The 288,358-nt window shown below is 36.2% G+C and overlaps 3 protein-coding genes across 7 annotated transcripts; 2 read left to right on the forward strand and 1 right to left on the reverse strand.

The window, feature by feature from the left end:
* Positions 1-5,526: 5,526 nt before the first annotated feature.
* Positions 5,527-221,001, forward strand: LOC149571854 (uncharacterized). 5 transcript variants are annotated; one of them, XM_089813272.1, is made up of 22 exons: positions 5,527-5,928; positions 6,205-6,284; positions 89,467-89,553; positions 89,641-89,691; positions 89,833-89,950; positions 90,149-90,205; positions 90,300-90,364; positions 90,587-90,670; positions 103,901-103,951; positions 104,034-104,096; positions 104,303-104,349; positions 104,553-104,622; positions 104,717-104,779; positions 165,087-165,176; positions 165,267-165,305; positions 165,477-165,626; positions 165,730-165,807; positions 165,975-166,060; positions 166,325-166,373; positions 166,539-166,619; positions 166,714-166,807; positions 220,368-221,001. In XM_089813272.1, the coding sequence occupies exons 1-22, from the start codon at positions 5,811-5,813 to the stop codon at positions 220,439-220,441; spliced, it is 1,695 nt and encodes a 564-aa protein (XP_089669398.1). In that variant the 5' UTR covers positions 5,527-5,810; the 3' UTR covers positions 220,442-221,001. The 5 variants fall into 5 exon arrangements, with proteins under 5 accessions (XP_089669398.1, XP_089669399.1, XP_089669401.1 ...); XM_089813274.1 differs by having other exon boundaries at positions 5,910-6,014; XM_089813273.1 differs by lacking the exon at positions 89,467-89,553 and having other exon boundaries at positions 5,530-5,928.
* On the forward strand, positions 41,537-44,061 carry LOC149571855 (uncharacterized). The gene is made up of 5 exons (XM_089812285.1): positions 41,537-42,429; positions 42,552-42,784; positions 42,902-43,054; positions 43,140-43,540; positions 43,645-44,061. Exons 1-5 carry the CDS (start codon positions 41,813-41,815, stop codon positions 44,059-44,061), a joined length of 1,821 nt encoding a protein of 606 aa, XP_089668411.1. The 5' UTR covers positions 41,537-41,812.
* LOC149571856 (uncharacterized) lies at positions 159,689-162,677 on the reverse strand. The gene is made up of 3 exons (XM_089812286.1): positions 162,595-162,677; positions 160,256-160,488; positions 159,689-160,138 (listed from the first exon to the last, which is right to left on the reverse strand). Exons 1-3 carry the CDS (start codon positions 162,675-162,677, stop codon positions 159,936-159,938), a joined length of 519 nt encoding a protein of 172 aa, XP_089668412.1. The 3' UTR covers positions 159,689-159,935.
* Positions 221,002-288,358: the final 67,357 nt, after the last annotated feature.

Raw genomic sequence — 288,358 nt, forward strand, 5'->3', positions numbered from 1 at the left:
GTTACCCTGGTAGCCTCTTAGAGCCCTGACTCCCATTGCAAGCCACTTCCCGACACTACAAGCAGATAACCTACCCTAAGCTCATGGAATCATAAATCTCAAAATCATAAAAGATAATCCATAATAAGAACATCAAATATGCATAATAAAAGCATCAAATCTCCATGAGCAAGCATCCATAGAAAATCATGACCACAACAACTCTCTATTGGCAATTGAAGCCTCACTGATCATCAAAAGTATCCATTGGTTCTCAATAACCAAAATATATCTCAAATCATACTGATTGAAGACTCCAAAATGGTTGAGTCAAAACATGTCACAACATGACATCATAAATCAACATTTCAATCCTATCATGGCGAATGGAAAATAACCAAGGATAACTGATCGATGACTCAAAAATGATTAAGTTAAGTGTCTCATACATATGAATCTCAACTATAACAACCAGCAATTACAAACATTACATAGAGCATTCCATCACATAACGATGGTTGGGTTAATAAAGATCGGAAATAAGACATCACCACGACATCACAATCATAACCCCCAAGCCTCTGGTAGACGTCCTATAACTGGTCAACACTAGTCAACCCAAAACTCAAAACAAATAGCATATAGAAAACACAATGCAAGCACATGTTTTGGTTTTGCTAAAATTACATCTTGAATTAAATGTAGAGGTCTCAGTTTACGTTTTCAAGTTTGGATAATGAATGGAGGATCATTTTGTACGTTTTTCCTAGCCCATGCATTGTTTTGATGGATAAAGGTTTTTCCCTCTAACTCTTAGAATTCAATTTTCTAAATGTTCTAAATGTCTATTATATATACACATTTTGTTGATAATGACCCCAATCATTTTTAAATATAATAATTGCCAACAAATATACAACTCCATTGACTAATTGACCATGATTTAAATTAAACTAATTATCTTTTATATGACTAATTATTAAATCTCCAAACTCCAATTCCTCATTAATTCAAGCAACTAATGTTTCTATTTAATTTAATAATAATTAACGATCTATTATTAAATTAATGTTCCACATTCACCATTTTTAAAACAAGAATAATAACCATTATTAACTTATTTATATATATATATATATATATATATATATATATATATATATATATATATATATATATATATACGTAAGTTAATATATAAATTAATGTTCCACATTCACCATTTTTAAAACAGGAATAATAACCATTATTAACTTACGTATATATATATATATATATATATATATATATATATATATATATATATATATACATACATATGTGTGTGTGTGTGTATATAAAATAACATATCTAATAACAAATAATAATATCATATTTATATATTTTAATAAATGATATTTAACAACACACATAACTTAATATATATATTTTTTAACAACTTAATAACAATGCGATTTATAAAAATTGCGCGGACCAATAAAGCAACTGCACCGCAGGTACACTGTAGTCACAGGTATTCTACGATCTCGTAGGCCTGCGGTGGGTGGGGTATGGGATTTTCGCCCCCCCCAACCCAACATCATATATATATATATATATATATATAATTTATTTTTTTACATAACGTTTTTAATAACGTTTCTCAAACACAATTATAAATCGCAATGCGATTTAATGAGTTTTCACTGCGATAATTCATTCGACTTTCTAATTAATTAAATATATATATATATATATATATACGCAAAATTTTATACAGCATATATATTTAAATATATATGAAAATGCAGATCTGAAATTATATATATATTTTTCACAAAGAATATATATATACGATTTTATGAGTTTCCTATAAAATATTTACTCTCTAAATTTACTCAATAATTTTCTAATGGATTTGGCTACAATTTAAACCCTAGCCCCATGTTCTCTTTAGATCTATGCATATAAAGTTTTCTCAAATAAATCTTAACTACCTATATTGAGAAAGCATACAACCAAAATATGGAATTCCTCAGAAAACATATGGAAGACGCGAAGAAGATAGGAAGTGCAAGATGCAAAAATAGCATAAGTAAAATCACAGAGTCTACCCGAATTCTAATGCTAATTCGCTCTTTCTCAAAAAACCCGTAGAGCAAGCTCCTCCCTTCTCCAAAGTTCCCGAGTCCTCCAATGCTCCAAAATGCTCTTGAAAAGCTCTCTAAGCTTCTAGGAATGCCTGAATATAAAGAGTTCTCAAGAAGCACCTAGAATGTCTCTAGAAACAACTAGAAGGTGTCACCAACTAAGCATGTGTCTTTTCCAACCTTCTAGATGAGTCATAAGGTTGTAAACACCATGTGCTTAATTGGTGCACTAACCCCCGTGTTGTTGACATATGAGAAATAAAAGAAAGTGCATTAACTCCTAGGCAAGCTTATAACTCCTTATTTAATTTTTTTTATAACTTTTATTTAAATTTTTATAACTTTCATTATTATTATTTATTTATTACTTTATTATTATTTTATAATTATTATTAATTTTAATTTCTAATTTTCTTTTATTTAATTCTTTTTTTTCTCAATTAATTCTCATTTAATTAATTATAATCAAAATATCAAAGATCATGATATTATATTAATTTTCTCCAATTAATTAATTTATTAATTAAATCTATTTATTAAGACTTAATTAATAGAAAATTCACCATAGACCTCCAAAATAAAATATAAAAACCCATCATAGAACAATACACACAAAATCAGTCTAAAGGGTTAAAAATCATGAAATATGTCATTCGACACATTCGGTGGGTAAATATCCAGATAGTTGTCCTACCTCACTAGGACAAATGGTTTAAGGGTTTGGGATTTGGACTTGAGAATTTATCTCCCTTCTCTTATCATTGAGATAGTGTAATAGGGTACGCTCATCCTGGCAATTCAGGGAAGTCGATACTCGGTACCTACAACCTGCATAAAAATCATGCATGTACATACAATATATATAATACTAAGCTAAATAGGCAATGGCAGGAAGTGGTGCATCGTGTAGATCCCGACTAGCAGGTGACTACGACTCCCTTCCTTAACCACATCAGAAACGCCATACAATAAGAATAAACACGCACACCATACACATGCAAGTATGGGGTAAGTATCCATAATAAAACACATGAGATAATAAACCATCTAACTAATCATCATCAATAATTGGAAGCAATATAATAATCATCATGCATACATGAAATGTAAAGTCTAAATGATCTCATCATATATCAACTGAATCCATAACATAATGTCTGATAGTCTCAAAACAATACCACTAATCCATAAAACTAGTCTAACATAGTCTGATAATGATAACAACAATGTGTCTAGAAAGATGTGAACGAGGGTAGGCACTATACTCCAATAGTTGCTGATGATTAATGTTTTATTATTTCCATTTGAGGTTGGGGTGATTGATGGATAATTACCCTTGTTGATCAAGCCCATTATACACCCACTTTGCAATTTGGGTTGCAAAATTTGTATGTCTGATCTATTTGGCAAAAAATTCATGCATTTTGCATCTTTCCCATGATTATTCACTTTCTCAAGTTTGCCCAATTTCATTAGGATAATCAAATTTGGTGAGATTGATGTATTGTTAATCTTGATCTCTTGATTGTCCGCAATTCAATTTTCTTGAATCATTTTGTTTGTAAGTAATTCGAAAGGATTTTGTGTTTGATATGGAAATTTTGCACTTTTCGATGGTAGGCCTCTCTGTGTCGTCTACTACCCTTCTTGATTTTGATCCATCCTTCCTTATCATCTAGATCTAGGGTTTGGTTATTCTTTTCTTTTATGCTTATAGCATATTTGGTATGCAGAAAAAAAGATAATTGTTTATCTATTTTTGCCATAGAAAATCAAATCTTCTAAGAATTAGGCTCCTTATTACCTGAAGCATATTGAAATTGGTTGTGGCTGAAGCCTCAAGCCCCCTTCCTCCACCCTTTATCCAAATTTGTCATAGATGAGGTTCGCCAATGATTATGTTTTGGATATTTCTGATGCGAGGATGGAGTTCTTGAGGGTCTAACTCTCTGATAGGAATTGACATGGCCAGATCCTTTGATCAAGAAACCTTTTTTCTTGCCTTGATACAGGTTATTTCTCAAATCTCCATGAGCAAAAACGCTGATTTCACACATTTGCAGAGCCATTTGAATAGTAAATTGGCTAGTACCTCCATATTATCTTTAACCCCTTAACAAACTGGTTAATTAGAGTCTGTTGATTAGACAATGGACAAGAAGGTATTTATTCCCTCCCTGAGATTCTCAAAAGTTTAAGAAAAAGTGAAATGGATTCCTCTTGGTTTTTCAACACTCGGCAATGAGAAGAGTCAAAAATAAAGAATTTGAAGTTGGAGTGATGACAGGGAGACGAGATGTACACAAATCCTCTTCTGAAACCCTAGGAGGGTCAAAAATTTATGCCCCTTGTAATCCCTTCATTTCAGATCTTGCTTTTGCCTTCTTGGCATCCTTGTCCCATGCCTATTCTAAATACCCTTGCGATGCTTTAACAATTTGCAATTTATTTCTCAATTATAAGGGAGAGGACCCGATACTTGAACACCCTAACTTCACGCTTATCAAAACTCTACGTAAAAATTTCAAATCGCTCCCAATTTTTTATAGTAGTTTACTTGGTGAGTCGTCTATTTATAACTAAGGTTTCAAGTCCACGTCACTCGTTATGATGCCACATCAGCATGCTTTTTGCCAAGTTGTCCAAAATAGCCCAAAAAAAAAGTGAGACCAATGGTTGTGCATAAAGGGCACCCATAGTTGAACCGGTGATGTGACATCACATCATTGGTTACTTTTTAGATCAAAGGGTGCATTTTCATTCATTTTTTGGTAATCATCATTGTACTAACAACTTTAAAGTCACAAGTATTGGTGCAATGTTGTCAAAAAAATTGGACATTTGAGTCAACAAGTGTAGGTATGAAGTACACAATTTCTATCACAACCATTGGAACCCGTTCAAGTACTGGGCTTCCAACTCTAAATCTCCATCAGACCGAAATCATCAATTTTTTGTACACTTTTTGAATAATTTTGAGATTTCTGATTTATATACTCTTACACGACTGTCCTCTCTTCATTAAAAACATAATTCATTATGATTGATTAATAAATATTAAACTAATTAACTAATCATAAAAAGTGCAACACTAATAGAAAAGCTATTCAGAAATTAAACTTCATCTCATCTCTAAAAATAAGATGATTTGATTGGCGAGAATTTCCAGAATCAACCCACGTAATAAAGGTGATTCTTCCTTCTCAAAACATAATATATCAAAATCTAAATTAAGCACTAAAAAGAATAATCAGTATATAAATTAACAAATCTTGGACGTAAGTACCGAAGTAAAACACGAAACCACTTTTCACAATAATTGCCTGTACTTTTGACGACACGCTGTCCCTTATTTAGTTAGTTTTTCAAACATTATAGTAATAATAATAATAAAATGCCCTTATCTCTCCTCAATCATAGGGTCACTAATTTAGACAGTTGTCTATACACGGGAAACAGAGCATGTAGTTACGTTTTCACATTGATTTGGAAAAACGCTACACCGAATCAAATTTCAAAAAATCAGAGATAACTGTGGAAGATGGCTCCCAATAAAGTACGAATGGAGATTTTTTCCTGAATCAAGAAACATTCATGCCCCGGGGTTTAAATTGATTTGGCTGCAAATAGACCGTGCAATCTGTTTGAAAGCAGGTTTGTAAATACTGGACAACTTGGTAGAAAACAAGTGTAAAGCTAAAAATGAAGTATGTATTGGTCTCTGGGGGTGTGGTGAGTGGGCTTGGAAAAGGTGTTACAGCTTCCAGCATTGGAGTCATCTTGAAAGCATGCGGACTTCGTGTTACTTCAATTAAAATAGGTACATCCATCAATTTTTTTACGCAAATTATAGCCTCATAGTCGTCTGGAAAGCATGCGGACTTCGTGTTACTTAAATTAAAATAGGTACATCCATCAATTTTTTTCCGCAAATTATAGCCTTATTTTGATTATCTATTGTAAATTAGGCACACCCATCAATCTTTTAGGAGAATTTATTAGTCTTTTTGGTGATCGCCATATTAAAATAGATATGACTATCAATTTTTTCTCTGTAGTTTAAGCAGGCATTTATCCCTAATTGTGTTTTCTGCAGATCCATATCTGAATACAGATGCTGGGACCATGTCTCCGTTCGAGCACGGGGAAGTTTTTGTGCTGGATGATGGGGGCGAGGTTAGTATATTCATCATATTTACAGGAGTTTGTTATTGTAAGTATTATTTTGAATTTATGAAACAAGCGGTATTCGGGTTTAGCAGCTAATGAGTAGAGTTTTGCAATGCTGCCTCTGTCCTGATTATACATGCTAGGACAAAGTTGCTCATAGCTTTAGTGTTATATAAACATTGTTGGATGAATCAATGAACAATCATTTGGAATATTGGTCCAAAATAATGAATCGATGATCAATCAATTGGATAGAATAGTTTGTGTTCACGCAGCATGCTAGTTGGAATATTTGTTTGAGGGAATGCATGTTGGAGTGTAATGGGTAGAACATGAGAAGGTGAACCAATTAAGGTTTTTGGTAGGTGTTGAAAAGTTGAACTAGAAGGAGGGTTGTGATAGTGGGTCTTGATTTTGGTGCAAGATAATTGGTTCATATTCTTAAGGATTATCTTGGGTCCATCTACTATCACGCAGAAGAAAATAAACAGTCAGAGAGTAAAAATGCTCGTACATGGACTGAGTGAATTTCCCAACATTATCTGTAAAACAAAAATCTCTAAAAGACTATTCCAGGGCATCATGAAAGCAACGTACAATCCTTCTACTGACGGCTCATGCACAGGGCAGTGCACAGGTTGTTATGTATGTATGAATCAAACTAAGTCATTAGCAAAATGTGTCATCAGGATGGGATAACATGTAATGTTAACCCTGGACACGTGGCAGCATTTCGGTGGGTTCACATACTATTTTTATTAAATTTTCTACCGAAATCAATATGAATCGTTGATCTAAATGAGATGCAGGGATTTCAATTTTTCGTGTTAACTGTGCTCGTAAAGTTTGCCCGCAAGTAGTTGAAGCATTCATGACAATGTTTGACTTTGAGAAGCTTTCAGATGTTGGCGCCCAATTTGGTCTTTCAAATTGGTGCTCTGGAGCCTTGTTTATGGTTCTTCTATTATAATATCCAATGTATCTCAAAATAGAACGCAAGCTCGTATGTAAGGTTGTATGAAGAAATCTAATACAGAAAGTATTCTCTTTTTGCTTTGCTCTTGTTGTGTGTATTGCTTTTCCATTTACACATCTCGGCTGTGCTATTTTTCTTAACAAGTGGTATTAGAGCCGAAGGTTGGAGATCTGGGAGGGCCAAGGGTTTTGCAGCTGTGAGAAACTTGGAGATCTGGGAAGGCCAAAGGTTTTGCAGCTATGAGAAACTTGTTGTTGCAAAGTGTGCAAAGCACAAGGTTTAGAGATCTTGGAAAGCCAAGGGTTTGCAGCTGTAAAAAATTTGCTACAAGCAAAGTGTGGAGAGAAGAAGGTTGGGTGTGACTGAAGGAGATTGAAAGCTTTAGGCGAACAAGTTGTGTTCGTATCCTTCAAAGACGGAAGGAGATCTAGTCATGTTTGTAATGGGCACCCTAGAAATGCCCAAAAACTGAACCAACTGTTGACAGGAATTTAGTCAAAAAATTTGCATCCAACTCTTAATTTCTCCATTAAATGTTTTAACCCCTTTATGGCACTGGAACTAAAATGTTTGTTTCTTTTTATGTCTTTACATAGATCTGAAACCACATAACACGAACAAGAAGGAATTTATAATAATATGCAAACTGAAGATTGAACTACTGCTGAAATAATATTAATTTTCAAACTAATAAAATCAAATATATAGCATACTTTTCAACTCACTAATTACTCTAGCATTATAACATAATATTCCAGTAATGACTTCCCATCTTGTTGCTATAGTAATATGAATAGTGCCATGCTACAGTGCTACTACAGTAAAATCTGCCTTCAATCAGTCCAAGACCCTCATAAAAGCATCCCTTCACAATGGCATAAGCATTGGACAAGAAGTGAGAATGATATGAGCATACACCCAATCCGCCTAAAGCTGGAAATGCGCCCAATCTGCCTATTAATGAAGCTGTTAGCAATGAATTCCAAAGGCCAAACCCCAAGGGAATGACATCTAGAATGTCACAAGAGAGGATAGACGTCCTCTAATGCCAAGAACGGATCTGCAACTTGCACATCAATTTTCTTCTCATATTCCACCTGCCGAATGAAGCCACTAATGCTCCTTTTTATTCTTTCTCCAAGGGTCGGTTCAACTCACATGAGCAATGTGGGATAAAACATGTGCAATATAAAAGATATTAAAATAATCACTTATGTCTCCCTTAGGGTCCCCCTTTGATTTGCACACATTCCCATAAAATTTAATATTAAAGTAACACTTCAATATTTTACAACTAAATTAAATGTTACTTTAATAATACTTCAGGCACAAAAATATATTAGCTATCGGACTCCGAACAACACGAGTGATAACTCATCGGAATCTCTCACTGAGGAGTATCAATTTCGATCATCAAAACTAGCCTCCCCTGAGTCCTGCTGACTTACTAAAAATAGTATGCCTGAAATCGAGTAAATCAACTTCGTCTTGGCCCAAATTGGAGATGACAAGCCAAAACACTTTAAGATCCCTTTAAACTCTTCGTTAGCCCTCGGGACCATGTAGAACTAGGCTAACGCACACACACTTGGTTGACTGCTAAAGTGGGGACATTACAGTGCGCCCCCCTTGAAATTTGCTTGTCCTCAAGCAATCTCAATCCAACTTGCTGAATAACCTACTCACTCTCCCATGTAACATCCTCCTTCGACAAGTCTTTCCATTTGACCAAATACTCCTTCACTACCTAGATTTGAGTTTCTTGTCTCGGGTGTCCAGAATGGCCTCAGGTACTAACACGAGCTTCCACTCCTCATCCAAAGGGGGTAAATCTGTAGAAGGAACTACACTCTGACCAATGGATTTCTTAAACCTTGACACATGAAATACATTGTTCACCACATTGCCCTCTCGAAACTCAAGCTCATAGGCGACTTCGCCCACTCTGCAAATCACCTTGTAGGGACCATAAAATTTAAGCTCCAGCTTCTCTGATCTACTCTTCTTGAGCGATGACTGCCTATATGGCTGTAGCCTCAAATACACCATATCCCCTATCTCAAAACTACGCTCTACCCTATGCTGATCAACATACAACTGCTGCTGATTTTGAGCCTGTTGTATGTTCTACTTGAGTGCTCTTAGGATATCTTGACTATCTTGCAACAGGTCTTTTCCTTTGGGCACTCGGCTATTCCCCAAAATTAAATCCATGAAACTGAGTGCTTCATACCCATACAATGCCATAAGTGGAGTCATTCCGATGGTCATGTGATATGTGGTATTGTAACAATATTCTCCCATGTATAACCACTTGACCCACGCTCTCTGTTGCGCAATCACATAGTTCCGCAAATAGCCTTCCACCCATTTATTTACCATCTCCGTCTGCCCATCTGTCTGAGGGTGGTAACTCGTACTAGGTGTAAGATTTGTACTGCACAACCTAAACAACTCCTGCCAAAAGGCGCTTATGAACTTGCTATCCTTGTCACTAACAATAAATCTCGGTATCCCATGCAACTTGAAAACCTCTCTGAAGAATAATCTGCCACCTGAGCTACTATATAAGTAGAAGGAATAACAAAAAAGTGAGTAAATTTTGTCAATCTGTCTACCATCACATAAATACAATCTCTTCCATGCACTCGTGGTAAACCATTGATGAAGTCCATAGAAATACTTTCCCATTTCCTGTCTAGAATGGACAAGGATTGTAGTAAACTTGTAGGGAACGTGTGCTCTCCCTTATTTTGTTGACAAACTGCACACTCCCTAACATACCTCTGAACATCATCCTTGAGCCCTCTCCATGAGAACCGCTCTCGGATCTGCCTATAAGTCTTGAAGATCCCTAGATGCCCAGCTGTAGGTGTATCACGAAATGCCCTCAAAATCTCCTCTCTAAATTGTAATGTTACTTTAATAATACTTCAGGCATAAAAATATATTAGCTATCGGACTCTGAACAACACGAGCGATAGCTCGTCGGAAAGCTCTCACTGAGGACTATCAATTTTGATCACCAAAACTAGCTTCTTATATGTCTTGCTGACTTACTTAAAATAGTAAGTATGCCCAAAACTGAGTAAATCAACTCCATTTTGGCCCAAACTGGAGATGACTAGGCCAAAACACTCTAAGATCCCTTTAAACCTTTCGTTAGCTCTCGGGAGCATGTAGAACTAGGCTAACACACACACACTTGGTTGATTGCTAAAGTGGGGACATTACAATGTTTTTGTCCTCCAGAAGACACAAGGCTAACCAGCTGTGTTTAACTTGTAGAGGTAGAGCAAGCAAGAGTAAAGAGCTGCTAGAGAGCAGTTTGAAGAGTTTTCTGAAGAGATTTGTTGGGTGAAATGGATTTTTCAAGTCTACCTTATTGGGCTAAATGCATCATGGCTAGGAATCGTTGCCATGATGAAAGTGATATTTATTCCTTTGAAGAGTTGCCTTCATATGACTTTTGCACTAATGAAGATGAGGTTTCAGATGAATAAGATGCTGAATCAGATTCTGTTATAGAAGAGTCCATTAACATGTTGGAATTTGATAGTGATGACAAAAGAAGTGGTTGGGCCCCTGATGATGGGCATTTCTTTGAGGATATAAAACCTCAGGCTGTAGATGATTGGACAAAAATGGATGCATCATTTGCTGAGATTTTTGGAGGAGCAGAAGATGAAGGGGTATATGATGCTATGGATAGCTTGATGGAGGACATGGTTGTTGTAAACAATGATGCGCAGGCTGATGGTGAAGATGAGAAAGGAGATTATGATATATAGTACCTGACACAATCAATTGGCAAGCTAGAAGATGAAGATGGTGGTAGTGATTTTGAACCAGCTAGAGACGCTCCAGAAAATGAGGATGCCTATCTGAAAAGGCAAGTGCAGGAGGTTACTGGCTGAAAAATCTGCCACTATTGTGAAAACAGAGGATACAAAGAACACGAAGAGATGGCCATGGAGTGTGTTGTTGAGCCCACAAAAGAGCTGAAGGAAGAGCCAAAGATCACCATTGTGGAAGAGGCTAAGGTGGATGCCAAGATGGCCATGGAAACTGTCGTTGAGCCTGCAAAAGGCGACAAAGGAAATTCCTCAAGTAACAAAGAAAACCATGATGCTGACAAAGAGGAGATAGAGAACATGGATGCCAATGTGGATGTGAAACCTACTGTTCTTGCAACATGTGTTGATTTGGCAGCTTTGGAGCAAGGTAAGGGTGTCCATGATGAAACAGTGAAATTTGGGTTTCAATTTAATGAATTTGTAGAAAGTTCTATTTTCAATATGCATGAATTTGTGAAAATGTTTGAGAGAATGCAAAGGTATGGTGTGATTCCAAACAATATCACCTTTGTTTGTCTTTTACAAAATAAGGTAGGGTGACTAGTAAACATGATAGGTTTCTAGATGCAGTGTTCATGGTCACAGAGAAGTGGAGGACAGTTGCAGGTGAAATGTTTAATGAGTTTAAGGGTTTCCTGAATGGTGGAGGGTATTATGCACCTGCAGAAAGTAATATTTCTGATTTTAGATTAATAAGTGAATTAGTTTCTATGAAGGTTGCAAGGGAAGATGTTTCTCTTCATTTGCTTCAAGTGGGAGAATGTTATGTATGTGTCAATCAAATGAAGTCATTAGCAAAACGTGTCATCGGGATGGGATAACATGTAATGTTAACCCTGTACACGTGGCAGCATTCCGGGTTCCTGCAGGTTCACATAACTATCTTAGTTAAGTTTCTCCTGCAATCAATATGAATTGTTGATCTAAATGAGATGCACAAATCTCAATGTGTCGTGTTAACCGCACACATAAAGTTTGCCTACGAGTAGTTTAAGCATTCATGACAATGTTTGACTTTGAGAAGCTTTCAGATGTTGGCGCTCAATTTGGTCTTTCAAATTGGTTCTTTGGCGCCTTGTTTATGGTTCTTGTATTATAGTATCCAATCTATCTCAAGATAGAACGTAAGCTGGTATGTAAGGTTGTATGAAGACCTCTAATACAGAAAGCATTCTCTGTTTGCTCTGTTCTTGTTTTGTGTATTGCTTTGCCATTTGCACATCTCTGCTGTGCTATTTTTCTTAACACAGATAACTACCATTAAAACAAAACAGAATTCTATGGTTCAAAACTTCATAGAATAAAGAACACTAACGGAAAAGTAACCTAGTCGCCTCAAATGGGGGGGCATTTGAAAGTCTTCCCAGCAGGTGACATAATGAAAATTCTGAAGCATTTAGGATTTTTATTAAGAAATCAATAAAAATATTCTGAAAATATTATGACAAAATATAAACCCCCTGTATGATGCCTTTTGTTAAAAAAGTATAAATCATAATTTTCAACAGATCCATAAAATTTATGACTCCCCATTACTAGCAGAATTTGGCTTTTTTGTTTGTAAAACGAAAGCACCTCAAAGTTTCAGCAAAAATACCAAATCTAAGGATGCTGGGAATTTTATCTTCCACGGGGCCACCTGCACCATAATATAGGAGCAGTAACCCCTTGCACGGGACTCCATCACTCCAAAATAATAAATTGATCTAGTTAAACATAAAGAAAAATGCAACTATGGCTGGATGATTGCCACTACTTGTTTGTAATCTTTACTTGCACGTCAAGAACAGCACATTTGTGTACATCTTCTGGTAGGGCTAGTGGAGCAGGGATCCCAACTAGGCTAGCATTTACTGATTTCAGAAGGGCACAATGAAAAGCGTCGTTGTGTTTTTGGTTATTGCCATAGTGATCAATAAAAAATAAGCTAAATGTAATTTATAACTTCATTAGATTTTTTAATTTTCTGTAGGAAAATATTTATAGTTTTTCTTTTCTAGAACCACTGCGATTATAATTTAGTGCAATCATTTTGGTTTATGTTCTAGGAAAGAAATTTTTAATCTGATAAATATCTTTGTGCGAAGAATCACATCAGCTTCAGAAGGGTAGTCTATGCCACTAAAATAACGCCTACTATAATTCTGATATGTTTTCTTCAAGTTCAGATGTTTGACATTTCATCAAACACTTCACACACAACCCACTATTATCTGATATTCTGATTATTGTTTACATTTTGGGGTCTACGTCCATTGCCAAATCAAGTAGAAATACAAAATGATAAACAACAATTGCACCAAAATTTGACAAGAAAAACTTAAAGAAATGATATTGCATTAGGCATAAATCAGAATTGAATACACTTACTATTAGGTTTGATACAATGATATTAGACTGGAATAGTATATACAGAATGCATTATATTGACAATTACAGAGTCTGATACGGCTCCTCACATACTTGTTTTGCTTCCTTCCTTGTGTGTATTATAAATGACATGTAATAACCCTTGGTTCTCCTCTGCAAAACTTAATGAACAAACTCCTCTTTTCCTTTGTTTTATTTCTTAAAACTATATTTCAGGAATCAGAATATAAGTTAACAACAGAGAACTCTATGATCATGAAAGACAACTCCAATATTACACTGGACTTCACTTTTAAAAAAAGAAATCAAATGTCTCTGAAACTTTTATTCAAAATCTACAATGCCAAAATGAACCTGATTGCTGTTTGTGAATGCAGGAAACGCCAATCAACAAAGAATGTCCAAATGCATCTATATCACATCCAATGTTTAGCAGCAGCCACCTCTCAATTCCTAATGCTAGCAAAACTCCCCACGTCCAATGCTATATTGGATGAATTCTGGCCCCAACAATAACGTCAATAGAGGTAATTGACGTTGGCTATCAATTAAAATGCTCTAGCTTTCTCACGTGACTCCCGGGTGTATAGTTGGCCTTGCTAGCCGTAATTCAATCAGCAAAACTCAGAACTCCACACATTTTCCAGAATATACTTCAGCTATCACAAACCATTGAATCAAACACAGCTCAATTGCCAAACAGTAACAATTGATTAATCTCTAGGAAGTACGTCTCCTTAGCCATAGTGAACACAGTAGGAGAAATACAACAAATCTAGTATACTTCAGCAGTGGAATAAAACACTTCTCAGATATAGTGATGAACAGTAGAGAAGTTAGGCAATCTTAGCTATACCTCTACAGCTAAATTGCAAGTGCAGTAGAAATTATATGTGGAAGCATCAACTTGCTCCCCAACAACCCACAACTGATCCCTCTGAAAATGTGGCACTGCCAGCTGTTCAATGATATTAGCTGTACGAGATGAAGAAATAGATTCGCTTTTAGCAAAAGGAAAAAAATCAACATGAGAGCCCAACTTTTGTGATACTCTCATCTCATCTATACCTACTGCACCCATATCTTGGACAGATGTGTTGGCCACATCATCATGTCCATCATCCCCAACCGTAGAAGCAAACTCACTACCCACCACAACATGCAACTGAATTGGATCTGGGTTTGGTGTGGTCCAAACATGCTCCAACTCTACAAGAGCCTGCTGAGTACACTAAAGAGAGTCCACAGTCACGTCAAGCTCTTGGGTGAGTTCTACCACCTCCTCTTTCTCTAACAATATCTCATGACAGGTGCTACCCCACTCCAGAAGGTAATCTCGATTAGCAACTAGCTACGAGTAATTATGCTTCAAGATCCTAGTAGCCTCTCGAAGCGAATGAACCTTTGCTAGAGAAAGAGTACTATCACTGCGCTCATCAGACATAGGAGCACCCTAATCAGACGCAGCTAGCATCTGACGGAAAACATCATAATGCCCAAGAGCTGAAGAAATGTCACTATCACTCACCTTCAGTTGACTAGTCACATGATGCCTCTGTAACCCTTGACTCCTATGCAATCTCTCTGTCTCACAAATTGTATTGTGATAGGAAACTGAATTAGAACCGCCCACCACAAGATCGCTCATACGTGCGCCATCATCCTCGCACAACTCCACATCTGAGATACAACTACCGGGTAGCTCAACCAACTCCTCATCCGAAGAAATGGAAGCCCTTGCAATATTAATCTCCTTGCATGTGTCAGCTTCCACCTCAAACATATGATCATGTAAACATCGATCTTGGGGCTCATGCAAAACCTCCTCGGAGTCATCACCCAATATTTGATAAGGGATATCATACCCGGTGCAGCTCATAGCATCATCAGATGTATCCATACCATCTGTATCCACATATCCCGACTTCATTGTGACACCTGTACCACCAACATCAAAGTTAGGTGACTCCATACATGCCTCAGTCCCACCTAAGGAAGCAACTGCCTCCTATACATGAGCAACACTACAGTAGCTGACATATAAGTCGCCAATAACAACTCCCTCCTCTGGTGAGTCTGAAAAATTAGTGACAACTACATCACCAACTGCCTCTGAACTATCCATAGCGACTACTTTGGAAGCCTCAACCTGCTGAAGCTCAGTGTTGCTATCCACATGTCCTTGCGAAACTAGACCATCATCAATACTGCAGATAGGACTAGCATGTGTCATACTAAATGAAGGAACAACAACATCATGGACACCTGTCAGGGAAAACTCAAGCTTCCTTCCCTGCAACCCCGATGTCGGCCTTCTAAAGGTGGAAACCATATACCTCGCTGCCCTCTCAACCGTCGCTGGATTTGATAAGCTTTCTGCCAACCTTTGCTGATGAAGCTTCAGCTTCTCCAAACTCTCCTGCAAGGCATTCATTTTTATGCTAACTTTCTCATTACTCCATCAATCTCTAGAACTACCAGTCCTATGTTTGTCCATAGCTGGAGAAATTAAAGTGTTGGTTACTCTAGAAATCATATTTGAAAATCTTCAAAGTCAGCACCGAACAAAATAAAAACTGAGCCCAATTCCTGCACACTGGTAGGAAACTGCTCTGATACCACTGTAATAACCCTTGGTTTTCCTCTGCAAAACTTAATGAACAAATTCCTCTTTTTCCTTTGTTTTATTTCTTAAAACTATATTTTGGAATATAAGTTAACAACAAAGAACTCTGTGATCATGAAAGACAACTCCAATATTACATTGGATTTTACTTTTTTAAAAAGAAATCAAATGTCTCTGAACAAACTTCTATTCAAAATCTACAATTCCTAAATGAACCTGATTGCAGTTTGTGAATGCAGGAAATGCCAATCAGCAAAGAATGTCCAAACGCATCTATATGGCATCCAATGTTTAGTAGCACCCACCTCTCAAGTCCTAATGCCAACAAAACTCCCCACGTCCAATGCTATATTGGATGAATTCTGGCCCCAACAATAACGTCAGCAGAGGTAATTGACGTTGGCTGTCAATTAAAATGCTCTAGCTTCCTCACGTGACTCCCAGGTGTATACTTGGCCTTACTAGCCGTAATTCAATCAGCAAAATTCAGAACTCCACACGTTTTCCAAAATATACTTCAGCTATCACAAACCACTGAATCAAACACACCTTAATTGCCAAACAGTAATAATTGATTAATCTCCAGGAAGTACGTCTCCTTAGCCATAGTGAACACAGTAGGAGAAATACGACAAATCCACTATACTTCAGCAATGGAATAAAACACTTCTTAGATACAGTGATGAACAGTAAAGGAGTTAGACAATCTTAGCAATACCTCAGCAACTGAATTGCAAGTACAATTATTAAAATTTCCAACCCATATACATCAGCAAGGGCATACAGTTAAGAACCTAGGAAGAAGCCACAAAGGCACAACATTAGATATATAATCAAGCGTGCCTTTCCCAATGAATGAGCTCTTATTTAGAAGCTTTTGTTGGAAAAAAGTATCCAGAAAACTCCACTTTCGAAATCATGGAAGTTTCCCAAAAGAACTCAACACTAGAAACTTTCCAACTTGCTTTTTAGAAATATCACTTAAAGTCATTATTATAATAATATAAACATTATTATAATAATGCAACTCAATGAATAATAAATAAATAAGAGCTTGCACAATTATTAATCTGATTAACTGCAGGTGACAACCAACTGCCAAGTCATCCATTGCACTGCCAAAAATAACAACTAAAAAAAAAATAGACTTACTAAAAATAGTAAATCCACAACTGAGACCCCCCAAAACGCTATGTTAACTCGCAAGGGTTTCTATGATGGACAGACTTGGCCAATTGCAGGACCTTGCTAAAAATGGGGACATTACATAACACCCAATGCAACTTGATGTGGAAGGGAATGACTTGCAACTCTACTGATGAAGTCTGAAGCAATTCGGATCCAATTTGAAAGTGATGGCAGCCTCTACAAACATTTAGCACCTATAAATGATCTCCTCTAATTTAGCTAGCTAGGCCATGAGTGGAAGCAATGAATCCCTTTACTATTATAAAACGGATATGATGCCAAATGTACCACCAAATGCTTGCCACTAGAATCTGATATGAACCTGATGAAATCTGATTCCTAAACTGCAATTACTTCTCAAACCCTAGCCATCCTAGTAAAGGAAAATTCATATAAAATCACCAATAGCTTCAAAAAGTTCGAAACTACTTACAAATAAATGATATTTCCAATTCCTTCTCAACGCCAAATGTTTGTAATAAGTTTAATGTGAATTCTGAATCAAATCCACCAAATAAGTTGAATGGGTTTTTGTCCACAGAACCAAGAAACTCTAAGGGTTTCTGTCCTTAGAATTCTTGTAAATGAAAGCCAAAGTTCTCAAGCTTCTTAGAGAGAAATTAAATAATCCAAGTATATGAGATGACTTCCTTAACCTCTCACTAAGTTTCCGGAAACCCTATTTAAAATTGTCACTTTTTAATAATTTAAGGTTTAACTTGCATATGTGAAATAATTAATAAGTGTTCCCATCATTTTTTTCTTTATTAATATAAAGTCAATTTAATATCCTTATAACTCCATAAGTTGGCACCCCATTTGGCATAATAATCAAATACTTTATGACATATAAGTAAATCTTAAATTAGATTTTAGTTAATTAAATTAAATCATTATACTCCATTAAATGTCAAATATCAAACCAACTTTTTTTATATAATCGTGGTGCTCTCTAACCATCTAGATGACTTACCATAAATATTATGGACCCAAACATCTAAGCGACTTACTAAAAATAGTGTATATAAATGGAGACAAGTGGACAGTGGGTCCACTAATAAGGTAACAAGCTATGGTCATTTCACAAAAGGTATTTTTGTCAAAATCTTTGACCTGTGAAGGTGTAATGAAGGAAGATATGTGGATGATGGGTCTACAATAAAGTTAAGGTTTTGCGAAAACTCTTTCAAGTCAGAATTTTATGATTTGTGAAATGGAAAAAGAGGGTGGTGGGTCCGATGTAGAGTTTCTTTTTTCTCTTTTGCAAAGTTCCTTTCTAGTCAAAGTTGTTGACCTGTGAAATAACAATGTAATATATATTTGAAATAAAGGGATCAAAATGGTCAAGCGGCCCCAAAGAATGCAGTGATTTCATAGGGGTTCCATTAGCTGAATGAAATGACTAAGCATTAAAGTTCATTAGCACTCATCAATCTATCTCCATGTTGCCAACTCTTTCAGATGGCGCCATCACTACATTTTGGTCTTGATCTAATTCTTCTAGGCATCCCATGCTCATTTATGATTGCAGATGGCTCTCCAAATCGATTCTACATGCCAATAAAGTATATTGTGAAGACTTTTGAGATCATAGTTATTGCTAAGCTGCTTCTAGTTGCAGGATCACTCTTTTGATTGTGGGGGCATTAACTCTCGATCTTTTCTTGTCACAAGAGGATTTACTTACACGGAGATCAGATCTTTGATTTGATCAATTCTTTCTTTTGTAATTTGACTTTGAGTTAGGGTTTGAACTCCATGGTACGATCAAGAGTTATGCCTAAACTCTTTAAAAGGCAAAATGTACATTCTTTCAAGGATCTTCTTTTTTGATTCCTTAGCATAATTCCTTTTTTGTGATTGTAAACAAGCCTTGCGTAATTCAATAGATTATTGTTTTACCTATTTTAAATTTTAAATTTCTTGAATCCTTGCCTTAATATTTGCATGTATTTCATCATTTGAATTTTTTCTTTGATTGTATAACCATTGGTTGGTTAGTCTTGACTAGTGAACATTGTATTCCTTACAAGGCTATATCAATCTCTTACCTTCACTTAGAGCTAAAGTTGATAAATATTTGGATAATGTAGTGATATGGTCTTATTGAGTTTAAGTGTAATTGGTAGGAAGAGATCAAACATCCAATTTGGTGCGTCTTTCTCCTTTCAGCACATCCTTCCCCCTTTTCTCTCAAAGCAGTAGTTTGAGGTGCATCCTAATTGCGAAGGAATCCGACCTTCTCCAAAGATTCAACATTGTTCCAAGTCTCACACTTGGAGGTTGTTTCCAAGTTTCACAAGGTTTTTAGGTTAGTAACCAGCCCATAAACTAGGGTGCAAACTTTTGTGATAACAATAATCATGAAAGGATGTGAGTTACAAAGGAAAAACTTGATTAGGAGGTATGAATTTCCCCTCAATTGGAACATATAAAGGAGAGAAGGTTTCATTTAAGGAGGACATCCAATGGAGGGCCATCTAGGAAGTAATTTATTATTCTCAAATTGCAGCAGTGGAGGGTGCTGATTGAAGTCTTATGAAAGGAGGTTGCTCTTTCACCAATGAAGTATAAAAAAAGATCTTATTAATCATCCAAGGATCACTTATCAATTGTCATTCATATATCCACAAAAGCAATCATCAAATATTTAACCAAGCAAACAATCAATCAGAAAACCACTCTATTAAATCAGCATACATTCAGTCAACATTCGCTAATATATCAAACCGACATTCATTACATCATCACTCACCAATCACCTAATCAACAATCTCTTAATCATTGCTCATCAAACCTCAAATCATCAAATCAAAGGAATTCAATCAATCAATCATACAGTTATTGAATGAATAAGACATATGGATAAACCATCAAGAAGTATAGTTCTGTCTGGATAATAAGGCAGTATGAATTTGAAACTATAAAGCAATATTAGTCTGAATCACAAGGTAGTAACATACAACAAACAATCATATTGTGAAAGTAATTGGTATGCCACATGCTTGAATCCAATATTTATTAGTTTGGGAAATGCCACATGCTCATATACCACCATGCTAATATTAAACAACATAGCAAAATACACCACCATATCAATGTTCTATTTCAAAAACAATAATGTCAACATCAATAATCAGTCATCACAGATCAAATGAGGTCAAGGTTGTGATTGTTGCCATATTGTAAGCTTCATACATTAATTATCAGACTAGATAATTCAAAGAAAACAACTTTGGATCCAAATTATCCACAGTAAAGATCTCCTTAGATTTTGTTCAAACCATAGTTTTCAATACATTTTAAGCTATATGCACGAATTATGGTGTATTACATACATTCCATAATAGATGTGTGACATTTTTTTACATCCTAATTCTTCTTCTCAAATAACATCTAATTCAAATTAAATATGATTAGTTATTTGAGTTTAATCATGTGCTTGAATCTAATTCTGAGTCTAATTTGGAGAAAAAAACTTTTTGAAAAAGTTAACAAAAGGTGTTTTTCAATCAAATTCTCTCAAAATTCTATGAAATTTTGTGCGGGCTCCTCCATTGGAAACAAAAGTCGCCCAAAAGTCATTTGAATTTTAACAGAGTTTCTCTGAGAGAATTTCCAGCAAAATTCAATCTTTGTGATAGGCTTTTAACAAAATCTGACAAGGACCGGACTTTTGAGAGAATTGAACTAGGAATTCCCAGGGCTAGGGGCATATCTGGTAACTCAGTTTTGTATTAAACAAAGGATATGAAAGCTCCTTATATAGATTTACAAAGACAATGTTTCTGTTATGAAACAATTGTGAACTAAAGGGAAAATTATAAACTATCTAATAAATTAAAGACTAACTAAGATGACCATTAAAGAAACATTACAATCTAGCTCTGAATCCACTTATTCACAATTTGCCCTTTTGTTTGTGGATAATAGCTAGTTAGGTGTTAGCACTATCCTTGTTAAGTGGAAGAGTTCTTGCCAAAACAAACTTAGGTATTCACTATCTCTATTGCTCACAGTTGTCTTTGGCAAGCCATGAAGTTTGGAAATCTCAATGAAACACGGGGACTTGTACCCCTCCCAAAACCTCAAAGTCCCTGTCCTCCAGACATCCCTGCATCGGGTATTTGGAGTACCTGAGTACCCCCACCTCTTCCATTTTGAAACCAAGTTGCAGCCAGGACGGGTACTTGAATTTCTATTTTAATTTTGATTTTTGAATGCTACTATTGGGTATGTACTATGTTACTACGTTAAATGTTCAATGGTTCTGGTTAGTGTTGTGATTTTTCTATGTTCAAGTATTTCAATTTGGTATGTCATATTGAAACATCATTTCATAACTAGCATTTCAAGTTCTACATGTATAGGATACATCCACCCGCCCTATCGTTGCCCCCCCCCCCCCCCCCCGGGCATCCCGAAATTGAGGCCCTTTGTCCTCCCTCCCAAAAACTCGTCCATGCATCTTGATGTTTGGACGTACCCCAGTACCAATGTTATACTGGTTCAAAATCTCCCTAAAGAACAAATATTCTGCTAGCGGTGCTTTAAAATTTAAAGATTAGCCTAAAAGTGAGCACACTTTGTAAGTCCATCTACCACTACATATAGACAATCCTTACCTTGGATCTTTGACATCTTAAGTTTTTAGTTACAGTTAGATTGATATTGTTAATGTATAGACTAGTTGAAGATTGTTAGTAACTCTTATATTGATATTCTATGTGTTAAGATATATATATATATATATATATATATATATATATATATATATATATATATATATATATATATATATATATATATATATATATATATATATATATAAACACTAAATTACACATGAATAAATAAAATAAGTTATCGATCATCTCACTACATTATTACCTCCACCGTCGATTCATTGGAAATAGATATTGGCGGTTGCATTAGTTTATATTACGATTGCATTAGTTTATGTTTCGGTTGACTAAAGAGTCATGCCCAATAGACGTGACTCACGTATGAGTTACGGCTATCAGTCATGACTCATAGTCAAGACAAACCCACGTATTTATCCATCATCGTGCGGATTTTTATATGCAAGGAACACAAATTTACAACAGTCTTCCAGTATATATGAATCAGCACTCTCAACATTAGATAATTCTGTCTCCTTGATTGTCTTCAGTTTTCCATCATAAATACTGATCTTGAGGAACCATTAATATTTTATTATATACTCAGTCTGATACACTAACATATATAATCACGAGTTTCAATATTGATGGTAATGTTACTCAATTTTCACACATGTCAAAATTCAGTTCTATACAATGTTCATGAGATGATAAGGTGCATATTTAATTACATTCAGCACATGACTAAGTGATAAACCAATATTTCATTTACAAAAAAAGAATAACACGAATATTCTTTATATTATACATCATAATCTAAGTTACTGGTTCGGGCTCGGTTCCAAGTTTGAAGTTTAAGAACCGGTTCGCAAGTTCATCAAAATTTTGGAAAGGGGTTTGGGTTTGTTAGTACAAAAACATATAATTATTATATATATTATTATATATATACATATTTATGAAGCATGGGTTAAAATTAGAATGTAGCATAGTAGCTTAAGCACATTTAAACAACAAAAACACCATAAACTTATAATCATCGTGATCATACCATCATATAGTTCAAGTAACAAGTTCAACATCAAAGATTCAAAACATTAAAGGTTCTCTTTTAGAGCCTTGCCAGCTGAAAAGATAAATAAAATAGGGGTGCCCATTGGCTCTTGCTATATTTGTGATTGCTTCTAATGACAATCTTTTACTTGTTGAGAGAAATGACTAATGGAATGAAAATCAATGATCTTTCTCTTCCTAGTAAGGATAAACTCTTGAATATTCAGTTTTTTGATAATACTACATTTTTGGTGATTTTAGAGCAATGAAAATTTGAGAACCTAATGTGCAAGCTTGATGGTGCTAAGATTTCCAAGAGCAAGCCTGTCTTGCTAAGCTGAAATTGTTCACCTCTTGACTAGTTTAAGAAGTTTGAGCTGAATTGAGAGGGTTCCAACATGCGAGATACCTTGGCATCCCATTTGCTATCAATCCTTGCCTTAAATCAATGTGGGATTGAATTAAGTTAAAATTGAAATTAAATCTCCAAATGGAATAGACACTATCTCTCCTTAGTTTATAGAAAGCAAGCTTGTCAAAAAATTATCTTCTCTTATTTTCTGTACCAGGCTTATGGCTACTTTGCAATAGTCACTTTAATGAAGTTCAAAAAAGAATTAGGAAATTCCTTTGGTTTGACGACAATTAACAATATGGTTTGTCCGGGTTCGAACCCACAGTCATAAAATCGCACCCTGCCCAAACTAGACTTCGAACCAGACCCGAACTTTGAACCAGTTTTAACTTCTGTTGGTCCGAAGGGTGCATGGACGAACCATGGTAACTTAGATCATAACATATAATCGATATTTACAAACTGAATGATAATGAAATGCTGAAAGTAAAATATCTCTTACACAAAGTGACAATGAGAGTAGCCCTAATTACTGATATACATTCCTACTTTATGAAAAATGCACAACATGGAAGAAGAGAATAGAGTAGAGGAATGGATCTGAAGTGGGATGTCCTCAAAACAAGACCAAGGCAACATGCTAAATTTGATCATTTTTGTGTAGGCCCTTTTTAGATAATCGAATGCATAGAATACAATGTGTTACAGCTTGCTACTCTTGAAGGAGATGTTTTACCAATCCCTGTGAACGGGATACACCTCAAGGCTTGCTTTGAGGTATGATCTATCTTTGATTTGTTTTTTAGGATTAGGTTTCATGCTTTTGCATATTAGTTTTAGTTTTTCCTAAGTGCTGACCCAATGTATGTCAATTTGTTTGCTTTCCTAGGGTAGTTTCCTGTTTTTCTTAAGTTTTTTTTTAGTTTTGTCAAGTTGCTGGTTCAGGTTGTTCAAGTTTCATTTCATATCTACCCACCTCATTCATACATGTTAATGCACGGGTTGAGTGCATGCACCTAATCAGCACACACATGCATATGCATACACCTAGTGTCACAGTCATTTCATGTCACACTGTCAGTTTCATACTCTCATACATAGTTGTCAACCCTAGCCATATGCATACACATACATCTACTAATCACTTGCATCTATCCAATCCATACCTTTATACATGCATGCTTAAGATGGATAACTATGAAAATTTCAACTTTTAAAGTTGATACTTGGGTCTGATCATGTATGTCAATCAGTTAAATAAATTTTTTTAGGTCTCATTAGGCTCATTCACATACATCCCAAACCCAACCAACAACTTTAGAAGTCATGTTAGGTTTGGTCTAGGTCCAAGGAATGCATAAAGTTCAAACTCTCATGCCCAATGGATATCAAAGGCAACTGGTCAAGTGTCTAGCAGGTAGACAATCGGTAGAGGTCGCCAAAAATGTTACTCAATATTCACACATGTCAAAATTCAGTTCTATACAATGTTCATTAGAAGATAAGGTGCATATTTAATTACATTCAACACATGACTAAGTGATAGATCAATAATTTCATTCAAAATAAAAGAATAACATGAACATCCTTTGTATTATACATCATAACGTACAATCGATACTTACAAACTGATTGATAATGAAACGCTGAAAGTAAAATATCTCACACAAAGTGACCACGAGAGTGGCCCTAACTACTGATATACATTCCTACTCTATGAAAAATGCATAACATGGAAAAAGAGAATAGAGTAGAGGAAAGGTCATGGGCATTAGTCATTGCTTGTAATGATTGGTAACATTGCATCCATTTGATTCCGCCCATCCGCTGCCTCACATCACATCTTCTCCAAGCTTTCGAACCCTGCATTCAAAAAGAAGATACATTAGATCCAATGGATCTAAGCAATGATAGTGTCTCACTTCACCTCAACTTTTATACCCCTGTCATGCTACACATTTTCCATAAAACAAGAACATACATCAACAGAAAGGGAAAACAATCATGAACACAATGCTTTGTTACTGACATGTTTGTTTCCTGTGCAACACAATTATTACAAAAAGAAGTATTAAAGGGACGTATCAATTTATGAAACCTTTTTCTTTTATAACAGAGAAAGCATCCATTTCAGCTCGTGTTCAAAATCAGAAATAAGAAAAGTAGAAGTATTAAAGGGACGTATTAATTTATGAAACTTTTTACTTCTACAACTAGGATACTTCAGCCATTTCTATATTAGATAAAGAATGAATTTTCAGCTAAGAGTATTCTACAAATATGTGTATTGAAGGAGGGATGCTACAGTCAGCTTAGAAAATGAAACATTATTTTCAAAATCCAGTAAGTATCAGAGTGCAGATTTGAAATAAACAAAGGAGTATCAAAGTCATAGGATCAAAATATGTAATGAAACAGAGCAAAGCTGCAGATAGGACTAATACAACTGACAACTATCAAGATTCTGCAAAAGAATGCCTTTACATCAGCTGGGAAATCGTGAGTTCCAGATCGCACATTTCCAATAAGAATGAAGAAAAATAAATTCAGATTTTATAGCAGCAGCAAGAATATTTTCAGCGTTTGCAATGCAATCTCTAGAAACAATAAAGATTTTTTTTAAAGAAAGAGAAGTACAAGCTGAAGATAACAGTTCTAAGTTGAGAGCAGATACATAACAAAGATATTTGACTTCATTTTTCAAGCAACAAAAGTCCATAAATAAAGACACATGCTTGACAAGAGGAGGGAACCAATCACTGCAAAGATTGGAGTTTGGAGGTGTATTGGAGTATACTTTGGGACTTATGGATATTAAAGATCAAGAAACATGAGCAAAGTGGTTAATTAAGCAGGGCCTAGCAAAACCTGGAAAGAATAGGACCTTAGGGATGGAGTTATGGGGGCTACGTGGCAGCTATGGCTATGGGTCGTTGTTTTGATACTCTTAAATGTGCTATAGCTGATATACCTGTGACAACATAGGATGGATATGACACCTTTTACACTAAAAAAAACTTGGGTACGCCTTCATATAATCCTGCAGGTTATGAATACAAGTCTGTGATGCATCAATTCTTGAAAAAAAAAAGTGGAGTTGTTTCTTGTACATGGCATGGTTGATAAGAATGTTCACTACAGGCATACAACAAGACTAGTTAATATCAACAAAGAAAGGTAAGTGTATAACTTACAACTATTAAAATAGTTGTGTAATCGCTCCACAATGGACTCCAATTGTAGTAGAGGTTACATTTAGCTATAAGAAATAGAAATATTAAATGTTGATAGCATATGACTGGGGTTTCTGACTAACCCTTGATCACATACAAGAACCCACTTCAGCATTCCGAAGTAACCAAAAAAGAAGAGCCGTGGTATGGAGATGCAAGCTACAACAGTTCCAAGAAAAGTCACAAAGTCTCCAGCCACGACATCATAGAAGAACAACTCACGACAAGAGAAAACCATGAAAGAGGGCAGAAAATGACAAGTCAAAACCAGTTGCAATCGTAGAAGGAAAACACCCAGTTTTTGGGCCATGGAAATACATAAAACCTACTCCATATTTCTCAAACAAAGGTAACCACGTATGCAACCCTTCCAAAATAGCCTGAAATGCTATAGAACAAAGTCGTAGATCACCAGACAACAGTTGAGCATCAACATGCAATTACGGTAAGCAAAGAAAGACCAGTCAATGGGAAGAAATCTCCAAACACAAGATCTGAAAGAGGGCAAAGTAACAAGGAAAAAGCCAGATTTTCCTCCATTTCGGCTAGGTTTCAAGCCTTTTCAATCGAGCCTTTTTGTCCAAAAACTTGTGAATGGCAAATGCCCTTATTCTCTCATCTTTTATCCCATCTTAGTTTATATTCCATAATTGTTTCGTGTCCACAAATCTTGCCTTGCTATAGGATGTGTATTTTAATTTTAAGTAATAATGTATGACTCAAGCTTGGAGTCTATGTTATTATTTTTAATTAAATAAACCTTTTTGCATTTGTGTTTTAAAGTGTAATTATTAGTATTATTTTAGTTGATATGTTATAAATCAACTAATTAATAATAAATATTAAATATTAAAATGCAAAGGTAGTAAGTGGAAAATAGAATTTAGAGAGGAAAAAAGGGGAATGAGATGCTTGAGTTATCATTGACTAGAAGTGTCAAGAGAGAGTTGGCATTCTTAAATGCCTAGTTTCAAGGGGAGGTGTCTCAGTTACTATTTTTAGACTCAGTTCTGACTTATTACTTTGGAGTCAATTATGGAGCGATTTGTGACATTTATGGAGTCTTCTTGGACTTGTCCACGTGTATTTGATCAAGGCACAGTTTGGAGTGCATATGGCATGTTTTTGCAATTTTTATACTATTTTTGTAAGCAGTTTTCTCTAATTTTCGACCCTCCCTTCCTGATTTTGCGGGAAGGTGGTAATGTTTCATTGTTGTTATATACCTTTCTTTTTGATAGAGAGAAGGTTCAGTTTTTGAGAGGAGAGAGGTGCATATGTGATTTTTTGTCCTTAGCATCTTATTCTCGAATTTTCTGAGCTATCTAGCTGTGTTTTATTTAGAAACCTTTTGGGTAATGTCTCGTTTTGCATCTTCCATGTCTGATATCTGTTATTCATAGGTTTTGAGTTGTGTTTCCTTGGTGATATACAATTGATTGTGATTTATTTCCTTTCGTATCCTCACCTTTTAGCCTTCTCTTAAAATATTTATGTGGATTAACAATTCCTTCAAGGTATGTTTTGTGTTTATCTATTGAAAGTGTTCATTGTGCTACATAATATAACAATAATTTGCATTATTATTTTGGTGTATCACCTTAGTTTTCATCATTTAGGTTTTTCCATCTTCAAGCCTACCTCTTTATACCTTTTCCATATAATTTTCATATCTTTTATTAGTATAGGTGAGTTTATCAAATATATTAGATAGGAACCGACCTAGAATCCAAAGGTTCAATTAGGTCAAAGTTTACCCACAACCTTTGATTGATCCAATGTTGCTCCAAAGTTGCTGAAGGATTCAGGACTTAAGCATTAGGGTGTAAATTTTGGAGATAGTAGGTAAATCATCATTAGATAAATATTCTTATATATATATATATATATAAAATTTATATATTATACATATGGTTATTTATATTATTAAGAAACTAACTAATGATGATTAACTATAGAGAGATGTCTCTTCATGAAACATGTCTCCTCTCATATTTATGAGTCCTCAAATCTGCATTTGGAAAATATTTATAACAATGGCAATATAATTACATTTGCAAAAATGATCTTTATTACTTAACATGGTATCAGAGCCAAACTGCGAATGTAAGAAAATAACTTGTTTTACATAAACTCTTCATTACAATTCAGAATATCATGTGGAGGAAAAATATGTGAAGTAGAGAGTTTTTATCATTACAATAATAGTGACAAGTGACACCATTGTCATTTTCCAAGATAGTCACGATGCAAATTATCCTCTATTCCTAGATTCTGGAAAGATTAAAAAAAATAGCGAATGCAAGCAATTGCATATACCACCTGGATCTCAATCGTCCCAAACCAACAATACAACAACATTAGTGAAAGATCATTTGACGACCATTATTAATGTTATGAGTCAGTGTCAGATATATATAAAGGTTATAGACTAATATTAAGGGAAGGAGGAATATAGGAAGAATGGAGGGTGCAGAACAGAGAGTACAGTCAGCCTACATATGAATCAAAGACTTTTTAGTGCAGCCTAAACACAATCAACTAGAACAAAGACTAAGGCGACAATAGTCTGCTGCTGGAAGATGTCAAGAGAAGAATAGGGGGATTTTACCCTGGTTGTTTCTTATTCCGAGGAGGAAACTTAACATTCAAAATGACACTGAGAAATTGAAGCCATAAGAGTCTGCATTTCCTTCAACGTATCCTTTTTCTGAATATTATGATAGCAATTGTATAAGAATGTCTTTTAGTACTAGACCATGTTATTGTTATCTATGGGCTAAGGTCATGGATTCAAATCATCAGAACCAAGGATGATTGAATTCACTGAACAACTATGAACTCATGGAGTATCGTGTTAGTCTAGTATGAGTAACATTAAGGAGACTCGAAGAGCTTGTCAAAACATAAATTTCTCTTCAGCATGTTTGTGTTCAAAGTCTCTATTTTTCAACATGTCGTCTACTGAATGAATACTCTGACTTCATTGATATTACACAGCACTAAAACAAATTCATATGATATTATTTCAGAAGTGTTAAATAAACTTAATATAGTTTGAATTTTGTGAATGATGGAATCTATGGATATGCAATTGTTATAGATTCTATCTTGCATCCTCAAGAAAAGACAAAAATTCCCCCCAATCATCGCCAAAGTTAGAGGATAGCATTGAAGAAGGGAAGAAAACATTTAGAAAGAATTATTCAAAAATCAAGCTACTGAATTGGCAGGAATTATCAAAATATTGCTGCAAATTGAGATCCAAATGATGTGTCATGTTGTGACCACAAACTGCGAGCTACTATTAATTCTAGTTACAAATAAAATATTCCATGTCGTGGAGATGAGGGATTGGACATGGACAAATTAGGGATCAAATTGAAGAAATGGCATCCAGTCAGAAAACAATAGCGGTTACACTATTCGTAATACCTTCAACAATTATTGTAACAAGATTAAAGCTACACAAGACAATGAAGCATATGCAGCACCATGATAAACTGCAAAAGAAAATAGTAGCTCAACATCACAAAGGATTGAGGAGACCAATATGATAACTTGTAAGAGTGTGGAAGATATGTACATTAAAAGCAATGGTATATGTAATGGTGCAAATTGATGACCCGATAATCAAAGGGTATGTCAAGGTGACAAATAAGTCTCCATACAAATTCTTACCCAACATGACAGGTGGAAAGGTGACCCACTATGGATAGGCTATAATGTGAAATAAAGAAAGGTAAAGGCGATATGTAAGGATGGGCAGAACCATTGAAAAGTAAAGATGTCGCACGAAGTGCATGCATATGAGCATCGATGCGGGTAACAACATATTCAATGCATCTTTAATTTAAATTCAAGAGGTATGTTCATAAATGTTTTTTCTTATTTAACTTGAACATAATTATGATATGTTAAATAGTCCAAGGTAATTATATATTTTTAATTCCTTGCATTATTAACATATTATGGTAGGTATTTGATAGTGTAAGGAAATGATGACAATTTATAATTTTGTTAAATATAAAGAGATTCATTATGGGAGTATGAAAGATAAAGATTGAGTATTATGCATGGTTACCAGGAGACCCGTCTCCCCCTTAAAAGTCACGTCTCGGAGACCGAGACGCGTCTCGAAGACTTTTCGTGTCTTCGGAGACCTCAAAAAAGGTTGGAGACTTCATGACGAAGTCTCCTGAAGTCTTTGCGTCTCCTAAACCAAAAAGTGAAGTCTCCTGATAAAATATAAATGTAAAATATGATATTAAATAATTTTATATATTTTAGCCCTCATTTTAATGTTTATAATGCAAAAATTAAGACCATTGACAATTTAAATGATTAAATCATTTAAAATATTTTATTTAATAAATTAATAACTTTAAAAACATTAGAAACACTTTTAAAAAATTATTTTTATTCGATAATTTAAATGATTAAATCATTTAAAATATTTTTGGTTACTGATGATTTTTTGGAGAGCATGATAGCTAAAGACCTTGAGATGGATGATCACAACCTTGTGGAGAAGATGATAGTACCATCGACATACTAATACTAGATATATTTCTTTTTTTGTTTATTGTACAAAGTGTTCATTTTTGTTTGCATATCGGCAATTTAGCATCAAACTATATTTTTTGAATTTAAAATTTGAATATGTAATGATAATCTCAGCGATTATCAATTTGATATGATGGTGATCATATGCAATATTCGGAAAACAAATATGTCTATGAGATACAATATTGTGATCATGTGAGTTTTGAAATCTTTGACTCTATGAGTCTATTTTAATTTTTAATGTGACATTACTATTATTATTTACTTTAGTCTTACAGTATTACTATTTTCAAATTTTGTATTTACTTTTAGTATTAAACTCTTTAAACTATTAAAAATTTTTAAAAAAAAATTTGCCGTCTCCAAGTACCCCCATCTCCTATTTGAAAAATTGCCGTACCGGTACCAGTACCAGTACCGGAGACCTCGAAGTCTCCCCGTGACCTTGGTATTATGTTTTCTTATTTCCTTCATTGGAAATATAAACTAAAGAGCTAGGTTAAAATTATTTATGTCATTGTTAGCAATAAGCATGAGTTAAATTCCTAACATTCTAATTAATGTTAACATTTATATTTATATTTATATTTATATTATAAGAGCTATGTGCCTTGATCCTTTCCTTTGAGAATGTTACTGCAGGATGAGGGAGATTGAGATTCAGAGGGAGCTTGACATTTCATTAGAGGCAACGTTGAAAGAGAGCAATAAAATAGAGGATATGATTCAGTGAACTTTCGGTGATCTTGATCATATTGATTGAGAGAGAGTAAACCATGTTGAGATGGATTCTTCAGTGTTCAATAAATTATAGCAGTCAAGATGATTATGATTCATGAATATACCTTGTGACTATGTGATGTTAATAGGCTTGCCCCCTAATATATGATGACGATCTTATGTGATGCATAATATAGGATTAATCAAAAGATCTAACAAATACCTTTGCATGAACAAAGAAAATTGAGTTTTTGTGAGACTGTAACATTCCTGTCCTCTTGCGAGGTCAGTACAAACAAAAATAATGGTGTGTGGTCTACTGTGCTGGTGATGTACGAATGCCGTACGATCGACTTCAGAATGGACGCTTAGGCAAGTTCGTATGGAAGGCCACTAGAGGTCGTATGGTAGCTAAACTTGACTGCACAGAAGATGCTTGGCTGTATGTTTGACATGACAGTCCATATGGTGTTAGGAGGAGAACATTTGCAGGCCGTATGTTGGGTACAAATAGGGCTGTACGAGAGAGTTTCAGAGGGCCGCACAGTGTCTTTCTAGTCCATATGGTGAGGATGCCAGGCCGTACGATATCTCTTGCTGACCGTACGGTGATAGTTTAAGTGATACTTTGGGGCTGTACGGTATGAATGGTGGAATTCGTACGGTGCCTAGGATGCCCAACAGATCGCCCAATATGTGAGCCATACGGTGATGTTCGGTGACAATCTTGACATCGTTTGATGATGCAGATGTATAGATAGAATAATATAGTGGAAAGGAATGCAAACAATATAACCATGAACAGGCAAAAATGGAGAAGTAAACACAGAGATAATTGATTAATATTTGCCAGAAGATGGTGCTTCGATTTGCCAGATCCGAGCGAAGTATTACATGCAACAATAGAATAGGGTGAGGGTTGAATCCCACTGAAACCGCACAAGCCAAATAGGGAAGATCTTTCACTTCCGAAATGGTGAACGATCCAAAAGTCCAACAGGAATTCGCAGTACATAAAATATAATCCAAAAGCATACCTACTACTACCTAAAAGCCGTGCTTAAATACCCGTCAGGAATCTTTTTGAGGGTGTACAAAGATAGCTGATGGCGACACAAACTACGGAAACAAAATAAAAATGGGTCCAAGATATACTAAATCAATCGAAACCCCTAGATACAAACATTAATAACTTGGGCCCCAAATTAATTAAAATTGGGAACATTACAAATCCTCGCTGCCCAAAAATTGCTTGTCCTTAAGCAATTTGTAACTCCAGGATCCCATACCATGTGCTGACACGGATAGCCATATTTGCTGGAAACTCCATGCTTCTTCAGGATCGCATGAGCATGATTGAATTCAACTGAGATTAGTAGACCACTATCAAGATTCCAATGCACCACTCTGATATAAACGTTGTCGTATCCTGAGTCACCGAGATCCCAAGGATGCCAATCATAACATATATTGATGTCATCATGTTCATTAATTTCTTTGGGTATGGTCATACACACAGACATCGATGTTGGTACAAATGCAACAATTCTAGCTGTAGATAAAACCTGGGTGGCACACAGAACCTCGGTTGAAACCTTGACAATGGACAGAGCCTCGACAATGAGCAATGTCTCAACGATTGTAGCTGTATTAATGGACACACAATGATGACATAGATGACCACAATGACGACAACGGGCACAAGCTTGATGACAGACACAGACTCGGTGTTGGTGATAGACACAAACTAAGTGTTGGTAATGGACACAATGACGGTGACGACGACGGTGACGAACATGAATTTGACATCGGACACAGACTTGGTGTTGGTGATGGACATGACGGTATCGGACACGAACTTGACGACAGACACGAACTTGGCATCAGTGACGGACATGATGGTGATGGCAATGACAATGACAGACACAATGATGGTGACAGACACAATGATGGTGTAGGGCACAAACTTGACGACGAACATGGACCTTAGCAACAGATACCGTTTCTATGATGGACACAACTTCGGCAACTGATAGAGCTTCCTCAATGGATAGTGCATTGGTGACAGGCACAACCTCGGGCACAACATGATCCGTCCATGTCTTCACAAGATCCATGCAAGCAACCTCTTCATTTTTTTGGTGTTCTCCCCATGTTGGTGTAGTAGAAAGATTTAGCAAATCCTCCTGGAGTGGCTCTGTAATCATGTCTTCATTCTCCTCATGTAAAGCATCACTCTTATCGTTGTCATCCATTTTTTCCCACTTGTGCAAATGAGATATTAGTTTTTCTTCGCAATACTGACCAATCTACATATAGCTATAGAGGGAACACGTTCAAGATTACGAACAACCCATAACATAGATGTGATGGGTTGGGATATTTCATCCATCTCTTCAATGCACGAAATCATAAGACTCTCCATAGCAACTAGAATCTTAGTATCATGATCTTCCTTGATGGTGACCAAGAAGTGATGAAACATATCATGGACCAAATTTTGCAATTCGAGATCTAAGAGAAGATTACTTATTTTGACATTTGCACAATTCTCCAATATTGTAGATCTCCTACCAAAAAGGTCACTATTGAAGTCATCAAGACTCTGAAAGCTGTCAACTATCAATTGCAGTATCTCTATCATGGTGTTATCATCATACAGTGCTTTAGGAGCTGAAATTCTCAAGACCTCGCTGAGACATGCTGTAACTGCCAATCTTTTATCCTTGTCATGGTGTCTCAAAAGCCTAGGTTGACTTAAGGCATCCTTAATCGGCGAGAGGATTCTCTATATAAATCTTAAAGGTGATTGGTCCATCTGACACAAACATACTTCCAATATATCTAATGGAAGATCAACACCCTCACTGAGCTCTTTGCCAATCCTTTGTAGTGCCTTTAACCACCACTCTCCATCGCTGTTCAGGGCCATAGTGTGATCCAAGTACCAAAATCTCTCAATCATCCCAACTGGCTGGCAAGATCACCAGCTCTGATACCATTGGAACGTTCCCGTCCTCCAAGGTCAGTACAAACAAAAATAATGGTGTGTGGTCTACTGTGCTGGTGATGTACGGATGTTGTACGATCGACTTTAGAATGGTTGTTCAGGCAAGTTCGTATAGAAGGCCATTGGAGGCCGTATGGTAGCCAAACCTAACTGCACGAAAGATGCTTGGCCATACGTTTGGCAGGACAGTCCGTATGGTGTTAGGAGGAGAACATTTGCAGGCCGTATGTTGGGGTACAAACAGGGCAGTACGGGAGAGTTTCAGAGGGCCGCACAGTGTCTTTCTAGTCCGTACGGTGAGGATGCCAAGCCGTACAATATCTCTTGCTGACCGTACGGTGATAGTTTGGGGTTGTACGGTATGAATGGTGGAATCCATATGGTGCCTAGGATGCCCAGCAGACCGCCCAATATGTGAGCCGTACGATGATGTTCGGTGACAATCTTGAGATCGTTCGATGATGCAGATGTACAGATAGAATAATAGTGGAAAGGAATGCAAACAATATAACCATGAACAGACAAAAATGGAGAAGTAAACACAGAGATAATTGATTAATATTTGCCAGAAGATGGTGCTCTGATTTGCCAGATCCGAGCGAAGTAGTACATGCAACAACGGAATAGGGTGAGGGTTGAATCCCACCGAAACCGCACAAGTCAAATAGGAAAGATCTTTCACTTCCAAAATGGCGAACGATCTAGAACTCTAACAGGAATTCGCAGTACATAAAATATAATCCAAAAGCATACCTACTATTACCTAAAAGCCGTGCTTAAATACCCATCGGGAAACTTTCCGAGGGTGTACAAAGATAGCCGATGGCGACACAAACTACGAAAACAAAATAAAAATAGGTCCGAGATATACTAAATCAATCAAAACCCCTAGATACAAACATTACTAACTTGGGCTCCAAATTAATTAAAATTGGGAACATTATAGATGTTAATGAAGTTTTTAAGAATTCATTTGAACCATCTACAAGTTTCTCTTTGATAAATGAAATTCGATGTATGAGTTGTAGAGTCATTCATGTGGCACAATTATGTTCAATCAAGATATTGACGCATTGTGGATGAATTTGAGAAAATGGAAGGACATGTTCGCTTCTACTGTTAATAAAAATGAATGTTTGGACCTTCAATGGATAAAAGAGCAAGTTGGAACTTAAAGAGGAGTTGTCATATTTGCTACAAAATTGTTCAATAATATAAGAATGAGTGAAAAATTTACATTGTGGGGGGAATAATAGTCAATGTTCCATTCCCACTTGAACCTTATTTAGAGGGGAGATGTTTCATTCTCAAATAATCTAAAAAGACGATTTCTGAATCTTCATGTATAGATAATTATTTTTGTCTTTTACATTTATTTGTAATTCTATACATACTATAAGGGTTATTTGCCTTGATGTTTTATTTATGTTTGAGGATATTCTTATAGGAAAAGAAGGTTGGTACTTTACATATGCTACCTAATATTATGTAGACTCAATATGATGATAGTAGCTCCAAAGACTCTGATGATCAAGACGGATAAAAAGAGGCTCTTATAGAAAACATCCTTGATGATTGAGATTATGAGATTCTTCTACATTAAGAGGGAGTATGATACTTCTTCTAAAGCAACGCAGGAGCTTAGAAGATTGATACTTAGAGGGAGTCTAGAAATACATGTGTGTGATTGCATGATTTTGATGGGCCTACTCCTATGTATATTATGAGGAAGTATTGACTTATCACTAGAAAATCAAAAGATTGATATTAGATTTAGAGTGAGTTCGACAGGCATCCTTGGGTGAAGAGAGTTTCTAAGGAAGTAACTAGAGGACCTAACTTCCCAGGATCGATGTTCAGAGGGAGAAATTTTGAGATGCAATCCTTTGTGGATGATATCTTCTCTATGAGGAGAAGTTCTAAGAGAAATTCTTTGTAATGCGCTCTCCTCAATGAGAGAAATTTGAGGTGAAAACCCTTGTTCCACCCTCTTGTAGCAGCTATGGTGGGTCCACACTCTAACTTGTTTCATGGTGGATATCATGTGAGTTACTACATGATGCTGTTGTGATTATGTCATGAAAGGTGACAATCTTTCATTGATGTATATATTTAGAGGGGAGCTATTGAAAGGTGACAATCTTATCAATAACTGAACCTGTTATCATAACTGACTACATTAAGTTGTTGTCTCAGAGTGCCGAAAGTTATGTTAACGAACATAAGGTAACTATTGAAAAGTGACGATCTTATTAATAGCTGCACCTATTATCATAACTGACTACATTAAGTTCTTGTCTCGGAGTGTCGAAAGTTATGATAATGAACAAAAGGTAACTATTGAAAGGTAGTGACGATCTTATCAATAGTAGACCTATCTCCTAACACCAAAATGTGTTGGAGCAAGTTTTATCATGATTCTTCGGGCCGGATTTTGCCAGACACCTTGATAAACAACTCTTCATGGTTCTTCGGGCCGCATTTTGCCAGACACCATGAAATTAAATTATTTTGGTTCTTCAAGCTGGATCTTGCCGGACACCATAACAAATTTATTATAGAGCACACATAAGGTGGTGTTTAAATTTATATTAAAGTTATAGAATTTGTTTAAATTCCCTCTTTGCTAAAGAAGTGTTAAGAAATTTAGCCTCATTGTGAATCGAAGCCAATTCCATATGTACTATATGTTAATATATGTATGTGTGTATTGATGGGTTTATATTGATATCCTTAAATATGCCATTCTAGGAATATCATACTGAGATGATATCTCTTCATATACGTAAGAATATAATATGTTCTATATCAATTAGAGGGAGTGTTAAGTTTGTATTTACAATCAGATTGATATGATCACGAGTTTCATTATTGATGGTAAATCATCATTAGATAAATATTCTTTTGTATATATATATATATATATATATACTAACTAATTATGATTAACTATAGAGACGTGTCTTCATGAGACATGTCTCCTCCTCTCATAATTATGAGTCCTCAAATCTGAAATATCTATAACAATGGCAATATAATTACATTTGCAGAAAATAATCCATGTTACTTAACATGACAAACCTGTAATGAAATCCATTGATATACTTTCCCATTTCTGATTAGGGACAGGTAATGGCTGCAACAGCCCTGCTGGAAAAATATGCTTTGCCTTATTTTGTTAACACTCTTTGCACTCCCTTACATATTGCATTGCATCTTTTTTCAATCCCGTCCAATAGAAATGCTCTCTTACTTGTATATATGGTTTCTAGAAAGTTGTATGGTCTATGAGTGGAGTGTTATGACAGTCGTTTCAATTTTTTTCTTCATTTTGGAATCATTTATGAGATACATCTGACCCTTGTATAGAATCAGCTCATCAACAATCTTGAACTTATTATCTTGCACTTTGTTGTTACAATATCGTTAGCAAACTGATGTTTCACATATTTAGTAGTGATTATTGATTTCCAATCAGTGGATATATCAGAAATAGAATGCGATTAAGGTTTTCGACAAGGCATTAACCACCACTTTAACAAACTCAATATGAAAATCATAGACTTGAATTTTACTTACCCATTTTTGCTACTGGCCATTTAACTCTCTGACTGAGGAAGTATTTCAGACTGTTATTATCAGTCTTAACTAAACATTTTTTGTACACTAAATATTTACGTTCTCCTGAGTTTCCGAGACGGGGACGGAGGGATGGGTTTCTGGGATGACAATTTTTTTTGGCGATTTTGGGGACGAAGGGGATGGCAAACGAAGACGGCTATATATATAGAGAAATTTTAAAATATACACTGAAAATTGCAAATATAGATGTCATTCATATGAAACTAAGCACAAAGCATGTCATTTAAACATTATATAACCTTAACATACACCATTTGAATGCCATCTAGGAAATAATAAACGATTTTAGTACTTAATTGTCAATATGCATATCAATATGTGAACAAAAATATTTAAATATAAGTTTAGCAATGACCAATATCATAAAAATATGGAAACCTAAATATGCCCAAAGGGTAGCATAAAATTTCGTCATCATGTTCAAGTTCAACATGGAAAACAAAATATAGAAAAATGAAGTAGACTGCTGCTCAAGCTCTTTGAAGCATAAAAATCATCTCTTCTTGCAAAATAAAAACCCCAACTAATATCATGTCTCCTTTTAAGTGATGTGATTTTTCAATGAATTTGCCTATCATGGACTCTCATAGGCAGATGTTTTTGATGAGAGAGTCATTCTGATGATTATTTGAGAATTTGATGGTCTTATTTGCTCTTGGAGTTCTGGGGTTTATTATATTTTTATTTTATTGTTATGCGGGGCCAAAATATTATAATTTTGAGTTGAGTTGCACTTTTTATTTTATAAAAGTGCATTATAAAGGGATTTCATAAGAATATTTTATGGATACTTCTAGAAGTTCTTAGAGGCTTCTTAGAAAAATGAATAAATAGGGTGCTTGGCCTCTCATTTGGACATCCCAAGTTTTGAGTTTACACTACTTTTCTCTTTGAGCATTTGTGGCGCCATCTTGGTCTGCAGATTGTCATTTGATCTTTGGGAACAGAGTCTCCTAAGGATTTGCATAACTGAGGAGGTGAAATATCCTTTGAAGGGTTACACTTTGGAAGTGGTATTCAATTGCTTCAAGTTGAGCTTATTTGGGCTTTTTCAGCAGAGTTCGATTTTCAGCTTGGACATACATTTTTGCTCATATCTCACTATTGGCTAGGAGTTTGATTTTTATTTTTTTGGGAGAATTTTCCTTGGAGCCTGGTGATTATTCCTATATCATTTTTGGCACCTTTCAGCCCAGCATTTATTTTTGCTAGGAGCCGTAGCGGTCCATACACATACGACTGTACTTGCAAGCCGTACGGTCAGTAACTTGGAGGGTAGTTTGGAGTTGCATTTTCATCATTTCGTCTTCAGCATTCAGTCTCCAGCATTGGCTCAATCCAGGCTCTTTCATTTCAGTTTGTAGTTGCAAGAAATTCTCAGTTGCATTTAGCCAGTAAGGGTTTGTTGTGATGTGCCAAGTTGTAATATCTTGAGATGACAACCACATATCATATGTAAAAGCATTTGGTTATCATTGAATGAATATATTGGCACTATTTTACACCAGTTATTTGAGTAGATTTGTTGCACAACAATTTCCTTTATTTAGTATTTTACTTTCAGCAATGTATTTAGTTTGCATGGCAAGTGTTTGACGAAATTTCATAGTTCAGTATTAGTGGTTATTAGTGGCCAATTAGTAAGGGCCATTACAGTGGTATTAGAGCTAAATCCTGCCATCCTGAGGGTTTAGCAATCACATGTAGCCACCTAGGGTTGGCTCTCACAGATTTTACACTCGCAGGCAAACTTTGTTTGACAGGGAACAAGATTTTGACAGGCAGCCATACACCATGGGTGACAGACAAGAGTGTAGCCCACCAAGAGACAATAGGAATGAGGATCAGGAAATAAGAGAATTTTTCAGAGCAATGGTTATAGGACAAGAGTGGATGGCTCAGGCTTTGCAGGTACTCACCACCATGGTTGAGCGCATGAACCCACAGGACAAACATAACCAGGAATAGGACAGGGGGACACCAGAGCAGGATAACAGGAGGGTAGCAGGTTCACAGGGTGCTCTTAGGCACAGGTCATGGACTACAAATAGGCCTACATGTCCTACATTCCTCAGAGAGGTGACCTAAGAGGCAGTAGAGGATTATATGCCAGAGGATTTTCATGATGATCTTCGAGCTGTAGTTGCTGAATTTTGATCGCTACTTGAGTCAGAGAAGAGAGCACATGAGTAGCAAGCAGAACTGGAGCCCTAGAGGAGGTCAGGACAGTGAGTTGCAGTGAGCTGCTAGCAAGCTCACCTTACCATCTTTCGACGGCAGTGGATAGATGACAGCACAAGCCTGGATCCATAAGTTACATACATTCCTAGCATTAAGGCCTATGTTAGTGACGGATGCTATCAAATATGCCACTTTGCATTTAGAAGGCGCAACACATGATTGGTGGTCACATGGTATGGTTACATTGTAGCATAATCAGGTGTCATCCTATCAGGATTTTGTGGATAGATTGGTAGAGTGCTTTGATAAGAAAGACCTAGAGGTCTTCTTCCATGATCTCGCACAACTGAGACAAACAGACAGTTTGGAGGTCTACATCAGTGAATTTCAGAGATTATCGGTGATGGTACAGGATGTGTCCGAGAGGAGGTTGGTTATACCAGAGTAACGAGAATCGCCATAAAATCGCCTGAATCGGCGATTCGGCGATTAGATTCAGCAATGGCGATTTTTTTGGAGTCGGAAATCGCCATTGCCGATTTCTTCAAGTGAATCGCCTGAATCGCCGATTCAGGCGATTCAGGCAAAAAATCGCATGAATCGCCTGAAAAAATCGGCAGGAATCGCCCGCGGCCAATAAAGTATAGAGTTGTAAAATTTTAAAAAATTGCTTGGTTTTTTTACTTTGTTTTTGACCATTTCTCTTTGTTATAACCCTAAAGGGCCTTCTATTTATTTAACATGAGTAGAAGAGAGGAAAAGTGAGAGAGAAGAAGAGAAAAGAAAAGCCATAGGTTTCTAACCGGCAAGAAGAAAGAGCACAAAAGAGATCAGCAATCCATTTGGGGAGGCCATCAATTGCATTCGGAGCATTAGGGAGCCAATCTCAACACTCCTCAACTCATTTGCAAGAGGTAAGTGCTCTTTTTTTTTTTGCATGTTAGTGTATTATGCATTTTTTGTTAAATTTTTATAGTTTTCAAGATTTTTAGTTTAGATCTTGAATGTTCTTTATTTTTACTAAGTTGCAAACTAGGATTTGTTGTTTTGTAGCTTTTATTAGCTTCAAACTTTGATATTTTACATATAAATTTTTATTGCAGCAGCCTTTGCTTTCATTTTTTGCAAATTCGCAATGGGTAGAAAAGATGAATGTTGGAAATATAATGAAGAGTTTCCTGGAAGAACCAAATATCAAACAAAATGTATTTTTTGTAAAGAAAAAATAACTTCTGGGGGTATTTATAGATTGAAATACCACATTGCTGCTATACCTGGACACGATGTTACAATTTGCACTCACCAAACTCCTGAGGCAAAACGCACTTGCTTAATGGCATTAGAAAAAATTGAAAAAGACAAAGCCAATAGGAAAATGCAACTTGAAGGGTTAAGGGGTATTGGCTCCCATGTTCCCGCATCCGCATCTGCAGCCGCATCCACATCTGCATCTGCATCAGCTTCTGCATCTGTAGGTTGTGTTGGAGAGGGTTCTTCTAGGCCTCCTTTTTATCCTAGTTCTTCTGCTCGTGCTAGTGCTAGTCGGTCACATACTGAGACAGAGTCCCACACCAACCTATTGCAGCCTAGAGTGCGGAAAAACAGAATGGATAGTTACTTTGTGCCCCGCACTACTCCTGGTTCCCAACCCACGCTTGAGGGCATGGGTTTGAACAAGGAAATTCATGATGCTGCCAGAAAGGAGATATGCAAATTTTGGTACTTTTGCAACATTCCATTTATTGCAGCCAGGTAATTGATTTTTTTTTCGTTGTTTTCTTTAAAGTTAAAATTAAAAGTAAAAGTGAAACTTTAATTATATTTACTTGTTTTATAATTTGAGTCTTTGACATCTAAATTTTTATTTGTGACAGGGCTCCTTATTGGCAGAACATGATAGACGCGGTTGCTATTTGTGGTCCGGGGTTTAAAGCCCCAACTGAGGCTGAGTTGAGCGGATACCTCTTGGATGAGATGGTAGAGGACATGAGGGCTGAGCTCGAGGAGAACCGAAAGGAGTGGATTGCAAAGGGTTGCACCATCATGACTGATGGTTGGACAGATAGGAGGAATAGAACACTCCTCAATTTTCTTGTATCCTGTGGAGGTAATTGATCATTCTACTTTCCTACATACATAATTGTAAATTTTGATTTGTTGAATGCTAATTTGTTGATGATCCATTTAATTTTAATATTCTAATTCGTTGTTTTGTTACTTGTAGGATATACCATGTTCATCAAATCCATTGATGCTTCCGCACATGTAAAAAATGCCACATACTTATGTGAGGCTATTGAAGAAGTCATAGCAGAGGTGGGAGAACAAAATGTGATCCAGGTGGTGACGGATAATGCAACAAGTTATGTTGCTGCAGGTAAACTTTTAACTTTTCAAGTTTTGAAAATAAATTTATTTGAATTTTGAAATTTGAATTTCTAATTGACTTAAAATTGTTGTAGGTAAACTTTTGATGGAGAGGCACCCCACCATATTTTGGTCCCCTTGTGCGGCACATTGCATTGACCTCATGTTGGATGAAATTGGCAAACTTGAGTTTGTCAAGTCATGTGTGGAAAGGGCAAAAAACATATGCAAATTTATTTATAATCATTCATTTGTCCTTAGCACAATGAGGAAGTACACAGAAGGCAAAGAGTTAGCTCGCCCAGGTATCATGAGGTTTGCCTCGAATTTCATCACCTTGCAGTCCTTGTTGACATCAAGGGATGAATTGAGGAGCATGTTTGTTGGGCGGGAGTGGATTTCCTCTTCCTATGCTACGACCACTGTAGGGATAGATGTGGCGGATTGCATATTTGATGAGGATGGTTTTTGGAAACCCGCTAAAGAAATCCTGCAGGTAAATTTATTGCAATTTAACATTTAGTATTTTACTTTTACTTTAAGTTATATTATTTTATATTTAAGTTTTGACTCAAGTTTTTTGTTTTACTTTATATGTAGGTCACTGAGCCCCTTGTAGCTTTGCTACGAACTGTTGATGGGGAGAAGCCCTCTATGGGCTACATTTATGAGGGCATGGATAGGGCCAAGGAGGCCATCAGAGCCCAATATGCAGGAGTGCAGGAGAGGTATGGCCCTATTTGGGACATCATCGATAGGAGATGGCAGAATCAGCTCCATCGACCCATCCATGCAGCAGCTTACTTTCTGAATCCGACATATCGTTTCCGTCCTGAGTTCAAGGTGGATGCGGAGGTTCTCACTGGCTTATACACAGTGATTCAGAGGTTGAGTAGCGATGAAGATAGCGCTGCTGCGATTGTTGAGCTAGACCAGTTCAACAATAAAGAGGGGCCACTTTTCTCTAGCAGGATGGCCATAAATGCTCAGACAACACTACGGCCAGGTAAAAATTAAATAATATATTCAATGTTCATGAATCTAGATTCAAATCTTAAAGTTGATTATGTAATTTTAGAGTTAACTTGTAATTTGTAAATGAGACTAATTGTTTCTATTTTCAATTTTTCCCTTATTGCAGATAGATGGTGGCAAATGTTTGGGGCCACAACCCCAAAACTTCAAAAAATTGCCATTCGTATTCTGAGTCAGCCAAGCAGCGCTTCTGGATGTGAGCGCAGTTGGTCCATGTTCGAGCACATCCATTCGAAGAGGAGAAACAGGTTGACAGTGCAGAAGTTGAATGATATTGTCTTTGTTCATTACAACCTCCGTCTTAGGATCAGACAGATTTTGGGCACTGACTCCTCTCCGATCATTCTAGAGGAGATTGATCCAGAATCAGAGTGGCTCACAGAGGTTGTGGATCCAGTCTTCACTGAGGAAGACCGTGTGTGGGTTGACCAGGTGGATATAGAGGCTGAGGCAGCTAGAGCACGTTCTTCAGGCATTGGTAGACGCACACGTGCATGCACAGGCACAGGCCCTAGCGACGTTCATGAGCCCATCTTACATGCGGGAGATATGGCTCGGCAGTCCTCTAGGACCTACATTAGACGCCTTGCTACTAGGCAGACTGGATACTCAAAGGCTGAGGCTGAGGCTGCAGTCGAGCTTCAGGATGATGTTGAGGATGATGATGATGACTATGAGTCTGAGGCTTGAGCTGGAGCCTTGTTTTTATATTTTGTTTATAGATATTGATACTGAATCATTGATAGACATATGTTTCAAACTTTCATGGATCTTCATCTTAGATTCTTATATACATTTATGATTTGATGTCTTATGGATCATCTTACATACATTCTATGATTTAAATCATTGTGATCATTTGATTTCTATTTACTTCAGCTAGCCTACAATTTACATTTTAGATAACATAGTTACATATGTGATGGATTTTATGTTCCATGTTTATGTATGTTAAGTTTTAACTTCTATTTGATGATGTTATATTGTGTTTAAGTTATATTCAATAAAGGGTGCATGAAATAAGTTTTAAATTGTTAAAATCTTTAAATTTAAAGGTTTTTTCAAATTTGCCGATTCATCGCCGATTCATTGCCGATTCACGATTCGATTTGGCCTTGCCGATTCCGATCCGATTCCGATTCTTGTTACTTTGGGTTATACTATTCATTGAGGGGTTGTCTAAACCTCTAAAGGGGTGGGTCAAGGCATTCGATCCCCCTTCATTTCAGGAGGCTATGAGGAAGGCACGGAGCATGGAGCTCACAACACCCTCTAGGAGGTTCACCTCCAGGAGTACTTCTTCATTCAAAGACAATAAGAAGTTTGATAAAAACAAGGGCAAAAAAGGGAGATACCAAGGGTAAGTCTATTGCACCTTTGGATATGGAGACATTGAATGATTTGCACAGGAAGAAGCTATGTTTTTATTGCAAAGGTCCCTATGACAGAGATCATGATTGTCCTATGAGGCCTAAGGGGAAGGTCAACAGGGTTATGTGGGCCTACTATGAGGATTCGGATTCTGATAATTCTGGACATGAGGTTGATCATAGTGATGCAGAGCCTGAGGCAGAAGCAGAAATGCCAGAGACTAAGGAGGACCCCGAGTTGCACTTCCAAGATGCACGCTTGTCTAGCATTCAACAAGAAGGATCTTTTAGACTGCATGGTGTTCTAGCAGGGCAGAGAGTTATTACTTTGGTTGATACTGGTGCTATGCACAATTTCATTGATGCACGTTTTGTTGAACGTCGTGGTATTATGACTGAGGAGTTTGAGGGACTACGAGTATAGGTTGTTGATGGTTACACTCTTAAGTGTAACAGGATGGTTAGAAATTTGCCCTTGCGCCTGAACAACTATGAGTTCAAGGCGGACTACCATGTTGTTAACATGGGTGATCTAGATATTGTTCTTGGGATGGAGTGGTTGCGCTTATTGGAAGAGGTCACCTTCAGATTGAAGGACATGGAGATTAAGTTTGAAGTGAATGGGAAGCAACACATTTTGAGAGCCATTAGGAACAGAGACATCAGGACCATTTCCTTTAGATGGTTGGAGAGGCTAGCCAGACATGATGACATTGAGTGGGCAGCCGTATGTACTCTCATGCCTACACAGGGGAGCAACATAAGATAGAGTATCATCCAGACATACAGAGGTTGAGAGTGAAGTATGACAGGGTTTTCAGTGACATCCCACTTGGCAGACCACCAGACAGAGGTATTGAGCACATCATTGAGTTGGAAGAGGGAGCTAAACCCGTGATGATTACACCGTACATGCATCCTAAGAGACTCAAGGATGAGATCGAGAAAACCATTGAGGAGCTTCTTGCGATGGGTCACATTAGGCCTAGCAAATCTCCTTTTGCTTCTTCGGTTGTGATGGTGAAGAAAAAGGATGGTACATTGAGGATGTGCATTGATTATATGGAGCTAAACAAAAGGACAATTAAGAACAGGTACCCCATTCCAAAGATCGATGAGTTGATTGATGAGCTTCATGGTGCATGTTACTTCAAGAAGATTGATTTGAGATCCGGCTACCATCAGATCAAAGTTAGAGAGCAAGATATTGAGAAGACTGCCTTCTGATGTCATTGTGGACACTTTGAGTTTGTGGTCATGCCATTTGGGCTGACCAATGTGCCGGCTACTTTTCAGTCCACCATGAACAGGGTCTTCTGTCACTAGTTGAGGAAGTATGTGTTAGTGTTCTTTGATGATATTTTGATTTACAGTCGATCTTGGTAGGAGCACATGGAGCACTTGGAGATAGTTTTAGGGATCCTGCAGTCGAAGTCCTTGTACGCCAAGGTGTCCAAATGTGAGTTGGACATGACAAAGCTATTGTATTTGGGTCACATCATTAGTGTAGAGGGAGTAAGGATGGATCTTGATAAGATCTATGCTATTGTGGATTGGCCTCCTCAAGAGAACTTGACATATTTGAGAGGGTTTCTTGGGTTGTGTGATTTCTACCTCAAATTTGTCAGTGGGTATTCACGCCATGCAACTCCTATGACAGATTTGCTGAAGAAGGGAGCCTTTGTTTGGACACCTGAGGCACAAGCTTGCTTTGAGAGATTCAAGGAGATCATGACTACGTGCCCTGTGTTAGCATTTCCCGACTTCTCAAAGCCATTTGAGCTTTAGTGTGATGCATCTGGAGAGGATGTAGGTGCTGTTCTGAAGTAGGACAAGCACCCCATTGCATTTGAGAGCAGGAAGCTCTGCGGGCCAGAGAGATCATTTAGTTTATATGACAAGGAGATGTTGGCTATTATGCATGCATTGGCTAAATTCAGGCAGTATTTGGTGGGTGGTAAGTTTTGCATTAAAATTGACCACAATAGTTTGAGACATTTCGTTGGACAGAGAGATCTCAATGATAGGCAGCAAAAATGGGTTAGTAAACTGCAGGCTTATGATTTTGACATCTCCTATGTGAAAGGGACTGAGAATGTGGTAGCAGATGCATTGTCATGTAGACCACATCTTAGTGCTATGATTCAGATATCAGAGGATTGGAGGCACTTGATCATTGTTGAGTATGCTAGGGATTCATGGGCATCCGAGATTGTTGATGGGACAGTTGTTGATAACAGGTATACATTTGTGGATAATTTGATTATCTACAAGAATGGGATATTCTTTGTCCCAGGATCGAAGGTGAAGCGTATTGTTATGAGAGCACTTCATGATTCACCTACAGCTGAACATCTTGGATACTTCAAAATGTATAGGCAAGTACGGGAGCGGTTCACATGGAAGGGGCTCAAGGAAGATGTGTTGCAGTATGTTAGAGAGTGCTCTGTTTGTCAACAGAACAAGCAAGAGCACACCTATCCAGCAAGGCTCTTGGAGCCACTTCCCATTCCTGACAGGAAGTGGGAGTGTATATCCATAGATTTCATTATGGGCTTGTCTAAGGCCCAAGGGCGAGATTGCATCTATGTGGTAGTAGATAGGTTGAAGAAGTATGCACACTTCTTTCCCATCACTACTACTTACACGGCAGTGCAGGTGGCTGAAGTGTTTTTCAGGGAGATTTTTAGACTACATGGGATACCATGGAGCATAGTGAGTGATAGAGACAGCAGGTTCTTAAGTCATTTTTGGCAGGAGGTGTTCCGTTTATGTGGCATGGAGCTCACACCTAGCACCAGTTACCACCCGCAAACTGATGGTCAAACAGAGATAGTGAATAAGTGGGTGGAGGGATATTTGAGGAACTATGTGGCTGGTCAGCAGAAAGCATGGGTTAGATGGATTTATTTATGTGAGTATTGCTATCATACTACCTATCACATGTCTATTCAGATGACTCCTTTCAAAGCACTATATGGCTATAATGCACCAAGTTTTGTTGATTTGCTTATGAGTGATGTTAGAGTTCCTCGTGTTGGGGATTTGCTTCAGGAGAGCAAGGACATTGTTGATGCTCTCAGAGATAATATTGCCAGAGCACAAAATCAGCATAAGCAGTATGCAGCCTAGAAGAGGACAGAGAGGAGTTTTGAAGTTGGTGACATGGTTTACCTCATGTTGCAGCCTTACCGACAGTCTACTCTCAGGAAGAGGGGATCAAAGAAGCTTAAGCCTAGATACTATGGCCCTTTCACGATCATCAGGTGGATAGGTGAGATGGCTTATGAGCTTGAGCTTCCAACAGACAGCAGGGTGCACAATGTTTTCCATGTGTCACGGCTCAAGAAGGCATTGGGTCAGCATGTTGTGCCTTCAACAGTTCTTCCTCCATTGGACGATGAAGGGAAATTCGTTCTTGTTCTTGAGTACATCATTAATAGCAGAGAGAGACAGCTCCGTAGGAGAACTATCAGAGAGTACTTGGTGAAGTGGAGAGATTTACCCAAGGAGGATGCCACATGGGAGGGAGAAGATATTTTGCAACATCTAACTTTGAGATTGCTTGAGGGCAAGCAATTTCAAGAGGGGCAGACTGTCATGTCCCTTTTTAAGTGGCATGTTATTTTTCAGTGAATTTGCCTATCATGGACTCTCGTAGAAAGATGTTTTTGGTCAGAGAGTCATTTTGATGATTATTTGGGGATTGGATGGTCTTATTTGTTCTTGGAGAAATGGGGTTTATTATATTTTTATTTTATGTGTTATGTGGGGCCAAAATATTATAATTTTGAGTTGAGTTGCACTTTTTATTTTATAAAGTTACTTTTTATAAAAGTGCATTATAAAGGGATTTCATAAGAATATTTTAGGGATACTTCTAGAAGTTCTTAGAGGCTTCTTAGATAAATGAATAAATAGGGTGCTTGGCCTCTCATTTGGACATCCCAAGTTTTGAGTTTACACTACTTTTCTCTTTGAGCATTTGTGGCGCCATCTTGGTCTGCAGATTGTCATTTGATCTTTGGGAACAGAGTCTCTTAAGGATTTGCATAACTGAGGAGGTGAAATATCCTTTGAAGGGTTGCACTTTGGAAGTGGTATTTAGTTGCTTCAAGTTGAGCTTATTTGGGCTTTTTCAGCAGGGTTCGATTTTTAGCCTAGACATACATTTTTGCTCATATCTCACTATTGGCTAGGAGTTTGATTTTTATTTTCTGGAGAATTTTCCTTGGAGCCTGGTGATTATTCCTATATCATTTTCGGCACCTTTTAGCCCTGCATTTATTTTTGCCAGGAGCCGTACCAGTCCGTACATGTACGGATGTACCTACAAGCCGTATGGTCAGTAACTTGGAGGGTAGTTTGGAGTTGCATTTTCATCATTTCATCTTCAACATTCAGTCTCTAGCATTGGCTCAATCTAAGTTCTTTCATTTCAGTTTGTAGTTGCAAGAAATTCTCAATTGCATTTAGCCAGTAAGGGTTTGTTGTGATGTGCCAAGTTGTAATATCTTGAGATGAAAGTCGCGTATCATATGTAAAAGCATTTGATTATCATTGAATGAATATATTAGTACTATTTTACATCAGTTATTTGAGTAGATTTGTTGCACAACAATTTCCTTTATTCAGCATTTTACTTTCAGCACTGTATTTAGTTTGCATGGCAAGTGTTTGACGAAATTTCATAGTTCAGTATTAGTTGTTATTAGTGGCCAATTGGTAAGGGCCATTACAACCAACTACAACACACTCCAACTTCACAGGCGAAACCAAACAAATGATAATACAACCACAATGTGGTCTTTTTTGACCTTTTAGAGCATTTGGAGAGGCAGAGTCCACTGGACGAGCAAGTAAGGACAAACAAAATAAAGCTTTTTGTTTTAATTTTTTTTTAAGCTTCACAAAAAAGGGGACGACAAGCTGTCCTCGGTATGGTTAGGGGACTTTTGGACGTCCCCTTTTCGTCCCAGAAGTTTGCGAGTTTCAGAGACATCCCCTTGTGATTTGCAAATTTTTGGGATGGCTGGGGGATGTTCCCTACCCATCTCCCCGTCCCCAGGATGTCCTCGTCTTGGAAACACGTGTTTTTTGGATGGGGACGTGTCCTCGGGGAATTGTCTAAACTTGTTAAACTGTGAATTATAGAAAGCATCTCTTTATCATAAATTCAGAGTTTATGCTTAGCCTCTTTGAGCTTCTTACTTTCATATGCTACAGAGTGTTTATTCATTACCATTTTGAGCTTATCAAAGGCTTGTTGAGTTGATGGTGTCCATACAAATGCTTCCTTCTTGATGAGATTGGTTAAGGGGACAGCTAGATGTGAAAACCCACTCAAAAACCTTCTATAATAGCTACATGATTCAACAAACCCTCTCAATTGTGTTAAGTTGTCGGTTCTATGCCAATCTTGATGACCTTATTCTTCTCTTAATCAACACTCACCCCTTCCTCATTGATTTTAAAACCCAAATTCACACTTAGTTGTTTTGACATAAAATGATTGCTGTTCTGAAATACCCCATACTTCATCCAAATGTATTAAATGGTCCTCTACGTCTTAATTGTAAAATAAGATATCATCAAAGAAAACCAGGACAAACTTCCTTAATTGTAAGATGAAGATGACTAGAAAGTTGTAGGTGCATTTGTTAGACCAATGGGCATTACCGAAAATTTATAGTTCCCATAATGGCATAAAAATGCTGTCTTATGTACATCTTCATCCCTAGCTTTGTTTTGATGGTATTCTAAATGCAAATGGATCTTGGAGAAGTACCTTTCTCTAGGGAGTTGATCAACTAACTTGCCAATTCTTGGAATTGGATAGCAGTTCTTGATAGTTATCTTGTAGAGAGCCCAGTAATCTGTACACATTCTCATGGTCCCATCCTTCTTCTTGACCAACACTACTCATCCCAAATTCAGATTTGGAAGCCTTAGCATACAATGTTTGCGCCTCCATTATACTAGATACCTCATTTGGGTGTTTCAATTTTCAAGTGCTCTAATGTCTTTCTCTAAACAAGTATGTCATCCCAAAACAATAGCATGAATTTCTGCAATTTCTCATTGAAGATATAATTCATATAAGACCGGCAAGTGTGACGGGGAGCGTTAGTCAACCCAAAGGGCATAACCAAGAAATTATGGTGCCCATGGCGAACCTTGAAGGAAGCATTGTGCATGTTTTGTTCCCTGACCTTGATTTGATGGTATTTGGATCGTTGATCCTAAGAATGGGGTATCTATATTTGGTTTTTTTCTCACTTGGTGTAGGATGGTTCATGCACATTTTCATGGTCCCATCCTTCTTCATGAGCACTATCAAGAAGCAAAGGGACTTGAATCTAATGTGCCCCATGTACAAAAACTCTTCAATGTCTTTCTCAAATTCATCCCTAAACTTCTTGGGGTGATTGTAAGGAGTAGTAATAACTAGCTTAGATCCTCCCTTAAAGTCATTCTCAAATTTCTATTTGAAGGTCTTCTCAGAGGGATCTCATTGAAAACCAAACAATGTCTATCCAATAGTATTTGATTATCATCCTGATAATGTTTGGGACCTTACTAGAAGTCTTATTAGAAATCAAACATTGGGTCGCCCTAGAAGCATCACTATGTTTGAAAATGTTTTCCATCCTCTTAGCTGAAATAACTCTAGGTGCACCATTGGACATTTCTCTTTAGATTATCTTTTTTTTTTCTGTTAACCTTGAATTTAAACTCCATTGTTTGAAAACTTTGTCTATTTTCCAAGGCAATGCAACCATTGAATGCACATAATAACATTAGTATCTCCTAATTCAACCACATAGAAAACATTAGTAATAGTTTCCTAGTGCTTTTTAAAAAACTTTTGGACCTTTTTCAAGCATGCAAATTAATATCCCTTTGCTACCATAACATTTAATCCCTAATGTTCCATAGTCTGAAGACCTTTCCTAACAACTGATGCAAACTCTATGTAATTGTAAGTAGCTCCACTGTCAATTAGCATTGATACTTATTGTCCTTGTAAGACTCCACACGCTTAAAATGTAGGTATACTCAACAACAATCGGCCCCTTAGGTGATGATCATTCATCCCCTCACTGTCCATTGTCTGAATCACTATATTTCTTGTGTTGAATGTGTTCAGATTTCTCCGCTTCCTCACTATCAAATAGCCACTTAAATATTGTGAATCTTGCCTTTCTCATGTCACCTGTGTCTTAGTTCCCTTGGTTCCTTGTAGATAAAGCACAATTTCTATCCATGCAATTCATTGTGAACCTGATCATCTAATTTGTCCTTCTTAGGTCACTGTTTGTTAAAAGGCATTTTACCTTTGCCTTTTTTAAAAGACGATACCCTGGATTAAAATTTATTCTTAGTAGTTGCATGTCCATGTCTCTAGCCATTTTGATGGCTTGCTGAAGAGTGCTAGTACTAAGGGCTCTTAGAGAGTCCATTAACCCATCCATAAATAACACAATCAACATTCTTTTGGATATATTAGTGACTGACATAGATTATCTCTTGAAACTAGTGATGTAAGTGTTTATTGTACCCCATTGTTTCAACTAAATACCTCCTTAAAATGAAGTTTATGATCCTTCTTATCTCTTTTGTTAATGATTCTCTCAATAAATTTTGCATAAGATGTAAACTAAGCTTGCTGTGTGACGATTGTTGGGTGGATATTTTGCAACTGATAGTTTTGGGTAAAAATTCAGTCGCAAAATAGGATGACCAACCACAACGTGTGAGACAGAGTCTCTCCCACCTTAAAGGGAAGGCTCCCCCTTCTCACTGTTCCTTGGATCAACTCAAGTTAAGCAAGAAATTGAGAGATTTATAAACTGGGTGTTACTATTATCCTTTCTTCTTAACTTTCAAGAAAGGATCCACTTATTCGTAAGGCGAATAATGGGCAAGGTGAATCTCTAATTACACTTCTATCACGAGCTGGAAACAATGATACTGATAAATTTTAACTAACTCAAAGGCTAGCCAAAACGTACCAGTTTGGCTCTAAGTCCTGTTGTACTTCTATGTGGTAAAATCTTTACAATTAGGGCACAAAGACTCCTAAAAGTAACAACAATCTAACTATTTTGCAAATTAAGACGAACACCCAAGCTACAGACAAAGCTAATGGCTATGGATTTTCACAATTGTTCCTGGTCAAAGCTCGGGATTCAATTGTTTCTTAACTCTTTTTTATCAATCACAAAGGATACAATATCAATAACAAAAGATAATACGAATCAAAGATAACTTGAATGAATAATAGACAAAGCTTATAATTCATACAAGTGACAATTTCACTTAATCAAAGTTAAGTCTCACATGCGCCTTTGTATTCACTTTTTCTCAAAATAATGCTCACACAAACAAAGTTCTGTTGGCACAATTTCTCCAGAGCTCTCTTGCATAAAGATAATGATGATTTTACAATGAGGGGGGCACTCCTTTATGTAGGCAAAGAAGTTGAGAAAAAGGGGGAGGAAAAAGTGGGAGCAACTCAACCAACTTTGACCAAGTCTAACTATAGAAAATAAAGGGTTACATGCAATTGCATGTGCAACTCGCATTACATTGTTTTACATACATGTAACTCGCATTACATGTAATTACACTTTTTCATGTAATGCATCTTCTCCAACTACAAACATGAAAGAAGAAGAAAGAAGACGGAAGAGAAAAGAACAATTCTGAAGGGCCTTGTACTTGACAATGCAATCACAGATGATAACAGGATTGAGAGTTCTTGTACCTTGTATTGCTGCATTCACGTTGATAACCATAGTGTTGCGTCTTTTGATAACCTCTAGCTCTCTTTGATGAATTGTCCATTATCATGTGGAAACTTGATGTGATCCATCTTTTCTCACTTAAGTTGTCGTGAATTCTCCTGTGTAGATCAACACAAACTGGAGTCTTTGACACTTTGAAAACCTTCTTGACGATGTTCGGATGTACACTCGAAATAACTTTCCATCAGCACCTTTAACTCCTTTTTTTTTTTCTTGAAGTAAAGTGCTTGGCGCATGGGAATGCGTGTAAATGGAGATTGCCGATTTTCAAAAAGTGACTTGGGCTTTCAAGATTTCACTGCATGGAAAATGGATTACATGTAAATGCAACATGTAACAGAAGGTAGAGGGTGAAATGAGATGCAAGTGTGAGTGAAAGATACGCTTTACATGCATATGCGGATGAAGGCTAAGATGGAAAGCATGGAAAGATACGAAAACATGTATTTGCTCATGGAGGTGTGAATGCATATGGAGAGGAGAAAATGACATCTTTTTGACTTTTCAAAAAGTGAGTTTTAGTCAAAATTGGACCTTTTAGATGCAATTACACGTAAGACATTTCGTGTAATTGTGTTGTGCGAACGAAAGCGAAAAATGAGATGGATGAAAACGGAAGTGGAAAATGGGATTACATGCATGTGTGAATGGCGAATGAGGTGAAAAACATGTAATCACTTTTGTCGGATGAGATGTGAGATGTAATGACATGGAAATGGAATGTGAAAAATAATAATGCTTTTGCATGTAATGAAGGGAAAACAAGTTTTTGGGAAAAAACTTGCAACTTCTCCAAATGGAGAAAAATCGGCAAACAAACACACAAAACCAAAACAAAAGAAAAACATACTTTTGAAAACAACTCAAAACATGCCAAGATGCAATGCACTCCAAAGATGAAATTCAAATTTGGAACTTGGGGAAGAACCAAAAACATCAAAATGAAGGAGAAATTCATATTTAAAGGAAAAAAAATATTCTAAGGCAAAGATTTAACAAATGACATCCATTCAACGATTTCATGCATAAAATTAGCAAAGATAAGCATGAATTAAAATGCATGAAAGAAGAGGTCCACTTACATGAAGATTAAGTGCTAGAAATCAAGGAGAAAGAGCTAAAATAGCAAGTTTTATAGTCTTAAGACCAATTCTCCCTTAAATCCGGATTTTCAAACAACCTTTTGACTTTTTCTGCACTTGCATGTAATGGACATTCAATGGTCGGATTTGACATGAAAGTGCCAAATAAATGGTCTCAAAAAACAATATCATGCATTTAAAACTCAAAAACAATCCCTTTTGATCAAATGTATGGGTTGAAAATGCAATTTTTTGAGTTTTTTGAACAAAAATACGACTTTTTTATTCAAAAATCTGGGGTGTTTTTTAAAAAACGTGGCAAAAAACTGCATGTTTTTGAGTCATTTTTGACTTGTGAATGCAAAAACAACTTCTCCAAATGGATATACATGGATGGATCCAAATTCAAAAAAGTTTTTTAAAACACATAAAAGTGGATTAAAACTCCAATTTTTCGGGCATTCTAAGCAAAAACGTGTTTCTCTAAGCAAGAACGATTTGGTGTTTTAACACTAAAATAATGATCACAATGTAATTGAATCAGCAAATAAGGTCAAAACAATTTGATTTCAAACAAAAACATGTTCCAAATTTGAAGATTTATGGAGTTTTTGTGCAAAATTGTGCCCTAGCTTGGGAGTTTTGAACACATTTTTGGGTGCAATAAACTGATTTTTGATGAGGGCAAAATGATCACCTCTCCAAAACATTTTGAATGCAACTGATTTCATCCAAATCCTTGGAGAAAATTAAAAGTTATGATTAAAATAGAAGGTTTTTGGAGCAAGAACATGTTTTCTTCACATAATAGGACATTTTTATGTTCATTACATATTTTAAAACATGTTGGAAGGCAAAAGAGGACCTTTTAGAGTCCATTATATGTTTTAAAATATGTCTTGAGACATAATCTCACTTTTTGAGACTCATTGCATATTTTAAAATGTGTAAGACTCTAAAATCTCACTTTTTGGAGTCACTTACATATTTTAAAATGTCTCACCTTTTTGATACACAAGCATAAAAACTCAAATTTTCATGTCATTGTATCAAAAAGGTCCATTTTTACAAGCTTTTGATGTAATAGCATGAAAAGTATCTTCAAAGTGAATTTTTAGGTGCAATAGCATGAAAAGTTTCCACTGTTTATAGATTTTTATATACATTTGCACATAAAAAATCCACTTTGAGACATTTAAGTTTTGTATTTCACTTAATTTTATAAAAATGTCATCAATATGGGTCAAAAATAACATTTATGCATCATATTAATCAATATAATACATAAACATTATATTAAAGTGACATTTATATAAGTATTTGATTTAAAAATAAATTTTTTAAAAAGTAACTATATAGTTCTATAGTCACTTTTAAGTGAAAAATTAAAAAGTAACTCCATTTAAAATTATAACATAAAGTGCACTATAGTCACTTTAAGTTATAAATTTATATGAAAAGTAACTTCAAAACATAACAAAAAGTGAGTAAAATGTTATATTTTCAAAAAGTGAATGTCAAAATGAAATTATAACATCATATTTTTAATTCGTGCTGCTGCACCAAAAATGTCCACTTTTGAGGCACTAAAATGACCATATCTCTTGATTGACAACTTTGATTGACCTCTAGGTTAGACTGAATCGAAGGGGAAAACGAAAGGCATGACATGAGCAAAACCAAAAGACTAAAAACAAACACAAACCCAAAAGTAAAAAAGGGACTTTGAAGGCTTCAAAAATCAAGCAAAGGCTCGACAAAAAACAAAACAAAAAAGACTTGACGAAGGCCTTCAATAAAAAGATTCATTGTATCAATTGGTACCGATTGGTTAATCAATACTAACCAATTAAATAATGAAATAAACTCAGAGAAATGCAAAACTAATTTGAAAAGGTTTCGTACTGTTACCTACATTTTGTAGTGACAAAATCCAGGACCCATGGTACCACCATTCTTGTGCAACTACATCAAGACGAATAGTGATATTTTATAACCTCTTCTTTAGGCATAGGGTTAAGTTGGAAGTAAGTGTATCTTTTGGACTCGTGCTCTTGTTGTATTCTTACTAGACTTGTCATCAAATGGAATTGATAGTTTTCCAACTTGTTTCTACAATTCAATAAAATGTACTCTGCATCTCCTATGAAGTTTATGCTCCATTCTAAGATCCACAAAGTCCCTAAGACACATATCATGCTAAAATTTTGGATCTGCACCCCTCCAAACTTGTGCAATCGAATCTTGTAAATTTATGTAAAGATTGACATTCCTTAAACAGCCACATAAGCAAAAATCTCATTAAAGGCGGAAGAGCCAGTTAAAAAGTCAAAGTCAAATATCCCATATGTCGGAAACAATTTATTTCCATTTAAAGAAAAAAAAAGTATACATATCGACCAATGGTCGGAAATTAAGTTGTTCAAAATGTCGCCACAAGCATACAATTACATAAGGTACATCAACTAATTGTCTCAACATGGATGTGTACACCATAAAGGCATGCTCTCGATATATACAATTATTCGACCAAACAATCGAGGTAACAAGTCATAACACTACAATGCATGACTAGTAACATGAGAGATTGACATAATAAGTGTCATCCTTGCATGATGAATATAGACCTGTGAGTACCTCTTATAAAAGCTTAAAACCTAAGTCACAAGGTTCGAGTTCAATTTCAACAACAACAAAGTTCGAATGAAATTCAAAAAGTGAAAAAATAAAAAAATAAAATCGACATTAAATTGGCCTTATTTAATTTTCGAAAAAATATAAATATATGTTATTAATATTCAAAATATTAATAAAGTAATATAATAATAAACAGGTGTGAGACGAGAAGATGGAAGAGTCCCAAAGAGGCTTGGGAGGAGAGAACTTGCATATTTTGTAGGTTAGAAGCGGTTAAAATGAAATGACATTTTCACTCAAAACGCACAGCATACGACAACATTCGATCTCTCTATGATGTCACCTTGAAGGCGGACAACATGCATAGCTTATTTGAAGTGGACAAGATAAAGAAGACTGCTGGCTTTTTGGTTAAGATCCATATCAAAAGATTAGAAATGGAAAGGAATTTGGAAATTATCTAGTGCGGTTGTTCTTCGGTCCCTTAGACTGCCTTGGTCTCGTGGACGTCATTAAAAGCATTCATTTCATTTCATCATTAATTAGGAAAAATAAGAAATAGAGAGCATTTAATTTTTTTTAATAGAACAAATAAATAAACAATTCGCATACTTTGTTCATCTTACTAAACCTAAACAATCTCGTAATCAAAACTAGATTTATGATCAAAGAGAAATAATTTAAAAGAAAACGATGCATATTATCTAAATGCGTGTGTGCATACACCAAATGATCCCATACAAACCCTTCCGAGGAGCTAGCCTCCTCTACCTCAACTACACTCTCGCCTTCAACCCTGAAAAGCTCAGACACTCGAGAACAGGTAAATGAGTCACTCTCTCATAAGGTGGCATAATCTCATAAAATTACATTTCATATGCAATTAAAAATATGTATGAATCATCATCAAATCATCTTATTTCTTACATATATGTAACTTAGATGTAAGATGCATAATTTTAAATCACGTTGACAACATCAACATCATAATCATGAGACCATCAGCAATGATAAACATTAAACATATATCCAAATCATATGATCAAACATGTAACATAACTAACATCTTAACATCAACCAAATAGTCTAATCACAAGATCCAACATGTTGATATAAGTCGAATAATCTAACAATACTGTGTAGCAATATACAAAATGCGACCAAACAAATATACTCTAAGTCGCAACATATAGTCTGTGTCAACTATAGTCAAAAATATCAAATGTCCTAGAATGTAGGTGGTCATAGGTCAAGTCGTGACATATTGACTCATTTACCTATTGCCAGTATTTGAGCTTTGCAGGGTTGAATGCAAGAGTGTGGTTGAGGTAGAGGAGGCTAACTCCTTGGAAGGGTTGGTATGGGATTGTCTGGTGTATGCACACACACATTTAGATAATATGCATCATTTTGTTTTAAATTATTTCGCTTTGGTCATAAATCTAGTTTTGATTACGTGATTGTTTAAGTTTAGTATGATGAACAAAGTATGCGAATTATTTATTTATTTGTTCAATTAAAAAAATAAAATAAAATGCTCTCTATTTCTTTCATATATGTAACTTAGATGTAAGATGTATAATTTAAAATCACGTCAACACCATCAAAATCATAATCATGAGATCATCAACAATGATAAGCATTAGACATATATCAAAATCATATGATCAAACATGTAACATAACTAACATTTAACATCAACCAAACAGTCTAATCACAAGATTCAACATGTTGACATAGGTAGAATAATTTAATAGTATCCTCTAGCAATATATCAAAATGAGACTAAACAAATCTATTCTAAGTAACAACATATAGTCTGTGTCAACTATAGTCAAAAATATCAAATATCCTAGAATGTAGGTGGTCATAGGTCGAGTCATGACATTTACAAGTGCAGACTCTTTCTCAACTTTTAGCTGGACTCTAGGTGGGAAGATGGGCATCAAGGGTCCAATATTTAGCTGTTTGAAGATGCTACTTGGCTGTTTTGTTAGTCATGTATTTGGCTTTTTGGGCTGTTATTGCCACCATTGTTTCCACTATTCTTATTCTTATTGATCATTTGAGCCATCATAGTTCAACAACCAATGCAACATACAACCTTGGTTATTTTGTTTTGTATTCTTTTTTGATTTGTTTGATAAAAGAAGACTGAATTGCATAAGTGGTATAGAAATATATAGATTTATTGTACCAAATAAACAAAGGAAATAACTCGCAAATATAATTTTTTAAATGCTCAGAACTAGGTACTATATGAAAGAACAATAGAAAAACTAAAGATGCCTAGATGATTAAATCTCATTAAGACCAAATATTCAACACCTATTTGTTGATTACATAAAATAACAAGCATTGACGACAAAAAATAGCAAAGTAGTGTCCAAAAACCCTAGTTGTCACCCTCAAATTGCCACCAAAGGGGGCAACTTGACGAAGAGCTATTTTGGCAAGGTTTGAATTCCACTAATATACAAAATGAACACTCCAAACGCTAGTCCGTCCACTCTAGAAGTCTCACACACCTCCCTGCATATGGTACTATTGTTTATTTGTGGTGCCCCTTTGCCAAGGGTCACAATACTTGGCCCACTTAGTTAATCCAAACAATTTTATTTATTACATAATATAATTATATTATTATAGTATAATAATTATATTATTATAGTATATTAATTATATTATTATACTATAATAATTATATCACAAATATATCATATTATATCTATAATATTATAAAAATTATATCATCAATAATTATCCTAATAATTATATTATCACAACCTTTATGTTATCTATGTCAGCCTAAAGGAACCGACCTTAGCTACAATAAAATCAACAATCCCCCTTAGCTAGGGAGTGATCCTTCTTGATAACTTTTGGTTTTTCCTCCTGACGCTAACACCGACACTCCCTCTTAGCTAGAGAGGATCTTCTCAGATATTTGAGTTATAGTGTCCACCATAGCTAGTCCAAGAGGGTGGTTCCATCATGGTTGCTCTCATGAATGAAAAGTGCAAACAAACACAAGTGTTATCACAGTGTCTCGTGTCATCATCTCATGATGATAGTCACCATAGCTACTTCGAGAGGGTGACTCAACATGAGCGTTTAGTCATGGAATCACTCACAAGACCTCCAACATGGCTACTCCCAGAGGATTGGTCCATCATGGTTACTCCTATGAATGGAAATGCAAGAAAACACAATTGTTCATCACAGAATCACTTACCTGATGTCGTCATCTTATGATGAGAGTCACCATAGCTAATCCCAAAGGGTGACTCAACATAAGTGTTTTAGTCATGGGGTTGGTCACATTACCTCCACCATGGCTACTCAAATATTGTAATCGAGCCGCACAAATGGTTTGTCGCATATATTCAACACCAAGGTATTTCTCAAGATTTGAAGAGTTGGTCTCCTTAATATTTATTTTCAATGCCTCCAAATCTCACTATCCCCTAGGAAATAACCTTGCTTTGATACCATGTTGTTTTTTAGATTGTCCGCGTGTTTTGCAATATATTTTAATCTACAATGCATTTTTGGTGTATATTCTTTTTATTCCCAAGAGGAAGATTTGATCTTCCTTTATGTATATATTGGTGGTTCCCCTTCACCAAGGGTCACGACACTTGGCCCAATTAATTAGTTCGTTATAATATTATATTATTATGTTGTAATACTTTTATCACAATAATATTATAATATAATTATATTATCTCAATAACAATTAATATTATCAATAATTATCAATACAATTATTATAATTATTATATCATAATAATTATATTAACATCAATGAAAAAGGGACTTGTAGAGATGTTAGATGGTACATCTCGAAAAGTCCCTTTTTAAATTTATGATAATATAATTATTATGATATAATAATTGTAACAATAATTAGTGATAATATAATAATTATATTATTATCGAGATAATATAATCATATTATAATATTATTGTGATATATATATATATTTTTTTGAATGAAAGGCATAAAGAGCCTATAAATTAATTAATATTAAAGAAGTGTTTACATCATAATTCATAATAGCTATCAAACATTTACAACTTTAGTCTCGAACAGTGACTAGGCACACCAATCAATCACTATGACTGAGCATGAGTCACATTTCGTAGAGTTTGGCGTACAGCTGATTAATCACATAGAATTGCCAAATTGTCAATACCAAGATGCACCAAAAGCCAACCCCAAAGTAGAAATATATAAACAGCCCTGTCATGCTGAGATGGCTGAATGATGAAGTAAAGAGGTTTTTTCTTGATCAACAATGTGAAAAAGAGCACGGAATAAAACTCGATTTTCAGAATTAGGAACAATATTCACCAAACCTTTATCAATTGCCATATTTTCCATGGAGTCAGTTAATCTATTACCTTCTCTATATGTGTGGGAGATCACATAAGAGCAAAACTTGTCCAACAACGACCAACACTTTTGAAGAATATAATGTAATTTCCAGTTTTCATATGATCTCTGTTGAATAGCTTGAATTATGAGTTGAGAATCCCCCTCAATATGGATCTCTACAAAACCCAGCTGAATTGCCATTTGAATACCATTAAGAAGAGCGACTGCTTCGGCTTGATTATTAGTGCCTAACCCAATTGGAAAAGCATTAGCTTGAATTAACTTTCCTTGAAAGTTCCTAAAACATATTTCAGTCCCTGATAGGCTTGGATTACCCCTTGAAGCCCATCAAAATTCACTTTAACCAATGGAAATGTAGGAGTGCGCCACCTGACCTCCTTTCTATTCACTTTTACCTTATTAGCAATATGGTGAAATGGTGGTATTCTTAGACTAGGCCATAGTTTAAGGATGTCATTATCCCAGGATGAGAATTGAGAAGAACTAGAGGAAAAATTCGAAGAAAATGAATTTAATGATTCCACAATTGAAGAAACCAATCTTTTTTGAAACACTTGGATAGTAGAGGCAGTCTTTCGAAAAATCCTTTTATTTCTCTCCCACCAAATATAGACCAAATGACAATGGCTGGAATAATGACCCATAGATTAGCAAAGAGGGAGTTTGTGTAAAGAGTTGGCCAAGATTGCAAAAAATCCCAAAGCTTAGAAGGGATGGGAGAGTAATAGTGTAATTTGTCAAAAATACAGCACCGACAACCATATGCAAAGGGGCAAAGTAAGAATAAATGATCAACATCCTCGAGAGCATTTCCACAAAAAACACAATTAATGTGATCAGAAATTTTTTGTAACCTATCACCTATTAATACACGATGCTTTAATGCCAACCAAGTAAATGTGCTGGCCTTTGGTGGAATTCCGTTACTCCAGCAGAACTTATAAGCCCTTTGCGGACCAAGTTGGTGATCACGAGCTTGGAGAGCTTGATAACCAGCTTTGACTGAATATTGGCCAGATTTAGAAGGAAGCCAAACAACTCTATCTGATTGTGCTGAAAGGAAAATAGTTCTGTTATTCAAAGTGCTTTTGAGTAAAGATTTAGAAACATGATCAATGCGAAGGAGATCAGGATCCTTCCAATAAACCTTACCTGAAATAATATCCACATGATCAATATAATGAACTAATTTAGTGCCTTAGATTTCGGAAACTAATTCATGAATCTCAAGGAATCAATTATCATGAATTAATGGAACAAATCCATTCCAAGAATCCAGCCAGAACAATATATCCTCACCATTATGCACTTCCGATGATACGTAGTCTGTAATTAGGTGACGGGAAGACATAATGAACTCCCACATCTCAGACCCTTTTGGAGGATTGGCAACTGTGAACACTCTAATGGGGTCCATGGAATCCAAATACTTAGCACACATCATTTTACACCAGGGCAGATCTGGTTTACTGTATAGTTGCCACACCAATTTAGCACCAAATGCCAAATTTCTTTTTGCAATATCACGATGGCCCGATCCCCCACAATACTTATTAAGAGCCATCCTAGGTAGAGAAATTAATGGAATTCGTTTTTTACCATCCAAATTGTTGTTCCAAAGAAAGTTCCTAATAACCTTTTCAATCTGTTTTATGATTGATTTAGGGGCCTTCAAAACAGCAAAGAAATAATTCGGGATGGATGCAATAACTGATTTAATCAGAGTTAGTTTCCAAGCAAATGATAACCATTTGAATTTTGAGCTAGAGATTCTTGCATTTAACCTTGAAATAATTCCAGACCAATATTGCTTCTTAGTAGGACCCTGAAATAGAGGTATGCTTAAATATGAGCTGGGCAATTTAGCATCATTGAACTCAATACATTTTAATATTGCCTTCCTGACTTTGGGGTTTGTATTGTGATATAATTATTATAATAGAATAATAATATAATTATTATAATAATGCTTTTGGTGTATAATCTTTACAACTATATTATCTTCAATATCGTCTAACATCTCTAGGAGTCCTTTTTTAATTATATTAAAAGCTTTTTCTCCCAAAAAGTCAGCACCCAAACGCATACAATCCATTTATTTAATATTTAACACTTAGCCCCTTTTTAATTTGACTTGGGATGCCATATAGTTAATATTTAAACAAACAATAAAGTTATAGTATTTAATTGAGCTTCATAATTTATTATTATTGCGTAAATTAAAAGTTCTAGGCTATATCAAATAGCAAGATATCAATAATAACTTAGACAACTGGCTTAATCAGTGCTTGGGATGATATACTAAAAATATTATGAGAAAACTATCTATGAGAAAACTATCTAAATTTACTCTACAAAAGGGTGTTATGCACCTCTCAACTGCTTGAGCTCAATGAAACACTCATCACTTCCAAACTACTGAATCAAATTATCATCATGTGGTCTTTGAGCCCCCTAACTGTAAAGCACTAGCCTACGTGAACCTATTGAATAGGCTAATGTTCCACCATGTTGAATTGTATTCGAAAGGAGATAGTATAGCTGAGCCATATACTAATTTGTTGTTGTTCTGCAATAATGTTATTTAGAAGATTTGTTTCTCTTCCTATACCTCTATCTCCCATATTCACTTCTCTTTGTTTGTCGCCACACGTCATAGAATTTGGGCTACTTGTGCCATTGCTAAGTACATTAAAAATTTCTCCTTTAGGAACTTGAGTGCACTACCATTGTGATCTCCTTAGTTCTTTGTTATAATATCTCCTTTCTCCCACTCATAGACACAAGTTGGCAGAAAACCAGTTCCAATACTACAACAATATGCTACCCTTTTTGTAATTACAATTTCTTTTGGCACCCTTCTACAAACTTTTAGAGACCTTTTTGATATTGCCTCTCTTTTCAATTTATATTTGAGTTGAGGGAATTAATAAAGTGACTTTATTAAAATCTCACTTAAATAACCATTAAAGTCACTTTATTAAATTAATTAAATAATAATACCCTTTTATTAAGCTGTCAATGGACAATATTAAGTTCTTTAACTAACTAATTAATTCCCTTTATCCCGACTATAGCCTATGGGAATTAAATAGGTGTTAGCCGACTGGATGGTTCCGACGGTATTTTGTATTCTATCGCCGACGGTTCGGCGATGTCTCTGTAGCCAACGGTCCGGCGGTGTTCCTGTAGCCGATGGTCCGGCGATGTTTCTGTAGTCGACGGTCCGGCGGTGTTTCTGTAGCCGACGGTTCGGCGATGTTTCTGTAGGCGACAGTCCGGCGGTGTTTCTGTATTCTGTAGCCGACGGTCCGGCGGTGTTTCGGTATTCCGTAGCCGACGGTCCGGCGGTAAATAGTTTGTAACGGATAAAATAATTGTGGCCGACGGACTCCTTCGGGAAGGTTCGGCAGTAGTATTTATATCCCGTCCGGGATCATTGTAAATCATCATTAATCTACTATTGCGAATATAATTCTGCTATTCTGCTATTATTGTCTGTATGTGTTGACTTCTTTACCTGTACGATAAACATTTGGCGCCGTTGCCTTATGAATCTAGAAGGTGGGAGGAATGAAGATTAATGCCAAATCAGCTTAACAAGGATCGGAATAAGGCGAAGGGAAAAGATGGAATCCGTATTGCGCAAGAGAATTTAATTCTAGCACAGCAAGCCGAACGCCGACGGAGATTCTAGAAGATTGCTGACGGAAACCGAAGTGCGGAGGAATTGTTGGAGGAGACTCGGTAGCGGGTAGAATTGGTGGAAGAAGCACGGGAGGAGTTCTTGAATTTGTGTTCGCCGAGGGAAGAAAATTCAGACAGAAGAGCATCAACTCGCACGGCTCGTGGTGCCGACGGAGCACGAGCGTGGAGTGACCTCTTCGTCTAGGATAGACTTCCGCGAGAAACAATTTCGGAGGATCCTCTGTCTTCACCAAGGGTTGCAGCTGTTGACACCTCCAGTGTGGGAGTGCAGACCACCGGTGTGGGAGTTCAGCCTGCCGGTGTGGGAGTGCCGACCACTGTTGGAGTGCAGACCTCCAGAGTTATGGCGGGACCCAAAGAAAAATTACCGAAATTTGAAGGCGATGGTATAGCCGACCCCCTCCGACATTGTAAGACATGTGAGACGATCTGGCAGGCAAATGGAATCACAGATGCCGACGAATGGGCTAGGCAATTTCCGGCAACCCTATGGGGTGTCGCGATTGATTGGTTCTCGGATATGGATCTGCAGAAGCTGGATACATGGGATAACATTAAAAAGGAGTTCTTGGCCGAATTTAAACTCTTGCGGGATGATAATGAAATTGTAGCGGAAATTTTCAATACCAAGCAAGGGAAGCACGAAACTGTCCGTGTCTATGCCAGGAGATTAAAAGACTTAGTAAACAAAATGGAAAGCAAGCCAGCGGACGGATTGCAGAAAAGATGGTTTGTGGATGGCTTACGCTCGAAGTTGCGGAGGAAAATGAAAATCGTGCCACCGTCATCATATGCCGATGCTTACAACAGAGCCCTCGATCTTGAAAGTGCGCAGAAGACAAAGAAGAAGAAAACCAACTCCTTTGACTCTGATGACGATGAATCCGCTCAGGATGATAGTAGCGACGACGAAGGCAGCAGCAAGAAGGTTCGTGCCCTACAGAAGGATATGGTTCGCATGATGAAGGAATTTAAAAACATGCAGAAGGAGCCAAAAGGCAGTGAGCTGTGGTGCACAGAGTGTAAGACAGACGGGCATACTAAAGGATTGTGTCCAAAGAACCAATTCTGTGACATTTGTCAGATCATGGGCCATTCGACAAAGGAGTGCCCCTTTAACATGAAGACAAGAGGACCTCCGCAGGTGTTTCTCACACAGGAGGTTTCCCCGTCGGGTAGTAGCGGAAACATGAATATCGCCAGTGCTACATCCGGAGGATACAGGAATAATAACAGAGGGTAAAATACTAACAATAATAATGGAAGCCGAAGTCGAACCCAGTATGATGCAAACGGACGGCCGATCGTTCAATGCCGAGCATGTAATTTGTGGGGTCATTTTGCGCGGGATTGTACAGCGGCAAACACACCGAAATTATTATGCAGATGGTGCGGACCCGGCGATCACGAAGATTCCAAGTGTCCAAAGGCTGGAGTAAACTTGATCACTGTTGGCATGGATGTAGAGGAGGTTCTGGCAATTACACGGAGGCAAGCGGAGGAAAAGAGAAAAGTGGGGGAAGTGCAGGCGGACATTGCAAAGGCATCGTCAGCAGGGACATCTCAGTTGAAGGATATTACCGGCACCTTGGCAAGGAACTTTGCAGAACAAAGCATTGTACGACAAATCCTACAATCGGAGATACCGGTCAAGATAAGTGACCTCCTTCTCACAATGCCCTAGTTACGGACGGCCATTCTGAATCATACACCGTTTTCGAAAGCAACGGAGGACACAGGAAGGGACAGTAGGGAAGCGACTACAACAGACCCAATGCTGCTGGCACTCACCTCCGGACGGCATCCAGCGGTTGTCGAGATGGGGATTTTGGGAAATGTTTTGACAGAGACAATTGTTGACGGAGGGTCCGGCGTGAATGTATTGCCAGATGATACTTGGAAGAAGTTGGGAAAGCCGACGCTGTGGCCACCTGCATTTCAGTTGCTCACGGCAGACCAACATGGAATCAAACCGTTGGGAATTTTGAAAGCGCAACCGGTAACAATTGGTACGCAACCATTTTTATTGGATTTTGTGGTTATTCCATTGAAAAGAAAAGGATATGATGCTATTCTGGGACGAGATTGGTTGGTGCAAGCAAAAGTACAACATGATTGGAAACGCAATACCCTATCAATGGAGCGCGGAGGCAAAAGATTCATAATTGACCTGCATACGCAAATGGTCGGCGAGGAGGCAGCATTGTCAGATTCTGACAGTGAAGGCGAGAGTGATGATGAAGGAAAGAGAAGAATGGAACCGGATGAAGGAGTATTGAGACTTGACGGAGGATCGAATGACGACGACCTGGACTCAGTGAATGGCCTTTACCACTGGTAGATAGAAGACTATGAACTCTTTCCGAGTTGCAATATGCTAAGGGTCGACGAAGATGAGAAAAAGGAGGAAAATGAATGTCCGGAGGAATGCAGGGAAGTGGAAGAAGGAAAAGTTGCCATGGCTGAAGCTGAGGGGAAGAACATACAGTCTGAACACAGAAAAACGAAAAATTCCACTGTCCGGTACATGGTGAATGGGCTGCGCGGAAAGAAAAGGTTACACCGCAGCGTAAGATTAGTGGAAGGGCACCGACAGCACAGAAATAATCCAGTTGCGCGACGACCACAGACACAGTGGGCGACGGGGGTGGCACAGAACAAACGTAAGGTGTACGACGGTCAGAATGAAATCAAAGTGGAAAAGTTTAGGGGCAGATGGGTTGGACCATATCAGATTCGGAAGGTCGGCGAGAATGGAGCAATCAGATTATCAACTTTGGACGGGCAGAAAGTACCTCCGGCAGTCAACAGATCCAAATTTAAAATATATGGGGCCGAGAAGACTCCGTCGCTGTCACAAGATGGCCAGCTGACTCGTCGTCGTTGCAGAATGGCGACATCGTTTTGCCAGCTGACTCGTCGTCGTTGCAGAATGGCGACATCGGGAGACAAAACGGAGGTACCTTTGTTATTTGATTTCTTTTAGGGAAGAAAAAAAAAAAAATTTGAAAAAAAAAAAAAAAAAAAAAAGAAAGAAAAAAAAGAAAAAAAAAGAAAAAAAGAAAAAAAAAAGAAAAAAACAAAAAGAAAAAGAAAAAAGAAGAAGAAGGTAGCGGCCGGGAAGTCCCGCGGGCAACTGCCTGTCCGCGGGCACTTAAAGTCCTGCGGGTCCGCAGGCAAGAGACTCCCGCGGAGGGTAAAGCCTCGTGGGATAAACTTTACTCCGGCAGAGAAAGGAGGAGGATTGACAGCATAAGTTCCTCCGGCAGAAAAAAAGAAGAGAGAGCCCCCGCGGGCATTGTATTTTATAAAATCCTCTCCGTTAACCGCCAGTGAAAGAATAGTCCGCGGGTAAGGAAACAAAGCCTGCGGGTAGGAGAAGAACAGGCCGCGGGGAGAACAAAAAGGCCGCAGGGAGAACATGAAGGCCGCGGGCGACGCCAGGAAGGCCGCAGGTGAGGACAGAAAGGCCGTGGAGTAGGACGCAGGCGTTGCCCCCTGGACCCCTAGTCATGGCGGATATCAGTCGTGGGAGTCTGACCAGTTGAGAAGAGTTGAAGTTGCTACAGGCATGGACTTTCTGTGTACCAGAGGCAGTGGGAGCAGGTGTTGGCTGTGAGGCTGTCTGGGTGGATGTGTAGAGAGTTCGGGAGGAGCTGATCATCCGGTTGGAGGCAGTGCAGCGACACTTGGCTTAGGGTACCGAGGAATTGAAAACAGAGAAAGCAGCACAGGTGGCTATCAAGGTCAGCTTGAGGAGACAGTATTGTGTTAGCAGAGGATACAGATGTAACGGGATGAATGTGGAAGTGATATGACAGAAGCAAATTTCTCTTGTTGTAGTCACTCTATTAATGTATTTTGTTGTTAATTTGTCTCAGATATTTTGTCAGTCGTCAGGAGATGACTTTTCTTTTTGGGGGGGATGGTGTTAGCCGACTGGATGGTTCCGACGGTATTTTGTATTCTATAGCCGACGGTTCGGCGATGTCTTTGTAGCCGATGGTCCGGCGGTGTTCTTGTAGCCGATGGTCCGGCGATGTTTCTGTAGTCGACGGTCCGGCGGTGTTTCTGTAGCTGAGGGTCCGGCGATGTTTCTGTAGCCGACGGTCCGGTGGTGTTTCTGTATTCTGTAGCCGACGGTCCGGCGGTGTTTAGGTATTCCGTAGCCGACGGTCCGGCGATAAATAGTTTGTAACGGATAAAATAATTGTGGCCGACGGACTCCTTTGGGAAGGTTCGGCAGTAGTATTTATATCTCGTCCGAGATCATTGTAAATCATCATTAATCTACTATTGCGAATATAATTCTGCTATTCTGCTATTATTGTCTATATGTGTTGACTTCTTTACCTGTACGGTAAACAATAGGCTAATAAGTCCTCCAGGATTTACTATGTGGAAGGGGACATTACAAAGGAGTACTTGCCAAAAGCTAAGTTAACATATTTGCTTCTTGTAATGTTCCCATTTCTGGTGAGCTTCTACAGATGATCGAGTCAATTCATTATAGCGACTCTCGTGAGCTGATAGGATGATTTGGGGGTCTCAGTGGTAGACTTACTATTTTTAGTAAGTCTAATTCGGGTAGTTGCCAGTTTTCGCAATGTGGATGGCGACGTTGATAGTTGGTCGTCCATTGCATCGGATAAGGCTATTTATTGCGTGAGCTCATATTTTATTAATTATCTATTAAAGTTTCATTATTATAATAGCATTTTATTATAATAATGTTATAAAATGATGTTGTATTGGTGAAGCTTCGTAAGTGAAGTTGTGTTTGGGAAACTTTGTGCCAATGGAGGTTATAAATTGAGCTCATTTTGATGGAAAAAGCATCCAATTGATTATTTTGTTTTGTTGCCTGTGAAGTGTTTCCTAAAGTTAATGATTTTTATACCCTTACTGAGGTATAGGGGTTTGATCTGAGTTTTGTGGAGATGAGTTTGACCCAACCTACTGTTGAGGTATAGTAGTTTGGAATTTGGAGTTCAGTTAATTGATTTGGGAGTCTTCCATTTTTGTTCTAGTTGTCGCTAGGATGATAATTACTGTGCTAGAGTTGAAGGTAGTTGCGTTTTCTATTGAGAATTTTGCATAGCTGGTTGATTTAACAAATATTTGGGTGATCACTCATTTGATTGTTAATTGGGAAATTGGTAAGACTTGCAATTTGTATTTGGTTAATTTTTTGTGCAATTGGAAAGTTGCAATTCACTTGTAGCATTGATTGGGAAAATCTTTCATGCCTGCGTTTTGATATTGGAAAGCACCTACACATAATTAAAGGTTGCAAATCAATCCGAAGGCTGCATTTGGTAGTGTGTGGCCTGGAGACACCACATACCCACATGTGAACATTTTTCCTTGACTGGCAAGCAATATTTAGGACCTGCGAATCATCTAAAGAGGCTACGATAATTTCATTGGGGTCATTTTTCATCCTCTCAAATCTGCATTCAAGTTGGAGGGCATTACATTTGTAATCTGGAGGGTCCCGTTTGGAATTTAGGAGGTTGGGCCATCATTCTAAGGGGTGCAATCAATTAAGCAGTTGGAAGCATCAAGGTCAATCTATCAAATTAAAAATCCAGGTTCATTATTTATTGAATGTAATATCCAGAATCATAATTTGCAAAAAAATCAGATTCCATGTTTGATGATTATAATTTTCAATTCATAGCAGTGTGAGGTATTGGTAGAATTCTACTTTAGTATTATTGATAAGTTAGCATTAGTTTCAGCATTCACCATTGAATGTAATTGATTGTATAAAATCATACATACCTAAAACTTAGAAAGCAAATTCATTTTTCGACTATCATATACCATTTAAACAGAGATGTGTGCCAAGTGTTTGATTAAATGTCAAACCATTATCTTGTGAAGTAAATTGATGTCTCATTTAGCTATCACTTGTTGAGGGATATTGCTGCGGTATCAGAGCAGTTTCCTGCCAGCCTATAGGAATTGGGCTCAATTGGTAGTTAGTCAGTTTATTACTAGAGTTTCCTTTAAGTTTGGTTATAGTTGTCTTCTGTTCAGTATCATGGGTGATGATAGGAGATTTGTGCTAGGTATGCATTATGCCTTTAGAGATTGTACCACTCCACCTAGGGAAGGTGAGCCTAAGATACAGTTTGGTTTTGTTGGTAGTTTAGGTGGTTTAGCCGATACAGGATTCAGAGATGCTAATGCAGGTTTTGAGATTGATAGAGGCTAGACAAGCATTCAGGAACTTGGCAGCCAGACAACAACAGATGGCAAGTGTGCTGCAACAACTGTTTGACACTTTGTAGCGGATAGTGTTCCCTCAAGAATGAAGCAGGGAGAGGGCTTGAGTTGTTTTTGTTGGTTCTCATAGATCTTGAGTCAATGATAAAACCCAAGATGGTGATAGATACAAAGATGGGGACGAGCTTGAGTTGAGGATCAAGATTGGTTAGCTGACAGAGCTGATCAGGTGGATGTAGTCAGTGTTGAGTCTAAGGCTACTCCTTTTGTTGATGATGTAGTGGCACACTTTGCGGAGTAGGATGCTTTACCATAGGTGATTAAAGAGCATTTGAATTTTGATAGGTTCATGACTCAAAAACAAGAGCATTCCAGATGTAGGCCTTCTCTTGACAGACCGAGGCCTAGGAAGATGGAGTTACAACAAGTTGCTAGTAAGATGATGGTGGAGAACTTTGATGGTAGCGTAAGAGTTACAACTCAAGCTTGGATCCATAAGTGCGATACTTATTTGGCTCTGCGTCCCATGTCAGAAGTGGATGCTATCAGGTTTGGAGTGTTACATTTGGACAAAGCTGCCCATGGTTGGTGGTACCATGAGTTAGTTTCTTTGTGGCATGATTAGATGACTTCCTATTGCTTGATCAAAAGATTTGATAGGAAGGATCCAAAGGTGTACTGAAGAGAGTTGGCTTAGCTGAAGCAGTCTAGTGGACTAGAGGGATATATCAATGAGTTTTAGAGGCTCTCAATTATTGTCTATGATATCTTAGAGCGCAAAAGAGTGATGTTATTTATGGAGGGATTGGCTGAGCCATTCCATGGACGGGTGAAGTCATTAGGCCCATCTTCTTTACAAGAGGCAATGAGGAAGGCACAAGACTTAGAGTGAAATATTTTGTTCCTATGCTTGTTGATGAGAGCCCCCACTAGTTGTTGGGCTCTGCCTAAGTTGGATTGTTGGCAGAATGATTGGGTAGGTACAATGAAGGAGAGTGTGTTGAGATCTCCTAGTGATGTCTTGACTTCTACATCATCAACATAGGTGTTCGTTGCTATGTTGCAGGTCATTTTATTGGTTCTAATGATGGTATTGGCATGCAATTCAGTGTTGATAGGGTTATCACATGCTTCCTATGGGATCCTGGTGGAGGTTTCAGTACAATGTTTGATTGCTTGAGGACAAGCAATCTCGAGGAGGGACTGTAACAACCACTTTTTCTCGGGTCTTAATTAACAATTAACATATCAAAGAAATACAGTTATTACTTCATTTTCATAGGAAGACAATTATATCAGTTAAGTTCATGTGAATGAGATTAACGATGACCATCAGTTAAACAAAATTTCATAACTAACAATTGAAAACACCAACAATGAAATTACTATGGAAATTAAAATCTACATACCATGGAATTTCGAAACCGAAATTAATCTAGGGATGCTTCTGCAAACACCTAGGTTAGTCCATAAATACCTCAATCAAAATCAAATGACGATTACCATTAAATAACACTTATATTAATTCGGGCATCGATTACCAATGGATCATATAGGGCATCACATACCATTGGATCATTTAGGGCATTAGATACTAATGTATCATTTAGGACATCAATTACCATTGGATCATTTAGGGCATCAGATACCATTGTATCACTTAGGGCATCAAATGCCACTGTATTATTCTGGACATCAAATGTCACTGTATCATTTGGGGCGTCAAATACCTGTGTTTCATTTCTTTTCTTCCTATTGCTAATTGTGGCAATAACATAAGATTAGAAGATATGCTCATAATCATATTCTTATAAATGAAAGACTGAAAAAACAATCCAATAGATATATTCCATAATTCAGTTGGAAGGTCAACTTATCGAAATGGTTACCAATTACATTGACGAGAAAGATTGCTTTCATCAAAGGAAATAACCAAATTGAACGATATAAATTAATCCATCATATCTTCTACTTGTATAAATATCATAAAAGTAAAAGTACTTGTTACCAATAAATGTTTGAATGCTCAACTTATCTTTATTTGATGCACATCCTGATATCTCGTGGAGAGCAGAAACATTGTTAGGGGCTTAACCTCCCAACCATGGACCTCATACTTATCCCCACACTTTCTCTAACGAAAAATGTCCTCCCTAACCGGAATAGATATGGAACACCTTGTCAGCCACTGAGCATCCTAGTACTTAATCACACCACTTGACTTGACATTAGGGAATGTATTGGACATGCATGAGCTATCAAATGATTCATTTTAGAATAATAAATAATTGTTATGTCACATCTGAATTTTGTTTTCATACTATGCAGATTTCTTTCTCTCACCTCTTCACCCTTTTCCTTGGCTATACAACTTGGTGAGTCCCAGGTGATTGAATCTTAGAGCAACCAACTCTTTTTGTTGATCCTCAATTGATAAAAGAATATTATATGTTTCCAGCTCATCACAATCTGTGATTCCGAGAAATGTAATCTTCAAGACTTGCAGAATAAACATTATTTTCTTTTGACTTTCAATGGCATAATTAAAATATGATAACATGTCATGGATACTTGGCTTTTATTTATCATAAACAACTCTATCTTATAAATGGTCTATCTGATGATGTTATAGCAAATGATTTGCATCATGATACAAGACTGTATCTTACTACTATAGTAAATTGGAATGCAGCGATATCTGATGTTAAAATATATTGTAAAGCTTGGAATATAAACACCACATAACCTGGTTAATTCTGGAAATAGAATGGTGTATTGCTGGATGCTATTAATCAGCCCACCCTTCACGGAAGAAATGCAAACTCCAGTATGATTAACAATCACGTCTTCAGTAAATCATCAATGGCAATTTGTGGAAGAAATATACAATGAATAACAATGGTAAATTTCATAGATATCGCACTCTATCTGTAGAGGTATTCAAAATATAGGAAGAAGACGGGTGCCACAAAGAGGAAGTCAGATGGTATGGAAAAGAAATCGAGTGCATTAAAAACAAGTCGGGTGCTGAAAAAGAGGTCGAGTGATGAGTTGTATTGTCTTCTGATTCACTTGGATCCATAATATAAGAGGTATTCGGAAGTCTCTTGGCTTCCAAGAAGCCATAACCTACCAAGAAGAGACTTGGCTTTAGATCGCCAATGAAATATGCCAAGTGTATATTTTGGTTTCAAGTAAAGAATTGAATAAAATAAGGAAAATAATTTGAAGGTTACAAGTCAAAAAGAATATTATAAACATATTTATTTACTTGCACGTAAATATATCTTATTAAGATGGCATATGGGAATTGTCTATCCAAGGTCGTACCTTTTAAATATGTATATCTAAATACATGTTTCATCTTAGAAGATTTATTTTATCTTCTTGTACATGCATTTAAATGTATGTATTAAATAGATAAAATCTTGTATAAAATAATACTATGATGTCATCTTTAATTTATATCTATGTGTACGTACATAAATATGTATTAAAATGATGTGGTGAAAAAATCAATCAAAAACCATTTGAGGTGCGCATTGTTTTTAATTAAAAAAATAACTAATATTTTAAATGTTTATTTAATAGTTCATGCGTGTCTAATGTGTATGTGTGTATCCTGTTATGTAGTCGCTAGGTCCTTAACCATGGTGATTCATGATTCGTACTCATTTGCCCAGTGATGGTGATGCTTCTATGCCCAATCTTTTCTAACAATGCTTCCACCCCTTTGACGTGCTCCCTACAAGGAAATTCTCCGTAGTTAAATCATATTACCATAACAAGTTATCAATCATAAATAATCATAACGGCTAACCGCCTTTTCAATTCCATGAATTCATGATAAATAATCATCTAGCATGTTATCTTCATATGAAATTATAACGACTAACCATCTTACCATTTCCCAGTATTATAACAAATTTAACTGTCAACTGACTTCATGTGAACCTCAATGGCTATATGAACATTTTAAATTGGGTCGAAAATTGGGATGTAATAGTGAATGTAATGTCCCTATTTTTGGCAAGCTTTTGTAGATGATCAAGTCAGTTAATTATAGCGACCCTTGTGAGCTAACTGGATGATTTGGGGGTCTTAGTGGTGGACTTGCTACTTTTAGTAAGTCTAATTCGGGTAGTTGCCATGTTTGGCATTACGGATGGCAGTGTTGGTAGTTGGTCGTCACCTGCATTGGATGAGGCTATTTATTGCATGAGTTGATATATACTAAAATTTCATTGTTATAATAGCACTTTATTATAATAATGTTATTAAATGATGTTGTGGTGGTGAAGTTTCATAAGTGAAGTTGCATTTGGGAAACTTTGTGCCAATGGGAGTTATCAATACGAGCTCCTTTCGATGGAAAAAGCATTTAATTGATTATTTGCTTTTGTTGCCTGTGAAGTGTTTTTTGAAGTTTATGATTTCTATGCCCTTGCTAACGTATAAGGGTTTTATTTGAGGTTCATAAAGCTGAGTTTGGCCCAACCTACTGTTGAGGTATAGTAGTTTGGAATCTAGAGTTTAGTTAATTGATTTGGGAGTCTTCCATTTTTGTTCTAATTGTTGCTTGGAAGACAATTATTGTGTTGGAGATGAAGGGGGTTGTGTTTGCTATTGAGAACTTTACATTGCTAGTTGATTTGACAAATATCTGGGTGATCATTCATTTGATTGTTAATTGGGAAATTGGTAAGACTTGCAATATGCATTTGGTGAAATTGTTGTGCAATTGGAAAGCTGCAATTCACCTATAGCAGTGATAGGGAAAATCTTTCATGCTGGCATTTTGATACTAGAAGGCGCCTGCACAAAATTAAAGGTTGCAAATCAATCCCAAGGCTCCATTTGGTATGTGTGTGACTTGGAGACATCATATACCCACCAGCGAACATTTTCGACTGGAGAGCATTATTTAGGACCTACGATGCACAATTAAGGCCCTGCAAATCATCTAAATAGGCCTACGATAATTTCTTTGGGGTTGTTTTCCACCCTCTCAAACCTGCTTTCAAGTTGGAAAGCATTGCATTTGCAATCTAGAGGGTTGCGTTTGGAATTTAGGAGGTTGGGTCATCAATCTAAGGGGTGCGATCAGTTAAGCAACTGGAAGAGTAAAGGTGAATCTATCAAATTGAAAATCTAGGTTCATTATTTATTGAATGTAATTTCTAGAATCCTAATTTGCAAAGTAACCAGATTCCATTTTCGATGATTGTAATTTTCAATTCATAACCATTTGAGGTATTGGTACAGTTCTAGTTTTACAGCTAAGGAGGATGCCAGTTTCTCATCGAGCAAGATTTAAATACATAATTATCATTCCATTTCAATTATTTGATGGTGTTCTCAGTTTTGGCTCAATCCCTCAACTCTAGCCTTTCTCTACAACTGCATCGGCCCCACTAAAAACCTCCTGATAATCGTTGTAAGCTTCATCGTGAATGTGGACGAGCGCAAACTAAAATCCCTCATTGCTCATCCTAGGAGTAACGCAGGAGTCACGTAGGAGTAACGCAGAACGGAGTCCGAACTAACGGAGCGAGAGACATCCGGGCCTAACGGAGCAAGTTCTCGTGGGTCTCTGCCACAGTGGGGGCGTTTTCACCTGCTTGTCTTTTTGCGGGAAAGGAGGGAAGAGGAAGCAGATGTGACCCGTGAAAGAGGAATCCGGGTGTTGAATTTCGATTTCTATTCAACAGCGTGCAACTGCCAAGGTAGGGCCGGCAACAACAGCAATCAGTGCAAGGGCAGATTTGGTTTGGTCGGCAGTTTTAGCAACCAGTGGGCCCAGTCATCCAGTGCTAAAGGCTTTGCTATTACTAGTGGGTCCATATTTGCGAGATTCCAGAGGTAGATCCCAGGTACGCCTTTTCCCTTACTCTTACTTCTTACATTTCAGTATACACCTGTTCAGGCTTCTTGTATTACTTCTCCTGGCTTTGGTAAATGTACAACGGTAAAACTACATAAAGAATCTATATCAAGGCACCAGTGGGTACGATATGGTCCCCATGGAAGGAACAAATGAGAAAATCATAGAAACACCTGCAGAGAAGACACTTGTACAAGTATCATTGACTGATCAACCAAAGATAATAGAGGCACAGCCAGAACTAGGTGGGTCCACCTTGCAAAATACAGGATCTGTCAGTAACAGGGTGGCGGAGAATTTGATAGTCAGGGCACCTGTAACAGCAGAACAACAAACTAATCTGGGAGAAGCTATGAAACACAATGACATCTCTGGTAATAGTGGCTTGGTCTTGACATACGGGGATAGTTTAATGCACAACAGCATCATCAAGTGGAATCAAGGGAGCTTCCTCATTCTTCCAGGACCCTCAGCCAGACACGTGAGTTCATTCAATCTTGGAGGGACAAATGGTAATTTACCCACAAACACTTTGAGCCTCTCACAAGCCAGTGGAACACCCATAGGAGGAAACTACACCTATGTGAACGCCAAGTAATATAAAAGAATAATTAGGCGGAGAAAGATATGAAAGTTAAAAAATGCAAAAAGAGAGAAGTTAGCAGCTTTACTTCCGAAATCGATTCCACATACCTCAGACAGCTCAAGGGAGGGAGAAATAAATCTGAGGTCGACTGAAATCTCTGAAACAACTAAGCGGTTTGATAATATTAGAGATATTAACGGCAAAGAGAAGACAAATAATTCTCAGGTGATAGACACAGTGGAAGATGGGCTGCCAAATAATTACAGCCCCACAAGGACACCTATGACGTGGTATCCAGACATCTTTGTGAATGATTTGGTAGCTAAGAAAGAAAGGGTGTGGGCACTTGAAGAGAGGAGCCAGATAGAAAGTATCACAATGAAAAGAGTTACTGAGGATAACTGAAAATTGGCAGCGGAGGTCAAGTCACTTAGAGAACAAATTCAAAAATTGCAATTTAATATGGAAAAAGGAGAATATGAATTAATATTGTTAAAGAAAGAAGTAGGAGAAAAGAGGACAGCAGAAACTACTATGGGAGAAGGAGAGGCTACAGAAGGAGATAAAAATCCGCAAATGAAAAATATACAAGATGCCATGGCCAATATGGAAATAAAAGAGAATCAACTCAGAGAACAAATTGAAGAAGTTAGATCATGGGCTAACATAGTAAAGGGACGAGCAAACACTCCTATTGACAACATAGAAAAGCAAGTTCGAAGACAAATTAGAGAGGAAAAAGAAAGAAATGAGAAAGCAGCAAATATCGTCATCAAAGGGCTACGAGACTATGGAGAACAGGAGAAAACAACGGATTTAGTTAAAGACTTCTTTAAAGACCAATTAGACTGGCATTGAACAATCACACAAGCAAAAAGAATCGGAAAATGGATTAGAGGAGGCAAAGATAGACATGTTAGAGTGACAATGAGAAATACAGGAGATAAAAACAACATTTTCAGCAAGAGGAAGTTTCTTAGAGGCACACACATATATCTCGATGATGACCTTATCGTAACTCAGCAAGAAGAAAGGAGGCAGGAATGGGAAAAAGTGAAAACAGCAAGAGATAACGGCAAGTGGGCGTGGCTACAAAATGGCAAAGCCCAAATCAGCGACAAAATCACACGCAATAAATAGGAACTCGGGCCCACCCAGGAACATTTAACTATAGTTAGCTGGAACTGTAGAGGTTATCCTTGGAGAAGAGGACCTGGGTTAGGGCCGATAGCTAAAGATAATGACATCATTATGCTTACCGAAATGCATGAGCATGATGGATGTAGGGTTTCAGATTTTGAAGGGTATAAGAAGGTATCACTGTGGAATGAGAAGATAGATAATGGTAAGGGACATGGAGGCATTACCGTTCTAATAAAAGAAACTTGGAGCAGATTTGTAAACTTAGAGGAAGATGTAAACAAGCAATATATTTGGATTAAAATAACAGAAAATCAGATTTCTACAAGGGTGGCTATCTGTTACTTCGCCCCAAAAGGCTCAAAAATGTATAAAAAGCATAGATTGGATCGAGAAGATCCATTTGCTGCACTCAAAAAAGACATAGCAGCCTTTAGCTCTCTAGGGGAAGTAATGATAATAGGGGATTTCAATGCTAGAACAGCAAACAACCAAACTCTCAATCTTAAGGAGAGTTACAATGAAAGCAGAGACCCAATTTGGTTTGAAGAAGAAGGGACACAAAAATGGGAAAGATCTTCACAGGATAGCATGGGAAAGATTAATCATTTTGGTGCGGAATTACTAGGTTTATGCTGCCTATATAAGATGGTCATATGTAATGGTTTGGAAAAATGGCCTAAATCAGGTGGAATCACATGCAAAAGATACAATGGACAAAGTGTTGTTGACTATGTAATATGCTCGCAAGAATATGTCGCAAAGATAATTAACTTTGAGATAGAGGACTGCCCCATGGAGCTAAAATCTGATCATAACCCCATCTTGTTAAGGGTGGCCACTCACTTTAAAGATCAACATATTGTCCCAAAACCTTTACAAAAGAGGAAGATGATTCCGATTGGCAAAGTTTTAATGACACAAGAAAACCATGCTACCTTCCAAAACTCTCTTTTGCGGCTGTCTAGCTTTCCAGAAAACCATCTTGAGTCTGATAAACATCATCTCATGGACAAGGATAATCTTGTTCTTACTATCATTAAAGCACTGGAGGAGTGTAAAAGATCTAGGGCCACAAGAGAAGCCAAGAACACTTCTCCGGCCAATCCGTGGTTTGATGAGGAATGCAAAACAGCAAAAAGAAATTGGAAAAAGAACATGAATAAAGAAAGTAGAAAGGAGTATGATTAGCTGATTAAAAAGAAGAAAGGAGAGTATGTAAACAAGCGAAGAATTGAGTTGATTAATCTTGGTAAAAACAACCCCAGAAAGTTTTGGAAAGAACTTCAGCAGAGAAAAACTCAGATAGAGAACAACATAACAGGAACCAAATGGCTGGAATATGCCAAGACTCTCTACGAGTATGATCTAGGAGAATGTAGAACCATGGAAACAGAGACTACAGGGGAGTTATTCAGTGAAAAGGATATTATCCAAGGCATAAGGAGGTTAGCTGCCGGTAAAGCGCAAGATATAGATGGGCTTCAAGCTGAATACTTAAAATTGGGTGCTGAAACCCTCACACCACACATCACTAAAATTTTCAACAGTATCAATAGAGAAGGTTTCCCTGTAAAATGGACAACAAGTGTGGTGATCCCACTCCACAAAAGTGGAGATATAAATAATCCTTCTAATTACCGAACCATCATGATCAATCCACTATTTAGCAAGTTATTTGGCAGCTTGGTAGAACAAAAAATCAGCAACTGGGCTGAAACGAAAGGCAAACATGCAATAGGGCAAGCAGGCTTTAGACCAAAACACTCTACTATAGATCATGGCATCAGTCTTAGACACTTGATTGAGAAAGTTTGGGACACTTCGGGGAACGAGGCTTTTTGTTGTTTCATGGACTTTAAAAAAGCATTCGACACAGTGCCACGTAATAAATTATGGGATAGAATGGAAGAGTTGGAAGTTCCTAAAGAACTTAGGTCAGCAGTTTATAGATTATATGAGTAGGTCAAAGCTAAAATCAGAATGACAGAAGGGCTATCAGAAAATTTTGACAGCAACATTGGGGTTAAGCAAGGGTGTCCGCTATCTCCAACATTGTTTGGGCTCTATATTGACAAGTTAGAAGAGTGGATAAACAAGACCAATGGTGAGGGGGTGCAACTGGCCCACTTTGTGATAAGATTGCTCTCATATGCAGATGATCTCATAATTCTTGCTAGAACAGCTAAAGGTTTGAAAGAGCACTTGACAACACTAGAAAGTTTTTGTCATGAAGTAGGAATGCAAGTTAACACTAGCAAAACCAAAATTATGATCTTCTCGCTGAAGCAGAATAGGAGCATACAAGACGAGTTTCTATTTGAAAATAGACCACTTGAGATTGTGGAAGAGTACAAATACTTGGGCATCGATTTTCATAACAAACTCAATTGGGATACTTGTAGATCAAAAAGGATCCAAGGGGGCTGGAAGGCGTTATACTCTTTACAAAACAAGTGTAGGAACGCAGAATTATGGGATTGGACGACCATGAAAACTCTTTTTGGTTTGCTGGTCACTCCGGTTATTCTATACGGATGTGAAGTGTGGGGAGGTAGTATGTCCGAACAGAAATGGCGGCAAGTAGAAAGAATTCAAAAACACTTCATCACATGCAATCTTAAAGTCAAGACCACAGTTCCGTATGAGATCCTTTTGGCGGAAGTGGGTTCCTTTCCATTAGAGGCCGTTGCTTTGGTCCGGATAATAAGCTACTTAAAGAAAACCCAAGGGCTGGAAACACATCGTTGGCCCAAGTTGATCATAGAGGAAAAACTTGTGAGGCGAAAAAGCACATGGATGAAGCAAAATGACAAATGGATGCGAAAATGGGATATCAACATCCAAACTTGCCCGGATAACATTATAGAAATAAAAAAGTTTGTCAATGAAAAATTTCGCAATATTCTGTGGACAAGACACATAGGGCGGAAAAAATCTTATTACATTAAAGAATTTAATCCCACTTCTAGTCATGATGAAAAGGCCTATATAAGAGCACCTATTAACTGGAAAGCAAAAATTTTGATGGCACAACTTCGAACTAGTTCACATCAGTTGCGATGTGAAACTGGTCGGTGACAAGTTCCAAAGGAAGAGTGGGCAGATAGAACATGTTTATTTTGTAATATGGGAATAGTTGAGACAGAGCAACACTTTGTCAAAGACTGCCTGGCTTACAATGACATCAAATCTGGTTATACAAAAATATTGCAGAACAAGGACTTCAACTATTTATTCGAGGAAGATCAAGTGAAGAGAGCAGCGGATTTGATTACCAAACTTCAGAGAAGGAGAGACAAGTTAACCGAAACTTTACAACGGACTAGTTTCGCTCCTGACTCGGGAGGGTGATTGCATGGGTCCCATAGACTACTTTAGTCTCGTGGACGTCATTAAAATCTATCATATCATATCATATGACTAGTTTCAGCATTCACCATTGAATGTAATTGATTGCATAAAATCATACATACCAAAAACTCAGAAAACCAATTCATTTTTCGAACATCATATACCATTAAAATAGAGAAGTGCGCCAAGTGTTTGAGGAAATGTCAAACCATTAACTTGTAAAGAAAACTTGTCTAATTCAGCTCACCTATTGAGGGATATTACAATTCTCATAGGTCAAATTTGACATTCGATTAGCTAGGAATTTGAAGTCGTTTCGAATTCTGGTCAAGTTCATTTTACTTTAACAAATTCCTTGCGGATTCGCAATTTCAAACCATGGTCGAATTTGCAAGTATTTCAATTGACTATTTGAAATGTCTAACGAGCCTTTTTGACGAAATGTTAGTGACTTGACAACAAATTTGGGGAAAACATCAAAAAATTGTTGACTTTTTAATGTTTCCATAAAGCAATTTTTGGTCAGTTTGATTTGGACCTCGCTAGACCTAAAATGACTCCCATTTTTTATTTTATGCAGCAACAGGTGACCATTCACACTTCATATTTCAATTGTAAGCAACGGAAGTGACAGATTTCTTTTTTTTTTACTCATTCAACCTCCCTTTGCCTGCATTCGCCTTTCAACCTTGGGCGATGATCTTGACTGTAGGCAGCAATGTGTGTATTATAAAATAATAGAGGCAATGATTAGTCTTGACTTCTCAGTTCTAGGTCTACATATTTGAGGGAGCCTTTCTTCTACAAAGTTCAATATAACAGAGATAAGAAAAGAGGTAGGGATGACTGTTATTGCACACTTTATTAAAAATTCTATTTCAAAGAATAAAAATCAATTACTAATAGTATGTATGGCTGGACTTGCAATGCCTTATGTTATTTCCTACAAATTACAATTTACAGACTTACAGTTTGTGTACATCCATCCATTACAGTCTGTGTACATAAATGAGCTTTTTTCATTTTAATTTTTTGTTTTATTTGTTGTGTATTCTTTGTAGATTAAAGAATGGATGCAAGTGCTTTTGGTGCAAACCCTCACTACAAAATCGACAGACGCTCCTCACTTTGGGAATATATGGTAATGATTTGACCAATGCCAGATGGAGGAGGTTATGTGTGGATCTGTAGCCATTGCAAAGAGGAATTTAGTAGCTCTTATAGTAGAGTGAAAGCACATTTGTGCTTTATTTTTGAAAAAGGCATTAAATTTTGTATTGAGAAGCCAAAGTAAATGGAGTGCTACTTAAAACCTTCCTTTCAAATCACCTTGTGAACAAATACATTCAAGAACAAAAGCAAGTAGAGGAAGCTACTAGGAGGGCAAATTCTTCTTATCCGTTGGAAAGTGGTAGGCTTTCAAAGGAAGGAAAAATATCATCTATTTCTTCAACTACCACTCTGAGTGAACCAACTGCAGAGGGCCATCCATTTCTTGCATTCTCCTCAACAATAGATTGTAAGAGAGCAATTACACCCTTGGAAACATCATTTCAAAATGAAGCTAGAGATATTGTCAATCAAGCCATAGCAAGATGCGTCTATGCAAATGTATTGTCATTTTATGTTGTTCATTCACGATATTGGCAATACATGGTGAGGGAAGTAATGAGGCTCCAAAGGGTTTTAAGGGCTTTGGTTATGAGAAGACATACAACACTTTATTGGATGATGAGGTGACTTGTTTAGAGGCTTTCATGCTGCCCATCAAGGATTCATGGGTCGAAACAGGTGTATCAATAGTATCAGATGGATGGAAAGATGCGAGGAACCGTCCTTTGGTGAATGTTATTGCAGTGTCTACAAGAAGTGCAATGTTTTTGAAAGCTGTGGATTGTGAAGGAGAGGTAAAGGACGGTCCTTTCATTGTAAACATTTGCATCCTAGCCATTGAGAAAGTTAGCCCTCAGGATGTTGTTCAAGTAGTAACCGACAATGTCAAGAATTGTAGGGCTATCGGCTTATTGGTTGAAGAGAAATTGAACACATTTTTTTGGAACCTTGTGTTGTGCACTCACTCAACTTAGTGCTTCAAAAAATTGGCAAAAAGGTTGAGCGGCTAAAAAAATGTATGAAGAGGCACAGGATATCCAAATGTTTGTCACGAACTACCATATGAGGCAAGCCATATTTAGACAGTTCTCGAAATTGGAGCTCTTGAAGGTAAGTTCAATTCTTTAAAATTAATTTTTAAACATGTTTTAGAAATCTAATCACTTTAGTTTAGTAAATTTTCTATGTTATTAAATTTATTATTTATTATTGTTTTGATCTTAAAATAGGTTTCCGAGACCCACTTTGCCTCCATTACTATTGTTTTGAGACACCTTGTCAAGGTTAAAGAGGCATTGTCTAGAATGGTAACCAGTGCTAATTGGAGCATATGGAGGCAATCTAATAGTGCCAAAGTAGCTGCCATTAAGGCATTGATACTAGATGACTCTTGGTGAGATTGTATTGAGTACATCTAAAGTTCACCGAGCCTATTTTAAGCATGATCCAATACACTAATATGGATAGGCCTTGCTTGGGTGAGGAATATGATGGCGTTGATTTCATGATTGAGGAGATTAGAAATATCATAAATGAGAAAGAGCAAGATCTAGATGAAAAGTTCTTCAATGAGCAACATGTAATCATGGTAGGGAGATGGAACAAAATGACTACCCCTTTGCATCTACTTGCCTTTCAGTTGAGCCCTAGGTTCTATAGCCAATTGTTTCTCAAGGGGAGTACCACTAGAGTTGCCCCCATACAAAGATCCTGAAGTTGCTCAAGGGTACAAGGCGGCCCTTTGAAGACTCCTTCCTGAGCACCTACGACCTGTAGTGAGGTGTGAATTTATGAGTTTCGCAAGCACCCATGATTGTGGACTTGAAGCTCTTGAAGACAAGAACAATGCTGATGCTCATAAATGGCGTTACTTCCATGGACAAATGTAACAGCTCTTGCAACCCATTGCTATCATAATTTTCACAGCTAAGTTCTTTAATCTTAAGATTCTAATTTCTAATTTCTTGTTGATAAATATTCAAAACTCTTCACTCTATAATATCAAATTTGTAAATCTTGATAAGTTGCTAGTTCATCATCATTTGAGAAGAATTGGAGCACATACTCCATCCACTCAATAAAACTCAACCGACTAAACTTCAAGAAGATAGATAAACTTTGTCTTTGTGCATTCAAACTTGAGGCTTACAATCACAAAGAGAATGCCTACAAAAAAGAGGATGCAAAACATTGGGATGTTGAACTAGAGTCTGCAAAGTTGGGAGCCCACTTTGATGCACTTGCAATTGATGATGGTGGTCATGAGATACATAGTGATGTTGAAGCTGATCCCGAGGCTTCAACTGAGACTACTAATACTAGTGGCACTAATTGTGCTTCTAATTTGCAACTGCCTAATGATGATGAATTCTTTGGTGATTTTTGATGATATTTGATCACATATGACTGATTAGTAATGTTGACATTACTGTTTTGAACTGAAACATTGTTATGGTGGTGTATCTTGATAGTTTGTCATGCAATTTGAACTAAATTGTTAATATATGTGATGGTGTATTTTGCTAAGTTGCTTTAATATTAGCATAGTGGTATGAACTTATTTTCTGCAGCATATTTTTACATATATATAATATAATAATAAAAATATCTTGTGTGGACGAACCAAAAACGAACCCAAACCTGAACCCAGACCAAATATTTTTTGAGTGAATGTCGAATTCGCATCCAAACCAGAATCTGAATCAGCAACTTAGGCCAAAAGTAAAAATAGAAAGGTAAACTAAATTGAAAGGAAACTCTATTGGTTTTATATCAGCCTAAAGAGATTTGTTTTCTTGAAATTCTCATGAATTTGACTATTCAAAAGAATTTTAACATTTCAATTTAAAACAATTTATTAAGTGGTTGTTTGGATTTTATCAGGGTTGGGACAATTTTTCTTTTCGAAGGGCAGTGAAGTGTGATATATTGGAGTGCTTCAATTTGACACTTTACATCATGTTTGAATGACAAGTGGGTAGTGTGATAATAGTTGTATAGTCAAGTGGGAAGCATAAGTATATACATAACAGTAAAGACATAGTGGAACTCAAAGTAGAATGGTTCCTATCATAAAGATAAAAACAGCTTGCAGAGCTGAATATAAGGACTGAAGCAATATGTTATATCAAAGTGAAGGATTGTTTTGGTTATATTTAATTTTCCTATATGTTCTATAGGCTTATTGCTTTGTTAATTGGTGAAACTCAATGCTTAAATGCATGCCTTGCAATTGTTAGGGAATTGCATTCCATTTAGGCTTGTCATATACATGGAGGTTCAGAACGTCTGCAGGGAGTACAATAGCAATACATCAATAGTATAGACATATAGTGTAGAATTCCGTGCATGTTAAAGAGGTATCGAGGAAACTAATACATTTCTTGAGAGAAGTTATGCCCTGGTATTGTGGGCTTAACTTAATCCCTCCTAAAGAAGGCCTCATATTTTCTCTTTAACAATCTAGATAGATCTCAGCAGCAATTTTACCATTGAAAGGGAATGTTCCTCATGCTTTCAATTTTCTGCGAAACTTGTTAGTTGTACCTATATTCTCTCGAATGCTCAACTAAAAGTTCATCAAGGCTTTTAATTCTATCATCAACTCATGCATAACTAAAGACGTTTTACTTGAATAATAATTGCTAACTGTTGTTCAAATAGTTGCTCTCTTCTTTTTGTACTAGTACACCTTTCTTATCTAGTGGAAAAATCTTTAATAACTGCTTTACTGTTTTACAAATATGCTAAAATAGTTGTCAATGAGAACGTTTCAATATCATAATGATCTTTTGAACTGTAAGACTCAGGTACAAGAACATTTTCTATTATTTTATCTTTGAGCTGTTTGATTCAGAACCTATTAATTTGAACTTCACAATTCCTTCCTCTATCTTATAATTTCCCTTTCACACTCTTGAAATAGTTCTCTTTCGCATATCTCAGAAATTGCAAGTACTTTCAAATCAAATGAACTATTTGATTCCTGTTTTATAAATGATGATTTTTGCTCAGCAAAGGAAAATTGCTTTTTTAACAACTTTCTTGACCATGGGGATTTTGAGATCCTAGAGGTCAACTTGGATAGTCACGAGGGCAAATGACTTAAGAGAGGCACTGATCTAGGAGATTCGTGATCAGGCTTTACAACTCTCTAGCTTAGCTCTATTTGTAGTAGCAAGTCATTGGCTATGTTTCACTTTTTGGAACTTTGTGCTTAGTCTATTAGTTGACTTTGTCTAAACTATACTTATGATTGGAAGTTTGTCAGTTGTAATGATCTAGTTACTATGTATGCACTATGAAGTGTGCTTTGTGCAAAGTAATATAATGTAAGCAATGATACAAATATAACAATAAAATCATATTCCTCCTGGTTAGCGGAGGAGGTTTAAGGTTGTGGGTAGCTTCCCATGGTCTTGGGTTCGAATCTGAGGGCCTTCTATTTAAGATGCATTGGTTCTGTGGGTGAGTAGGTGCATCCTTGGGGGATTAGTCTTGCCTCAGTGTGGGGACAACCTCGGGTTTAAAAAAAAACAATAAAATCATATTCTTCACAATTCTTAAGTTAAACCCTTTATTTTATTTTCTCTCTATATTTCTATACCATGGAAACACCTTTATATTTAATAAAAAGGTAGTTTTTCCCCTTTTTTTAATACAAACTTTTTATGTTTTTTATAATTCTATTTTTTCCCTTTTTTTTCAAAAAATCCTATACTTTTGGTTTGCCGATTTTTTCGCCCAATTTTTTTTTGCTGCTGTTATTTGCACTTTTAGTTACACATCTTGTGGTCTTTTGTATAAAATTTGATTGCATTGTTTTCTTTGTTTTAGCTCTCAGTATCTTGTTACTTCCACAATCTAAGTTCCTTATACTTTAGCGTCTCTTTATTTCTACTAAATGCATTTTTTTGTGGATATTAATTCAATTATTGTTTTTGTCCTCAATTCAATTTGTTACTTTGTCATTGGTTTAATTTTCATCAAAGTTTGCTTTTGATCTTCATTCATAATTCCCGACACAGTAGTAGTTCGATGAGTGACTTTATTTTTATTGTTTGGAAGGTGGATTTGGATCTTGGTAATTATGAACGCTTTTTAGATGTGACATTGACTAAGAAAAACAATATTACCACTGGAAAGATATATCAGGTACTTATTAGACTTTGAAATCCTTAAAGCTTACATGTTATAATACTTTGCTTGGTTATCTTATTAATAATTCTCAAATGTAACCAGTCTGTTATTGACAAAGAACGGAGGGGAGACTACCTAGGAAAGACTGTACAGGTACAAAAACTGCCTCCTATAATTTTGTGTTCTCTAAACTTTCTGCTGTATTTAAGTCATGGGAAATTGATTTTTTGCCAGAAACATGATTAAGTAATTAAAACCGATCACAGATTATAAATTGTATGCATTGTTATATAGGTAATTCCACATATTACAGATTGCATTCAGGACTGGATAAAAGGTGTATCTCAAATTCCTGTGGATGGGAAAGAAGGTCCAGCTGATGTATGTGTCATTGAGTTGGGAGGAACAGTAGGTAAGGACCAACTTCTCAGGAGTATTGTAAATCATATTATCTCAGTCTTTTCAACAGTCCTTTTTGCAAATTGATAATGCACATGGATAGATTGAGCTCTTTTTCCATCATACATTAGTTGACAGATTTGTTACTTTATTTTATCACTTGGACTCTCTCTACAAATATTCAAGCTTAAGAGTTACCATTTGTATTCAGGTGACATTGAATCAATGCCATTTATTGAGTCTTTACGTCAACTTTCCTATTCTGCGGGTAAGTTACTTTATTTGTATTTTCTGAGAATGCTTTCTTTTAAACTAGGTGTTTAGTTTATCACTAACTGAATACCATAAAAAAAAATCCACAGGACCAGAAAACTTTTGCTTAGTCCATGTTAGCCTTGTGCCTGTTATTGGTGTTGTTGGAGAGCAGGTGATCAACACTGTTGTATCGAAGTTTTCATTTGATGTTTACCAATTTTTAAACAAGTGTATCGTTAATTTTATTCTGCATCAATACTCAGTCATGATACTATTTAGTATATTATCGACTAGCAGTCAAAATACTCAGTCATGATACTATTTAGTATATTATTGACTAGCAGTCAAATCAAACTCATAAATAATGTATACACTTTTAATTTCCTTACGGCAGAAAACAAAGCCAACACAGCATAGTGTTCGAGAATTAAGAGCATTAGGCTTGACACCACACCTCCTTGTTTGTCGCAGTTATCAGGTATGATCCCTGTTTTCAATTCATAAGTCTTCCTTTTGTTTACTATTATTTCAAAATGAAAAGGATGTGCATTTAGAAAGGGTGTAATCTTTAAGGCAGGTTACCTGTCTTAATCGTCCATTGAATTCCATGTGCGTAACTTGCATATTTATTTGCATCTTGTCACAACAACACTTATGATTGTGGCCTGAGGAGATGTAAAAGACAACAAATACAAGAATTTCATAGGCCTAGTTACAGTGGGCAGAGATGTTTTAAAAAAAAATATAAACTACAAATCTTGCTGAGATCCTATTTGAATTCAAGTAGAAAAGTTCTGCACAAGACTTGCTGCTTGTGAGGACTTGCGAGGCAAATTGGGCTGGCAAGTTATTTGCCAAAGAAACAGCTGAAGAATCATAAAAAACTCATGAGTAGGACAGGAAATTCATGAGGTGGTTAAAAGATCAATCTTTTTTCATTCTAATTTACACCGTTCTTCCATTGACAACATTAAGTAGATTTATCAATGATTATTTAGAACTTAGAAGTGATAATTTAATGAAAATGGCATGCACCCCAGATCTCACCTTGGTTTTAAAAAACCAAAAAACCACAATTTGTTTCAGGGTCCATGCTTTCCCATGGATGAAACTCAAGTTACTGAGTATGGCAATTTCACTCTATGTATTTTCTAGGTTTCATTTGGCTTCATCAGATATGAGTCTGAGATGGGCTTGGGTTTGCCTAAGGTCTAGCCCAAGGTCTAGCCCAGGCACCTTGGGAGCCCTATGGGTTCATCTGGACCAAACTGTAGAGAATTTGTGCAGAATAAATATATTTTCTTGTCAGAAAAAGTAATGATGAGCACTCCACAATTTTTTTCTGAAGTTTTACAGATATCTTGACAATGGCTGCAACTTCTGCAATCATGATAGATTTTTCCTTAAGTGTAAATTTCAACGGACTCCAAATACAAATACTCTTTTACTCTGATTTATGTATTTTCTTTTATACCCATTTTACGACTCTCTTTCTCAAACTTGTGCATTGGAAGTTTACCATAGCTCATAACTGTCCAAAGAAGGCCCCATTGCCATTTCTTGCTTAATCTTCTTCAGGACTCAATTGCTTCCTCACCATTATAAAATATGTTATATTCCAGATTTTAAAGATCTTGTTTCTATAATCTATTTATTTTATATTTAATATATAACATATGTGGAAAATTATATATTTATCATAAATTAATAACTTGTTATACATATTTATAATTTTCGTTCATTTCATTATAAGTTAATATATTTATATATTCCAAATCATTTTTTATATTTATATGTTATATTAAATTTTAATTGATTTCTTATTTATATAGTTATTATGAATATTCCCATATATTGTATGGCTGGGCACGGATCCCAAGGAAATAATGAAGGAAAAGCTACTTATTATTTATTTCAGTTTTGTGTACTTTTGTAAAGATTAATTTACAAGTTTGTGTTTTTTAATGTTTGGAAAATCTTTTGGCTCTGAATCCAAGTTGAATTAGGCCTCTTGAGTTTTTGAATGTTGGTTTGCATCATAGAAGCAAAAATCTTTCACAGATTGCAATTAATCATAACATATATTTGCTCTGTCTGCTGAACCATTTTTTATGAACATTTGCAAGTTGTTTTGTCTAAGTGATTTTGTGACCAAAATATCTCAAATTCTCTCCAAAAAAATTATAAATTTACTGAAAATTTCTATTTAATCATCATTTTCAAGAACCTTTTTTGTGATAAAAAAACAGTTTCTGGATAGAGTCGGGGTATTCTTTTCTGATTTTTCCCTAATCCTAATCTGACATTTTACCCAATTCTAACCCAAATCCCAGCCCATTTTATTTCCCAAATAACTGAAAAAATTGTTATCTTTTGGTTTGCTGATTTATTCTCAGGAAATATTTTCTGCTATGTTTTGAATGAATGAGCTGCTTATACTGTCAAACTTTGCTACTGCCTCTATTGTGTCCCTGAGATGATCCCTATTGATTGGATTTCTTTCATCACATTCTTAAGACAACCATGTTTTTTCATTAACCATCTCATCACATTTCTCATTAAAGACTTCCCAACAAATTATTAGTTTTTTATTGTTTACAATTCTATATCTTCATTGTTTGATTTTAAATTATTTACAATATTAGAAAATGAAATTAGGGAAATAATATTATTATATAATAATGAAAATTATTATATTCAATAATTATGGCTAACCTAATGGGCCACCGTGCACATCACTACAGAATTGCTTACCCATATTATTCTTATACCACCCATTTGTAGCACTATCCTAATATTTACGGTGACTGCACAATAATAAAATTTAATATTGGTTACTTATCTAGCATAAATGGTAAACCTATTCTTGTCTTTATTTTGTATTCCTAACATCCACTGATATAGGACTGATTCAACCCCCTTAATTCAAAAATCATAGCAAGTATACAAATATAGAATTGGACCACTGTTGTCCAAAATTTTGGCACTTAAATCAAGCCTTCACTTCTAGGTTAAAAACTTGTAAAACCTTCCAAATCTTGTCAAACTGGATTCGATCTGTATCATTCCATTTTGTTTTTATAATCTCAATGAACTTTAGGATGCTTGAAAACACCTATAGATTTGACTAGATAATGTTTTGTACAATCAAGGTTCTATTAAAGTGCAATTACTCCTGTAATGGAATTTTTTTGTCGACGGCACTGAACTTATCTAGACAAGAATCCATACAGTGGCATCTAGTTTGTGAGTGTATCTAAGTAAATCAAATCCCTCTCACCCTCTCTTACCGAAATGCTTGCCTCAATTGAGAGCCGATAGTATCATCTTTTTTGCCTTTTTTTGGGAGACAAAAAGAAATCAAAATTATATGTTTCATTCATATATTGCAAAGTCAATACATTTTAAACAATAGATCCCAGAATCGCTGTGATTCAAGTGATTGCGCATTGCGAACAAGTGTGGGCGATTTTTCTTGACCCGGTGAATTGGATTGCCGATTTTTTCTCATGAATCGCCATGAATCGTCTTGAAAAATCATGCAACCCAATTGGGCAACCTAAAAACATAAAAAAATACAACTTTTTTAATGATTGTTTTAACATTTCTCTTTCTTATAACCCTAAAAAGCTTTCTACTTGTTGAGTATGACAAAAAGAGAGGAAAAGTGAGAGATAGACTTGAGCTAGAGCTAGAGTAGATAGACTTGTTTTTTCATTTTGTTTATAGGTAGACATACGTTTCATGGATCTTCATCTTACACACATGTTTGATTTGACAACATTTATAATTCTATACATCTATGTCGTATGATCCTATGTTTTCTATTTACGTCAGCTACAAATTACAATTTCCGTTTTTATGTATGTGATGGATTTATCATTTATGTTCTTTGTTTATGTATGTTAGCTTCTATTTGATGATGTTATAGTGTATTTAAGTTATATTCAATAAAGGGTGCATGAAATATGTTTTAAATCGTTAAAATCTCTAAATTTCAAGGGGTTTTTCACTTCGCCAATTCATAGCCAATTCTGATCCGATTCATGAGTCGAGTCGGCCTTGCCAATTCTGAGCTGATTCCAAGTTTTGGTTCTTTGTTTAAAACCATCTTTAACTGAGTTTATATTTTGTATTCACATTATTTACCTGTAAGTACAGGTTACTACATGGTATTCAGAAATACCTTAAAAATCATCCCAAATCGTCTGCAAAATTGAGCTAATGGTATAACAGCAAGAAAAATTTGGAACTGCAACATTTCAGATGCTCTCTAAAAGTTCTGACTTACCTACCTTAAAGTTTGGCCCTTCACAGGTCTATCACTACTACTAATCTAACCTCCAAATTTGCAACTTTGTCAATGATCAGGATTCAGTGCAACTAAGAATAGGCTCCTTTTATGCACACAAGCGCAGTTTTAAAAAAAAAACAAAAAATTATGATGACATGTGCAAGTGTAATAATAACCACCTTCTGATGTCTTCAATAAAGTCAGTGGTGGAAGTTATATTGCTTGATGACTGACTGGTCACAGGATCAGACCCTGTAGATTTCTTGACCTTATCTCAAATCTGAATTTAGTAACTTGAATCTTTCATATTTTGTGGGTACCTGGCATGATACTACAACAAACTAAAACACCAGAGCTCTCTGAAAAGCTGGTTCTGTTTTTAAATAAATAAATGAATAATCTTAATGTCCACGAGTGATTAAAGTAGGTCAGTGAAGTTCAAAATCACATCCGCTTGCCATGCAGTATTAACCCTAGATTATGAAATGTAAACATTAACTATGCAGTAGATAATTGTAAAAAAATCAAGAGGGAGTAACCCTTGGGGTCAGTTTAGGGTTTGTTAGCTCTAGTTATGAGTTGAGACAGATCACCATGTTCCCACATCGATAGGATGCGCTGTCTTTAGAAGGTGTTAAATGCAAAGTAACAAGAATCGGAATCGGCAAGGCTGAATCGAATCGTGAATCGGCCATGATTCGGCTATGAATCGGGAAATTTAAAAAAGCTTTTTAAATTTATAGATTTTAACAATTTAAAACTTATTTCATGCACCCTTTATTGAATATAACTTAAACACACTATAACATCATCAAATAGAAGTTAACTGTTACATCCCAAATTTTTGCCCTAAATTTTAAATTGGACTTAGTCGTTGATTTAATGAATGAATATCATGTGAAGTGAGTTAATTATAGCCGTTGTATCAATTTATTTCTTCTTGATCACGTGAAGTGAGTTAATTATAGCCGTTGTATCAATTTATTCTTCTTGATCATGTGAAATGAGTTAGTTAATTATAGCTGTTGTATCAATTTATTTCTTCTTGATCATGTGAAATGAGTTAGTTGAAATATATATGTTGTATTAACTGATATTGAGATATTTTCATGAACATGTGAAATGAGTTAGTCATTCTGATGTTGATGAAATCTCTAACGGCCACTAGATGATTTTGAATTAACAATTAATAAATCTTGAATTGATGTCTTGGCGAGAATGTTGTTTTGAATGATTACAGGAAAAAGACTGAAGAGAGGGGAAGCATTGCTAAACGGGATCATTGGAAGGGGATGGTCGAATAGTCCAGTCATCTAAATCGACAGGTTTGACCTAAGTCCACTTTGGCAAGGATACTAGGTTTGATAACATGTTGCATTATGGAACCGCATGAGCTATTAAAAGAGCAATATAATAATCAATTAAAAATTAAAAAACTATAATTCATACCTTTGAAAAAATTATTAATGAATTCATTATTTAATTATTATTATTCACATTTAAATACGAACATATGTACGTAAAAATAAGGTGACACCAATAAATTATACGCTATAATCTAATGATGCCACTTTACCAATACGAACACTTGAACGTATTTAAAAATGAACAATAATAATAAAATAATAAATTAACTCTATAGCTTCTTATTTTCTTTCTTTTCTTTTCCTCCCTCTTCTTTCTCTTAAATTGTTTTGAATAGCATTCGAATGGATTCTTGTAACTGAAGGAAGTCGAACAGTCAAGCCTCTCTTTCTTTTATAGTCCCATAATCGTATCACAACACAACTTTTATTCATCTTTACGTTCTTGCTATCAGTGACTCTTAAGTACTGAGAACAAATCTGTTTGAGATTAATTCCGTCTGCAAATAATTCCAACTGAGGTTATTGATTTCCGTTCTTCACTTTCACGTTTCTTGCCATGGGAAGTCCGAACCAGTAGTGGAGTCCGACTCCCGATTTTAGAGCATCTCCGATATATCGCAGTGTCAAGTAAGACTACTGTTGAACTAGTGTACGTCCTTTCTTTTATTTCTTTGTAATGTTAAGCTTGTCTGGTTCATGTAGTATCCGAAAACTAGGAATATTACTGAGACTTGTTTTCTTTTATTCATTTCCATATATCGCATTAGCTGTATCCTTGTGCCATGATACATAAAATCCATAATGTTGATGGCAACTTATTTTCAGATCGAATTCAAGGGAAGAACATGCAAAATTTAAAATATGGAACATGTTTACTATTGATGATACTTAATCATGAAAGCATATCAATCATGTGTCAATAATTATCTCAGCTCAGATTTAATACATTCTTTTATATCACATAGAGATGGAATTGAAATCATGTAATCTAAACACTGAGGAATTCACCGACAGTATTGCCAAAATGAGTGAAGAGGTGTAAAGCAAAAGTAGTGGATAAACTCGTGAGCACCTAGGAATCACTGGTATGGTAGCCTAAATTGGTGAGGAGGTGCAAAGAGTTTGCACAAATAAAAATGGTATCAGATCCAATAAATAATATGCTAAAAACTGTAATAGCTCATGCATGTTCCAATTATGTAATATGTTGTCAAGTCGAGTGGTGGAGATCGGGTTTGTAGACCCAACTTGAAATCCTTGGCCAGGGTAGAGATTAGGCAGATATGCCGAACATGTGATCTTTGTTGATTGTCCAAATGCTTCAGTTATTCTGGAGATTAATTGTGGGGACTTCAACCCAACTGATTACTCTGATGGCTGGGCTTATGAACATCCCAAGCCCGATCCCGAGGTAGGGAGGGCCGTTCTATAATTTAGAATGTGTGGGTATAAGTAATGGTCTGCGGTTGGGAGGTTAAGCCTATGTCAATGCTTCTCCTCTCACCAATGCCAAGGCTTGGACAACGAGTTAAAGAGACTATTCTGTTTATACTGTATGCTTCTTATACTTCTAATCTCTGAAAGAATAGATGGATATTTTTATGAAGAAAACAATTACTAATATGTTTATTAAGCCTTTCAATTGATTTAATTAGTCGTTACTTTATTTGCAATCATAAATAGTTTAATTATTAGCAATACATAAATATCTCTTTTTGTTTCTTGTGAATATGTAAGATAGATTGAAAAGAGTTTTTTTCTAGTTATAATCAGTTGGTAGAAATCATTGTCATATGAAATGGAAACAGTTACTTGTGAAATTAGATTAATTTGAGATCAAAATGTGGTTGCGAAATTTCGTATGTTACATTAACATACATAAACATGGAACATAAATGATAAATCCATCACATACGTAACTATGTTACACGTAAAATGTAAATTGTAGGCTGTAGCTGAAGTAAATAAAAATTATATGATCATAATGATTCAAAGTTGAAACACACAAAAACCCTTGCGCTGAATGGTTTCATAAATGGCACTTTTGAAATATTAGATACACAATAAATTACTCGACATTCTTATTACTTTGCTAACGCAACAGGTTAGACTTTTATCACTGCATAGGCATATACACACAACAGCTCGAGTCTTTTTATTGTTGTTGATCAAACTTGGGAGATTTTATTGTTTTCGCTGATTACTTCTTAACTTTTATTGCCACATCCTTAGATTTATCAGGTTCCATGTGTATGTCTCTGCTTGTATATTGAATTGTTCATACTAATCGTTGAATATCTTACTGATTTCATCCTCTTATTTTATTCCATATTAATAGTGCAAAAATGGTTGTTGTACATGGCATGATGTGTATCTAGTATTATGTTTTTCCAGTAATACTTCATGATATGCTGACTGGAATATTTGTCTTGCTACAATATTTTTATTGTGTACATTATATCCTTCAACACTTATTTATTACTGGGCAATATTCCATCACCTGTATGCTTACGAAAAGAATGCAATACATATACCTTAAGCATTGCATTTACTAGTTATGAGTTTCCAGCGATGAAGTTCCTATTCTGGATCTGGTGAGTGAAGTATATATTATTAAATAGTAATATACACAATGCCATGGATGTTATATTTGTTCTATTTATGTTTTAATGAATCTCCTGCAAGTCTGCTCAAACATACCACGAATGACGATTCTTTAATCCTTTGTATGTTTCTTTAATTACTTTATGCCTTGCCTTGTCGATTCATGGAGCTTATTCTAGCGATTTTTTCCATGAATCGGCGATTCATGAGAAAAAATCGGTTGATCCGATTCACAACTCATGAAAAATCACCCAGGTTGAATCGAATCACCAAACTGTTGATTCAGACGATTTAATGGCGATTCTCGGAACTCTGGTTAAATGAGCACTTCATTTTAAGATTTTCTGGCAACATTGATGAGCTCGAGGGAAGGCATAGCCCGTTGGCTGTAATGTCCCCACTTGGGCTACACTCTTATTTTTCTTCTATTTACCAATTTTGCAAAGATCATATCTATACAAATATTATGAGTAGCTTATGAGAATTAAGATTATTGTTGCTTATTGAAAATAAGCAAGTTTATTTCCTTGCACAGTATATTTACTCAAACTAATATACTCTTCCCATCATGATAATTTTATAGCTTTAATCCCTATATAGTTTATTTATTAACTTCAATGCTTATTATTATTAGTTCCCTATTACCCTTTTATGTATGAGTTTGATGTCGTGTCTTAGTGGCAAAATTCTTCTTGGTTTAAACCATAACCAATATAAATAAATGTCTCTGTTTACTTTCCAATATAAATGCCCAAGGAATAATTCCTTTTATTCTTCTCACTAATTGGGTGGCACCCACGTGGGACTTTTAGTTTTTATTTAGTTATATTCGGTCTTCAATATGACTTGGTCCTCTAATGTTTCAATATTTTCTGCCCTTACCTTTTTAATATATATTTTTGTTTATGGTTCCAAGACTTCTCCCTTCTGGTTGGTCTAATGCGAATCTCCTTCTGACTTGTATTATTTATTTATTTTTCCGTCTTTATTTCATTCGAGTGGTGCGGTACATATAGTACCAACTCACCTCTCATGAGTCACATCTTATCTGACGTGTATAGGGTGACCATTCATTTAATAGGGCGAGTTATTGTACTTATCACATTATTGAGTTCATTAATAAACAATTATTATTTTACATATTCCTCTTTGTTTATAATAATAAGATGATAATTAGTCATTTCATCTATAGCTCAATTTACTTATTTATTTAGGAATGATTATATACCTAATAATTAATTAGTAGTTATATACATCTTTTATAGGAATATATTTCAACTTCCACCACAAAATGTGGATTGTGATTAAATTGCATTATTAGGGGGATATTACATTGCCTCGTATGTGTCTTGGTTTGCACATGTGACTAAGAGTAAATTATGCCCCATGTGCTTAATTGGTCACTACCTATTTTTTGTTTGAGCTTCATGCTGTGCCTGATGTCTTGTGTGAAAACACTAAAGGCCTAGTTGCTTAAACTCCTGGTTCATGTGTGCTCAATTTATAATTTTCATGCACCAATGTTTTTACTTGCTCATCGCACAAATGTCTCTTGGATTGTTTCTAATTGTGTGGTGACTTTCTATCGCTGGTTCTTCTATTCAAGAATAGAGGAAAAGAAGGCCAAGAGATATTCCAAAATGAAGAGACTTATAGGTGGTATTTTTTATCATGGCGATCACTATTTCTCCACAAGGTAAGAGGTACACAAGATGTTTATCAAACAATTTTTATTGCTATGGATATGTTGGAGGTAGCCATCAAAATATTAGCAAAAGAGTCCTCAAGGATTGAGAAGACAAATCATCCTTGATGGTCAAATTAAACAAGTTTAAGGCTTCGTAGCTCACTTCTTGCACACATTCCTAACCCTACATAATTGGTGTCTCAAACAATAGAGTCTATTAATGAATGGAGGCAATTAGACCAGCTAGTTGCATGTGAGAAGGATATTAAGTAGTGGATTGATAAGGTATGTTAGTAAGTTCCTAGAGTATTGGGAAAGTTATGTGCTTTGATATCGGAGACTCTAAAACAAATAAAGTGAAACATGACATTATAGAGATGGAAAAAGGTATAGCCAATAAACTTATAGTTTATGGATGAATTGTAAAGATGCTCTAGTTTAAGTCTTAAGCTATTGACACCCTTAGAACTAAGTTGCAAGAAAAACATATCTTTAAATGAATGGGGCAATACAAGTTTTTGATGAGAATGTTGGATTATGTTTTACTTTATATGAATGAAAAAAACAGAAGAAAGTAGAACTTGTTTTATATTTGGGACTATTGATCCATGTTATTTTTATGAGAATTGCACGGCAATTGCTTTAGATGAGGTGCAAGGTCAGTTTTTAACAATTAGTGAAGGAAGTATATGGGAAAAGCCCAATATGTGAGCAATATATACGAGTTGACAAAAAGAAATTAAGGAAAAATAGAGGTATTAATTTTAGACGCTAGATCTACGCTTCAGATGGATATTTGTTCGATTGATTTAACGGTTCCAGTTGATGAATCCAAATTTGATGTATTTCTTCAATTATCTAGGATGTTGTTTCAGCACCAAGTTTCTTTGGTGGGTTGCTATTTAGCCTTTATTTTTGAATGTGTTTTTTGAGACTCTTCTATTTTGCACTCAAGTCAATGGGTCATGTCAATGCACAACTGGAAGTAAAAATATGTTGCAACACACCAAGATAAGTGTCCTTGAATTGTTCTTAGTAATTTAATTCAATATTCAATCTTTAGATTTGATACATTTATGAGTGTTATAACTTCAAGATGAAATCTTTGTTTCAGGTTTTGTTGGATTGGATATCAAAGTGCATACCGGAAGTTTACATTTCTTAAGGACAAGCGATTTTTGGGAAGGGCAGATTGTAATATCCCCCATCTGGACCAAGATTGAGCAATGAATCACAATAATAATAAATGAACAAATGAAAATAATAATATAATATACTAATTATAAAGATATAGTATATTTTTAAAATAATTAATAATCGACCATATAGATAGCTATACTATATTATTAGTGGCATATAATATAAAAAAATATAATAGATTCATATAATTAGATAGTATATTAGCAATATGATAATACTATTAACAATATATAAATTTAATAATGAAAATATAATATAATTTAAATTATAAATAAATATAATCAGTTATTAATATAATCCTAAATTATTATAATTATGATACAAACTATGCTGCGATCATTAGATATTAACTAAAGATACTACTTAAAGGAAGACATCAATTAAACTTAACTATTTGAGATCATGTTCATTAACGTTAATATAATCCTCAACAATTAAACACTATTACTCAGCATTGGTGAATAAAGTGAAATGGTGTTATAATCAAAAGACAGGTATGTCTCCAACATACCTCATCATGCTCTATAGGGGGATAGAAGATGGGAAATCATATCCTCCATTCAGATGGAACTATGCAGGAAAAATAAATGCGATCAATGATAAAGTACAGGCACCGAAAGAAACAACGGGTTGGGACAATTAGGAAGTGTCAAGAACGGGACTAAAGAAGGTGCTAATGTATAGATTAGTTGAACATAAATATTGATGATATATTTAATATTACTTTGTGTTGATATTTATGTTTATTGTTTCAATTCATATATTTTAGATATATGTATAAATATACTTACACACACACACACACACACACACACACACACACACACAGATATATGCAGACATAATATAATATATATGAATTAGAGTAAGTGATAATCTATTGTTATCGACTGTCCTTATAAAACTTGTTAATAATATATTAACTCCCGGTGAATGGTTATATTATCTTCGATGGTGACTATTAAGTCACGACTGATAGACGTGATTTAATTATGAGTCACGCCTATCAGTTGTGACTCATAGCCAACCCTTCCCTCTTATTTATATGACATTCACCGCTGATTATCAGACACAGCGAACACATAATATTACTCCAGTCTTCCAGTGCATATCAGTATTGAGTTATTATAAATACCTCTGCCATACATTCTTGATAATCATATATCTCTGCATTCTTGCAAATTAGAATTGTTATATGTTCTGATTTAATACTGTGGCATTGATATTGAGAAAGAACATATAATCAGATTCTTATCAGAAGGAAGCAATCAGAATAGTATCTATATACAGTCTGTTTACATCAACAGAAGGAAATCTACAAGACTCGATAGAAAGATTTTACACCTCGGCAAACAAGTCAGCACCGAGATATTCAGGATATTACAAAACCCTCCATTCCTTTGTAATCACAAGCCACAGCCAGTCAATACAAAAGCACATCTTGAATACACTTGGCTAACATTTTGGAGACTTTTACATCAAAACAATAGAAAAAATTCTTCTTAGCATCCAATTAGTTTTTCTTCCATCGAGCTCTTACTTTACCAGTCACGAACAAGTTGCAAACACATAAGTTTACATCAGATACAGCACCATTGATTACAGGCAGTAATAGCAAGTATATCGGGCACAACACCAGACTAACATTATAAGACTATATTCATTCTATTCAGTATATGCAGCTTAGGAAGACTTCCTACAATTTGATAAAGTGAAGATGCTATTACAAGAAATACACGATTCATATAATTTAGAAGATCTCATTTGTAAGAGATATACAGAAAAGAAAAATAATAAAAGCATGATCAGGTTCGATCAGAAATAGCAAAGGCATATACATCAAATTAATGAAATTACATTGTTCAAAAGGATACCTGATAATCATCAGCCTTATATATATAATATATATAGTTATGCTATGGTGGCTGTATTATATTATTAAAGTCAAAACTATATGAGGACAGAAACACCATCGTAATTAGAGAATATAGAGAGAGGAATACAGCATTAGAAAGAAGGAAAAGCTCAGCAACTATATATTCTTAAAAACTGTCAATCTTATTGGTCACTCTACCAAATAGTTTATATGATTGAAGATTGACAGCTATTAAAGAATTGGGTACAATTTTGGATGACATTTTTGGCAATTGAGGAAGTCCCAAACATCATAGATTAGACAAGGGACATTATGCATTCTATTCTGTTTTTTGTTGCATTAGAATGTGCACATTAAGACAATTTTAACATGTATGAAAGGGAGATAGTTGCAAGAGGTTTTTGAAGGAAATTATGGAGTTGACTGCTGGGTCAAAAAGCTTACGATTAAACAGCATGTCAGTGTGTAAAGGAAAAGGGAGTATTAAAACCATACTCAATTGTTAATGTTTAGATGCTTTTTGTCAATTATTTTTAGCACATATTCAAGAAAATGCAATTGCCAGTTTTGTCCATTTGTTGCCTTTGAACTCTTTTTTCATGCGGTCTGTGCATTCTTGGATTTAAGTTGGAATGCTAGTTTTTTGCTCATGGAAATTATTCTTCTTACTGTTTTGGCAGCCTTTGCTAGAGAATGTAAAGGAGAAGCTGTCTCAGTTTTGCCATGTTCCGGTTAGTGTATCTTGGATTTCATGCATAATTTCTGTTTGTAAACTCAAAACATACATTAATATCTTTGACTTGATTGTTACAGTCAGGGAATGTTCTCAACATTCATGATGTACCAAACATTTGGCATGTGCCTTTGTTGCTAAGGGTGAGTATTTCTCTAGAAAGTTTCCTTCCGTGCAAAAGTTAGGTTGCATGGTTAACTTTGTCTTGCGGAGTTGGGGGACTCATCAGATCATTCTGAAGGTCTTGATGCACTAGTGGGAGAAGTTTTGGGTTAGAACATAAATAAAGTTCATCCTGACTTTTGGCACAGTTGTGAGAAATGTGACAGTGAATTGCATTGTGCTACAGGATCAGAAGGCTCACGAGGCAATATTGAAACAGCTGAATATGTTAAGGTTGCTATCTTCCATTAGTTTCTCTGTTTATTTTCAGATTTTAACCATGACAAAATGGTGAAGTGCATGGCTATCATTTAATTTTTCAATTCTTTGTCTTTTGAATCTTGGTTTCAACAGTTGGTTCATTATTCTGATTTTCTTTCCAAACATCTTATATATGTTTATCTTAATTCTTTTTCTGACAAATTTCTTATATTCAGCATTTCTAAGTCCCCAGCATTAGAGGAGTGGACAGAAAGAGCAGAGCGCTATGATAACCTCACAATGCCTGTTAGTTCTGCTTCATATGCTCATTTCTTCTTCTTTTCTTCATGGATTTAAACTGTTTATGTTACAAGTAATTGAGTTGTTCTATCACACACAGATCAAAATTGCCATCGTGGGGAAATACTCTGGGTTGTTGGACTCTTACCTTTCTGTGTTAAAGGTACATTGTTTTTGTAATGATATGGGATCTAATTGATACCAGTAATTTATAATTGGCATTAGGTATTAGGGAATTCTTACTTTATTTATGTTTTTTTTAAAACAAATTTGCAACAGGAATATTTTGCAATGAAATTTTAAATGTGTCTGAGAAATTTTAGTGCAATATAAATCTCATGAAAGAAAGGAAAGCTTCATCAGAAAGCATGCTTATATCCACAAATGCATAGGAATGTTGATAGGTTGCTGTGTTCATTCTGCATTAGAACAATATTGGGAAATTCACAAATAACTACTAAGACATTACTTTAGGTAATAGAATAGGGTGGATAAATCTAGGAGTAAAGCGAATATAATTCAATGCAAGATGGAATGATTAAGAACCTATGATGTAATGTGAGCTTGTCAATTTTTTGAAGCATAGTATTGGTGTATGTTTTATGACACAGACAACTCAGAATAAAATACCAAGGGGCACTCTATCCTCTCTTGAGAAAAATCCTCCAGTGTGCTAAATTGACAAACTGTGATCACAAAGACAACTCCAAGGTTCCCAATGTGTGCAATTTTGCTGTTCAGGAAAGACTCTGTGGTAGGAGGATTTGCTTGAAACCTCCAAGGGGACTTACATAATCGTTCAAGATTTTAGCTTTTAGCTTTCAAATAATTTTTCCTTTGAGCTTGTGGATCCTACTTCTACTGAGATCTTAAAAAAAAGCAAAAATATTAAGGGTGAGGAATATTATTCAGAGTCTAAATTAGACCTATGAACTTCTAGAGATAAGACTGTAAAAAATGGAATTTGAAACCTATCCTTGCTTTGCTAAATTCAACAACTCCACAAGAACAATGCAATCTTCTGAGGTATTCTAAGGATTTTCACATCAGAGATATTCACCATCATTCAAACAATGAATACAGTAATGGAAGTTAAGTTTTCTATCATAAGTTCAGACTAACTTTGCACAATAATTGAAAATCATCCAACTATCATAAGTATGAGCATATTAATTTCATATTGAACATTGTCATCAAATCCTTCATTCAATTTAACTACTTGAAAATAAAATCTACTCTAAGTGAGAGACAAGAAATCATGCAACTTGCAAAAGATATCAAATTCACTAACAATTGAACAATGAATTTACTTAAGAAGTATTTTATGCAACAATCATTGAATCCCTATTTATAAACAAGAGGAGTTGATTTTCTATAGGAGTTCAAAAACAAATGAAAGGCTTTCATCAATTTAAGATACTCAAACAAGATTTAGATAACTATACCCTAATTAGGGTTTGCAATGCTTACCTAATGAGAACCAATGAAAAATAAACTACTCATCAGTTGCTTTCTTATAGAAGAAAGTCTCTTATCCTTGTGGAAGAAAATATTACTCATTGAAATTAGTGGAGACAAGTGGTTGCCATCTCAGCATACTTATTTCTATGGCTTTGAACAATTCTTCAATTTTTAGAATTTGAGATTTTGGAAAATATTCCCTTATTATATCATCCACCTAAGATGATATATCGCGCTTTCTTGAGATTCATCTATTGTTCTTTATAGAAAGAGACATGCGACATGAAAAGAGATACATGGTTGGAAATATGAAAGAGACATGCAACATGTCGATATACGAGGAGACTTGCATTTGGAAATTGAAGAGACTTTTAGTTATGATATGAAGAGTCTCTCAATTCAAGATATATATGATTGTTTTGTGTGATGAGTGTTGTATTCGGTTATAAGTGTTGTACTCAGACCTCTCTTATTTAATAAAAGAGAAATATATTTGATGTGGCTGGTTTTTCCCCTCAATTCGGAGGGTTTTCCTTGGATAAATTGTTGTGTGTTTGTTTCTTTATTTTTTTTATTGCTATTTATCTTTAAATCTGGGCAACACATTAACATGGTATCAAAGAGGGTTAGATAACAACAAATAAGGGAGTTTCTCTTGTTCATTAGTTTGTATATTTGTTGCAGATTGCAATGAGTATTTTGTAGGTAATCTGTATGTTTCAATAATGTAGCTTCGATATAGATCATATTTATCTAGACTCATTGCCGAGAGTTCTCTAAGATTCTTCTACTTTTCTAGACTGTAATAATCAAGTTGGGTTATTATTTCTTGTTCCTGTTTATTCATCCTGTTTGTGAGCTGCTTCTTTAGTAGTAAAGATATTCTCTGCACCATTCTATTTGAGTCTCTATATTCATCTCTTGTTGTGTTTGGTTAGAGTTTTAGTTTGGAGTTGTATTTTATTCAAGTAGTATTTGTTTATTGTCCATCAGAGACCTTTTGTCATGAAACTTTGTTACAGTCTTGCTGTATTCGTTGTGCTCAAACTGTTGTGTCTTGCTCTCTGCGAATGCTATGATATCTCCACATTTGTCTTTCTTTCATTATCGATGACGGTTAGTGTTGTATCTTTATTTGTTTGGCCTTCTTTGATGAAGTTTCTTTGCTTCTATCGTGAGCACATACGAAGAGGCATGATCAACTGGTTGCATTCTATGGCTGCTTGTATTATTGTAGTGGCAAACATCGTAGTTACACTGTGTGTGTGTGTATAGATCTATTGAAATCTATAGTTACATAGTGTGTTTGTGTGTGTGTATAGATTTACTGTGTGTACAGTGTGCGTGTATAGATTTGTTATGGTCTTGCTGTATTTGTTGTGCTCAAACTGTTTTGTCTTGCTCTCTGTGAGTGCTATGATATCTCCACATTTGTCTTTCTTTCATTATTGACAACGGTTAGTGTTGTATCTTTATTTGTTTGGCCTTCTTTGATGAAGTTTCTTTGCTTCTATTGTGAGCACATACGAAGAGGCATGATCGACTGGTTGCATTCTATGGCTGCTTGTATTATTTTAGTGGCGAACATCGTAGTTACACTCTGTGTGTGTGTGTGTGTGTGTGTGTAGATTAATTGAAATGAGGATTTTGTATTGGCTTCTTCATCATTACCATGGGTCATTTTTGTGGCATTCACCATTGACCCAGAGAATCAGGTGACTCAATTGAAGGCCTTATTGCTTAAAGGGGTTCAAGTATTGCCTGGAAAGTGTTATTCTTTCAATGCAATAAAGAGATAAGTATTCTATGATTATATCTTTGCATATTTATCATGAAGTTTATGTAATTAATTCATGCAATAACATAGAGAATAGTGAATCATGTATGCTCTAGTATTTACTAATCTCTCTAAAACGCTTCTAGGATGGGTTGAGAAGCATAAGAATGATGAGAGATTGCATTCAGAGGGAGTTAAATTCCGAGAATTCGAGGCAATCTATCAAAGGATAATGCACTGGAAATGAAGCCGAGACAAAATATTTATTACATAAAGGGAAAGCTTGATGAGTTGAAGAGGAAGGACTTCTTTAGGCTCATTAAGATTTAGATGGAGCTTGTGTGGTAGATGAAGAGTGCGTAATGTCCCTAGTTGGGACCTTTGATTTTTTACTCTAAAATTCTCAATTAGAACTGTCTTTATAAAATTACTTTTATTTTCCCTTCCGCCTAGTTGATTGATAATGTATATAGATCTTTTAACTCCCATACTTAGATCCTTGTCTTTATAAACTATTTATCATTTATTCCACTCGAAAATATATATAAAGCTTCAGTATTTCAGGACTACATCATTTTTCCTCCACTATATGTCATTATTTTCTTTTTCCTCTTCCTTATCTAAATCCACTATTCCTTATTCATCCATATATAGATAGTCCATGTCTGTAACGTTCTTATTTCTTTTTCTCCAAGAAGTGTAGACTCTATTGTTAAATTCCCCATTTAATGATCTCCATCCTGGTCTCTTGTGAGCATGTGTATGGCTGATGACTTCAATATTGACGACCATCTATTTGTAAATCTCAGATTGGTACTGACTGATGATGATCATACTATAGATTTGGACTAGCCTGCTCGACTATTTGGAGCTTACACAGAAGGTAACGATGTGAAGATTATTAAATATGCTATGTTCGGCAATGAAAATCACTTGTATGCGCTATGTAATATGCTGTGCTCTGTCATTGATTAATTATATTCATGTTTAATGTTATTGCCAGCTCTTGAAGACTATATTTTTAAATCATGAATTTATTCCCAACTTTCAGAAGGTAGAATCCCCAACCGCCACTCTTCACTATACTATTTCCATCACATATTGTCAATTGGAGTGATATCACCAATATTTTATGATATTGATTATACATTTCTTATAATATACTAAGTCACTGTCAAACTGATTTGTGTTCATTCTCGGCTTTATCTAAATCATTGCTGCAACTATTGTTAGTAGTAAGACATTGAAATTCTTCTCAATCTTAATTGCCACATGATATTAGTTGATTGGCTATGTTTTCCTTAGCCTGTAATTATATCTCAAATCCTGCGATACTTCCCAACTGTGGTTGTCGTAGTAATGTATTTTTATTCTGCTGTAAATGTATGACAAGAAATTCATGTGTGCCAATTGGGAATGGTTTGATTCATTCCTAATCCCCCAATTTATGTCTATCCCTCCTCCGCTGAGTTGGTGTAAGAAATACGATTGGTTCGATTCTTCAGATCCCCTTCTTCCCCTTTTTGTGTAATCTTCCTCTCTCTAATATGTAAGTCTGGGCTAAAGTTGTGACTATTCATAAGTCTACATTTAGCATATTGGATATTGGTTTTGTTTATATTAAAATGTTTGGTTAGTATATATTCATATTTTAATTATAATATATATTTAAGATAGGTTAATAAGATTTATTACTAGATGTATATGTTATGCATTGTATTACATACTAATATGTTTATAATAATCATATTATAATAATAATATAGATTTATTGTTATGAATAATATATTTATTTAGGAATTCTTCTATATTGTTTTACTAATACAATTAGTTATATTATATAATAATATTTTCATAGTACCATTATAAATCAATAGATATAATATTATATTATATCAATTTGATAAATATATTTAATAATAAATTACAATATTTGTGTATTTATTTATCATTATTTTAATTGGTATTATTTATTAAATTCAACCTTAGAAATGGGGGACATTACAGAGTGCCAAGTTCTTTGTAGAGGATCAACATGCTTGTGTAGCAATGTGATTGCAAAAAATTCTTGTTTGGTCAAGCATTGACGTCTTATGTACTTTTGTGATAAGTTAGCTGTAAGAATGCAACCGCCTGTTGAGAGGAAGTCAGAGCATTCAATTGTTCTTATTATGTACTATAATGGGTTCTCGTGAGAGAAGTTTGAGGTGCAATCCCTTGTTAAGGAGTTCCTCTTTGTGAGGGTTAAGTTCGAGGTGCAACCCCTTGTTAATGAGTTGTTCTCCGTGAGGGAGAATTTTGTGGTTCAATCCCTTGTTAATGCAAATCTTCTCTACAAGAGAAGTTTGAAGTGAAAACCCTCATTCCAGCCTCTACAAATAGGTATGGTGGATCCATCCTTTGCGAGTAGGCATGGTGGAGATGTCATGTCCCCATTTTAAAATATAATTTTAATAATAATTAAATAAATAATGATAAGAAAATCCTATTCAAGTATAGAAATAAGAAATAAAAATTACATATAAAATATATTATCAATAAAATAATATTTAGTATAGTATTTAAAACAATTAAAGAACAAGGACGCATTGCGTCGAGTTCCTGCCTTCAGTTCTTTGCTGTTTTTATGGTTTTGATAACAGATAAATGCATTGAAAAATGAAGAATTTTTATCAAAATGTTACACCTTAGTTGTCTAAAGTCTACTACAGGAGAAGCCGTGAATCTCAGTGCAAAATAATCTCAGAGGAAAGTGAAAAACAGCAGCAGCAGTGGATATTCGATAGCAGACAAGCTAATTTGGTGTGCAAAGACTTTATTAAGTTTAGAACTAATGCTGTTTATCTTTAATTGCGGGCAAAACTTAACAGGAAAATCCAAAAGTTCAAAAAAGAAACATGGCGACAAGGTGCCTACTTCCCACATCTAACCATGAAACACACTTCTGCCGGTTAGATGGTCTACAATATTTGCTGCAAAATCAGAGAATAAGCCTCCCAAATTTCTAAGCCCAAAGCTGCTCATTCTTTCTTCTGCAAGTTCCTACCTGAAGTTCTTTTATTGTTTTTAATAGCCGGATGTTGCAGCAACTATTTGGAATAGATTAATTACTGCACTTGTCATTGGAATGATTTTCGATAGCTACGATTTAGAACATATGATCCAGACACATTACCCATTGCATTAATTGGTGGACGACAAAATGTAGACACCTGTAGAATTTGCTGAAATGATAAAATAAGGAAGTGTGCAGGACAAAAGATTCTATGTGATTTTGCTTGGTTTCCTGGCACAAGAAAAATGAATGACAAGACATGTCAAAGTGAGTGAACCACAAGACGTTCACCTAACACAATTTATGCAATCTACGCAATAAATAAATTGTAGTGGGAAAGATTTTTTGGCAAAAGAGTAATGAGTGAAAACACATCAGTCATCAACACAGAGGGAAAACCTGTTGCTGTCTATTACACTTTAGCTTTTGCAAGAAATCAATATTTGCAAACATTGAAGAGAAAACGTAATGATTTGACAACTCAACCTACAACAAATACATTATAAAGAATTTTGCATATTTAATAAACCACTACCATTGGTCAAAAGTAAATTGGAAATAGCACCTAGTCTGATGCTATAGTATCCTGCCGTGGCAGGAACTAATAATAAATTTAATATGAATAAATAAAAAAAAAAAATTAAATAGAAAAGAATATTGTAGAAAATATGTTATCTTTCTAAATAAGATTTAATAATAAATGATAATAAATACAAAATAGATAAGTAAGAAATAATATAATATAAATTAATTAAATCTAATAAAAAGTCAAGTGATGTAATAAAAAGATGTGACTCTTTAAAATTAAGGTATAAAAGGGAGGAGAGTTCATTTCAAAGAGCAAGGAAGAAGAGAAGAAGAGAAGAAGTAAAGAAGGATTATTAAAAAGAGGAATGAGAAGAAAACAAGTGACTTTTTCAAATATTTTCAATGATTAAAGGATGTGACTCTTTGAAAGGGTTGTGATTATGAATGGTTGTGACTCTTAAAAAATATTTTAACTATGAAGAGTTGTGACTTTTCAAAAGGATTCTGATTATGAAGTGTTGTGACTTTTTGATAGTATTGTGATTATGAAGTGTTGTGACTTTTCAAAGGATTTTGATTATGAAGTGTTATGACTTTTTTCAAAGGATTGTGATTATGAAGGGTTTTGACTTTTCAAAAGGATTGTGATTATGAAGGTTCACAACTCTTTGAAAAGGACATTGATGATACATAAAATACGGGAGGATTAAAAAACAAATATACCTAAGAGAGTTGAACTACAAAACCATTAGAGTAGAGAAAGTAAAAAAGCTAAACTAATATGTATTGAATGTTGGGAATTGAAGTAATATATACTCTATGAAGGATTATAAACTGGAAAACTAAAGGGAACCAGAGGTGTGTTCATTTGATATGTTTATTTCATAAATAAATACAAATCATTTTGTAGATAAAATTATCAAGATCAAGGATTGAGATGAGAACTTTATAGTTCTCATAGAGATCAAGTAAGAACTTGGCAGAGGTCATTCATTGGAATGTCGAGTTTCTTTTAAGAAAACTCAAAGATTAGAGGACATTCTTGATTGAATGTCAAGATTCCAAATAGGAACCCAGAGAGAGATTTGTAGAGAACCTCTTAGAGACAATATGTATTGTAGTGGTTAATCATATGCATATGTTAGAGACAAGAGGCTTGGTTATGCGTATGTATTGTTAATGATTTCACTCATTAATAGTGATCCTAGAGGCCTTAGAAGGTGTTCTTAACATGATGGTTTCCTAACTGAGAGTTATTCTCATTAGAGGGTTAGGTAAATCTGAGTAGAGCCTCCTCCAAAGGATTAGGTGGGTTTAGTATGGGAATTAGTACTTAGATGATTTAATAATATTCATCTTCTTAATTTCTAATATTTGTTTTATATTCATAAATGTTTATGTTGTCTCTTCCATCTACTAACATTTGTTATAGGTTTTAAGCATCAAATAATCAAGATGGGAGAAGGGACATTACATGAGATGCATTCTTCCCTGGGAGAAGTCTCAGGTGGAAACCCCTGTTCTACCCTCTAAGAGTAGGTATGGTGGATCCACCCCGAGTAGGCACAGTGGAAGTCATGTGTGAGACTCCATGAATTCTTTTTGTGTTTCTTCACCCTTTGGGAGTAGCCATGGTGAATATTGTGTTGAGATGACTATTTTATGTTGAGAAAATATATTTTGAGTACTGATTTTTTGTTGCAGTTTTTTTATGTTTGTCATGTTAGAGATGGAAAGACTTGAATACTCTCTCTTACTAAGAGGGATTGTTGAAGTTTTATAGCTGTGAGAGAGAATATCTACCTGAAATGATATGTTGTGGCTTCTTGAGATTCATCTATTGTTCTTCATGTGAAGAGATGTGATATGTGAAGAGACACATGTCTAGAAATATGAAAAGACATACAACATGCGAAGAGATGTGTTTGGAAATATGAACAAATATGCAACATGTGTTTTGAAATATGAAGAGACTTGCATTTGGAAAATGAAGAGACTTACAATTATGATATGGAGTCTCTCAATTCAAGATATTTATGATTTCTTTGTCATGAGTGTTGTATTTAGTTAAAAGCATTGTACTTAGACCTCTATTATTTAATTAAAAAGATATATTTTGGTGTGGTTGGGTTGTTCCCCTCAAGTTGGAGGGTTTTCCTAGGATACATTGTTGTGTCTTTCTGTGTCTTTGTGTCCTTTATTTGTTTATTGTTGTTTATCTCCATTTCTGGGAAATCATTAACATTTAAATGCAAGATTTTGGACTTGCTGTTGTGAATATTAAAATTTGGAAAATAATTTGAAATCTTCCCCTGTTCATCCATCCTTCTTTTTGTCTTGAAACTCTTTGTAGGTGAATGTTAATGTTGCAGCTTGAGTCAGATTGATTTAACCATGAGATACGTTGTTATGATTGTTGAAGTTTGTAGCTGCGATAGAGATCTTCATCTTTGATTTTATGAGATAGAAATATGTTTGTTATGACTGTTATGGTCATCTTCAGGTGAAAGAGATATCTATGATTATATTTAAGCTAATATTATGCAAAAAGATATGTGGTATACATCATGTGAAGAGGCATGCATATAGAAATATAAGTGTTGAATATTTGGAAATATGAAGGGTCTTATTTTGGGGACTCAAAGAGACATTTGTGTGAAAGATGAAGAGTCCTAAGCTTCCTATTTATATGATTGCATGGTATACTATAAATGAACCAACTGGAAACCTATGTACTTGAATATTTTATGTTCAATAAAAGATATTTTGCTGGTGTGGTTGGGTTTTTCCCTTCAAGTGGAAGGGTTTTCCCAGGATAAATATTTTGAGTCTTTTGTGTATTGTTTTTACTCTTCTTAGCTGTTGTTTATCTAATATCTGGGCTAAAACATTAACAATGATTACTAGTTAATCATTCTAATTAGTAATCATTAGACAAATTTAATATACATACATACATATATATAATTAACAATTGTCTAATAATTACTAATCATAAATAATGAAACTGTATGTGTTAATAAATACTCATGTCCCATGAAGGGACTATTACGAGGTAATTGGTAAATACTTGCTTGATATTAACAGAGACCGAAAGGTCAATATATACAAAAGAATGAGACAATGTTTCTTTAGGAAATGATTGTAAAGAATAGAAACATTCTATTCTAGAGAAAGCAAACTAAAGCTTAAGATATTTACAATAGATAATCATTAACTGATAATAGACGACTTATCTATTATTGTAATACCCTCCTTTAATGGTTAATCTATCTAGAACATCAAGCTGTCCTCTAAATTTGACAAACTTATTAGGAACAAGGGGCTTGGTGAGAATGTCTGCAGTTTGATCTATGGCAGGAACATACGGAAAATCTATAGTTCTGTCCTCAACCAGCTGTCGTATGTAATGACAGTGAACATCCACATGCTTGGTTCGTTCATGAAAGACTGGATTGCGTGCTAACTTGATAACACCTTCATTATCAATAAATAGGGTAGTTGGTTCTATTGGTGACATCTGCATATCCCCAAGCATTCGATGAAGCCAAACAGCTTCACATCCTGCCTTAACAGTCCCTCTGTAGAAGAGAGAGAAACTGCTTGCTCCTTCTTGCTGGTCCATGTGACTGCACCAGATCCCAAACTGAACACATACCCAGATGTTGACTTTTTATCATCAAGAGAACCTGTCCAATTTGAATCTGTGAACCCATTGAGTTTAGGAATAGAACTTTGAGAGTACAGAAGTCCATAATCTAAAGTGCCCTTCACATAACAAAGCACATGCTTTGCTGCCATCCAATGATTAGCCTTAGGAGCTGTCATAAAGCGTGAAATATAGCTGAATATTAGGCCTAGTAGTAGAGAGGTAAATGAGGCTGCCTAGTAGTTGCTTGTATGTCGTATCATCTATGGAAGGAGAATCAAACTTAGCTGATAACTTGAGACTTTTCTCCATAGGTGTAGATGTAGGTTTGCAATCCTGCATTCTGAATTTGTCTAATAGGCCCCTGGCATATTTGGACTGAGAGATGAATATACCAAAAGATTGTTGCTAAATTTCAACACCTAGCAAATAATGCATGAGCCCAAGGTCAGTCATATCAAAAGAGTGACATAAATTCTATTTGAGTCCCTGAATCAAAGTTGCCGAACTACCAGTGACAATCAGATCATCCACATAAATAACCAGAAGGATGATGTCACTGTCAGTAGTCTTAATGTACAGATTTGAGTCTGAATAACTCCTCTTGAAGCCTTGATCATCGAGGTACTTATCAATCTTGATGTACCATGCCCGAGGGGCCTGCTTTAAGCCATAGAGAGCTTTTACCAATTTGAGAACTTGATGGTCTTTACCAGCAACCTTGAAACTAGGAGGCTGCATCATGTAGACCTCTTCATGGAGATCACCATTTAGGAAAGCAATCTTGACGTCCATCTGATGGACCTTCCTGCCAAACTGTGTTGCCATGGCTAGGACTAATTTGATGGTGCTTATCTTTGCAATAGGAGCAAAGGTCTCCTCATAATCAATACCTTGACGCTAAGAAAAGCTTTTGGCCACTAAATGAGCTTTGTACTTATCCAAAGTACCATCCGATTTGTATTTGATTTTGTAGACTCATTTGTAGCCAATGGGTTTCTTCCCTGGTGGAAGATCAGAAAGGACCCATGTGTTGTTCTTCAGCAGGCTTTGGTGTTCAGATGTCATGGCCCGTTCCCACTCTGAAATTCCTTTAGCCTTGGAATATGTTTGAGGTTCAAACACATTGTGAATGTTGGCCATAAGAGCAAAGTTAACAAAATCTGTAGTTTTGCTCTTTTTCGGAGCAGTTCTCCCATCAATGAGCTCATCATCACGAAGATCAGCTAGTGTCTTAGCCCACCACTTAGGCCAGATAGGAGAATGACCAACAGTAGTACTAGGAGATGCTTGATTAGTAGGATCCTCATCAGAAGAATCTAGATCAAACTCAGGTGAAGCATCTACAAAGCGAGGTGATCCTGTAGGAGAAGTCGGAGGTGTCTGTACAGTGATCACTGAAATAACTGAAGCTGTAGGAGCTACTGGAGCCCTCCCATCAAGTGGACCTAATGGAAGCCGAACTCCCAAATCATGAGCTTGCATAGGCTGGTTTGCTGGATTAAGAACAAGAGAAATAGGCATGAATGGTCCTCGCTACTCATCAAAGACTAGATCACGGCTGTGTATGAGACGAGATGTCTCAACTTTAATCAGGCGGTAGGCTTTGTGAAGATTTCTATATTCAGCAAGCATCAGTTTCTGACTCTTGGCATCCAACTTGGTGCGTGAAGCATCAGGGATCCAAACAAAAGCAAGAGAGCCAAAAACCTTCAGGTGACTGATTCTGGGCTTGTGACTTGACCAGGCCTCTTTTAGAGTTTTACCTTCGATAGCCACTGTGGGTGACTGGTTTAACAAATAAACTGCAGTGTTAATTGCTTCTACCCAAAACTGCTTTGGAACAAGTCTGTGTTTGAGCATGGAACGAGCCATCTCGGTGATTGTCCTGTTCTGTCATTCAATTACACTGTTTTGTTGTGGCGTGTGGGGTGTGGTTAACTGGCATTTGATGCCATGTGTATCCAAGAAGTTGGAGAAAGCATTAGAACAAAATTCCCCCCCATTGTCTGATCTAAGAGTAATAATAGATTTTCCAAACTCTTTTTCAACTAAGGGTTTAAAGTTCTGAAATACAGTCACTGCATTTGATTTCTTTTTAAGGAAATACACCCACATTTTTCTATTGAAATCATCTACAAACAAGAGAAAATACCTAGACCCAAGAATAGAAGGAGTGGCCATAGGGCCGTAGATATCGACATGAACAAGCTGAAGTACCTGAGAAGCTCGCCAAGAATCGCCACTGGTGAACGGTGTGTGATGTTGCTTCCCAGCCTGACATGCATCACAAACTCCAAGGTGTTGAGTTTGAATCTCTGGCAAGCCAAGAACAAGCTCATCTTGAGCAAGTTGTGAGAGATAATGCATATTTAAGTGCCCATTTCACTGATGCCAAAGTGTGCTGATAGAAGATCACCGAGCAGCCATGGCTAAGTCTTGAGAATCACTAGAATCAAAAACTCTGAAAATACCATGATCCTCAAGACCTACTGCAATAGTAGACTTAGTTGCCCGATCAGTGATGGTGCATTGATGTGAATTGAAGGTGACTGTTGTTGATGCGAGTTTTGTATCACTTACATAACATATTAGGATTTGAATATTCGATTCAGGATATCAAACATACAACTCCTCTCTTGAAAAGTTAATGCTCATGAGACATGAGTATAACTCCAATGTTCCTTACACCATTGGATACTCGCTCAGTTTTATCGATGTGATTTGCTGGTAATCACGTAGGTGGCCTTACGCTATTCATTCAAGGATGACTTGGACTTTGGTGGGATGAAGGTGATGGTGACTCGATTTGTGAAATGTGCGGAGGCAGATAATGTTGATGGTCATGATGATGGAGGGTGTGTCTGCCGATGATGATGTTGATGGGAAAGCGATGGTTGTGGAAGGTGAATGGATGAGTTCTATCACTTGATCTACTCTAGCTTGCTTCTCTAAGCTTTGACTACCCAGCTACTTACTATTCTACTCCTACTCCTATGAATGGAAGGTTAGCAAATGGACGGGGATCGAACCTAATGAGAGCTGACCAGCGGCCTCACTTCCACAGGTGCAATGATTCAAAGGAATAATAGACTAGTTTACCACACAAAGCTTCCCAACCAGCCGCTAGGATGCTAGTGGCCTAGTATTGATCCCTATCAAACATTTATTAATGCTACCATACAACTATCCATCTACTTTAACTTCACTTAAACAACTTCAAATGCAACGAACTTAAAAAAACTTGAAAGAAAATTTAACTAAGTGGAAGTAGAAAACATGCAATAACACCCAATGTTCTTGATCAACATGCCAATCGCAACAATGAAAAAGAGAGCATTTTGGTATTATCTTCGTAACAATTTCTCCGACCCCTTTACAAATGAGAGCAAATGGCCTTTTATAGGGGCCATAAATACAACGGACGATGGAGATTAAAACAAGATCAACGATCCAGATTAGATCCTCAAAACCCTAATTAGGGTTGCCACCCCATCGGCCAATGAGAAGCTGCCACCTCATCAATGGACCAATGAAAAAAGTGCAAAAAGTGGCAACCAATGAGAAGGCACCAAAATGGTGGCCAATCAGAAATAGACACTTGTCCTATTCTAGAAGAAAGGGGAAATTTGCCACTTGGGCTTACATCAAATGATCTTCTAATATAAATCTTCCCTTTTCTTTCATTTTCTTAGCTAAGGAAATGAACTTAGCTAGCCTTTCATTAACTTCTTCCATAGGAGGACAAGGTGTGTGTGCTTCGCCTTGAGTTCCGCTATCTTTGACATGCTGTTCGTTGCTTGTAGTATTTTTTTCATGATCCTTCTCATATTCTTTTGCAAATCCAATAAAAGAACTGAGAGAGGGAAGGGTGCCCGAATGCTTTTTCTTGATAGCAACCTTTCCTAACTCATCCAACCTCGATCCAAAATTTGTCTCATTGACATCCTCTTCTCTGATATCTTCAAAATCAAGGGCTACGCCATTGTCGCTCATCATGGTCACAGTGGAAGTGTCGATGCCTAGGCCGTGATTGGCAACTGCCTTTTGTATATCCTTTTATTGTACCACCATTGGTTTTGGTTATTCGCCTCATTTTCAAGAAGAAGGGAGTTTTGGGCATCATATCCTCTTTGTCTTTCTTAGTGTTCACCCACTTGGCATTCTTACTTGCACTATCATCCTCCATGCTCGTCGCCCTATTACGGGATGGTAGAGTGGTGGACCAAAAGGCAAGAAGAACCAAGCGGAGCAATCCTTAGCCTAGAACGAAAGATGGATATCTTAGCTTAAGCACTCCTCACAACTCTAAATGATTTGAAATTACCTCTACCTATAGCCAAGGGGGATTGTCCTTCTTTCAGTCTGTCCCTCATCCATATCATGTCCACTGTACAGATATTGGTGTCGGTTATTCACTTCATTTTCGAGAAGAAGAAAGTATTGGGCGTCATATCCTCTTTGTCTTTCTTAGTGTTCGCCCACTTGGGATTTTTATTTGCACTATCATCCTCCATGCTCGTCGCCCTATTACGGGATGGTAGAGTGGTGGACCAAAAGGCAAGAAGAACCAAGCGGAGCAATCGTTAGCCTAGAACGAAAGATGGATATCTTAGCTTAAGCACTCCTTGCAACTCTAGATGATGAAAATTCACCTTAACCGATAAACTTACAGCGACTTTTCGGAACCTAGGATATGACTTTCAAGAAGTTCAAATCCCTTTGCAAATCAGGAATTTACCATGCAATTCACCTCCAAATAAAATTACCCAACCTAGGTCAAAAATCGCAGCCTCTTGAAAAAAATCAGAAGTTTATCTTCCACAAATTTCGGCTCCCACAAAATTCGGCCCCCACAAATTTTGGCTCCCACAAATTTCGCCCAAGTCTGAAAAAAATCTACTCCACAAAATTTGCCCACATGGAGAGGAAGAAATGATTTGTGAAAATGAAATGGGGAGGAGATTCCCTTTATAGCCAATTTTCTTTCTCCATAAAGCTGGCCTACATGGTCTAGGAGAAAACAAAAAACAAAAATTAAATTCAAGTTAAGGCCCACAATTAAATACTTAGCTTAAACAGAATTAATTTTGCCAAAAAGAAAATTGCACTTTTAAATTTACCAATTAGCTCCAATTGCAAAACGAAATTAAATGGTGCCTTGAGGGTGTTAAATATTTCCATTTAATGAGGATTTAGTAATTAATACATCATTAAAATTGTATTTTGGCTAACCAAAAGTCATTTTTCAATAATAAATTACTAAATTCATTAAAAACTTAAAAGTTTTCAAGGCAAATTAATCCAATTAAAGTCAATTTTTGCAATTTTCTACCAAATCGATTTTGCCAAGCTAAAAATTAAAAAATTAAAATTTGAAATTCAATTTATAACCAAAAATTGATTTTTTGCAATTTTCCACATTTCAACAAAATTAAAAAATTTTCACCAAAGAAAAATTTGAGATTTTCCAAAAACTTAAGTCTAATTAAAATTTCTCTTTTGAGAATTATCCAAATTTATAGAGTTAAGACCAAATTTTCAAAAGAAAACGCCTACGTACAAAATTCACAACTTTACCCTGCCAAGTTGAAGTTAACTTAGAAAATTATTCGGCCTAGGGATAAAATTTATAGCTCTGGAAAATCAAGTTAAGAAAACCAGGTGAAAATAAGCTAAGCCTCCCCATATCTGTCCTGAAGGTGCCAAGGCGTGAAATTTTCAAAACTCAATTTTGGGCAATCCAAAATTTTGCCGAGGAGATTAAAAAAAGGGGGGTCGCCAAAATTTTTGGGGCGATGGTGTGAAAACCTCACAACAATTGCCAAGTGTGGAGAATGTCGCAGCAACTGACTGATTGAGAGTAGATTTAGTTCCATCCCTGGAACGTAGTGCACATCAAGGAATATGAGATTCCTCCCAACAGATTGAATCTGAATGTTGCCTTTACCGACAACCATGTACTCTTCTCTGCCACCAAAAATAATAGTCTAAATAAGGCCGGTAGTCAGTAATCTAGTCTCTGCGGTGAGTGAAATGACGAGAGGCACTTGAATCAATGTACCAGGCAGATGACTTCACATGATCTGCAGGTCTTCTAGCCATGAAGGCGTAAAAGGTAGATTTTGCCTGCTCAATGTGCTCTGCATTGTTTGCTTTGGGCTTCGAACTTGACTGCTTAGATTGGACAGCTAAGTGTTTCCGACATTCAACCTTCATGTGACCAAACTTGTGGCAGTAGTTGCATTGAATGTTTTTCTTTCTGGAACCATTTGATGCTGAAGCAGAAGACTTTTGCTGAGATGGTTGTTGAATCTTGCCCTTATCCTTCTGAAAGGATTTCGCAGCAAAGGCTTGCTCTGTGGAGATGGAATTGGAGCTGCTATCGACTTGGTTGTTTCCACTGATCTTGCTGAAGCAGTAGGGTGCAGAGATTAGTGAACTTTAGATCAACACCAGTAGACGTGATGTTGAGAGTCTCGATAAAATGCTCATACGATTTTGGTAAACTCCGAAGAGTGATAACCACAATATCCTCTTCTTCCATCTTGCAACGGATGGCAAGTAACTGATCACGGATTTCTTGAATCCGATTCAAGTGTGCCTAGAGCGAGGTGCGCTCATCCATGACAATAGAAAATAGAGTGTTTTTCAGAAAGAAGGCTCTGCTCTTGTCGTAAGTCTCATGAAGTCCTTTGAGATGTGTCTAGATTTCAGCAACTATATTGCCGGATGGAATTTGAGAAAGTTGATCATCAGCCACGGATAATTTGAGAAGCATCACTGCCTCTCGATTATTTAGATCCCATGTATCTTGATCAGGACCCGGAGAAGTCGGACGCTTCGTAACACCCAGAACAAGTTGATCGGTGTTTCGATATTCAAAAATTGCGATGATGCACTGCTTCCAGGTTTGATAATTGCGACCATTGAATTTGGAGTTATGCTCGAGTAGAATATTGGTCAGAGATGCCATGGCATGTTTTCCAATGAAAAATTGTGAAAATCTGCGAAGGCACGCTCTTCAAGGCAAAAATACGGAAGACCCAAAAGAATTAGAGAGTGACCTAGAAGAGAGCTTGAAAAACCTAGAAGGATTATGCTATCGGTTTCTGGATTTGTTGGCTCAAAAATTGAGACACGAAAAATGAGGCACCCAAAAAAATTTGACGACAACCCAGTTGAACTCTCGAAAAACCCACCAAGAATTTAAAAGCAAAAAAAAATTCGACCCCAAAAATTAGGGTTTTGGGAAAAACCCTAGTCAGCAGCTTGGAAGGTCGATTTTGCAAAAAATGACAGATTTTGGATAAAAGAACACTCGAAAAAGGCAGATTTGTTTCCCAGATCGTGACTTCAAGCTGAAACAATGCTAAACACAAAGTTTGATCTCCAAACAATGGTCGTGAGTCGGAAGGAAGCCGTGAGTTCAAAGACCAGAGCCGTAGCGCGAGATTTAGACAAGACAATCTGTGATTTAATCCAATAAAAAATGAGCTTGATACTAGTAAAAAATACCAGTAAATCGCAATTTGTAGATGAGTTCGGCCCAAAAAAATCGTGATTTGCAGAGGATTTCGAGCAAAAGAAATCGCAATTTGCAAATACCAATTCGGGAATTTCTCTAGGTAGAAAACCCTAGGTAGGCTTTTGGAAAAATTAGCTGAAATAATTTTGGAAAAATTTAAACAAATAATTTCAAGAAGAAATTATAATTTTTTCCAAAAAAATTCAAGTATTTAGCTTTGATACCATATTACGAGGTAATTGGTAAATACTTGCTTGATATTAACAGAGATCGAAAGGTCAATATATACAAAAGAGTGAGACGATGTTTTCTTAGGAAACGATTGTAAAGTATAGTAACATTCTATTCTAGAGAAAGCAAAAAACGAAAGTAAACTAAAGCTTAAGATATTTACAATAGATAACCATTAACTAATAATTGACGACTTCTCTATTATTGTAATGGGGACATGTCTCTCCTTGTCTCATTAGTGTACAAGTGAGTCCAAGCTTGGAAAATGAATGTTCTAGTCTTGGCTTCATCAGAGAATATCTATGCTTGACTCAAGGAGTCTCCTCTACACATTTAATAAAAAAAAATATGGTAAGAGATAAGACATCTACGGTAGACAGAAATTGTCCAGCCCAATACATTTTATCCAACTTAGCAATCAATAAAATATTCTCTCTCAGGCATCGAAAAGAAATAGACAAAACCTTCGAACCGAAAGTGGAAAGAGATCTTATTCTACACTGAAGAGATCACATATCCATATAAGAGACCACAGTTTAAATTGATTACTGCAATTAATATGATCATATAATATATGAATAGGAGAGGATAATATATAGAGAGGGAAGAGTGAATAGGGATCATCTATAGTTCGTTGGATTGAATTTGAAGCACTATGTAGGACAGTAGTTTGATGTTGTTGAGGGAAAATACAGATTAAATATTGATAGTATTTGAGAATGAACGTGCATCCTTACCTAGCCACCAGCAGGTATTAAATATTATTGGAATTCATATCGATCACATTGATATGACTATATCATAATCATTGAGACTATCTCATTGCGCATTGAGAGTCTAGAAAGGAGATTGCGTAAAGGTTTTCAATTTGGGCTGGTTGTCAATAAATAAATATAAACTTGGCTTGTACTCAAATCAAGGATACAAATAATTGCATCTCTTTATATTGCACAAGGCCAATTGCATCCACATCCGAGAGAGAGTGTACACATCAGTTTATAAGATATTTGACTACCAATGAAATTATATAGGGGGGTATTATGAATTAGAAAATATAGATTGAATAAGAAATGTAAATTATATATTATTACTCTTGCATGAAGAGATATGAATAGAAAGAAATAAAATTTTATTCAAAGAAGTGTGAAGGAATTATGCAGATCTGCAAACGTGCACATACCAACAATTGATGTAGAGAATAGTTTTGAATATTAACTTATAATGGATTAATCTACATTTATGTGGAGACATAAGGATAATTATCGCTGTCAGCTAACTCTACATATTTCCAAGAAATCATTCTCATGATTGATACCACACTCACTAAAGAATATTGTCTTCAACAATATACAATTACATCAAACCAAAGAATTGAGTGGAGATTGCAAACATAAAGAAGTCTTTTGGGATTGAAATACGAGAATCAGAATCCTAAAACTACATAGGTATATCAAGGGACATTACAGTGGTAGATGTCTTATGAAATTTTGATTATTGAGATTTTGGGTGCAAAACAAGTTTGTCATATTTTGACATCTATACCTAGATGTGCTTCAAGTATACATATTTGATTTGTTCTTAAAGGAGGCATTCACAGAAAATTGCAGGTTGTGTTTTGTGAATAGAATCTTCAGTGTTAACGGGTAACTTATTGGCACAAGATACTTAGAATTGGGTATTAAATGGACTTTACTCATGATGAGAGGGTAACTTATAGTAGTGAGATCTACCCTCAAGATTATGAAGCAAAGTGACACATTCAACAAAGGGTAGAAATACCAAATGGTACTTCAAACAATGAGTACTTGGATTGCTTGGACAGAGAGCTTGAGATTGCTAGGAATGCATTAGACCTAGAAGTGATTATAGTGCAAGAACTGACATTCTCACTAGTGATCCATTAGGAAGGATGTTAATTAGCATCTTGAGATAAGTATTGAATACTAATTTTATTCGCATATCATAGTCAATCTCTTAAGTTTTAACTATGTCCATGCATGTAATATAAGAGTTATTTGCTTTATTATGCTCTTGATCTCCAGGAATGATTCTTTGCAAAGAAGAAAAAGAACAGAAAGAAGCTTTCCATATTTAATGTGATGCAAAATTGTTCCACAATATAAGAGTGATAATTTAACATTGTGGGGGGAAATAAATAATGTTCCATTCCTATTTGAACTATCCTTTAGAGAGATGTCAAAGAAGAAACACCATCAAGGATGTGCAAAGATGTTCTTCTAGGAAAAGAAGATTGGTACATTAGGCATACTACCAAATACTGTACAAGACTCAACCTTATGATAGTAGCTCCAAAGAAGCTTTGATCTAGGATTCATTAGTCATTTGATAATCGAGTTAGATAAAGTGAGGCTTTTGAAGTGAACATCTTTGATGATTGAGATTATGAGTATCCTTCAATATCAAGAGGAAGCATGATATTTCATTAGAGGCAACCTTAGACAAAGAGGTCAGGAGGTTAATCCACGTACTTAAGAGAACCACATTATCTTAATATCTAATGTTGCCCAACCTGAGGATAAATTCACAGTTTAGTACATTCACTCATGTTACTATGAATCAAGGTCTGCTTTCATGTCAGAAGGAGTAGATAGAGAACATGTTTGAGTCGACTTTTGAGGATCTTGATCATATTTATTCAGAGGGAGTAGACCATGTTGAGATGGATTCTCCTGTGATGAAGAAACTGTGGCAATCAGAGGACTATGATTCATGAGATGAGGTTCCATATGTGTAGACTAAAAGATCTTTATGCGAATGCCTAAACTGTAGATGGATACTTGGAATACTATTTATTCAGAGTACATTATCACTGAAGATCTGACAACTGATATTTTCTCCAAGCCTTCTGCCAAAGTGAAGTTTGTACATTATTGAAGACAAGTTTGAAATAATGGATAGAGCCTTTAGTGAGAGGTAGATTCAACATCAGTGATTACCTGAGATGTACTATAATGCATCCTTCTCTATGAGAGAGAAGCTTAAGATGAAAGCCTTTGTTTTACCCTTTGGAAATGTTTTGGTGGATGTCATGTGAGTTACCACATAACATTGTGGAAACATCATAGAAGGTGACAATCTTTCATTAATGTTTGTTTATGGTTACTATAGTAAGGTGATGATCTTACAAGAGTCTAACATTCTATCATGATGGATGTCATATGGTTGATATCTAAGTAGATCATGATAGATTATATCTTGTAAATCAATATCAATTGAGAGATAGATGTCGTCACATAGATTATCTATGATTTGTCTTGTATAGATATATCATGGTGGATTTAATATCCGTGGACAAGCCATGATTTTGATGTCCCTGTGGTAAGTATCACATGGGTGATATAAGTGCACATACTTCAAGGACATATTGAGTACTTGGTGAATATGATGAGACTTCATATTTTTAGGCCATTGTTCCTGATATCAAGAGATGATATCATTATGGTGGATATCTTCAAATCAAGATATTCGTGGAAATGCCATACAATTTAATAATGCATATCTCACAAATAATTTTTTATAGTTGTATTGAGATATGACATGGTGTAGACTATGAGACAGTATTGGAGATACCATGTGCAAATATTTTCTTGGTAGGCATCATGGGACTTGATGCCAATGCACATACCAAGAAAATATAAGTATGACGAATATCATAGTGTTGATATTCCTTGAAGAGTTATACTTATGATGATATTGAAAGATAACATCTAATTTGGTGGGTATATGTTGCTATTCTTAAATACACCATTTCTGAGAATATCATATCGAGATGATATCTCTTTGTATTGCTTGAGGTCAAGGTGTGTTAATTCTAGCAATCCTTCCTAGCTAAGAGGGAGTGTTAATGTTGTAGCCTCAGTTGGATTGATTTAACCTTACATTATCATGATTACTAGTTAATCATTCTGATTAGTAATTATTGGACAACTTTTATATATATATATATATATATAAAATTAATAGTTGTCTAATAATTACTAATCATAAATAATGAAACAATGTGTTAATAAATAGGCATGTCCCTGATGTCTCTCCTTGTCTCATCCACAATATAAATACAAGAGAGATTGCTGCCTTTGGAAGACACACAAATCACAAGCAGTGCTATTACATTTGCAGCAATAATACCTTAACAGTGAAGTCCTTGGTTGTGATTGTTTATCTCATTTGTGAATGTCATCTCTTCATATACCATTTGAATAGTTTCCTTTGATCTTTGATCTTCGAAAATCTAGGGTTGTTGTAGCATCTCCTTTATCTTTGTCTGTAATTTGGAAGTGACCTTATGAATTTTGCAAATGATGAATTGTCGTCCTTAGAAATGTACATTCAGGTCTGATTTTCAAGAAACATTCCATTCTAGGAAATGTGAAATCATCCTAAGATGGGATGAATTTGTTTGTGCTCATGGGTTTTTTGTCAACTTTCCTGGGCAGATTTCACTTGGAAATAGGAATTTTTACACTTCTTGAGCAAACTTCAACACTAATAATGTACTACACGATCTTCTAGAAAAATGTTTAGAAGACAACTATGACCTCATGTTCATTTACTGTGCTGGCTAAGAAGTAGAAGTTTATAAAGTTATGTTGCTTGCTTTCTTCTTGTACTGCTTGTTTTTTAAGAGCACACGTTTATACTGAAAGGGTGGCGGGGGGGGGTAATCAATATAATAAGAAATTTGCCAATTTAAAACTTTTATCCAAACACAATGCTGAAATGAACAATTATGCACATGAACACATTAACACAATGTTTTATGTGGAAACCCAATCCGGGAGAAAACCACGGCAAATAAATGCCTTCTTATATAAACTGTTATTTTACAATGTTTTGTAGGCTACAACCCCTAAGTTTATGAGCACCAACTCACTATAAGCGCCAACTCCCACACTTTGCAGGCACCAATCGATTGGAAGCTGCTACTCCCACACTTGTCTTTGTGAGCACCAATCCACTGCACACAAACTGTTTTTCCACCTTGATAATGTTGCTAACTCACTAATGATGGATATTTTGCTTGCACAAATACTCTTCTCCAATTTGATATTTATATTTGCATATACTTCTCTTCTATATTTTTCTTTAACACATCTAAATTTTTTTCTTTTCTTTATCTAAAAGCTTATTGTCTTCAAAGCATACTGTTCTCATACATTGTCTATCACCATATATCTGATACATTCAATTTTATTAATAACAGATTACTAAATCTATATGTAGATATACATATACATATTTCTTATATATTCAGTACCTTTTTTATATTCCACTCCCTTATTATATTCCTCTCCATTGCTTAATCTTTTGTTTTTTTATCTTCATTATTTTCTTGATACACTTCACATTTTTCTTTTATTCAACAAGGTGAGACATCTTTCAGTTCATTCGATGAGCGGGAAGTACGTCAAACAAATGAAAGTGAGATGAAAACATATGAGCATGGTTCTGAAAAAATTTCAAGTATTGTATTCTATCAGATTTTTGATAAAAGAGAAGTACAAGTTCCAAGATATGAGCAATCTTCAAAACTTTGTTGTGAGGAAAAACATCTCGAGTATGGAATAGATTGCATGCAAGGTGACATTCAAGCTGAAAACCTTAATCTAGCTACTTGTAGGGCTGATCGAATGCATAGCGATCTTCCATTCAGCAACGACCACGTTGATGAAGCAATGTCAATATGTATTGTTTGTAAAGGTGATGCACCTAATACAGATTTGAAATGTGGGCAGCAGACCGATGAGATGAAGGAAAATAACATATTATGTGATGATTGTTTTTAATTTGCTAATGGATCAGATTTTACTAAGGAACGATATGATATCATATCTAGGAGGTTCGAAGTGTTACATGATTAGAATCGGGTGTAGCGGAGCCTAAAGTGCTGGGGAATCAAGGTGATTCTCGTTCATTGGCTAGAATTGATTGCGGAATTCTATTGGAGAAGTGGCAAGCTCTTGGATTTCCAATATGTGGTTTTGAGAACCAACATGTTGTACCAAAATGTCTTTGTTTGTGATTACCTACGTGTGCAAATGCATTGATTCTTCCTCAACAAGATCACCAAAACTTCCTAAGGTCGATTGTGGCAAGTTGCGTCATGTACCTACTCCAAAAGCATCGTAGAAATAGCCTTGTCATCAAATAGCTAACCATAGCCCCTATAAGGTTATCGTTGTAATTTCGCATGGAGATTTCTCAACTTTTCGTGAATTATTCTAATGAATAACTATTAAGATTTTTGTGTATCCCCAAAGCCAATTTATTTGATCCTTTATCTTATTTGTGTTTCTTCTAAATATCAAGGTTGAGAGCTAAATCTGTTGGCATGAATGCTTATGGGAGATTGTATGGAATGTTTTGGAGATGATTGAGGTCTTATGTGCTGCATTCATGACTTGGTTTGTCATTGATGTCAACATATTGATTGTATAATGAGTATTGTCAGAGTTGCAAAGGAAGATTTGTTTTGCACAGTTAGAGGATTGATAGTTATGTTCATCGGTGTTAGTAGTTTATTGTTGGATGTGTATAGATGCTATGTCTATGTTTTCGGAAAGAATTATGAAGACTGCATAGAGTTATGTGAAGTTTTCTAGTGACAATTTTCAGAGGAGGTTGTAGGAAACAAAGTATTGATAATTGGCTTGTATCTTTTTAGAGAGGTTAAAGTTTGTTCAGCGGGTTGGATGTTGGTTGAAGACATGTTCGTGATGCTATGGTTAACATGGTAGAATCAGATGATCATTCTGTGAAGACTTGTGAAGGATGATGTGCGAATTATTCTTTGGAGGTTGACTAAGTTTTTGTAATTGATGTATAATGCTTTGTAACGTGTGGAACCTAATTGTAATATCTTATGGTGGTCATATATTATTCATTGTACATTGGGAAAACCTCAAGGCCGACTCGATTAGTTATTAGGACTTGGTATAAAGGAAAGATGTTTCCTGGGTTCTAAGTAAATGTGATCAGTGAGGTCATATGTAGTGTTATTGATGTAATGTTATGCGACTTTTGTATGCAAATTTGTGAAGGTTAGAGAAGTGATTGATGCTGAGGATAAGTTTGGACTTCAAAGGAAGTGTATTGGCAAGAGAAGTTGTTTGGTCAGTTCATATGTCGGATATGTTATCTAGAAGAATTGTTTGAGGCAATTTGGATAGTGGGTTCATTTGTCTTGGTACCAGTTCTGAAGCAGTTTGGGCAATGGGTTCGGTTGTCTTCTTTTAAACTCCTAACAAGGTTGGTGCAGCTCCTGACAAGATTGGAATCTTCTAGCAAAGATTCAAAGTCTCCTAACAGGGACTCATATGTACTGATTGTATTCATTTTGCTCCTAATAGGGTCACATCCTTTCACAAGGAACTCTTATTAGTACAACATCTTGTGGGTATCATTCCCATTGGGGATTTCCCTCTAATCAAGGGTTTCCCTAGTTAACATATCTTGTGTCACATTGCATGGTTACTATATCTTTTGATTACATGTTTTAGATTTGCTAAAGTTGATAAAAGTTGTTTAAAGCGTATAATTGATTCCAACCCCCCCGCAGCCCTTCCCCCACCCCCCGCCCCACCCCCTTCTCTCAATTATATTGGTAGACTTTACTTTCTAACAAAATCTAGGATCAGTGCAAAGCATACTCACTGCCCAAACCAACTTCCGTGTCTTGAACTTTTCATTTTACTATTGAAACTACATAAACAACTAAGAAGACCGCACTCAAAAGAGTTATATACACACATGACCTAGCACGATATCTCAAAGTAAGAATTTAGATCTTTCACAACCCACAACTACCCCCTAAGAAACCTTTATAACTCGGAGAAATTAAGTGTCTTTGAAAGATATAGAAATCACATATTCAAATGGTAAGGCACAATAAATGATCAGACTGCAAGTCAAACATAATCTCAACCTTGAGATATAGTTAGAAAGAGTCAATCTCAGATCATACAATTCTTTATAAATATTTGTCAATGGGAACACTTGGACATTAGTTAGGGAGATGCTATTGTATACATGATAGACATATCACCTCCCTAGCAAATGGGGATCCCTTTATTCAAAACTAAAACTAAATTGAACTAAACTAAAGAAAGCAACTAAACAATGCTAATCTAAAGAAAAATAACTAAACCATTGCAAAACAAAACAAAAGAGAAAACTATTCAAACTATATAAACAACTAAGAAGACCACACTCAAAAGAGTTACATATACACATGACCTAGCACGATATCTCAAAATGTTCAATAGCAACACATTGGTGATATGTTGTAATCTTGCAAACTCATCCTAGTACACTGAGAAAACTTTGAACACCTTACCTTCAAATTCAAGAAATACATCTTGCAAAAGTAACAATTAAGGTGATTCATTTGGATTGTGATCTATCCCTAGCCAATGCTTCTGTTGCTGTTATGACAACTTCTATATTCTGAGACCTAGCCTATTGCATGAGCTCCTTGGTAGACTGCTCCATTGCTTGCAACTCGGTGAGAAATAACTCTGCCTTGGCTGTAAATGAGAAAGTATCAGAGGGTTCCATTCTCGCGCTCTGTATCTCCACCAGATCCTCATTAACCATTGGTAGAGGGAAAGACACTATCTCTTCTTCCTCAAGTAATCTGTCAGCCTCCTCCAGGATTGTATTCGCCACATTCTCCTTAGTGTGAATCTCTCCCTGCTGGTTATCCACTGCCCCTACTGACTGAACTACGAGAGCAACCGGGTGAACTACTTCCGAGCCCAAAGATGATTGCAACCTCACCTTATGTGCACACTTTGTCTGACATCTCAAGTCTATCACCTTAGTAAGGGTGTGCTGATCTGGGGGGATTAGTTGCACTACCCTCAGGAGGGACAATCTGGAAGCCCAATCTCTCCCTGCTGGTTATCCACTGCCCCTGTTGATTGAACTACGAGAGCAACTGGGTGAACTACTTCTGAGCCCAAAGGTGTTTGCAACCTCACCTTATATGTACACGTTGTCTGGCATCTCAAGTCTATCACCCTAATACGGGTGTGCTGATCTGGGGGGATTAGTTGCACTACCCTCAGGAGGGACAATCTGGAAGCCCCCTATGGAAGTCGTTGCCTGGTCTGCTTGGAAACATCCATAGGCATTATTGAGCCGTGTATCACTTCCCCTACTCTTGGAGCAACTCCTTCGAGGTCATGAGCCAGGTTCTGGTCATGGTAAATCTTCAGAGATTTTGATATTCCTGTTGGGAGTGGCCCCTCTACAGGTGGGAGGAAGGCAACTTCTTGTAGAGTTCCTTGTAGGTGACTTACGCAGATTTTCGCCTCCTGGAAGTCTGAGAAAAATGAATCTATATCGTTCACATCCTCTTCAGAACTCTCTTCCTCATCCTCGTCCTCCTAATTGCCAACCAATGCCTCCTGTTGTTGCTCTTCAACCACAACCACTTGTTTTGGTTTTTTTTTTCCGTGGTTCGCCACTGTGAGACCCTACGCCCATAGTGTCCATGTGTAGCCAATATGTCATAGTTGGCTTGTAGGGTTCCACCCTGTTGGTTGGTATCAATGTCCCTCTATGCTCACTACTCACTTGGGTCTGAACTGCTTCTAGAAATAAAGCCACGGCGTGGTGAGGCATGTAGAAGGTTTTGTGCTTTAACTCCATGAACTCTTGAAGCTTACCTGAAAGAAATTGTGCCTAGTTATACGCCTGCCTTTTATACAATCTGTCAACCACGGGAAACATCCAGAGGGCAATGTCCGAAGTGCGGCTACCGGCTGTGAGTTTACTTTTCACCAAATCCACAAGGCATCGCCATTCATCATTGGCGATGAAAGTTTTCTTGAGACTTGTTTTTCAGAATTCGTTCCCATTCCTAATTTGTGTGGTCCTCTCTACACATCAGCCTTAACTGTTTCTTCTTTTCTTCTACGGACATTTGCGCTTTTTCCAGTTCCTTTCCTCTGTTGGGAGTTCCGAAACCCTTGTTTATTTCCTTGGCTAAATAAGAAAATGTCACCGGATGTTGGAAATATTGGACTACAGATTTATGGCATGATCTATCATAACCTGTGACCAAATTCCATAATATAAGTTCAAACTCCTTTAAATCAAATATTGGCATAAAGATTATTTTATCTACCTCGGCTGTGCACAATGCCTTTTTCAAGGGATGGTCGGCTTCTGTTTTCTCCCACTAGGTCCTGCATTTGCTTCCGATCACACTTTCAAATGTGATATTCCTCGCAATGGTCTTTTGTGGAATTTTACCCTTGCCCTTTGTCATCTTCTTTACCTCCTTTGCTTTCAATGTCATTTTTCTTTTTTTCAAATCAATGATGTTTCCTCTGCTCGGGTTTCCTATGCTTAATTTGACGATTATGTGGTGATGCCTCAATTCCCGAGTTGTTTCAATTGGTTGTGTATGTCAACTGTGCCAACTGTTTCTGCCTGCTTGGTGTGCAATACATCTCCTTGTTCTCTTCCAAAACACTCCTACCAATGCTCATACGACAAAGACTAGTTGCCCTTCTTCCATCTCCACTGGTTGCGTACGAACTACTGGCTTGTACACAAACTCTTTCGTACGGACTCCCCCATAGAGAGAAGGCTCAAACTCTCCCATACGGATCTCTATGTATGGTGATAAGAGGGGTACGAGGTGTATGACAACCTTAGTGCTCGTACTCGTATGGAGGTTATGGGTGCATAATACGAACTTGGTATCTCCTCTGATGGGCAACAACTTTGGTGATTGCATCTTTCGTACGTCGTACGGCCTCTATGTTCCTCCGTACAGCTTCCTTGTCTTCCCTTTCTTGTACGACTTCTTTTCTCTCCTGTACGATAGCTTTTGCACACCGTACGACCTCTAAGTGCTTTCGTATAGCCACCTTGTTCCTTTCTTGTACGGCTTCTATTCCCAAGCCCTCTTGTACAACTATTCTTCGTTTGTCTGGAGGTATTCCAGTGATGGTTTGAATAATCTCCATGGTATTCTATATGGTAACTACTTTATAAGGGTTAGGGTAGAAGTTTTTAGTTATGCTACTTTTTACTTTTTCTTTTTTTTTCTTGTTATTACCTCCTTCTATACTTATAAAATAGTTAGGGACCCACTTATTTCTTTCTTCACACACTTTTAACTTAGACCCGTTTACTAGGTATTTGATTGGTTTATTGTCCGGGTTGGATAATTTTATGGCCCCATTTTCTTTTATTTCTGATATTTGAAATGGCCCCAACCGTCAGATTTCAAATTTTCCGGACTTTATCTCAATCTTTCCATTGTACTTGACTACCATTTGGCCTGGGCCAAAATTCATTTTTTCTCAAATGTTTGTCAGGTCACCATTTCCACCTTTGCTAGGCCACTTATGTAGCTCATTGGGCAAGCGTACTCCTTTCGTCCAGTTTTAGCAGAGTGTGGAGTCTTTCCTTTAAACTTGCTTCATCTCCCAACCTGTTTTGAATTGCTACTCGTAGACTTGGTACTATATGTTCCATCGACATTACTGCTTCTTTCCCATGCATTAAATGAAATAGTGTGTGTCCTATGGTAGCCTTATAAGTAGTTATGTATACCCATTTTACTGCTGGAAGCCGTTCTTCCCAGTCTTGTCCTTCCACTCCATAGGTCTTATACAGAATTGTGACTATGATTTTATTAGTGGATTCTGCTTGGCCATTTGCTCGGTAGATAATATGGACTAGAAAAGGAATGAAAAAATTTGTACTCACTGGTCATTGCTCTGATGGTGTGATTGATGAAATGTACCCCCACATAGCTTGTCAATTGAAGTAGAATTCCAAATCTAGTTACTATTTGAACTTGGCAGTATTGAGGTAACACAACAATTTGGAATAGATGTGCATCTGGAAAATCCTCATTTAGTCCATTGCCTGAGGCTTCTTCTGACTTGATTCTTGATAATTGATGAGCAATTACATGATTTTTTCCTAGTCGGACTATGATTTTGAAGATAAACTCTTGTAGCAGAATTAGCCATCTACTTACTCTTCCTTTAATCTCCGACTTGTTTAATAAGTACATTAGCGCTTGGTCAACAAAAAATATAAATGGTGTAGCTAGTAAGTAATGTCTAAACTTTTGAACTGCATAGACCATACCTAATGCTTCCCTTTTGGTGAAACTGTAGTTACGCTCTGCTTTCGATAGAAGCCTACTTGCAAAATACATGGGGTGATCAAGTCCTTCCTTCCTAGTTTGTGCTAGAGTGGCACCTATTGCATAATTGTATGCGTCCACATGGACATGAAACTCTTTGTTCCAGTCAGGGTATTTGAGGATAGGGGCTTTGATTAGTCTCTTCTTTAATTCTTGGAAGGCGTCCTCTTGTTCTTCCTTACACCCAAACCATTCTCCTTTCCCTGTTAATTTTTCCAGGTGTAGTGATACTTCCGCAAATCCTTTTATAAACCTTCTATAGTATCCTACATGGCCCAGAAAGGATTTCGTCAGGATCTGTCTACAATCCTTCTTTGCAAACGATATTTCCAAGAAGTTTTCCATATGGAACCATAAACCTGCATTTTTTCGGATTGAGAGTCAGCGTTGCTCTTCGACATTTCTCCATGCATTCCCTAATAATTTTGAGGTGGTGCTCCTTCCCTTTATAAACCGACCAGTCATCCAAGAAGGCTTTGAAATTTCCCACTGATATACCATCGAAGATGTGGAGTATGATCCTTTGGAATGTGGATGGTGCATTGCACAGCCCAAAGGGCATCCTGTTATAGGCATATACCCCATCTTTAACCACAAATGTAGTTTTTAGCTTATCTTCCTCCACAATGTTAAATTGATTGTACCCTGAGAATTTGTCCATGAAGGAATACATCTCATGGCTGGCTACCTCCTCCAAAATGCTACTAGTAAACGGAATGGGGAATGCATCCTTTACAATCACTACACTCAAACATCTGAAGTCCACACATATCCGAATTTGGGTGCCATCCTTCTTTAATAATATGACTATAGGAGATACGAATTCACTTGTTTGTACTTTGAATATTATCCTTGCTTCCAACGTCTTTGTGGTTTCTTCCTCGACCCTTGCTGCATAGTTCTTATTCATTTTGTAAGGTCATTTTCGCACTGGTCTTGGTCTAGGTACCAATGGAATCCAATGGACGCACAACTCTGGGGGTACTCCTTTCAAGTCCTTGTATGTCTAGGCAAAGACGCCCTCATACTCCAGAAAGATTCTAAAAGTTGTCGTCTTTAACATTGGGTGCCAATCATCCCCTATCAGAATCTCTTTGGGTTTATCCTCTTCCCCGAGGCTTAAAGTCTAGAGTTTGGTCTCCTTGTATTCCACCCCTTTCTCAAAGATGTGTGTAGGTTTCCTATTAAGGGTTGCGACACCTTCCTTGTACTCCATATACCCCTTCGAGTATCTTTCTTCCGACTTGGATTCTTGGATTTGCAACATGTTACATTCTGTGTGGAAAACTTCACAGTCTCCCATCTGCCAGTGGAATAATCCATTAAGGGAACTTGTTTCGTCTTATGAGCATTCCCTCAAGTTGAGCACTCCTTCCTCATCTGGTTCCATCCCTTCATAGACTTATCCCTCCGAGTCTGATGCCATGTCCTGACTTATTGGCTGTTTCTTTAGGTCTATGATATACTTTCTTCCCTTTGATTTAATAGATAGTGTTATGTTTCCAATTATGGGTGCCTTTTGCTATAACCAACCATCCTCTTCCTAATAAAGCATTGTACCCTTTTTTCTCTAAAGTAATAACCACAAAATCAAGGAAAAATTGTTGAGTACCGACTATGACTTTTTGTCCCAACAACGTCCCTATAGTCTTGATTCCATGTTGGTCCGCTCCCACTAGTTGAAATGTAGGTGGCCAGAGTGTGGGTTTTCCTATTGCCTTCCACGTTTCTTCAGATAAAACATTTACGTCGGAACCTCCATCAACAATAGTATTTGAAAGTTTGTATCCTAATATCTCCATTTCTACTATGAGTGATGTTCTACCCGTTCCTATAGTGAATAGGGTATTGTTTTTTGTATATGCTTCTCCTTTCTTCTCTTTCTTAGAAGTTGCCCCTCTTAGGCTTGCCCCCTGTGTTAATGCTACCTGCAACTGGGGTAACGTTTCCAATAAATCAACGATTTTCACGGGGATGGTGGTTTCTAGTACTTGCCTCACAATATTTGGTATACCCCCATCCAAAGTAGGTTTATTTGGCCTTGTCTTCCTTCCTCTCCCATGCTATCTTGAATGTCCTTCTTTGCTTCTTGGAATCTTTCTTTCTCCGTAGCAACATTTGGATAGGCTAGTTTTCTGGCTTCCATCCTTGTGACGGCAAGGATTTCACTTTTTGGTTCTTCAATGTCTAACATATTTACCCCCTTCTATTTGGGGCAATTCACATCTTCATGATTGCTTGGCCCACACCATTTACACAACATTCCTCCATTCTGGCAATCTCGTGCAAAATGTCCACATTCATTGCGCCTCCTACATTGGATCATAGGTCTCCCCTTAGAATCATACTAGAGTGCTTGACACGGTGTGTTGTTATTGTTGTTGCTATTATTATTGCTTCATCTTCTGTTGTTTCTATATCCTCCTGGTGAGGCTTCCATATTTGTATTCTTTGGAGGGTGGAGGGTGGTGATTGCTCTCCTTGGGTGAAGAATACTTGAGCACTCTGTGTTTTTAGATTGTAGGGACACTCTTTGATTGCACGTCCTAATACTTGACAAATCTCACAAAATGCTTTCTTTGGACATGCCCCTTTTGTATGACCTTCTTTTTCATAGTCACTGCACCAGAGCTCCCTCCCTTCTTTTTTCCTTATTCATTGTTACCTCCATTAATCGCCTCAGGTCTTTTCTTAGGGCTTGGATGGTTTTGGATTCCTCTTCACTTTCTTTCGAACTTTCACTCGCACTTCCATGCCTTCTTGCCTTGGAAGTTTTGCTCTTGCTTTCTATGTCTATTATGCGAGTATACGCATCCATGGAGGTTGATGGTGGGACTATTTTCATCTTTTTCCTAAGGGACAGTGTCAGTCCTTCAATGAACCATCTTTGCTTTAGTCCATCCGTGGGCTTGTTATCAAGTTTCCCTATCAGCTCTTTTTGCCTTCTACTGTAGGCTTTAACAGATTCACTCTTTCCTTGTCTTGTGTTATAAATCTCTGTCACTATTTCATTATCATCCCTGAGAAGTCTGAATTCTTCCTCAAAGGCTGTGCGGATATTATTCCGCATGTTTTTCTTCTTTGCCTCTAAAGTTGTATACCAATCAATGGCTATACTTCTTAGTGTGGTAGGGAAAGCTTTTATCCACTCGTCTGCATTATTCTCTTTGTTAGCTTGCCATATGATTATGCATGTTTTAAAGTGGCGTGCGGGGTCCTCCAAACCGTCCCCTGTAAACCTAGGCAATTTTTGTTTATCTATTGCTATTATGTTTTCCTTTTTCCCTCCTAGTGGAATAGCCCCTCCCGAAGAAACACTTCCTCTTGATGGAATACTCCTTGATGGAACACTTCTTCCTGATGGAATACTCCTTCCCAATGGAACACTCCCTCTTGATGGAACACTCCCTCCTGATGGAACACTTCCTCCTGACTGGAAATTCCCTCTCGACAATCTTGATTCTTGATTACTGGAGGTATCCTCTTCTCCAGGACTTTGCTCCTGTCACAGTTCTCTTTGTGTAGGTGTCGCTGGTTTTCCACACCCTAACTTCCTTCCTGGTGTCTCCGAGATTCCTTCGATTGTATGCTCAATCAACTCCTCTTGGATTCTAGTGGGATCCCCATGTCCTCCCCTTAAGTTATGATGTCTCTCTTACTGTTGCTGCAGATGTAGTGTCCTCAAGGCAATGTCTTCCTCAATTTCTTCCCCTATTACTTGCCTCGGATATTTGTTTGGAATCAGGGGCATGAATTTGTTTAGTGTCTGTTTTCCTTTTTGGGATTATCACGTTCCTCCAAGTTGCATTCCCTTGTCCTCCTTTCAGAAAATTGTTGGACTACTTGTTGACTACAAGTTGCATGCCAACAAGCGAGGAATTTGTCCCAATAGATCATACACCGTTGGTGGCACCAAAAGTTCGTCGCATATCGTACCTTCAGGAACTATTCAGTCACAGGCTTCCCTTTGTATGTATTGATCAACAACTTCCCAGGCCGTCACTAGATCGCGTGTCAACTGATCTTCCCTAGTTATTTCCTCCTCTTCTTTGTCACTATTTGTTACTTGTATATGTGGTAGAAAGGGTCTTCCCATTACTCCATATTGTCTTGCCAACAACCTCCAGGTTCGAACTTAGGCAAGGGTGCCAAAAATATAGAATGGAAATACTACTCAAGTTCACAGAATAATACCAATGACATGTACATAGAGAAAAACATAGAATGCACTTTAATACCACAACACCAACTGGCAAGGAAATAATTTAATTTTTTCATACCAAAATATCATGAGTATATTCTCAATATTCCAAATGCTTATAAAAGGGTCGATTGGTTGGGAAGACTAAGTGACGCATTCCCTCACCTCCTAACTACCCAACCCGCTTAAGCTTAATGATTGCTAAATACAATATTATTTTATTCTCTACTACAATACCTTTCAACACTAAAAGTAGGGAAAGAAACTACTTGGCATACTTTTCTCTTGAATAGAGATTCGTTTTCAAAATTTGGTTGATCATTTACAACTTTAGAAGATTGAATTGGGTGTATCCTCCTATTGGTATCAACATCATATTCATGGGTGAAGAATGCAGGATCAATTTTAATTTTGAATTTACATGCATAGAATATCTCTTCCACTTGCTTATTTCTTGTGTAGCACAAACCATGCATCCTTGTGTATCTCTGTCTGCATGTCCTAAAAAATCAAGGGTTCTTTGCTCATTTGATTCTCAAATATTTCTTCAAATGCAATATGAAGTCAAATTGTTCAATTTATGGGCAGAAGGCAAATTTGAAAGTGACTAATTGTTCTTCATGCTCTCAGTTTATTGTGATAGCTTGGATTGATGAAGTATCAAGTGATAGCTCTTCTTTATAACTTTCTAGGTCTTGATCATTGTTTGCAATTTCTTCATTCTCATGGACATCTTCAATTGCTTCCCTGACTTAAATGTTTTTTTCTTTTTTGTGCAATGTTTGTACTTTATCTTCAACTTGTTGGTAAACAAATTTGTCATCGCGAGTGTTTCTTTGAAAATGACTCTGTTTGCTTGAGGAGCAATGACAGTTGGATAGATTGGAGCTCGATCACTATCAAACTTCAACCTTCCTCTGCGTTTGAAAGAGGCATCCCCCTCGTATGATAGGGGTATTTGTATTTCTGTGTACTTCTCACTTGAAAGTAAATTAAGGAGACAAAACAAAACTAGAGAAAATGGGTAAGATAATCCCCAACAGTAGACATACAAATACTAGTTGAGATTCATAATGTAGAATGATTGCAAAGGGGCATCTAGCATGCAATATAATGACAATGAAATGGGAATATCAAACCTTGACATATGAAAAGATTGGATATTCTAATACATCCACGTCAAGCTACCAATATATGAATGCATTTCATTATATCAATACATAGAATGAAAGGATTGTAGAATTTCACCATTACAGAAGAGAATACAAACTTCACATATGAGAAGTAAGTGATAATAATTCATGGACACATTCAAGGCGTACGACTAAATGCATTCATCTTTATTCTTTTGAAAATATTTAAGTTCAAAAGCATTTTTTGTACATGGTGTAGATCCAAAAGAAATTCTCCATAGTTTCCCCTTTGTCAAAAAGTTCCTCCCCCTTTTACATAACAAATGACCTTGCCTTTATAGACTCTCTTAGTAACTACTTAGGATAACTTCCTAAATAGTTTCCTAACTACTTAGGATAACTACCCAAAGTAACCACATATGATCTTCCCATTTACAAACAAGTTAGGATTTACCTATCTTTTAAAACATTGATCCCAAACTAACTTTAGTTACAAAAAGTGACATAGGTCACTTTAACAAAGAAGCTATTTGAAGCTTATGCCATTAGAGTAAAACCAAGACATGGGCGTCACCATATTGATTTTTGCATTCTTTCTTCTATCCATGAGCTATTTGTTCAGAAGAAGCTTATCCTGCAAGAAAACATTTTCTAATTTACATTTGTTCAGCATCATTTTCTTTACGTTCACTTATAGTCTTCCCAAGTATCTAGAAAGGCTTGTCTTGTCCATTTCTCTTAACTTCATGTGTTAATGGAAATCATTTCTTCCATGAATAGATGGATTTCTTTTGAACAAGAAACATGGATGACATAAATTGTGCAAAGAAGTACCATTTGATAACATCATGTTGTTTCCATGTGCTCGAAATCTTGTAAGGCATTTGGTCATAAGTGCATTCTTTGTTTTTGGCACAAAACAGTGACAACAAAGTTCCTCTGAAGTATGGATGTAGACTTGGCAAATGCTTTTGGGGTTTCATTCCATGTCATTTGAAATCTACAATATCTCGTCACTAGCCAATCAAATGATAACATAACTTATTAGAGTTTACTTTGTACGAACTTAAGCCCATCCAGATCTCTTCTTCAACTACACATCATCAAAGTCTTCATTGTTTGATTCTTGCCGAGCACCGACCTTTTATCAACTCCTTTCTATGCATATCACTAAATGATTGTGTCAACCATTCAAATAGATGCTTTTCACTTCAATGCCATATTTATAAGCTGCATCTGTTTGACATTATTCTTTCTCCATTATTTATTAGTTTCTTTTGAATGATACAATAGTTTGTGCAAAGTATGATCAATGTTTGAATACCCACTTTCAGTACTAGCAAAAATATGACAAAGGTAGTGGTCATCTATTACCATTCATTATATACTTCATTCACGTACCATCATACCACTTGCCTTCTAGAAAAAATCTCTTTTAATTTTCTCAATAATACTCATCTTCTTTGTATCTTGATGTACCTGCATACTTACCGGAAACTTGAGAAACTTGTGTAACATCGCGAGATGCACGATAGTTGCAACTGGAACCTTCAAAGTGAATCCATTTGCATTGAATTGTAGATGTAGCAGTCCATGAGCTGTTATTGTTGAGAGATTATCTTCTTTACAAATACTTCTACATCTATAATGTATGTCTATGACCAGTGACATTTCAATGTATATCTTCACTTCTGCAATTTATAAATGCTCATTTTTTATAAATCTTAAAATCATCACAGTCCATCAGGTGGCATATCTTAAAAAAAAAGTTCATTCACTATTGTCTAGGCTCATACCTTTTACATGCATATCCACCTGGTTGACAAAAATTGACTACCACCATGCTATAAAGAATATCGATTACCTTTTCCAAAGCTTCTCATTTCTGGTGAAAGCAACAAGAGCATGTGATAATCAGACTCTGAACAATCCATATTCCTTATTGATGATTCCACATTTTACATGCAATACACTACTCGATATTTCAAACATTTGACATTACTGAGCTGTTGACATCTTTTGCACACTATCTGGACAGAACCCGCCATTTAGGGATGAGCATGGAGGACGTTGGTAAAAAGGTAGTGTCTTGATGGAATTATTGTCATTGATGTCAAAGGGTTTAATAAACAAAACTATAATATAATAATTGTAATCAATGTAATAAGTACGAAGAAGAAGTTGTACTTGAAGTCAAACATAAGGAATTGATTAGTGATGGAATATATAAGTATGACCATTTTCTATATCCAAAGAAGTAACTAATGAATCAGTTGATGTAAGAAGGATACAAGAAAACAGTAGCATATATAAATGTTCCAAGCCTGAGATCTGCATATAAGTCCAGCAATATAAGTCATCTTGACAGAACTTATTGGAAGAGTCAACAATGAGACAATTAAGCTCTCATAATCATGAAGACCATCATAGTGGCCAATGAAGATGCAATGTCTATTAAAACTGAAGTCTCTAGTATAGGCAGTGACAGAAGAGATTATAGATATGAATTATTATTAAACTAATTGAGGAAGCCCGATAGAAGCTTGAAGGCTATATTGAATCTGGCAATGATATTTGGACAGTTCACAAACTGAACAGTAAGAGTTGAAAAGAGAGATGGCAATAGTTAGTGCTGGAGATACAGAGGTCATCAGCAGTGAAGTTGGAAGTCAAAAAGAAAAGAAACACATCCACATCAGATACACTACTAATGATATTTTGCAGGAAATCATCAAAGTGTTTGGCATCTTTAACGATCCAAATAAAGGTATGGCAAATGCAATTCAAGGCATGATTAAACATTATAGCATGGGGGGCTGAAGTGAGAGTATTTGAGTAATGCATAGGAAGCATCGAGCATATTGTTGGACAAACATTTTGAAGGTATATATTGGCATGTTTGACTGAAACATTCAGAGCAACTTCAGACAATGATAAGAATGTCATTATACCATTATTAATACAAAGCAGCAAATCATAAATCATATAAAAATAAATAAATAAAATTGAGAATATGTATAGCATCATCGCAAGAGTTGAAATTGGAGTATAGAAGATAATGAGAATATGCAAACAGTACAAGCCAGTTATATATTATGAACTGCAATGAAGTATAGCGGTGTTGAAGATATAAGGCCAGATAAAAGACAAAGTTTCCATATTGTGTGAGCTATGAAATGTGCAATTGAAGAATTCCACATAAACATTGAAAATAGTTGCCAGCTATACTAAAAATGGGAAGTCCAAGTATATAAATTGCGTACAGGACAGGAGTGAATGAAACTATATATTGGAATGATTTCTTTTTGAGTCCTGAAATGATGATACCGATATACAGAGATGAGTATTGTATACACGGGAATTGCTAAAAGCTGCATATCATTGTCAATGGAATTAATATTATGAATATTCCCAGTACTCAATGAATGGTGATTATGGTTGAACAGGCAGAGACGGTGATGGTATAAACTCATATTGTCTTCTCCTTGTGTACCCACGATATATATTGCCAAGGAACCATCAAATATAAAATGAAGAAAAATAAAGTATGTATTCAGATGATGTGTATGATGTATGAATATTATCAAGGAAGTAGTGACCGTCAGGAGTTCTTGAACATCAAAGGCAAAATGATACAGGACGCTCAAAATATGGAGTTGGAACAAATATGTTACTGGAGATCACAACTAATGCAGAGACCATGATGGGTTCAAGTCATCGATGCCATCACAGGTTGTAATAAAAAATGGGTTGAAATAAAAGATACATTCACAATATGCTCAGATGTTGTCAAGACTAGTAGTCTAGTATAATCAGTTTAAGAAAATATGTATATATTTCTTTTATTAAAAAGTGTTACAGAACACCAAAAGCAATATAGTCAACGTTCTAAGTAATAATAGATTAATTTATTAAACCTATTTGTAAGAGATGTGACTTACTGAAAAGTCACATCCCCTTTAACAAATAAGATGTATATATATATGAAGAGTTTAAAATCAGTTTGAACATGTGAAGATGTGAAGAGTATTGAAGAGTGTGGATAAGAAGAAGTCATAGAGTATGGAAGATAGATGTTAAAATAAAAAGGTGTGTAAGAGCAGACCCATGGGTAAGAATGTGGAAAAGAGAGAAAATAGAGTAGAACAGTGGAGAAAAGAAATAGATTATATTCAGATTTATTTCTGATACAGATATATGTATAGCACAGTAAAGATGAAATGGAAGATGTTATATAATCAAATATTTATCTGATATATATATATATATATATATATATGTATGTATGTATGTAAAGATTTGATATAAATTTCAGAGTGAAGAGAAATTGGTGAAATTGAAGTATCCATCATCAATTGAAGCAAGCAACTTAGTCAAGGTGGAAAAGCAGTTTGTGTGCAGTGGGTTGGTGCTCACGAAGACAGCAGTGGGGGTTGGTGCTTCTAGTAGGTCGGTGCCCACAAAGTGTGGGAGTTGGAGCTTCTAGTGAGTCGGTGCTCAATAATGTAGAGGTTGGAACCTTAAGTAGGTCGAAGCCTACAATACATTGTAAAAGAACAAAGTTTATATAAAACCATTTATTGTCATGGTTTTCTCCCGCATTGGGTTTCCACATAAATCTTGTGTCATTGTGTTCAAGTGCATAATTGTTGATTTTAGCATCTAAGGTTATTAAAGCAAATGTTTGGATAAGAAGTTTTAAATTGGCAAAGTTATTATTATACCGATTCACCCCCCCCCCCCCCCCCCCCTCAGTATAATTGTGTGCTCTTCATGTCTTTTATATCTCTGCAATGGAATCTTTGAACCATACTTCAAGCAAATGCAGTTATCATTTTATCTATGAGGCGACATATCTTGATTGCATGTATAAAATTTATGAAAAGCATAACCATTTAGGGCAGGCAATATGGAATACCGCCAAGGAATTTGGCTATACACATGTTGATTACATTTACTTCAATGTTTGTCAAGCTGCTATTCTCAAGCTTCACATTGAGTGTAGGTAAAAGAGAATCCTGCTGTGATAGCATTTCATATTGTCGCCTTCTGCATCTGAATGTATGTTTCTAAAAGAATTGAAGTTGTCCATCGACTAAATCAATTGCATTGTCTTCATTTACAAAGTCAACTTGTCTAACACTGTGCAAAGATGATAATGGTGGAGGTTTTTGAGTCGGGTGGTACACTAGCAGATCACATTTCTTCAATGGATGTCCCTACGCTACTCCAATGCTTCCCATTGTGCACTCATGTTTAAGAGAGGGTTTAAATAAATAACTCTAACAAGAATCCTTCTGCCTTGTACATAGACACCAATTGCATTTTCTTGCAGGTCATGGACAGTTATAATTGTTTTGTAAACATGTCACTTTTACTTCTTCATGCATCATCCTTGTTTCTCTTATTGGCATTCTCAATTACTTGGGCAAAGAAATAAAATCAATGGCTACACAATATGGAGTTTATCATTGGTACTTTGATAAACATAGGAAACTTGGTTGACTTGCCTGCAAATAAGTTGTAATAACTAACTCTTCTCTGCAGAAGGTGTCAACATTTTGATAAGTTTCCACAACTTCTTTCAATCACCAATCACAAGATTGCATCTTTTTATTCCTTCGAATGAAGTGTGCCGGCCTTTACATGGATTTAGAAAAGTTCACCAAATTACGTATGGAATTAATCTTTGCCAACTTTTTCAACTGATTGGTTATACTTATTATAAGGAATCTTTTGTTTAGCGTTTCAATCTTTTTGAACAGATGCAAAACTTGTTCAAATGATGATTAAGTACCATTCTATAAAATGCTCCAGCGCTATTTTGAACTTTTGAAATTTCTCAGATTCCCCGATGAAAATAATAGTCATTCTTTTTAACAAGGCATGGGAAGCATCCATCAAAATTCTAAACCAATTTGGCAACTTTTGAAACATATCGATGAAGACTCTCTCTTTTAGTTTTTGTATTGGATCTCTTTGACAAATTTGGACAATGCTGAAATACTTGGGAGTGTGAGGCCTTTCCCAATTCCATCTCTTTCAAGTATTTGAGTACAACATTCAAATGCCATCCCAACCAACTGATGATTTTATGAATATGCTTTGAAAATTAAGAGTTCAATTATTCTCAAACACAATGTAACCCTGACTTCTTCTAAAGCAACCATTTAATCATGCCTTTGACCTACCTTATTGGTGTCACCAAATATGTAATGCATTTATGCTTGGCGCTCAAACTTATGAAGATTTAGATGACCAAATGCTGTTGAGTTTGGGATGTGCACACTTAGTTGATTCAAAAAGAAAAAAAATGAAGAAGTTGCTAATTTGTAAACATTTTGGCCATGTTCAAAAACTAGGGTAACACAACTACAACTTCATTTGACTCCATCATGATATCTTCTTGTAATTCACTCATTTCATTGTCTGATGGTGCAACAATATGCTCCTTTGGGTGACTTTCGTTCTTCACAATTATAGGGTGTAGTCTCTATTTTTTGTTTTCAAGGTATTTTTCCTTTGATGCAAGGTGTGTTAGCTGAATGTGCTCTTGTTTGTAATCCTTTGAAAATTCCTCATTACATGTACCTGGTTTCCAACGATTCCAATTGACTTTCAACTTGCTTGATGATATCTTTGCATGCCATGCAAGTAAGTTCCAAATGTGAATCATTATGAATTCTACACCAGCCACCTAACAAGATGCCTTCCACAGACAACTTCTCATTGTGCAATTATTTTTTTATCGTTTCTTTGAATCTCACAAAGAATTCATTTTCAGCACTTGGGACATCTGATTTTGGATCTGCCATTACAACTGGTTTGAGTAAATCTCAAAATAAAAAAAATGTTGCGAATGTTGAAGATTGTAGCTGTGACATAGATCTTTATCTCTGATTTTATGAGAGAGAAATGTGTTTGTTATGACCGTTATGGTCATCTTCAGCTGAAAGAGATATTTGCGATCATAATTAAGTTATTATTTTATGTAAAAGGACATGTGTCATACGTCATGCGTATGGAAATATGAAGTTTGAATATGTGGAAATATGAAGGGTCTTATTTTTTGGGACTCAAAGAGACCTTCGTGTGATAGGTGAAGAGTTATGCAATCTATTTATATGATTGCTTGGTATATTGTAAATCAATGAAGTGGAAAGCCTTGAACTTGAATACTTTATGATCAATAAAAGATATTTTGCTGGTGTGGCTGGGTTTTCCCCTTCAATCTAGAAGGGTTTTCCTTGGATAAAATTCTTTGAGTGTTATGTGTTTTGTTTATGCTCTTTTGTTGTTATTTATCTTTAGATTTCTGGGCTAAAACAGTAAACATGGTATCAGAGCTAGGTTGAATAAAAGCAATAAAGAAATACTAGCTGAAGTTGTTGCTTAGGAATTTGTGAATATTGAAGATAAGGATTGCAAGAATATTTTTGTTTTGGACAACCTAAGATCAACCCAAGTATTGGCACTATGTAATAGAGTTTATTTCGAAGCAACATATTTTATTTGAAATGTTGTCAAAGGAAAGATACTATGCTGACCAGTTTGAAGTATATTCAGAAGGACTTTGTTGGTTTACAATGCGCATGCATTTCTAGAATTGCTTAAACGGAGGATTTGATTAGTTTGGATAATGAACCCTTATGGTGATGTTTTCTCTTCTCATTCTTTTCTTGTACGGGAGCTTCTTCATGTTTTTTTGTACGTGTGCAAGACATGTTCATGGCCATTATTCAGAGGGGGAGTTTCTGCATGATCATTCTTTTTGATGTTTTAAAAGATATCTTTGTTTGATCCTTGAAGTGGTGATTGATTATTTTATATTCATCTTTATCATCTATGGAATAATGAGTAATACTTGCTCTTTCATTCTATGATAATATATTTTCAATAAGGTGTTCATGCGTTGGACATATATTCATTCTTTCTTGGTGCTCGAGTCCTCTTAGGCATTTGTGCTTTCATTCTTTTAAGAATGTTAGCTTTTCTTTACGGTGGATTTCTTTAGATCTCTCTATCTCTTCATATTATCTATGTGCTCATTCTAGTTTGGAGTTGCCATGAGTGTTGTCATGCATTCTGCGTTTAATCTTTTGCCCATATTACTTCTTCAGTTAGTGGAATTTTTACTGAAACTATTCACAGTAGATATATGTATCTATTCAACGCATGAGGATATCGGGTCTCTTTGTATCATCTATTCAGTTAGAGGCACCTCTTGGTGGAGAAGCCACCATAGTGACCAGAAGATTCTCTATCACGAGAGCTTATTTGAGGTTATAATCAAGAATTTTTATTGGTTTCTATGAAATGGTTTCAGGAAGTTGACCGACTAATATACTTCATCGGTTATCCTATGTAGCTGAAGGAAGATAAACGGTTCTCTTGTGTTCGCAAGTGATGATTGGAACTTGGTTCTATCTTATCATTTTAGAAGTTTGTGTGTATTTGAGTTTCGTGGTTGAAGGATAGTAGATGTCGGTTTATTTTCAATGTGCCAATATCTGTCAAGGTGTTATTTGGAGCAAAGAAAGAATAAAAGATCATGCTGGAGTTACCTCACCGTATATGTGGTAATGTTATTTCTCCTACTCATGCTTTCGAAAGTCTTTTTTTGGGGCAACGTTACTTCTTTCTCTTGTGCATTCAAAAGTCTAATGTTTGAGCATCGTTATTCATTCTGCTCTGGTGTTTGATATTGATTCAAGAGTTATTGTTCTTTGCAATAATTTCTTAACCTTAAGTGTCAGGTGAGTTCAAGTATTGCTAAAAGAGGAAGTCTAGTCTGTGCTAGGAGAAAGCATGTTGTCACCGAATAACATTGGAATGTGTAAGGATGCGATCACAATACTGCATCATCATATGGTTATGATTCTGGCTTGTAACTTCAACTTGAAAATAAGTGTTATTATTTTTTGTTAGAGGCTCATAGAAGAATCTATTTTGTGTGTATATATATCTATATAAATGGTGAAACCTTGAAATGCCAACGATTGTAGCAGAGATGACTGCAACTGTTGAATATCACTAGCTTGGAGATAAGTTCTGAATTGATATAGAATGTTTTTTTGGTTAACATTTATAATATGATGTTAATTTAGTGATTACAGGATGCAACAACAATGATCCTTAGGGGAAGACTTCATAAGCTACACTATGTGTGCATAGAGTTTTTCAAATAATGGACTAGCATCAGCATAAAAGGAGCTTTGTATTCATGGCACATTATCTTCATTACAAGGGAAAATACAATTTAGAGAGGGAGAGACTATTCAACTTTAGAGGGAGGCTACATGACTGAGGGAGATGTCCAATCCTTTGCAAGTTTATGCCATAGTCAGCCATCTTATTGTGGTAATTATAGTTGTTCCTACTGAGAGAGAGTCTTTGTTAAGAGAAAATCTCAGTTATTAATGCATTCTTCTCTAGGAGAAGTTTGAGGTGAAAGCCCTTGTCCCACCCTCTGCGAGTAGGTACGGTGGACCACCCTCTACGTGTAGGCTTGGTGGAAATGTGTTCTTCTTTGGGAGAAGTTTGAGGTGAAAGTCCTCATTCCACCCTCTGCAAGTAGGTATTTGAGTAGGCATGGTGGAGATGTATCCTTCTCTGGAAGAAGTTTTGAGATCAAAAGTCTTCTTTCTACCCTTTGTGAGAAGGCATGGTGAAAGACATGTGTGTGAATTCATTTTATGTTCTTATGAAGTAACTATGATAGATTATGTTATGCTTATTATCTTTGATTGCAGCTATGTGTGCATGCTTGAGTGAAGACCTCTCTCTTGCTAAAAGGGAGTGTTGAAGATTTAGCTGCGACATAGATCTTTATCTCTGATTTTATGAGAGAAATTTGTTTATTATGACTGTTATGATAATCTTTAGCTGAAAGAGATATTTGCGACCATAATTAAGTTATTATTCATGTAAAATGACATGTGTCGTATGTCATGTGAAGAGGCGTACGTATGGAAATATGAAGGTTCTTGTTTTTTGGGTCTCAAAGAGACCTTTGTGTGATAGGTGAAGAGTCTTATGCAATCTATTTATATGATTGCTTGGTATATTATAAATCAATGAAGTGGAAAGCCTTGTACTTGAATACTTTATGATCAATAAAAGATATTTTTTTGGTGTGATTGGGTTTTCCCTTTCAATTTAGAAGGGTTTTCCTAGGATAAATTCTTTGAGTGTTGTGTGTTTTTAATGCTCTTTTGTTGTTGTTTATCTCTAGATTTTTGGGCTAAAACATTAACAACGAAGCTAAGTGTATCCTTGACAAGAATGTCAGGCAACTCAACTCATTATGCATAGTGGTACCATGAATTCTACATTTGTACATTACTAAAGAGTCAGATAAACTCGTCAGAAACAACTATATATTCAAAACCTTCTAAAGCGTAGGAATATCAACTCAATGATCCTCTTGATCATGAGAAATACCTAACTGATATCTATCCCTTGAGAAATCTCTAATATAGCTAGAAAGCTCATATTGATTGACAACTTCTTGAATAACTTTGTTCATGCCCTCCAATTATTGAACATGGCCAATTTCTCTTAGAGAAGCTTTATTTAAAAACTTGTTTTTTTCCTTTGGAGATTTGGCTTTCTTTTTTGCTTTCTTCTAAAAGTGCTTATGAGGGTACTCTTGTGAGGTTCCCGCACCATCGCACCAAAATTTTTGGGGACCCCCCTTTTTTTAATTGCCTTGGCAAATTTTGGATTGTCCAACAACTTTTGATTTGCCGAGAATTTTGAGCCTTGGACACCTTCAGGCCAGTGGGAGAGACTTAGCTTATTTTCACCCATTTTCGCTTGATTTTAAAATTGTAAATTTGTACTTAGACGTTTTCTTTTGAAAATCCGGATGTAACTGTGTAAATTTGAATAATTTTTAAAGGGGAAATTTTGTTAGACTTGAGTTTTGGAAAATCTTAAGTTTTTCTTTGGTGAAAAAAATTAATTTTGTGGAGATGAAGCTAAATTGCAAAATCGATTTTAGACTCTAGAAGTAATTTTATTTTTGTTAGAAATTTTTTTGGCATAACAAAATCGATTTGGATAGAAATTGCAAAGAATTGTCTTTAATAGATTAAAATTGCCTTGAAAACTTTTTGCCTTTAATGAAATTGGTAATTTAATATTGAAAAATGGCTTTTGGTTAGCCAAAATCCAATTTTAATGACGTATTAATTACTATATCCTCATTAAATGGAAATATTTAACATCTCCAAGGCACCATTTAATTTCTTTTTGCAATTTGGAACTAATTGGCAATTTTAGAAGCAATTTTCATTTTGGCAAAATTAATATTTAGCTAAGTATTTAATTGTGGGTCATAATTTTGCATTAATTATTGTTTTTCTTGCTCCCAGGGTCCAAGTCGGCCAGCTAGGAGGAAATTGGAAAGTTGGGTATAAGAGGAGGCCTCTCTCCCATTTTCTCCTCACTTCTCACTTTTCCTCCTCAAGGTTGGCGATTTTAGCAAGAGCAATCCTCTCTCCATTTTGGGCAAATTTGGGCTTGGAGCAACTTTTCTCGTCCAAGGCGATTTCTTTTGGGAGGCAAATTTTCTTGCATTTTGGGTCAATTTTGTTTGCAATTAACCATTTTCTGACTTTGGCGATTTCTCTTCGAGGCAGATTTTTGCATTATTTGGTGATTTTTCTCCTTCTGTTAGGGCTGTGATTTATGCCCTAGGTGATTTTTGAGGGCAAATTGGAGACTTTCCATGCTTGGGCAGATTTGTTTGAAAGCAGAACTTTCCACTCTTGGTAATTTTTGAGAGCAGACCTGATTTTTGTGCCATAGGCCGTTTAGATGGATGCCTGATTTTCTCCATTTGGGACTGTACTTTTTTATATTAGACCTAGGTGATTTTGGTTTGGACAATTCCAAAGGAGTAAAATTCTGATTTTCAATGGATTTGAAATTCTCAAAGTCTGATCCTAAATTCCAAAAGAGTCAAGGCCCGGCTATTGGTAGAGGTGACTTTTAATCATTTAGAGTTGAAAGGGGTCCTTAAGTTGACTTCCTTCTTTTGTTCTAGTCTAAGGATTGCCTCCCTTGGTTCTGCTAGTCTAATCGTCCACCACTTTACCATCCCATAATAGGGCGACGAGATGGAGGATGTTAGTACAAGCAAGAATCCTAAGGGGAGAAACACTAAGAAAGACAGAGGATATGATGCCCAAAACACCTTTCTTCTCGAAAGTGAAGCAAATAACCGACACCAATTTCAGTACCGTAGACATGATACGGGTAAAGGACAGACTAAAAGAAGGACAATCCCCCTTGGCAAAGAAGATATATAGAAGTGGAATTGTGCACATAGTGGCTTTTCCTCCTACATTGCCCTATCCGGAATTGGTTATGGAATGTGCATCTCGGTTTGATCTAATTAGTAAATCCATCATCTTTGGCGAAGAGAGGAGAGTGTTGGCCAACATTGGCGGACAAACAATCGAAGAAACATTTAACATTCCCCAATACAAGAACATGACAGCAGTGATGATAGACCAAGCAGCTAAATCATTTCAAGATAACCAGGAGGCCTATTTCACACACCTAAAGTAGAATTGGCTACACGAGGGTAGAAAAGGTGTCAACAGATCATCGAGGCTTATAGTGGTGGACTTCAAGTGAGAATACAGAGATCTTATAGTGCTTCCTAGTCGAATCATGGGCCTAGCTCAAGGTATGCAATTTGAAAATTGGATGTACTTCTTCATTGATGAAATTGAAAAAGGGAAAAGAAGATTTGATTGGGCTAGGATCATAAGCAAGAACCTAGAGTTGCAACTTAGAACCGTCTAAAACCAAAGACAATTCTACATGGGATCCTATTTGTTTTACCTAATTGCTAGATTTTACAAGAGTCTAGGACTTAAGGCTTTAGGAGAAGTTGGCAAGGGGACAGGGCAATATTTGGTGCATGAATCCATGTTCATCGACAATCTCATGGAAATGAACATGATAAGAGATATCAAATGGAGAGGCCTTGATATTCCCGATCAACTGGAGGATGATGGAAATGTGCTGATAGAAGATTATGATATAGTAGAAGGAACAGAACTGAATCCAGTGGATTGGGATGACCATTAGGATCCTTCCTTGGAGGCAATCACAAGGGCAGTAAATTTACATACTGAGTCGTGGTATAATGAAAGACTAAGGAAGCTACAAAGACAAAGGATTCCCCTTACCTATTAGATGATAAAGCCAAAAGAGAGACAAACTGAATCAGTCAGACAGAGGAATGAAGGAAGTAGCTGGCAACAGGAAGCAGCCAACGATAAGAAGAGAGCCTTGGAGGTAGAGAAGGGCAAAGAACATTAAGAAAATTCGGCCAAGAGACAACATACAGTTCCATCAAGAGAAAGCATAGTTGAGGCTAGAAGCCAAGTGGTCAATTCAAGTGATAAAGGGGCCGCAGTGGAAGTAAGCTCTGATTCAGAATCAAGTGGTTATAGTGAGAGTATCGAGTATTCCCCTCTCTAAAAAACCAACAAGGAGATGATAGGCAGTAACTAGTGGAGAAGAAGATGGGCCGATTGACATTGAGGCAATAAGTCAGGCGCCCGTGACCATTGGTGATGCTTTGTTAGTCGAACCAAATCCAAACTTGGGGAGATGCACCGCACCACTATGATTAAGGCAAATGCTTATGCCAAGAGGCGAGGTAGTAACTGTCCGAACGGCAGAAGACATCCGCAGGTTAATAGAAAAGGGTGATAGCGAGAACCAGAAACAAATGGCAAAAACGGTGGCAAAGGTAATTAGGAGCAACAATGATGGTCCCCGAAAGGTTCAGATTACTATACCAACAGTCAATAAGGCAGTGGATGAAATTGTGGCCCAGGAATATGAAATAGTGGAACACAACTTGGGAAGAAACACAAATGATATGGAATGTGAGAAGATCGAGGAGGGTATAGCTTCAATCAGAGAAAGGTTAAGGAAGGCAAATGAAAGGATTGTAAAGTTGGAGGCCGAGAACAAATATTGGAGAGATTGCCAGCCCATCCAATAGTTGCACCAAGCAGCCCTTCCTCAAGATAGCGGGAGCAACCTCGAAGAGATATCAGCTCAGCTACATGAAGTTAGGGATTGGATCCATGATACAATCCAAGATGGGCAAAATTTCTTGCCTTCATCTCGACATTCCGATCATTAGTTGCTGTTAGAGATAGGTTCAGATTATTTGAAGAAGAGTGGAAGGATTTCCTTCCCATCAAAGATTTAGCTATTCCCAGGCTATAGGCATTCATTGGGCTCCCGGAGGCATATTTGCAGAGGGCCAAGTTGGTTGATGAGAGAGGATTGGGTACGACCGAATCTTGGTTTGTCGCCTTGACTACTAGATTGGAAATACTTGAAGAGATATAGAAGGCGGTTGCACAGCATAGCCCAAGCGTCGACACTTCCATTTCAACCATGATGAGTGACGTTGGGATGGCACTTGATTTTGAAGACATCAGAGAAGAAGATATCAATGAGCCAATGTAATGACCCTTACTATAAAGGCCACTGAAACCCTCAAACTGGACTTAGGAATTTTGTCAAACAGTTGGCATGTAACCGAATAAGGCTGCAATATTACTAATTGTTGTACAACGAAACCTCAATATATGATGCCAATAATGTATGAACAACAATTCCAGATTATAACACTACCAATCTAAGAGATAGATGACAATATGAAACTCAAATATGAAGTCCAATGGAATTCTGATTTTATGACAGCAAATAGAACTGATTACAATGAGAGATTGTCACAACTATGCACTTCTAATACATCAAGCTCTTGACAATGCAATGTTATGACATGAACAATAACCCAGTTCAGATTTGGAATGCAAATGACGAAACTTTTACAACAGTTATTAATGACTGGAAATAACTATTTATGCAATGACAGTACTGACTGTTCTAATCCATAACATGCAATATTTTGGCAATCAAAACTTCAGTTTGTGCACCTGAAATAGCTCCAATTTTGCCGGATATGAATGCTGAATTAATGCCACATGAAGACCTCACAATTTGCCCCAAACCGACTCACAAAATTGCTGCTGCTGCCCAACTGACAGGGCCGTACAGGTACGGCCTGGTACGGCTGCTAGATAAAAATATTGCAGCGTTTTTTGTCACTCCAAAAGCAATAAATCTGGGCGCCTAGGGTTGCTGAATAACCCCCTAAAATATGAAATTCATCCGTCAAGCCAATTAGGAGTTATGAGCAAAAACGTGGGTCCAAACCCTGGACTGACAGTCTGAAAATAATGCACAACTGTGTCTTCAAACCCTGTTAATCAATCCACAACTGCTAGGGCACAACTGAAACCCTTATTCCAACCAAAGTAAACCCTTATAACTGAATCTCAATGAAGTCCAAATGAGATGGCTGAATTACCAACTCCTCAAATGCAACAATTCAGGTGATATTTCACACCCTCAAAGTCGCCAATCCAAGGGAGTGATTCGTTCCCAAAGATCAAATAATAATTTGCAGACCCAAGAGACTACAAATTTGCTCCCCAATGGAAGAAGTAGAAGAAATCTCAAATCCAAGCATGTCCAAAATGAGAGGCCCAGCCCTCTATTTATTCACTTTTCTAAGAAGTTGCTAGAACTTCTAGAAACATCCTTTATAAAATCTCATTATAATACACTTTTTCTAGAACTTCTAGAAACATCCTTTATAAAATCTCATTATAATGCACTTTTTATAATAAAGTAATTTTATAAAATAAAAAGTGCAACTCAACTTAAAATTATAACATGTAGGCCCCAATAACACATAATAATAAAATATAACCTCTTAACACTTCTTCAAGAGCAAGATATGACCATCTGATCCACAGAATTGACTCTCTCTCCACACCATTTGCCTACGAGAGTCTGGAATAGGCAAAATCCATGATCAATGTCATGTCAAACTAAAGAGGGGACATTACAGCCAAGACTTGGATCAAGATTGGATGAGCTAGGAAAGGTTGCCATCAAGAAGAAACATTTGAACACCCTTTCCTCCCTAAATGCTTTCATTGGATTCGCAAAGGAATATGAGAAAGATCATGAGAAGACACTACAAGCAGCAAGCAACATGGTGAAATCAGCTGAACTCAATATGAAGCACACACCTTGTCCTCCTATAGAGGAAGTCAACAAAAGGCTAGCTAGGTTCATCACCCTAGCTAAAAGAACAAAAGAAAAGGGTAGAGTCATATGAGAAGATCATTTAATATAAGCCCAAGTGGCAATTTCTCTTTCTTCTAGAGTAGGACAAGTGTTTATTTTTGATTGGCCGCCATTTTGGTGCCTTCCCATTGGTTGTCACTTTTACACTTTTTTCATTGGTCCATTGACGAGGTGGTGTCTTCTCATTGGCCGATGGGGTGGTAACCCTAATAAGGGTTTCTGGGATTCAATCTGGGTCAGTTTTGCTTTTGATCTCTACCGTTGGTTGTAATTTTGGTATCTATAAAAGGCCATTTTCTCTCATTTGTAAGGGTTGGAGAAAATTGTTGCATAAGATAATACCAAAATTCGCTATTTCTTTCTCATTGTTGTGACTTGCATGGTGATTAAGGGCCTTTGGTATTATTGCATGGTTTCTACTTCCAAATAGTTAAGAGTAAATTTCTTTTCAAGTTGTTGAAGCAAATCTCATTTTAAGTTGCTTAGTAAGAGTAAAGTAGATGGATAGTTGTATGGTAGCATTAGTAGGTGTTTGATAGGGATCAATACTAGACCACTAGCATCCTAGTGGTTTGTTGGGAAGCCTTGTGTGGCAAACTAGTTCATTTTCCTTTGAATCATTGCACCTGTGGAAGTGAGACCGTTGGTTAACTTTCATTAGGTTCGAGCCTTGTCCATTTGCTAGTCTTCCATCCATAGGAGCAGGAGTAGGATAACAAGTAATTTAGGACTTGGAATTTAGGAGAAGAAAGTTAGAAAACACCAGTCGTAAGAACCATTCACCCTCCACCACCATCACTGTCACCATCAACATCATCTAGCATTCACACTGAACCACCATCTCCATCTTCCCACCAAAGTCCAAGTCATCCTCAACAATTTGCGTAAGGCCACCTATGCGATTACCAGTGAATCACATTGATAAAACTGAGTGAGTATCCACAAGTGTAAGGAACATTGGAGTTATTCTCATATCCTATGAGCAATAACTTTTCAAGAGAGGAATTGTATGTTTGATATTCCATATCAGATATCCAATTACTAATATGTTATGTAAGTGATACAAAACTTGCATCAACAGGTACCTTTCATGCTTTCGTCTAGAAGCGCTTATGAGGGTACCTTTTTATGCTTTCTTCTAGAATTCTCTTCAAGACAATCCTTTATGTTTTCGTCTTGAAGCTTCCTTAAATAAATCCACTTGTGCTTGCTTCTAGAACTTATTGTGTGTGAACCAAAGTAACAAGAATTGGAATCGGATCGGAATTGGCAAGGCCGAATCGAATTGTGAATCGGCAATGAATCGGTGATGAATCAGCAAATTTGAAAAAACCCTTTAAATTTAAAGATTTTAACAATTTAAAACTTATTTCATGCACCCTTTATTGAATATAACTTAAACACACTATAACATCATCAAATAGAAGTTAAAACTTAACATACATAAACATGGAACATAAAATCCATCACATACGTAACTATGTTATCTAAAATGTAAATTGTAGGCTAGCTGAAGTAAATAGAAATCAAATGATCATAATGATTTAAATCATAGAATGTATGTAAGATGATCCATAAGACATCAAATCATAAATGTATGTAAGAATCTAAGATGAAGATCCATGAAAGTTTGAAACATATGTCTATCAATGATTCAGTATCAATATCTGTAAACAAAATATAAAAACAAGGCTCCAGCTCAAGCCTTAGACTCATAGTCATCATCATCATCCTGAAGCTCGGCTGCAGCCTCAGCCTCAGCCTCTGAGTATCCAGTCTGCCTAGTAGCAAGGCATCTAATGTAGGTCCTAGAGGACTGCCGAGCCATATCTCCCGCATGTAAGATGGGCTCACGAACGTTGCTAGGGCCTATGCCTGTGCGTGCACGTGTGCGTCTACCAATGCTTGAAGAATGTGCTCTAGCTGCCTCAGCCTCTATATCCACCTAGTCAACCCACACACAGTCTTCCTCAGTGAAGACTGGATCTACAACCTCTGTGAGCCACTCTGATTCTGAATCAATCTCCTCCAGAATGATCGGAGAGGAGTCAGTGCCCAAAATCTGTTTGATCCTACGACGGAGGTTGTAATGAACAAAGACAATATCATTCAACTTCTGCACTATCAACCTGTTTCTCCTCTTCGAATGGATGTGCTCGAACATGGACCAACTGCGCTCACATCCACAAGCGCTGCTTGGCTAACTCAGAATATGGATGACAATTTTTTGAAGTTTTGGGGTTGTGGCCCCAAACATTTGCCACCATCTATCTGCAATAAGGGAAAAATTGAAAATAGAAACAATTAGTCTCATTTACAAATTACAAGTTAACTCTAAAATTACATAATCAACTTTAAGTTTAGAATCTAGATTCATGAACATTGAATATATTATTTAATTTTTACTAGGTTGTAGTGTTGTCTGAGCATTTATGGCAATCCTGCCAGAGAAAAGTGGCCCCTCTTTATTGTTGAACTGGTCTAGCTCAACAATCGCAGCAGCGCTATCTTCATCGCTACTCAACCTCTGAATCACTGTGTATAAGCCAGTGAGAACCTCCGCATCTGCCTTGAACTCAGGACGGAAACTATATGCCGGATTCAGAAAGTAAGCTGCTGCATGGATGGGTCGATAGAGTTGATTCTGCCATCTCCTATCGATGATGTCCCAAATAGGGCCATACCTCTCTAGCACTCCTGCATATTGGGCTCTGATGGCCTCCTTGGCCCTATCCATGCCCTCATAAATGTAGCTCATAGAGGGCTTCTCCCCATCAGCAGTTCGTAGCAAAGCTACAAGGGGCTCAGTGACCTACATATAAAGTAAAACAAAAAACTTGTGTCAAAACTTAAATATAAAATAATATAACTTAAAGTAAAAGTAAAATACTAAATGTTAAATTGCAATAAATTTACCTGCAGGATTTATCTAGCGGGTTTCCAAAAACCATCCTCATCAAATATGCAATCCGCCACATCTATCCCTGCAGTGGTCATAGCATAAGAAGAGGAAATCCACTCCTGCCCAACAAACATGCTCCTCAATTCATCCCTTGATGTCAACAAGGACTGCAAGGTGATGAAATTCGAGGCAAACCTCGTGATACCTGGGCGAGATAACTCCTTGCCTTCTGTGTACTTCCTCATTGTGCTAAGGACAAATGAATGATTATAAATGAATTTGCATATTTTTTTGCCATTTCCACACATGACTTGACAAACTCAAGTTTGCCAATTTCCTCCAACATGAGGTCAATGCAGTGTGCCGCACAAGGGGATCAAAATATGGTGGGGTACCTTTCCATCAAAAGTTTACCTACAACAATTTTAAGTCAATTAGAAATTCAAATTTCAAAATTCAAATAAATTTATTTTCAAAACTTGAAAAGTTAAAAGTTTACCTGTAGCAACATAACTTGCTGCATTATCCGTCACCACCTGGATCACATTTTGTTCTCCCACCTCTGCTATGACTTCCTCAATAGCCTCACATAAGTATGTGGCATTTTTTACATGTGCGGAAGCATCGATGGATTTGATGAACATGGTATATCCTACAAGTAACAAAACAACGAATTAGAATATTAAAATTAAATGGATCATCAACAAATTAGCATTCAACAAATCAAAATTTACAATTATGTATGTAGGAAAGTAGAATGATCAATCACCTCCACAGGATACAAGAAAATTGAGGAGTGTTCTATTCCTCCTATCTGTCCAACTATCAGTCATGATGGTGCAACGCTTTGCAATCCACTCCTTTCGGTTCTCCTCAAGCTCAACCCTAATGTCCTCTACCATCTCATCCAAGAGGTATCCGCTCAACTCAACCTCAGTTGGGGCTTTAAACCCCGGACCACAAATAGCAACCACATCTATCATGTTCTGCCAATAAGGAGCCCTATCACAAATAAAAATTTAGATGTCAAAGACTCAAATTATAAAACAAGTAGATATAATTAAAGTTTTACTTTTACTTTTAATTTTAACTTTAAAGAAAACAAAGAAAAAATAATCAATTACCTGGCTGCAATAAATGGAATGTTGCAAAAGTACCAAAATTTGCATATCTCCTTTCTGGCAGCATCATGAATCTCCTTGTTCAAACCCATGCCCTCAAGTGTGGGTTGGGAACCAGGAGTAGTGTGGGGCACAAAGTAACTATCCATTTTGTTTTTCCGCACTCTAGGCTGCAATAGGTTGGTGTGGGACTCTGTCTCAGTATGTGACCGACTAGCACTAGCACTAGCACTAGCACGAGCAGAAGAACTAGGATAAAAAGGAGGCCTAGAAGAACCCTCTCCAACACAACCTACGGATGCAGAAGCTGATGTAGATGCAGATGTGGATGCGGATGCGGGAACATGGGAGCCAATACCCCTTAACCCTTCAAGTTGCATTTTCCTATTGGCTTTGTCTTTTTCAATTTTTTCTAATGCCATTAAGTAAGTGTGTTTTGCCTCAGGAGTTTGGTGAGTGCAAATTGTAGCATCGTGTTCAGGTATAGCAGCAATGTGGTATTTCAATCTATAAATACCCCCAGAACTTATTTTTTCTTTACAAAAAATACGTTTTGTTTGATATTTGGTTCTTCTAGGAAACTCTTCGTTATATTTCCAACATTCATCTTTTCTACCCATTGCGAATTTGCGAAAAATGAAAGCAGAGGCTGCTGCAATAATATTTTATATGTAAAATATCAAAGTTTGAAGCTAATAAAAGCTACAAAACAACAAACCCTAGTTTGCAACATAGTAAATACTAAAAATAAATAACATTCAAGATCTAAACTAAAAATCTTGAAAACTATAAAAATTTAACAAAAACTACATAATACACTAACATGCAAAAAAAGAAATGAGCACTTACCTCTTGCAAATGAGTTGAGGAGTGTTGAGATTGGCTCCTTAATGCTCCCAATGCAATTGATGGCCTCCTCAAATGGATTGCTGATCTCTTTTGTGCTCTTTCTTCTTGCCGGTTAGAAACCTATGGCTTTTCTTTTCTCTTCTCTCTCACTTTTCCTCTCTTCTACTTATGTTAAACAAATAGAAGACCCTTTAGGGTTATATCAAAGAGAATAAGTCAAAAACAAAGTAAAAAAAACAAGTAATTTTTTTTAATTTTACAAGTCTATACTTTACTGGCCGCGGGCGATTCATGCTGATTTTATTAGGCGATTCATGCGATTTTTTGGATGAATCGCCCAAATCGGCGATTCAGGCGATTCATCTGATGAAATTGGCGATGACGATTTCCGACTCCAAAAAAATTGCCATCGATGAATCTAATCGCTGAATTGCCGATTCAGGCGATTTTTGGGCGATTCTCGTTACTTTGGTGTGAACAGACTTTGAGGAATTTCTCTCCTGAACATTTTCTAGAGATCTGTGATGGGGTTATTTTTCGTCCTGGCTACTTATCTCAACAAAGGTGTCATGCCCTGTGTATCTCTTTGGGCTCCTTCAGAGTTGACTCTCACCATTTTCGGACCGAAACCGACCACCATATGGATAGAGATGACCAGATTTGTCGACTCTGTACTTTAATGGAGGTTGAGATTGAGACTCACTTTTTCCATTGCTCAATCTATTAGGAGATCAGAGGGAGATTTTATTGCCTATTCAGAAATTGTTTCTCTCTTTTAGCATTCTTCAATTACATTGATTAGTAGTGCCTCGCATTTTATCTCCAGGAGGCCACCCTACTCTGCGATCATACTCTACAGTCACTACTTCCTTAGTGTCATACCTCTGATCAGCTCTTCACTGCCTTTTTCTCACCCTTGTCTCTGCCACAAAGTGTGAAAAGGCCATCTAGTACCACCACCACCGGTCACTCTAGATTTGTGAGACACCACAACAGTCTTTCTCGACAACGACACTTCTCTAGTGGTTCTCAGAGGCAATCTAGGGCTATTGATCACCCACAATTATACCCTTCTGTGATCGATTTCTTTTTGTCGAGGAAGGATCCCTAGTCCTTTCCTTGGCATTTCTCTTCTTACTTCTTGCTTTCTTTTTCTCGAACACTGTTTGGTGCTCCTGCTTCTATCAACTCTCTTGGTTGTAAGCTCTCAGTCCCATACATCCTTTTGTGGTCTTTCATTGGACATTAATAATATTACCTTATCTCCTTTAGCAGAATTTTATGATCAACATGCTTCCGTCAATGTTCTTTCTCATAGCTTTCCTTGACTTTTCCAAGATAAATTTGTTACTGGAACAAGGATTTTCCATGAATTTTCACAAGTATGAATGCTTTTCTTTGCTTTGAAATCTGGAAAATTTCACCACTTTTCTTGCTTTTGATGAAATTCTGGAGGAAATTGAAGTTGAAAACAAGTATTTTATACTTGGGCATTTTCACAACTTTTGGCCTTCCCAAAACATAGAAATTTTGAAAAGGACAAAAAAGAAACTTTTTAATTTAGGAAAAAGCAAACATTAAAGCAAGTTTTGAGATTGGCCCCAAAATTTCAAAAAAAGAAACTTCAAAAAAAGAAAAAAGTAGAAAAAGCCAAGCTTCCCTAAAAAATAGGAGTTGTCACATTGAACACCTCTGTGGCATCAGAATACTCATTTGGTCATGCTTTCTCTCTTTTAGTTTTTAATGACTCTCCTGGACTTAGCAAAACTCTACACTTCACATTGGCAAGATAATTGAGATTGAAAAAACAAACACTTAAACAAAACCCTAGAAAGCGAAAAATCAGGGGGTCTCATTTGCGATGGGGCGGTCATGATTGCTTTGACAAAAAATATTCCCTCAAGCCTTCGCATAAATGCCTACCTGATTTGGTATCAAGGGTCACCACCGACAATTTGATTACCCTCAAGATATTCATATCTTGAAATCTCTTAACTTTGGACAACTTTTGATTGATCTTCCACATGTGGACACAACCCTTTGCTATAGCATTTCCAATAAATTGGGAATCACCTTCTGATTGTATCCGCTCAACAACAATTTGTTTTGGCAAATCCACAACTAGTAAAACTGCTGGTACTTATGCCTCGTTATTCAAACAATCAAGCTGTCTTCAAGTCTGTTGGATTCAATTGCAACAATGTTGCTTTCTGCATCCCTAGCCACACACCTAATGCCAAACAGTTCTGGATTACCTCTCGATGCACAATCAAAGTTGACTTTGATCCACCTTAAATCTGGTCTTTGCCATGCCACTTCAGGCCTGTCACTAGAAGTGGGATGAACCCCTGAATGCCTATGAATGGGTATTAAATTTTTATGATTTATATCAATTGGTATGCTTCTTTTTTTTTTCTGTTTATAAGCTTCATTAAACAAATTCCTTAAGGGAATGCTCAAACAACCATGTTTCCCTTTCGCTTGACAGAGGTGTGAGGGGTAGTTATTTTGTCAAACTTTTGCAGTTTCTTACTTCAAATTTCCTATTGTAGCATCTAGCTCTTTTGTAGGACTTAACACTCCACATCACAATTGGCTGGGGCATTAGGCAATCAAGCACTCTGTGCAATCACAGATTTGGTATGAATACAAACAGATTTCCATAATTTATGGCTAGACAATTGATCTATCTAAACATCTACCAAGAAAACTTGCAGGCATCACTTTCATCTCAGATTCTCTTATAAATGTAATAGTGTCCATGAACGGAAAGCCTTGTGCATGGCAGGCAACTGTGTCAGATATGAAGGTAGATCCCATGTAATGCTTATGTTGCATTGCTCTATAGAGAATGCAAAGAGAAACAAGTGTAAAAAGAAACAAATGGCATAGCGCTAATTGCATGGAAAATAGAGCTAACTTATTGGGTATCTCTATAATAGCAGCAAGCACAATAATAATCCACTATATGGATGCAAGACAAGCTGGAAAACCGTGATAGTAATATTTTTGTTATAGAAATCCATACTTTTATAGAAGTTACTTGGTTCAATGTTGTTGGTCAATTTAAGTATTTTTTACCGGCCTTCAACCCACTTGCCAACTAATCAGCCATTGCCATAGAACAATCCTTTTTTATGTTTTCTTTTCTTTTTTATGAAAATTGAGCAAATTGGCCAACTCAAACTGCCAGCATACATGGAACTAGTGTGATGCATTTGTTTGCCACTATAATTCTTGACCTCAGCATCTGCATCTTTAGTCTATGTGTATGACTTTTGAACACACATATAATATGCATGTCCAATGGCAATACCAATTGCTCCACACCTAAGGTACTTCCTTTTTTATTTTGGTAATAAAGTGGCATCTACTCTAAATGTTGTCCTCAGCAGGTTTTAATGTTGTACATTAAAAGTGTACTAAATGTTTCTGCCAAATCAGACCTAAAGGTTTCTTGACTTATTTTATCACGGTTCTTAAATGTGGAATTCACTGGTAACTTTAAACAAATAGACAGTTAAATCCAATTTTTTAGTATCAAATACCAACTTAGTGATCTGTTGATAATAGATATAATTTAGGGAAATCTAGGATGGGTCCCAACTATTTCTCTATTAAATTTTGCAGGCTCTGTCACATGCTTGCATTGCTTGTTCGTTGAAACTGTCGGTGGAATGGGTCACGTCTTCTGATCTTGAAGATGTAGCTGCAAAAGAGGTCTGGAACTGGAGATCTTTTGTGGGACAAAAATTATTCGTATGTTTCTGAAATGCATTTAAGTATACTGTTTCTTAATCCTGATTGCAGACACCAGATGTGCATACATCTGCATGGAATGCTCTGAAGGTGAACTTTTCTTGCAATGGAAATTATTTATTTACTTTAAGGCTGTGTGGAGCAGTTACACATTTCAAAAGTTTGAGCTAAATATTCTGAAAGTGTTTATATACAATATGTTGTTTCTTTGCTTGCAATTATTAAGCATATATTTATATAAGAAAGATGCTTTTGTCTCAGAGTGCAGCTGCTGTTCTGGTTCCAGGAGGATTTGGTGACCGTGGTATAGAAGGAAAAATACTGGCAGCAAAGTATGCTCGTGAAAATGGAATACCCTATCTTGGTGTTTGTTTGGGGATGCAGATTTCTGTAATTGAATTTGCGCGATCTGTGAGTGCTCTTTCTTTGATGAATTTCTAAGGCTAATTTAGTGATAACTCAGAAATTCGAATTACTCACCCAGTTTTACTTTTTATTTTGTTATGTATAAAAGGTTCTTGGTTTAGGGGGTGCCAACAGTACAGAATTTCATGAACAAACTCCACATCCATGTGTCATTTTCATGCCAGAGGTAAATGTTTGGAGGTGACAATGCAGTTGGTATTAGCTAAGCAGCAAGACAAAAACTGTCAGTCTGCTCGATTGAAGATTTTCCCTAGAATAACTGAGCACATGAATAAGAATTTGCATGGGCAAGTGCATTGTTTTTTCTTGCTAATATTTTTTAATCAAAGACAGGGCTCAAAGACTCATATGGGGAGTACAATGCGGCTGGGTTCAAGAAAAACAATCTTCCAAACTCCTAATTGCATTACTGCTAAGCTGTAAGCATCATGCATACTTGGCTTTTCCTTTGGAAGTATGGCCTGCTATTTGGCTAAGGTGTCCCTCATAAAGAACCAATTTGAATTATTTTCAGTCCAAATTAAATTACAAATAATATTTCAGTCATTACATTACTTTATGACATTTTCTTGGGGAATTACTTTGCCATTGGTTGTATAATTAATTTTAAGGATATCCTTATTTGAACTGCCATTTTCTTTAACGTAACGAAGTTGGACTTTTGTGTTTTCACTCTCTTGAAGATATGGAAATGTTCACTCTGTGGAAGAGAGACATCGACATCGATATGAGGTGTGACAATTAACAATTCACTCTATAATTATTCGACTATAAAAAGACAAATGATTTCGTTATTGTCTTTATGCACTCTCTAGGTAATTCTGCTTTGGAAGTGAAATATAGGTTTTTAAAAGATATTTTTTTGTTTCTATTGAACTGAAATATGCCTCATTGCAGGTCAATCCTGAGGTGGTTGATGATTTGGAGAAGGCTGGACTTATTTTTGTGGGCAGGGATGAAAGTGGCGAGCGGATGGAGGTTTTTAATGTTTATTTATTCCCTTCTAGCAAGAAGAAAATCAAATGAGAAATCCAACGGCTCTTAACCAATTTGATATGCATTTTTTTAACAGATAATGGAGATACCTGGTCACCCTTTCTTTGTTGGAGTTCAATTCCATCCAGAATTCAAATCACGACCAGACAAACCATCTGCACCCTACTTAGGTACTTGATTTTGCTTGTTCTCAAATTTATAGCTAACACTAAAATACAAAAAATGCAAATAAAATGTCAGAAAGTATAGAATTTGATAGACTAAGATGGATATTCCACTCACCAGTAATCAGAAAACAGGTTTATCAGAGAACAATAAGGGCTGATTTCAGCTTAGCAAGAATTAGTAACAAATGTGAGGAATAAGAAACTATGTTTAAGTTGAACACACATATACCTTCAAGAAACCCACTTTTGGGGGAAATAAATTCTAGCGTACTCACACGTTAATCTTCTTTAAGATGGAATAGCCTTTTAGGCATATAATAACAGCATAGACCAACTCTGATTTATCCCCAGTTACCTTCAAAATCTTATTAATCCCTCTTCCCTGCTTCTTGCTCTAACTAGTTACTTGAGAACTTAGAAAATCTGCAAAATGCTAATTCAAATCTACAAAATGGTCTCTTTACTGCTCAATATGAATTCCATGTGGCTATATAGAACCTAACAATGCACGAGGAAGACAAAAACTGTATGACCACCCCTGATTTCTTTTTGAAGAAATGTTGCAAGTTTATGGAACTAATGAAAGTAGTATCTGTTTGATATAATCAGATTTCATTCATAATAGAGCAGATCATATAAGCAACACAATATATAAGCAATGAGTAGATCATGACTAATCTTCATTCAAACAACAATAAACTCAGTCCAGATATTACAACCAGATTTAAATCATATTGCAGACGTGTTATGTCTTCAAAGTTCAAACAATGAAAGTTAACATACAGAAATTCGGTAAGCACTAACTGGGTCTCTCCATATGTCAAGGGCAAATTCTGGAAATGATTTCAATGTCATCAACAGCGCTGAAGGACTCCAGCAATCTCTGTTTGCAATCAGTGACAATAAATCCTGATGCCAACCCTTTCCAAAACTCAGAAAACAGAATTTGCACCCCTTCTAATATCCACATGGTAGTAAGGAAGGATGATGCTTGTATAGGGTCAATTGGCCTTATAAAATTCAGTACTTCAAATTTCACAAACAATAGCTCATAAAATGCCCAGTCAAGAAAAACAATGGAAAAATACCTAGAAGCTAAACCTCCCAAATAGTTACACTCAGAGTTCTTAGACTTGCTTGATGCAAGTCGCAAGACAAATCAAGGTTGCTGGGTCAAAATGCCCATGACTTGAACTGGGACAAGTCAGGCATGTGACTCGCTGAGTCATGGCACAGCCTGACTTGCCGAGTCTGAGGCAATTGACTTGGCCGATGTCAAAGTAAAGTTGGGCATTAAAAAAACATTAAATTTTTTAGTTTTGCTCACTTATTTCTTCTTTGCAGCCCTAAAAACATTCAATTTGAGATGCTACATTCAATTAGTTTTGTCTAGAATCTGAGCGGATCACTGAATTTCAATAACATCATCAAATAGAAGCTACATGAATGCCATCCTTCCCTATGGCAACTGCAATTCCTTGAGTTCTTGTGCCTTTTCCGGATAATGTAGTGTGATCCAAAATGTTGATGGTAAAAAATCTTATACAATAAAATCCAGAAATTCTCATGAAAATTCAAATCGATTGTGGAAATTGGACAGCTTTGCTAGATTGCCCTTCATTGGAGGGAATTATCCGATAAAGCTAAATAGATGAAAATTATTGTGCTTTGTTCATCAAGTAAGATATTTGGAAATAGTAGTTTGGGGCTTTATCAATACTGTTTTTGGCACCTTAAAACTTCAAGAAAATGATGCACACTATGGAGTTTTATGTGGTTATGAACGTGCTAATTTGGTCTTGGTGGCAGAGGCGTTGGTCTTCAACCCCACTGGGGGCACTACCCCTAGACGCCCACATGAAACTTTGCTACTTGACCACATTGAGGGCATTTCCCCTAGATCCCCATTTTGTTTTTGAAGTATGATACAACTTTGGTTTTGCCTAGTGGAGTCATTGTCTACACTCTTGTCATTAGTCTTCTTAGATATTAATTGATGTATACTTGTCTGGAAGGTGACTTCTTTTTTTGGGGGGTATGATGTAGTCGGCATAAAATGCCTATTGTTGTGTTTGATAATATTGGTTATTTGGTAGTGTATTAATTGTTGTTAATTTGTTAATTTTCATTTGTATTTTGTGATCAATGTATATTTATGCTTGTGATCAAATTAGCTTCTATTTGATGATGATATTGTGTCTTCAATTTGTATTCAATAATAGGTCCATAAACAAATTTTGAATCTTTCAAAATCTCTAAATTTAAGGGTTTCTTTCACTTTACCGAGTTATTTGCCGAATTAGGAGTCGAGTTGGCCTTGTGATGCAGGAGCATCCGGCAATTAATAATATTTTTAGACTATATGTTGTTATTATACATTGTAATGTGGCTTAAAAAGCCATTTCATGTCTTTGGGGGTTTCATAAAAGTTAAAATCATAGTAGTCTAAATAATCTAGATATAATAAATAAAGGGTTTATATTATCATGTGGTTTGTAATTAACTGATTCGGTTTCGAGTATGTTGGAATAGGGGAAGTTGAAGGTTAGTTTTAGAAAATGGTTATCCGGTGTGGAAAAGTTATTTATCTCTGTAATGGGAAATCGAGAAGAGAGAAAAAGGGGGAAGGAAGTCTCGATAAAGAGATAGAAGGATGTAATGAAAAGAGAATAATGAAAATGGTGATGGGATTGTCTGAGAATTATTTATCTATTAGAGTATTTGTTGTTTTGAATCGACATTGAAGAATCTACTTTGATCGATTCTTGATACCAAATTTTGTTGAAGTTGGATCAGTTTTTAATAGAATGTTTTATAGTTTCATTGGGCTCAATTAATCTTACTGCTGTGCGCTCTGCATCACCTTGCAAAGTCTTGAGTCTAGGAATTTTGGTTATGATAAAAAAATGTGCCTCAGCCACCTTGTATAATCACTTCCAGAAATCTGTCAATAAGCTCCAATTAACTGAAAATGAAACCAACACACCCCAGCCTACTCCAAAATTAAAAAATGATAACCAACACACCAAAAACCGCGTACACAAAACTGCAGCCTAAAATCCCACATCAAAACACATTGAAAATTTTCATTCTCACACAACCAAAACACACTCAAAAACTTCAAACCATGATTTTCTAGCAATAACCAGATTGAATGGATCTTTCAGTACCAAAAATGGTGTCCTAGCTAAGGATTCTCATCCTCAAACCAACAGATTGTCCTCCCTAGAAGTTATGTTGCCAAAAACAAGATGTTAAAATTAGAGCCAAAATGTTATTTTAAAGAAGAAAATAGATCAGGATTATGTCGATACAAGTTTTAAAGTCATTTCGGCTCCAAAACTCCGATCTTTTTGGTCTCTTTTAGCTTTTTTTTATCTCCTTATGTCTTCTCCTAGGCATCCACCCTTTTTGTATTTAAAAGAAAAAAAAAATTGCTTTTAACATTAGGCGTCCATTTTCAAGGCATAATATTAGCCTCATGTCCATGAAATACATTGTCCCTGTAATAAGTCATACTTAAGTCTATGAATAATATAAATATATATTAATACATAAATAAATTGTTCAAGAATACAATATGCCTAGAATATATATGTATATCTTCAATTCATGAGATAATTTGTTTTAAAGTAATATTTTAATACTAAAATTACTAGTAATAATTAATAACCAACTCTTAATATTACTACTATAATATTGATATACAGTAATCAATATAATATCAACTTTTAACATTATTAATTAATGCCGATAGGCATTCTACAATGGCAGAATGGGTGGAGTGGGATGTTGTGAGTGTGTTAATGTTAACTTTTATTCTTCTGGGTTAAATTTGACAACCATCTACATGTCAATAGTTTAAATCTTATTATATATAGAATATGCTTTTAAAAATAATTAATGCTGATAGGCATTATACAATGGCAGAATGGGTGGAGTGGGATGTTGTGAGCGTGTTAATGTCAACATAAAATATTTGTTTAAATTATAATTATTTATTTATATTATAATTATAATTATTTGTTTAAATCATAATTATTTTGTAATGGATATCTATTGGCATTTCTGTAGATAGATTTATTTAATTTTCTTTTTAATTTTTAAAAATCATTGAGAGTGTATTTAATGCTGATAGGCATTCTACAATGGCAAATGGGTGGAGTGGGAAGGTGTGAGTGTGTTAATGTTAACATTTACTTTTTATGTTAAATTTGGCAACCATTATCGTCGGTCGAAATTTTGTATCAGCTGACGGGTCCCTTCGGAAAGGTTCTTGTTATGTAGCTGACAGGTCCCTTCAGGAAGATATTATTGTAGCCGACATATGGTATGTGGCCGACAGATACCTTTGGGAAGGTTCTTTGAAAAATATTTATACACCCTTCGGGATTATTGTAAATCATCATTCAAGCATAATGTACTGTTTGGCATATGCGAATAATAATAAGAAGTTCTGCTATTCATATCTATTGTTTGTGCGTTGATTTCTTTACCTAGTACGGTAAACATTTGGCGCCGTTGCCCGATGGGCTTGGTACGCAGGCAGGCGAATATGAATTAAATGCCAAATCAGTTGAACAAAGATAAGAATAAGCTGAAGGAAAAGGATGACATACGCGTTGTGCAGGAAAATTTAATTTTGGCTCAGCAGACAGAGCACCAAAGGATATTCTAGAAGATTGCCGACGGAAACAAGAGCACGGAAGGATTGTTGAAGGAGACTCGACAACGGCTTGATTTGGTGGAAGAAACGAGGGAGGAGTTTCTGAACCTACATACACTACGGGAAGAGAATCTTGATGGAAGGAGATCGACTCGCACGGCTCGGAGTGCCGAGGGAGCACGAGTGTAGAGTGACCTCTTCGTCTGAGATATGCTTCTGGAACGGACAACTCCGGTGGACGAAACCTTTTCTTCACCAAACAGCGTGGAAGTCGAAAACAGCACGGAAGCCAAGAACAGTGCGGGTGTTGCAAACAGCGCGGGTGTTGCAAATAGCGCGGGTGTACAGAACAGCGTGAGTGTGCAGAACAGCGCGGGTGTGCAAAACAGCGCGGGTATTCAAAACAACGTGGGTGCTTAGAACAGTGAGGGAGTGCAAAACAGCGTAGGTAGATAACAAAACCCACAACATATAGTGATAATGGTAGGTCCAAAAGAAAAGTTGCTTAAATTTGATGGTGAAGAAGTAGCTGATCCCATTCGACATTGTAAAACATGTGAAACGATTTGGAGAGCGAATGGCATAATAGATGCGAACGAATGGGTCCGACAGTTTCCAGCCACCCTACGGGGTGTTGCGATTGATTGGTTTACTGACACAAATCCGCAAAAATTAAACACTTGGGATAACATTAAGGAGGAGTTTTGTGCAGAATTTCAAATATTGTGCGATGATAATGAGATTGTTAATGAGTTATTCAATACCAAGCAAAAGAAGAATGAAACACTACGGGTCTTCACCAGGAGGTTGAAGGACTTAATCAGTAAAATGGAGAATAAGTTGGCAAATGGGCTCCAGAAAAGATGGTTCATTGAAGGCCTTCACCCGAAGTTGCGGAAAAAGATGAAGATCGTGCCACCATTGACATATACTAAAGCATACAATCGGGCATTGAACCTCGAAAGTGAACAGAAGACAAAGAAGAAGAAGACCAGCTCATCCGATTCAGATGACGATGAGCCTTCAGGAGAAGATAGCAGCGACAATGAAGGCAGCAGCAAGAAAATCCGTTCTCTTTAGAAGGACATCCTTCGGATGATGAAAGAGTTCAAAAACATGAACAATGAGACTAAGGGCAATGACCTATGGTGTACGAAGTGCAAGAAAGAAGGCCATACGAAGGGATCTTGCCCAAAAGATCAATTTTGTGAGATTTGTTAGATTATGGGACACTCGGTAAAGAAATGCCCTTTCAATTTGAAAACAAGAACACCGCAGCAAGTGTTCCTCACACAAGAGGCATCCCCGTCAGGAGGGAACGGGAACACCAGTACGGAAGGTGCCACATCGGGTGGATATAGAAACAATTGACACGGTCAAAACAACAACAATAACAGCAACAACAATAATGGCAGGAGTCGAATTTAGTATGATGCGAATGGTCGGCCGATAGTTCAATGTCGTGCATGCAATCTGTGGGGTCACTTCACCCGAGAGTGCACAACGGCAAACACACTGAAGTTGCTATGCCGATGGTGTGGACCTGGCGATCATGACGATGCTAAATGCCTGAAGTCTGGAGTAAACTTGATTACTGTCGAGACGGACGAGGAAGAAGTTCTGGCAATCACTCGGAAGCAGGCAAAGCTATACCCCGATCCGACGGAGGAAAAGAAGAGACTGTAGGAAGCACGGGCAGAGATCCAGAGAGCAACGCAGATAAAAACGACACACCTGAAGGACACGTCAAGTACCTCCGTACGGAACTGCGCAGAACAGAACATTGTACGGAAAATATTGCAAGCTGAGATACCCGTCAGGATAAATGATCTGTTGCTCACTATGCCTCAGCTCCGATCAACACTCACAAACATCATTCCCGTTGCTAAACTCCCAGGAGAACATGGAAGGGAGTAGGAAAGTGGAGCAAGCACAGCAGACAAAAAGGAGGAGAGTGGCGCAAGTGCAGAAGATCCAATGTTGTTAGCGCTTTCATCCGGACGCTATCCGGCGGTTGTTGAAATGGGCATTCTCGGGACTGTGCTAACGGACACGATCGTGGACGGAAGATTCAGTGTCAATGTGCTACCAGAGGATACTTGGAAAAGGTTGGGACAACCGACATTGTGGCCACCTACCTTCTAGTTGTTAATAGCCGATCAACATGGAATCAAGCCATTGGGAGTACTCACAGCGCAACCAGTGACGATTGGAACACAACTGTTCCTGTTGGACTTTGTTGTGATCCCACTGAAGCGGAGAGAATACGATGCTATTCTGGGTCGGGGGTGGTTGATACAAGCCAAGGCAAAACACGATTGGAAGAAAAATACTTTATCACTTGAAAGCAAAGGCCGGAAGTATGTCATCGATCTACACAATCAGATGGTTGGAGAAGAAGAAGCTCTATCGTCGGATTCTGAAGGAGAAGACAATGAGAGGAGGCAGAGTATGGAACCTGATCAGGAGGGAGTCCTACGATTGGAAGGAGATGATGATCTGGATTCAGTAAATGGTCTTTACCACTAGCAGATGGAGGATTACGAGCTCTTTTCGAGTTGTAATATGCTAAGGATCGACGAAGGTAAGAAAGAAGGAAATGAATGTCCGAAGGAACACAGAGAAGCCGAAGAAGGAAATGAAGGTCCGAAGGAACATAGAGAAGTCGAAGAAAGAAATGAATGTCCGAAAGAACATAGAGAAGCCGAAGAAGGAAATGAATGTCCGAAGGAACACAGACAAGCCGAAGAAGGAAACACGGGTATGACTGAAGCTGAAGGAAAGAACATATAGTACGAACCCAAAAGAAGGAAAGATTCTACTATATGACTGCGTAGGAAGAAATTATTACGTTGAACCACAGATATAGCAGAAAGGTACTAGCAACAAGGAAGACACGATACGGTCTGCACAGGAAACAAAAAGGAAGGGTTCAATAAAAGTTGTAGCAGTATAGAGTGAATGTGTTATTGACGGACAGAAGGGGCAGCTGACGGAGTCCATGGTAGCAAGCTTCGAGAACAAACTGGGCGATATGGAGATGACACAGAACAAGCGTAGCAGGTTTCAACTCGGACAGTGGGTGTTGAAGTACGACGATCGGAATGAGATCAAACCAGGCAAGTTCAAATTTAAGTGGGTCAGGCCATATCAGATCCGGGAAGTAGGGGACAATGGAGCAATAAAATTATGGACTTTGGATGGACAGGAAGTGCCTCAGGCGGTGAATGGCTTAAAGCTGAAGGTATACCACGGTTGGAAGACTTCTGCGTCACAGAATGGCCTTCGGGTGACCCCTTCGTTGTTGTAGACCGATGATGACGACAGTTGAAGGGAAAACTGACTTTGCTATTCATAAAAAAAAAAGAGAGAGAAGTGGACCATACATATTTTTCACCCTGCTCACCGTACCAATTCCTTGTACTATAAAGTTGCCAAGAGCGTACAGTTTTTCCCTGTACGGATTTTCCTGACAAGTGTACGGATTTTTGTGCAGTACGAATTTCATTAGGTTTTTGCATCCTCTTGCCCTACGGCATAAGGATTTTGGAAGAAGTTGAAGTGAAGGCAATATACGGATTTTTTTGGAGCTTGGAACAGTATGGATTTTAATATGCAATGTACGGATTTTATAACAATAATGCAGTGTACGGTTTCTTAGAAGGCTGCCGTACGGATTTTGCGGTTTTCAGCGCCTGAATTGCCAGTCACAAGATTACAGGAGTGCAACGATTCATGTAAGACTGAGAACAACTATATGGGGTTTTGCACATGATAGTAGGCATTGCGTCTATCAATTTGGCACATTGGTGAACAGATTTGGGCCCTTGAAGCGCACACACACATGTACTTGAAGGTCTCTGCGAATGATGAACAGAGTATTAAAAGCAAGAACCCCGGCGTGTTCAGATCTTGAAGCAAGTGGAGATGCTACCGTACAGGCACCGTACGGATTTCGGGTTCTAGCCACTGTACGGATTTTCAGTATAATATGGTGTACGGGTTTTGCATAAATGATAAATATGGCGTACTGGTTTGGCGTATGACTTCTACCTGTTATTGCATTCAGACTTTGGAGGACGTTACAGGATATTGCATAAGGAAGGAGTCGATACAGTGGCAAGATGTATGGTGTAGATGTACATTGGTAGCACAGAAGAGTGACAGGAGGTTTTCTTTTAAAAAAAAAAAAAAAAAGTCGACAAATCAAGAATGCTCAGAATGAGTATCAAATGATGCCATAGGGAAGGGAAAGCACTAGCGGTTGCCAGAAACAGTGTGGGATTAGGGAGAAATTGCAGAAATAGTGTGTTCCATGCAGTTTTTGTGTGGGTGCTGCCTCTCGACCTTGCTGGGGCCGTTGCCCCCTGGACCCCTAGTCGTTGCGGATATCAGTTGTGGGAGTCTAACTAGTTGAGAAGACTTGAAGCTGCTGCAGACATGGAGTGTTTGTATACCAGAGGCACTGGGAGTAAGTGTTGGCCGAGAGGCTGTCTTGGTGGATGCATAGAGAGCTCGGGAGGAGTGGATCATTCAGAAGGCAGTACAGCGACACTTAGCTCAGTGGACCCAGTGTTGGAAGCAGAGAAAGCAGCATAGGTGGCTATCAAGGTCAGCTTGACTAAGGAGACAGTGTGTTTTGGAAACCAGTTTGGCATAGGCACAGAACGAATGTGAAAGTGATGTGGCAGATCTATCTTGTTGTAGTTAGTTGTTTGAGTTTTGTTCTATAGTCGTCAGGAGACGACTTTTCTTTTTGGGGGGGATGATGTCGCCGGTAGAAATTGTGTATCAGCCGATAGGTCACTTCGGAAAGGTTCTTGTATTAGCCGACGGGTCCCTTCGGAAAGGTTCTTGTTATGTAGCCGATGGGTCCCTTCAGGAAGATATTATTGTAGCCGACATATGGTATGTGGCCGACGGATACCTTACGGAAGGTTCTTTGGAAAGTATTTATACACCCTTCGGGATCATTGTAAATCATCATTCAAGCATAATGTACTGTTTGGCATATGCGAATAATAATAAGAAGTTCTGCTATTCATATCTATTGTCTGTGTGTTGATTTCTTTACCCAGTACGGTAAACAACCATCTACAATGTCAAAATCTTAATATTTATTATAAATATGGTATATATTTTTTAATTTGTTTAATAAATAGTACATAAAATATTTGCTAAAATTATAAACTTAAGAGATAAATAATCATTTATATATATATATATATATATATATATATAACTTAAGAAACTGCATAAAAGAATCAAAATATAAAAAATTTAAGAAAGTGCAAAAAGAATAAAAATAAAAATATTTTTAAATGTAGTATATTAAATTTTAATCATTTTTATAATGGATATCGATCGGCAGTTCTTTAGATAGATTTATTTAAGATATCTATAGTAGTATAAATATTACTTCTTAATACTAGTAATTTAATATTTAATAGTAATACCAATTCTTAATATCATATTAATATAAACATTAATTCTTAGTACTAATATATTATTCAGTAATATTACCAATTCTTATATAAATGTTAATTGTTAATTATATGTTGTTTTAAACAGCCATCTATGCTAAGTCAAATAGAGATAAAACAGTGATTGTAAATGACTGTTAAACTTATATCAGACTGTGATAATACTGATCTAAATATATCAGACTGTAATAATACTGATCTGAACTTTGGTTTTGCAGGTAATAATAAGTCACTACAGATATGAATCAGATAACTATCCAATTGAGAGATAAGTCTTACTGCGATTTATTTCTGATGCTCATCTGATGTTATTGTAGAGAGATAGAACCATTTATAAATCTCAATGATCTATCTCTTGTGATCAGGCATCTAATATATTGTAATCAAGAGGCATATAAGGGGCGGTTGTGACAGTTTAACTACATGTCTCTTTGAAGAGACATGGAGGCATAAACTTAATTAGCCAACAAACCCAAAGGTTATTGGGTATTATTAGTCACCAAACAAATTATCAAGAGACCCTAGTTACTGGGCATGATTATTTGCTAAGCCAATTTCAATATTAGAGCCTCTTATCTGAATACAGAGGATCATAACTCGATCCTATATGATTGTCATTCAATCGATCTAGATCAGGGATTTATTGCCTGATCCAAGAGATAGACATAATCTGATTGCTGAGATTTTCATGCTTGGTTAAACACAAGGATGATCTCGGCAAGATAATTTTAATGTCTGTGCATGTGTGTGTGTGTGTGTGTGTGTGTGTGTGTGTGTGCATGTATATCCATGTGAATTGTTATACATACATGCACACACATGTGCATACAGTTGCCATGCTGGTATATCCTTGAAGTCTGACCGACGCTATCATATCTTGACAATCCCTCTTAGCTAGGGAAGATAACTAACTATTAACTAGTTTAGATATCACCTAACACATGATATCAAGGAGTATACAAAACATTGAGTCACATGGCATTTGCATATCCTAGTTATGGTATGTGCACTAACATCACGTCATGATGTCTACCATAACCTATAATGGCATGTCCATGGAAATTACGTCACATAATATCCACCATGATTATCTCATTAAGAATATATTGATACACAACCAATATCAAGTCAGCATGATATCTATCAACAAGTTCAAGAAATATTAGCTATCAAGACATTTCCATGAATATCAAGTAAGCATGATATTCGTTGTGATAGTGAACATTGTAAAGTCGTCACCTTACAATGTTGAATACAAGTGTACATTATCAGAAAGTCATCACCTGTCAGTAATGTACACAAGGGACCCATAAAGTCATGGAGTCACACACATGAAAAAAGGTTTACACAAAGTCACTATGGATTCTCTCACATGGTGTAGTCATGGCATCGCACATATGACATCCATCATATTAGAGGGTGGAACAAGGGTTCCACCAAAGAAGAATCCAATAAAGTACATTTCAACAAATCACTGATGCCAAGACTCCCTCTTAGTAGGGACTTCATTCTTTCATTCTTTACAACTCCAAGCTAGTCTCCAAATGCACAAACTTTGGTAAGAGATTTGGTGAGAATATCAGTTGTTTGTTCATTAGTGGTAATGTACCTTGTCTTAAAAAAACAATCATCATGGTTTGCTCCCTCTGAATCACTACGATCAAAGATCCACTTGACAGATCTTCTAACAACTCTCTTTGTTCTGATCACAACATTATTCGTAGGAGTAGTTTCTCATATTCAAATGTTCTTGTCTGATTTCATAGTAATGAGTGAATGTAATAAACTATGGATTTATCCCTAGGCTTGGTGACATTAGTATTCATGATAATGTGGTTTCTATCTGAAGCTTCAAGTACATGCATCAACCCCTTGACCTTCTTGTCTAAAGTTGCCTTAGATTTTTTTTTTCTCTGAATGTGATATCAATCTTTAGACCTCCTCATCTATGGTTTCCTCTAGTAGATTATCAAACTCCCTCTTGATTGCTATAGTTTCCTGGTCACTAGAGACGTCATCTCGACATAATCTTCTCCATCTGAATCAATACGACTGCGATCATCAAAAGTTTACTGAACCATATACTCTATGTGCTCCCCCTCTTTCCAAGGTTGCCTCTAAAGAAGTGTTAGAATCGCTCTTGTTATAGAAGGATACTCATGATTCTGATCATAAAAATATCATGCTTCAATAGCCTCACTTTATCTAGTATGAACATCAGATGACTAATGAATCCTACATCAAAACTTCCTCGGAGCTACTGCCGTAGGGTTGAGTCCTTCACAATATTAGTAGCATGCCTAATGTACCATTCTTTTTTTTCCTATAAGATTATCCTCAGCGACAAAAGGAAAAGATCAAGGCAAATAACTCTTATAGTACGTGTAGAAATACAATTAGATAAATGTAATACTTAAAAATAATAAATACTTATATGCACATCCTTGATACGAGTTGCTTTAATGAAGGTCCATATGCATCAAATTTCATTTTATGTCATGGCTACACACATCAAGATTGTACGTGGTACTTTGCAGCCATTTTGTGTTTTAAATCATTGCCCATATTAACTATTCTATTTCATCGATCTTTAGAGGTCCACTCTTCTTTTCTACAGGAAATTTTAAATGCATTATCCTCCATTCCAGGATACCCAAGTGTAATTTGAACTTTTAGTTCTCTATCAATATAAGGTGCCACTCTTGTTGTCATCATCTTTCTCATTATCCAAGGAAAAGTTTTCCAACATCTGGACCTGTCGTCATAGTTTCAGCTAAAAATATGAGTTTGGAAATGCAGTCACTGTCAAGTATCACCACTATAGTGTTGGTAATTTGATTCCTATTGCTCCAATCACACAGTGAGCGAGGAACCTCAAATCAACTGTATAGGGATCCGCTTCTATAGAGAGCCAGTGAGCCATCCATCTCCGATGGGTGAGCTCAACACTAAATACAGAAGTCTATTCATTCATTAATAACCATTTCTTGTTATTTCGCAATATATCATATTTGTTGCACCTAACTTATACAACTTCCTATAAATTATGTGTCTGCATCATTCTTTATGATCACATATAGTTTGCAGCCAACAATGGGTTATTGCAGACTGACACTCCAAAATAACTGCCCCTAGGGAAATGATCATCAAAATTTTCTTGATTCAACTTAAAGTGTAAAGTTTGTTCTCATAATGAATGTTGTTGGATGAGAAATTGCTCCAAACATCAATCAATAGTCCCAACTTTTGAATATTGATTCAAGGCACATTTGGCTCCCCATTTGTGAAACCATGTGTACAGAAATTGAATAGGGTATTGTAGATGGCACCAAGATCATGATATTACAACAATACAAGTGGCCAAGTCCACACTAATCCTCTTATCTCTCAGACATATTAGATAAGCGATTATATGGTAGTGAAACCAGTAATTTGCAGGAGCACACCACAAGCATTCAACAACTCTTTTCTTAGCTGACATACTTTCCAGCATTGTCTTTTACAGCAGTACACTTCACACCATACATTTTTATATTATATTTGATCCAATATATACGCATGAATTATTTCCCTCTATCCATGGCTGTAGAATGTCCAAGAAATTTCAAGACAGACAATTCTATTTCATACAGATTACTTTGTATCATGTTTATCTCCTCTAATCTTGAATATGGAAGACAATTGATAAGGTTCCCAATTCTAATTCATTTGTTGTCAGTAGTCTCTTTATCTTTGAAGTCATGTTTAAGTCGGTTGCTGAATATAACCTTTTCTCCGCTAACTGTAATCTCCATATTCGAGACCCATTATCTCTGCTAATTTGATAAAACAGCCAAATCACTGTGAATGTCTTCATCAACAAGTGATGCGGTTGACTTGACAATCATCATTGTATCACTGTACTTCTTTAGGCTCGGTCCACATTCCAAATGCACAACTCCAAATAGCAATTGAACTATGGAAATAATCATTAATGTCTGATTCACTGCTAATGATATGTTTATAATCTTCCATCACTGAATATAAGAACCATGTTGCCTTTGATATAAACAATTTCATATGTATGGATGAATGAGCCACCTTCCACTATACAAGACGAATTAAGCAATCTGCTGAGTTAAGGATTGCCGTTTCAGTTTAATGTTTTGTAAATAATGATATCACCTCTGGCATGGCAAATATAATATTTGTTCCTTATGCTCACAGGCCTGTTATCGGGCATTTCATAGAGCGTGAAAATCCATGTGTATGACTGTACTTATTGAGGTAGGTAGTCTGATTTCTCAAGTTTAGCTTTGATCTTCCTAACTTGGCTCTGATACCATGTAAATGACTGTTAAACTTATATCAGACTGTGATAGTACTGATCTAAATATATCACTGAACTTAGAAAACAACAGATTACTATATATGCTTATTTGATTAAATGGGATGGACGGGATCATAATAATAAAGAGATATGAGATATATGTGTGTGTGTGTGTGTGTGTGTGACAGAGAGAGAGAGAGAGAGAGAGAGAGAGAGAGATGTTAACCCCTCCAGTACTTGTGTTAAGCGTGGACTTCATAATGAATATGTGATTTTACTCATGAGCATGTTTGTGCATTTAGAGTTCCACACAAGTGTTTAGTTTAATCTTGATTTTATTGCATTTGGGGAGATTTTAATCATTTTATTTTAATTTTCCAGCTAATTGTCCATTGTTGGATTCCATATTCTTGGAATCGATTTAGTAAATCTGGGTTACGGGGCCATTTGGTTATTTTAAATATTTTAGTAACCTAAATTATTAGTCACTTTAGAAAAGTGCTTATTTTGACAAAAGTGAATTTTTAAGTTTGAGTTTCTGAGATTTTGCTCCAAAAACTATTTGGAGAAAATCTTGTTTTGCTTGTCAAGAGTGGCTCGTGTGTCGAATCGTTGCAAGTGATAATTCATTGGATTTGTGGCGGCATTGCTATCCTTTGCGAAGGTTTTCATCCGGTTTGGCGGAGTTTTCCTTCTATTCTACATTTTATCGATTTTTGCTTGTGTGAGGTGAGCCCTTCGAGATCTTTCCTTATGCTTCGGCTTTTCTTTTAAATTTGATTGCTTTAGTTTTGTGGGATGAGAAATAATGTTCCCCCACAAGATTATTGTTGTCGGTAAAATCTATATTGTAGCCGATGGGTAAAATTGTATCCAAAAGGGTGCATGACAGTTGAGTCACCCCTTCGGGAAAGTATATGTACATCGTCCGAAGGGACTATTGAATCATCATTATCATTGTAAGCATTGTACTTGGAGTGCATATTGCATATATGAATAAAGTCTTTGTTCTGTGTTACATCTTAATCTATTGAATGTGATAAGTATCCTTTTACCTTGTATGGTAAACATTTGGTGTTTTGCCAATCGAACCTGGTATATAAGAGGTGTTATGGAGATTAATGTCGAATTTGCTTAATAAAGATGGGAATAAAATAAAAGATAAAGATGACATACATACAACACGCGAAGCATTAATTTTAGAACAACAAGCGGAGCGCAGACAGAAGTTTCAACAACTTACCGACGGACATCAAGGGGGTGAAGGAGCACCGATGGAGGGAGTGCATTCACCTAGTAGACTGAGGAGTGTCGAGGAATTTCTTGAAGAAATGCGAGAAAAATTGAATTTGGTGGAAGAGACAAGGGAGGAGTTCCTTAACTTGTATACGCCAAGGGTAGAGAACCTGAACGGAAGAGAAGGTACATGCACGAGCGTGGGATGAACTCTTTGTTTCGGAGACACCTGACGAACGGATATAGATAGAGAATCAAGCAACTTCGCTTGAAGATCCCTTCACACTAGGTAACGCGGTTGTCCAAAGTAGGGCGGTTGTTCGAAGTAGCGTAGTTGTGCAGAACAACGCGCGTACATAACAAGTACCAAAGATTGAAAAGAAATTAATGATGGCAGGACCTAAGGAAAAATTATCGAAGTTTAATGGCGATGGGATGGCTGATCCAGTGAGACACTGTAAAACATGTGAAACAATCTAGACGGCGAACAGTGTAACAGATTAGGATGACTAGATCCAACAATTTTTGGCGACCCTATGGGGTGTAGCGATTGATTGGTTTACGGATGCCGATCCCCAGAAATTAACTACATGGCCAAACGTCAAGAAAGAAGTCATAGAAGAATTCCGAGTATTGAGGGATGACAACAAAATATATAGTACAAAATAGGGAAAGAATGAAACAATTTGTGTATATGCACGAAGGCTAAAGGAGTTGATGGGGAAAATGGAAACCCAACCAGCTGATGGGTTAAAGAAAAGGTGGTTTGTTGAAGGGCCACGACCAACAGTGAAGAAAAAGATGAATATTGTACCTCCAGTGTCATACATAGATGCATATAATCAGGTGATGGATCTGGAGAGTGGGCAGAAAATGAGTAAAAAGAAGAAACATAAATTGGATGATTCATCTTCCGAAAGTAGCAACATCGACGAAGAGTCTAGTAAGGAGGTTCAAGCATTGTAGAAGGATATGTTACAGATGATGAAGACATTCAAAAATCTGCAAAAGAATCCTGACTTAGTGAAAGGGGAACTGTGGTGGACGGACTGTAAAAAGGAGGGCCACACAAAAGGCTCTTGCTCGAAGAAACAATTTTGTGATATTTGCCAAATTGTAGGACATTCCACCAAGGAATGCCTTTTCAATATGAAGACAAAGGGACATCAGCAAGTGTTACTAACATAAGAAGTGTCCACCGTAGGAGCAGGAACGAACACGAAGAATGACGCAACCTCAAGACGGTACCATAACAATAATCAGCGTGGATGGGGTTGTAATAATAATAATAACAATGGAGGATGATGTCAGATATAGTATGACTCGAGTGGACGGCCGATGATACAATGTCGTGTGTGCAACCTCTAGGGACACTTTGCCAAAGATTGTACCACAAAGGAAATACCACAGCTGTTGTGCAGATGGTGTGGTCCGGGAGAACACGAGGATTTGAAATGCCCTAAGCAAGGGGTGAAATTGTTAAGCATTGAAACATGTGAGGAGACATTAGCCATCACTCGTGAGCAAGCAAAGAAGGCAACATATTCAGATGCAAAAGAGGAAAAGTAAAGGTTGCAACAAGTATGAGTGGAATTGGAAAAACAAATGGAAGTCGAGAAATCACAAACAAAAGACACTACCGACACCTCAAGGAGGAACCTGGCAGAACAAAATATTTTACGGCAGGTAATGCAAATGGAAGTTCCTATGAAATTGAATGACCTTCTTACAATGCCTTAGCTACGAACTACGATATTGAACATGACACCACTCTTGAAAGCAATGGAAGAGACAGGAAAAGATGGCAGCGGAGTGATTGCAACAAACCCAATGCTACTGGCACTCACTACGAGAAGACATCATGCAGTAGTAGAGATGGGTATCCTCCGAACCATACTCACGGACACAATTGTTGATGGAGGGTCAAGAGTGAATGTATTAGCGGAAGATGTATGGAAGAATTTAGGACAACCTACGTTGTGGCCACCTACATTTCAACTACTCATTGCCGATCAACATGGAATCAAGCCTTTAGGGACCTTGATGGCACAACTTGTAACTATTGGGACGTAACCATTCTCATTGGATTTCGTGGTCATACTGTTAAAAAGAAAAGGGTATGACATGTGATGTTCTCGTTCTCCTACGTTCCCTCTGTGTAGGGATTTGTCCCTGTTGTAACTAAAATTGCCAAATGATGGAGATAATTGTAGTGGTCGTACAGTGCAAAGGAGGCGGCTGTACAATAGTATGCAGATGGTCATACAACAAAACCCAAGATGCCATATGGTGAAGGGTGGAGGAGTTGGCCATACAGTGTAGGGCCGTACGCTAGTAAGGGTATTTTGATTGTACGGTATAATGGTCGTACAGAAGACTATCCGTATGGTAGTAGTGAGGGTGAAGTCTGAATGCCGTATGGTGTATGGTCGTAGGGTAGGAGTATTACAGGGGCCGTACAGTCAATATACAATTCGTATGGTATTGTTTGGGAGATTGGAAGGTGGTGAAGGGAAGGTGTCGTGTTGTGCTGATGATGTAGGATTTGGTGTACGATGAGGGAGGTGATGCAGTACGGCAAGGGGAATGCAACGCAGTTTGCAATGCAATGCAATATATTAAACACAAATAACTTGCAGAAAACTAGAGACCAAATAGATAAACACTTGTGCCAAATAATAATGATATTCCACATATAATTGATGCTCCAATTTGCCAGATCTGAGCCAAGAAGTACATAGATGGAATAGGGTGAGGGTTGAATCCCATCGAAACCGTACAAGCTAGATAGGGAAGATCTTTCATTTCTAAAAAGGCGAACATCAGAGAATCCCAACGGGAATTTGTAGTACAAAGAAAATAATCCAATTGCATACCTAAAGACTACCTACAAGCCGTGCTTAAATACCCGTCGGGAAAACTTTTCGAGGGTGTACAAAGATAGCTGATGGCAACACAAACTATAGAAATAAAACAAAAATGGGTTCGAGATATATTAAATCAATCAGACCATTAACAATAGTTTAATTAATGATTTATTTTACAATGGGAACTTTATAGTCCTCCCGTCACAAATTTTGATTTTCCTCAAGCAAATGCAATGCCGAGTGCTAGAGAATGTGCTCGCCCTCTCACGTCGCGTCATTTGATGGCAAGTGTTTCCAATGCACCAAATATTCCTTCACTGTGCGATTCCGTAGGGTCTTCTCATGTACTTCGATGATCTTGGCCGGTTCCAATATGAGCTTTCCTTCATTGAGTGGCTGAAGGTCTGTGGCTACCGTGACGTTCTGCCCCATGGCCTTCTTTAGGCATGAAATATGAAAGACATTATGAATATGGCTTCCCTCTGGAAGTTCCAGCTCATAAGTGACTTCACCAATGCAACGAACTATGTGATAGGGGCCATAAAATCGTGGCTTCAATTTTTCTTTTCCCTTTTCCTTCAATGAGGATTGTCGATATGGCTAGAGCTTGAGATAAACCAAGTCCCCTACTTTGAAACTCCTCTCCATTTAGTGTCTGTTTGCGTACATCGTTTGTTGATTCTATGCCCATTGTAAGTTTTCCTTCAGGTATTGTAGGATGTCCTACCCCTCCTGAAGCCAATCCCTCGCCCTGGCTGCTCGATTGTCTCCTAGCACTATGTTGATGAAGGACAAGGGTTCATACTTATACAGAGCTTTGAATGGTGCCATCTCGATGGACATGTGATACGTGGTATTGTAAAAATATTCTCCTAGGTGTATGCACTTGACTCATACTCGTTGTTGTGCCGAAACATAGTTTCGAAGGCAACCTTCGAGCCACTTGTTCACAATCTCTGTTTGTCCATCTATTTGAGGGTGGTAACTAGTACTTGGTAACAATTCTGTCCCTACCAATCGAAACAGTTCTGTCCAAAAGACACTGATGGATTGCCCATCCCAATCACTGACAGTGTTTTGGGGTAACCCGTGTAGACGAAAGACTTCTCTAAAAAACAGATTGACAACTTGTGCGGCTTGAAAATCAGAGGCAATGGCAAAGAAATGTGTGTACTTTGTCAAAAATTAACCACTACGAAAATACAATCCTTTCCGTTCACCTTGGGAAGTCCCGTTATGAAATCCATCGAGATACTTTCCCACTTATGCTCTGGAATTGGCAGAGCCTGTAGTAACCTAACAACTAGAGTATGTTCGGATTTGTTCTGTTGGTAGACCGCACACTCTCTTACATGTTGCAATACATCTCCTTCAAGTCCTTTCCATTAAATCCTCTCCTTGAGACTTTTGTATGTTTTGAGGAAGCCCGAGTGTCTTGCTAATGGTGAGTTGTGTACCTCCTTCAAGATTTTTTGCTTCAATTTGGATTCCGGCACTAAGAATATCCCACTCTTATAGTAAATGATGTCATCCACCACTTTGTACCGATCATCCCAGGTGTTGCTATCTATTAGCTCACAGGCAAATGTGTTTTTGGCATATTCTACCTACAAATGTTCCTTCCAATCAGCTGAAATTTGGTTTAATGAGCAAATGGTGCGTTTCCTAGACAAGGCATCTGCAACCACGTTGTTTTTTCCTTTCACATATTCAATGTCAAAATTAAAAGCGTAAACCTTGCTTACCCATTTTTTTTGCCTCTCATTCAAGTCTTGTTGCTCCAAGAAATCTCAGACTATTGTGATCCGTACGAATGACAAACTTGGCACCCACCAGATACAGCCGAAACTTGGTTAGTGCATGACGGTGGCCAACATCTCTTTGTTGTGGATCGAATATAAGCATTCTGTTTGCGTAAGCTTCCTATTTTCATAAGCTATGGGGTGTCTATCTTGCATCAGTACCATGTCAATGGCTTCTTCGGATGCATCACACTCCAAAATGAATGGTCGAATGAAATCATGTAATGCGAGTATGGGACAAGTGCTCATTGCTTCTTTCAGCTTATCAAAAGTGAGTTGTGCCTTTTCATTCCACTGGAAAGAATCCTTCCTTGTCAGATCTGTTAAGGGTGTGCTGCGCTGAGAGAATCCTTTAACGAACCTCCGTTAATAATTTGAAAAACCTTCACAAATCCGTCAGTGATTTTGAGGGAGGCCAATCAAGGATAGCCTGAGTCTTCTCCTGATGAACTTAAACTCCATATTTACTGACGACATGCCCCAAGTACAATATTTCTATCATACCAAATTCACACTTGGATTACTTGGCGAACAAAGACTACTCCATGATCCTTAGGACTTCATCCAGATTCTTTAGGTACTCCTCCCATGTCCTGCTATAAATAAGATCATAAAAAAATACCAATAAGTACTTACGCAATTGTTTGTTGAAGATTTGATTCATGCATGATTGGAATGTAGCAGGTGCATTTGTTAATCTGAATGGCATGACTAGGAACTCATAATGCCCGTAGTGACAACAAAAGGCCATCTTTTCCATGTCTTCCTCATGCGGATCTGATGGTATCCAGAACAAAGATCTGTTTTCGAAAAATAGACTGTGCCATGCAATTCATCCAAGAACTCATCTATCCTTGGAATGGGAAATCTATTCTGTAGTCCACACACATGCGCATCATCCCGTCCTTTTTGACCAATACCACGAATGATGCGAAAGGGCTAGAACTGGAACAGATCTATCCTTTCTCTAGCAGTTCCTAAATCGTCTTTTCAATCTCATCTTTGAATTTATTGGGATGGTGGTAGGGTTTGGTTATGACTGGCTTGGCTCTTGCTTCCAATTCGATAGTATGTTCAAACCCTCGATGCAGTGGTATGCCGAGAGGAATGTCTATAAAAACTTTATCATGGTTGCTCAAAATCTTTTGGAGATCATCATCTTGGAGAGGTGTTCGTTGCCCTTTTATAGGTTCTAACTGAGACAAAACAATGTGCAGCCTAAGCAACGTCATCACGCCTAAAAATTGCCTCCATCCGATGTGTAAAAACTTCCTTCGGACCCTCATTTGCCATTCTGCGGAGAACAACCTTCTTTCCATCAACAATAAAAGTGAAATCCATCCGTTTGAAGCTCTGAGTGTATTCATCAAGTGTCTCCATCCAATGTATACCCAAAATAACTTCCATGTCATCAAGGTCCACTATGAAGATATCCTCGGTCATCGTGTAATTTGCCATTGTGATACTTAGTTGAGGAACAAGGTGTGTGCAGGGCAGAAGAGTCCCTCCAACAACCTTGACTTGAAATCCTGCATGTGTCTCTATAGGTAGACCTCTTCGTTTCACCAGAGATGAGTTTATAAAGTTCAGAGTGGCTCCTCTATCGAGCATCACCATAACCCTTTGTCCTTGAAGGGTTCCCCGTACACGAAATACTGTGCACCTCAAGTTGTCATTCAAGGCGATAGTTCCTCCACGCCATACAATACTGCAATTTTTCTTGTACGGGTCAAACTGACCATGTTGGTGTCGTCGTGATGTTAGTTGTCTTGTCGAGTATTTCTTCCTGTTCGTCCTCATCATCGGACACAACCTCAATGTGATGGATCTTCCCTTTTCCGAGGCATCTGTGGTCAGGTTCCCAAGGTCCCTTGCAATTGAAACATTGTTTTTCCTTTGGAGCTCTTGTCTGGCGGCTTCCTCTAATGACAACTTCTTGGGCGGAGGTTTATTATCTTTGTCCCTCAGAAATACCAGCAGTTTGGAATGTGAGTGACTTCGCAAGAATGATGTTGATGATGATGCCATGCTCGATGCCTTCTTAATGGTTTTCGACAGGGTGGTAGGATTGAACTCCTTTACCCAACCTTTAAATGGTTCTATCAATCCGTCCATGAAGAGCAGTACCCATCTTCTTTTAGAAATGTCCATGACCAAAACAAAAAGTTTCTGAAATTCTGCAATGTATTGGTCGACCAGTCCAGTTTGTCTTAGCTGTGCCAAACCTTTGAAGCTAAGTTTCAGATCTTTATCATCAAATCGATCTATCAATCTCTCAGTGAATTTTGCATAAGAATTTATTTAATCATGCCCCAGTGTGATGGTGCCATGATGCCACCATTCATGTGCAACTCCCTCCAAGTGCAATGCCACAAATTTAATTGCTTCTTCTTTTGGCATGGGATTAAGTTGGAAGTGACTATCGGCCTTCATTACCCACGTTTGCACAGAGATGGATCTAGATCCGTCAGATGGAGACAAATTTACTTTACTCAACTTCCTTCTAAGATCATCATTAAAATATCCTCTGTTTCTGTCCCCCAAATATCTCATTCTCAGATCTGCATAATCTGTGTAGGATATATCTTCCTCAAAATTCGCATTCTTCCAATCTTCCCTTAGCTGCTCTTGCATTTTTTCAAAGGTCGGTTGTTTCCTTCCTTGTTGTGGAAAAGATGGCATGGAAGGTCGAGAGCGTGTTGGATGAGGGTTTTCTTTACCTGATACCGAATCTGCGCTATGTCCATTTTGTTCACCAGATATTTTATTGTCTGCCAACTTCTTGAGAGTTTCTTCCATGAGTTGTTGAGTATCATTAATCTATGCCTGATTCCTCGCAAGCTCCTTCAATAGTGCAACGAGTTCGGCGGCTGTGGGTTCTGATTCAGTAGCCATTCTATCAACAAAATATGTTCTTCTCTTTCAGCTATAAACTCTCATTCACTGTCCATAGGCTGGTAGGATTGAAGCTCTGATACCACTATAATGTTCTCGTTCCCCTATGTTCACTTTCTGTAAGGATTTGTCCTGTTCGTAACTAAAATTACCAAATGATGGAGACAATTATAGTGGTTGTACAGTTTAGAGGAGGAGGCCGTACAGTAGTATGTAGATGATCACACAACAAACCCCAAGATGTCGTATCGTGAAGGGTGGAGGAGCTAGCGTACGGTGTAGGGCCGTACGCTAGGAAGTAAGGGTATTTTGATCGTACGGTAGAATGGTCGTACGAAAGACTATCTGTATGGTAGTAGTGGGGGTGAAGTCCTAATGCCGTATAGTGTTGGGATAGTGACAGTATGATGTCTGTACGGTAGGCTCAAGAGGCTATAGGGTAGGAGTATTGCAAGGGTCATACAGTCTATGCAGTGCGTATAGTAATGTTTGGTAGACTGGAAGGTAAAGGGAAGGTGTCATGTTGTGCTAATGATGTAGCATGTTGTGTATGGTGATGGAGGTGATGCAGTACGACAAGGGGAATGCAATGCAGTTTGTAATGCAAAGCAATATATTAAACACAAATAACTTGCAGAAAACTAGAGACCAAATAGATACACACTTGTGCCAAATAATAATGATATTCCACATACAAATGATGCTTTGATTTGCCAGATCCAAGCCAAGAAGTACACAAATGAAATATGATGAGGGTTGAATCCCACCGAAACCATACGAACCAAATAGGGAAGATCTTCTACTTCTAAAATGGTGAACAACAGAGAATCCCAACAGGAATTCACAGTACAAAGAAAATAATCCAATCGCATACCTAAAGACTACCTACAAGCTTTGCTTAAATACCCATCGGGAAAACTTTCCGAGGGTGTACAAAGATAGCCGACGGAGACACAAACTACGGAAGCAAAACAAAAATGGTCCAAGATATATTAAATCAATCGGCCCATTAACAATAGTTTAATTTATTTATTTTATAATGGGAACATTACATGACGCCATCCTCAGACTGGATTGGCTAGTACAAGCGAAGGTGAAACATGATTGGAAATGGAATACCATGTCCATTAAAGGCGGAGGCTAGAGATTTGTAATTGACTTACACACACAGATGGTAGGAGAGGAGGTAGCATTGTCGGATTCCGAAGGCGAAGGCAAAGACGAGGGGAAGAAAATAATGGAACCTGACGAAGAGGGAATATTGAGATTGGAAGGAGGGTCTAATGATGATGGCCTGGACTTGGTGAACGACCTACTCCATTGGCAAATGAAGTACTACGGGCTCTTTTCAAGCTGTAACATGTTAGGGGTCAAAGATGAAAAAAAGAGAATGAATTTTCAAAGAAGTATAGAGAAGCGAAGGAGGGAGAAGCACAGATCGATGAAATGCCTGTGCATACGTTTAGTGAAGACAGACCTATCAAGTACGAAGAGCCTACAGTAAAAATGATGAACTTAGGAGATGAAGCCAATCCGAAAAATATATTTGTGGGAGATGACTAGAATCCAGTCTTGAAGGCAACAACCTTCAAAATATTCATGGAATATAAGGAACTCTTTGCGTAGACATATAAGGACTTGAAAGGGGTACAACCGGAGTTATGTGTCCATTGGATACCATTGATAGAAGGTGCAGTACTCGTACGAAAGTAGTTGTACCAGATGAGCAAAAATTATGCTGCACAGGTCATTGATGAGATCGACGGAATGCTGGAAATAGGGATTATTTTTAGGGTGCAGACGAGCGAGTGGGTATCACCAATTGTGTGGATTTTCGATGCCTGAATGCAATAACGATTAAGGATCCGTTCCCAATACTATTCACCGATAGCATTTTGGAAGAAGTTGCAGAGCATAAAATTTATTCATTTATGGATGGATTCTCTAGATACAACCAGATATCCATCGTCGAAGAAGATAGGCTTAAAACAACATTCCTAGTGGAAGATGGAGTATATGCCTACAATAGAATGTTGTTCGAACTGTGTAATGCTTCGGCAACATTTCAAAGAATTATCTTGCATATATTTGATAAGATGTCAGTCAAGAATTTCATGGCATTTTTGGACGATTGGTCAATTTTTAGCGCGGAGGACAAGCATATAACTACACTCAAAGAATGCATAGAAAGATGTAGACGGGTGAGACTGGCATTGAATACCACGGGGTAAGCTATTAGGGTAGATATTACACAAAGAAGTGTTAAAGACAGATCCTGAAAAAGTTCGGGTAATCTTGGAAATGCCATCGTTGATGGATGTAATAGAGGTAAAATTGTTCCTCGAGCATATTGGATATTATTGAAGGTTCATTAAAGGTTTTGCGAAAATATTGTACCGGTTGGGCAAACTAATCTGCAAAGGAGAACCCTACAAGTGGGATACAGGGCAGAATCCACACTAGGATAAGGAGTTTCATGTTCATGAAACTAGACTAGCTACAATGCCTACCCTGGCTTATTTGAACTGGGATAAGGAGTTTCATGTTCATGTTGTTGCATCGAACTACACAATTGGAGCAACATTGGCACAGACAAATGACCACGAACTAGATCATCTAGTGTACTTTGCGAGTAGATTGTTATCTAAAGCAAAGAAAAATAATAGTACAACAATGCAAGAGGCACTCAAAATGGTGTACGTTGTACAAAAATTTAGACATTATTTACTGGCGACGCCACTTGTATTTTATGTAGATCATCAAGCACTGTTGTATCTTGTAAAGAAGCCGATCATCCAGGGAAGGATAAGAAGATGGCTATTACTATTGTAGGAGTTTACATTCAAGATTGTGGTACAGTCGGGAAAGAGTCATGTAAGCACAGATCACTTATAAAGGATAAAATTAGGAGAGCCACCGGAGCGGGTCAATGATGATTTTCCTGATGCACAACTATTTTAGATTGCCATACTACCATCTTGGTACACATGTATCGGGGAATATCTTTCGATGGGACAATTTCCTAGTGAAATGTTGCCGAATGAAAGAAGGAAACTGGTGCTAAGGAGTCGGACATTTCAGTTGATCAACGGGTTGTATAAGATGGGACTTGACCAGATTTTAAGACGGTGTGTTCTAGAAGAGGAAATTCCAAAGGTGTTCAAGGAACCACATGAAGGACCAACAGGAGGACACATGGGGCCAAATACAACTATGCGGAAGATACTTCTGGTAGGTATATGGTGGCCAATTGTGCACAACAATGCTAGGGAGTAGGTCGTTGCATGCAATACATGTCAAAGCGCTGGTACTTCATGTCCTTGAATCCTTCACACGCACAGGAGTTATTTGAAAGATGGGGATTGGACTTTGTCCGACCCCTCAAGGTAAGTAAAACTAGAAGATGCAGGTACATCGTGGTAGCGATGGAGTACCTTACCAAGTGGGTAGAAGCACGGGACTTACGTGACAACTTTGTAGTAAGCATAGCGAAATTTATTTATGAGCAAATCATCACAAGGTAAGGAATATTGCTATAGTTGACAAGCGACCGTGGGAAACACTTCGTGAATCACGTCATCAGACTACTGACCACAAAGTTCAATATATACCATTCTCTGTCGAGCCCATACTATCCACAAGCCAAAGGACATGTACAAGCTACAAATAAGATCTTAGTCAAAGTGATTTATAAATCTTGCGCAGTCGAAGGGGAGGATTGGGAAGAAAAGCTACCATTAGCGTTATGGGCATACTGTACTTCATATAAGGTAACCATTGGACACACTTCGTTTCAGTTGATGTATGGACAGGAGGCAGTGGTACCGATGGAATTCATGGTACCAAGTTTAAGAATCGCGATTGAAAATAAGCTAGGAGATATGGAAAGTCTACGAGAGATTGTATAATTTAAATAAACTCGATGAACGATGACTGTAGGCACAATGGGCCACGAAAGTTACACAGAATAGGCGTAAGGCATGGCATGACAAGCATTTAAAATTGAACAAATTTCAACCAGGCTAACTAGTGTTGAACTATAATGGGTGCAACGAAATTAGACTAGGCAAATTTAAAGTGAAATGGGTCGGGCCATACAAGATTTGTGAAGTTGGCGATAATGGAGCAATAAAACTATGTACGCTCGTCGAGAAGGAAGTGATGGATGCAGTGAATGGGTCGAAGTTGAAAGTCTATCATGAAAGAAATAACATGCCTTCGCGAATAAACACTTCAGGGATAGTATGAAAAAATAAAAATAAAATATATAGTAATGTATATATGTTATTAAGTATTATAAATAATAATGTATAAAATAAGAAGGTAGAAAGGGAAAAATTATAATAGAGCAATTGGAAAAATCATAGCGAACAAGAGATGTTATGTAGCCACCGTACGACCTGGTAGAAGAGTAATTAATACCTAATGGTATCAAGTAAAAGCATCTTGTACAACTAAGGAGAGAATATCGTACGATTAAGGAGAGAAGTTTGAGAGCAAGAGAAGCTTGTGAATATTGTACCACTAAGGAGAGGGAAAAGAAAAACACCATGTGCATGAAACACCGTACAGTATTGAAGGTCGATCTGATGCACACCGCATAGCTAAGAAGATACCATACTACCATACGGTCATAAAGGAGAGAGTGGATGCCATAAAAGAAAATACACCGTACGGCTACAACAAAAGAGGTAGAGATCGTATGCTCAAACATTAAATAGACACCGTACGACCCTAAAAACATTAATTCAACGTCGTACGACAAGTCGAAAGTAGAATAGTCATGGTGAATCAGGAATAGATTCACCATATGGCTTAGGAAATAAAAGACTAGTTTAAACTGTGAGGAGGTTTTTATCACCATACACCATACAAACTTCTAGATAGGAAGTCGTACATCCAGACAAGGAGGAAGCCATACGGCCAGCCAAGGAGGGAGAAAGAGATATAGCTCAGGATGAAGTTGTACACCAGTATGGTCATCATAGACAACAAACACTAGAATACTGTACAGCCTTGCGGATTCTAGAATTTCGTATGGTACTCGACAAAGAGGGAGACAAAATACAATATAGAAGCATGTCCAGTTTTTTCCGGAGACATCATATAGTGACTTCTATTTTTCTAGTAGTGTACGGACTTGTGGGAAGGGGCAGTACAAAATAAAGGCATTGTATGGAGGCATTGTGAGTTATTCCGGAAGAGTTCTAGCATGGGTAGATGGTATTCCAGAAGAGTTCTAGCAGGGTAGACAATTGGTAATCTCACAAACCCATAAGTACAGAGACGGGGAACTCAAAAGCATATAGTACGGCCATCATACAAAGGAACAAAGAACCGTACCATCAATTCCTCTACAAAGAAGTCGTTACAAGTAAAAAGCAATTGACCTAATTGTTGGCTGCACATAAAAAGACAAAAGAGGTAACAATATTCATTCGACCAGAAAGAGAGCGTGGAAGAAGAAACTAGAAGAGGATTCATCAAGCAGCACAATGAACAAAAATGTGCAGTCTTTACCATCAGGTGTAAGTATTGCAGGCAATACAAACAAAAAGAAAGCAAGGGCACAGCAGGCTGCAACAACACATCTTACACCTCAGAATGTGGCATTCGAGGGTTTGAACAGAGTGGAGTGTAGAAAATGGTGGTAGGAGGCTCCAAATGATCACTTTGCAAAGGATAACATACAGAGGGCACATGTGGAATGGTCATTGCGGATGCCAATATTCTGCATTCGCGACTTCGACAGATTTCTTCGCACAATGCTAGAAACCTACAACAGGTTCTTGCTAACATGCTCATTTCCCTGCTTGGGATATAATTTGGTGATATCTTTTAGAGTGGTAGACTTCACCAAGGTATTTGGCATACCAGGTCATGCGCAGGGAGGAAGGAAAATCAATAATAAACCAAAGAAACTTGACTAGAAAACCAAGGAGTAGCTAGTAGAATTAGTATGTGGGAAATAGCCAGAGGCAGAAAGCGAAGCATTGATGGATTCTTCGAAGGTAAGAGGACTAAAGAAATCTGATGTGCTAGAAGGACATTGGTGCTGTTTGATGGATTTAGTGAAGAGCAGACTAATTGGTTCGAGTAGGGCATCATACATTTCATTTTTGCAGGTGACCATGATGAACGGTATCATGAATGGCATAGTGTATGATTGGGCATCCTTGCTGGCTGAGCGCATGCAGGAGTTCATGTCGCTGCAACATGCCACACTACGCTTTCTTGATGCTACCAAACGGATGATACTGAATGATATGTTGGAAATCAAGCCAGGTCCGACAGAACTAGGGGAGCCACCAATTATGTAGTGGAGACATCATGATACTCCTTGAGGGTAGAAGGCCATCGGGCAAAAAAGGATACGATAGGAGGTAGAAAGTTCTGAGCACAAGAACACGGATAGTGGGAGACAGGGCACATCTTCTGAGGACACTGACGACTTAGAGGAGGAAGTGGAGGACAAGGATGATGAGGAGGAAGTCAAAGTTATTATAGCACTGCCACTACTATTCCTGAGGACCCTCATAGTTACCTCCCATTCGCACTCAGTCCCCGCAGGCATTCACATTCCTGGCTTCAAACAGTTTAGGCAAACTGTTGTCTTGATGTCGGTCACTGTAGTAGCAAGACGAGTAGCACAATCAGCACCCCATCCAACAAAAATTGTCAGCACCCCATCCATCAGTATTAGCACCTTTAGAAGTACCGAGCCTTCAATCGATATAGCAGTACTTGATACAGCCGTACCAGAGGTAGCCATGGGGTTACTTGAAGGGGTTGTCAGAGAGACTCTGCCAGCTATATCAGAGGTAGGGGTTGAGATACTTATATCGGATGATATGAACACTCGGGAGGGAGTGATGGAGATACCAGCAAGAGAGGGTTTGAGGACGTCAGGTGTTCATTTGAATTTAGTGGGCTCAAATGCAGTGGTTACCGTAGATGCAACATTGCTAGCACTGCTTGGGGAGCCAAACATAGAGAGTAGAGCTCAGAGGTTGAGCACGTACTTGAGTACGTGGTTCAACCGTACACCAGCACCATGAGCAACATGCATTCTCATACTTGTGTGGGAAGCAGCCCCGGAAGGAGATCCTGTAGGCACGCAAACTTAGGAGGAGGAGAGTCACCCAACACAGACCGATGAGGTACCACCTAGCATTGTTGAGCGGATGGCGGAAGCAATGGAGACGGCCATGATGTGCCCAACAAAAGCCTACATTAGGGCCAAAGACAATGATGGGAGTTGTAATGGAGACATCCCTCGCTGATGTAGCAACTCGGGCTCGCTGAGTGGTGGCCTCTCCACAGACAATTGCCTTGGACTCCGTGATAAAGGAGTTGGAGCACATCATATCCTTCAATGAGGGTAGCATGTCTAGTGGCCTTAATAGTTTGTTTTGAGGAGCACGAATGGCCGAGTGTAGAGTCTGCGGAGATGCACCAGGATTGGGCCACTACAAGAGGGATGAGTATGGAGAGCCGCATAGAGGCTCTGATTGAGGAGATATTCCAGATGCCCAGGGAGGTTTATTATACCCTTCGGAGGAGCCAAGCAGACCAGTTAGCAACAGAGAGGGCTCAGGAGGAGTTAGCTGCTAGAGTAGCAGTGATGAAGGCGGAATTGACTGCAAAGAAGGCAATTTGGGAGTCAGAGAGAGCATCCTGGAAATCTAAGAGGACAACATTTTTGGCCCAACAGAGTTAGCCAAACAGGTGGCAGCGGAGAAGGAGAGGGAACTCGAAGAGATTGCTGAAATAATGCAATTAGCCTTGGAGATTCAGATGGAGGCTGAAGCAGATTTGAAAGTACGGACTGGACAAGTGCGGGAGCGAAGAGAAAAGTTGGACAAGTTTAGAGCATGGATGTCTAGTACACCAGGGATGTGTCCCTCTTCCTAGTTGCCTGAATCTTGATGTAATTAGTTGTTTTGGTTATAATTTGAGTTGTTGCAAGTGTTGTCTCTATTTTGTCATCCAGAGACAACTTTATTTTTTGAGGGGGATGATGTTGTTGGTAAAATCTATATTGTAGCTGACAGGTAGAATTGTATCCGAAAGGGTGCATGACGGTTGAGTCACCCCTTCGGAAAAGTATATGTACATCGTCCAAAGGGACTACTGAATCATCATTATCATTGTTAGCATTGTACTTGGAGTGCATATTGCATATATGAATAAAGTCTTTGTTCTGTGTTACATCTTAATCTACCGAATGTGATAAGTATCCTTTTACCCTATACTGTAAATAATTATTTATTTTCATTGTCGGATTGGTTGGGAATGGGGGTTTCATGTATTCTGTATGTGGGTTTTAATAATTTTGGCACTCTTGTGCTGCTAGATTTTGCGTACTTGCCCAAATATTATAGTTTAGTTGATTTTTGGTAGTTTGGACACCAAAGGCTTAACGAGTTTTAATTTCATTGATTTCTGAGAATATTGAATTTTGGGCATTTTCATGTTTGCACTGTTTTGTGTGCTGCCCAGATTTGAGCTGGGATCTTATTTGGCATTTTTTTGTTGATTGGATTGGATCGTCCAAACTCCTTCAAGTTTCCAATCATCCCACGGTTTTGATTTTTTGGTTTCCAAATTTGTGGATGAATCTATACTCCCAACAAAATGCCTAGTTGAGTGTATTTGTGCATTTTCATTAGATGTTCTTGAGGTTTTACCTCTTTGTTTGGTTTCGGATTGCATTGAGAAGCGTGGTGACGGTGTTTGAGGCCACACATGGGCACAATGATTGTGCCTTGAGAGTATATTGTGAGACCTGTACTCTTGGTTTGAGGCCAATCGAGTTGCTTGAGCGTTTGATATTTTTGAGATTTTGGGTGTGCCTTGCGGCACTCATTGTATAATGAGAAGGGTATGTAGGTTAGAATTGGGGAGTGGCTTCTCACAGTTATCTCTACTGAAGTGACAAACCAGGTAACGTGAAGAGGTTATTAATAAGTGACAACTTAATAAACAAATGGGGTAATAAAACTTAATGCAAGAAAAAGAGAAATTGGACCACTTGGCCTTCAAGGGAGTTGGAACAAAGGTGAGTCAGTGTCTAACCTCCTGCTAGAGTTAGAATGAACATGCAGTAACTCGCCTCCTGAGGAAGTTGACCAAAGAGTCAATGCTACATGGGCTACCACTAGCTAAGTAATGACACTCCACTAGAGTCCCTAGATAGTAGCCTATAGAGAGCTCTAAGTAGTGACCTAGAATATTGTATTGAGATCCACTTGAGTTGTTCTGTCGCCCTTGAGTATTATATTGATTGGCATGTGTAGCCTCTTGATTGGCTTGTTCTTTGTGATTGTGGTCGGGTTGTTATCTCCATGAGCATAGTGGTGTGGGCTTGCGGGTTCTATATGGATGGGAAACATTGCTAACCGTACCACTAATAGGGATCAAAGTATAGGGGTGGTCTCTTCAACTATGGGATTGGAGCTTGCATGCTCACTTTGTGTAACTGCTTTGTTTTATTGTTATATGTTTCAAATGTTAGATGCTCTACTTTTTTAGCATATTATGTCATGCTTTCCTAATGATGTATATTGATGCAATTGGGTGTCCATAGCCTTGATATGCATGCTTTTGGTACTCCCTGGTGTGGAGCTAGCTTTCTTCTCATGTCGTACATTGGTTTCGACATATCCACCCATTTGTTGAACTTAGAGTTTCGTTGGTTGCATTTTGGGCAGTAGCACCTTCCCTCTGGGACCTCGCTTCATTCCTTTGCATAGTTGTAACAACCCCTTTTCTCATGCCTTAGCTAACAACTAACATATCATCGAAATACAGGTACTACTTCACATTCATGAGAAGACATGTTCATACGGAAGATATTAATAGTTAAAATCAGTTTAGCTGAAATATCATAACTAACAATTGAAAATGTAATCAAATAAGAGCTGAACTGAGGATTTAAGTTTGCAATACCCTAAATTCTGAGACCGAAACATCTGCAAAACCCTAGGTTAGTCCACTTATATTGCTTAGGGCACAAAAGCTATACCATTGTTTTGTAATAACCAATACCATTTAGGGCAACAAACCCATTGTAACATTTCTTTTTCCCATTGCCAATTTTGACAATTAAAAGTAAATAAAAGGTACGATTATATTTATATTCACATGAATGAAGGATAGTTATAATAACCATCAAGTAAGCCTATCTGATGCATGTAGTTATATTTCATTATCAATTGATTTCACTCATTTCCTAATACATTTAAAAATAAACTGATTTCTGAGCATTTAAAGGAATAATTGATTAAACGATATTAACCATCTAACATTTCTTCAACTTGAGATTTCAAATTTCATATATGTAATATACCCATTACCAAAAGATATTGAATGTGGATTGTATCTCTATCTTGTGCAATTTTTGACATCTGGTGGAGAGGAGAAGCATTGCCAGGGGCTTAACCTCCCAACTACAGACCCTTAAATATCCCCACACAATCTCAATCGAGAAAGGCCCTCCCTACCCGAGATTAGGCTTAGGACCACCATTGTCCAACCGCTGAGCAACCTTTGTTAGAGTATCAACCCATCGCTCAATATGAGAACAAGAGTTATATATTGGACAACCATGAGCTGACTTAGTTTTTCTTAATGCAGTTTTATATTTAGATAACTTTCATTTTTTATTCTCTTTTGTTCTTGCAGGGATATTCTCTCCTCCCACTCTTTTGACTTGACCATCTTGGTCTTATGGGTGCTTCCTAGGAGATCCCAAGATATTCAATTCTGGTATTAATTTGGAGTATTCTATAATCAATGATATTTCATGGCACCACATGTTGATCTAATATCAGAGGCATATTGCCAACACCAATGTATAAGTCAAGATAACTTATAAGTGTAATAAGTATTTTGGTGCTTGCATATATAACACATCCTACACAAGACCGTCAATGGAAATATAAAAGCAAATCACTTGTAGTGATCTCAAAGACACCTTATGATTTGCATAACAGTATTATCAACGTATGATCCATATGCATTGCAATGTAATGAGGAACAATGATTGCATAAGAGAATTATCAACATACAATCCATATGGTATTGCAATGTAATAAGGAACGACGATTGCGTAATAGTATTATCAACATACAATCCATATGCATTGCAACATAATAAGGAACAATGATTGCATAACAATATTTATCAACATATGATCCATATGCATTGCAACTTAATGAGAACAATGATTACATAACCTGCTATAGGCGTTGTACTACCTAAAACTGATGAGGACACAACCCAACACAAAAATAACGCAAGAGGAAAAGGAGAATATTATTATCAGAAGTGATCTACTATTACATTCAGTACAATGAAAATTGACCCAAAGACATGTTCTATGGCTTACAATGTTGTATGATCCTGGAGAAAAACCCCTCCTCCTGTACCCTCTCCCGAACTCCACCAAAAACTGCCTTTAGAATGCCAAAAATGTCGTTAAGTAAACCAAATTAGATTTAGGGTTAGGAATACATTTTAGAATATACCATTTGACATCCACTGCCAAAACAGAAGGTTCTAGAAAACATGTCAAAAGTCTGTGTAAAATTAGAAGAATCCAGAAATGGTAGTCCAACTTCTAGGAGGCATAACTTTTGATCCGAGACTCTGATTGACGAACCGTTTACATTTCCGAAAAACACTCCAAGCGCTGTATAGCTCTATGGACCAGCTCTGCTTGTCCTCCATTTTTCGGGCCCGTACAAAGCTGTTTGGTGCTTCAAATGTGACTTTGAAGTGCTCTTAGGAGGTCTCCAGGCAACTTAAAACTACAATAACTTTCAAACTGTAAAGCCTTTTGACCTGATTCTTTTTCTGGGGTGCTTTAAATTACAAGTATAATCATCCCTCCAATTTACACCCTCTAACTCATTATAAATATGTCTCAATTACAAAATAACCTATTTTCTACATTGGCATGTATCTCAAGGTGCTCAAAAACTCTAACCCAGAAAACAAATAATAGAGCTATGAGAGTTGGAATCTTTGTTTGACCCAAATGAGTATCTAGAAATAACTCAGAAAACAAATAGTGGAGCTAAGAGAGTTTGAATCTTTATTTGACCCAAATGGGTATCCAGAAATGAAAACACTTTAAATAGAAACTAACACTAAGCATATTTTTGGGTGATACAGGATTGCCCTTACACCATTGGATGCTCCTGCATCAGACACCTAGGGTAGATTGAAATGTGACCTTGGCACTTTATAGCATAGTTGAAAAACTCACCAAAGGCAAAATCTCGCCAAGCCCCCCAAAAGTTTAATTGGGAAAAAATCGACGATTTAAAAAAAAAACTCGGGAAAGCTCGAGAACCTAAAAAAATTGCTGAAATTTAATTAAAAATACATTTATTTTGTAAAATTTAATGAGAAGATGCATCTAATAAGTTAATTAAAGAGAATACAAAAGAAACAAGCAGAGTTTAGATATATAATAATGCATAGTGCATACAAAATTACATTCTCATTCGGAATGCTCATGGTAGCAAGCAAAATAGTAAATAGTTTCAAGCTGTCAAACTAGAAGTAAATACTAAAAGTCTAAATACATCAAGATTCAATACAATCACATCTTCCTCTTTCCAGTTGCACTAGCAAGAAAGCGAGGGGGTCTAGTCCTCAAAGAAGTGCCCCGCACTAGGATAGGACGTGAGCTGCATGACTGTGAACTCTGTGGTTGTGCTTTCTCACTCGACATCCCTACTGACTGGCTCGGCATCCTGGAAGAGGATGCATCTCCTCCTATATGTGGCACTAGTAATGCCTCATCCTTTGAGCCTGAATCATCATCGTCCTCGTCCTCAATGTCATCCATTGTGAAATGAAAATCAGTTCTAGCATCCCCCTCCATGGCCTGCCTCTCCAAATCAGCGATCTCATTTGGTGTAAACAATGGACCTAGCTCCTGTGTTGTCCAATCAAAATAAGGATCTATCTCATCTAGATCAAGTGGACCAAGTAGTTTTGAACTCTGTGTCATTTTTATGCGCAACTTAAGATTATAGTGCACATAAACAAGGTCATTAAGCCGTTTTTGAGTCATTCTATTTCTTTTCTTTGTGTGGATGGACTCAAATAAGCTCCAATTGCGCTCACAATGGGATGAGCTACAAGGTTGGCATAGGACTCTGAGAGCAAATTTCTTTAAATTGGGGGTATTGCCACCCCAACTTGCCTACCAAGAATCTGCAAAATAAAATATAAAAAGTTAGAAAGCAATAAAAAAAGATAATCAGAAACACAACTTATCAATTAGCAAAAGTTTTAAAGTTTGACGCTTTACCTGGTGCTCAAGTAGATCTTGCTCTCTTTGCTAGCATAGAAGAGAACAAATTACCTTTCGATTCCACATAGACTTGTTGTTCGGTCACAATAAGGTCTCTCTCTGTTTCATTGGATATCATTCTCAATGCATTTAGAGAGACCTGCCATGACCTCTCCATTAGGATTTGAGTAGGAATCATCAGCCCTATAACAAATAGAAAATGATATCAAGTCTTACTACACAACCTTAAAAAGTAAAGTAAAATAAAGTCTTAGTAAAATCCCAACTTCAAGGACAATCATAGTACTTGAATTTGGGGTTGAGGAAGTAGCTTGCTGCATGAATGGTTTGGTGGAGTGTATTGTTCCGCCTCTTATCAGTTATTTCCCAAATGGGGTCAAATCTGAGAATGTCCCCATGATAGTAACTTCTAACAGCCTCTTTGGCCCTATCCATGGCCTCATAAAGACCTCCCATTGGGGATTGGTGCCCATCACATATGCGCAAGACTAAAACCAGGGTCAAAGACATCTACATTTGAAATTTGAAAAATACAAATTAGTTAATAACATAGTAAGTTATGAATTAATAATGAAACTTGAATAAACTAAAAATATAATTGTGATATTGCTATCAGGATTTAATTGTGATTTTGAGTCAAACTCATTGACCCATGTTTCATGAGTAGTGATTCAACATGAATCCATCTCTCATGAGAATAAATGGAACACTTAGCACTCATTGGGTCTAGGTGATGCTCACAAGGGTGAAGCATCGGGACTTCTCGGGAGGTCACCCATCCCAGGACTACTCCAGCCTGAGCGCGCTTAACTATAGAGTTTCCTCCATGGTTAAACCCAAAACTTGCAACCCCATTTGCTGTGGAAATTATTGCCTACTTAAAAATATAATGTTTTGATTCTTGAAGTTACCTCCGCAATCTCCTTAGCCTTTGCAAAAAAACTATCATGAAAGACTATCCGTGCCACAGCCTCTCCTTCGGGCTTATTTGAGTAAGATGAAGCAACCCAATCAGCACACACAAACATTTGTTTCAGAGTCAATATGTCATCAAGAATGCTTTGCAACATCAAGAAGACTGTTGCAAATCTTGTCATAGCAAGTCTCAGCAAATCTTTGCCTTTAGTGGTCTTTCTCATCACACTGAGAACCCATGGGTGATTATAGATATATTTGGTGACTCGCCTAGCATCTTCCACAACTGGACTCACCCAATCAAGTTTTCCTATGTTCTCCAAAAGAAGGTGAAGGACATGTGCTGCACAAGGTGACCAAAAAAGTATGGGATGCCTCTCTTGGATGATTCTACTTAAAAGATTAGCAAAAAATCAATAATTAGTTACAAACTTTCCATATTTAGTAATTACATCAAATCTAAATTGAATAATACCATAGCATTACATTCATGATTCATATTGATTCGAACATAAAAAATTAAATTTATTTGCTGTTGTATTATCTGTGATTATTTGCACCACATTCTCTACTCCCACCTCCATGACAACATTCTCCAACATTAAAGCCAATGTGTGTGCATTTTTCACTTTGTTGGAGGCATCAACAAATTTTCAACACACCACATCATCTTTGCAAGCAACTAAGAAATTAATAATGGTTCTACTTCTTCCATCTGTCTACCCATCAGATAAAATGGTTCAGCCATACTTCTTCCACTCTTTCTTTTGGTCTTCTATCAATACTCTTGCCCTATGAACTGCATTGTCAAGCAACCTACAAAATTTAGGTGTAATAAAGTGTTAATAAAAAATAGGAAATAAGTTATAACAATTAAGATTTAAAATATAACAATGAACTGAAGTGAATCACAATTATTTACAATTACTAAATAGTAAAATACTAACCTTCCACTCATCCTTGCGATTAAGTGGCTTATACCCTTTGCTCGATATTGAAATTGCATTCACCATATTGATCCAATAGGGACTATCAGCCACATTCATTGAGATATTGTTGAAAAACCAAAAGTCAGCTGCTGCAATAATAGTTTGCTCATGCACCTCCTTGAACCATGCAGTGCCCTCTAATGATGCCTATGCTCTAGGTGTGTTCCTAGGCACAAAATAACTCCCTATCCCTGATGCGGATTGTGATGAAGAACTAGGACTTATAGAAGAAGTGGAACTAGTAAAAGAGACATTTTGTTTGCAGACCCGTGGGCCACGAAGAGATCTTGGTATGTTCTCAAGTGCTTCTTCTTCTTGCATATCAAAAGGAGCTCCGTGAGATTCAGCTATGGCTGCCCTTATAGCTAATTTCGCCCTCTCTCTATTCAATTTTCTCTCTTCAGCAGCTGCAAGTAGGGCATTGATGAATCTTTTTTCTTCTTCACTTACCTTGAGACAAGGATTTGAATCGTGTTTCTTTAAGCCTGCAAGGTGGTATTTGAAGCGGTTTATACCTCCAAAAATAATTCTCTCACATGGAATGCGTATCACCTTCCCAACATCATTTGGAGCTTCATAGGCATACCGCCATGCCTTATCTCTTGCATTTTTAGGCCGAGTGCCTATATATCCAGATGGGCATGGTGTTTGTGGCCACTTTTCTTACGGGGTTGTCATTTTTTTTAATGCTTGACCACTGCCCTACACATAAATTTATAGAAAAATGAATAAACAAAGTTAGAACTTAGAAGTTAGAAGTTTAGAACAACTAGGGTTTCAAATGATTCAAAGTTCATGCATACAGCTAAAATGATTTTAAATGATTTGAAATCATTTACAAACAGCAACAAAAACAATAGAACATTTGTTAAAAGTAAAACTATAAAAAGTTTTCAAACTATGATAAAATGAACATACCTGGAAAGAAATTTCTCTTCTAAAACCAATTAGAATCCTCTAAAATCCACTCAAATCCGCCTTGAATCATTCGTAATCAGCTAAGAATGCCTCCAAACCTTCTTCTCTCCACACTTCAAGGCTCTAGACAACACAAATGCAACAAACGATGAGAAAAAAAAGATTTTTTGCCCTTTTAAGCTGTCACAAGCCACGGGCTAGGCAAAGCGTGAGTTTTAACAAAGAACTCGTCAACTACTCACCGAGTAAATGGCGATTAATCGGTGATTAATTGCATCCCAACCGAGTTTTTTTTTGGGCGAGTTAAGTGGCCAAAAACTCGGTGAGTGTTTGAAACTCGCCGAGTACTTTGCAAGTTTTCCATTTATGGTTTATAGCTGGTAGAGGAAAACCCAAATGGGCAACCTCTGTTGCGGATATCCAAGTTGAGTCTTCTATTGGTCATCCTTTCCACTTCACCAAGTATTCTTCTTACTGCTTGATTCTGGTACTTCGGCCCACACGACTATCTAGAATTTTTTCAATCTCTTCATTCCCAGAAGTAGGAATTGGACATGGCTCTAGCATCAACTACTCATCTACACCATCATCATGATATTCTGTTAAGTCTGCAATGTTGAAAATAGGAGAAATGTGAATCCCATCTGGCAACTCCACCTCATATGCATTCCCTGAATCATGTTTCTTCAAAATTTTGCAAGGGCCAAATTTCTTCATGTTTAGCTTGTTGTAGGTACCCACTGGAAATCGTTCCTTCCTCAAATATACCATAACCTAATCTTAAACTTGGAACTCCTCATGTCTCCTCTTTTGATCTGCCCTAGCCTTATACTATAGGTTCATTTTGGTAATATGTGCTCGCACCTCCTCATGTAGGATCTTGACATGTTCAACAAAGTCCTCTGCCTCAGCACTTGTCCTCTCCCTTTGCTCCATCTTCCTCAGCTCTAGTGCAGTCCTTGGACTACTCCCATACACAATTTCGAATGGTGATCTACTAGTACTCCTATTTACAGAATTATTGTAAGCAAATTTTGCTTTTGGTAGAATCAAATCCCATCCCTTGGGTTTATCTCCTACTAAACACCGTAGCAAATTGCCCAGACTCCTATTCACTACCTATGTTTGTCCATTAGTCTGTGGATGATGTGCAAAACTGAACTTCAATTTTGTCTTCAACTTCTTCCACAAAGTCCTCTAGAAATACTCCACAAATTTAGTATCTTTGTTAGAAACATTACTTTTTGGGAGACCATGTAGCTTCACCACCTCTCTAAAAAAAAAATCTGCAACATGCGCTGTGTCATGAGTCTTGTGATATGGAATGAAATGTGTCATCTTGGAGAACTTATCAACCACTGCAAATACTGAGTCATTACCCCTTTGTGTCCTTGGCAATCCAAGAACAAAATCCATACTTATGTCCTCCCAAGGCTTCATTGGAACAGGCAATGGCTAGTAGAGTTCAATATTGTGACTAAATCCTTTGGTTGTTTGACATAATTGACAACTCTGCACAAACTTCTTCACATCCTATAACAATTGAGGCCAAAAGTAATGTTCTCTAATAATGGCAATGGTCTTATCTCAACCAAAGTGTCCTGCCATTGCTCCATTGTGCTTCTCCTTGATCAAGTTTTCTCTCATGGAACTTATTGGGATACACAATTGACTTCCCTTGAACAACATACCATCCTGAATCATGTAATCAAGCCACCTGATCCTGTCTAAAGTAATAGGTTCTTTACAAGCCTTCTAAGCCTTTGCAAAGTCAAGATCCTCAGGGTATAGATTCTTGAGTTCATCAAACCCAACCACTTCAACCTGCATTACTGCCAGCAATAATTGTCTCCTACTTAATGTATCTGCAACCCTATTAGACCTTTCGCTTCTATGTTTTAATACAAATGTATAGCTTTGCATGAACTCTACCCACTTCAAATGTCTCTGATTCAATTTACCTTGGCTATTTAGGTACTGCAATGCCTGGTGATCAGTATACAAAAAAAATTCTTTTGGCAACAAATAATGCTCCATTTCGTTAAGGCCTGAACTATTGCATAAAACTCCTGATCATAAACAAAATACTTCTTCTTTGCATCATTCAATTTTTCACTAAAATAGGCAATAGGTTTAACTTCGGCTCAACACAGCCCCAATAGCACTGCCACTAGCATCGCAATCCACTTGGAATACTTTGTTGAAATTAGGAAGTGTCAACACAGGTTGCTCTGTCACCTTCTTCTTCAACAATTCAAAACTCCTTGCAGCTCCTATAGTCCACTTGAACTCTTTTCTATCCCCCCTCATTGTTTCAATTAGGGGTGCACATATACTACTGAAATTTCTAATGAACTTCCTGTAAAAACTAGCCAAACCATGGAATGACTTCACCTCAGTGGCAGATCTTGGAGTAGGCCATTCCAAGATGACCTTCACCTTCTCTGTATCCATTTTGAGATTGTCAGCTGATACAACAAACCCCAAATAGACTAACTCCCTTTTGACAAAGCTACACTTCTTCAAATTAACCAACAATTTCTCTTCCATCAACCTTTCAAGGACAGTACGAATGTGCAATAAATGTTCATCTAGAGACTTACTGAAAATCAAAATATCATCCAGATAGACAGTAACAAATTTTTCCAAAAATTTCTTTAGTACCTCATTCATAAGCTGCATGAAGGTGCTTGGCGCATTGGTCAGTCCAAAGGGCATGACTAGCCACTCATATAGACCCTCCTTGGTCTTGAATGCAGTCTTCCACTCATCTCCCTCTCGTATCCGTATCTAGTGATAATCACTCTTGAGATCTATCTTTGTGAACTACCGAGCTCCACTCAAATAGTCCATAAGATCATCCATTCTTGGCAAAGGAAACTGATAAGAGTCTGTACACATTCTCCACTCTCCATCCTTCTTTGGTGCTAGTACTGCAGGTACTTCAGGTACTGCACGTGGACTCATGCTCTCTCGAATCAAACGTTTCCTCAACAGCTCCTAAACTTGTCTGTTTAACTTCTCAATCTCATTAGGAGACATCCTATGAGCAGCCTTGTTAGGCAAACTAGCTCCAAGGACTAAATCTATTTGATGATTGATTTGCCTTATTGGCGGCAACCCTTTTGGAATATTATCAGAGATAACATCTCTATACTCACTTAATAGACCTGAAACGTCAAGTGGAATTTCACTACCACCTTCCTTATCTTTTCTAGGAATTAAAGCATAACACACATGCTTATGTTTCATGCCATCCATAAATTTTCTTCCATCAACAAGACATACCCTAGCACTACTGCATACCTTTTCACCCTCCTTTATCAAGGGCTTCAATTTGTGGCGAACTCCATCCCTTGTCAGAGAGTATGTATTTGCATGACCATCGTGTATAGCATGCCTATCAAACTGCCACGACCTTCTCAACAGTAAATGGCAGACATCCATTGGAATGATATCGTTAACTAAAACCTCTCCTCTTTCTGCATCCTCTGAATGTGATGACTGTGCATCATCATCCACATGAGCAACCCTTGCTTGACCATTAGCTTTCCTATCTATCCTTCCTTGGCATTGAGGGCATTCGAAGGCACTATGACCTTCATTGCAATGAAAATAGGTACTATGGAAGCCTCCTCTTTTTGAACCTTGTCCACATCCTCTACCTCTTCCTCTCTGATCCCCAAAGTTTTGATCACGAGAGCAGTTGAAACCCTTGTTCCTTTGACTTCGGCTAGTACCCACTTCTTCATTTTCTTCCGGTGCTCATTTCAGTCTCTAAATGACCTGCCACTACCCGTTCCTCCTTGACTGTGCCCTCTTTGCCTTCCATCAAACTTTTTGTTTAGCTTCTCCTCAACTCTCAAGGAAAACTGGTATGCCTCTTCAATGCTAGTCATTCTAACCAAACTTAATTCCTCTTGAATGCTAGGTCTTAACCCACTAAGGTAACGAGCAACCTTCTCCTTGTTTGCTTTTGCATGCTCTGCCCTAATAAGGACTCGGTAAAATTTCTCTACGTATTCCTGGATAGATTTTCCTGCTTGCTTTAACCCTTGCATCTTTTTGAACACATCAAGCTCGTAATCAACAGAAATGAACTGCTTATTTAGTTTGTCCATCATGCAATCCCATCTTGTGATTTTCTCCTTTCCTCTTCTATTTCTTTCCAACTAAATCTCTTGCCGCCAAATTTTGGCATGGCCTTTCATTTTGGCCATCGCAAACTTAACCCTATTAGGGTCCTCTATATCCTCATACTCAAAATATTCCTCCAGCTCATTGATCTAGTTGATCAAGTCATTTGGGTTTAGATTTCCCAAAAACATGCTGACGTCAATTTTAGGTCTTTTTCCAAGCTTGGCAATGGCCCTAACAAGCTTCTCCTCCTTCTGGTTTAGGACTTCTCTGTCTCTTTCCCTTTCCTGCCCAATATTTCCTTCTTCATTTTCTTTCTCACTTTCATCGCCTACGGCAACATTTATCCCTCTACGGATCTCCTCCCGCAATGCCTGGACTTGTCTCTAGAGGGCTCTAACCTTAAGAGTAATAACTCCAACCCTTCCACCGTGCTCCCTTCGTGGAGTCATCTTTTTGTATCAAAACTCACAACCACACAGTCCTGGTGCAAATTGCCTCATAGTCAACGTTTTGTCTACATACTCAAGAAAACCTACTCTGATACCACTTGATGAGGACACAACCCAAGGCAAAAAAGGGGAATATTATTATCAGAAGTGATCTACTATTACATTCAGTACAATGAAAATTGACCCAAAGACGTGCTCTATGGCTTACAATGTTGTATGATCCTGGAGAAAAAACACCCTCCTCCAATACCTTCTCCCGAACTCCACCAAAAACTGCCTTTACAATGCCAGAAATGCCCTTAAGTAAACCAAATTAGGTTTAGGGTTAGAAATACATTTTAGAATATGCCACTTGACATCCACTACCAAAATGGAAGTTTCTAGAAAACATGTCAAAAGTCAGTGTAAAATTAGAAGAATCCAAATATAGTAGTCCAACTTTCGGGAGGCATAACTTTTGATTTGGGACTCCAATTGACGAACCATTTACATTTCCGGAAAGCTCTCTAAGCGCTCTATAGCCCTAAGGACCATCTCTGCTCATCCCCCATTTTTTGGGCCCGTACGAGGCTGTTTAGTGCCTCAATTCTAACTTTGACGTGCTCTTAGGAGGTCTCCAGGCAACTTAAAACTGCAATAACTTTCAAACTGTAAAGCCTTTTGACTTGATTCTTTTTCTGGAGTGCTTTAAATTACAAGTATAATCATCCCTCCAATTTACACCCTCTAACTCATTATAATTATGGCTCAATTACAAAATAACTTTTTTTCTTGCATTGGCACGTATCCCAAGGTGCTCAAAAACTCTAACCCAGAAAACCAATAGTGGAGATATGAGAGTTGGAATCTTTATTTGACCTAAATGGGTATCCAAAAATGAAAACACTTTAAATAGAAAGTAACACTAAGCATATTTTTGGGTAATACAGGACTGCCCTTACACTCACTGTCTTTGTGATGCAGGCAGAATGCTAACACAAATGGCAAGGAAGTTGGCAGGGCCGAGACTATTTGCTAGGCTTTTGAATATAGGCACAGCTTCTCTAATGGTTCCAGTTGTTAGCATAAACCTTGGCTTGTTGTTGTGAGATATATGAAAACACAGAGTATAAAGAAAGCTTTGAAAAACAAAGGTTGCTTGCATAGTTTTGGTGAGTGCATAAATAAAACAACCCGCAATGCACTCTCGGTTACAAGAAGAGGTCGAGGTGGCATGCGCAAGGCCAGCTATCATTTCAAAAGAAATGACTTTCCAATCAAATAGAAGAGTAACTCCATCGGTTGAAAAATTAAAAAAATTAAAGCCTGATAAAAGATGGGCAATCATTGAAAATAATGAGCAAATATTAAAGATAATTATAAAGGTTCTTCTTCCCCATAATTTAAAATATAAATCGGCATCATGGTATCTTGCCACCTCTATTTGTACGTCCACATACATATATGTGTGTGTGTGTGTGTAAATTTAATCATTTATTTCTTTTGTAGCATTATATTGATTTACAGAGACACACACACACATATGTGCAAGTATAGATTTCGTGATATCATGGTGTCAATATATGAGTATAGCAAGAAGCTTCACAATAATCTCAGATAGAAAAGGTAACAATTTATATTATTATTTAAATACTTAATGTTTTCTTCGTAAGTGTTATGAACTGACTGGTTAGCTCATGGTTGTCCTTGATTATACCCTTGCTTGGCTAGCCATTTTTCCTTGGTCGTGGTAGTTTAGGACTCTTGCTTATTTGCTCAATGGTAGGTGGTGCCCTCGTGCCCAAATCCTTTTTGGCAATGCTTCCCCCCCTTTAATGTGCTTTTGTAAGGAAAGAAATTATCCATGACAATATCATATTCCTCCACATAGTCATAATTACTATAACAAGTTATTATTTATAAACCATCACAATGGCTAACCACCTTATCACTTCGGATGGATTGTGATGAATAACCAACTTTCCAAGATTTCAAGACAACAATATAATAACATCATAATGATTAACATGTTATCCTCATATGCAATTATAACGATTAACCATCTTACCATTTCACATAATTATAACTAATTTTACCTATCAACTTATTTAACATGAAACCTCAACAACTATATGAACACTTTTAAATTGAGCCAAAAATTGGGATGCAATATACCTTCCCCCTTGTGTTTCATCGTCCTCAGTGAACTTCAAAATTTTAACAAACATTATAAATGACATGAACTCTGGAATTTTAAACTCTTAAGAGAATATTCCAAATACATGATATATATAGCATCATGAAATCATTTCATTTTCAAAATTGAATCAAAATATGTCATGATCAAAATCAAGGTCTATCATTCCTTTATCTCCACGCTTTTAGAAAAATGCTTACATGATATCATAAAATCGAAAGTGAAACACATACTCACTTGTGTTTACTTTACTGTACATGTGCCTGCTTCAGCATCACTTTGAATTGATCATGTTTTTAGGATATTCTATTCCATATTCCTATCATACTCATGTAGATATTCACAATATTTTTAGTTCAAATCTCGTACTGTTAACTCGTGTAAGAGAATATCCGATGTTCAATAATCAAGAGTAAGATAATCATTCAAAAATTTGTAATTCCTTAACTAACATGCTCTAGATCATAACTTGATCACAGAAATTAAATCACTCATACATACCATCTAGTATATGGTACTCATTAAATGAGTAGGTCATCCTTGTAAGTTCACAGATCACCTGAAATGGTTAGTGGATCCATGTTTCCATTTATGTAATCAGGGCCTTCATGTCCATCTTATCACAATAGCATTTCATTAGAATAATCATTTCATGATAGAAATATGTTTCATCTCTAAGACTATATAAAGAAACTCAATATTTCTTTATATTTCATTACCATATAAAATCAATACCGAAGGTATACTATACATCTATAACAATTTGTCAAAAGTATAATCATAATACACTATGAAAGATCATCATACATTCAATCAAGATCATAGATGTTAGGATAAACATGGTACCACTATCTATATCCTAGTCTCCTAAGTCCTTGGACTACACATCCACACGCAATTCTTGAGTTGGGGTGTGGCACAAATACTTGTATGTTCTATTCACATCATTCCAATTGTGACCTAGATCTTGAGTCCGATCTAACCATAAAATGTTTACATTTCCATGGGACTCTACCTACAAAAATCCTCTCACTTATCCATAATCAAGTTAATAATAATAGAATCAACTCATATCATATATCTTGTCTAGTATTGTTTGTTCCGTATAGGACATTTTTTTATCAGTGCACCTATGTACACACTAATTTTGATTGATACATAGCTCAAATATTTAAATGCAAGTAAATTAATGTAAGTTCTTTGCAAACTATTCAATCAATTCCATGTTGAAACTCATTAGCTTTTAAGCTGAAATTTCTTAGCTCAACCCATCCTTGGGTCCTAAATTGATCATAAGCATCTAAAACATTTTTACAAAGGTTTCTTATCAAGTAGGTTAATCATTTGGGCGAGCTTGTCAATCACGTGTAAAGATTTGGGAATCCACTTTTCCCATTCATGTGACCTAGGCTCTCATGCCCATCTTGTCACCATAGTGTTTCAAGGAAAAATTCAAGTCAAACAAAAGTTATATTTATAAATAAGCATTGGTAGTTTCAATTATGTAAGTGTGCTTACTCTATACTGGAGCACAAATTGTGATATATGGTCTTCTCATCATTTAATCATCATTACTTTCATGATAAAAAGAATTCTCAAAATCATGGTTCACAATTTTTCAGTTCAAGTCCAAAAATGGATAACAAAATATTAACTACCATTCCATAGGAACAGGAATGTAATTGCATGAAGTATAATGCTGAAACATGCAATTGAAAGAAATAACTAGTTACGATTAAGGTTTAGATTACCAATGGACACTATGTGCCTAATCACTCACTGCTTGACTTGCCAATAATTTCAAATTCTCTTAGTTATGATTCATCTTTATGATTTTGCAAATTTATCCATCTATCCAATTCGTATGAACCACGACATCATCTCAGCCCTTCCCAGCTATTTTGGATGATCTTTGGTGTGATTTTCTAGCTTATATTGTAAAATATTAAGTTAAAGCAAAATAAATATTCATCCTGTCTCATTTAACATTACATTTTCAGCTTCTCACAAACAGTGTTGGGCCCAAGGTTCAGTGTCGAACCTAGAGCTCTGATACCACATGTGACAACCCCTTTTCCTAGGCATTAGCTAACAACTAGCATATCTTTGAAACACAAATACTACAAATTCATGAGAAGGCAGTTATAGCAGTTATCTTACATGTTCATATGGAAGAGATTAACGGTTAAAATCAGTTTCGCTGAAATATCATAACTAACAATTGAAAACATAATCAAATAAAAATTAAATTGAGGATTTAAGTTTGCAATACCCTAAATTCTAAGACCGGAATCCACTTAGGGAATCATCTGCAAAACCCTAGTTTACTCCACTTATACCACTTAGGTCACAAAAGCTATACCATTGTTTCATAATAACCAATACCATTTAGGGCAACAAAACCATTGTAAGATCCCTTTTTCCCACTGCTAATTATGACAATTAAAAGTAAATAAAAGGTATGATTATATTTATATTCACATGAATGAAGGATAGTTATAATAACCATCAAGTAAGCCTATCTCATGCATGCAGTTATACATCATGATCAATTTGTTAAATCAACTAATTTCACTTATTTCCTAATACATTTAAAAGGAAATTGATTCCTGAGCATTGAAGGGAATAACTAATTAAACAATATTAACCATTTAACATTTCTTCAACTTGAGATTTCAAATATCATAAAAGTAATATACCCGTTACTAGAAGCTATTGAATGTAGATTGTATCTCTGTCTAGCTCAAGATTTGGCATCTGGTGGAGAGGAGAAGCATTGTTAGGAGAAGCATTGTTAGGGGATTAACCTCCCAACCACGGACTCTTAAATATCCCCACACAATCTCAACTGAGAAAGACCCTCCCTACCTGGGATTAGGCTTCGGACCACCATTATCCAGCCACTGAGCAACATGTGTTAAGAGTATCAACCCACAGCTCGACATGACAACAAGAGTTATATATTGGACAACCATGAGCTGACTCAGTTTTTCTTTATGCAATTTTATATTTAGATAACTTTCATTTTTTATTCTCTTTTGTTCTAGCAGGGATATTCTCTCCTCCTTACCCTTTGGACTTGACCATTCCGGCCTTATGGGTGCTCCTAGGAGATCCCAAGATGATATTCAGTTCTAGAATAAAATGGAGTATTCTATAATCAATGATAATTCATGGCACCACATGCTGATCTTATCTCAGAGGCATATTGCCAACACCAATGTATAAGTCAAGATGATTAATAAGCATAATAAGTATTTTGGTGCTTGTGTATATAACACATCCTACACAAGACTATCAATGGAAATATAAATGTGGATCACTTGCAGTGATCTTGAAGGCATCTTATGATTTGCATAACAATATTATCAACATACGATCCATATGCATTGCAACTTACTGAGGAACAATGATTGCATAATAGTATTATCAAAATATTATCCATATGCATTGCAACATAATGAGAAACAACGATTGTATAACAGTATTATCAACATATGATCCATATGCATTGCAATTTAATAAGGAACAATGATTGCATAATAGTATTTATCAACATACGATCCATATGCATTGCAACGTAATGAGGAAGAATGATTGCATAACTTCCTATGGAAGTTGCATTGCCTAAAACGGATTTGAGATCACTGTCTTTGTGATGCAGGCGGAAAGCTATCACTGTAATAAGATGGCAAGGAAGTTGAAAAGGCCAAGACTATTTGCTAGGCTCTTGAATATATGCGGAGCTTCTCCAATGGTTCTGGTTGTTAGCACAAACCTCGGCTTGTTGTCGTGAGATATATGAAAACGCATAGTATAAAGAAAGCTTTGAAAAACAAAGGTTGCCCACATAGTCTTGGCCAGTGGATAAATAAAACAACCCCACAATGCATCTCGGTCACAAGAAGAGGTCGAGGTGGCGGGTGCAAGGCCAGCTATCGGTTCAAAACAAATGTCTTTCTAATCAAATAGAAGAGTAACTCCATCAATTGAAATATTATAAAAATAAAAGCCTGATAAAAGATGGGCAATTGCTCAAAAAAATGAGAAAATATTAATGATTATTATAAAGGTTCTCCTTCCCCATGACTTAAAATTTAAATCGGCATCATGGTATCTTGCCACCTCTATTTGTACGTACATATATATACATATATATTCATAAATTTAATAATTTATTTCTTTTGTACCATTATATTGAGTTACGTGCGCACACGTGCACACAAATGTGTGTGTGCGTGTTTGCAAGTATATTTGTCATGATATCATGGCGTCAATACATGAGTATAACATGAGGCTCCACAATGATCTCAGATAGAAAAGGTAACAATTTATATTATTATTTAAACGCTTAATGTTCATAAGTGTTATGAATTGATTGGTTAGCTCATAGTTGCCCTTGAGTATACCCTTGCTTGCATAGTTGTTTTTCTTTGGTCATGGTGGTTTGGGACTCCTGCTTATTTTCTCAATGGTAGGTGGTACCCCCGTGCCCAATTCCTTTCTAGCAATACTTCCCCCCCTTCAATATGCTTCTGCAAGGAAATAAATTCTCCACGATAATATCATATTCCTCCACATAATCACTATTACTATAACAAATTATTTATAAACCATCATAACGGCTAACCACCTTATCACTTCCCATGAACTATGATGAATAACCAACTTTCCAAGATTTCAAGATAACAATATAATAACATCATAAAGATTAACATGTCATTTTCATATGTAATTATAACAATCAACCATCTTACCATTTCACATGATCATAACTAATTTTACCTATCAACTGACTTCACATGAAACCTCAACAGCTATATGAACACTTTTAAATTGAGCCAAAAATTTGGATGTAACAATATTGACAAAAATGTTGCTATTCTAGGATGGTTTTAAGTTCATTATGTCATAGAGCTTGTCAAGAGCTTTGAAACACATTTTGAATGGAGTCAATTAGATGCTGAATGCAAAAGTTATGGCCTCTGGAGTAGTGTTTCGTATGGTACATCATCCTTTCACTTTGTTATAAGGGAGTTTTGTTTCGTATGAGATTTCTATTTCGCATTGGACACCATCTTGGTTCATATGAGACCTTGTTTGTATGGCATGTCATCCTGTCTTGTATTAGAGATAGTAGGCACTTTCGTTCATCTTCCAGAAAACCTAGTTATTATCCTAGACACCCTCTTCCAAGTAGGGACCATCCCATTCATAAAACCAGTTTTGTACTTGTGGGTGAAGCTTATGGCTTTCTTGTATCTGGAACTCATGCTTTGGTTTATGGATAGAATGGTAAATGGACTTGTATGGTTAACCATTCTAGGAATTGTACATTGTGCTTAAAAAAACTTTTGTTGGGATTGAATGAGTTGGTTGTGGCTTGGGAATTCTTTAAGTGTTAAAAGGCTTCCGCTTGTGTAATAATCTTGTAAACTGCTTTCTTGCACTTATCTTACCTTATGTTTGTGGTAGTTGCACTTAGACTTTTAATGTTAGTGTGGTGAACATAACAAAAAAACAATACCTATTGCATTTTTTATCCTTGTTTCCAAGTGCCTGAGCGGGCATTACATCAAGGAAATACTGATTCTTTTTTACTATTTTGGACGTCTTACTAGTGACAAAGCATCACTACCTTCAATATTGAAGCACCTTAGTGTTGAGCATCAAGGAAATACTGATTCTTTTTTACTATTTTGGACGTCTTACTAGTGACAAAGCATCACTACCTTCAATATTGAAGCACCTTAGTGTTGAGCATCATGTTGGAGAATGAACAAGGAGTCGTGAGGGAGTCTTGTTCTAAACACATGGACACAAAAGTTATAGTGATAGAGGGAAGAAACTTTTCTCTATATTTCAAGAGTGATCTTGGGACCAGAAGGGGGCATGTGATCCATAAATGGATCTAGTTCATCACTAAGATTGATTATTTGAGTTCAATGATGATTTGGAGCAGATGGTAACAATTTTGGCCTCATTGGGGCATTCATCTTCGAGGACTGAAAACAATACTTTGATTACACTGAAAGTTTATTTTTGTTTTACATATCTAAGCTCCTCTTGAAAGGTTACATACTTTCAAAAAATAGCATTCTGTTTTGAATTCACATGCAGAAGTAATGGGTTCCAGAATAAGAAGAACAAAAATAAGCATTGAAGTAGCAGTTTTGAAATTTTTGGTTTCCTCCAGGGCAGTTTTAGTAGTGTATGGCAATTATGAACTTGCTGGTCTCATGAAAGTGATGTGTTCATATTCAAAAGTAGAAATGAGAATTGTAAGCAAGCGATTCCCCACTTGATCTTCTAATGTTGATACTAGAGTCTTCCTATGCATAGGAGGACCCTCCAATATCCATCCAAGAACATAAGGGGTTCAAATTGAATGACTGTAGGCATATTGTAGTGAATGTATCACAATTGGAGGCATGAGAGCATGAGTGTATCACAAAGAATGAAGTTCCAAGCAAGGAACACAATACAAGAGGTTGGAAACATAAGAATTACTTAATGTCAAAGAGTACTGGGATCATATGAAACACAATGAATTACTCATACCTGTAGTTCTTTAAATATTTCAAGGAAGTTTGAAAGATGTATATTTGCCATTTCCAACTGTTTTTGTAAGGTAAATATGTATCTCTATGGTTTGACTTGTTTCTAGTCATGGTTGTGAAGTAAAAAATAGCTGGCATAACTGAACACTCAAACTTGTAAAGAATTCCGCTATCATATGATTTGAAATTCAAGTAGCATAGCATAGATTAAAATTTATTTTAACTTCTAATTCGCACAAGCATATTCTTGTAGTCAATTACAGATCAAGTTGAATGGTGACTGGTAGGTCCAAACATCAGAAATCTGTGGGAGTTTGTTTTGGTGTTTTTCTCTAGGCTTCAATAGTAAAAAATGGACCACTGTTATTTGTTTTTGTTTAATTTCAAACTATATTTACTGCCAATACATTTCGCATTTTGAAAACTTAAATTCAGTCATCATTCTCTATGGTTAAATTTATAAGCCAGTGTTGCCTTTATATAGGGTTGAGCCTGATTTTCTTACCTAATACTGCAGGATAAAGCATTTGTTATGAGTCAATATAGGTAGCATAATTTTTTGGGTGTGGGTGCAGTTATAACAGTGTTGCCTTATTTAGGGTCAATCCTGATTTTCTTACCTAATACTGCAGGAGAAAGAATTTGTAATAAGCCAATTTAGGTATTTTTTCTGGGTGGGGGAGAATTCATAAATGATTGCTTACCAGGAGCAACAAAAATTGTGATTTTTATGTATATTCTTATTTCTGATTATCAAGCAGTTCACTTGAAATGTTTAGTGGATGATATTTCTGTAACATATTTGTCTCGTATTGTCATTTGCAGGCCTTATATTAGCTGCATCAGGTCAGTTGAATTCTTACCTCAGAAGTGTGGGAGAACAATGTGTGAGAATTTGATCTGAATGATGGCTGTAGTGCTTCGCAACTGCCATGAAGATAATCATGATATCGCCTGTTTCAAACATAAATGGAAATAAGGCAGAAAAGATCTTAGTAGATCATTTTTATGGTGACTTGCATTGCCCTTGTCCAAGAAAATTGGTATAATGCATGATGTTGGGGAAATGCACTATTTTTTTATTGTTTAAAACTTTTAAAACAATATGTAAGTGTTCTCAATTGTTTCTGTTGAACGCCACATAATATCTATTAATTTTATAGAAGTCGTCTACAAATTTGACAACATAAATTGAAAGAGATAAGTAGCTTGACAACTGGTCTATGCAGAAGTTGGGTGTAGATCAGATGCAATGAGGAAACTATCTTTTAGTAGGACACTCTTAACATCGGGATTCAGTACACTTTCGTGTCACATCAAAAATGCCATGTTCCAAGCTAGATACCTGTTTTAAATCTGCTGCAGAAGCTCTGAGCAGTGAGGGTTCATAATCTGTTATAATTTTATCAGTTTTATAAACATTTTCTCTCTATACTTAAAGATTTTGAATTTTGTGTCACCAAGATATTCTACAACTGTACCTTGCATTTTAGATATTCATGATAGATGCAAACAAGAATTATTTGTTCAGTTGTGCGAAAACATTTTTATAATGAATTAATACATTGTTTAGAGCATCTAGATTGGTTTGAAATTTGAAGTGGGGTAGCATTCTATTTACATAGCATTGGCATGCATCATCAAAGTATAAATGAATTCAAGTACCTCAGTTTATAACAGGAGAAACGTGACTAATAAACTTGAATTACAAACCCCTTCCTGTTGCAAAGCTTCTCCGGATGCTGGCACAAGGTTATGGAAGTTGCTGAAGGTAAACTAAATCAAATCTGCAGATAGAAAGTATAAAGTACACATTGTGTTAAAAATAATATTCAGCTAAGTATACATTTTGTGTAATAAATTGAATGATGTAATACATATGATACGTAAGAGGAACTGAAAATATTGACAGGACAGAGATCCTTCACTATTCAACCGTGAACTCTTCTATAAAACCTGAAATTTTATGATCTTGAAATAAGAACTCCAGCAACAGTATAAGTGAATTCAGAACGTAACTTTACTAACCGTAAATGCGATTTTATTCCATAAGATTACCTCAATTCTTGTAAATACCAAAGAAAAGAGCTGCCATATTGATCCTGAACATTCTAAGCTTCTTGCTTCCCCTGACTGTTCAACAAAACCAAGAGTTCAAATTGCATACTTATAAAATAGAAGAAAGAGTCTGTTATAGCAAATAAATACTAGAAGATTAAAATCTACATTCAGTAAATAACAATGACAACAATGTGCGCTACATTGAAATACTTTACAACATTACGTGCAAATTTAACCCAATCGAAACAGACAAAGAGCAAAGAACATTGGTTCCAACAACTAGGGTCCCATCAAAACTAGACAATGAACATTCTTTGCACAGCAAAATATTATTTCTAAACTTGAATTCATTTATTAGAGCATGAAGATGTATTGGTTTGCTTTATTTCTGTCAAAATGTTTTGAGTTGTTATTTTTTAATTGGAAAGGGCCAAATAGTTAACATTGTTTGTACATAATACATATTTTTAACAACTATCCTGCTCTGCAACTTACCACCCAACTTTGAATTTGAATTTTGATTTTGAACGATGGAGGACCCTAAGCCTCCGGATCCACCACCTTGCCCAGACCTACAACTCGTGCTTGCGGTGTGCAGGGACTTGGAGGACAAGTTGGATGGTTGTGGGTCCATAGGGGTTGATGGGAAGATTGCCGACATAGTTGCATTGGATAATGGAGGCCCCGCTGGTTGTCCTCTGGAGTGTGGTCAGATGCGGGCAGATGGAACCCTGACGGGTTGGAAGAATGCGCTTGTGGGCTCCTCGTTGGTTAATTTCCCTATGGAGGATCCCAAGATTGCCCATGGCCAAGATGGTCCGGTGATCTCCCTCCCTGATAGTTTGGTGGACAATGTGAAATCTGGTCTCAAACTTTGTGTTGTGGGCAGATTTGTGGCATTTAGACCCACTATCGAGATGGTGTGTAAATGGGTGAGTCAGAAATGGAAGGTCAAAAGCAGAGTTGGGGTTGTTAGCAATGCCTAGTGGTCTCTTTTGTTTTTAGTTCACCACAGAGGAGGATATTAACCTCACTCTCTGGTACTTGGTGTTATGGGAAGCACTGTCTTGCCTTAACAAAATGGCATCTGGGCTTTGATGCTAGTGCAAAGTTGAATAAACTTGCCCCAGTCTGGGTTAGATTACCTGGACTGCCCCTTGAATTTTGGGATGATAAGATCCTAAGGTGGGTGGGGAATTCTTTTGGTCATTTTGTCACGGCAGACAAGGTGACTATGCAAAAAACATAGCTAGTTTACGCAAGGTTCTGTGTGAATGTCGCCTTGAATCAAGCACTCCCAACTATGGTTACACTGAAGACCAAATGGGGAGAGAAAGTCCAGCCTATAGAATATGAGAATGCAGGCCTGTTCTGCCAAAAATGTCGTCAATTTGGGCACCTTATTGTGGATTGCAAGGCCGAAATGCGGAAGGACAAACAGAAGGAGGGTTCTCTAGGGATTGTTATGGAAACATTGGGGGAATCTTTAGAAGCCTCTAAATAGTTGGTGGAGTCCATTGTTATTCATACTACGGAGATTCCCCCAGTGCTTTCCACGCTGGACAAAAATAAGGTCCTGGGGGATGGGAAAGCTTTGGAGGATCAGAAGAAAATGGATGAATACCCCTTTAGAAGGGATTTAGAGGAACTATTGAGTCCACTCGGGGGGGGGGGGCGCTAAGGATGGTGAGTTGTTGGACGAAGGAGAAATAGAGGTGTGCCACCCTCTTCTTGGCTCCCCAGCAAATTGGGGTGGTGATAGCCAATAGGAAATTATGGCCACAGGATGTGATACTCAGGAGAGAGTTTGTACCCCATTAAAGATGGTTAATGTCTCCCCAGCAGAGATTGTAGCAAAAGTAATGGCAAGCATTGATAAGGCTAAAAAGGAGCTTAGCCCTACCTCACCACAAGATGGGGATAATAGGGAATGGGAGGTTCAGAAAAAGAAGAGGAGGGGGGGGAAACCAGATGTTGGTGCCTATGGGATAGCTGGAAGACTGTCTAGTAGAGCAACTAGGACAAAACAAGCAACAGAGGATGTGGCCAGTGGTAAGCAACTTACACTGGAGACAATTAGTAGAGGTAAGAAATGAAATTCCTTTCTTGGAATTTGAGGGGGTTAAATAACCCCCAAAAGAAATATGCTTTGAAGCAATGCATATTTCAGGAAAAAGTAGATTGTGTTTTAATACAAGAAACTAAAATGTCTAGTGCTAGTTTTGACAAAATAGTTAGTCATATTTGGCTGGGTGCTAAGTATTTACATATGGATGCTGATGGTGCCTCAGGGGGTATGCTACTATGTGGAATCCGAACTCTATGACGGGAGCTGAGGTTTGGAAGGATAGAAATTTTATAATTACTGATTTCCATTCTAGTGTTCCTTGTTGGGGGTTGATCAATATTTATGCTTCTAATAGCAAATCGAGGAGGAAGGAAACGTATGATAAACTGGCTAGGATTATTAAAACAATGAAGGACAAGCAACTGATGTGTATGGGAGATTTTAATACCCCCTTGTACCATTCGGAGAAATTGGGTGGTAACAGGGACTGCCCAGAAAGTTTGCAAGACCTTAATGACTTTATGAGCAGAATGGACTTTATTGATGTGGAACTGAGAGGGAACCCATATACTTGGACTAACAATAGAAAGGGGAAGGACCTTATCTAGGTTAGACTGGATAGGTTATTGGTGACAGGGAACTAAAATCGTCTTGGGAATTCCCATCTAGCGAACCTCACTAGAACTGCTTCAGATCATTCCCCATTATTTTCCAGTGGGAGGATGGTTTCAAAAGTGGGCCGAAACCTTTCAGATATGAAATAATGTGGCAATCTCACCCAGAATTCAAAAAGAGAGTTCAAGATTGGTGGAATATAAGGATAGATGGTACTGCTATGTATAGACTGACCCAAAAACTGGATAACATAAGGAGGAATGTAAAGGGTTGGGCTAAGAGTTCATTTGGAGACTTGTTCAAAATCAAAGGTGATGTGGAGGAAAAGCTTAAAAAACTCTAAGGGGAAATTGCTGAAGGGATTAACCTAGACAGTGCAACTCAGGAAGAGGAGTATAGAAAAAAGTGGAAGGATATTCTCTTGAGGGAGGAAATTTTTTGGAAACAAAGATCAAGAGTTCAATGGCTTAAGGAAGGGGATAAGAACACTACTTTCTTTCACAAGTCAACCTCTAACCATAAAAGAAGAAACACAATCAATAGGCTGGATGGTGAAGGGGGAAGGATCTTTAAGGATCAAGAGGAGATGGGAAGACATTCGGTGGAATACTTTAGCAAGGCTTATGTCAAGGACAATAAAGTTGGGAATCCGGTGATCAAAAGAAGCTTGATTAATACGATTCCACAAATACTAGGTATGGAGGAAAACAATCACATTCTTGGCAATATCACGGAGGGGGAGGTGAAATGTGCAGTGTTCTCTATGAAAGCTTATAAGGCTCTGGGTTCGGATGGGTTCCCTACCACGTTCTTCCAACATTTCTGGTAGGTTGTTAAATCTAAATTGGTTTGGGCTACTAGGGATTTTTTTTAGAACTGAGAAGATGCTAAAGAGGATCAATAAGACCTTATAGCTTTAGTTCCTAAAATCCCCATACCATTGTGCTTGATTGAAGACCTATAAGTTTATGTAATACTATTTATAAGATATTTTCTAAAGTCTTGGTGAACAAAATAAAGCCTTTTCTGGATAGAATAATTGGCAGCCCTTAGAAAGGATTTGTGTCGGGAAGACAGATTCTAGATGCGGCCATAACCACACATGAGGTTATTCACTCAATGGAAAAAAAACAAAAAATCGGGGATGGCATTCAAATTGGATATCTCCAAGGCTTATGATAAGGTTAAGTGGGATTTCCTCTATGAGCTACTTGAAAGAGTGGGGTTTAATAATAAGGTTATAAATTTGATTAAGATGATGATTGACTCAGTTCAATATTTTGTTCTCCTAAATGGTTCTCCCTAGGGCAATTTTGGAGCAGAGAAAGGCCTGAGACAGGGTGACCCACTTTCTCCTTGCCTCTTCGTTATGGTTGCTGAAGTATTAGGGAGGTCTTTCTATAAACTTGTGAATATTGGTTGTGTCAAAGGGGTAAAGCCTGCTACTACTGCTCATACTGAAGTCTTACAACAATTTGTTGATGACACATTCCTATTTGGAGAATCTTCAGTTATAGAGGCTGAAGCTTGGAAGACTATACTACACAATTATGAAGAAAGTTCAGGACAACAAGTTAATTATCATAAGAGTAAGATTTATTTCTTTAATACTGATGCCTCATTGCAAAGGAGGATAAGGAATATCCTAGAATGTTAATTTGCCAGCCTCCCGGAAACTTATCTTGGACTAGCACTAACCACTAAAGAAGTGACTAATGACTTTTGAAATTTGATAGTGGAGAGAATTCAGAGGAAACTTGTAGGATGGAAAGGGAAGATATTAAGCAATGCTAGAAAATTGCAATTGCTCTCAATTGCTCTCCAGGGTATTCCCATTTACTTCCTTTCCCTCTTCAAAATTAACCAAAACATGGCAGAGAGGATTGAGAGAATACAAAGGAATTTCCTCTGGTCAGGAACAAATGAGACAAATAAATTGAGTTTAGTCAATTGGGAGGAGGTGTGTAAGCCAAAGGTTAAGGGGGGGTTGGGAGTTAGAAGAGTTTGAGACCTTAACAAGGCTCTCCTTAGGAAGATTGGCTGGAGGTTGGGAGAAGACAATACAGATTGGGGTAATATTATGAAAGCTAAATATTTGTCAAATTCCCCTTTCAATTGGAATCTATTTAATAATGACCTCCCAGGAGGGTCTAAAATCTGGATGAATATTGTCAGGAGTAGAGGATTGTAAAGGGAAGGGACAAGGTGGATTGTGGGGAATGGTCATAGTATCAGATTTTGGGAAGACAAGTGGATGGGAGGGAAATCGCTAGTTTTCAACAAATTTTGAAGATTAATGAAGTTGCTTAAAGAAGATGTGGGAAGAAAAGTTGGAGACTATGTTGATCAGGGGAGGAAGTGGAAGAAAATTTGTAAGAAAACTTACTCCCAAGAGGATATTTAACTTCTCAAGGAGTTGGAAGAGTTGATAGGAGAACAGAGACCCCCAGTTCTATTCCAGGAGGACATTACGGCGTGGGACTTAACTCCAAGTGGTAGCTTCACTATAAAATCATCTTACTTACACCTATTTAGCAAGGACCCCTGCCTGCCATTGTGGAGTAAGGTTTGGATTAGTAACCTTATTCCTAAAATCAATTTCTTTTGGTGGACGGTTCAGCATGGCAAAATTTTAACCTTAGACAACCTAAAAAGAAGGGGCTTTTATATAACAAACCATTGTTATCTCTGCAAGGAAAAGGAGGAGAGTATTTCTCACCTATTCTTGGACTGCTAGTATGCCTTAGAGATATGGACTAGAGTCTAGGATGGATTTGGTTTGGACTGGGTTATGAAGGACAATCTAGGTCAATTTGTGGCGAACTGGAGCTGTCCCTTTTATCACCCTAGATTGATTTTTCTATGGAAATTGTTCCACCATATGTTTGTTGGCATATATGGAAAGAAAGAAATAACAAAATATTTAGAGAGGAGAATAAACCGGTGGAGGTGGTTTTTTGAATAATGGAGAAATTATTGAAGGAAAATTTAAGGGTGGCTAAATGTAAAATGCCAAAGGAAGAACCAGGTAGACAAGAATGACTAATTGCTGAAAAGTGGGGTTGTCATGAGGATTTTTTCCTCTTTGATAACTCAAAAATGTTGAGGAGACAATAAATGAGATGGAAGCCACCTACCTTTACACAATATAAATTGAATTTCGATGGTGCTGCAAGAGGAGCTTTAGGATCGGCGGGAGGAGTGTTGTGAGATAGGAATGGTGATGCACTATTGGTTTATGCTGGGGAGGTGGGAAATGGAAACAATAATTTGGCTAAGGCAATGGTGTTGTTTTGTGGTCTTCAACTGATTGGTAAAATACAAATTAGGGAAATAACAATAGAGGGGGACTCCAAATTAACCATTGATCTGGTTAAGGGAATGTCCCAACCAGGATGGAATATTCGAACTATCATTATGGATATTAGGCAAATTTTGGAAGGGATGGAAAGTGTCCACCTCCAACACATTTATAGGGAAGGAAATAAGGTGGCCGATGTGGCGGCTGCCATGGGGTTTAAATCAACGACAATCACATGCTGGAGGGATATGATAGATCTTAATGAAGACATTAAGTCATTGATAAACAAAGAAAGAGGCAGGAATATCATTTAATTATGACTATAAAATTCAAAGTCGGGGCCAACTCTAGCAATTTTGTTTCGATGTTCACTAAATTTAACAAAGGTTTTTTGGAAATGAATAGAAGACGTGGTCGTACAGACAGAAAAATGAGTGATTGCAAATTAAGAGAGATGTCTTTTCACCATTATGGTAACCCATTGTGGAATTCAAATTACTTCCCAATTAAAAGTACGAATAATATCATTTATTAGACTATCAGAGATTTTCAGGGTGTGAAAATTATGATACTATACAATCACAATTCCCATAATGAAATTGCATGGGATTTTGAAACTTATCAGCATGGGACTATAAAATTATTTTGCTTATTCTTAAAGGTCTCAAGGTGGAAAGTAGTTGCAGAGATCTCGCAGAGAAAGAAGTTTAGATGCGCACCATTGAAGAAGAGGAATGGGAGATTAGCGAAATAGAGATGGGTGGGGACTTGAACAGGCTGGAGCCCACGAAAATGGAGAACTTCAAGGATAAGATGGCCACCTGGTTTCTACTGAAGGAAGGGGGTTTTCTGCCTTACATGCAGTCGATGGCGAGGTACAACGAGAATTGCGCCCTCCAGTTTGTTAATGGGTGGAATGATCTCAAGGTCACCATTAATGGAATCACCTTCCAAGTGAATGAGGAAGTGATTGCCATGGCGACTAGCCTTTCAATGAAAGGGAAAAATGGAAAAAGGTCACTAAAACTGCTGATGAGGTCAGTATGAACAATTTCTTTGCAGAAGATGATGAATTGGTTCGATATAGAGAAGGGTTTAAAAGGGACAAGCTGCCAGCCCCACGGGACAATGTGTGCCTGGTTCTCATGAGATATTTGACACTAGAGGGCAGGTTCGGTGTTTGCTACTACTACCATTTCCCTTTGTTAAATCATTTTTGGAATAGGGATTTCATTTCTATCCCATTTTTTCTTCTGCATTCTCTTGAGGATATGGTAGCTGATGTTAGGGAAAAGAGGAATAAAGGGCATAACTTTACCATAATCCATCAAGGTCTAATTTTTCGCCTCTACCAATTCCACCTTGCCCTGTGCCCCCGTAGCGTGGTAGTGGTTGACAACTAGCGCCACTACTATAATTCACCCCCGAGCACTAGTACTAGCACTAAAATTCATACCCCTCATCCCTCCCCTAGCTGGGAAAACAAGAAAAAGAAAAAAACTTGATACGACTACGGAACAAAAGGGCAACAAAAAGACACAAGTTGAAAAACCTGTTGAGGTGGAAGAGGAGGATTCAAAGGACGAGGCTGGGGGTAAGGCTGGGAGGAGATTTGGAAGACTCCCCAATCTCAAGCAAGTTGACAGAAATCCAACAGATTCAAAGTTGAGGAGGTTGAGGAGGAAAACTCAGAAAATAATAAAGAAGAAAGGGAGGATGAAGAAAACTCTAATTCTAAAAGAGAAGAAGGAAAGGAGGAGGTGGAAAAAGTGTTAACTCAGAGGATAATTTTGTTGAAAATGCTCAGTCTCAGGTGTTAGCTAACAATGCTGCTACCACAGAGATCACCCATGTGTTTGCTAGCTTCACCCTCTAGCCCATAACCTTCTGTGAAGAGAGCAACAAAGTGGACACCTCTCCCATAACTATCTCATCCCCAACTAAGGAAAAATCTAAGATTTCTACTAATTCAAGGGTTTTGCAGGATGATATCGAGGTATAGAAAGCAAAGGAGGAAGCAAAAAAGGTGGAAATGAATATCAAGGAAAAGTCCGAGGTGCAGGTGGAGGTGTATGCCAATTTGGATAAGAGGGTTAAAATTTTAGAGGAAGGGTTATTTTCCTTCTCTAAATTTGCCCTCAAAGTCACCCACATTGCAGCCACCACTCTCCAACTATTGGCACAGGAAAAGGAAGATACTGGGATGGATATGGAGGAACATAAGCTCCTCTTCAAATTCCTTGTTGATGACTGGTCCCAGATTCTGCTGGTTGCGAAGGGGAAAGAGAAAAAAGAAAATCGAGTTTTTAGTGTAATGGGATCTTCGATTCCAAGACTTTTATGTTATTCTGTTGTTTCTGGTTTGCTGGTATCCAACTGTAACTAAGACTTGGGTTGGCTTGTTATGCCAACAGTTATTTTGATGAACTTCCGTAGTTGTTAGATCTTTTGGACTTTTATTTTAGTTTAGTTGTTCTTAGTTTTATTCTGGTTACATTCATAAGGATCTGTGGTTTAGTGAAGCTTTAGTTAGCTTTTTGTTTGTTGTTGGTCACTGTTGGTAGTGCGTTGGTTACTAGCTTTTTGTTTGTAAGGGCCGACCCCCTTGTTTTTGCTTGCTTTTTATATCAAAAACATTGTTTGTACATATAAAGTTCTAATTTTTTATTTTTTTGTATATATAGTATCAATAATTGTGATTCTAAAGTTGTTAGTGTTGATAATGAGTACCTATAATGAGTGATACTATTTTTTAGATTTAAAAAAAAAATCATGTGATCCTACATCAACTCACGAGTAAGACATGTTTTTGTACACAATTACTAGTTATAGTTATAAACTTGAATAGACTTGAATCGAAGTATAAGATTATTCATTATTATTATTTGTTAAAATTTATTATTATTATGTGTTAAACTTGAAGACTTGAACTTAAGACCTTCCAAATAAGAGGCATACAATTTACCATTGTGTTGTGAAGTCATTAAAAATAAAGAATAAAAAAATAAAAAATCAATCTCATTTGCAACTAATACTAAAATTTACAACCAACACTAAATTTGGAAACCAAGTGAAGATAGTTTATAATAGATGTGAAGTGAGGAGGAAGTTGAATCAGTTTCCACAGCAAGATATAATAACTAAATATATTTTTAAAGAAATTATTGAACTCTTGAAACAATTTTATCAAAGAAGTAAAGTATTTTTTTTTAAAGCTTATTGTAGTTTAACTAAAAAATAAAACCAATGAGTAGCAAGAGAAGCATCTAGTGATGAGTGAGCAGAAAGGGGAAGTAGTGTTTGGGAGGTCTTCTAGATGTGAGTGTGCTATATCAAGTCACCAAAATCATTGACTATTCTATTACCTTTGTTAAAAGTAAAATAATTTATATGAATTATACAATATATAAAGCTAAATCTAAAAATCAAGGGCAAACATTTATCAAACATTTATTGGTTGTCATATAAGGAAAAGGGAGTGGAGTTGCAATAAAAAAATTAATTTGTTAAAAACAAAAATTAGAGAAGGTTATTAAAATTGTCTTACATATTTTTTTCCAAAATATTTGAACTCGACATTACAATTTTTTTTATTGAATCTAATTTCTTTTGACAAAAAGTCATAAGGGACTGTTTGTTTCATGGAATTGGCATTTGCCCAATTCTGAAATTGACATCATCTAAGTTTGTTTCCAAAATATAAAAATGGAATAGCAATTTGTTAATTCACATTCACCCCCAAAGCTTGGATTTGAATCTTCCATCTAAATAGGTGGAAATGGAAAATCAATTCCAATTCCTCTGAAATGAGAATTGATTGTAAATGGAATTTTATAAGTTTTGAAATCTAGATGCATTATTTTCCATAATTTCCATACGCTAGAAATCAATTAGGTTGGAAATGTAGAGGTAAAAGACGGCACGAGGGTGGTAAAATGTTTTTTTTTAAATTGGTAACAAAGATATTTATATCATTATCAAGAAGAGAGATTACATCAAAGCTGGATCAATGATCGATAGACTCAGACCAAAGACCCATCCAAACCCAAAAGGAGCACGAACAACGTACATATGAGCATGCTCAGAGATACAAAAATTGAGGAAATTCAACTAGAAAAGCACATGAAACTAGCAAACCCAAAATTTCTAAGAACAAGGGAAGAGATTAACCCTTGAACCACTTAGAGAGGAAGTCAGCTAGAGAGTAGCTGAGAAGAGAGACGTTGAGCAAAGCTAGTAGTTGCGGCTTGGGAAACAAGAAGGTTACTTGGTGGCTTGTGAGTACAAGTTTAGATTCTTATTGGGGTTTCTACCGAATTGTGGATCTAGGCTAGCTAGGGTTTGGATCTTGCAAGATCTTGCATAATTACTATTGTAATTGATTATGTATTTGGCCATAACCCAAAAGGCCTTATAGCTGGGCATGTTGGATGTAAATCTTATGATTATATTATGAGAATTGATATTGTTGTTCGGATCTAAATCTTTGTATTATTATTATTCTTCCGTTGTGTGGTTAATTGTTGGGGGCTAGGACATCTCCTTTGGGGATTCTCCTACCTTGGATTGCGTCAAGTGGTATCAGAGAAAAATTTGATCTTGTGGTGGATTGTTCCTTCTAGAGTCCTAGATATATTTGTTGTGAGGTAGCAAATTGTGGGCCTAAATGAATCGATCGTTGCAAAAGATGGAAATTTGATCTTGTTGATTGAAAGTTTGATCTGGTTGGTGATTCTTAAGAGTGTGGATTTATCACAAAGGGCTTGCAAAGATCTTGGAAGATGTTTTCGAGAAGATTGGACCCTAAGGTGATTGCAAATCTTTGTGATGTGGTGGAGAAAAAGATTTCAGAGATGTCTTCTCAATTGGAAGCTAGTTTGATTGATCGAGTTAAGGCATGGTTGAGTTTTGTAGGAATTTATGGAGCTGGAGTCTACTAATCTGGAAGTGAGTTATCTAGTCGGTTAAAAGACTTGTTTGAGAGAGCTTGGCTAACCTTGTTAGATTGAATGTAAGTTCATTGTGAGAAGATGAGCTTGAAGAGATGTGAAACCTGCATAGCAACTTGTGATTGTTGCTGAAGAGATTCCTAACTTTGTTGATGCTAGAATGAAAACTTATTTTCATGATGAGGTGGTTGTGTCTGGCATGGAAATTGCAGAGCACTTGGTCATGGATAATCAAGTTGTTGTGGATGTGGAGTTGGATTTTGTTGGTGCAGATTTGCTGGTTTTTGATATGGTTGAGGATCTACATGATACTGCAGATCTGTATGTTCCTGATTTTATTATGGTTGATTTGGTTGAGGATTTACATGTTGCTTTGAGCTTACATGTTGTTGACATGGATTTCATGTTTGAGGATGTTATCATGGCTGGTTGTGATCAGTTGTAGAGATTGTTGGTGAAGCATTATATTCAATTTGTTCCTGGGAATGACATGTTGATTAGACTACTGAGATTCATTTGATTCTGATGTTTGAGTGGAGATTTGTTCTCTTTTCCTTGATTGATTGGATGTCTTTGGTGAAGATGAAGAGGGTTGCAGATATTTCTTTTGGCATCAAAGTGTGGGACACACTTTTCTATCTACCTAGGGAGTCTGATGCAAGAGCATCTTGCATCTAGAAAATAAAGGCGTACATAAAAGAAGGAAAGAAAAGAAAAGAAAAGAAAATTTATCCAGGAGAGAGAAGGTGACAAAAATTAGAGGGGAAAAAAAGAAAAAGAAAAAAATTTGTGGCTTGAGGGTTTATTTAATGTAATGTTGTATTTAGTGTAACTTGCTAGGCCAACTTGTGGCTTGGTTTGGTATATGTAGAGGGTCTTGTGTTGCCATTATTGATCATTCAATGTGCAAGAAGTTAGCTAGAGAGGAGTAGCTAAGAAGAGAGAAGTTGAGCAGAGCAGTAGCTGGGGCTTGGGAAACAAGAAGGTTTCTTGGTGGCTTGCGAGCACAAGTTTAGATTCTTCTTGGGTTTTCTACCAAATTGTGGATGTAAGCTAGCTAGGGTTTGGATCTTGTGAGATCTTGCAAAATTACTTTATTAATTGATTATGTATTTGGTCGTAACCTAGAAGGCCTTGTAGTCGAGCATTTTGGATGTAAATCTTATGATTATATTATGAGAATTGATATTATTGTTTGGATCTAAATCTTTGTATTATTGTTATTCTTTTGTTGTGTGGTTAATTTTTGGGGGCTAGGACATCTCCTTTGGGTATTCTCCTACCTTGCAGTGCATCATATTTCCTCCTTGGAGAGGACAAGAATAACATCACTAGACTGACCATGGGAGAAACGACCCTGGTTCTTACTAGCAACAAAAGCACGTTCAAGGAGAAGGGAGATATCAACCCCTACCCATGGAATCTACTCAATGCCACCACCAGTAGAGACCTTGGGGCCCAAAGACCCTACAATGTGCCCATCTACATGATCATCTAAAGTTGTAGAAAAGCTAGCAACACCGGTCATCAAGCTCATAGTGCCCTCCAAAGCACACTGCATATGACCCTTGCTAGGTAATTTCCATTGAGGCAGAGGACAACCATCCATGTCACATGGAGCAGAAGACTGCACTTGGGTGACTTTGCCTCACCTCACCCCCAAATCACCAAACAGTGCCCTAACATGACTAAACAATTGCACACACTCAAGCAACTTACACCATCCCTGACAAGCAACAGGAAGATAGACCTTTAGAGGCACATTTATCGATCATATCACAAGGGGTTGGAGTTCTCTAGGCCCACCACCAACGAGACACCAATGGCAGTCTCCCATGTGCAAATCAATCCATAACTCGGTGCCCCTGACAATGTCGTCCAAACCCTAACTCCATTTTGGCTCCAAAGCCACTCTGGTAACATACACAAATTCATTCTTAGAGTTTGCCACCATGAGGCCTAGGGCTATGAACAGAGAGGATATGTCCAAGTTGGACTAAGGATGCAAATCCTTTTCCAGAAAGTCTACCCCAAAAAATAGCTTAATCTGTAACACCCGCTAGGGAACCCAAAAGAAATTAACCTAAAGTGTCACTAAGTTTGCCAAACATTTTTTTTAAAGATAATAACTTAACAACAACAAATATAATATAACAAAAGAAATAACATACACAAACACAAACCGTAAAATAGATTATAATTCTTAAGGGTCCCATGACATTGAATCACATTTAAGTTTAATTAATACTAAATTTAATATACAACAATTCCTCATTACAGAATAACTCCAAGTACAAATCCATATAAATAATATACAATTATCTCGAACACCACTTGCCAATAATTAGAATACACAATCATCTACTGTACAAGTCATAGGGTATGAAATGTTGAATGAATATACATCATAAAAAATAGATTACATCATCTCATAAGATCTATGAAATCAAATACAATACAATAACACAACCATCCATCATAGTACACAAGAACAAAATGAAAGGAAATAATCCAGCCATAGTATCGATTAGTCAGATCTCAATGGTGAAAATAAAAAGCACTACCGCTCGACCTCATGAAACCTAAATGGTCCACTCCCACCATGTTGAGGAGATCGTCTCAAGCCCCAAATAGGATAAAAAACTCAAAAGTCAAATCCAACATCTACGTCAAGGAAAACCTAAAAGAAATCTATCTCAAAGGAATCGAGACACAAAAAGACATCTAAACCCGAAGGCAACAATGACACGTAGGAAATCTACTATGTAAGTGGGCAAGTGTCATTGCATGAGCCAACTCTAAGGTTACCCTGGCAGCCTAATTAGACTCTAACCCCCTAGTGATTCTATGTGGCACTAGTATCCTTACATACTAACAAAGCATACTAACAAAGCAAGGTCGCAACCAAGCACCCTCACTACTCCCATCCTAGCATGTACTAGCGCTCGAGGCATGGGTGAGGGAAAACAATGACTCTTATTAATCATTTTACTCTCATTTAATGAAATGTTATCACTTATTAAAATAACCTACAATGGGTTACCCAGGTAGCCTCTTTAGGGCTCCAGCCTCAATTGCAAGCCACTTCCCAATATGACATATAGATAACCTACCCTAAGCTTAGTAAAAGAAGAATGTCTTATATGACCATAAATCATTGATCAATTCTTAAACAAGCAACTGGAAAATACTAAAATATTAGTAATCGAAAATCATAGATTTACCAATACAATCATCCTAACAAGATTGATCCAAAATCAAGTACACATATACAAAACCATGACATCACCTAAAAACAATAACTCATAATCACCTCAGTCCCATACAAGCAACTAGGAAGCAATCCAAAGATAACTAATCAAAGACTCAAAGGTTATATTAGAAAAGTCACACCATTTACCTCAGTTCCACACAAGAACACTGGAAAGAAATAACCACCAACAGATAAAACTTGTCATAGAAACATGTGACACATCACCAAAGTTGGGTATAAAAGATTGCAAATAAAATATCATCATGACATCACAGAACAAACCCCCAAGCCTCTAGTAAACATCTTGATTTGGTCAAAGAACTAAGTCAACCCCAAACCCAACACACAAGAAAACATATAACTGACTATGTAGTTTCATAGCTTTTGTTTGGTTTTGTAAACACACAATTTGAGTTAATAGTAAGGTTCAAGTTTTCATTACATTATAAGTTTTCGTCATAAAAATATTTACAATTTTCCCATATGAATAAACTCATTTTCACTTATTAAATTTGACCACACAATCGACACTAACTCACATAATCAATGTCTTTATTAAAACTCCAAACAAATGAAATAACAATTATTAAATTATTAAATAATTATCGAATTATTAATACTCAGAATCACTATTTAAAATCTAATAAAAAATTATTAAAACTTATTAAACATCTAACATGAATCTATTTAATTAAATATAATTTAAAATATATTAATTAAAAATTTTAACCAAAAATATATTTAATAACATTTATTAAATATAATTTATTAAACACGTTAATTAAATTTATTAATAAAAACTATATTTAATCAATTTTATTAACTTAATTTTAAAATTTGATAAAATTAAATAATTTCTTTTTTTTTAAAATTATACAAACTATACAAAGCATGATTTTAAGGCTTGTTGGCCTGTCATTTACGGTGGCTGCCACAATAGCCCTATTGCGGTCGCAACAAAGTACTGTTGCGTCGACAGTAGTACCTGTTGCTACTGCAACAATAACTGTTGTGAGGAAGAGAAAGGTGGGGTGGGGTGTGGTGGCTCGCCTCCCACTCACAACTCAATTTTTTTAATTTTTTAATTTAATGAAACAAACAAGCAATTTTGTCTCCCCCTATGATTTTCGATATATATATATATATATATATATATATATATATATATATATATATATATATATATATATATATATATATATATATATATATATATATATATATATATATACGGTAAGAGGTCGAAGCCAAGATTAATTATTATGTATTGTGATTAATTATTTTTATTATTCATTAAGCGTGAATGTGAGTAGATTTGAACCCAAGACCTCTTCGATAAGATGCTCACAATTTATCGTTGTAATGTAGGCTCTTGCCTATTTTTAAAAAATTATATTATATTATATTATATTACATTACACACACACACACACACACACACACACACACACACACAATTCTTTTTTTTTTTTCTTTTTTTTAAAAGATCTTTCCAAATTAAATCTGATAGAAGAATTATAGACAATCAATCGAATCCATAATAAACAATCTTGATTTCTTTTCAAAATCCTATTCAAAAACACAAATTTCTTAATTGCTTCTATATACGAATTACCAAATTATTCAAATGAGGGTTTCATTTATTAAATTCATATGCAGACAATCTCAAAACAAAGAACAAATAAAATTTAACACGGGTTTCAACTCAATCTAAAACTCTAAAAACAGATTTATCTAGACACGAAGAAGACAGGAAATTGAAGAATGGAAAACTACTGCGCAAATAACCCACAAGATTCTACCTGAATCTGATGCCAATACGACGATGCACGGAGCACACAAGTATTTCCCTTTTCTTCTAAAACCCTTCTCAGAAATTTGCTCCTCCAAAACCCTGGTTATGAAGAAATGAACTTTAAATTGCTAATAAAGAGTTTTTCCCCAAATTGAGGGCTTCAATCATGTGAAAAGCCCTTTAACTTATTATTTATTTATATCTTAATTTTCATGCACAAACTTTTTGCCATTTAATTAAAATATCTTTACTAAATAAATTTATTTCTCTTTAATTAATTTTTGAGACATTTTTGATAAAAATATCTAACTTAAGTAATAATAATATTTAATATTTATTTAAAAATGAACTCTTAAATATATTACTATTAAATTAAATAAATATTATTACGCTCAAAATTAGACTTTAACTAAATGTTTAAATTTAATCTTTTTATTTAATTAATTTCTCAATTAATTAAATATAATTAAATATCAAATTTTCTTCATAATATTTCCATTAAATTAAATTATTAATTATTCTTTTAAATCAATTTAATTATAATAGAAAATCACTAAAGACATACAAGACTAACAATGAAAGCCCATCATAAAGTACAAAAAACTATATCAAACTCAAGGGTTATAATCACGAATTTACGTCACTTGATGAATTTAGAAGGTAAAAAGATCCTTACCCTACTTTTAGGACAAATGGTTTAAAGTTAGGATTTGGAATCAAGAATTATTTCCCCTCTTTTACCATTGAGACACTACCCTAGGATACGCTCATCTTGGCAATTTAGGGAAGTCGATAGCCAGTGCCTATAATTTGCATAAAATTCACACATGTACGTACACATCTATTATAAACTAAATAGGCAATGGCAGGAAGTGGTGCATTGTGTAGATCCTGACTAGTAGATGACTACGACTCCCTCCCTCAACCATATTAGAAACATCATACATAAAATAAAACATACATATACACCATACACATGCAAGTATGAGGTAAGTAACCATAGAAGACACATATAAATAAATCATCTAACTATCATCATGAAATAACTTTAATCACTATATACAATCATCATCGAAGAATAATCATGCATACATGAAATAACTAGTACCAAAGTAACTCATCATATAATATGAGATAATATCCAACAATCTAGTAAACAAAAGTAGCTAATCATCAAGCATAAACATAAAGTTGATCTAAAAGAGTTCGACAATAATAATTGAAAATTAAACTAGGGGTAGTCATTACATGATCGCATCCTTGAAGTTTTCAAGATCGATCTTGAAGATATGGCAGAGTCATATGATTGATATGGACCCCATCAAAGGACGACTTATATCCATTAGTGGAATGGGAGAAATTAGCTTCTATAGTGTAGGAAAGGCACAACCAGGCACAACTCGAAAGGTGACCATGAGGGATGAAAGACATGTATTTAACACCCGCCAAAGGGTCGAGAAGGCTGAAAATCAGTCCAGATGCCACGTGTCAAGATTCCCTTTATCAATCTTGTTGATCATGATCTGGGAGTCTTCTTTGAGATGCACCTTACGAGCCCCCAATTTCATAGCTAGCAAGGTAGCTTTGATAGCTGCTTGACACTCAACCATGTTGTTAGTTCTATCCTTCAATCTTTTAGTGCCAAAGGCCACATTGTCTCCTGCCTCGTTCCTTGCTACAATACCAATCCCTAAGGGACCCAAGTTAACTTTAGATGCCACATCGAAGTTTATTTTGATCCCACCAGATTCTGAGGGTGTCCATGATATGTTGAAAGAAGAGAGAGAGAAAGAATGAACTCCAGGAAGCCCATTAACAGGTCGATGGAGGTGAAAATGTTGTAGCATTTTCATGGTTGAATTATAGATTTCCTATTTTTTGTTTGGATTAATTGATAACTCTCCATTGCAATCTCATTCCTAATATTTAAAAAAACTATAATTGGATGATGGTGATAGAAAAACAACATTGGGGCATTGTAGACTAGGAAACATCGAGGAAGAAACTAGAAAACCTACCTAAATTCAGCAATAGATTACCTTATAAAATACACCTATATATGAGAGATAATTGGTTGGAGTCCAATTGAGGAAGGCTTTGACCTTCATCTTTGTTGACCTACACCAAAAACCACATAAAAATTAATAAATCAAAACTCTCATTTTTAGAAGACAAGAGTGTTGTATGTACTTTTATTCTAATTTCCAATGATAATTTGGTGACCTCAAATTGTTGATTATGCTTCTTGTTTTGATTTTATAGGGGCATTCTCAATGTCAATTTGAGAAGATCAATCCATGGATATAGGGTTTTTCTCAAAGTAGAAACCAAAATAACTTCAAAACAAAAATTATGGACTCGGATCGGTTCCAATTTCCATTGTGTTTTGATTGGGTGCAATGCCCTTATGTTGGGAAAAAGGGTAAATGTATGAAAATTCCTTTGTTTTCTTTCAACATTCCAAGGAATTTCATAGCATTTGGGGCATTTAAAACTTCATAAATTCTAAAATTCTAAAATTTGACAATTCCAACATTAATTAATTCCATCAATCAAATGGATCCAAGTTATTTAGGGGCTAAGAGCTTCTATTGTTTTTTAACCTTTAGACTATGTGATATTTCATTCTAATATATTGTCTACTACAAGGATGTTGTGAGAAGAAGTTTAACAATAAAGGAAAAAGGTCAAAGTTATGAATGAAATATGGTTTACCATGCAAGTATGTAAGGAGGTTGATAATGCAAAACTCTTTATCCCCATGCCATTAAATTCCATCTAGCATATTATTCATGTTTCGAAGATGTGTTGAAAATGTTGAAACATGTGTGGATTCTTATTAGCCTTAACTTGGAGAACACGTTGTTTAGCACCAATATTGATCTATAATATTTGGGAGAAGTTTTTGGATAGATAATAATGGGTAATGTGAATAAGGACAAGTTATTTCATTAACATGGATGGATGGATTAATAAAAAGACATTAGACACTTCTTAAAACAAGTTTTGAAGGTACCTAAAGCCCTTTATAGAAAGTTCACAAAAGATATTGATAGAAGACCCACAAAAAGGAACAATTCAAGACCAAGACAAGGGTTTTACCAACATGCTCCCACAACCTAAGACCAAAGTTGCACAAAGAAACCAAAAAACTAGAAAAAGGACTAACACAAACTCTATCCCCAACAACCACAACCTAGAAGCATTAACTGGAACATTTATCCCTACACTTGGAGGAATGAAGTGCCATGTCAAAAGAAGGCATAAATGACTTTGATTTTTTTCCTTTCACAGTAATCCAACCTTCTTCCACCTTACTAGTTACATCCTTCCAAGAAAAATAAACCATCTCTCGAACTTTAGTACCTTGAGAGGGAAGACCAGCAACTACACAGAAGAACCAAAGAAGTGGCTAGCATAAGCCTAAGATATAAGACTAATATACTGAGAGAAAGTCTAGCAAAGAAAACACCAACATTTCTCTTAATAGTTACAACACATTCTCCGTAAAGATCCATATTTTTGCCAACAACAACATCCTAAGACACAACAAGTGTAGAACCAACAATACCAAACAAAGTTTCGACAACACCCTTTTCACCTTCAAAGGAATATGACATAGGCCTATTTCCAATAGCAGTATGAGAAATAATGATATGGGTAGTCCCATCCACAACAATCATCCCATAGGAGATATTGATTTGAGGAGAAACCGTAAGACCCTCAACCACAACTTGAGAAAATCTCAAATCAGATTTCTTCTCAACAACATAATGCTAGTTTGAACCACTAATCCACCAAGAATCCATCAAACTCTTTTTGTCAAAGCTACAATTTTTAGTCGCATGCCCAATTTTGAAGCATCTTCAACATCTGAAGTGAATCCCTTCATAGTTCAAGGATTGGACCTAGCTACCCTTAGAAGATTGAATCAAGATCTTAGCAAGAAACCCATTTGAGACATCCATTCAACCAAAATTCAGACATAGTTAGAGTGAAGAATGTCAGAAAATTCTTCATTCACTAGAATAAATTCCCCAAGAGCATTGCTCACTTCCTCAAACAAATAATCAACCCAAAGATGAAGTGGGAAACAAGGAAGACGAATCAAAATTAGAATCCTATCAAACATTTTAGAAGAAGGATTGAGATCAAGGTGGCAAGGCACAACCATTAACATGTACTTTTTCTTTATTCTAAGAAAATTTTCACACAAAATTTTATTTCTATCCTCTGCATTTTCAAATTTTGGGATAAAAAAACCTTTATCCATAGGGCGAGTATGAACTAAACAAAAGAGGATAGGATCCCAAAACTCCAAAATACAAGCATGCAATTCATGTAGGCTAGGCCAAAAACTCATAAACCAACAAATGACCCCATCAGCTAAAAAACCTAAACACATTATGGTATGTTTCCTCCTCAGTAACCTCATTTAGCTTCAAGGAAATAATAGAGGAAATAGGAATATATCCCTAGAAGGAAGCAAATGATTAAGCATCAGTGAACCATTTGTCAATGCACCCATTCAAGTAGAGACACATATGTCAAGATCCACACTAGTACCCCCCCTCCCCCAACACAAGAAAGGAGGTAGAAAATCAACCAATGCTTGGCTCACCCTTCTCACACCCAAGACAGAAACCACTAGTGGATGCAGAAAGAGGAGGCCCAAGATTTGGGTGGGCATCATTCAAAATCATTAGATAGGAGGCATTGTTCAACCATGCATATATGTTGGAAAACATGTTTTTTTAAAATAATTGTTACATCTTTGGTTGGCCTATATTTCTCAAACTGAAAGACATTATGAAGATAGCTTAAGTGAGAACATTGATTTCAAAATTAAAAAATGTACACATTTATAGACCACCATGACACTTTAATTATGTACTAAGGAATTCTAAGAAATATTCTAGATTAATTAGCTCTTTGATTATGGTAGAGAATATTAGAGCCGTCAAATTCTCTATTAACCATAATGATTCATGATGAATGAGAAAAGTAAGTTGAGGCTAAGACAAAAGAAAGTAAGAAGAAAAAGGCCCTTGATGATGTTTGTGTTAGCATGAATGCTGATGGTATTTCTTTGGGGGTGTATCTTAAGCATTGGTGAGCACATGGCATGATTGACATGTTGCATTCATGACTGTGTTTATCATTAATGACAACATGGTATGGTTTCTGTGAAGACTGACAGAGTAACAAACATAGATTGTGGTTGTACAAACAAAGGTTTGATGTTCAGGTGAAGCGTGGTTAAGGACATGTTCTACATAGTTTTCGGATGATGAGGTTAAGTGCACTTGATGTAAGTCAAAGATGCACAGAACATATGTTTGATTTATAGAGAGCAATACAGAGACAGAGCACTTGAAAAGAAGTTTTTGATGATTGGATTGTATCTCCTAATAGAGATGGAATCAGGATACGTGAAGTTATACAATGATAGAGGACATTCTAATGATGATGTCAATGAGTGCAAAAGTCTTGGAGTTGATCGTGTAAGAAGTTATTAAGACTGTAAGCTGATAGTGTTAAGTGATTACAGAATAATTAATTATCTTATTGTGGTCCTATTATAATTAATTGGGAAAGCCTCAAGTCTGAGTTAAGGAATTGCTTTGAGGACACAGTATAAAGGAAAGTATTTTCCTTAGTTTCTAAGTGTGAATTTGATATGCACGAAGTGCTAAGAGTGTGAACAAGAGCAGAGTATTTGGTAAATGTGAGTAAGTGATCCAAAGGGTTATTGGATTGAAAGTTGGTGATTTGGTATTGAGATTAGAAGGATCAGAAGTCCAATTCATATGACAGAGGAAGAGGAAGTACAAGTATTGTTCATTTCTATTAATCTTCAAGGAATAATAGATAGATCATTTGGACAGTGGGTTCATTGGTCTTGCCCCTGAAGCTATTTGGACAATGGGTTCATCTGCCTTCTACAACTCCTAACAAGGTTGGAATCTCCTAATAGAGACTGATATGTGCTTAATGTATTTTATAGACTCCTAATGTGGTCCATCTTTTAACAAGGAATATTTATGTTAGTACATCTTTTGTGGGTAGCATCCCCATCGGGGTTTTCCCTTTGATCAAGGGTTACCCTAATTAACATATCTAGTGTTATTGTGTATGAGTATCTTGTTATGGTTTCTAACTATATTTCTCATATGGTTAAGGATTAATAAGATTGATAATTGTGATAATAGTTGGATATGAAGACTCATTTACAATGTTTGGGTCCAGGTTATTGGCTTTTGACAAAGAGTGACAAGGAAATTGTGAAAGAAGAAAAGCTTGAAGAATGTAGTGAAGCAGAAAGAGATTTGTTCATGTGCAATATGTGAGCTAGAGAAGCCTTAATATCAACTCTTCCTAAGAATGAATACAGTAAGGAAAAGTCATTAAAAACATCTTATAATATTTGGAAGACTTTAAAATCTACTTTTGAAGGAGTAATCATACAAAAAGAGTAAGATTATAGAGTTGGATATTCTTGTTTCAATATGCTAAGATGTTAGAAGATGAATCTGTGAGAAGCTATGTTGGTAGAATATTTGAGATTTTTGTAGGAATCAAATCATGTGGTGGATCCAAGGAAGAAGATGAGATTGTGTGGAAGATTTTGAAAACTTTGACACCACCATTCAAGCAAGTAGCACATATGATTGAGCTATTAATACCCTATACTAAGAAGTTTACAAGGCAGACTTTTCTTGGAATATTGGAAGCATCAAAAACTAGTTTGAGACAATCTGGAGAATTATAAGAGTGGAGACAACTTTCAGTGCCTTAAGTGTTCATCCATGTTTTTCTAGAAGTGTAAGGACCCATGGAGATTTTGCTAGTAGTAGTAAAAGTAGATCTAAAGAAGGCAGAAAGATTGAAGAAGGTATAGCCTTGCTTGTAAGGAGGAAACCAGGTGGTAAGAAAATCTTTGAATGTTAGACTTGTAATGAATTTTGTCATCATGCATCTAAGTGTCCTAAAAAAGAGAAAAAGTATAAGAGAAATCTCGAGTCTAGAAAACCTAGAGATTGTTTCTATGCTAATGAAGATGATGAATATGAAGAAAGAGCTTAGAGTGAAAGTGATGATGAGTTAGGATTTGTAGCCATAAAGGAAGATGATCTTGATAAAGAAATTAGAGAAGAAAAGAATCTAGTTTCCCAAGTTGAAAAGAAATATGATTGGATAATGACAGTGGATGTTCAGATCATATGATTGGTGATATGAACAAGTTTATTCAAGAATCATAGTGGAGATATTGTTAGAGTTAGTAAAAATGTGACATGTCGAATCACAAGGATGGGATCTATTTCTCTTGATGGAAAGACTAACACTAATGATGTTTACTTTGTTGATGGTTTAAAACATAACTTTTTGGGTGTTGGACAGTTGGTGGATAAAGGTTATTAGTTGCAATTCACAAAGAAGAGTTGTATTATCAAAGATAAGGATGGTGAATTGATTGGAATAGGTATAAGATCCAGAGGTAATGTATTTCAGTTGAATCCTAATGAAATGGCATGTTTGGTTGCAAAGGTGGATAACATTTTCTTATGGAATAGAAGGTTTTATCATATTAATTTTGATAATTATATCGCTAAGGCTTGCAATACATTTGTAGTTAGAGATTTTCCTAAGATCATGAAGCCTACTAATGTTGTTTGCAAGGAATGTATGATGGCTAAGTAGAAGAAGGTATCTTTTCCCAAAAATAAGTTCACTACTATAGAGAAGTTGAAGATTGTTCATACAAATATAAGTGGTCTTACCAAGACAAGAGGATTCTATGGGGAAAAGTATTTTATGATTTTTGTTGATGATTTCACTAGAATGATGTGGATAGTATTTCTTAAATAGAAATATGAAGCATTTGAGAAGTTCAAGATATTTAAGAATAGAGTTGAGAATGAATCTAGTGTTAACATTAAATTTTTAAGATCAGGTAGAGGTGGAGTGTTTACCTCTAGAGAGCTTAACATGTTTTGTGAAAAGAATGGAATTAAGAGACAATTATCATCACCCAAGAGCCCTAAGTGAAATGGGATAGTAGAAAGGAGAACATATTAGTATCAGAGGAAACAAGAGCAATGATGTTTGGAAATGATGTATCTAAGAAATTTTGGAGAGAAACACTCAATACAATAGTATACATCATGAACGGAGTACAAATCAGGAAAGGTATGAATAAGACTCCTTATGAATTGTGATTTGGTCATACACCTTCAGTAAAGTATTTCAAAAAATTTGGAAGCAAGTATTATGTAAAGAAAAATGGTGTTGGTAAGTTTAATCCAAGAAATGGCGAATGTATGTTTCTTGGTTATTCATTGAAAGGAAAAGCCTATAGATGTTTTAATCATACAACTAAGACAATTGTTGAGTGTACACATGTGAAAGTTGATGAAAATTTTGGAATTAAGGAAAAAGTTATGGATTACAATTTTGATGAGGAATAAGAAAATCCTAGAATTTTTAGAGAGAATGTGGAAGACTTCTTTGATACTAACAATGACTTGTAGAATGATGTGCAAATTGTTGAGTAAAGAGGAGAATAGAGATTTGAACCAAGAGAAGATATAAGGGTTGAGATAGAAACTCCTACACCTAACAAGAACCTAACAAAGAATCACCCTCCAAAGCAGATAATTGGTAGCAAAGACAAAGGAGTGATGACAAGAAATAGAGTCAATGAGGAATTATGTTTGATTTCTCAAGTTGAACCTAAGAGTGCAAATGAGGCATGCAAGGATGATCATTGCATTCAAGCAATGAATAAAGAATTTGATCAGATTGTGAAGAATGACACATGGAAATTGGTTCCTAGACCTAAAGACAAGAATGTTGTAAGAACTAAATGGGTATTCAAAAACAAGATGAATGAACAAGATGAAGTTGTGACAAACAAAGTTAGATTGGTATGCAAAGGCTACTCACAACAAGAAGGAATGGATTATAAAGAAACATATGCTCCTGTAGCTAGAATGGAAGCAATAAGAATGTTTTTGGCTTATGTAGCAAACAAGCAATTCAAAGTATATCAAATAGATTTCAAATCAGCCTTTCTAAATGGAGAACTTGAAGAAGAGGATTATATTGAGCATCCTAAAGGTTTCCCTCTGACATAAGACAAATATATGGTATGCAGATTGAAGAAATCTCTATATGGTATAAAGCAAGTACCTATAACCTAGTATGCAAGGTTAGACAAGCATTTGGAAAAGTTTAGATTTGCTAAAGGTATGATAGATAGTAACTTGTATTTGAAAGAAATTGAGAATGGTTTGCTAATAATATTTGTTAATGATATAATATTTGGAGGCAATGATGAAGCAAGTGATAATGCTGAAGAAATGAACAATGAATTTGAGATGATCATGATTGGAGAAATGAAGTTTTTCCTAGATTTATAGATTGTGCAAAATAGTGATGGTATTTTCATTTCACAAGTTAACTATTTGAAAAAATTGTTGAAAATGTTTGGCTTAGAAAATTGTAAGCTTGATGGTACACCAATGATAACTAGTTACAAGTTATCTAGCAAGGATGAGACACCTATAGTTAAGCAAAAAAAGTATAGATCTATGATTGGTGGATTTGCAATATCTGACTCACACCAAACCATATATAGAAAATGTAGTTGGGATTGTAGCTAAATTTCAAGCTGGTCCTAAGGAGTATCATTATGGAGCAGCAAAGACGATATTCAAAAATTTGAAGAGAACATCTGATTATGGGATATGGTATGAAAGATCATGTGGTTTCACTTATGTGCTTATAGTAATGCAGATTGGGTATGTAGTATAGATGACAGAAAAAACACTAGTGTTGGAGCATTTTTCTTTAGAGGAAGATTTGTTTCTTGGTTGAGCAAGAAACAAGATTGCATTTTATGAAAATTGTTGTAGCAGAGTGTGTAGGAGCAACAAAAAATTATAATCAAGTCATGTAGATGAAGCAGATCTTGAAGGATATTGGGATATAATTTTTAGAACCTATTATCATATATTTTGATAACATAAGTACATTAAGTATGTCTAAGAATCTTGTATTACATTCTAAGACTAAGCATATATCTATTAAGTATCATGTTTTGAGAGAGAATGTTGCAAAGAAAGATATCAAATTGGAGTATGTATGTACTCAAGATCACATTGCAAATATCTTTACAAATACCTTACCTAAAGATACATTTGAGTAATTGAGAGGTATGCTTAGGGTTATGCCCCTGCCTACTTTGATGTAGATGATGCAGAGATTGCATCAATCTAGTGGTACAATGCACTATTGTTTGACTAGACTAGATGTTGATATTTATTGTATGGGGGAGTATCTGAGATGAGCAGAGTCAGTAAGGACTCTTGGTAATTTAATTAGTCTTAAATAGTGTCTTTGGAAACTCAAGCTGGTTGAAGACTTGCAGCAGATGATTGACATAATGAAGTCTTTTCCATTGATGTCAATGGGGGAGAGAATGTATGAAAAACATCTCCTAAATATGGGGAGAGAAGTGTGAAATCTCTTAATTATGGGAAGAAGTGCATATGAAAAACATCCTTTAGTTGAATGGGGAAAGATGAGCACATCTCTGCTAGGGAGATTTAGAAAGATTCACATTATAAAATGGAAGGATGTCTTTATGGGGGAGATACATAGCATGAAGAATTATTAATGCCAAAGGGGAAGATAAGTGTAGTGTTGATATCAATGGAGAGTAACATTGTATAGGAGAGAAGTTGAGACTTGTTTAGTGTGTGAGCAACTAATTCCAATCCTAAGAGTTGCAGAACAAAGAAGTCTTCTAGAGGATATCAAATTTGATTGATGAAGAGGAATTGAAAAGATGAGTACAGGAGCAATTGTAGAAAAGTGTGGTTTTGGTATTCTTGGAACATTAGATGGTTTTCATCTATTTTTTCATCAATGCCAAAGGGAGAGAATATTAGCATGAATGTTGATGGTATTCCTTTGGGGGTGTATCCTATGCATTGGTGAGCATGTGGCATGATTCACATGTTGCATTCATGACTTTGTTTGCCATTGATGACAACATAGTATGGTTTCTAGAAGACTAGCAAAGTAGTAGATAGAGATCGAGGTCATACAGATAGAGGTTTGATGTTTAGGTGAAGCGCAGTAAGGACATGTTCTACACTATGTCTTGATGATGAGGTTAAGTGTGTGTAATATAATTTGAAGATGCACAGAAGATATGTTTGATTTGTAGAGAGCAGTACAAAGACAAAGTACCTGATAAGAAGTTTTTGATGATTGAATTGTATCTCCTAACATATTTAGAATTAGGATATGTGAAGTTATACAAGGATAGAGGGTAGTCTGATGATTACGTCAATGAGTGCACAAGTCCTAGAGTCACACATGTAAGAAGTTGTTAAGATTGTGAGTCGACAATGTTAAGTGATTGCAAAATAATTAATTGTCTTATTGTGGTCCTATTATAATTAATTGGGAAATCCTCAAGGTTGACTCAAGAATATTTTTTAAGTACATGGTATAAAGGAAAGTATTTTCCTTGGTTGTTAAATGTGAATTTTATGTGCATGAAGTGTGAAGCGTGTGAACAAAAGAAGAGTATTTGGTAAATGTGAGTAAGTGATCTAAGGGATTATTAGATGTGAAGTTGGTGATCTGGTATTGAGAACAAAAGGATCGGAAGTCTGGTTGATAGGACAAAAGAAGAGGAAGTACAAGTACAATTCATTTCTATAAGAATTTGCCTTAGGGAAAAATCACCCAAGATCAAGGAACTCAAGCACAAGCATAGAATGGACCAAAGTATGATCAGAATAAAAATATGAAATTGAATTCATGTACATACACACTAGGAGTGCCTGAATATAAAGACCTCTACAATGATTAGGAGTTAGCAAAATGATAAGACTCACAACTAAGTACATGTCCCACAAGAGTGAATTATCCTCCATTGAGCACAGAAGTTAGTGCGATGATGAGAGGATAAGCCTACATAGGTGTGTCACATAAAAAGATGTTGTAGATGTCATGTGCTTAATGAGAGTGTGAGAAATTGTGTTGTCTACATGACAACTTAGATGATTATGCTAACTCCTATGTTGTAGACACCATATGCTAAATTAGAGTTGCTAACTCTTATGTTGTCAACAAGACAACTCATATGAGTATGCATACTCCTATTTGTCTAACTAATAAATAATAAAATAATATATTAACCTAAGTAAAGTGTAATAATAATTAATTATTTACACTAACACCCCCCTTTCAATGCAACTTAGGGAAATGCACTTAATCTTATGAAAGCTATAATGAAAAATGCATGATGGGTCCTGACTACTAGACCATGATAGGTACCCATGTACAAATGCAATGAAATCTCTCTGAAAATGGAGAAAGAGGGAAAACCTCATATGAAAAACCCTCCCCCAAAAAGAGAGATGAAAAATCAAGATGCATGGATGGATGGAGTATTCAAGACCCCTCCCATTAAAACATGCATCACATGTGTATATACAATAGAGAAGTATGAGAAGGAAACAACCTCAGAAGAGGAAAAAATCCCCGCCATAAGAGAGATGTAGAGGAAGAAAGGAGACAAGGTAGTCACCCCCCCCCCCCCCCCCCAACCATATGTAGAATGCTTATCAATGATAGCTTCTCCAATGTAGAAGTTGATCCATGACTGTTGAATAATGTTCCTCCCTTTGGGAAGAAACAATGTCATAGGTACATATGAGACTCTTCCCCAATGTGTAGAAAGAATCCTGAAGATGAATGGTGTCTCTAAAACCTACTCAACTATCCCTGTGTTGATACTAATGATCACTCCTTCCAACACTATTGAAAAGAACAAGTTTAGATCTAGTAAGGATGGATGTAGAACATTCCCAAAGAACCAATTGCCTCCTTGAATGATAAAGAGACCTCCTACAACTGTTTTACATAAGGATCCAGAATCATATCAACCTTGAGAGACTAATCATGTAGAGAATGGACAAGAGGGTCAAAGTGTTCTCTCACAACAACTAAAGAAGGATCTTCTTCATCAAAGAAAAGATGTATATCATTAATAATTTCTCCTAAATCTTCTATGAAGAATTTCACAAACAAGCGTGAAATATTTTTTATGTAGTCATCCCTTGATTCTAGAACCAAAAGACAAGTTGTACCCAACTATATTGAATTGCATGGACCTATCACTGTAGCAATGTATGCATGTGGAATGTGCTCATGTTGTGACCTCATCCTGCATCTATCAATAGGATCCCCCATATCTAAACCTATTGAATCACTATCACTGTTGTTACTATCAATTTCCACAATGTATGAAGTATGAAGAGGATTAGAGGATAAGCTAGATGAACTTTCCTCAAAGTGAATATTCCTCTCTATGAATATCTCATGAGTCTCAAGATCCATAAGTCTATATGCCTTAACACTTTCATCATATCCAATGAAAGTACAAGGCCTTTGTGGTGCCTTGCATTCCCATGAAGATATGTGTACCCATGTTGGACAACCAAAAACTCTAAAGTGTTTCACAACTGGTTTTCTTCCACACCATGCCTCAAAAGGAGTCATTCCATCTAGGACATAATGAGGAGACCTATTAAGTATGTGATTGGCACTACTTGTAGCTTCGTCTTCAAGTGATGGATCAAGAGACTTGGCTTGAATCATACAACTTGCCATTGACTTAAGAGTTTGAATCCTCATTGCTGCAACACTTATCTTTTGTAGACTGAATGGTACAGGATTCTGAAGATCAATACCCTCAAGTTCACAAAAGTCTCTAAGTCTTGACTTCACATATCTACTTTCATTGTCCATATGAAGAACCTTGATGGCTTTCCTTGATTTCTTTTCAACATGACTCTTGAAGGCTAGAAACATATTGAACACTTCATTCTTGTGATCAAGAAAGTAGACCCATGTGTAGCATGAGAAGTCATCAATGAAAGTGAGAACATAGCAACCCTTGCTGACTGCTTGAACCATTTGAACCAACTCAAGAACAAATGATGCTCTCCAAGACTTCCCTTTGTCATACTTTTCTTCTAGATGCATATCCATTGAACATGTTGAACATTCACCTGTAGAAAGCTGATTGTAGGTAGACCTTAGACTATTTTTTTGAGCTAAGTTGATCAAGATAGCAGAAGGCAAGATGACCATACCACTCATGCCATAATTTACTTTGTGATTGTGAATGTGTCAACAAGGCATGTGAAGGAGACTTAGGCACAAAGTGGGAGAAAGAATAAAGCCTTGTGTCATGATTGACTTTACCCACTGCAACCAATGAATCATCTTTAAGATTGTGTACCATTACTAAACCAGGAAGGAACTCAACTTTATTGCCACCTCCATAGTAAGTGATCTGGTAAATTGAAAGGAGATTAGTGCAAAGGTTAGGAACATAGAGAACATCTTTGAACTCTCTATTTTCCATCTCAACTTGTCCTTTCCCTTCAACTTCCACTTGTGTATCATTTCCTACAAAGATGTAAGGTATCTTAGACTGTTGTAATGAAGAAAAGTACCCTTTTCAAGAACCCATATGATATGAGGCACCCGAGTCAAGAATCCATTCCCCTAAAGAACTCGAACTTGCCATAAATGCTTGCCCTTTTCCCTGTGAAGTGGATGGATTTGAATCCTGGGAAGTATTTGGCACATTAATTTTGTTCTTCCTAAGTAAGTTTTCCAACTCATCTATTCTCTTAGTCTTGCAACGATGCTGATCATGATTTGGTTTCTTGCAATATGCACAAAATTGTGTATCCTTCTTATTGTTGTTTCCCTTCTTATTGGAAGAAGAATTGCCTTGTTGTGAGGAGGAAGATTGTTGTGTCTCTAATTGTGATTTTTTCTTCTACTATTTTTTCTTGCTATTGATAAAAAAAATTCCACCTTGATTTTGGTTCTCATTACTAGCCATCAATGTTGTAGACTTGAATGACTTGAGAATTCCCATATCTATCAACTTAGATTATTCCAACATCAACATTTCTAAAAATGCATCAAATGAAGGCTTAGTGAAGGCACTTCCCATGGTCAACTTGTGAGTGTTATAACTCAAAACAAAAGATGCATACTCTAAAGGTAGCCTCTTCAAGATGTGATGAATCAATCGATCATCCTTCATGGGATTACCATAATCCTTAAGTAGTGCTCTCAATTCATTGGCTTTGTTGACATAGTCCTGAATTGTGTCAAAATTCTTAAGATCCACTAGAATTAGATCATTCTCAATTTGGAATCCCTTTTCCTCATCCACCTTACCATACAAACCTTCAAGTTTCTCCCAAGCAGCCTTGGCATCTTTAAAGTTGGAAATTTGGAAGAAGAGATCTCTATGAACAAAACTCCTAATAATTCCTAAATCTTGGTTGTCTTTAACCTGACAATCAACTTGTGCAGTAGCATCAGTGCATTTTACAATTATACCATCAACATATAGATTTAAACCTTTTTTCCATTAGTCTACTCTATATAATATCTTTCCATGTACTATAATTATGTGAAGTTAAAAGTGGAGTTTTAGGTGAACCCATGATGCAAAGAATTAAAAGAACATAAGAGAGAAAGAGAGACACAAGAACACAAGACACACACACCCTATTCACTCAATCAAAGAACCCCCCCAAAAATGACGCTTTGGGCACTTTATATGTATTGCATTTACAATAGGCCACTTGTCAAAATGGACAAAAGTGGGCTTCTAATTTTTCTATTTACAACCTACTTTTAGAGTTCAAATTTGGTACTTAGCAATGTAGCTCAGATATACAACAATTTTGAAGTTTTATCAAAACAATACAATGCAAAAAAGGACCTATTTTTAAAAGTGGTATTTCTATCCACACAAGCCTATAATCTAATTGTAGATCTATAAAGTAGACAAAAAAATTAAGCACTTTAAAAAAAATGGAAACTAAAAATGTGTCGATGTGAGCCTGAACTAAGCCTTTGAAGTTGCAAAAATTAGGATTTGTGATTTGCAAAAAAATTCAGGAATAGAGATCTCAAATATCCTACACCAATGTGTAGATCATGAAATTCTACCCCAACACAAAAAAAAAAATTCTTGAAAAAAGGAGTCTGTACGAGGGAGATATCGCTATTTAAAAATCACCTATGTAATTAGTTTTCTTAAATGGCCACCATCGCACCTCCAAAAATAAATTGACTTTAGATTTCAACTCAGATGTCCAATTTTGATGAAACAAAAGTCGATTTGGGGGTTTTTTTGACTTTCTGAAAATGATGCCAATATTTTATTTGCACCAACAAGCTCCAATCTTGTCCTACAAAAAATCTCTCCTACTCACCTAAAAGGCCAATTTTTTCACAGAATTTTGCAAATAAAATGCAAATTTGAAAACCAAAAATGTAGAGACACAAAAATATTCAAATCTGAAAAATTAATTTCACAGATCTAAAGAGATCATACCAATTTTGCAAATCAAGCCTTCGAGTTCCAGTTTGCAAAAAAGATTTGCCTTAGATTTGACTATGGCCTAGGGTAGGCAAATTTATAGTCAAAATTCATCGAATTGATCTTTTGGATGAAATGGTGAGGTTTGCTTTGGCTCTAGACACTCCTAATGATTGTGATACTATGAATCTGAATCATGGTCCTCCAAGAGATGAACCAAAAAAATGGCCTCCAATGGCTATGTGAAGAGAATCTCCCTCAGCTCTAATACTATGTAAGAATTTTCCTTAGGAAAAAATCACCCAAGATCAAGAAACTCAAGCACAAGTACAAAATAGACCAAAGTATGATTAGAATAACAAAATGAAATTGAATTCATGTACATACACACTAGGAGTGCCTGAATATAAAAGGCCTCTAGAATGACTAGGAGTTAGTGAAATGATAAGACTCACAACTAAGCATATGTCCACCAAGATTGGATTATCCTCTATTGGGCACAGAAGTTAGTGTGATGATGAGAGGATAAGCCTACATAGGTGTGTCATGTAAAAAGATGTTGTAGACACCATGTACTTAATGAGAGTGTGAACAACTATGTTGTCTACATGAGAACTTAGATGATTATGCTAACTCTTGTATTGTAGACACCATGTGCTAAATTAGAGTTGCTAACTCTTGTGTTGTCAACAAGAAAACTCATATGAGTACACATACTCCTAGGTGTCTAACTAATAAATAAAAAAATAATGCATTAACCTAAGAAAACTTAAGTAAAGTATAATAATAATTAATTATTTACACTAACAATTTTCATTATTCTACAAGAAATAATACATAGATCATTTGGACAATGGGTTCATTGGACTTTCTCATGAAGCTGTTTGGACAGTGGGTCCATCTTCCTTCCACAACTCCTAATAGGTTTGGCACAACTCCTAACAGGGACTAATATGTATTAAATGTATTTCATAGACTCCTAATAGGGTCCATCCTCCAACAAAGCATATTTATATTAGTATATCTTTTGTGGGTACCATGCCACCAGGGTTTTCCCTCTGATCAAGGGTTTTTCTAGATAACATGTATAGTGTTATTGTGTATGAGTATATGTTGGAAATATAAGATGAGTAATTGTGAGGGGAGGGGTGAATTAGTTACCACAAAAATAAATCTCAGATCCCTTAGATGTCAACACAAATCAAAACTAAACTTTGCTGAGACTAAAAATATTGATGTAACTTGGTTAGCACTAAATCACTCAGCAAACACTAAGAATTTTTGTTACTTGAAAATTATTGAAATAAATGCTTCTTAAGATATTTAATGTTATTAACCATAACTAACTTAGTTGCACAAATAGAAAGTAAATAACATGAACACATATGACAATAGGATTTAATGTGGATACCCAATTTGGGAAAAATCACCAATTGCAACGAGTTATTGCCTTTCACTCTTCTGAAGTGAGCCCTATTAAGAGTCAACATTATTAAAGGTTACAAGACACACTCTTAGGCATGACCCTATTAAAGTATTTAATCCCCTTGTTAGGAGTGGCCTTGTTAGAGGTCTTTAGACACTTCAATTTAGAAATGCAACCTTGTTAGAGGTCTTTAGACACTTCAATCTAGAAATGCAACCTTGTTAGAGGATTTGGCAAATAGTTGTTAAGCCAACTCTATCAAGAGATTTGATAAACTATTACAACTATTAGAGAGTAACAGTGATATGACCTAATTATTAATGTAATTGTATTTCTGATTTTAGATCTCTATTTTTGCTTGAATACTTGATTCTCCTTGATTGGATAAAACTTTGCAACTCGATCAACTTAGGATACTCTACTATCATTCAAATTTGCTTTCTTGATTTATCTTCTCAATCCCATGCTTCTCTCTTTCAATCCCACAACTTGACCTTATACTTATATCTTTTTCCTTGTCAAGTCAGATTGAATACACTTACAAATATTCAATATTCATCCCTTAAGTCAGCTAGACTTAACAAATAAATTTATCAAACTAAATATACTAATTCAATAAAATCCTTCATTAGCCGACCCAACTCAGTCAATACTAACTCAGAAAAGACTTTCTTCAAACTTCCTTTTTTAACCACCTAAATGTGGTTAACACTACATCCTAAACTAAATTCCTTTGGTAACTAAGTGATCTCAGTTAACACTAGTTAAGTGCCAACTTCTCTTTGGTGCCCAAGTGAACTCACGAGACACTGTCTTCTTGAAAACTTCCTTTTGTGCTCAAGTAAACTCAATAGATACTATCTTTGAACATGATTACTCTAGAACGCTTGACACACACTAGAAATTTTCTTCATCACATGAGTGAGCTTGACAAATATTGACTAGTAAAGGCTTGGCATTTTGTGTAACATCAAAGATAATATACAATTGAACAATTGTCTTCAACAATCTCCCTCTTTGGCATTGATGGAAACACAACATGTCATAATACAATCAAATTTTAGAGAAAAATAAAAGTAAGGATAATATCCTTAGTTTCATTATGATTCTCATCCATAAGAACTTCCTCTAACATCAACCTCTGATTGTTTTCATTGCAATATCAAACTCTCCCTATTTGATATCAGCTCAGGTTCATTCTCCCTCTTTGAAATCTCTGATATATATAAAAATATCTCTAATATATGACAAAAAACTCTCCCTATCAGACATAAAATTTCTCTAATGTATGACAGAACTCTCCCTCTTTGACATATCATGCCAAAGATAACATTCAATGAATTTTCACGTACCTAATGTATTGATTCATATGCAATCTTCCCTTTATTATACTACATCAACTTGACTAATCTTCAACATGCTTGGTTGATGCATCACTAAAAATTTATTAGTGAGCTTCAAATAGGGGAATGACCCCTAGCTTACCTCTTAGATATAAAAATGCATCATTAGGTAATGGCTTGGTGAATATCTCTGCAATATGTTCTTTTGTATTCACATATTCCAATCTTACTTCCTTGTCTTGTTCTAATTCTCTTAAGAAATGATACTTAATTGCAATGTGCGTGGTTATGGTATGCATCATAGGATTCTTGGAAATGTTAATTACACTAGTGTTATCATAGAAAACAACAACTAGATCATTGCTCTCTTCCTTCATTCCTACCAATAGTTGTTTGAACTAAACAATATTTTAACAATTGACTGTTGCAACAACATATTTTGCTTTTGTTGTTGACTAAGAGATATAGTTTTGCTTCTTGCTTGTCCAAGATACCAGCCTCTTTCCAAGAAAGAATACTCCACCAGTAGTACTCTTTCTATCATCTATACTTCTTGCCTAATCAGCATTAGTGAATACTTTCAATTCAAAATTGTCTCCTTTCTTATACCACAAATCAAAATATTTAGTACCCTTTAGATACCTCATGATTCTTTTGATTTCCATCATATGATTTTCTTTTGGATTAGCAAAGAATTTTGCCACCATTCCAATTGTTAATGTTATATCAGGTCTAAATGCACCACATACTAAAGTTTTCCAATCATTGATCTATATGTAGTCTGATCTACCTCTCTTGAATCATCATCTTTGGAAAGCTTATGTCTAGTAGACATAGGTGTTCCAACTGGTCTAGAATCCTCCATTCCAAACTTCTTCAATATCTCCTTGATGTATTTTGATTGAGTAATATAGATACCATCCTTCTTCTATTGAATCTACAAGCTAACAAAGAATTTGATCTCTCCAAACATTGACATCTCAAATTTCTTACTCATTTCCTCATAAAAAGATTTGCACAAATCATCATTTCCAGTAAACAATGTATCATCCACAAATATTTCTGCCAACACAATCTTCTTATCTGGTCGTTCTTTGATGTATAGGTTGTTGTTGTCATTAGTTCTTTGAGAACCAATCTTTATGATATACTTGTGAAATCTCTCATACCAAGCTTTGGAGTTGTGTTTGAGACCATACAAAGCTTTGTGTAGTCTGCAAACTATGTCTCTTTTTCTAGGATCAACGAAACCTTTAGGTTGCTCAATGTAGACTTCCTCTTTTAAGATTCCATTTAGGAATGTTGATTTCACATCCATCTAATAAACTTTGAATTCTTTGTGTGTTGCATATGCAAGGAGTGTTCTAACACCTTCAAGTCTAGCAATAGGAGCAAACATTTCTTCATAGTCAATACCTTCCTCTTGAGCATAGCCCTTGCAACTAGCCTTGCCTTGTTTCTTGAAACTTCTTCATTCTCATTCAACTTATTTATGAATATCCATTTTGTGCCAATTACACTCTTATCGTTAGGTCTAGGAACAAGAGTCCAAGTCTTATTCCTTTCAATCTAATCAATTTCTTCATTTATTACTTCAATCCAAGTTTCATTCTCTAATGCATATTTTACAGATCTAGGTCCAAATTCAATAAGCAAACATGTACCTTTTAATTTGTTCCTTGTCATTGTACCAACTGACTAATTTTCAATGATTTTCTCAGATGCATAATGCCTTTTGACATATCCAACAAGTCTGGGCTCCTTCTTTCTAAAATCACTAGCTTCATCATGATATTTTGTATCATACTTGGGTCCCATTGTCTGTGACTTGGGTCCATCAGAATGTGACTCGATTTCTTCTTGTTGAAACTCAGGTATGACTCGGGTCCTTCTAATGACTCGAGTTTCACTTGTTGCAACTCAGGTTGAACTAGAGATTTTGGGGACTCAGGTGGTGAAGGTTGTTGATTTCCACTTGCTTGAACATTAGGAACAATATCAAGATCATAGTAAAATAAGTTAATGTAGTCTTTAGGTTCCTTACTACTTTGTTCTTCACTCTTTTCTACAAACTCATCAATCTTCACATGTGCACTTTCTATAACTTTATGAGTAGATAGATTCAAAAATTTATATTCTTTGCTCTTATTGTAATATCCTAGAAATATGTCTTTATCACTTTTCACATCAAATTTTCCTTTTCTAGACTACTTCAGAATATAACATTTACTGCCAAATACTTTGAAGTAACACACATTAGGTTTATAGCCATACCATAATTCAAAAGGTGCTTGATTTTAATCCTTCATTAATTGAACTCAGTTCAAGGTATGAACTATAGTGCTAATTTCTTCCTTCTAGTATTTGATAGAAACATTCTTTTCTATCGTAAGGGTCCTTGCTCAATCCATGATTGATCTATTCCTTCTTTCAACAATGCCATTCTATTTAGGTGTACCAAGTGCAGATACTTGTCTTTTGATTCCTTTTTCATTGCAGAATTTGTTGAATTCATAAGAAATGAATTCTCCTCCTCTGTTTGATCTTAAACATTTCAATTTCTTTCTTGTTTCTTTTTCCACTTTAGCTAGATACCATTTGAACTTTTGAAAAAACTTCTGCATTATATTTAATAACAATGTAGACCATTTCATTTTCTTATTCACTACTATCAAAATCTTTAGCAATGTAACAAGATTTCTTACCTTTGTCCTTGTAGTCCTTGTAGCTTTTGAAGTCCTTCTTAACCTTGTACTTTTCATTCTTCTTTTCTTCTTTTCCTTCTTTGTTTGGACACCTTGCAGCAATCTGACCAACTTCTTCACAAGAAAAGTAGATCAAAGGAATTTTACCTTTGTACTTTCTTTTTCCCTTGGGAAATCTTCTTGCAAGTAATGCTTCAATGACTTCAAGATCCTCATCAGAACCATCTTTATCCTCACTATCATATTACCTTTTATATTATGTAGCTTTCTTCTTGAGTGATAGCTTGGCTTGAAATGCGGACTCAAGATTGCTTGAGTTAGGAACATAATTATCATAGTTATCTAACTGAAAGGTTGTCAACCTTCCCACTACTACATCCAATGTTATATCATTCTTGGGATTGCATCTCATTTCTTAAATTTTTGAAACCTTTCTTACCATTGTCTCATCTTCTATCTTTCTTCCTAAGGCTCTAATTACACACACACACACTAGCTTTGATTCTTTCATTCTATTTTGCAATGTTCTCATCTTCTCTCATCCTAATTTGATCAAATTGACCTATGAGACTTTCTACCTTAGCTCTTCTTAAATTGTCATCTCCTCCATAGTTGACTTTCAATTTGATCCACATCTCATTAGTATCATAATCTTTGACTTCATCAAATTCAACATAGCTAAGATTTGAAGCAATATCAATCATCATAATGTTATGATTCTTCTATTTTGTAATTTTTTTGACAGTCATAGTTCTAATAGAAGTCACATACTTGGTGCCTAGGTACTTTAGGCTTGAGTCTCCAATGGTTTCCAAATGTAATCTCATGAGCTCTTGTCATTCCTTGAAGTTATCTTTGTTCAGCTTAGGGATCTCCCTTCTATAAGACATCCTTATCTTTAGCTTAGGTCCTTAAACCCTTTTCTACAACCACCAAAAGCTCTGATACCAATTGTTGAAAATATAAGAGGACTAATTGAGAGGGGAGGAGTGAATCAGATTCCTTAGATGTCAATACAAATCAAAACCAACTCTACTGAGATTGAAAATACTATTGTAACTCAATTAGCACTAAATCACTTGGCAAACACTAAGCATCTTTTTTACTCAGCAATTACTGAAATAAATGTTTCTTAAGATGTTTAATGTTATTAACCATAATTAACTTAGTTGCTGAAACATAAAATAAATAACATGAACACATATGACACCAGGATTTAACGTGGAAACCCAATTTGAAAAAAACCACCAATTGCAGCTAATTATTGGTTTTCACTCTTTTGAAGTGAGCCCTATTAGGAGCATAATACATTTTTAGGTGTATCCCTATTAAAAGATTTAATAACCATTTTAGGAGTGTCCTTGTTAGAGGTCTTTAGACACTTCAATCTAGAAATGCCACCTTGTAAGAGGATTTGAAAAATAGTTGTTAAGCCAACTCTATTAAGAGATTTGATACACTACTACAATTATTAAAGAGCAACAATGATATGACCTAATTTTTGATGCAACTATATTGCTGATTTCATATCTCTATTCTAGCTTGAATACTTGATCAGATAAAACTTTGTAGCTCAGTCAACTCAGGATACTCTGCTATCCTTCCAATTTGCTTCCTTGATTTATCTTCTCAATCCCATGCTTCTCTCTCTCAATCCCACAACTTGACGTTATACTTATATCTTTTGCCTTGTCAAGTCAACTTGAATACACTTACAAATATTCAATATTTATCCCTTAAGGTGATTAGACTTAACAAATAAATTCATCAAACTAAATATATTGATTCATGAAAATCCTTCATTAGCTGACTCAACTGAGTCAACACTAACTCATAAAAGACTTTCTTCAAACTTCCTTTGTTAACCATATGAAGTCAATTAACATTGCATCCTAAATGGAATTCCTTTGGTAATCGAGTGAGGTTGATTAACACTAGTTTCATGCCAACTTCTCTTTGGTGTCCAAGTGAACTTGGTAGACATTGTTTTCTTACAAATTTCCTTTTGTACACAAGTGAACTTGACAGATACTATCTTTGAACATGATTATCTCTGGAATGCTTGACAGACACTAGAAACTATCTTCATTGCCTGAGTGAGCTCAGCAGATACTAACTAGTAATGACTTGAAATTTTGTGTAACATCAAAGACAATATACAATTGAATAATTGTCTTCAATAGTATATTGTTATGGTTGTTGATTATATTTCTCATATGGTTAAGGATTAATAAAGATGATATTTGTGATAATAATTGGATAACTGATTTACCCCTCAACCCTCTTAGTTATATTGGTGGACTTTATATTCTAACACCTTGGTGGTCCACTATGAGGTATAAAATCAAGAATCTAATTTAAAATAATAACTTTGTTCAAATTTTGAAACATTATATTTATATTTTTGCTTGTAATTTGAATTTTGAAAACAACAATATGACGATGGGTTGTCATTGATTCCTTGATAACAAAGTTGCAAATTTTATTGAGTAATATAATTTAAAAAGGGGGGATTCAATTGCATTTTGTGAACAAAAGCTAAAACCTTTTGGAAGTTGAGCCTTTCACATAAATTTTTTAACAACAACTATGTCACACGCAAGAGTTGTAAGAGAGTTGAGTTTGTCAACTAGTTTGTGGCATATGTTGAGGATATATCATAATTCATAAATAGTTGTATAATAGATGATGGATGCAATCTTATAGTAGGTGGAAGGAATGTGTTATTTTTAAGCTTATGATCCTCTTGGGATCAGAACATTAGTTTTTCTAACTAAGCACTTAGCCACCAAAATTTGAGTGGATTTAATTTATGGATTTCTAATTGTTGTTTATTTGGTGTTTCAGATGGAGTTTTTCATAGTGGTTTTTATAGGTACTATTTTTTTGTCATTATTATTATTGGTCACTTGTCTATTATGTTAAGTGTAAAATTTGGCCCAAGAGAGCATACATTGTCCCTTTTGGTCTCATTTAGCACTTGCCATACATGATGTGGACTGCCTAGTGTGGGCTCCTATTGTCAATTCCCTCTATCTATTTCATCCTCAACTTGTCTTCCATGATTAAGATTAATATGAAGGAGATTACAAGTTATTATTGGGTGTCCTAAAAGTCCACTTCTTTTGAAACCCAAAGGTAGTATATCTCGTTTATGAAGGGTGCTCCCCTTAATACCATAACCCATAACAGAAACAAAGGAACCACAACAAATGCAAGAACAAAATATTGGCTTCTTATTATCACCACAAATATGGAATTACAAAATTCACAAGTACAATATGCTAACCCACATGAGTGCCTTCATTACAGTCATCTGCAAGACTAAGCGGTGAACTACCACCCAGAGTTGTTCTAGACAATGATCAGGCCTTTCTTAAATAGGCAATTTTATTCTACTTGGGAAGGTTCTAAACATTCAAACTTAATACCTAGGGCCGACAGACCCTAACAATACATATTGAGTTAGCCAAATACATGTTTCACAATTATTTTAGAAATTTCAAGTAGCCCACCTTTGGAAGGCCATAACTCTCGAATTGTTACTCTGATTGGCTATTATAACCACTTTTTGAAAATTTCAGCTCCTGATCTATAAGCTTGAAATGTGCAAGCACCCATCTATCAAGTTTTTTGACCTCATTTGGGCACTCTAAGGCCTCTAATGGTGAGCCTAAAGATTTTTCTTCAAAATTTTCCACCAAAAATTTGCAATAACTTATTCGATACTAAAGCAAGAGCAATGAGATTTTTATGGTAGGCTTATAATTCTTAAATGAACTTTCATGTAGAAAATGAGAATATTTTGAGCTTGTATGACAAACTTACTAAAAATAGCAAGTTCCTAGAAATAGAAACCCCTTGTCTAATAGTCCTTATTAAAATAGAAAACGCTTTAAAAAATAAATATTTTTGGGTGATGCAAAATTTTTCTTACACCTAGGATGCTCCTACATCAAACACCTGGGGTAATTTGAGAATTGACTATGTTACGTCTCAGGTGTTCAGAGGAAAACCAAGATGATTAACTTCCTCCCTTGCTAGCCATGATGAATCCTATACTAGCCTCCCTTTCCATTTGACCAAGTATTCCTCATAAGTTATGTTCCTTGTACTTTTTCCAACACAACTGTCTAATATCTCCTCAATCTCCTTTGTATCTGAACTAGTTGTCAAAATACTCCACTGCACTTTTGCAACTTCATCTCCATCACCTCCTTCATAATACTTTGTCAAATCTAAAATACTAAATACTGGTAAAATATTCAATTTAGTAAACAACTCCACTTCATAAGAATTTCCTTAATAATGCCTTTGCACTATAAGCATTTCCTTAATAATGCCTTTGCACTATCTTGCATGGTCCAAACTTCTTCATCTTCAACTTATTATATGTACCTACTGGAAAACACTCATTTCTCAAATGAACCATCACTTCATCTCCAATCTAAAATTTTATATACCTTCTTTTCACATTTGCCTTAGCCTTGTACTATGTATTCATCTTTATGATGTTCTTCCTCACCTCCTCATGGATGTTCTTCAAATGTTTAGCAAAATCTTCTAATTTAGCACTACTTATCTCTCCTTTATCCAACTACCTCAATTCAAAATTATTTCTGGGACTACTCTCATATACAATCTAGACTGGTGATTTACCAATACTTATGTTAACATAATTATTATATACAAATTCTACCTATGGTAAAATATAATCATATCCTTTTGGTTTGTTTCCAATCAAACATCTCAACAATTTTTTCAAATTACGATTCAAAACTTTTGTCTTTCTATCCGTCTGTGGATGATGTGATGAACTAAACTTCAGCATCATCTTCAATTTCTTCCACAATTTATGCCAAATATACCCAAAAAAGTTGGTATCTCAATCTGAAACTATACTATTTGGTAGACCATGTAGTCTCACCACTCCTATGAAAAACAACTTTGCCACATGAACAACATCAGTAGTCTTCTTGCAAGGAATGAAATGTGCCATCTTTGAAAACCCGTCGACCACCAAAAAAATGGAATCATGGCCTCATTACATCCTCAGTAATCCTAGAAAAGAATCCATGTTGACATCCTTCCATGGCTTCTCTGGTATAGGTAATGGCTGATACAACCTTGTATTCTGCTTCATTCTTTTCGCCATCTAACATACTCTACAACTTTGTACAAAATTCTTCACATCTTGCTACAACTGTGGCTAGTAATAATTCTTACCAACCAAAGAAATGGTCTTATATCTACCAAAATGTTCAGCCAATCCTTTACTATGCTTCTCCATGATGAGATTCTCTCTCATTGAACTTCTAGGAATGTACAACTAGCTTTTTTTGAACAACATACTATCCTAGATCATGAAATCCAACCACTTTGTCCTATCAAGTGTAACAGGTTATGTACAAGCCTTCCACACTTCACCAAAATTAGGATCATCTAGATAAAAAGTACTGAGTTCCTTGAACCCAACCAGCTCTATCTACATTTTTGTTTGTAAAATTTGTCTTCTACTAAGAGCATCTGCAACTTTGTTAGACTTCCCACTCCTATGTTTCAAAACAAATGTATAACTCTACAAAAAATCAACCCACTTCAAATGCCTTTGGTTCAATTTTTCTTGACTATTTAAATATTGCAAAGCTTGATGATCATTCTACAAAACAAACTCCTTAGGAAGAAGATAGTGTCTCCACTTCTTCAATGCTTGAACTATAGCATAAAATTCTTGATCATAAATGCAATATTTTCTTTTTGCTCATTCAACTTCTCACTAAAATAAGCAACAAGTTTACCTTCTTAGCTCAAAACATCTCCTATTGCAGTACCACTAGCATCATAGACTACTTGATACACCTTGTTAAAACTCTTATATGCTCTTATAGTCCACTTAAATTCTTTCCTATCTCCTCTCTTTGATTTAGTCAAGGGTCCATAAATACTGCTAAAACCTCTTATGAACTTTCTATAAAAACTAGCCAGTCCATGAAAAGATCTTACCTTTGTTGCACTCTTTAGAGTAGGCCATTCAAGGATAGCCTTCACTCTCTCTGGGTCCATTTTTAGACCTTCTATTAAGACTATAAATCCTAGGTACACCAACTCCTTTATAAAACTGCACTTCTTTAGGTTTATCAGCAACTTTTCTTCCCTCAACTTATCAAACACCTTGCAAATATGGATCAAATGCTCATCCAATGTCTTACTAAAGATCAAAATATCATATTGGTAAACAATGAGAAACATACCCAAAAACTCCTTCAGTACCTCATTCATGAGCCTCATGAAAGTGCTCAGTGCATTGGTTATCCCAAAATGCATTATTAACCACTTGTACAGTCCTTTTTTCTTGAAAGCAATCTTCCACTCATCACTTTCTCTGACATGAATCCCACTCTTCAGATATATCTTTATAAAATACTCAAGTCCACTCAAATAGTCCATAATATCATCCATCCTTGGCAGTGGAAATCTCTACTTTTTTGTGATCTTGTTGATAGTGCAAGAATTTTTGCACATCCTCCATTATCCATTCTTCTTTGGTGCTAATATGGATGGTACAACACATGGACTCAAACTCTCTTGAATCAACCCCTTCTGCAACAACTCATGAACTTGTCTGTTCAACTCTTCACTTTCTATTGGTGACATTATGTGCACTGCCTTGTTTGGAAAACTAGATCGTAGAACCAAATCCATCAGGTGACTGATCTTCCTCATTGGGGGAAATCCATCAAGTACATTATCTAATATAATATCATAAAACTCTCCCAACATATATGCAAGTTTTGTAGCTACCTCATCTACTTCATCTTTACTATCTTTTAGAATTATAGAAAAACACATATGCTCACATTTCATACCTTTGAGAAACTCTTTTCCATCAACAAAACATATTTTGGCAGCACTACATACCTTTTTCTTCTTTATCCTTCAACGGCTTCAACTTATGCTTCACTCCATCCTTGGTCAGAGTGTAGGTATTTTCTCTCTCATCGTGTATAGCATGCCTATCAAACTGACATTGCTTAACCAAAAACATATGACATATGTCCATAGGTATGATATCACATAGTACCTCATCCTAGTAGCTTCCAATCTTGAACTTCATTGAGCACTTCTCATTGACCGTGACCTTGTGGTCATCTTGCACCCAAGCAATATGATATGGACACGGGTGTTTCTATCTCTTCAGCTTCAACTTGGTGACCATCATTTCTAACACCAAATTTTTAGTACTTCCACCATCAATGATCACATCACAACACTTATCCTTACATCTACACCTTGTGTGAAATAAGCTCCTTCTTTGATCAGGTTTATTCTCACTACTTAGCAGGACTCTTATGTTAACTAGAAATTCTCCTCTTTTAGAATCTTTAGAATTTGATCATCTGGCATCTTCGTCAACATTTGCAACTCTGGCTAGGCCTTCTATTCTTTAATTTTTCCTTCCTTAGCATTGGGAACATTCAAATTCTATACGCCCTTCTTCTCTGAATTGAAAACATTTCCCATAGAAGCCTCCTCTTCCAAATCCTTGTCCTCTACGTCTTCCTCTCTGATCTCTATTGTTATGATCATGGAAACAAATTGAATTGTTTCCCCTCTAGTTCTCACTACTACTTCCAGCCTCATCCTTATTCCTTTGATCATCATTACAGCCACCATAAGATCATCCACCAGATCTTCCACCGTGACCTCTTCTATTATTCTTGTTATCAAAATTCTTGCTCAGTTTCTCCTCAACTCTTAGGGAAAATTGGTATGCATCCTCAATATTGTTCATTCGAACCATACTCAGCTCATCCTAAATACTTGGCCTTAACCCATTAAGATAACATGCCACTTTCTCCTTATCAACTTCTACATGGTCAATTCTAATGAGAACTTGGTAGAACTCTTCAATATACTCTTGAACAAATTTTCCTTCTTTCTTAAACCCTTGTATTTTCTTTAACAGATTAAGCTCATAACCCATGGGAATGAATTGTCACTTCAGTTTAGCTATCATCCTATCCCATCTGGTGATTTTTTCCTTTCTCTTTCTATTTTTCTCCAACTGAACCTCTTGCCACCAAATCTTTGCATGTTCCTTCTATTTTTCCTTTGCAAACTTGATGCTATTAGGATCCTCAATATCTTCATACTTAATGTACTCCTTCAGTTCATTGATCCAATTGATTAGCTCCTCTAGATTAGGATTTCTTGAAAATGTGGGAAGCTAAAACTTAAGTCTTTTTCTAATCTTGGAAATGGCCTTAAAAAGCCTCTCTTCCTCTGGGTTTAGAACTACCTCTGGTTTGACATTTCTTCTTTTTCATCATCATCCTCACTTTCATCTCTTATAGAAATATTTATTCATTTGCACATTTTTTCTTCTAATGCTTGCATTTTTTTGGAGGGCTCTAAAACCCTTAGGTGTAACACCTACAGCTCTTCCACCATGCTCTCTTTGTGGAGGCATTTTCGCGCTTTCATTGAAACCCTAGTGCAAACTGCCTCACAATTGGTGATTTGTTTACATGCTCAACCTAACTATAGTCCTAGTGCAAACTGCCTCACAATCAGTGATCTATCCACACACTCAAGAATTTTATCTCTAATACCACTTGATGAAGGGTGCTCCCCTTAATGCCATAACCCATAACAAAAAGAAAGAAACCACAAAAAATGTAAGAACAAAATATGGACTTCTTATTATTGTCGCAAATGCAAAATTAAAAAATTCACAAGTACAATATGCTAACCCACACAGGTGCCTTCATTACAGTTATCTACAAGACTAAGTGGTGCACTACCACCAAGAGTTGTTCTAGACAATGTTCTTGCCTTTATTAAATATGCAATTTTAGGCTGCCTGAGAAGGTTCTAGACATTCAAACTTAATACCTAGGACTGACAGACCCTAACAATACATATAGAGTCGACCAAATACATCTTTGACAATTATTTTAGAAATTTTGGGTAGCCCAACTTTGGAAGGCCATTACTCTCAAACAGTTGCTCTGATTGGCTATTATAACCACTTTTTAGAAATGCCAACTCCTAATCTACAAGTTCGAAAATGTACAAGTGCCCTTTTGTTGAGTTTTTGGACCTCATTAGGGCACTCTAAGGCCTCCAATAGTGAGCCTAAAGATTTTTCTCCAAAATTTTTCACTAAAAATCTGCAATAACTTCTCTAATACTTAAGCTGGAGCAATAAGATTTTTATGGCAGGGTTATAATTCTAAAATGAACCTTCATGTAGAAAAAGAGAACATTTCGAGCTCATATGACAAACTTACTAAAAATAGCAAGTTCCCAAAAATAGTAACCCCCTATCCATTATTCCTTATTAAAATAGAAAAGGTTGAAAATAAAATTTTTTTTGGGTGATTCAGGATTGCTCTTACACCCATGATGCTCCTACATTACTTGTCCTCCCTTAGCTCCATGGAACTCCTTAGTCAATGCATGAAAGGAGTTTCTTAGAAAGTAAGCTCATTGTTGTTGATGGCTTGTAGCTTTAGTCAAATAAGTCCAAAAAATGAAATTAAATTATTGGTATCTATCATTTTCTTTTTATGTGAAATATGAATATATATTTATTAAATAATTATATATACATGCATATATATATATATATATATATATATATATATATAATGATGTTTGCATTACTTACTACCTAATAAATACTTATTAATAATTGCTCACTATTTATTACAGATTATCGAGCTGCAATATTGATAATATTGATCAATTGTATTTAGTCGATACTATACAAATAAACATTAAATACAATACAAGTCTATGTGCTTCCTTATTGGCACTGTTGATACCAATGGAAACTAAGATTAATTATTAGGATATCATAATATGTGTTGCTATGAATGGGTGGCACTAATTGGTGAGGGATCATGCCTCCCGTAGAGGCATGTCCCTATGTGAGCCGTGTTCACATAGAGACATGTCTCTATGTGAGCCATATCCCATAGGGAATGATATATATATATATATATATATATCTTTATTAAATCTTGAAAAATATAGAAATCAATTAGTACCACTACAATATGTAGAGATTAATATTATATCATTCTATATGTGTGTGTGTGTCCGTGTGTGTATGTATTTATGTATATGTATATATATGTATATGTATATGTATATATGTATATGTATATATGTATATATGTATATGTATATGTATATGTATATGTATATGTATATGTATATGTATATGTATATGTATATGTATATGTATATGTATATGTATATGTACATGCGTATGTGTATGTATATGTATATGTGTGTATGTATGTATGTGTGTGTGTGTATGTATATATATATACAATTTTGAAAAAGAAGAATTGTGTTAGTTTAAAAGGATATCAATTCAATAAGATGTTTCAATCAATACTTATTGAAAGAAGAAATAAATTAAAATTTCTCTCTCTAATATGGTCACTATTTTAACATGATATCAGAGTTGGCATAAAAAGAAAAGATTAGATTAGATAAATTTGAGAACAAAATCTAATCACCAATGGAAGATTCATATAACCAAAATGGTAAGCGGATTCGATTGAAAGATAAAATTGTGGGAGCCTCTAATTTTGTCTCTTATAAATTCAATGTAATGCACTAAAAGATCAAGAATTAAACTCTTTTATGGAGAAACCTATACCTATAGAAAATGAGATAATGAGAAACTTCTATGGATAAAAAATAACAAGAAGGCCATGAATATTCTAGTGGATGTAGTAAAGGACCATATAGTTCATGTCATATCAAAATTAGATACTGTATATGACTATTTACATTGTTAGAGAATATGTATGAGATAAATAATACTAATAGATCCCTTGTCTCGTAACAATAACTGTGCCATGTCAAGATGAAAACTGAAACTATTACATCATACTTCATGATAATAATAAACTTAAGGGAGAAACTAGCCATCATTTTTCATATAATTGACAACAAATAATTAACAATACTAGCCCTCAATAGAATCCCTGCATCCTAGGAATCCTTCATACAAGAAATAAGTTCTCTATCTAACTTCCAAAATTTGATTGATTAAAGACTATTTGTATTCAAGAAGAATCAAGACTTATCACCAAAGGGACTAGGTTAAACAATTCCAATGGAGAGATCCAAGTATTGAATGAAAATTCTCACAAGAAACTGGAGAAAGGAAACTTCAAATGAATGAAAGGAAAGAACTTCAACAACAAAAAATTATTCAAAATAAAGAAGGACATGTCTAAACTATAATATTTAAGATGTGACAAATATGGACACCTTGTTGTAAAATGCTAGAACAAACTAAAAATCAAGCCCCAATAGCATAAGTAAGAAAGGATAAGGATGAAAGATGAATTGTCTTCTTTTTAGCTCCATCAAGTGAAAATTTCACTAGTAGGAGTACTTGGGTTATAAACAGTGAAGCATCTCAACATATAACAAGATTCTGGGAACAACTGAATAGTTTGGAAGAAAACTCAATGAAGAATTCACCATTGGAGATAACTGCACCTACCTTATGAAAGGAATTGGGACTTGTACAATTCAACTTAATCTAAGTTTATCTTCAACTGACAGGAGTACTATTTGTACCAGATATCAAATAAAAATTGATCTCCATCTCAGCTCTTGAAGATAAAGGATATCATATCACATTTCTAAATGGGAAAGTCCTAACATGGCCTAAGAATTCAAACATAAAGAAGGCATACATCATAGGGACTCAATATGGATGCCTATAATAACTTTGCACCACATAATATTAATCCCTAGTCCATGATATCTCTACTAAAAATGAAATATGACCTAGAAGGTTACGACATATTCATTTTTATGCTCTACTTTCTATTTTAAAAAATCATTATAGCTTTATATAAATTAAATCAAGATCATAGAGGAATATGCAAGGATTGTGCTCTAGGTAAGAACACTAAGCAAACCTTTCATAGTAGTGAGAGTAAAAAATAATAATGTACTTGAACTTATTCATAAATATAGATGTGGACCAATGTTAGTAACCTCCTTGGGGATTCTTGTACTATTTTTTTTTTTTTTATGACTATTCAACGAAAACTTGTATTTATTTATTGAAACTTAAAGATTCTAATGAAGTTTTGTTAAGATTTTTAAAAGAATTCAAGGCCTTAGTTGAAAAGATGTTCAGGAAAAGAATCAAAACCTTAAGGTTGAATATATCTCTGAAATCTTTAAATAATTATGTAATACAAATGGGATCAAGAGGGAGTACACTATTACTTACGACCCACAAAAATATGGGGAAGCCAAAAGGAAAAACAAGACCATAGTAGAAGCAACTAAAGCTATGATGCATGATCATAACCTACACACTTCATTTTGGGTTGAAGCCTCTAGCACTAGTGTTTACATACAAAATAGATGCCCCTCACTCTCTCCTAAACAACATAACCCCTAAAGAAGTATTTATTAGAACTGAGTGTAATGATCCATAATAGGGTCCTACTTAATTTCTCTCAAAATTCTCAATTAGGGTTTAGATTACATTTATTTCATTCTGAGATAACTTTAACCCTTTATCATCATCATATATAGAAGAAATAATAATTAACTTATAATTCATACTTAAGTCTTAATTCCTTACTCTTCTCCTAATCCATAACCCTAATACATATGGTATAATTACCATGATTGAGGTACAAAGACAATCTGCAAGAGGTTCCCTCATGAACAAAGCCCAATTTGGGAATCTTCTCCTCACAGTGACCGAATTACTCTACCACTCCTCTCATGAACTCCCTTTCCACTTACTTGTATTATTAAGGGAATAAAGAATTAAGTTGTATAAGTATTATTATAACTATAATATATCTAATTATTAAATCATTTCTATATTTAGATACTTACATGTATACATATGTAGATATCTTATGAGTAATTACATTTGTTTATTTAACCATTATATATTACCATTGAATAGATCCTTCCAAAATAAGTTAAGGAATCAAGGATCTCAGTTTCTTAAAATATTATAAAGTAATCTATGCAACCATATATTTTCTTTAATCACCATATTGTGTACACATTTGGTGAGGTGATCAGCGACAACATAGATGGAATCTTTTCCTTGTACTTCAAGAAACCCTTTTATAATGTTCATAGATATGTTCTCTTGTTTCTAATTGGACATGGGTAATGGTTGGAGTAATCCCACTAGATAAGTTTACTCCATTAGAGATTTTATGACATGTTTTAATACATCTCCTTTAAGTCCCTTCCAATAGAACCTTTCTCTAGTCTATCTATATATTTTGTAATACCCTTTGTTTCTATCTATTAGGCTATCATTGTATTTTTTAAAGATCTCATCCTTTGACTTAGATCTTAGAATGATGTAAATTCTATATATATGAGTTCATCCATAACTTGATATATCTCATCTTATATGCTCCCATATATTTGTCATTTAAAATGATTATTTGGCATATTAGGTGAGTATGGATATCTTATATCCCATGGATATAGCTTTCATAGAGAAAATATGGGGTCTCAATTATAAATCATAGACTACACTATTATATTCTCCTTTCATGTATTCGATATCAAAGTCGTATGATTGCAATTTACTTAGCCATTTTTTATCTATCATTTAGATATTTTTGGCTTAGGAAAACTCAAGTTATTTTGGTTGGTTTTCACTATGAAGCTTCCACAAATTAAGCAATGTCTAAATTTTCTAGGGCATGGATAATTGCTAGCATCTCTTTATCGTACACTAAATATTTCTTTGAGATTCCTACTTTCAAAAGGTATGTGGTGATTTTTTGTATTAGTAAAAATCCAATACCTTCATTTGAGGTGTCAGAATATTTCTCAAAGGATGAAGAGAAATTCAGAATTATTAGTGTTGGGAAAGAGCTCATTACCTTTTTTAAGTCTTTCAAAATCTAGTTTTGTATATCTGTTCTAACTTAATTATCCCTTCTTAGTTAGACTTGTGAGTGGGGTAGTTATCTTTGATAAATGTTTCACAAACCTTTGATATTAACTACAAAGCCCCAAAAATACTCTAAGGTGAGTCAAGAGCTTTGGCATTGGTGAAATTTTAATTTATTCAATCTTCTCTTCATCCACCTTCACTCCTTGATCATTAGTTCCCAAAGTACAAAATTTCCTCCATACCAAATTTACATTTGGATATTTTAGCATATAGGGAATTCTCCTCAATTATCTCAAGTGCTTCATATACATGTTTTAGATGGCCTTCTCATGTCTTGCTAAAGATGAAAATGCCATCATAGAAAACCAATAATAATATTCTTAGTTGACTTCTAAAAATATGGTTCAAACTATATTGAAAGGTGGTTGGTGAATTTCTTAGTCTGAATGCTAGAACTATAAATTTGAAATGACCATAGTGGCACCAAAAAGTAGTCTTAGTTATATCTTCTTCTCTTAGTCTAATTTGGTGATACCCTAATCTTAAGTCAATGTTTTAGAAATAAACTTTTCCATGGATTTCATCAACAAGCTCATCAATTCTAGGAATACGATATCTATTCTTTAATGTCTTATTTAATTTTCTATACTCTATACACATCCTCATCGTACCATTTTTTTCTTTAAGAGTACTACCAATGAAGAAAAGGGCAAGATTTGGGTTGAATGTGTCTCATCTCTAGTATCTCTTTAATTTATTTTTTGATTTCTTCCTTGTATTTACAAGGTTGACAATTTGGAATGGTGACTATTGCATTTTCTCCTTCCTCTAGTTCAATGGAATGTTCAAATCCTCTCTTTGGTGGAAATCCTTGGGTAATGTCCTTGAATACCTTATTATGCTTCATTAGTAGGGATTATGTGTATATGAGGATGGAGTTTCCTTTGGTAGAGATTTTATGCAAGACTAACAATTGGGAAACCCATTTACTTACCCTTAGTTAAGGGTTCTTTCCATTCTCTTGGAGGATATTACTCTAGGGGACCTGTCAAACAACCCATGTAAAGTTAATTTCTCCCTTTTATGCGTGAAGCATATTTACAATTTTACAAGGTCAAGTATACAATATCCTAGGAAATATATCCATGGTTTTTTGAAAATCACATCATTGTCTCCCATTTTGATGATGTAAAATTTCTGATTGATTAGATGTTTCCCTAAAGTAATTTTCAATTAAGTGATCTTCTTCTTACATGGGATGGTAAACCCATAAACCAAGGTTACTTGAAAATATTTTAAGTCTTATATTTGCAATCCTAATTTTGTGGCCAATCCTTTATAAATAAATTTGTAGGTGGCCCCACTATCCACAAGGGTTGTTACCATCATTTCTCTTTATAATTCATCAGATCTTGATCCCACTTCTTTATCATCATCTTCATGGTTTTTTCCCCCTTTATTTTGCATAACCTTCACCATTTTTAGGAGTTATCTCAATTAGGTGTGTTTGTCCTTTTCATCTATATGTGTATCCTTTCTCCTAATATTCTCCACATTTGAGGCATTCCTTCTTCTAGTATTTTTTATTGCATAAATGTTTTCTTGTCCAACTTTATGTCTCAACTCCCATCTTCCATTGTAATAAAGGCATAATATTTTTCTCCTTAGTTCCTTTCTATCACTTTCATGTAAGAATGTTTTGTGTTGTCCATCCTTCCCATGGAAATATCTATCTTCTTTATGAAAGTTCTTGGATTGTGTCCCTTATGTAAAAGTTTTGTATCTATCTTTGGTTAAAGTTGTATAAAAGTTTGTTGCCTTTTGGGTTTGATCTTCTAAGTTTGTTGGCTCCAGAGCATTTACCATGCTCTTGATCAATTCTTTCAAACCTTATATCAATATGTGAATCATTATTGAGAGTTTTCTAGTGCCATGGTTGCCAACCTTTAAAATTCAGTGGAAAACTCCTCCATTATCCCTTTTACATTAAGTTGAGATGTTAGTTATTTGAATACCATTGTGGGTATGTTCTATCAAATATTTTTTACAAGATTGTCTGTACTCATCATATATTTTTATTTATTGGTGACCTTGGTGTAAGGAAATGTGCAACAAAGAATGTAACCATTTCCACATAACCCATAATAGAACTAAAATAAATATGTAATTGAAATCCACATGCGAGAGAATAGACAACATACCCACAAAAATGTGACACAAGATATACCCTAGGAAACCCTCATTAAGGGAAAAAACAAAACCTCAAAAAGCATCCATCACCATGCATTATTCAACAAAAATACCATTGCAATACAACCATAGAAGCCTTCAAATCCATATCCACAACCAAACAATCCATGTGAATAAGCATGAATCCACACATCCCATGACATGCTTCCAACCTTCACAAATACTCCCTTGGCTAACCTATCAAGCCTTCTCTTGCTCAATTCTTGTCTTTTTGCTATTTTCGTCTTGTCACTACAACTACTGATGTGGTTGTTTATATAGTAGCAAGTCCCATAAAACCACCAAGTGGTATAACATAAACCCTGCACTACCTAACCCATGGACCCCACATTTAATATTGGCCATTTAATTCTTTTCCCAAATTTTAAATAATTGCATCAAATATTACCACAATGTTATAATGCAACTCATCAAGTATATCCCATGGTAATCTTTACATGTTGTACGTCCATCTAGGTGCTCCTTGGTGCAACATTACTGAATAGGGTAAAAATGGAGATCTAACAATGCTTATAACATTCACCACTATTCATTTATTATTTTTGAGTTGATATGGAATAAGTAATAGAAATTCTTGAAATTTGACAAGATAAGATACATACCTCAAAATAGCACCAATCTAGAAATACCTATTTGTTGATGCATGTGTATAGTTTCTAGAAAATCTGTAACATGTTCCAAACTAGAAATGTCAAGACAAAGAAAACCCATCAAAAATTTATCCTTCTGAAGGCAAGTCAACCTTGACCTAGTTGGTGGGGCACAATCTTACCTTGGGGCATAATTGTGCCCCAAAAATTTGACCTTGACCTACACTACTTTGATGAAAATTTCATTGGTGGATCTCAAAAGTTTTCCAAAAAGGGTATCCAAATATGTACTCTGATCTTTGAAACAACATCTGCATATATCTAAAAATGGGGTTTTGGGGTGGCTATATAAGGCTTTGCCTTAGTCAAACCCATTTTTTGGTGATTTACACCTCCATGAAGACCCGAATACAATAGAATGTGTGTGTGTATTGAATGTGTAATGCCAAGATCTAATCTACTAGATTGAAACCCTAGCATGAATATGTATGAGAAAGCAATGAATAGACTTGAATAAGATAAGAAATCATACCAAACCCACAAGGCTAAAGTACTCCTACCAAAATCATAATCCATAATTGCTACCCCGTGATTGTATCTTTGAATGCTTGAATATTGATAATGGTGGACCAAGGAAGATTGGATCTCTCTTGCTCCAAATAGATGTTCACAATAGTGTGTACATAAAATGCTTGATATCCACAATAGCTTGATCTTGTATATCATTCTCTTACAATCTTGTATCTTCATCGCATTGTCATGCTATCTCTTGATTCTTGTTGTCTCCTAGTTCTGGTTGTAGTTGTAAATAGATGCAAATGACAGTCTTTATATAGAGGCTTCAAGGTGAGACTCCTAGAGTATTGTGAGGACCCATAATTCAAATTTCACCTTGAATTATGGTCCAATCATAATAATCAAATAAGAAGGGGAAATAAATAAATGAATCTTGAAGTAAAACCCTTCTGTATTTGAATCCAAAACCCTGACATTGATTTCAGGGCCCTTCAGGACAAAAATTTGAAAAGGGGGATCAAATCTCGAAGAAGGTCAAGGATGACCTCAAACCTAACCTAGGTCATGGATGACCTTGACCCTAACCTAGATCATGGATGACCTTGACCCTACCCTAGATAATGGATGACCTTGACCCTACCCTAGGTTGGGTTTTACCTAGTTAAACTTGCCCTAGGTCAGAGTTGACCTAGGGGTCAAAACCCAACCAAACCAAAAAATAGAAGGTCTTAAGGATGGCCAAAAACCGAGAAATGATATTAGAATAGGAATAAATGCCAGGAATAGGCACAAAATCCTATAATTCATATAATAAATTCTAGGAGTACCTATGCCTAAATTTCATCTATAAAATAGAGCCATAAAGGACAGAAATTAAGGAGAATCTTTAAGATCCTAACCCTGGTTTCACCTAGAATGAAGAGGTCAAGTATAGGATGCATCCTAAATGTAAATATATCATGATAAATTTACTAAAAGAGGTTGCTATACCTACCAATATGGAAGTGCTTCCATTTTAATATGATGCATTTAGCCCCTACTTTAGCTCAGATATGACACTACATGAATATGCAAGCTAAAGTAAGAAAACATCATAGTAAATAAAAAGGATATAGCCAAGTCCTTGATATAGAGATCTTGTAGAAAACTATTAGAACCTATAATATACAAGGTTTAAAAAAATCCATAAATCACCTAAATCTTACTAAATGGAACTTGAGAAGTTCATAAAGCTCCTTATGCCCTCCCTATTTCAAATTTCTATTTTCAAGGGGTGAAATAGGGTGATAAGGATAGCTCTAGAAACTTAATATGTAGTTTATTAAAAATATCTTTCTTAAACCACTTAAAAGAATTCATAATCTTACTAAATTGATTCAAGGAATTAATTATCTGAATCACAATTCCAATTCCACTGACAGAACTGAAAACAGAGTTACAAAACTCTAGTTTGATGAAAAGAGTGAATCTCTATCTAAATGCATGAGAAAAGGAGAATCTGAATTTACCATGAGTAAACCCTAAAAGAAACCATAAATTTAACTATAAATAATGAAAAGAAAGTCATACTTACTCATTCTTACCTTTTTTAGATTTGAAATGAGAAAGAAAGATGCCAAGGAGAGAAGATCTTCAAGCGACGTGCATGGAGCTATTAAGGCAATGCCTAGCTACTAGATAGTCACTTCTTGAGGTGAGTTTGATGTTGTTTGTTTCTGTAATTTGCAAATTCCTTGATTTCTATAGGTTAGATTAACCCTAACCCTCAAAGGTTGACCTTGACCCAATAATGTCAACCTTGACCCAAGAAGGTCAGCATAGACTGGCAAGTTTTCACTCATTTTGGGATGAGGTCGTCCTTGACCCAAGAAGGTTGAACCTAACCCAGAAAGGTTGATCTTCACCTAGGAAGTTTGACCTTGACCCAAGAAGGTCGAACTTGACCTAAGTGAGGTCAAGCTTGACCTAGTAAAGTTTAATTTGTAGATTTGATGATATTGAATACTAATATGTTGCTTATTTGTGCTTACAAGAGATGGTTTATCTCTGAGAGCATCCCTTTGGAGAGTTGCTTGTTACCATCAAAGAGAGACTGTTTGAGCTTGATGGGGATGATATATAGCTACTGAGAGATGTAGGATTTTATTTTCTAGCATTCCTATAATAGATCAACCTACACTGAGCCATGTTATTGGCTCTAATAAAAAAGTGGGATGAGGATACATGCTCCTTTCATCTTCCCTCAGGAGAGATCACAGTGACATCAGAGGATGTCTATAGGATCATGTAGCTTCTTGTCTAAGGTGAGACCATTAGACCTAGAGCTCAACAAGTCTATGAGGAGATCCTTATAGATAAGGATTATTTCTTGGGACATGTTCCATAGATGTGGACCCAATCAGATCATGTCCTTCTATCATCCATACTATCAGGCCCTACACATTTGGTACAGAGAGTGATGCTTGGTATAGTATCCTTGGTTGTGTTACCCAACTCAAAGGGTACCATATTTTTTAACCTCTTACCCATGTTATACGAAGGATGGAGAGCAAGAGAACTATATTCTCATGGGGTCACATCATGTTAGCTCAACTATACCATGAGCTATGTCAGTTGGTGAGATATTAGAGAGAGAACCTATCGATATGCACTCTCTTATAGATTTGGCTATTTGAGCACTTTATATGTACACATCCATAGGGCACCCCAGTGATGGTACATGTGAGCACATTGAGATTATTTTCTTATCCATTAAAGAATACCTAATAGTTTGGAGATATCTTGTATTGGAGAGTATCTATAGACCACATTCTGAGTGTGGATGTGATATGGAGACCCTACTATTAGATGACAAAGTGGCCTAATAATCAATTCTAGATGAGATACTCATGGTAACAAAAGTTGTTAAAGGGTCATTAGAATCATATAGTAGTGTCATACTACTATGATTAGGTGATGAGACAATTTGGCTTAGTATAGGGAGTCCCTAGAGCAGTGCCTCATATGTGCATCCGATGAGGTATTATTAGAGACCCGATGAGATATGCTAACCATCGGTAGTAGATATAGAGGATATTAATGCCAATGATATAGAGGATATAGAGGTACCATCAAATGTGACATATTTAGGCATGAGCCATGATTACATTAAGTACTGGAGTTTGCAGGGATCCCTCCCTATATTCCCTGAGTAGAGGAGATGCCCCTAGCTGGTGATATTGGTGCAAATGTACACGTCTATCACATATTACCACTAAGATCTCAAATTCCCCCATGTACCCACAAAAAGACACCACTGGTGAGGCCTAGACACACCGAGCATGGAGAGAGTAGTCACTCCATGCCCCCACCATCCAAACCTTTTTAGTGACATCCAAGAGGGAGACCCAGGTATGAAATATGAGATATGATTAAAGATGTAATTTGATTTGAAAAGATATGAAATTGATCAATGTAATTTTTATTTTACAGCTAGTGTAGTAGAGTGGGGAAGTTTTGCATCCCAGGTTCTAAAGGATACATGATTATCCTACCGACTACCAATGAGCGAGTAAGAATCCTCTCTTTGCTATAGAGATCTCGATAGGCATGCCATTATCTTTATAGTTGTCCAACAAGAGTTAAAGATGTGCACAGAAAGGGAGGAGAAATTGATAATTGAGATATAGAGTGCTTGAGAGTGTTCACATGGTATGAGCATATCTAAGAGCCATACACAGACAAATAGATCTAGCTCTTCTTATTATAGGCTAGAGAGATCTGGTAGCCATCAATCATCAGAGTATGGTGATAGGTGTAGTGATAAATAGGGTCATTGGCCACATATGTATTAGAACCTTAATCACTTTTTGATGAATTAAAAAAAATTATTCTACTAATTAGTCTTATATTTGATATAAAACTTAATAGAAAGAAAGAAGGTGCATAAATATATGTAATTTTGATAAAACTACATAACCTGTAGAACAAAGTCTATAAGGAATATATAAATGCAGGATGAAAAGAAAGAATAAAATTAAGTATAATAATGTTTAAGATGTATAATATTAATAGGTTCCTTAAAAGAAACACCATCCATATCAGGAAGTTTATAAGCACCTAAACCAAAGTCTTCAATAACAAGTCCAAGCCAACTAGGGGTAAACTTTCCTTTTTCACTAGGTAAAGTATTCACATTTCATTGATTCTCATATAAAACTAAATCACCAACTGAAAATGTTTATTCAATTATCTTATGATTATATTCCTTCTGTAGAGATTGATGATAAGCTTTTATATGTTCTAATACATGTATTTTTTTTTCATCCAACATTTCTAACTCTTGTAAGCATTGTTCCTGAAAAGTATCTTTGTCAATTATCCCATGAAATGAAACATCGAAAGAAGGTATTTCTAATTCTAAATGCATAAGAGTGTTAGTACCATAATTGTAAGGAGAAGTACTCGTGGCAATATGACCACTCATCCTATAAGCCCATAAAGCATATGTTAATTGAGTATGTCAATCTTTGACATGTTTGTTAACTATTTTTTGCATAATCTGCTCAATGATTTTATTTGATGCTTCATCTTGACCATTAGATTGAGGATAAAAAGGAGTTAAAATTTATGTCAAATTCAATATTTCTCCAAGAATTCTGCAACTTCTTTGTTTTTAAAAGAGGTGCCATTATCTAAAACTATTGCTAAAGGTATACCAAATTTTGTTATGATATTATTAAGGATGAAATTACAAATAACATTTAAAGTTACTGAATGAAGAGGAACAGCTTCAACCCACTTTGTGAAATAATCTATAGTAGTTAGAATGTAAGTATGCCCCTGAAAAGAAGCTGGTGAGATTTTTCCAATAAGATCAAAACCCCAAATAATAAAAGGCCATGAAGAAACTTGATTACGAAGCTCATGAGTAGGATCATGAATCAAATTACTATGTTGTTGATATTGAGGACATTTCTTAATGAATGTAAAAGAATCTTTCTATATTGTTTGCCAATAATATCCCATTCTAAGTAATTTATTAAACTAAGGTTTTCCACCAAAATTCTCTCCACATGAACCAGAATGAGCTTCTCCCAAAGCTACTAAAATTTTAGTCCTATTGAGACATCTTAATAACAATCTGTCATAAGAGCATTTGTAAATTGTACCTCCTAAAATGGTGTAACGTGTTGTACATTCAAGAAAAGAACCTTCTTTCAAAAAAAGAAAAATGTGGGAATACCATTCATCCAAATGCAAATTAAAACAAACAGAGGTAATCTTTTTAGAAATTGTAGGGTTTTTAAGAGTTTTTATAGTGAATTGAAAGTTTTCAGCATTATTTTCAAGATACATTAAAGAAGTTGCACTTGCCATGGTGTTAGCATGTAGATTATCTTTTCTAGGTAATATTTGAATCATATAAGAAGAAGATTTTGAAAGCACATCAAGAGCCAAATCTCTATATTGTGTCATTTTTTCATTCTTGGTTTGATAATCTCCTTTAATTTTTTTCAACAATTAATTAAATAATCTCCATATATTTGCAAGTTTTTTATGTTAAGGGATAAAGCTACTTGTAAACTAGCTATAAGAGCTTCATACTCTGCAATGTTATTTGTATAAAGAAAAGTTAATTTGTATGATAAAGGGGTTGGCTTTTTTGTAGGAGGTATTAAAATAATACCAACACTAGAACCTGTCATACATTTAGATCCATCAAAATACAATTCCTAGATATCATCTTGTTGAATAGCTAGGATATTATTAACAAGAAATTCCATATAAGTAAAACATGTATCCAAATGAGGACAAGGAGCTTCAGCTAAATAATTTGTTAAATCTTGTCCTTTAATAGAATTTTGAGAAATAAAATTAAGATCAAATTTTGTAACTAACATCACCCACTTTGCCAAATAGCCAGAGAGATCAGTTTGTGAGAAAAGATGTTTCAAAGAATCAAACTTGACAATCACATTGACTTCAACATTTATAAGATAATGCCTAAGTTTTTGACATGCATAAACTACAACTAGACATTATATTTCCAAATTAATCTTGTTTTATAATCAAGTAAAGTTTGACTGACATAATACACAGGTCTTTCCTTACCAGTATCATCATTTTGAGCTAGCAAGGCACTCACGACCTTCAAAGTCACTGAAGTATACAAATGAAATGCCTTATAAAATTTAGATGGCTACAAGATAGGAGGATTTTCAAGATACTCCTTTAATTTCTCAAAATTTTGTTTACATTCATCATTCCAAGAGAAAGTGGTATCCTTTCTAAGAAAGGAAGTAAAAGGAATTGTTTGATTAGTTAACTAAGAAACAAAGCAATGAATAGCTTGTATCTTTCCTTGTAAACTATGCAGTTGAGAAATATTTTTAGGAGGAGACATATTAATAATAGCATCAATCTTTTTAGTATCAACTTCTACACCTCACTTAGAGATTATAAATCCTAATAATTTACTAGAGTCTACTCCAAAAACATACTTTTTAGGATTCAATCTCATGTTGTAACTTCTAATCCTTTCAAATATTTGTCATTAAATAGTAACATGATCTTGTCTTTGTATAGAATTTTCTAAGATATCATCCACATAATCTTCAAGGATCTTATGGATGTAATCATGAAAAATCAAAGTCATAGCTCGTTGATAAGTTGCTCCTGCATTCTTTAATGCAAAATGCATCATGACCCAACAAAATGTTCCCCAAGGTGTCATAAATGCAATTTTAAATTGATCTTCAAGAGGAATAAAGATTTGATTATATCTAGAAAAACCATCCATAAAAGATAACAAAGCATGACCTGTCGTTGAATCCACAATAATATCAATGTTGGGTAATAGTAAATCATCCTTCAAGGATGCCTGGTTTAAATCTCTAAAATAAGTACACATCCTTATCTTATTTTCTCCTTTTGAAATAGGCACAATATTTGAAATCCAATCTGATTAATTAATAGAATGGATAAATCTAGAATCCAATAACTTTTCAATTTCACTTTTGACTAATAAAGCAATCTATGGATTCATCTTTCAAATTTTCTACTTCACAAGTTTCATATTTGGTTTTAAAACAATGTTATGGGTGAAAATTTTAGAGTCTATACCCAGAATATCCAAATATGTCCAAGAAAAAATGTCCTTGATTTCAAGTAAAAGGGAACTTAATTGATCATGTTCATCATAATTCAAACATTTCCCAAACTTTATTATCTCCTTGAGTTTCTTCTCATCCATTTGAATATCAACAGTCTCAGTTATTAATAAATCACTTTTTATCGAAGGATCCATCTATAAAGGAACAATATCCTAATTATCACGTTCTCCAAAATAAGCATCTATATTTAAACAATAAGGCTTCCTTCATTTGTGATGGAACTTAGGTAAATCTTCATAAACCCCTAAAAATTCCATTAAAGTTTCATCCTTAGGAAAATATCCCAAGTAGGCACTTGATTCATGTCAATGAGAAGTGGGTTAACCAATTTCAAGTGACCACTAGATATATGATTAATGTTAAGAGGAAAATTTGATGGTTGTTTATATGGATTAAATCCTAAACCATACGTATGATCATAAATTTCATAATCCAAAGCTACTTGTGTACCTTGCTCATATTTACTGCATCCTTTCCCATTAAATCCTGATTTCTTAAGAAAATGATAACCATAACCATACCAATCAGCCATTTCAGATGGAGTCCAAGGAGCGGCATATGTCACAATGTCAAAATAATCAAGTTTTATCATTTCATTAATCAAAGCAACAAAAAAATTACTTTTTAATTCCTTAGAAAGTGGAGAAGGAATAAAAACACGTTTCTCAAATTAATTTTGTTGCTTCATGAATTTCAAATCAGAGACTTTATATTATCCAATGAAAGAAGGATTAAAATTCAATGTTCTACAATCATCCTCACTCAAAGAAGAAGATGAAGTTTTCGACTATTGAATCTTAGGTTGTTTTTCAATATCTTTACTTGGTTGAAGAGGCTCAGAGATCTTAACATATTTTGCATTTAATCAAGGATTTGGTGCATCATCTACATGTAATGTATACATTAAGTTGTTATAAATAAACCAAACCTTGCGATGAAGAGTAGAAGGAACTGCGTACATGGTATGTAACAGAGGTCTTCCTAAAAGAAGTTTATAATTGAGAGGTCCAAGCATAATAGAAATAGACATATTTAGGATTACCGGACCAACTTTAATAGGTAAGGTAATAGTGCCCTAATTTTGTTTCACAATATTATCAAATCCATGCATAGGAACATTATCAAGTTGAATCATAGTAAGATCAGCCTTAATTGCTTTAAGCATCTCCATGCTACAAATATTAAGCCTAGATCCATTATCAATTAATATTATTTGAATAATACTCTAATTAATAAAAACAAAAACCATAAGAGCATCATATTGATTATGCACCTCTAAAGAAGGTAAATCATTATCAAAAAATACAATAGGAGGTATAGAAGGCATAGCATGAATTCTCTCTAAAATAGAATGAATGTTCTCTTGACTAGGAGGCAAAGAAGGAAGAGTAGATAAAGCTTTTTGCAATGCCTCATAATATGTCAAAGAAGTTTGAAGTAACTCCCTTAAAGATATCTTAGTAGGAGTAGCACGTAATTGATCAACTGAGTTATACTCCTTAAAGGTAGAAGAAAACTTAGGAGCTTGAGGAAGAATAGGTTGAGAATGCGGTAAAGAAACTAGAACAGTAAGCTAAGGGTTATATCTTGTGCAATAAGCATGTGAAATAGAATCAATATTATCAAAGAAATCAAAAGAATCTCTAGGTTTACCCTTAATTTTTATTCAAGGAGATCCTTTTACTATCATCAAATGTATAGGATATATCATCTTAGGTTTATCAATGTTGCATATAGTGGAACATGTACACACCCTATGGTAAAGGTCAATTGGAGAGGTTGTGGAGGAGAGTGAAATAGGATAGGATCAATGGAGATCTTATCTAAACCATTTTCATCCTCACTGCCATGTACCTCATTAGGGAATCTATCACCTTTTACAATAAAAGCCTCATCAAAGTATTCCAAACAAGAATTATACATATTGAAATACTAAAAGCATGAAAATGTAAATTTTTTTGTATTTTTAAATAAATTTTTGCAAAAAAATAAATGTATTTTTGAAACATATAAATGAAATAAATCTAATGTAAGATTTAAATCTAACACCAAAAAAAGAAAGAGTTGTCTATCGTGGGTTCACCAAAATGAATAGGGTAAAAATGGAAATCTAACAATGCTTATAACATTCACCACTATTCATTTATTATTTTTTAGTTGATATGGAATAAGTAATAGAAATGCTTGAAATTTCACAAGATAAGATACATACCTTGAAATAGCACCAATCTGGAAATACCTATTTTCTAATGCATATTTACATTTTCTAGAAAATTTGCAACTCGTTCCAAACTGGAAATGTTGAGATGGAGAAAACCCACAAAATTTTTATTTTTCCAAAGGAAGGTTGGCCTTAACCTAGTTATAGGGCACAATCTTACCTTGAGGCACAATTGTGCCTCAAAAAGTCAACCTTCACCTACACTACTCTAATGAAAATTCTATTCATGGATCTTGGAAGTTTGTCAAAAAGGGTATCCAAATCTATACTCTAATATTTGAAACAACAACTACCTATATTTGAAAATGGGCTTTTGGGGTGGCTATATAGGGTTTTGCATTAGCCAAACCCTTATTTTGGTGATTTCCACCTCCATGAATATCTGGATATAATAGAATGTGTGTGTGTATTGAATGGGCAATGCCAAGATCTAATCTACTAGATTGAAACCCTAACATGAATATGTATGAGAAAGCAATGCATAGACTTGAATAAGATAAGAGATTATACCAAGCCCCCAAGGCTAAAGTACTCCTATCAAACTCATATCCATAATTTCTAGCCCATGATTATATCTTTGAATGCTTGAATATTGATAATGGAAAATCAAGGAAGATTGGATCTCTCTTGCTCCAAATAGATGTTCATAATAGTGTGTTCATAAAATGCTTGATATCTACAATAGCTTGATCTTCCATATCATTCTCTTGTAATCTTGCATCATCATAGTGTCATCTTGTTATCTCTTGATTCTTGTTGTCTCCTTCTAGTTCTGGTTCTAGTTGTAAATAGATGCAAATGAGAGTCTTTGTATAGAGGTTTCAAGATGAGACTCCTACAGTAATGTGAGGACCCATAATTCAAATTCCACGTTTAATTATGTTCCAATCACAATAACCAACTAAGGAGGGAAAATAAATAAATGAATCTCAAATTAAAACCCTTTTGTATTTGAATCTAAAAGCTCGACATTGATTTTAGGGCCCTCTAGAACCAAAATTTAAAAAGGGGGATCAAATCTCGAATAAGGTCAAGGATGACCTCAACCCTAACCTAGGTTAGGGATGGCATTAACCTTTCCCTAGGTTGAGGTCAACCTATTCAACCTTTCCCTAGGTCAGGGTTGACCTAGGGGTCAAAACCCAACTAGAGCAGAAAACAGAAGGTCCTGAGGATGCCCAAAAACCTAGAAATGATATCAGAATAGGAATAAATGCCAGGAATAGGCACAAAATCATATCATGAATATAATGAATTCTAGGAGGATCTATGCCTAAGTCCTACCTAGAAAATAGTGCCATAGAGGAGGAAAATTAAGAAGAATCTTTAGGATCCTAATCCTAATTTCACCTAGAATGAAGGAATCAAGTATAGAATGCATCCTAAATGCAAATATATCATGATAAATATACAAAAAGAGGGTGCTAAAGCTACCAAGATGGAAGTTCTTCCATTTTAAGATGATACAATTACATATTAAAATAAAATAATACAATATAATAATATTATGCAATGTGTGCAACACCCATTATCTCAATAATCTTCCACTTGTTGTATACATTACATAGGGTAAATCCATAGCCACATAAATGAGAAAGTAAATAATCCCTCCTAGAAAATCCACCATCATGAATGAAAGTACACCATTTGCTCCATCCTAGTACCCACAAAAAAATCAAGGTATCTAGCATCTCAAACATGAATAATCCCACCTCCTATTATGTCAATATCACTAGACATACATAGAAGCTATCCAAAGAGAAAGCCATCCAACTTGTCACTTAAGAATCATGAAATCTTGTATCAACTAAAATTCCAAGCACAAACACCTAATCTAAAGGTAATCACATATATATGTAGTTGTCAAATATCCATAGCTGAAATAGTACCCGCAACAAGTGCCAACCCATCCAACTATCCATACCTCCAAAGGTATACCATGTGAATCTCACATCCTCAACATATCCAATCTATAACCTACAATCACAAGCCTCAAGAGAAATACCTATCACATATACACCAAGAATCTCCCACTACAAAAGATAATGTCAAATCTCTAACCAATCCACTCACAACATCTCAAAGAAGTGAATTCATGTAGTATCAAGAATATCCACAATACATAAACCAGTAACCTACTAGAACAACTTTCATAAAAATTATCCAACACTCTCCCAAGTTCTCCACAA

This window comes from Cupressus sempervirens, chromosome 2 (assembly GCF_028749045.1).
Source record: "Cupressus sempervirens isolate cs-2001-9-10 chromosome 2, ASM2874904v1, whole genome shotgun sequence".
In the NCBI taxonomy this organism is placed as follows: Eukaryota; Viridiplantae; Streptophyta; class Pinopsida; order Cupressales; family Cupressaceae; genus Cupressus; species Cupressus sempervirens.

Coding starts and splice junctions, on each gene's coding strand:
- LOC149571854 (XM_089813272.1), top strand. CDS start 5,811: ATGAAGTATGTATTGGTCTCTGGGGGTGTGGTGAGTGGGCTTGGAAAA. Junction 90,365..90,586: donor TTGGTGTTGTTGGAGAGCAG/GTGATCAACACT, acceptor TCCTTACGGCAG/AAAACAAAGCCAACACAGCA. Junction 103,952..104,033: donor CTCAGTTTTGCCATGTTCCG/GTTAGTGTATCT, acceptor TGATTGTTACAG/TCAGGGAATGTTCTCAACAT.
- LOC149571855 (XM_089812285.1), top strand. CDS start 41,813: ATGGGTAGAAAAGATGAATGTTGGAAATATAATGAAGAGTTTCCTGGA. Junction 43,055..43,139: donor AACAAGTTATGTTGCTGCAG/GTAAACTTTTAA, acceptor AAATTGTTGTAG/GTAAACTTTTGATGGAGAGG. Junction 43,541..43,644: donor CCGCTAAAGAAATCCTGCAG/GTAAATTTATTG, acceptor CTTTATATGTAG/GTCACTGAGCCCCTTGTAGC.
- LOC149571856 (XM_089812286.1), bottom strand. CDS start 162,677: ATGTATGGGACTGAGAGCTTACAACCAAGAGAGTTGATAGAAGCAGGA. Junction 160,489..162,594: donor CGAGAAAAAGAAAGCAAGAA/GTAAGAAGAGAA, acceptor TATTTGTGATAG/GGCTCCTTATTGGCAGAACA. Junction 160,139..160,255: donor TTTTCTTGTATCCTGTGGAG/GTGATTGATCAT, acceptor TGTTACTTGTAG/GATATACCATGTTCATCAAA.